Source organism: Macrotis lagotis, chromosome X (genome assembly GCF_037893015.1).
Source record: "Macrotis lagotis isolate mMagLag1 chromosome X, bilby.v1.9.chrom.fasta, whole genome shotgun sequence".
NCBI lineage: Eukaryota > Metazoa > Chordata > Mammalia > Peramelemorphia > Peramelidae > Macrotis > Macrotis lagotis.
The window spans coordinates 355,109,488-355,368,566 of NC_133666.1; the positions used below are offsets into that span (position 1 = coordinate 355,109,488).

At 35.9% G+C, this 259,079-nt stretch overlaps 2 protein-coding genes and 3 pseudogenes across 5 annotated transcripts; 2 read left to right on the forward strand and 3 right to left on the reverse strand.

Annotated features, from left to right (window-relative positions):
- Nucleotides 1-5,017: 5,017 nt before the first annotated feature.
- Nucleotides 5,018-16,871, reverse strand: LOC141502698 (BTB/POZ domain-containing protein 7 pseudogene; annotated as a pseudogene).
- A 90-nt stretch (nucleotides 16,872-16,961) lies between these two features.
- On the reverse strand, nucleotides 16,962-46,251 carry ZNF622 (zinc finger protein 622). 2 transcript variants are annotated; one of them, XM_074207557.1, is made up of 6 exons: nucleotides 45,523-46,251; nucleotides 43,831-44,070; nucleotides 43,410-43,572; nucleotides 39,800-39,912; nucleotides 27,463-27,606; nucleotides 16,962-17,668 (listed from the first exon to the last, which is right to left on the reverse strand). In XM_074207557.1, exons 1-6 carry the CDS (start codon nucleotides 46,130-46,132, stop codon nucleotides 17,541-17,543), a joined length of 1,398 nt encoding a protein of 465 aa, XP_074063658.1. In that variant the 5' UTR covers nucleotides 46,133-46,251; the 3' UTR covers nucleotides 16,962-17,540. The 2 variants fall into 2 exon arrangements, with proteins under 2 accessions (XP_074063658.1, XP_074063657.1); XM_074207556.1 differs by having other exon boundaries at nucleotides 45,517-46,251.
- A 7,517-nt stretch (nucleotides 46,252-53,768) lies between these two features.
- On the reverse strand, nucleotides 53,769-226,779 carry RETREG1 (reticulophagy regulator 1). Of its 3 annotated transcripts, XM_074207559.1 has the most exons (10): nucleotides 226,494-226,508; nucleotides 226,198-226,248; nucleotides 179,222-179,328; nucleotides 175,349-175,379; nucleotides 65,344-65,470; nucleotides 61,031-61,115; nucleotides 59,903-60,040; nucleotides 59,083-59,147; nucleotides 58,709-58,835; nucleotides 53,769-56,667 (listed from the first exon to the last, which is right to left on the reverse strand). In XM_074207559.1, the coding sequence occupies exons 2-10, from the start codon at nucleotides 226,218-226,220 to the stop codon at nucleotides 56,168-56,170; spliced, it is 1,203 nt and encodes a 400-aa protein (XP_074063660.1). In that variant the 5' UTR covers nucleotides 226,221-226,248; nucleotides 226,494-226,508; the 3' UTR covers nucleotides 53,769-56,167. The 3 variants fall into 3 exon arrangements, with proteins under 3 accessions (XP_074063660.1, XP_074063659.1, XP_074063661.1); XM_074207558.1 differs by lacking the exon at nucleotides 226,198-226,248 and having other exon boundaries at nucleotides 226,494-226,779; XM_074207560.1 differs by lacking the exons at nucleotides 175,349-175,379; nucleotides 179,222-179,328; nucleotides 226,198-226,248; nucleotides 226,494-226,508 and adding an exon at nucleotides 106,593-108,849.
- LOC141502700 (mitochondrial pyruvate carrier 2 pseudogene) lies at nucleotides 78,345-78,740 on the forward strand (annotated as a pseudogene).
- LOC141502699 (small ribosomal subunit protein uS5 pseudogene) lies at nucleotides 101,532-102,544 on the forward strand (annotated as a pseudogene).
- Nucleotides 226,780-259,079: the final 32,300 nt, after the last annotated feature.

A 259,079-nucleotide genomic window follows, 5' to 3' on the forward strand; every position in this document is an offset into this window, starting at 1 on the left:
TAATACCGATACCTGTTCACCAATATCTTTAGCAGTGTCACCAGGTTAACTGTTTTCCCAGTGACCTGAGGAGTTTCTATTACCTTCTGAGTATCTCTGCTGACTGTTCTCTATTGGCAAATGCTCTACTGTCATTCTCCATCTGCAGGTCATCCGCTGCAATATAGCCTCTTCTCCCCCCCCCCCCAAAAGAGAGAAGTCTATCAGTTCCATCAGTTCATACTTTAGAACTGGCTAACTCTTTTATGATTTCAAACAATTTTCAGTTAGTTAAAAAAGTCATTAGGCATTTAAAACTGTCTTTCTAATTTTTCTCTTGTAGCCACTTGAAGTCTTTTTTGTCTCAATTCTTAACTGAATTATGATTCAAAATTCCTTTTAATTCCTACCATTCTCCTGGATGCCCTTCAAATCAACCCAGTGATTCCACTTAACAAAACTGCAAAACAACTAGAATATGATGATTTTTTTTAATGTTCATTATAGCCCTGATTATTATGTAAAATGGCAATGAAGCAAAACTGAAAAGGAAATGGGTTGATAGCACTGGCAACTTTTTCCTAAGAAATCAGCACAAGAGAGATGGGAATATCTCAAGAATGAAATTTTTAAGATAATCAAGTACTAAGAGGAACAAAAAGTTGTAAATGAAGAGAAAAATGGTGCTTCTAAGGTCCTAAACAAATTCATTTCTGAAACAACTCACATATACCTTTTTTTTTTTTAGGTTTTTGCTAGTCAAATGGGGTTAAGTGGCTTGCCCAAAGCCACACAACTAGGTAATTATTAAGTGTCTGAGGCTGGATTTGAACTCAGGCACTCCTGACTCCAGGGCTGGTACTCTATCCACTGTACCTCCTAGCTGCCCCCAAAATATACTTCTTAAGACTGAGAGGCTGACTTTTCACACAATCACAGGGTTGGTTTCTGAAGCAGAGTGTGAATCTACATTTTCATGATTCTATGTTTTATTCTCTTTACACTCTGAACTGAAAGCATTCAAAAACTGAAGGAAAAATAGCAACCCTTTCCCTTTCTCCCTCATCAATTCTTTGTTTAACATTTATTTTCCATTTCTGTCCTCTCAGTTGTGCAACCCAATGCCACCTACTTCAAGTGAGTACAACTTTTGACAATAATAAAGAGGGAGACTGGGTTGCTAAGAGAGGAATATTAACTTCCTGCAGATCACATCCCAAATAACTTCTTTAAGGAGACTTGTAAGGAACACCCTAGCCTCTAAGAGCTATCACTACATGTCCATGAATCTGATTGAATCAGAGAATGAATTTCCCCTATTAGACTGTAAAACTCCCTGAGGGCAGAGATTGTCCTTTGCCTCTTTTTGCATCTCCAATGTTTAGCACAATGCCTTAATGTTTATTGACTGACTGCATTTTATTATTTTTTATGTATAGAACTAAAAATTTTAATAATATACCATAAATGTTCTTTCAAAATCCTTTTGAGGAGGGGCAGAGCCAAGATGGCCACAAGAGCAGATCGTGTCTTAGGCACTCTCTCATAAATCTTTGAAACTAAAGACTCTAAATTTTCGAGAGACGGAACCCACAGAGGGACCCAGTGAGAAAGTTCTCCTACTCAAGGTAACCTGGAAAAGAGCAGAAAGGCTCTGCTCCCCCAGGGTCGGAGGGGCAGACACCAGAGGGGTGGCCCGCCAGAGTGAAAGAACTTCAGCTTCCTAGAGGCAGCCCCAGGGCACTGGGAGCCCCCAGCTCACAGCAGTGGGGGCATCTCCTGAGCTACACCCCAGGGAGCACTGGGCACAAAGAGGGGGAACAGAGAGCAAGCACTTGGAGCCCAGCCCTCAGGGCACACAGCAAGCTGCTTGGCCACTGCATTCCAGATCCAGGAAACAGAAGCAGACAGAGCCCGTAAGCAGGAGCCCCCAGGGCATGAGCCCATTGAGCTGAGGGAGGGGAGTGAAGAGGGAGTGAAGAGAGATTGCAGAGCTCTGTCCTCTGCCCCTGGAACAGGACTCTGGGGCTCTGACCACAGTCAGATACTGATTGCAGTCTAGGCCCCCCCCCAATAGAACAGCAGGGCCCCCCCCCCACCTCAGCCCCGTAGCAGAGGGGGACACATATGGTCATTCAGAGACCAGGAGGGAAGACAGAGCCTCACACACTGAGACTCTTGTGGGAGTGTCCCAAAAGCTCAGGAAGTACCCCAAAACCAGGCTCAAGCTGGGAAAATGAGCAAGCAGAGAAACAAGAGAAACACCATTGAGAAATATATTATCTATGATCCCAAGAAGGATCAATATACTCAGTCTGAAGATGAAGAAGTACAAGCTCCTGCATTGAAAGACTCCATGAAAAATAGAAATTGGGATCAAGCTATGACAGAGCTCAAAAAAGACTTTGAAAATCAAATGGAGTTAGAAGAAAAATTGGGAAAAGAAAGGAGAGGGATGCAGGAAAAACATGAAAATGAAGTCAGCAGCCTAGTCAAGGAAATCCAAAAAAATGCTGAAGAAAATAGCATGCTAAAAACCAGCTTAGGTCAAATGGATAGAACAGTTCAAAAAGTTATTGAGGAGAAGAATGCTTTAAAAAGCAAAATTGGCCAGATGGAAAAAGAGATAAGAAAACTCTCTGAGGAGAACAAATCCTTCAGACAAAGAATAGAATTCAGGGAGATAGATGAATTTACCAGAAATCAGGAATCAATACTTCAAACCAAAAAAAATGAAAAATTAGAAGAAAATGTGAAATATCTCATTGAAAAAACAACTGATATGGAAAACAGACTTAGGAAAGATAATTTAAAAATTATTGGAACACTTGAAAGTCATGATCAGGAAAAAGAGCCTTGACATCATTTTCAAAGAATTACTCAGGAAAATTGCCCTGATATTCTAGAAGCAGAGGGCAAAATAGAAATGGAGAGAATCCACCGATACCCCTGAGAAAGAGATCCCAAAAAACCAACCTCTAGGAATATTATAGCCAAGTTCCAGAACTAACAAGTCAAAGAGAAAATATTACAAGCAGCCAGAAGGACACAATTCAAATATTGTGGAGCTGCAGTCAGGATCACACAGGACTCAGCAGCAGCTACATTGGAAGCTCGTAGGGCTTGAAATATAATATACTGGAAGGCAAAAGAGCTTAGAATGCAACCAAGAATGAACTACCTAGCAAGGCTGAATGTCCTCTTCCAGGGAAAAAGATGGACTTTCAATGAACCAGGGGAATTTCAAATGTTCCTGTTGGAATGGCCAGAGCTGAATAGAAGGTTTGATCTTCAGATACAGGACTCAGGTGAAGCATGGAGATTGGAGGAGAGGGGAAAATATGAGGGACTTGATGATGAACTGCACATATTCCTGCATAGAAAAATGACACTGATAATACTCATATGAACCTTCTCAGTTAATAGAGCAGGTAGAGGGAGCTTTTATAGTTGAAGCACAGGAGAAAGCTGAATTTGAAGATAAAATATGGAGTGAAAATGGAGTTAATAGAAAAAAGGGAAATGTAATGGGAGAAAGAAAAAGGGGGGGGGGGAATAGGCCAAGATATTTCATATAAGATTTTTCTGTATTACAATGAGCTATTGCAATGATATGGAAGGGAGGAAGGCAAGGGGGAATGAGGGAATCTTCACTCTCATCAGAGGTGGCTAGGAAACAGCATATATACTCAATGGGGGTATAGGCATCTGGAGTAAGAAGGTAGGGGACAGGGGGAAGGGGGGATGATGTGAGTGATGGAGGAGAGGATGGACCATGGGGGGAGAGTGGTCAAATATAACACATTTTCTTTTTTACTTCTTGCAAGGGGCTGGGATTGGATGGCCTGTCTGGGACCATAGGGCCAGGTGGATGCTGGACCTAAGGGGTGGTATGGGGGCTCAGGGCCTCTTGGCCCCAGGACCAGGGGTCTGTCTGCTGTGCCACTCAGCAACCCTACAGCAAAGTCAGAGTGAAAGGAGAGAGAAAATATAGTACATGGTAGTGGAGAAATATGAAAGGAGGGAGTTGCGATCAGCAATGGCAACGTTGGAAAAATATGGAACTTTTGTGATGGACTTATCATAAAGAATGTGATCCACCCATGACAGAGTTGTTGGTGTTGGAACAAAGACTGAAGCACATTTTTTATTATTTTTTTGGGGGGGGGGTGCAGGGCAAATGGGGCTGGGTGGCCCACCTGGGGCCACATAGAAGGCTAATTGTTGGGTGTTTGAGGCTGGATTTGGACCCAGGTGCTCCTGGCTCAAGGGCCAATGCTCTGTCCGCCACCTAGCCAACACTACTATTATTACTATTTTATTCCTTTTTTTCATTTTTTTTAGATTTTTGCAGGGCAGTGGGGTTTGGGTGGCTTGCATGTCACACGGCTGGGTAATTGTTGGGTGCATGGGGCTGGATGTGGGCTTGGGTGCTCATGACTCCAGGGCTGGTGCTCCGTCCATTGCACCACCTGGCCATACCTACAATTATTACTATTATTATTTTTTTTAATTTTAATTTTTTTCTCTCCCCTTTATCGCTCAAGTGAATGTATATTTTTTGGGGGGAGGGGTATTTTGTTTACTCTTAAACAAGAACATTTTATTAATGTATAAAAAACATTTGTACAAAATGAGAATAAATAAATATTAAATATAGAAAAGCAAAAAAAATATAAACTATAAACATAAAAAAAATCCTTTTGAGATAGACAAAGCATGGTGGCTTCTTCTAGTACAGTCCTGTGTCCATTATAGGTATGCAAATAATTCATAGTAGGTCTTCAAATACTTATTATTAAACAAGATATGTTTCATATTACAAAAGTTAAAGGAATTTCAGTATAAACTGAGGTCAGTTTTGTATCCAAAAATCTCTAATATAAACAAAATTGTATTAGTATGCTGAACCATAACACTCTTAAAAAAGATTTCTTAAGTAATGGCTTAGATTAAAATATAAACAGATAGGGTCATGGGCACCCAAAGAAAGTACTGTAAGATGTCTTTGGAACTTTGGATGTTAAAATTTCAGCTTTCATTTGAAGCCAAATATTCCTACTACTTAATCACTGCAAATTTGGAGAGCACAGCAAGGTTCAAAGTCAGTTTTCATACTATTATAGTTGACAGAGTTATAGATGACCACATCAAATCACAGTCCTAAATGTCCCAAACACAATTTCCTGAAATTGTGACCATTTTAACTAGAGATTAGAGTTAATTATTCAATTTTTTAAAAATATGCAACTACTAATTTTGACACAAATCTATATGGAAAATTGAATATATTTCATACCTTGTGCAAGCAAGCATGTTAAATTCCAAGAACAGTGGCTTTCCTGTTACCAGAGCCTGACTTTCACTCAGACTCCCCACAAGAAGGGCTGCAGTGCAAAACTGAGAGGTTTACTACATCAGTATAATACAGTTTAAAAAACTTTTAGCGTATTTTTTTTTTGGTATGATGTACTCATGTAGTATAATTCTAGTGGGAGTCCACAATGTTCGGTCTGTAATTTCTTCACAAGTCCATATCCTCCTTTGTAATAAATTTTGAAAAATTGGGGACCGTGCTGAAATAAAAGCTTAGTGAGCTCTAAGGCCTTCACCTAAACAGTTCTGATTTCCAACAAAAGCTTCAACTAGTTCAGAGTCTGGTGAAAAACTGAGGACAACATCATAGTAACACATATAATCAAACAGTCCATGTATATCTACATCAAGGGAATTTGGTGTTCCAAATTCTTCAGTGAGTTGCACTGGTATATCATATCAACATTCTGAAATCTTGAGTCCTCCACTCCAAATTCTCCTGTGTAAAGATATACCTGCTGTACTGATGTCCATTATTATCTCTGCTCCATACTCAGGGGAAGAACAAAGCAGGGTCTTAAAGAATGGACAACTTGCTGCTAAAATGGCCCCGTTCATAGGAAAACAAGTTTCTTGAAATGTGTCTACATTCGTACAGTACTTGTACTCATAAAGATAAGCCATATCTTTTTGCAGTGTTTGGGCTTCTAGTTGGATCAAATTGACTTGCAGAGAAAGCTCTTTTAAGGCTATTGTTCCCTCATATTCCTCTACTAATGCATTGACATCTCTTACATCCCACCCCAAGAGTTCTTGCATCTGCTTTGCGTGGATTTCTGATGTTTAATAAATTTCTTCTTGAGAGTGGCAAGGCCAGAGGTTTTCTTTTTCTTGTCTTGTGGCATTTCACGGTCATTGTCAAGACTATATGATTTTGATTCACATCCAAAGCCTTGATGAGAATAATGTTCTAATAAATGTTTGTTGGACCTGTGAATTTCCCCCTACCCTTGGGGAACACGAATGGGGATAGTTAGATGAATTAGCACCCATTTTCTTCAGTCACCCAAACATTTCACCTGCTGGCTCTTCAGAGGACAATCCCACAATCCATTTTAAGCCTTCAAGCCTGGATCCAAAAGTTTTTTTCATCCATTTCCCACAAGCTCTTCTCACTACTGCTGCAGCTGTCACCTCCCCCAGTGTCCATCCATTCCAGTGCTGGGACCGTTCTCTCACACAGCCCTCTCGGCTCCTGCCACACACAGGATTGGGATCTGTGACTGGGACGGGTCCCCCTTGCCACCATTTTGATTTGCATTTTATTATTACTATTGTTATTATTGTTATTGTCCAGCAATCTGAAGATATGTCACTTATCTTCAATTGTTGGGGTGGTTAGGTGGTCCAATGGATAGAGCATTTAATGTCCTAGAATCAAGAGGACCTGCCTGAGTTTAAATCCAACCACAGATACTTACCATATTTCCCCAAGTACCCTTTCTGAAAAATTTGAAGTCTAAAAACAGGGAGTGTCGTATTCAGTGGTTGTAGATTTTTTTACTTGCATTTCCAAATTTTTTTGTACTTGTTTGCGCTTTTTGCTGTAGATTTTTTTATTTGCATTGCCTGCCTTTTTGCACTTGCTGTCTTTGTGCTTGTTTTGCATTTGTTAACCAGTATTAGGTAACATTTTGCCACATTCTGCCCAGAAATGGCTCAGAAAAGATTTTCATCCAGTGCTAAATTCAAGTTCAAAGTGATCCAGTTTGTAAAAGTGAATGGAAATCATGCTGCTGAATGTCAGTTTGGTCCTACTCCAATTGATAAAACAATCTGAGACTGACTCTGGAAAGAAGAAACCCTATTGAAAACACCCCAGCAGAAGAAGGCCATGAGAGACAAGGCAGCTGAATGGCCTGATTTAGAGAGGGAATTGAAGAGATGGATTGAAGAGCAAAGGGCAATTGGGATTCCTGTGTCCATAAAGATGGTTCAGCAGGAGGCCAGAAGAATTGCTGATGAAAAAGAAGTTACTGATTCCAAAGGACGCAACTAGTGCTTCAGGTTCATGAAACAGAATGGACTATGTCTCTATGCACCAGACTTGCCCAAAAGATGCCTGAAAGCTAGGAGTAGAAGGTCCTTGAATTTCATGATGAAATTGAGTTCAATAACTTTATGTAATACATTTTTTTTTCAAATTGCGGGCCCCCAAATTAAGATGCATCTTATACATGAGAGCATCTTAATCATGGGGAAATATGGCAATACTCACCCAGTTCATTATCCTTTGGGCAAGCCACTTAATCCTATTGCCTTCCAAAACACCAAAACAAACAAAAGTTATCTACAGTATAGTAGGGATTTGGTTGCCACGTTAACAGGGGTACCATGTGGAAGTAGCAAGTATGCTAAAATTGGACCAAAGAAAGCTTAATTTTAATCCAAGCTTAGAGACTTAGTAGCTAGGTGATCATGGGCAAATTACTCAGCCTCAGTGAAACTCAATTTCCCCCTCTACAATCTAATAACAAGTTAGTCTACCAGCCTCATGGACTGATTGTGATAAAAGTACTTTGGAATCCTTAAACTGCTAGACCTAGAATCAAATCTGTCAGTCAGGTCCCCTACTAGTTCTGTAACCTTAGGGAAGGTACTTAATCTCTCTGAAATGATATATTCTGCTTCATCTTCCTCCCCTTGTACAATGAAGATGCAGACCTCAGAAGATGCTTTTTTGTTTTTTAAAGTGATTTTTTAAAATGTCTTTAAAGGATTATAAAACAGTTGGGAGGCAGAGTAGATAGCATGCTCAGAATCAAAATAGATCTGAGTGCAAATCTACATCAGACATTTATTAGTTGTGTGTCCCTGAGCAAATTATTTAACTTCTGCCTTATTTGTAAAATGGAAATAATAGCAACTCATTGACAGGGTTGTAGTAAAGATAAAATTAGATATTTGTAAAGTGCCTTTCAAACTTAAAGCCCTACATAAATGCTAGCTATTATTTTGAAATGTACTCTTCATAGCACTTTTAATTTATAGTCTTTAGGAAACAGTGACTTACAGAGAAAAGAGTCAGAAGCCCTAGGTTCAAATCCCAAGTTTGTTACCTGTGTGACCTTGGTTGTTATTTAACATCCTAGATCTCATCTGTAAAATAAGGGGATTGAACTAGATAGTCTCTTGAGGTCCCTTCTATTTCTTTATCTTGGATCCTATGAACTAATTTACAAACCATAGAGGGAAACTTTCCGCAATTTATGATCTGGGACTGCATTTTTTTTTAGTTAAAACCATAAATCCATCAATTTAAAAAAATCACAAATGACTTTTATTTGTATCTTTAAACAAAAAAATTAATTGCATCCAAATGATAAAATCATCATCTTTTGAATTCAGAAATAATCTTTTGACAGAAACTCATATAGACTTTTTTTTTTGCCAAAAGCTTACATCATTATTATTAAAGGATTAAAAAAAATGGCTTCATCTGTGAATCCTTAGGTGGCTAAAAATACCAAGCGGCCTAGAAGCCTGATCAATGAAACATTTTCAGTCAGCACCCAACACCTACCACTTTTTCCTAAATGAATGCTGATTTACAATCTTATCAAACAGAAATTTTATTTTATTTCCTGGTTTTATTGTTGTTCTTTCAGTTATCAAGACATAGCTTAGAGACCACCCCTGGGAAAAGGAAGGAAGAAATATTGCAAGGTCCTCAGGGACCATCACTGAAACCAGGAAACACTCAGCATTGACCAGTTCTATTAAAATCAATATGAGGTAGGCAGAAAACAGTAGTAGTTAAGAGGAGTATATTCTGGCTTTCCTTTAAAATACAACTTGCATAAAACTTTGTTAAAACACAAAGAGAAGAAATTGACCATGAAAGGTATTATGTGTTTAATCATATCCTAAATGAATTTCAATTGACATTACTGAAGTGAAAGGTTTAGAGTTCTATAAAGCCTAGGAGAAAACGAAGATTGTGGTAATGAAATACCACACTTTTCTTTTCTTTTATGTAAATATGACTGGTAAAGATAGAGAATAAAGAAACCAAGAGGAAAAAAAAAATCTCAGTAAAGACCAGCTGTGATGATTGTCTAGTGGCTCTGCTGATTTGGAGTCTGTTTTCCAGATGAAACCAATCCAAGTATTTTCAGATTGGTTCTGAGATGTATGATTAAAAATACACTTCTGACAAGAAACTATAGCTGTTGTTGTTACTCAACTGACGCTGTTATTCAACCGATGTTCCCACACTGAAATACCATACTCCTGTTAGGGAGTAGAATAGTAGAGGAGGTGGTCTTTTGTCAGGCACAATTTTTCCAATATTATTTTGAAGGTCACTGGTCCATCATAGAAGGTTACCTCACTCCCATTTCAGAGGAGGCATCATGAATTACCAACCCATAATATAAAATAGGTTAAAAGGCCTAAAAGGTAATACAATTTGGAATTCCTTCTATTTGGAACCACTTTGGTATGAAGGGAAATCATGCATTCTGCAAATCAACTACTAATAAGTAAAGGTAATTTAGGAAATAAAGAAATAAATAAAGATCTGACACCACAGATCACTAAATATGAACTATAGTTTGAATGGAGGTGGGGAAAAATAAGCATTACTTACAGCACTTACATATCTGGGGTCAGGTTAAGTGAGATGGAACTTTCAGCGGTTAAAAATAAGTCCATCTCTTTTGAGGAGGAATAGGGTGAAAAGGGAGAGAAAAGAATAAAAAGGGGGAATAGGATGGAAATAGTTAACAACAGTAAATTTAAAAAAAATATGAATTGTTTCTCTGATAAAAGCCTGAGCCATTTCCCAATTGACAAATGACCAAAAGATAGTTTTAAATGACATAATCAAAGCTATCTATAGCCACATGAAAAAATACTCTATTGATTGGAGAAATGCAAATTAAAACAATTCTGTGGTACTACCCCATACCTATTACATTGGTTAATAGGACAGAAAAGGAGAATGAAAAATGTTAGAAGGGATGTGGGAAAAATGAGACATTACTGCACTGTGGGTGGAGTTGTAAACTGATTCAAACATTCTGTAGTGCAGTTAGGAACTGTGCATATTCTTCGACCTAGTACTAGGTCTGTATCTCAAGAGATAAAATACAAAAAGGAAAAGGACATATATGAACCAAAAAAATATTTATAGCAGCTCTTTTCTGGTGGCAAGGAGTTAGAAATTGCGGGGGCTGCCCATCAATTGGGGAATGATTGAACAAATTGTATGTGATTGTGATGGAATACTATTCAGCTGAGAGAAATGATGAGCAGGTTATTCTCAGAAGAACCTGGAAAGACTTACATAAGCTAATGCAAAATCAAACGTACTGTGCACAAAGTAACAGTAATTTGGTTTAGTTATTCTCAGTAATGCAGTGATCCAAGACAATTCTGAAGGACTTCTGATGAAAAATGCTATCCACCCCCAGGGGATGAATTGATTGTGTTTGAATACAGATTAACTCATACTTATTTTTCTGAGATTTTTAAAAAATCTGTTTTCTTTCACATGACTACTATGAAAATGTTTTGCTTGACTACACACATATAACCTAATCCTAATCTTTTCAATGAGGGATAGAGATGGAGAGAGAATTTTGAATGCAGTTTTAAAAAGGTTAAAAATTGCTTTTACATGTAACCAGGGGAAAATACTAAATAAATGTGTAAAAAAAATAAATCTATCTAAAACACTTCCACTCACATTTCATTGAAAGATAGATGGATATCTAATTTAAGAGATGTTCTCCATTTTGAAATCGAATCAAAAGTCAGTCTAAACAATGCATTAAAAGTTGATTAAAAATAATTTAAATAGCAGAAACTCAGGGCTTTGGATATTGAACCGACAGGGTCTACTACCTATAGAAAAAACTCAGTCTCTATAGGTTCAGCAAAAGATTTCCCTCTCAAACTAACAAATTAAAAATTCAGTTGGAGAGACAAAATTATAAGACACTGATGCTAGTGTTTCTAGGCTGTTCTTTTTGAAACACTGGATGGTCTTACATTCATGCTGGGTAAAAAAAAAAAAGTATTTTCGAGGAGCTTAGACTAGAACTCCTATTGAATATCTGGTTCTAAGTCCCTAAGGGTCAGGAGATCTTTGAACAAAACATTTCCTTCACCTTTGGGGGCTTCAGTTTCTTCCTGGGTAAAATGGTATAATTGACCCAGATGATCTAAGATCTTTTTCCTGTTCGTGTTTCCAGACACGAAGTCCTGACTGTACTGAGGAGTATAGTGTGAGGAGCTTCCATTCCCTCCCAGAATGCCAAATAAAAAGGGAGAGAGCTAAGAGATGAATTAGCCAGTAAAGAACCACTTCCAGAATGTGGAAGTAAAATCACTAGTTTCCCTGAGGACTCCCACAATCTGAAATAAAGGTGCATATTCAAGTGTGGCTTGCCAGCAAAGACTATTGAAAATACTAGTGGTAATAGAGAAATGTTAGCTATCTCCAAATGGCTCTTGACTACTGTCATGTCTTGACATCAGGAGATGTGATAGCTAGTGTAAGGTGTCTGATCTAGGCATATTAGGATTTTAGTTCAAACTAAGGAATCTGCCTTCTTGGAAGAGTTTGTGTCTTAAAATAATGGTTCTAAGTAAATTTAGTCATATGCAAAGGGAACTGAACTTGAACTCAGAATGGTCTAGATGTACTCCATGTGAGTTAAGAGGTAATATTACAAGCCATATTTCCAAGACTAAAGTGAAATATACAGGCCTAGGCTACTTGTCCTATACCTACTTTCACATAAAACAAATTAAGCAGTTCTACAAATTGGGGTGGATTAACATGTTAAGAGGCAGAATTACCTGAATCCAAATTCTTCCTGGCACACACACACTCCCTACATGACCTTGAGTAAGTCACTATATATCATTCAATCTGTTTCCTGATCTGTAACATGGTGATAATACATATAAAGTGTTTTACAAACTTTAAGGTACTAAACATGTCACAGTTAATACTATCACTAAGAATCTAGACCTAATTTTCTCTACAATCTGCCTCTTTGGCTTATAGCAATGATCTCAACTCTCTTTTGCTGTTTGACCTATAACTGGCTCTGGCAATCTGTGCACACCTGTGGGAAACAGCCTTCTTTCCACTTCACTGAATTTGCAAAAACAGTGTTAAGCACTATTATTATAGGAGCTTTTCATGACAATGTAATATGTAATATTACTGTAATATGGAACTTATTTCAATGGTAGATTTGAAGTTAGTTTACATTTTCTTTTTATGATCATGCCTGACCAATAGTAGTTTGGTGAATATATGAATTCATTTTGTTGTGTGTCTTTAGAAAGGAAAATCATTTTCTGTTGCAAGCTAGCTATGGTACCAACAAAAATGTTCACACCCTATCACATACTCTATAGACTGGAGCTATGAGGTCTTTCAATGTCCTTTCCAATGCTTACGAGTTCTCCAGGATTTTTACCATCCATTTCATCCTGTTTCAGTAATGGCTTATGACCAGGTTCCTCCTGCCCTCAAAATTTTCAACGTTTATTTTTGAAATTTAGATCTCTTTTCTCATGGAATTCAAAAAAGGTTTTTGGTTACAGGCATTAAGCAAGGAGTATGGGCTCTTAGAAATTTATTTTGTGGCATGGATATGTCTTTAATTTATATACATATCATCCTATGAGATGTTGGGCTCTTCTAATATTCACAAGTTACCAATTTTTTTATATTATTCAACAACATGTTACTGGTTAAACTAAGCTTGTGTTTTAACTGGGTTCACAATATACTTTTACTAGGTTTAGTTGTTTATAACTAAGTTTAAATATGGGGAAACAGCAACAAATAAGTCTGGGTCAAAGGGTATGTTGTACAGCAGTAAGGAAGGGACATGATTGAAAGGCAAAACCTCAAGGAAATATGTAACTGGAGGCAGGGAAACTGTTGGAAATCTGGGTCTCAGATGTGAATTTTAGCTACAGGTAATTGGATTTTCCTGTTGTATAGGGAAGAAGGGCCACTCTGCTCCCTCTCCTTTTCCTCTTAATATTCACTCCAATACTTCAAGGACTTGTGACTTTACCAAAGTACATTTCCTAACAATACAGACTGCACCTATGACTTTGGCAATCTTGAAGAATTGTTTTGGTTATCACCCTGTAGTTAAGATGATGATGAGCTGAGCTTAGCTAGATTGGCACTCAGAAAAAAAAAATTTTTTATCAATGGGCCTGTACTTGAAACCTCTTCAACTCAACAAAACCTACTAGAAGTTCCACTGATGTGATTTTCTAGAACTGAAGGAGGTTCACCTCCATGCAACAAGGTGTTAGTGAAAGACTTTGATGGAACTAATAAAAATAATAGCTCCCATTTATGTAGCATTTTCAGGTTTACAAAGTCCTCTTCATACAACCCTCTGAGATAGGTAGAACAAGCATTATTTTTCTCACTTTATAGTTAAGTGAAATGAGTCTCTAGAGATTTAGGAAACTGCATGAAACTAATAAATGACAGGCCTGAACTCTATCTTTGCTTTCTCTTTCTGTCCTTTCGGTCTTCATATTTTCTTCTTTTCTGTAACCCTAGCCAGTCTTCTTGCTGGGTCTGCACTGACTGATAAACATTTAGACTGGTTGTTATATCTTTCATTAATATCCTTTTATATCAAAAATGTTGTCAAGGAAAATTTTCTTCATGTTTAATACATGCCCCCCCCCCAAAATAACCTTATTAAATACCTATGTACAAATACCTGGTGAAACATGCTGGAATACAAAGACATAAATTTAAGTCCTACCTCTAAAGGAGCTTTTAAAAAGATATGGAGTAATAGGAGGGGTTTGACTAAAGTAGTACAAAATTTAAATGAAGGTTATTTTGCTATATGCAATTTAGGATAGTAATGATGTTAAGATTATTAGATTTCCTTTGTTAGCAGTGAAAATGTCTTTTTGTTACTTTAAGATCTAAGCAGTGGTGTTTTTTTTAACAAGGCAATGGGGTAAGTGACTTGCCCAAGGTCACACAGGTAATTATTAAGTGTCTGAGGCTGGATTTGAATTCAGCTCCTCCTGACTCCAGGGTCACTGCTCGATCCACTGCAGTACTCTAACTGCCCCTAAGCAGTAGTGTTTTGCTATTTCCCCTTAAAAGGTAGAAGTTATAATCAGTAAATTATTTATATGCAAATCAGTCATTTCAAAACTGAAAATAATTTTCTCTTTGCAATTCTTTGTGGTAAAAATAATAGAAGGTTGGGAGATGAAGAATTCTCCTAGTTTAGCTACAAATACTTTGTGTGGTCTTGGATGTTTCCTCTCTAGAGTTGCTTCCTCATCTAAATTAAGGGCTAAGCCTAGATTAACACTAAGGTCCCTTCCTGCTCTAAAATTTTCCTATCCTGTTTATGACATTCTGCTTTAAGACTTGCAAAGATTTTTCCTCACAAGTCTGAGGCTAGTATTCCAAACATTATCCCTTAGAAAACTCATCGCATTCCCTCCCCTCGACCAATATTACAAAGGTTAATTTAAATGAGGCATATAATTGCTGTACTAATTACAAATTATTCTTTTGGAATCATTAAAGCATTTATAAATTTTTCTCCAGTTCGTTGCCAATTTCTCCTATTAGCATTTATTTTCTTGGAATGTTAGTGCTTTACTATCAGACAGAAAAGTCTCTGTATATACCTACATACATTATCTTAAAATCCAAATTGTTGATGCCCAAACTTGTGAGGTTTTGGCAAATGATTTACAGCTAACATTTCTTTTTACTAACATGATGCAAACTCTAATTTTTTAAAGTTTTATTTATCTTTCATTAAGGAAAAAAAATTTAGGCTCCTACCTCAATAACCTATTCATAACCATTATGAGTACTGGGACTGAAGCCTAGACCTTCTGACTCAGAATCAGTCCTCAAAATCCATTCAGAAAGTTACTTATTTCAAGTTATTTACCAGATTTCCCAAACTCCTATTTTCAGAAAGAAGTTCCAACATGCTTAAAATGATTTTATTGAGATTTGCAATTTTAGTCAAACCTATGAGCAAAGCAGATGAAATGTTTGGAAAGGTCACTGAAAAATGACAAGGAAAACTTAAAATTATGCCAATATTGATGGAGTCTCCTCTCCTCTTAAGGCATAAAAGGTCAAGTCAACATTTACTTATGAATGCATTCCTAAAAGCGTACTCTTCCAATGCATCTCTTCCTTCTCGCTGTTTGGCTCCTGGATATGAAGCAAGTTACCTGAGAACTATTAAGTAAAGTAAAACATCTTATCCAAAGCTGTTGAAATTTTCTTTCTAGTTTATGTCCAGTCCTGGAAGTTGAAACAGTTAGGAAGCATGGGGTTTCTGGGGCATGCATGGAAGGGAGCAAAATTATACTCTCACTTCTGATCCCAGTCATGATGTCTCACTGTTGCAGTAACACACTAGGGCCATCTGGTCCCATCCCCAAGAAGGGAAATGTCACACAATATTTTTTCCAGTCAGCCACAGCAGACAACACTAATTTGGTACTGTCAAAGAAGAGCTCTTATCATTACTCTGATATCCAGAGTTTGAATTATTCTCTCAAGCAATGGGATAGGAGTTTAGTTTTTGGTTTTTAAACACCTGCATCCAAAGTACATAAGAAATGTAGAAAAATATAATTTCCTAATTTCAAAGTAAGTTATTTAGAATTTCAGGTTAGATTCTTTAATAATTGAAAACAAAACACCTGTAGAACAGTGAATTCTAAGGACAAAATATCAAAGTATGAAAAGGCAAAGATTTTCAGTACTGAACTAGCTGAACTATATAATTCTAAATTCTAAGAAGAGTTCTGCCCCCATCGACTTGCCTACCGTTCACAAGGCTTCATCTACGTGTACAGACATATACCCAAGAAGAGTCTGGGAACCAAAAGCATGTTAATTCAGAACTTTTTCCAGTCTGGGAAGAAGAATATGTTAAGAAGAAAGATAAACAAGAATAGAGAGAAAAGCCCAGTGAGACAAAGAAAGTCTCTATTCTTCTCCCACCTTCTACAGTGGAAAAAGATAAAAGTTTACAAAATCAAGAAGTTAATTCAACAAGCATTATGTGCCAAGCTGCTCATTCATTTTAAAGATGCCAATACTAATTGACAAAGGGTCATGTCCTCCAAAAAGATGGAAGAAGCTAAAAACAATCAGACTCAGGAAAGATTTCAATATAAACATGAATAACAATCATGATGGAATAATAAAGAAAATAGGACATATACTGGGTTACATGTTTAACTTTCTGACATTTAACTCTTAGTAGGTTAGCTATATTCCGCACAAAAATATAGCTTGCTACCTCTTGGAAAGTTGTAGCACTGATTTATGTGATTCAATTTGGCATTTTATACATTCTATGAACTGTCTGAATTAAGATTTTGGTTAAAGACACCATACCTATTTTCTGAAGAGAAGATTTATTTCTAGAATAAAAATTAGAAGTATTATACATACTTTCCACATAGTACATGCTAAACAAGTAAAGAATTGAGAAAAGAAGTTGTTAGTTTCCAATGTTCAAAAAGGCTTTGGATTCATAGTACTGTCACCTGTTTTGAGATGAGCTATAGAAATGAAAACTCTGTAAGCAAAAAAGTTTGAAATGCCTCCTGGAGGATGTTCTGGTTTAATGAAACTACACAGTGCAGTTTTATCTCAGCACCAGCAGAGATAGTCATAAAAACTTTATGGAGAGGTGAAAAGTCCAATTCTCTTCAGAGAAATTTTAAGTCTCAAAACTGCCATAAATGGCACATGGATTATTCCGCCACACCATGATGTGAGAAACTGTTGTTTTAGAAGTTAAACTAAGATTGGATTTGCCAAGTCATCTTGAAAGTCTCTCAGTCATTTCTTTCAATGCATATACTGGTCTCTGACACATAAAGTTATCTAAAAGAATAAGCTGCCAAGCTAATCCATGTTATTGAGCACAGTGATCACTTGAGCATATTTAATTCTGTATATCATATAAGGCCTTTAGAATTTGACAGAAATGACATTTAAAAACTGAATAATTTTCAGTATTATGAAAGATAAAAGTGGTGGGGGGAATAGTGCAATAGCAGTTGAGGTTTTACCACATTATCAGACATCAAGATTCCCAGACAAATCAGGAACTTCTGAAGTGATGAGATTGCACTGAACCCTACCTCTAACACTGCCAAAGGGTCACTTAGAACCTCACTTGAGCCCTATAATGCATCTGTTTTGTGGCATTGTTGCTCATTCCTGTCTTTAGCATCCATTTTGATTTCATCCTCTGGACATACTGCATGTCACGCTCCCGCAGATGAGTGGCTCCTGTGGATAAGAAACAAGAATAAGTATTTCTAGTTACAAAGAAAAACTGCTTTGTACAAAATCCAGTTCTTATGGTGCATATAATACCAGTCAAACATTTAAGGACACAAAGGCACATAAAGTGCCTAGCAAAAGGAGCAATTCCTTATGAGGATATGAAATCAGTCTTTGCTATAAACAAGTGATTATATAACTTTCTAAAAGTGTGATATTTTAAAACATTTTAATTGCCCAGAGCTTTCCAAGCAATCAAAAGGTTACTCTCCACTTAAGCCTTTTCACTTGCTTGAAATTCTCACTCAGTAGATCAAGATGACTTATTTTGCAAAGCAGATAAATCAGAAATTTTAGGAATTTCAAGTTGACAGGTTTTCTAAGCTTAGCAATTTCTTGTTGTTGATTTTATCCTCCTGGTCTCTTCAAAAAAATCTCTTCATGAAGAGTTGCAACAAGTGTGGACTTTATCTTAAGTCCCACAAGAGCAAAATCTGAAACTTCTTTTTAATTACATATGAGTATATCATAAAAAAAAGTGTAAAGGTTATTTGTACATTTCCAAAAAGTGGAAGGCAGCTCTAGGCACCTTAAAGCTTATCTTTGTGCTTGAAAAACTCTCTCTTTCAGTGCAACAATCAGGAACAATTTGGGACTGTCTGCAATGGAGAATACCATCTGTATCCAGAGAAAGAACTGTGGAATTTGAACAAAGACTAAGGACTATTGCCTTTAATTTAAGAAAAAAAAAACTGATATCTTTATTGTCTGATCTTGTTATCTCTTATACTTTATGTTTCTTCCTTAAGCATATGATTTCTTTCTCATCATATTCAATTTGGATCAATGTATACCATGGAAACAATGTAAAGACTGGCAAACTGTCTTCTGTGGGGGGTGGGGGGAGGGAAGTAAGATTAGGGGAAACATTGTAAAACTCAAAATAAATAAAATCTTTAAGTAAAAAAAAAACCTCTTTCTCCCATCTTATCATTTGAGACATCTCTAGGAAAGCCATAGCACAGTAAATTTAGGATGGTGATCTCTGTCAGAAAATGGGGCTTAAAAGGAAGTAATAAAGAAAATTTCAATCTGCTGATAAAATGGCAGTTTGCAAGCACTTTCTACATTAATCAAATTCTGACATAGTTTAAGATCCACAAACTCAAGAATGTTATATCAAATACACCCTATGTAGGGTGCATGTGTACACACACACACACACACACACACACACACACTTTCAAGCCAAACAAAAAGAATTACCACTCCAGTAAAGCTGTAGGTATTCAGATAAAAAAAAAAGACAAATTAGAAATTCAGAGTAGGTGGCCCCTCCCAATTTCATAATTTTATGAATACAGTAAACAAAAAATTAAGACTTTCCAAGAAGTGATACTTAATGACTTCAGTATAACCTTCTTTCATCAATATTTTTAGGGTTAAAAAAAGCATTTTGCTACAACATATCATTTTATTTCCAATAGACTAGGACAAAGAAGTGCCTCTCTTAAAAATGTCAATCTTTTTCTTATATTCTTTTTTCCCCAGATCCCTCTACTTCTTCATTTATTCCCTTGCTCTATCCACTGGTTCCTTCCCTACAAACATACCCAGATCTCAACATCCCTAAAAACAAAAAAAACAAAACAATCCTTCAGGTGTTAGGGATAGCCAGTACAAGAAAAGAGAGATGGGAAATGAATGCTTTGTTAGAGAAACAGTAAAGTGAGACTGACTAGACAGCATGAAGGAGAAGAAATGTGTAGTTGAACTCGAATATTAGATTATATTTTTTTAGGGATGAGTGCCAAGCAGAGGGTTTTATATTTGATCCTACAGATAATAGGGAGTAATGTTTCCTGAATAAGTGAATGCTATGATGAAATCCATGTTTTAGGAAAATATCTTTGGTAGCTGTGTGAAGGATGGACTAGACTAAAGAAACCTAGATCAGGAAGACCAACTAGGAACTCTGCAATAGTTCAGGTAAGAGGTGATAATACTGAGGGACTGAACTAGGGTCTGTGGCTATTTAAGTAGAGAAGAGAAAGATGTGGTGGAGGTAAAAACAAGATGTCAAGTGATTGGATTTACAAGTTTCTGGAGAGTAATTAAAAGACAACATCCATGGTGGTGCCTCTGACAATAAGAGATACTTTATAGAGCCAGACAAATTAGAAAAGTTCATACTGAGGCACAAAAGTTTAAGAATTCCAAGTTAAATCATGTCTCTCCTAAAATAATGGGAGATATAGAAGGATAGCATTATCAGATCTCATGTTACAATGCATTAATTATCAAAATTACATGGTACTGGTTAAAAAAAGACATCAGCTGAGTGCTAATAGATTAGATAAGGAAAAACTTTAAAGCAAAAATGAAGTGTGGTGTCAGACAAATTTTTAAAAAAACTAATGTGGAAAAATTATTTGACAAGAACTGCTAAGTAACTTAGAAAGAAGCTTAAAGGAAGACTGGTTTAAACTATTTTATATTATATGTAATATCACAATAACTTTTAACTGTTCAAATGACAAATATATAAAGTCACATCATAAAGCAATTAAGAAAATAATGACAAGTCATATCTTTCACAACAATGCATAAGAGAATAATTTGTAATCAGAAAAGAGAATGATGGAAATTATAAAAGACAAAGTGGATAACTTCATTTTTATTTAAAATAGGTCTTCTCATACATCATTGTAGCTAGAAATATGGATTGGCAGGAAAAGCTCTTAGCATCAAACACATTTGATAATAATAATAGCTATCATTATATAGTGATTACTATGCATCAGGAACTCTGCTAAATGTTTTATAATTATTATCTTGTTTGATCTTCATAACAACCCTGGAAGGTAGATGGGAAAGCTGATGCAGTCAGAGATTAAGTGACTTGCTTTAGAGTCACAAACCTACTAAATGTCTGAAGATTAAAAATTAAGTCTTCTTGACTCCGGGTCCAGTACTCTACACTTTGCCTCCTAGCTGCCTGATATCCAAAATTCAACAAGTTTGAGTTACTCTGAATAGTAAATAAAGGATCAAAGGAAATGAACTAACAATTTTCACAATAATACAAATTATCAACAATCATATGAAAAAATGTTTCAAATCACCAATAAAGTAAATACAAATTATATCCCAGGTATAACTATATCTCAAATTAGCATAGATAATTAGAAAAAATTAAACTATTCAATAATGAAGGGACTATGAATACACCTACCTGCTAAATATTGTCAGTGAAGTCAACTATTCTGGAAAGGAATTTCTAATTGAGAAAAGTTACTAATTGCTCATACTGTTTGATCTAATATCCTCACTATTGGGTTTATATTTTAAGAAGTCCTCAATAAAGTAAAAGGTCCCCTTTTTACCAAAATATACCCAGTAGAACTATAATCCTATATGAAGGACCATCACAAATACATTCATTTGTCCTACCACTTTACCTTCTGGTTGAATGGGTCTTATAATTTGCCTTGTCATTATACCCTTCACTGCTTTCCAATTTTCCCAGCAATTCCTTGCAAATAATCTTTTCTTATTAGTTTGTTTCTCAGTAATTAGGCATCATCTAACCTGCTAGTGTATCGGGAGGACCACCAGGTCTTTCCATCCTCCCTGCATCAAAGCCCTTTCTACTTAAGTGCTATGAGCTCCCTGACAACAATGAATATTGTATCCCTAAAGATTGCAATAATGCTTGATTAGCACTTAAATGCCTTTTCATACATTTCTTTCATTCATTCATGCTCTCATCATCTCCCATAATTCCAACTATCATTTCTATGCAGTTTACTCTCAGATTTATGTATCTATCTCTAGACTCTTTCCAAGTAAGAAATCACTAACTGCCTACCATACATTTCCAAATAAATGTCTCTAGGAACTCCAATTCAACATGTTGAAATATAACCTGATTATTTCCCCATTAAATCAATTTCTTTCATCCTAACTTCCCTATTTCTGCCAAAATATAATCACTCAAATTTGCAATCTCAGTCATACTCAAATCTTCACTCACACAAATATATCCAGTAAGTTAGCTGAAAAAGTCTTTGCAATTCTACCTCACAATACTATCCTCTTGCCTTCAGTCTTCAAAATAAATTCTTATAGTCTTATTTTTTCTTTGCTGAATTCTTATTTCCTTAATTTCTTTTTCTTGTCTTATAGCAGGGATGGAGAAACTTTTTTTCTGCCAAGAGCTAGATGTCAATTTATAACATCACAAGCTATATTTGGTCAATTCATCTCTAAAAAGCTCCTAGATCTATTGAATTTCAAGTCCTGCCTACAATTGCCTTGATTGGACCTTACATGGCCCATGGTTTTGGGGTTTCCAGCCACCATTAATATTTTGAACATTTTATTAAATAATAATAATGGGTGGCCAAGCAAATGGAATACTAGGCCTGCAGTCAGTCTTAACTCTGGTTCAAATCCAGTCTCAGAAATTTAACCACCTGTGTGGCCTTGGAAAGTCCCTTAAACTGTCTACCTCAGTTTTCTACTCTGAAAACTGAGAATAGTAATAACACCTGCCTCCCAGTGCTGTTGTGAAAATCAAATGAGATAATAATTATGATATGTTAGCACACTGCAATGTGCAAAGTAAATACTATATAAATGTTACTATTTATTAATTATTGTATAATTGTTATTTAAACAAAGTAATAATAGCAAAAAGAAGAGCACCTCTTCACCTTTTCAAATTAGTAACTCTTGATAATGCCTACTTTCATATTGCCTTATCTGAAATCATGACTGACCACCACAATTCCCAAAAAGAAGCATAATAATATTTATCCTAGTTCCTCATTTTAACTTTTTTCTGTGCCTTTCTGTTTAAGATGAGCTTCTTGTATATGAAACCCAAATTCTTGGGGATCTGTGTTCTGATTCATTCTTCATTTCATGGGCAAATCTATTCCACTCATAATCAAGATTATAATATTTAAATTTGCCATAAAAACTGTTGCATTTTCCACCTTTAAAATCAGCAAGTTTTGTGCCATTTCCAATCTGATCCTAACTTCTTCTCACAGGCTACTCCTTCTCAGGGTGGATACCCTGAATGTACTTTCAATTGTTGTTCTCTAACCAAGTAGGGAGACACAGTGGTTAAAGTAGTGATCTTGGAGTCAGGGAGACCTGAAACATTTACTAGCTGTATTGCTTAGGGTAAAGTCACTTAATATCTCTCAGACTTGCTTCTGTAAAACATCTGTAAAATGATGACAATAAGAACATATCCCTTATGAGTAAAGTGCTTTGTAACACCTGAACATACCTACAGAAATGTTAGCTATCATCATCATCCCTCTTTTTAAAAAATCCTTGTCTTGACCCATATTTAGAAATTTCATATCATCTATTCTGTTAGATAGTCATTCACTCATCAAATCCAATCCCAGAAATGGTCTTTTCCCCCTTCTAGGATGCTCTAGGATTGATCCATTGATTTTGCACATAAATGTCATTTTCTTAATAATTTAACCATGAGATAAAACCAATGTAATCAAGATCAAAAGAAAAGTAGTAAATTGGGAAACAATCTTTACAACTAATGATTCTGACAAAGGACTCATTTCTAAAATATACAGAGAACTGAGTCATATTTTTAAAACAAAAAGCCATTCCCCAATTGACAAATGGTCAAAGGATATGCAAAGGCAATTTACAGATGAGGAGATCAAAGCAATCCATAGCCATATGAAAAAATGCTCTAAATCATTAATTATTAGAGAAATGCAAATTAAAGCTTCGCTGAGGTACCACCTCACACCTCTCAGATTGGCCAATATGACCAGAAATGGTAACGATCATTGTTGGAAGGGATGTGGGAAATCTGGGACACTATTACACTGTTGGTGGAGCTGTGAACTCATCCAATCCTTCTGGAGAGCTATTTGGAACTATGCCCAAAGGGCAACAAAAATGTGCATACCCTTTGACCCAGCAATACCACTACTGGGTCTATACCCTGAAGAGATGAGGAAAAAGGGTAAAAACATTACTTGTACAAAAATATTTATAGCAGCCCTGTTTGTGGTGGTAAAGAATTGGAAATCCAGTAAATGTCCTTCAATTGGGGAATGGTTTAGCAAACTGTGGTATATGTATGTCATGGAACACTATTGTTCTATTAGAAACCAGGAGGGACGGGATTTCAGGGAAACCTGGAGGGATTTGCATGAACTGATGCTGAGTGAGATGAGCAGAACCAGAAAAACACTGTAGACCCTAACAGCAACATGGGAGTGATGTTCAACCTTGGAGGACTTGCTCATTCCATCAGCGCAACAATTGGGAACAATTTTTGGCTGCCTGCAAAGGAGAGTACCATCTGTATCCAGATAAGGAGCTGTGGAGTTTGAACAAAGTACAAGGACTATTCCCTTTAATTTGGAAAAAAAAAACCAGATGTCTTATGGTTTGATCTGGTTACCTCTGAGAATTCTGTTCTCTTTAAGGATATGATTTCTCTCTCATCACACCCAATTTGGATCGAGGTACAACATGGAAACAAAGTAAAGACTGACGGAGTGCTATCTGTGGGGTGGGGGTGGGGGGAGGGAAGCAAGATTGGGGGAAAACTGTAAAACTCAAATAATATCTTTAATAAAAATTAAAAAAAATAATAATAATTTAACCATGGTAGGTCTTCTGAAAAGTCTTCTTATTTATTCAGCCAAGATAAATGTATGATACTGTATCCTCACTCCCCACACCCCCACATACCTCAACTCCCCTTTCCAACACTGACATTCTCTCTTAGCTTACATTAAAAGGGATATTAAATTAAGGAGGTAGCACAATATATATATATATATATATATATATATATATATATATATATATATATATATATATATATATATATATATATATATATAAAAAACTTTGGATCTTGAATCAGGACACTAGGGATGAATTCTGCTGCAAGTCCCGGAAGCAGAAAATCTATCCCTCTGGATCTCAATTATCTAATTCTTAAAATGTAGGGATTGAACTAAAAAAAATCTCCAAGGTCCTCACCCTTTCCTCCTACTGACTCTTTTCAACTTCTAGAGGAATTTTTTTTCCCAGGGGATGTACAAAATATTCTTTTAAAGATCTACCGACAAATTCAGACAGCTAAAAAGAAACCACACCTCTCCTTTAAGAAGACCAGAGATGAGTACGGCTCTGGATGTCCTATATCCTCTCTGACTGTGAATGAGCTTCCAAGGGAATTCCAATAAGTAATGATTTAATTCTTTCCTCCATTTCCTCTTCCCTTGTAAGCTTCCCTCATAAATACTCATGTTGTGCTATCAGTCAATATAAATCAATATAAACACTGATTTAGCTACTTGGCCTTTTCATGCTAAATGACCTTGTTTATTTTTTAAATTTCTTTTGATGAATTACTTGCCAAATGTCCCAACTGTCTCTAATTTATTTTGTGAGATGATGGATATATTTTCCCTTTGCTGAAAATCCATTTTCTTCATTGATAGTTAAAGTTCAGTTTTACAGGATTTGTTATATTGAGCAAGTCAATTACATTTATATTTTGGATGATCATATTCCACCCCTTTCTTTAATTATTCACAGTCAAAGAATAAGTTAGAGGACTCTCCTCCTGAGAACCTGTAAGACTGGTTGTTTACTGGACTCTGAGTTTGAGTTTGTTCACAGTCTTTCTGACTGAGTTGGACCTGGGGTACTGTCTTTTAGCAATGCTATTAAATCTTTACTTTAGGATTTCCTCTATTATTTATTTAGGCTTTTATTTCAAGTTTTCCTAGAAGACTAAAAATTCTGTCCTCAAGATAAGTGTTGGCTTTGTAGAGATCTCAGGTTTCTTTTGGTTTTATTCTGAGATTGCATTGAGGTCAATCATTTTCAACTATCCAAATCTTTTAAAAGAATTCTTGATTTCCTTTGTTATTTCCTCCAGTTAAGTCCTATTTTGTGCTTCTAAATCATGAAGGAACATCTGTTCTATTATTTCTGAGAATCTTCATGATGCCATAGTATTTATTTTTTTTTTGGTTGCAAAGCAATGGGACCTAAGTGACTTGCCCAAGGTCAACAGCTAAGCATCTGAGGCTGGATTTGAACTCAGATCCTCCTGACTTCAGTCAGGTGCTCTATCCACTGCTTCTTGATGCTATAGCATTAAACATTTTTGGTTCCTAGAATTGTTTTTAAAAAACAAAAACAAAATTCTGCAGAATAAATTCACTCCACACACCAGGTTCAGTTTTCCCTGGGAAAATTTCTTTTACCCTTTGTCTTTGTTCTTTTATTTAATTTGGTGCATTACTTTCTCCTTTGAATCCAAAAAGGGGTGCTTAATGAACCATCTTGCTAGAAGTCAAATCTGTACTTCTGAATGATATGATTAACCAATGATAATTCTATGGTGCCTTTATGATCTATAAAATTTTTTGTATGTACATTATAATCACAGATTCCCACAGCAATCCTACCTAGCCAATTGTAATCATAATTAGTTATTCCCCTTTTAGAAATGAAGAAACCGGGGTGGCTAGGTGGTGCAGTGGATAAAGCACCGGCCCTGGAGTCAGGAGTACCTGGGTTCAAATCCGGCCTCAGACACTTGATAATTACCTAGCTGTGTAGCCTTGGGCAAACCACTTAACTCCATTGCCTAGCAAAAACCTAAAAAAAAAAAAAAAAAAAACAACAACAAAAAACAAACAAAAAAAAAAACAGAAGAAACCTAAGGCTCAGAGTTTCAGTGATTCACCCAAACCTGCATATCTAGTAAATGGCAAAGGTAGGACTTAACTCAAGGCTTTTGGCCTTTTCTTTGGTATTGGTTTCCGTGATCTTTTCTCTATCTATGGAAAAGAATGAGCTGACTGCAAAAAATGCCTTATTCCATGTTTCAATCAGAATCAACTTCACAGATGGAAACCAGATTAGAGGCCTTTCTACCAGACTTTCTGAATTAAAGTTTCTTTACCCTGAGGACAAGGTCTAAAGTTTTAAAATTCAGTAGCTGATATTGAGAAATAGAGTAAGGGATCTCTATAACTGAGATTAATCCATAAACACAAAGCTCACTTTATCTCCATTGTGCTGAATAAAGTTGTCCCTATCATAATCTGAGTCTTCAGTAATATGGATATAAAGGCAATGTTACTCATTCAGATATTTATACTAAGATATATGATTTGAGTTATTTTTTTGATGCATGATGTATTGAACTAAGAATTCAAGTTGCTTACCTGGGTTTCCTTGTAACCAATAATTCAAACTTAGGAGACAGCTACTAGGATTAAAGATATAGTTGTCTGTCTATATAATCACTTTTCTCTCTGTGCAAAGGAAGTACATGAGGGACAACTAATAATAAATAGGGTATAAAGCAATATATTGCACTGAAACGTATTAAACATTTGGTTATACACAGAAAAAGAATTCTCTTATGTCTGATACCCAAAAACCACCAAGAAAGGCTGGAGCTAAGTATTCTTCCTGTCTTTAATCCTGTCAGGTCTTAGGCTGAATTTTTCCTCAAAATAGAATATTCTTTGCAGGTCTTTAATATACCTGGCCTAAAATGGATGCTGCTGATACTGAGAAGGTAAAACTTCCCTAGGAAAATTCCAGCATCTCATGAAAAGAATTGATCAATGACCTCATAATAAATAAAGTAATGATTTAATTCTTTTCTCCACTTCCTTTTCCCTTGTAAGCTTCCCTAATAAATACTTCCCTCATAAATACTTGTTTCCAAGTTTTTCAGTTTTCAATATATCACATACCTGTGCTCCCAGTCCAGCCCAGTGCTCTGTATTGTTGGAGCACCCGGCCCACTGCTTTCTGATTTTTGACAGTAGTAATGGCTCTTGACAATCCAAATCGTTGTTTGTAGTACCTCATCAAGGAGCGATGACCGACTCTGGCACCTGGTGGTTAAGAAGAACACTTTATAATTTCAGAGCTGAGGATAACAAAATAGTCTCTTGAAGCAACATAGCACAAAACTATGGAACAAAGCCTAGACAAGACAGACTTTGAAAACTATCTAGGTGTAAAGGTATAGAATTCTACCTGCTGAACAAAGGAGATATGGGTATGCAAAATAAAAGTAGTATCTCAGAAAGCCAATGAATAATTGTTTTTTTGTAAATAACAGTTAACATATATACCTAAAACCTAGTACCAGAAGCCACTGAATAACTGAGAAAAACAGCAGCAGGTAATGTATATGCAACCTATTCCAAGAAAACACCCACAGCCATTAACCAACTAATCCTAAGGAAATGAGAAGGGAGCAGGTAGATAGATTACTGTCTTATTATAAAGAAAAAGAAGTACAAAGTAAACATCCAGTTACTAGGACTACAGTCAATGTCAGAGATGGAAAATCAGTTCCTCTGCTTTTTCCTTTTCTCTATTCCTTTCTAAATAATGGAAACTAATACTGAACTAGAATAAAGTAGCATGAAATTCTATTACTTTCACTAAACATTGTACCTGTTTTAAAAAATATATAATCAAACTCTGAACATATTTCTCCAAAAATTGGTTTTCCAAGGTAAATTCCTGATCTAGGCTGAACTTATTTAAGCACATGAAGAGAGTCATAGAATAAACAAAGTGACAACCGCAAGTCAGTGAGGGGAAGAGTAGGGGGGACAAGAAACATCCACTGACTTAAGTTAGTGGGTTCAAATCCTACTAAAATGAAATTTACTTTCAATTTGACATTGAGCAAACTAAATTAGGAGATTGGGCTACCTGACCTCTTAGATTCCTTCTAGCTCTAGAACTGAAAATTTAAAAAAAAGTCCTAAATAAGTTCAGACACTCATCATTAGTTTGACAGGCTATTTGAAAAAGCTAACCTAACAACAAGCCCTGCAAATAATAAATTAGAAATCTAAGGAATAAAGGGAGTGCTTATACCATTTGCTCACATCTTGTTGTACTTAATCTACCAAGAATCTAAAAATATAGAGATTTATTGAAGAAACCATGTTAAAACAATTTAAAATCAATTAAATAAAATATAATAAAACATTTGATATGTCAATTTAAATTGTGTATGGGGGAGGAACTAGGAAAAACAATTTGTTTACGACAGAAATATAGGCAGGTATATGATGAGTATTTCTGTGGTCATATTCATGTAGCTGGACTAGGCTGTAAACACCTAGAAGGCAGGGATTAGTTCATGTTTGGCATACTGTAGATGCTTAATATATTTTTGATGGCAATATTCATAATATTAGAACTTTGAGCACACTGTATAGTAGACAGATGCTCAATTAAATGTTAAAATGAGATACTTATTTAAAAAATATTATCAATGAACTCTTAAACCCAACACAAAGCTAACATTTAGGTTTTTGATGACAATAAGCAAGAAACTATGTTTTACTGAGATATAGCCACAGAGACAAGAAAAGGGTAAAATAGCAAAGCCCAAAGATCCTAAGATATAATTAACTGATATGAATTGAAGCCTGAAGAAGGCCTAATAGGAAATCCCAGGGCTGTATGTTGTGGTTTTTCATTTCAGATATTCTGTCAAGATGTACTGAGTTTGCTCGTGATTATACCCAGATGATTAAACAGTAAATTAAACAGTAATAAAGTGAATCAATATTTCTATTCCAATCAATATTTTGACTTGGTATTTTAAAGTAATTTATTTTTTGTTTTTATTTTGCAATGAGGTTAAGTGACCTGCCTAAAAAAAGTAATTTATTAAAATATATTTAAATTTTTTAAAACTTCATGAAAAGACTTTATTTACACTAATGCCTAAAAATACCTTGCTTTCGTTCTTACTGGCTAGAAATTTTCAAAGTGCCTCTCTAGAAAGAAACAGAACAAGGAAATTTCATGATCATTCAGTCCTATGCTACTGCTATTCTACTGGGCTCACTAAAAGACTTAACACCTAAGCCATTCAAGATATAATGTACAAAAAGTAAATGACCCAGTTTTCAAAGCCTAATCAAAACATGTTATTTTTATGATTTATACAGGTCATGCAGGGCTACAATCTCACTCTTTCTTAACTCTTCCCTTTCCTTCATTCCTTTCTCCAATCAGCTACCAATCTAGCCCCACATCTCCCAAATACCTTTCTCTCCATACATAAAATTCTCAATACTTATGTCATCAAACCACATGACTTCCAAATTGATATCCCTAACAGATTTGACCATGTCATTCTCCAACTAAAAAATTATCAATGATACACTTTGACTTCCAAATATAAAATACACTCTTAAGGCAAGTATTTAAAGCCCTATACAAAATGGTTATTGCTTACTTTTCCAGATTTATTTCATACTACTCCCTTTCAAATTAGCCCAGTAGCTAATCTCTAAACATACTGATCCTCTCTTCATTGGTGCCTCTGCATAGGTGAATGAACTTCTCATATTTGCATCTTTTTATAAAGTTTTAATGAAGTGATTTATTTTTACATTACAAATATTTATAAATTACTCTGACTTTGAAAAAGGTCTCTTATAACATAAGTTAAACAGTTAAGGAAAACTAATAATACAGTGACCTCATCTAAAAATACAAGTAACATTTCCCATATTTAGCACACATTTCAACTCTATTTAAAAATGCATATTCAAGCAAAACAAATTCCCTCAATGGTCGGATACAAAAATTCACATGCCGGGGCGGCTAGGTGGCGCAGTGGATAAAGCACGGGCCCTGGAGTCAGGAGTACCTGGGTTCAAATCTGGTCTCAAACACTTAATAATTACCTAGCTGTGTGGCCTTGAGCAAGCCACTTAACCCCATTTGCCTTGCAAAAACCTAAAAAAAAAAAAAATTCACATCCTAAAATTCTTCATCCTAAATCCTTCATCTCTACAGCAGGTTGCGTAAGCTTCAACATCAGTCCAACAGAATTACAGTCATTGTATTGATCATAGTACTTAGAACTTTGAAAGCTGTTTTGCTTTTAAAGTAGTACTACTATTGTAGAAATTGTTCTCTGGGATCTGATTATTTCATCCTTCATCAGTTTATAAAAGTCCTCAAACTTGCTCATTTTTATATTGATGTTATAGTGTAAATTATTCTGGTTTTGTTTATTTCACAATGAACCGGTAATTTCTATCTTTTTTTTCTTCACATTTTACATAACTTAAATAATCTACCTAATTCATAAATATGGTCAAAGTCACTGGATCAGAATATAAATTTATATAAGTACCTTTGTATGCACATGCACACATGCACACCCACACATACAAACACATGACAAGACAAAGGGGCTGATTGATCACTAGTAACTTATTTTATGAACAAAATATCTATATAAATTGTGAACCTAATTATAACCACTAATCCATTTCTGAACCTTTCTTGTTTCCCCTACCTACCCAAAAGTTCCTTGCAGATAAGGAGCATATCTCACTCATCTTCACTTCACTTCATTCTCAGTGCTTACTAAGAGCAGACATTTCAATATTGTTAAGTGAATGAATTAGAAGAAAATATTAGTATATTATGATGTTCATAAAAATGAAACTATTGCTATTTTGGATCTGTTAACAATCACATCTACCTGATCAATAACCCTAACACATTAAAGTGCAAACTTTATATCAACCTGCCTTGCTGAAAAAGATAATCGATGCAAAAACAAAAACTCCACAATCTTTTAGGTTCAAGAAATAGGATTTTATGGCCAAATTTTTCAAAGAGAAGAGACACAGTGCCATCTGCTGGATATCTTATTCTGTGACAGAATTACATTACATTACACCAAAAGTAGGTAGATTTAGCTAAAGAAAGGAAGGAGACCTACTACTGGTTCTCAATTTTGCTGTACCTAGGTCCCCTTAAATGAAATCAGGTATTCCCGGACTACCCAAATCAATAAGCCCATTAGTGTTACTCATACATAGGCCTTCCCATATCAACTTGCACTTTATAAAGTTTCTGATAACCTGAATATATACAGAAACAAGTTAATTCATCCAAGCAAATCCTGCATGTTAAGTCAAATTCATTCGTGTCATCTTTAGGTCATAACACAGCAATCAAATACTTATCAGATCCAGCTATACATTCAACCACCATTTATTAACTAGCTGAATAAATGAATTCTACATAAAAAAGCAAAGCAGTAATACAAGGTGAAGAACCAGTGGAATAGAACAGGCATCTCCTCATGCTACATGACATGTAAAAACTGACATCAATTTTTAAATACATACCAGTGGAATGATCAAACATAAAAGTGTTTACTTCCAAATGGAGTCTATGAAATGGCAAAAAAAGTGGAATTAAAAGACCTTCAATGGGTGACCATTAAAGTGGACAAACTATAAATTTCCATGAAATGAACAAAACATAATAAAGCCTGACAAAAGGTATATGATATGCAACTAGATTTGAAACCAACAGTGGTTTATCTCCAGTTAGTACTTATAAAATGATTTCCAAAAAGTAGAAAAGCACTCTACAAGTAACATTCAAATGAATTCAATCAAAAATTAAGTTCATAAAGAAACTGAGCAATACAGATCTGATCCAGAACAAGAAAGGTTTATAGAAAGGCTGAGTTTTAGGAAGCCTGGATCCATTGATCAACAATGATTATACGATGAAAAGATGGAAACTGCAACAATCTCACTGAAGGATGAAAAAAGTTAGCTTCTATAAAACAAAAAGAAAGGAACAGATGGCTAGAATTACATATTAGTAGCTTGACATCCTTTATGAACAAATGGACAACGAATTCTCATACCATACACCCTGGAATATGTTAAAATGTAACAAAAAATTCTGCACTACAAGTTCTATATACTGAGTCAGAACTGTCACCTTTTGCTGGCAAATGCTTCTGTTGGTAGTGTGGCTAAAAACTAACTGAAGACACAGAAAAGGAAGCTCTTTCCATTAAAGTATTGACTTATAATAATGGGTCATGACCTTAGTGTCATAGTAGGCTTAGACTACCAGACATGGCAGAAGTCCTTGAGAGGATAAGAGTTGGAAAAAGCAACAATGGTCACTTACTACTCGTGCATCTCATGACCTTCTCAACCATGAACACTGTCTTCTATTTACTTAAATGCAATAAAACTTCCTGGATGCATCCTTGAGGCAAACATTGACTTGCAGTCAACATCTAATAGATTATGAGATTGTTAAGAGGAGAGACTGAAGAATGTGAGAGTGATGAAGGTAATCTGTAGTGCAGAATGATGGATTGATCACAGACATTCTCTCCAAGCTAAATATTCGCATTCAACAGAAGTGACAGTCCCAAGGCAAAAATGACTACCAGAAGAATTACTGTCAAAGAGATTAGTGTTTCTCTGAGCAGGAACAGTTTTGTTGTTAACCTGGAGGGAAAGTTGGGCCAACATATCATTTAGCAATAGGGAAACAGAAAAGGAACCCACAGCTTTCAGAGATTTGGTGCACAGCACTACATTTGCTCATCGGAAATACCAAGACTGGTTTGATAAAAATTATAGTGAAGCGGGGTGAAGCCAAGATGGCAGCATGAAGGAAACATTTCCTGGAAACTCCTTCCCCAGGAAACTCCAAAACCCATCAAATTATGACTCTAGCCAAAACTTAAGAGGGACAGAACCCACAGAAAGACTGAGTGATACATTTTCCCAGTTCAAGATAACTTAGAAGTTCTGCAGGAAAGGTGTGTTTCACCAGGACCAGGAGTTGTAAAAAAGCCCCAGCTGCAGTGCAGCCCAGTCCAACTCAGCCAATGGATCACCGGGAACAACTTGAAGGGGACAGTGAGAGAACTCTGCTACACCAGAATGAATGTGGAGTGAGGAGCCCCAGTTACAGAACTTGAAGCAAAAATCAGGAGAAACCAGCCTGGACATCCAGGGCACAGTCCACAGACGGTGAGGGGGTCAGGGGAGACGGCAGAAATCTCTGCTCTCCCTGGGGCCAGACTCTGCTGTTTGCCCACACTCAGATTCAGGTTGCAGTTTGGCCTTCCATACTAAGATAGCAGGGACCCTTCTCACAGTTCAAGGGGAGAGGGGAGTGCTTGTGGTTATCTACATATCAAAGCACAGGCTAGAGAGCATAAGACCTCAGAGGAATAAAGGGACCAGTGGGGTGTCCCCCCCCCAAAAAAAACCCCAAAGCCTTGGAAGTGCTGTAAATTAGTCTTGGGCTGAGGAAAAAGAGTGAACAACAGAAAAAGAAGAATTTGACCATAGAAAATTACTTTGGTCCCATGGAAGATCAAAACACATACTCAGATGACAACAAAATCAAAGTTTCTGTATCCAAAACCTCCAAGAGAAATAGAAAATGGGCTCAGATTATGGATGAGCTCAAAAAAGACTTTGGAAAGCAATTAAGGGAGGTGGAAGAAAAAGTGGGAGGAGAAATGAGAGCAATGCAGAAAAATCATGAAAACCAAAATCAACAGCTTGGTGAAAGACAAAAGAATACTGAAGGAAAAAATATTGTTAAAAACCAGTTTAGGTCAAATGGAAAAAGCAACACAAAAGACAAATGAGGAGAAGAATGACTTAAAAAGCAGAATTGGACAGCTGGAAAAGGAGATTAAAAACAGCTCTCTGAAGAAATAACTCCTTCAAATGCAGAATGTAACTAAAGGAAGCTTATGACTTTGTGAGAAATCAGGAAGAAATAAAACTCTTCCAAAAAAATTAGAAGAAAATGTGAAATATCTCAATGGAAAAGGAAATGACCTCAAAAACAGATCCAGAAGAAATAATTTAAAAATTATTGGGCTACCTGAGAGTCATGACCAGGAAAAGAAATGTTGACGAGGAAATAATACAGCAAAATTGCCCTTAGATCTTAGAAGCAGAGGGTAAAATAGAAACTGAAGGAATTCACTGATCACCTCCTAAAAGAGATCCCAAAAGAAAAACTTCCAGGAATATTATAGCCAAATTCCAACACTCCCAAGTCAAAGAAAAAATACTAAAAGTTGGCAAAAACAAACAATTCAACTACTGTGGCTCCACAGTCAGGATTACACAGGATCTGGCAGTTATCTACATTAAGGGCTCACAGGGATTGGAATATATTCTGGAAAGCAAAATATCTTGGTTTACAACCAAGAATCAACTACCCAGCAAAACTTAACATCTTCTTTCAGGGGAAAAGATGGACTTTCAATGAAATGGGACTTTCAAACTTTCCTACTGAAACAACCAGAGCTGAACAGAAAGTTTGATCTTCAAGTACAGGACTCTGGTGAACCAAAGAGGGGGTAGACAAGAAGGACTTACTATGAGAAACTGTTTGTATTCCTGCATAGGAAGAAGATATTGATAACTCATATGAACTTTCTCATTTATAAGAGCTGTTAGAAGGAGCATATTAGACAGGGCACAGAAAGGAGAGGAATATAGTGGTATAATACAGTTAAAAAGATGGAATCAATGGGTGATAAAGAGAAGTACTGGGAGGAAGAGAAAGGAGAGGAAGAAAGAGCTATTTCACATAAGAGTCAAGAAAAAGCTTTTTCAATGGAGTGGAACAAGGGAAGGCAACGGTGAATGAGTGAGCCTTCATTCTCATCAGAAATGGCTCAAAGAGGAAATAACATACACACATAATAAAGGATAGAAATCATCTTACCCTAGAGAAAAATAAGAAGAAAGGGGTGGGATAAGGGAGAATGGGGGGAGGGAAGGGGAAAATAGTGATAGAAGAGAGGGAAGATTGTGGGAGAGGGTACTCATATACAACACACTTTTGGACAGGGACAGGATAAGTGGAAAGAGAGAATAGAATAAATGAGATTGGGGAGGAATAGAGTGGAGGGAAATACAGCTAATAATAGCAACTGTGGGAAAAATATTGAAGCAACTTCTCTGGTGGACTTATGATAAAGAAAGCAACTCATTCCAGAGACAGAGCCATTGGCATCTGAACAAAGATTGAAGTACATTTCTTTCTCTCTCTCTCTCTCTCTCTCTCTCTCTCTCTCTCTATTCTTTAGGTTTCTCATCTTCTTGGGGGAAGGGGGGAGCGTTTATGTTCACTCTTATAACAAAATTATTATAATAATACAAAATAAATAAACCAAAAAAAAAAAAAAAAGAAAAAAGAGAATTATACTGAAATACAGAAGCTGCTAAAAGAAAAATGAAAATGCCATAGAGTTTACCACCAGGAGAGTTCATCCATTTCTTTTTTTTTTGTTTTTTATTTATTTAAGGCAATGGGGTTAAGTGACTTGCCCCACATCACAACAGGTAGGCAATTATTAAGTGTCTGAGGCTGGATTTGAACTCAGGTCCTCTTGACTCCAGTGCCAGTGCCCTATCCACCATGCTACTTAGCTGCCCCAGTTCAACCATTTCTAAGAAGGCAGCATTTAACTCTTTCAGTGCTGAATTTTTTTTCTTTTGTCCCCTTGCTGAATATTTTGTGCCAAATTTAGCCCCAAATACTAATTTCATAAGGGATCAATTATAATTGCATTTATGTTAGTTTTTTCCTATGTTATAAATTAACCTAAAACAACTAAATAACAAATAAAACTTGCAGAAAATGTATTTTATTAATATAATATGCTTCTGCACTGAACGAGCTAATTCAAAAAAAAGTCAAGTCCAAGGGAAACAGAGAGATGGGATTCTTAGCTCAGTAGGAAAAGGAAGGTATAATTCTGTTATATTTAAATAATAATCCAAAGTGCCTTTATGATGCCCTGAAGACTATTTATGGGCCAAAGACATATGGTACTCAGTGCTGATGGAGTCACATTGATTAATGATAGGGACATGATCCTAGAGAGATGGGCTGAACACTTTCACAGTGTTCTGGAAAGATTGTCAATCAATACAGAAGCCTCAGGCTGAAGTCAATCTGTCCCTATAGGCTCCCTTCATATGGTAAAGCACCTGGTACTAATTTTATTCCAGCTGTGTTTTATAAGGGGGGGGCACTGCTCGGACAAAAGCTGACTGGAATTTTCTAGTTACATGTCATAAGGAGGTTTCCCCTCAGGCGAATTCAAGGATGCCTCCATCATCCATCATTATAAAGGTAAAGGGAATAAAATGTTCTGTGACAATCAGAGGGGGGGTATTTCTCTTTTAGTCATTGCTAGTAAGATTCTTGACAGGCTTCCTTAATAGGCTGATCCTTCACCTGAAAGGTGGTCACCTCCCTGAGAGCCAGTGTGGCTTCAAAAAAGGTCAAGGAACAGTCAACATTTGAAGATCTGACCAAGGTCTTTGATACTGTCAGTCATAAGGGCTAATAGAAAATTATGTCAAAAATGTGGTTACCCAGAGAAGTTCATCAGTATTGTACAACAAATTCAAGACTGCATGCTTCCTCAGGTTCTGGATAATGGATGGTGCGGAGATTTTCTGGTTACCAATGGAATGAAGCAAGGCTGTGTTCTTGCCCCCATGTTTTTTAAATGTTTTCAGCCATGTTATCAAATGCCTTCACTGAGAATGAACACAGCATCAAGTTCAGCTACCACATTGAGGTAAATTTCTTCAACTTGAAAAGGCTTTGTGTCAAGACCAAAGTGCAGGAACTGTTGGGGCATGATCTTCTGTTTGCAGATGATTGGGCACTCAGTGCAGTCACTGAAGCTGAGATGCAACAAAATATGGATCTATTCTCTGCTGCTTGTGCTAATTATGGATGAACAATTAAGACCAAGAAAACACAGGTCCTCAGACAGGACCACACCATCCATATATGGAACCACTGATTACAGCAAATGGAGAAGTTTTGAAAACTATGGACAAGCTCACTTACCTTGGCAGTGTCCTTTACAGGGAGTTACACTGATAATGAAGTTGACAAATATATTGCCAGAACTAGTTCAATATTTGGGAGGTTCCAAAAGAAAGCATGGGAGAGAAGAGATAATAAACTACCAAACCAAAGGTTTACAGTCATTGTGCTGACCTCATTGCTGTATGCTGTGAAACCTGGATAATCTAGGATTCAATGCCAGGTTTAAAAAAATACCACATGATATACTCTTGTCAATATAGCTAATGATGTTTACTCTGCTTTTGTTTTCATTTATAAAATCACTGGGAATGGCTTATCTTAGATCACACAGATAGCAAGGCCTGTTTCTAATACAGACCCCAATTCCTTTTCAATCCAAGACTCTTTGTACTTCAGTGCCTCACATTATTATACAATTTGATAATATATCATGTAAATTAGTAAATTAGTAAAGAACATTGGGGCAAATTTATATTTGCAATTAGGCAATTAGTCTCTAATAGGATTTAAACAATTTTACTATTTTAAATTCTGCTTGAAAAAAACTCATTCAGATAACAGATAAGTTAATTGCAAAGTTCTGATTTTCTCCCTTAGAAAGAACATAAATTTCTCTTTGTATATCAAAAGAACAATCTCCTATATTTCTAGAATAGGAAGTCTGACGTAAGCTCTTATCTTTCAAAGGCATTTTAAGATGTAATTTTTCCTAGAAAAGTATAAAAAAATTTACAAATTATCTTCAGAAAACAAAAGACATATGCATCCCAAAAATAAATTAACAGCCTAAAGCAACCCCAAACATCTAAGTACACTTATATACAAAGTATTTTGTATGTAAGATGATTTTAAAAGATAGATTAATAGATAATAAAGAAGAAAATGATGGTTGTTTTTTAAAATATACAATTTTTTTTTTGCAAGGCAAACGGGGTTAAGTGGCTTGCCCAAGGCCACACAGCTAGGTAATTATTAAGTGTCTGAGACCGGATTTGAACCCAGGTACTCCTGACTCCAGGGCCGGTGCTTTATCCACTACACCACCTAGCTGCCCCAAAATATACAATTATTTAAAAAACCTATGGTCTAAAATGGTTTGGCATCTGCCTTAAACACAGTAGCCTAGAACTTTTAGTTCCATTAAAAAAAATTTATTGGGGGGACAGCTGGTGGTGCAGTGAATAGAACAGTTGCTCTGGAGTCAGGAGAATCTAAGTTCAAATCCAGCCTCAGACACTTAAAAATTATCTGTGTGATCTTGGGCAAGTCACTTAACCCCATTGCTTTGCAAAAACAAAAACAAATAAAAAAATTTATTGTTATTGTTTCATCACTTTCAGTCATGTTTGTCTCTTTATGACCCCATTTGGGGTTTTCTTGGCAAAGATAATGGAGGGGTATCTTCTCCAGTCTATTTTTAAAGCTCAAGAAATTAAGGTTAAGTGAGTTGCCAAGAGTTACCCAGCTAGTATGTAGCTGAGATCAGATTTGAACTCAGTAAGATGAATCTTCCTGATTTTAGGTCCAGCACTCTATTCATTGTGTCACCTACCTAAATACAATAGTCAAGAGCATAATGTTTAGAGCACTATTCTAGAAGTTGAAGAATAACAATCAATATGGTATAGTTCCTCTGAATTTAATATATTCAAATAACAAAAAAGTTTATATATATATATATATGTTGGTGTTCATTCCAGGCACTATTCCAGGTGCCAGGCTTACAAAAGAGAAGAAGCAAAAATTCCTTAACCTAAAGGAGTCTTCATTATACTGGAGAAGAAAACAGAAAAACTAAATATAAGTTAACTTGAGTGGGGAAAAGTCTTAGTATAGCAGGGAATTGGGAAAAGCCTCATGCAAAACCCTTAAGCTGGTTTTCAAAGGAAGAGAGGATTCTAAGGGCCAAAAGTGAAGTGACAGGACACTCCAGATATGAGAAATATTAGTATAGAGGCATGGAGATGGGGGAAGAGAGTGTACTATGAGAAAAAGCAGGAAGGTCATTTTAACTGGACTAAACCAGACTGGAGAATGAGAGAAGAGAAATGAATAATCAATTCTAGAAGCAAGAAGGCAGCAAAAAAAAAAAAAAAAAAAAAAAAAAATTGAAGAAATTTTTAAAAGGGGGTCAGGGTAAAGAAAGTTCAAAGAGAACTGAAACATTAAAGAATCCCCATCATAAAACAGGAATAAAAGAAATTTTTTTTTCTTTTTTAAATGCCAAGAAATTGAGCTACAAGTTTCAGAAATTAATAAAATATATGTGACATTTACAAAGAATCATGTTTTTATTTTTTCTGAATAGGAAAGAAAACCTACTTATGTGCTGGACTTGGTAGACATTAAGATATTTCTGAAATAGGTATTTACCTGAAGGGAGAATCAGCTCCATGGTTTCATCGTCATATTCTAAATTCTTTCCTGAAGGTAACTCCTCAGACACTTCAAAGTCTTCACCTTCCTTGTGATCTGGGTAGCTACTCCTATAAAAGAACATATTTTAGGAGAATTTTGGATTCTTAAGTCACATAATTGAGTCTAGTTGTCTGTCATAGAAAATAGCAAAAGTTCATAATTCTCCAAGGGCAGTTACACAATTTTCCAAAGTTTTTGTTTTACTGTTTGCTTTTTGTTTTTTGTTGTTTCTTTTGGAGGGCTGTGGTGATGATGGAGGAGAGGGTAAATTCAACTTGCTAGCATGAGAAGCAGCATGGTAAAATGAGTAGAAAGTTCCATGAAGTCACATAATCTCTTAGTGCTCTCAGCAACTAAGATTTACATTGTAGAGAAAGCATTTCCTTTCCTGGGAGTTTTCTATATAAATGAATTCATAAATTTAATCTCTAATCTTTGTTAGGAGTATAATGGCAGCATGGTTCAGTGGAATTTAGTCCTAGATGAGAAGTCAGAGGTCTTGTGTTCAAATCCTGTCTCTATCACTCAACACACACACACATATATATATATATATAGGACCTTGGTCAAACGACTTAAATTCATGGGACCTCATTCTTTATTTGTAAAACAAAGAAGTTGGAATGAATGACTACCAATGTCTCTTTCACCTTTAAATTTATGATACCATAACCCCCTGCAGTCAAACTCAATGATCCACTACAATCAGACAAAAGCATGTCAGCCTGTGTCTCTGGGTACATCTGAGATAATCTGGAGCAAAAGGAGGGAGGCAGGAGGTTGGGGTGGAAAGAAGGGGGAAAATATTAAAAACAACAACAACAACAAAAGTGTCAGACTGCCACTACCCTCCATGAGTACTCAAGTCTTGCTCTTCTTTAGTTTTATCGACTGCAATTTATGCCAGATTCAATTTTGGGAAATCATTTGCTCCCACTATATTAGTATTTAGATGTAAACTGATGAAGTCATCAAAGAACTCATACACTGTCCTTCATAAAGCAAGAACGTACAATGTGTGGAAAATAAATCAACAGTATGATACAAACCATATATTTAGAAAAATTATGTTTACAGTCTTCCAAAGGCAGTCAAATTGTAGCTTACAGAGTCAGTCTAGTTTAATACCACCACTGACCCCAAACTATCACTAAAGGTTGGTCAAAGTCACCTCCACTATAGTCTCATTCCCTAATTCAATGCATTGGCATTTCAAAAGTTTGGAGGAAAAGAATTAACAATAAGCTTTATAACTTTGTTAATAAGTTCAAAGGATCACAAACCTGGAGCTGACAAAGAACTTCGGAAGTCAATGGATTCACTTTTCAGATGAGGAAATTAAGTCCAGAGACATTAAGTGATTTATCTATGGCCAGTACAGTTAGCCTCAAAGGGGGATTCTGAACCTGATTCCTCTGACTCCAGGGCAGTACCTCCTTTGACTATAAGCCTCATCCTTCTTTTCAAAATTCCAATGAAGGGTCAGGAACTTCCCTGACCAAACAAGTGACCACTTTATGCAGATAACTTTTATAATTCAATCTTTTTATGACCATCTCAAATTACCTTTTAAAATTTTTTTTTTATTTTAAAGGGCAAAGAGGTTAAGTGACTTGCCCAAGGTCACACAGCTAGACAATTAAGTGTCTGAGGTCGGATTTGAACTCAGTTCCTCCTGACTCCAGGGCCAGTGCCCTATCCACTGCGCCACCTAAATGCCCCCTCAAATTACCTTTTAAAAAGCAACTATCTTGGTTGCCATGAAAAACAAAAACCAAAGTAGGTGTTTATCCAATGGGGAATGAATGAACAAAACTGTGGTATATAAATATAACATTAAAATTGTGCCATAAGAAATGATAAGTATTAGAAATTCAAAGAAATAGTTAAGATATGAACTGATACAGAATGAAGTATACAGAACTAGAATTCATACCATAATTTAAATATAAACAATAATGAATTGAAGCTTTCCCCTGTCTAATTATAATGATCAATCTTCATCTATAAAAAATAAATGATAAAACATATTTCCTTCCTCTATATAAAAAAGGCATGATGGATATGAAATGTTGCAATTGTTTAACGAGGTTGCCCTGTTTTTTTTTTTGATTTGATTACTTGTTTTTCCTTTTAAAAGGAAAAGTTCAATGGGATAGGAAGGGGTAAGAGGTGGGAAAGGAGAACTGGCTATAATGTAAAGACAAAAGGCATCAATAATTTTTTAAGTTGCTCTACTAAGAGATAAGTTCTAAATTCTTAAAACTGATGATTAAGCTAATACATTGCATATAGTAAAGTCTAAATGAACTTCACAAAGTGTTAGAACTCAATCCACCAAATTTTTGATAATATTTATAAAAGAAACTAGTTTCCTCTACATATCCTCAGCCCCATCTCACTCTACCCTCTCTACATACATCAGGAATAGAACCTGAATATAGAATATTTTAGCAGGTCAAACTATATGAAAATTCCAGTTATAACTGGGACTGATTACTGCTAAACACTCCTTCAACTTAACTCAACCTATTTATTATAACCCTTTCTCATCTGTAAATATATTCTTTGGTCTTCCTCCCTCCTTGTTCATCCTATGAATATTTTCTTATATAGATGCTTTACTCCATCACTCAAGTATCATTATTCCTATCCAGCTTAGAAGTCCTAAGCCTGACAAGTCTTCTAACCCTGTACCAATGTACCAGATATTTACTTGTATTCACCACATACATAGTCCTGGAGACAGAAAAATGAAAATAACAATTCTAAAGGCTTCTTCCACATATCCACGGCTTTTAACTAAGCTTAGGGTTCAAATTACCTGACTTGGCTAATACAATCTCTAAACTGAATTCTCCCTCTTTAAGCCCTCTTTTTCTTCTACCCAGTCCCCAAAATGATTCTTTCTATACACTAATTACCAAGTAAATCTCCAAAAAGCAGTTCTGAACATATTATTCTTGTTCAGAATAGCTCCCCACTATCTCATGAATAACTTAGAATTTGAGAATTCAATTCCATAATCAGATTCATACACTTTTCTATTCTTATTTCCTATGACTTTTAACCTCTAGTCAAGTTATATTTACCATTTCTAATACAACTCTGGCTTTCCCACTTTCACACCTTCGCTCATACAGTTCCTTCTATCTGTAATACATTTGTCTCCATTCTTCAGTCCAGCTGAGATACAACTTGCTTCATAAAGTACAATCGAATTTTTCTAGTTGAAAGTATGTTTTTTAAGATATTTTTCTGTACAAAAGTTACAAAAAGGAACATTCAGGCTTGATGGTAGGAAAAAATACTAATATTTAGAACTATTCTGAGGTGGACTGAACTATCAAGAATTAATGGATTCCCTATCTTATTTTTTCTGGTATTATATTTGGAACACATTTAAATTTGTGAGGATAGAAAACATACTTTACTTTTCTTAGTATCTCCCTCATAGAGTGCCCAGTAAACATAAGACCTTCAAAAAAATACACTTAGCTTAATCTCAGTCCAAGTCTGATAATCCCACACAAGAATACAGACTTCAAAAGAAGGTTCTTCTTACCTAAAATCGTAGAAGTCTGCAAATTCCAGGGCAGCATCTCCCTCTGTGAAGAGTTTACAATGGCTTTTGTCATTCATGTGAGCCTGCACAGCTTCAGTAGAATAGAAGGATTTTCCTTTCTCATTGCACCACAAACAAATCTTTCCTACACCAACTTTCTCCCCTGGAAATGAACAACAATTTTGGGGAAAAAAATTACAAGGACCTTTTAGGATAACAGTTTTGAAATTTAACTGCAAGTCTAAAAGATAACAATTATATATGTGGTACTCACAAGCAACACATATTAAGAAGCTTAGTGAAAGAGAATTAAAAATCTATGTGAAACAAGAGTAAATCTGATGCATGTGAAAACAGAACATCTCACCATCCGTTGCCACCCAAGATGCTTTTTTGTTCAAGGGAAAATGACTGGACTTACCCAAATATTTAATCAGTCCCCTAAGATCAGAAAGGTATTCTATATCAGGGATAAAAAAGCTATGAAACTTTGTCATATGAGCCACATTCTTCATGAGTGAACTTGAGTGATGAGAACAAAACAAGCAGTCTGTTATAAGAATAGCTCCTGGAGATGGGTTTTCTGTAACTTCATCAGCCTCATCTTGCTCCTCAGCACCTTCAGAGTCCATATCTTCATCTGAATCAATATCTTCCCAATCTTCAAGTCAGAATAAAAATAAAGCCAGTTTTAGAAATGCAGTAATGAAAACTTTAATTATTATCTCTACTATTCATGAAAACAACTTAACACAATATATGTCTTTCAGACAGTCAGGTAGACCTGCATTCAAATACCCACTTCTAATATTTATTATCTGTGTAGCATTGAGCAAACCTCTATGTAACTCAGGCAATTCCCCAAGACATAATTAATAGATCATTCCCTTCCCCACACAGGTGTAAGCACAGACCTTTGTGTGAGTATACAAAGTATACATTCACTGAGGTAATTTACTTTATAAAAAATTGTATTTTATCTCATTTATTAATTGTATGATCCAAGTATATATAGCAAGACATTAGCAAATAAAACTTAAATTGCTCTGCATATGAAAAGCACTGTACCTTTCTTCATTTTAACAAGAATGATGAAACTATGAGAAAATGATATTTTTAAAACTCTTAGAACTTCCCAAAAGGTACTAAATAAAAATAATTAGCTCTATACAAATGTCAGTCCATGAAAAATAGTTATCCCAGTTTTCATTTGTATTGTACTTCATTTCATGGGTCAATATTACTATCCCACTCTTTTCCCCAACTCAAATGAAATGTTAGCTTATAGTTAATGAGGCTACAGTAGAAGGTTCAAATTCCATTTAGACTAATCATATTTGCAGAAAGAACAATTCTTGTATACCTAACCTCACTGACTGTTGAAAAGAACATTATTTCTCTGGTACATGATACTGACAATAAAGTGGACTGGGCTCAGATCAAACTTGCAACATATGGGGGGAAAAATTAATTCAAAGAACAGATCTTACTGAAGTGATTAGCAACAGTAATGTCATGAATGTTAAGAGAAATTTTGTTAAGTTGTTTCTGTGTGTCTAACTCTCCCTGACTCCAGCTAGGATGACCATGGTAAAGATACTGCAGTAGGTTTGCCATTTTCTTCAGTTCATTTTAGATAAGGAACTGAGACAAACAGGATTAAGTGACTTGCACGGGGTCACACAGATAGTGTCTGAGGTTGTAGTTGAACTCAGGTCCCCCTAACTCCAACTGTCCACTGTATCAACTAAATCCCCAAAGTGGTCACACAAACTCAACTTCCCCCATACTTGAGCAAACTCGGAGTAACCTATGTTGCTTCTTGTACCCTAAGCTGGTAAGTCTGGTGAAGCCTATGCGCCCTTTTTCACAAGAATGCCCTTAAATGAATAAAATGAAGTTATACAGAATTACAATGGAAACCAATCATATACAAAGTTATCAAAATATCCTTAAAAAAAAGTTTATATAGACTCCAGGTAATGTACTCCTTGTTTTTTTTTTCTTTTCTCTCCCCCACCAATGGAAATGTTGCCACCATCATAAAATTCTGAATTCTGCAAATTAACCCTAAAGGAAAGGAATTCTCTGGGACTAAGTTCATTACCATCACCTTCCATGTCCTCATCTTCCTCCTCACTCCCTCCCTGCTGCCTGGCTAACTTCTTGGCTTGTTGTTCAAACCACTGCAGTCGGGGTGCCTTCTCGGTGGGGTCTCGATCCTGGGGCTGGGGGCCACTGGCAGCCGCCACCCGGCTCTTGGGCGGCCCGAGGGCCGGGGCTACTTTCCGCGGGGACATGGACGGCTGGGCTTTGATGGCCTGCTGGATGGCCGAGTTCATGGCGTCCTTGTCCAGGCCGTCAGGGCCCAGCCCCTTCTCCAGGTTCTTCTCGTTTAACATCTCGACTTTCCTGCTGACGGCTCGGACCGCCTTCTTTTCCAAATCCAGGTGCCTGCGGGACTTGAGGTGGTTCTCGTAGGCGTTGAAGGTGGCAAACTTCTTGCTGCAGACCGTGCAGTACGTGGCGGTGCCTTTGCCCTCCTGCTCGGTCACGGCCCGCTGCGCCAGGACCCGCTCCTGGAAGTTCTCGGCCGTCACCGGGGCCATGTCGGCCACCTTGCGCTTCAGGTTGTAGCGGTGCCAGTCGCTCTTGTAGTGGGCGCGCTGGATGTCCGCGTCCTTGAACGCCACCCGGCAAGTGATGCACGTATAGGATGCCATCGCGCGGCGGGCTCGCCCCGTCCGGCCACTCGCTAGACCACGCCAACGCCGGGGAGCCGGCCAGCCAGCTCGCCACAGGCCTGAGCCCGGAACTTCCTGCTTCCGCCGGAAGTCGTTAGAGTCACACAGGAAGTCCTGCCTCCGGGCGGAAGTAATCACAGCCGGAGCGTAGCGGATTGGCCGGACGCGGTGCCGGACTGTGACGGTTGCTTTGTCCCCTGTCCTGTGCTTGTTCGTCGTTCATTCATCTCTTCTCCTGTTTTCGACCTATCGTGACCGATAAATGCAGCGTCAGCGCCCGAGTGACCGAATCGCCGAGAGTGTAAAAAGCCTGGAGAGCCTCCGGGCCTCCGCCCCCTGTGCTTGCACCATCAGGGGAGTACCGAGGCCTGGGTCCTGGCCGGCGGAGCACTAGCGCTGCGAGAGAACTTGGGCACGTTTTGTCAGCGCGCCTTAGTTTTATTTTGTTTTTGTTTTTTACCTTTTTCAGTGAGAAAGCATTCATTTTCTCTAAATACCTACCGCCTAGACAAGTGCTAGGAGCGGCTAGGTGGCCGGCCCTGGAGTCAGGAGGACCTGAGTTCAAATCCGACCTCAGACACTTAATAATTGCCTAGTTTTTGCCTTGGGCAAAACACTTAACTCCATTTGCCTTGCAAAAACCTAAAATTGCCAAAATAGTCCATATTCAAGCAAAACAAATACCTACAATTGAGCATGCCCCCAAAGAAAGAGGGAAAATTCATTTCTTTGTTCCTCTCCTCGACATTGGGGAAATCGGTTTATCTTCCCATGCTTCATTCTCATCTGTAAAATGAGTATAATAGGGGCAGCTAGGTGGCACAGTGGATAGAGCACCGGCCTTGGAGTCAGGAGTACCTGGGTTCAAATCCGACCTCAGACACTTAATAATTACCTAGCCGTGTGGCCTTGGGCAAGCCTCTTAACCCCATTGCCTTGAAAAATCTAAAAAAAAATGAGTATAATAGTATTTATAGTATAATATATAATATAGTATAAATATCATATGTAATATAGTATAAAAAATAGTATAGTAGTGCCAAAGGATTGTTCTGAGGAAAGTGTCTTGTGAGTTCATCGGTTTACATTACAAAACTCCCTCTGCTCATGCAGGTCGATACCTATCACACTTCTCTATAATTTCCAAAGGAGTTTCCTTAATAGCAAAATGATATCTGGAGTCTTAAGTGCCATTACTCTCAATTTTCTTGAAGAGGGTGGCACTGGCAAATGGCAGAGCATCAACTTTCTGACTTGAGGTCCAGTATTTTTCATCACCCAAGCTATTGCCATCAAAGCCATCAGAATTTTGGGATTTCATTTCACTGCTTACAGCATGGCAGCCTTGACTTTGTTTTCAGGTAGTCCAAGCATGGTGGTAGAAAAATGTTCTGCGATAATATTAATAGCCAGCATTTATATAGCTTAGGGCAGCTAGATGGCGCAGGGGATACAGTGTGGGCACGGAGTCAGGAAAACTACATGAATTCAGATGTAGCCTGAGACTGTGTGACCCTAGGCAAGTCACTTAAACCTGTTTGCTTCAGTTTCCTCATCTGTAAAATGAGCTGGAGAAGGAAAAAGCAAACCATTCCAGTGTCTCTACCAAGAAAATTCTCCAACAGGTCAGGAAGTGTCTGATGGGGCTGAAAAAAACAATTGAATAGTAAGTTATCTCCAGTATTTGGACCACTGTCTGGAACTTGGTAAGCACTTAATAAATGATTGACTAGCTGTATGACTATAGACAATATAACCTCCCTCTATCTCAGTTTCCACAAATGTAAAATGAAGCTAATAATAGTACCTATTAAAAGAGATTGCATAAGTGTTTTACAAATCTGAAAGCACTAAATAAATGCTATTGTCATAAGACTTATCTTCCCAAATCTAGAATGCAATTCTCTCTTAACCTTAGCTTAGAATTTCAAAGCTCAACTCAGTGCTGCCTTCCAAGGAACTGGAAGTACTTGAGCCAGTTTCTATCCTATGCCTATCCATCATTTTGAATATATTTTGAATTTAATATTTTATGTAACTTTTGAAGTTCCTCCAATAAAATGTTAGCTCCTTGAGCACAAAGACTTTAATTTTTTGCTTTTGTAGTCCTAGCCACAGTGCCTGACACATTATATATATTTAATAAATACTTTGGTGGCAGCTAGGTGACTAAGTGGCTAGAGTTTCAATTTGGAGCCAGGAAGACCTAATTTTGAACCCTACCTTAAACACAAGCTATATGACCATGAGCAAGTCTCTTAGCCTCTCAACTTATTTCCATGTCTGTAAAATTGGAAAAATGTTATCTTGCAGTATTATATAAAGGACTTTGCACATCTTAGAGGTCTACATATATTTAAATATTTTATTATCTTACAAGGTTGTTGTGAAGATCAAATGAAATGATACACAAAGCGTTTTGCCTAACATAAAGCTATTTAAATGCTAGTTATTTGTTGAATTGAGTTAGGAAAAAACTCTTCACAGGGTTTTCATTTTGAAGATAGTATCTCACTAAATGTGCTCCTAGGGGATTGGTCCAGTTTCCCTTGCCTTGAAAGAGTACAAAGGAGTCTTATCCAGAAGAGAAAGTGGCCACTGCTTCTGTTAACATTTGAGAGATTAGCTTGCTTTCTTACCTGCTTATATTTGTCAGGAACAGCTTCTATTTAAAATGGAAACAGACCACATGACAAGAATGAGTGTCTATTTATTAAAAAGGTTAAGTAACAGGCCAATATTTGCAAATTGGTGTTTGTAGTGATCTAAGACACTAGAATTGTAATGGAGAAGATCAGATTTATATCCTTGCACTGCTTACCTTGGAACCTTGAAAGATCAGTTCATCTCTCAAAGTGTTTCTTCATTTGTTAAAATGAGGGATTGAATTAAAATCTCTGATCCTCCATTGAGATCTGGCTCTTTGGGATGTGTTTGGATATGATCACAAAGAAAATAAAATGTTCTCCGGATAGGATAGTACAAAGAAGCATGTATAGGAAGTATACTGAAATTCATGTGTGGAGAAGTGTTTTCTTACAGAGAAGAGTCAAAAATAGAGCTCCACCTCACCCCCCAAATACAAAAGGTTTTATTTAGGAAAAAAATTGTTAGATGGCATGGTTCCATGAGGAGGAAAAAGAGATTATCTTCAACATGGCACCCAGAACTAGATATAATACTCCAGATGTGATCCGACCAGGGTGTGAGTCATCCTGGACACTAATACTATTAATGCAGCTTAATTTCTTCAAGAAATGTTTATCAGGCACCTCCTATGTTCAAGGCACTAATATATAAGTACTACTATAAGCAGCTAGGTAGCAGAGCACTGCCTGGGGTCAGGAAGACCTGAGTTCAAATCCAACCATAAGACATCACATTACACATATGCTTAAAACCGTTAATAGCACCTACTTGGAGAGTTATAAGAATCAAATGTTATTTGTAAATCACTTGGTACAGTACCTGGCACAAAGTAGATGTTTTAAGGATGTTTATTCTCAGGGGTGGCTAAGTGGTGCAGTCAATAGAGCACCGGCTCTGGAGTCAGGAGAACCTGAGTTCAAATCTGACCTCAGACACTTAATAATTACCTAGCTGTGTGGTCTTGAGCAAGCCACTTAACCCCATTGCCCTGCAAAAACCTAAAAAAATGTTTATTCTCTTTTTCCTACCTATTACAAAGATAAGGGAACCATTTACCTCTTCAAAGAACTTGCCATCTACAACTTGAGTGCATTTTTTGCTGATGTCTATTTTAATTGATGTTGAATTACAGTTTACCAAAAAACTGTAGATGTATTTCACTTTTTATTGCTCAGCTATATTTTCTTTATTCTGTCCCTATAGTTTTTCTGATCCAAGTGAAATCTATTGCAATAAATTGTTTGTGGTTTGCCCACTTCTTTTGCTCATTCCAATCCATGTTCCATTCAGCCCCAAAATGCTTTTCTCTAAAATGCAGATCCAATCATGTCATCCTACTGAATAAACTCTAGTGATTCCCTATTACCCCAGGATCAAATATAAACTACTTTGCTCGATATTCAAATTTGTTCATAACCCTCCTCTTTCCATTCTTGCCATGTTCTCTTTGATGGACTCCTTGTTCCTTCAACAACACTTCATCTCTTGCTCTGAAAATTTTCTCTGGCTGTGCTCCATGTCCTAGAATGCTCTCCTTCATCTTCTCTGCCTCCTGGTTTCTCTTGACTTCCTTCAAATTCCAACTAAAATCCTATCTTCTACAAGCTTTCCCAACCCCCCCAATTCTAGTGTTTCCTCTATTTCCCAAATTTCCTGCTTCTAATGTATGTGTATATTTGTTGTCTCCCCCATAACTGAGTTCCTTAAAAGCAGGGATTGTCTTTGGCCCCTTCTTGTAACCCCAGTGCTAAATACAGGGCCTGGCAATTGTAGGTTCTTAATGTTTATTAGCTGATTTTATTCTATATCCATTTCATCTCTATCTTCTCTCTCTTCAGAATCATTACTTTCCCCTTAAGCTCCTTCCTCTTTGCTTTAACCTCATATTGTCCTTGCTGCTCCTACTGAGCTGTCAGCCAGTTTTTCTCTCTTCACTATCAAACTCTTCCAACTTTTGGCCCACAGTTGATGCCATACATCCCTAAATCCATATAATGTGGGCTTTTGTTCCTCTACCAATGCCACAGAGATGCTGTTAGCTAAATTCAATCTCACCTCCATTTTTCAATTTTATTCTCAAAATTACCACCTCCCCTTCCCTTGTTTTGTCTGACTTTCAAATAATCTTGGTTCTTGACCTCCAGGTCACACTGCCTTAGTTGTCTATCCTCCATCTGTTTTGCCTTTGTACTTCAATGACTTGGTTGTTTCCTTAGGTGGAACATTTAGTTTGCACTACACAATTTGGCATCGAATAATATATATTGTATTCTTCAATTGTTTCTGAGTTCTTTTCATGAGCTTATTTTCTACTAAATATTTTTACTTCACACACCTTAGGATCCTCGAACTTATTTTATGTTCAACTGGGATAATGTATATAAAAGCACTTTGCAAACACCTACGTGCTCTACAAATGAGAAAGCTCATACTCGCTTGTTCCAGCACCTAAGTGTAAAGTGCTTAACAAAAATGTTTTCAAGAACACAGTATGTTATATCTCCTCCACAGTATTACTCAGCCCAGAGTAGTATAGGCAATCAGATGATGATTGATCACAATAGTATGCAATTAAACAACTTTACTGTATAAGAATAATAATGTTGGAATGCTCAATTCAGTGTTCATTCATGACTGCTGAGATTGATTAAAGGTGTGTCATTATTTTTAAGTAATTTGGAGATATGCCCTGACAGGATTTAAATTGATTTTCAAATCATTTTAATGGAAGCCAACTATAACAACATCTGTTCAAAACAAGCAGCTGAATAAGAACTGTTTTTATAGTCTGTGATATTCATTGAAATATCTTTTATTTTAATAATTAAATCTAGAATTAGGCTATATATTTTCAGGCACCAAGAAGGAAGACTGTCAACACTTGGCAATGAAAGAATCCACAATCTAAAAGCTAACTGGATTCTTAAGTCTACCATTATCAGTTGAATATATCAGAAGATATCATCTTCATAGTCTTGAAAAAATCCAAATATTAGTTCTAGGTAGTAGCTCAAAATAAAAATTTTTTTCATAAACATCTATTATCAGGTTCTTCTTAATTTTATTGGTGGGCAGAATGGTTACAACTTATTTTTGAAGATTTAAAAAAACATGTAATGAAAGATAAAAACTAACAGACATTTATTAAATGGTTTACAAACAATTGCTATCAATTATTCCATGTTTATAAAACAATTATGTTAAGTAAAGTGCTGCAAAGGATACTTCCATAAACAGTTTTAAGACATTTTGCAACCTCCAAAATTTCTGGTTATCTGGATATATGGAGTCTACAAGTGAGTAATAAATAAGGTACAATCATATTAAACTTGAATTGATGCTAAGGTATCTGTCACAGTGTTTGTTTCATAAATTTTAGTCCGAATAAACTGACTTCCAAGGATTTTCCTTAGCCTAAGGTTTTTCTTATTCAGTTAAAGGTGAATAATGTGCCCAAACTAAATAAAAATGGATTTTAATATTTCATAAAATTCTGTTCAATTATGGTAAATTGTCTTTTAGCCTTCCTTCATAAATATTCAAAAATAAAACCAAGTCAGCACATGAAAGGATGTATTTGTGTAAAGTCATGAAAATATTATCAGAGTTTTCATTTGAGTAGGCACTTGCATGTTGCCTTTATTTTAATGCTGAAAGGAAGACATAAAATTACATTGTGAAATAATAATGAATACCTTAGTGTTACACAGCATCTTTTGTCTGAGGAATTAACTTTTTCATTTGCTCTCACAATATCATGGTGAGGTAGAGTGGAGATAAGTACCAGAATCCTCATTTTATGGAAGAAGAAACTGAGGCACATGGGCAGTAAGTTGATTTACTTTAGACCATAATCTTAGACCCAGAACCCAGATTTGTTTTTTCCCCCATCTAGTTTAGGCTGGACTAACACAGTAGTGAAAAGGAGGGACAGGAATGCATAAATAGCTAATTCTTGGACCTTCTAGCTTTACCATTTATCATTAAATGGTAGTTTAGTCAAATCTCCCAGAATAATTCCACTCTCACCACTAATTACAGCAGGATAATTTGAGTGGTTCAGATCAGAAATGTAATTAAGATATCCCAGCCTGAATCCTCAAACTGCATGAAAGCAGATACAATTCCTAATTTAAATCTGTTTCTACCAAATGCCAAGCACAGCATCTCTGCACAAATGTTGGAAAAACGTTAGCATTAAAGCACAAACTTCTTAAACAAATGGTGCTTAATGTGAATGTCAAAGTTGTATAAGTTTATTTCTTTGACAAATATTTTTAAAAAACTCAAAAAAAATTTTAGCAGTCTGGGTATGTGATTTCACCCCCCCACACACACTTAAATGGAGGAGATGGAATTATTTAATCAAAATAAGATCCCTCAATTTTTTTATAACAAAAGTTTAATTTCATTAAAGAGCATTGCTTTTTCTCCCTCTTGTTACATGGCTGTAAAAAATGTTTATTCAACAGAGTAAGCATTATTAACTACCTATAACATTCAAGACTGTTGGGCAGACAAAGACCAAAAGAAAAAAAAAAAACCTCAACAGGTCATGCCCTCAAAGGAATTTACATTCTATTTACTGGGCCTCAGTTTCTTTATCTATAAAATGAAGAGACTGGACTAGATGACTTCTAAGATCTCTTTCAGCTCTAATAGTCTATAATTCTAAAAAGGTCCTTGGTGGGAGAAATTTATTTTTAAGTTAACAAGTGAAGGGAGGTCTTTCAAAATGGGAAGACAAGTCTTTTCTTCAAGGTCCAATTTAATCTTCTAACATAATAAACCACTTCTCTAACCTTATTTTATTTTAAAATACACAGTATATCATCATCTACACTGCATTATTTTATACTATTACTCAGACTGTTCTGCATAAAATTAGAGAACAATTACTCTAATACATTTAGAATCAAAAAGGTAGTACACCCGGTTCACTTAGACTGAATTCTTTTTGATTTGATAGGAAGATTTTAAAATATTTTTAAAGATATACAGGGGAAAGATACAATGCCATAGTATATTCTTATGATAAAGCATGTGAAGCAAGATCACTATGGGGAAAACTGCCTTTTTTTTATTTTCTTAATGTGCCAGAGGACACATACAAGTTCTCAAACACAAGGGCAAATGCACAATTGATTTACAACTATATCTCAAAACCAGAAAAAGAATTATATACAAAAAGCTTTGACAACTAATCTTTAATTATATGTTTCTCAGTTTTAATGTTTTGAGAAGAATTCTGCTTTGTTGGATAACATTATAATCACAATTATTTTTGAGCAAATAGCATTAAAGTGCACACTTGCTTACAATGCCACTGTTTAAAGACAGCTAGTATGTCTGATTTACTATACTTGCAATCCTGTTAACTTGTTTTCCCAAGTCAACTCCCACCCCACCCCAACCCCCTTTTAATTTATATTTTTTTAATATTTGCTACTTCAACCTTTCATTGTTTATCCATCACACAAGTCAACTCTTGACAATCTACTGTCAAACTTGTCCTCTCTATACTTTTATGATGACCTGAACTGTCTTATGGGCACACTAAGGGGAGAAAGGGAAAATCTGTATTTTTTCTCAACTGAGAAATTGAAATGGCTTATATATATTTTTGGACTTCCTGAACAAGAATCTTTTTATGAGGAAGCACACATGAATAAGGAAGCTGGAAACTATTACAATATTAACATATATTCATGTCCAGAAACTTTCACTGAATGGAATTAGGTTACAATTCCCCAAAACCATACAATTTGTCTAACAAATAATTTTCCTTTGTTCCAGAATGGGCAAGATAACAAAGGCACAGACTCACTTTGTACCAAAAAGGACTAGCAAACACAGCCTCTAGGCACCTACAGACACAAAAGCACAGTAACAACATTAGGAAATGTCAAAAGTCTTATGTAACTTTTCTCCCTACAACATTTGGCAAATTCAGTCTAGATTTTTAATACCTCAGAAAGAAAAAAAATAAATAAATAAGGTACAATACATTAAAATGTAGGATTACCTATAATTTTTCATTAGGAAGATAAGGCAGGTAAACAAAAGAAAAGAAAAATAGGCTTCCTAAAATGCTGGGGTTAAACTTCCTTTCTGAAGGTCCCAGGTGACCATGTTCATCTTTTAAAATGCCAGCAATATCAGGTATTTTTTGGTAATAGCTGACATGGTCCCTCAACCCTTCTTAAAGTTTCACATTAATAAAATGGCTTAATGTCTTTCTTTGTTCCTTAATAACAAATCTGTTCCTTATAACAAATTTAGTTAAAGATTATTAAAAAGTTTTGTAATATTTTGATAAATAAAAATCTATTTCAGAACCGAAATCATTAAGAAATTACATGTGTAGACTTAAAATGATAAATAAATACATTTCCAAACAAAGTGAATTCCTCTCTTGCTTAAGCTACCCTGACCAAGGGGTATTGGACTGAATAATTCTGCTTGGTGGCTGATGTTCACACACCATCACATAGACTGGAAAACTCCACAGTTTTAGGGCCTGTTTATCAACCAATGAAGGACATAAAAATATGTTCAACCTCTATCTGTATAGGAAGAAGGCCTGTTTATGATAAACATCCGCACTCATGAGATCCCTACCACAAGCATTTGACAAACTGAAAACTAAATACAACAGAAGTTTTGTCTGTTTACATTATGATCAGCATCTGCACAACATAGCAATACTTGCTTTTTGATGGCAATTGCTTTAGGAGCAGGCCACTTTACAAATCTATAAGCCTACAACTGCAAATATAACTTGGAAATGTATCAGCCTGTTTATGTAAAATCATTTTATTTTCCTAGTTAATTCCTTTTGATAGTGTTGTCCAAGTTCTTAAATTAAGAAAAAATAATGGGAGGATTCTTTTACATAAAAATTTAAAACTGTTTCAAAATACAGGAGGAAGGGATAGCATAAAGCTATTTATCCTATTTTTGCAAAACCTGTCTTTTCTCACTGCATCACAATAAACTGCTTTGCAGGCTTTAAAAATGATGAAGTATGATGAAAACGACAGAGAATACTTGGAGGGTTGTTATCACTCTAAAATTTGACCTTTTCCTTTTAAAGAAAATCTGCAACATTACTCTCTGATAACACAGTGGACATAGAATTCATTTCCATGCTACTAGGCCAAGGTATAATGATCAAAAACATTACATTTTCAGTTTCAGCTGATATATATCCAGTTAATTCACTGCAGAAGGGAAAATAGGACAACAAATCTAAAGTAATAGTTAAAGCTCACAGCTCATATAATTTTCTTTTTTTTTTCTTTTTGTTTGTTTTAAATTTTTTTGTGGTTTATTTCTGCTCTGTTGCAAGCTCTGATTCCCAAGTTAATGGCCTCCCAGCAGATTTGAAAGGAAGCCTGAAGATTTCTTTTGTTGTGGTTCTGCATCCTGGTCTTGTGTAAGTCCCAGTTCACTCTCGATCTGATCGAGCTCTGACTGGTCCAGTAGTTCAAAATCGTCACCTTCTTCTGTATCTGTGTCTTCCCCAGGGCTAGGAGCAGGCTGATAAAATGCTTTCTGTGCTCCCTGCTGCAACTGGTCTTTGATGGCAGCAGACATTGCAGCTACAATGACATCACCAGCAAGATTACCCATCAGTTGAATGGTTTGGTCACTGCTCAGAGGAAGAGTGAGACCAGCTGTTGACTGCCTCTCTTTGCTTTGTCTGTGACCACTATCCATCTGTTCTTTTTTTCTCTTGTACTGTATGGGCAAGCCAAGGCTCAGCTCATCTTCATCATTTGTTCCCATGCCATTTTCTAGAGATGGAAATTCTGAAATATCTCTGGAAAAAGCTTCCTCTTGTTCACTGGGTCGGTCGAGATCTATGAGATAAATAAGTGAGATAAACACATAAGAAATCTGAAATAAAATTCTTCAATGTAAAGAATGTTTTATTTTTAGTCTCAACCCTCAGGCAGTCTAACAAATCTGACTCAGCCTTCTCTGCATCATCACGGACCAGCAGAGATCTGAGACTGTACTGGATTTTCTAGATACATTACAGACTGAACCTTCCATCTCTACAAACTTTCCAAACTCAGATGACCCAGAGATCTAGAACAGCATGATAAAGCTAGGTAACATGGCATATATTTAATATATAATCAACTGGTTATGTTATGGCACACTGGCCAGTATCCTGATGGGATGGTTGAAATCAAAAGCACATCACATATCAAGTGGGTGATTTCTCTTATTCTGCTTTCCACTTATGATTGTGGCTGAATGTTAGCTTGTAACGTATCCGAGGAACTTTCATCCCCATGTGTGTTTCTTTTGAAGAAAATATAAAAGAAACCATTATCTACCTCAGCTCCATTTTCGTTACATGAATTTGTGGAGATACTCATCCCTGTGACTCTCCAGAAAATAAAGTTGACCTTGAATGGCTTATTTAGTCTTAGCTCCCACCTACAGGAATCTTAAAATTCTTTTCACAAAGGACGCAGTAGGCACTTAATATTTTTATCTTCAGACACATAATGAAAGTTAATTAGTCTTTTCATAACATAATAAATCAACAATCCACCACAAAACACTGAAACTATCTGGTATGTTAGCAATCACCTGATAAATATAAATATAGTAAAAATCAGTCCCTTAGAAAAATCAGTATCTTCCATTTTCAATGTTATTTTACAAGAAAGAAAAGTTCTTGTAAGCATCCTTAATGAGTGAATGGGGAAGGTATCATGCTGCAGTCTAAATAATTCTCCCTCCACTGATAGAGAAATCAAGCCTCTCTAATAACTCAGTAGATTGTCTTTAGTAATTGCTATGGTTAAAAAAAAAAAATCAGTCCATGGTCCTACAAGCACCAAGTAAATGAACTCCTACAAACTTGATCAGGCTAGTTCCTAATTTTCTAGTTTGCAAAGACCTGACTGAGTTGATGTTCCTCTTGCATAACCTTAGGGAATCTGAGGGTCACTCCATGCCATGACATGTATCAATGAACAATCAATAAGCAATCAGAGGTTTGGTAGAACTAGGACTAATATTGATAAGATTCTCCTCTATTATCTAATAATGGTCTTGGAACACAGATATTAAAGAAAACTGCTACAATGATATTAAGTGAATTTATCCAAAATTTATACAATTTATTTTACAATTTTTTATGTTAAATTTATATAAAAGCAACTAAATCTTTCATATTTTATATGAGGATATACAAAAAAGGAGGAGAAAGTAGTCTCTTATCATAACTACATTCAACTGTCTCTATTAAGTGAGGGAAAATTCTTCTCGAATATAGGTGGTGTGGTACACAAAATGGGAGCAATTTGATATAAAAGAAACAGGATTTGATGATAAAAGGACCTAATTTCAAATCCCACCTGTCATTGTATCATGTATCACCTTGGAGAAATCTAGGTTTCAGTTTCTCCATCTTAAACTCTCATAGGATCATTCATGTAGTCTATTCTATCTCTACATGAATGATCCTATGAGAGATCTGTTTGGTCTCCAAATATCCTTATATAAATGTTACAACAGAACATTAAGTATTGTGTGTAAAATTTTAATAGTTTCAGCTGTCAAAAAGTAATGGCATGTATTACATTAGGAGACAGCTAGGTGACCCAGTAGATAGAGGGTCAGGCCTGGAGTCAGAAAGACCTGAGTTCAGATCCAGACTCAGATGCTAATTTGCTGTATGACGTTGGGCAAGGTACTTAACCCCTATTTGCTAATTTCTTCAATAGTAAAATGGGGTTAACACAGTACTTACTTCCAAGGGTTGTGGTTTCAAGGATCAAATGAGCTATTTGTAAAGCACTTAGCACAGTGCCTATAGGTATTATATAAATGCTAGTTATCATCATCACCATCTTCAACATCATTATTATTGTTACATACCATCAGAAGTGTCTGTCTGTGGAGTATATCCATCGGATAGATTGAAAGTCCCATTATCAGTCCAAGACACTTCTGATATGTCTGTGTCAGACACAGATAGCTCTTTGGCAACAGTTGTAAGGCTAACCTGTGAAAATAGAAAAGTGAAATATTAAATTTTCACTCAAACCATCTTTTCTTGTGCAAAAACTAGCAAAAGTAATTGTGAGATAAAAATGACAAATTATTTAACAAATGTGTGTTTTCCTTATGGAGCTAAATCACCTCCCAGAAATACTGAAGTTCCACCATAACGAACATTCAACTTTTTTGCAGGTAAGTGAATTTTTCAAACAAATTCAAAAGAAAACAAATGAAAATTAAATAGAAAGTACCTTAGGACAAAGGGCTGAGAAGTCCAATTCACTGTCATCTTTTTGATTTTTTTCTTTATTTCCCTCTGTTGAGAAAAAAAAAAAATCACACACACACACACAAACAACACATCAGTTTCCTAACTTTACATCAAGTACTACATATCTTGTCTTCCATGGCTTCTCTTCATGCCTATCCCACATATCTCAAATACTCAAACACTTCCAAATCTTGAGTGTTTGCACAATAGGAACCTCATTTATGAGCAGAATAAGTTATTTATATAGGGAACTATCATTGGCTCAGAGAAGCTGAGTGGGAAGTCAGTTTTCCTGTTTCTTCTATTCTCTCCCCCTTGTTATGATTCTTTTCTATTCCATCTTACTTCTTTTTTGTAGGCTTTTACAACTCCATAATATCAACATCCCACTCTCAAATTAATGTAACTTACACTAAATAATTTAATCAAAAATAGCAAAATATAAAATGTTTAAACCTTTTACTACCACAGCACTCCCTATTTTAAACTCATTCATTTAACAAATGTAGACTAATGGGTAAAACATTTAGATGAGAGAGGAATTGTGGTGAGGAACACATAAAAACATAAGAAACTGTGCACAAGGAACTTGCTTTCCTGAGAATTTAGACTGAAAAAATCCCTTCAAGTTTCTAATTTAAATAAAATTTATCTACTTTTTGGAGCAATAGAAACAGTAGTTAGTACAAGACTTTTCTTACAGAGAAACTTCTTAAACCTAATTCAACAAATCTAATTCAATGATTCATGTATGTAGGTTTTATTTCATATGCAGAACCTCAATTTTTAATCTCACTTACCAGATCTTTCTCGCCTCTTTTGGTTAATATATTCTCCTATTCCAAAATCTAGTTTCAGCAGAAATGACTTGATCTTGCTGTATACTCTTTGTCCAAATTCATTGCACTTAAACAGTGGACACAAAAAGGCACAGAGTACTAAAAGAAACAAAGGAGAAAGAAAGCATTTCTTTTCAAGGGCTCAGAATTCTAGGAGTAAAAAAAAAGGCATTGAATGTTCCTTACTGTCAAATAAGTGTTTATTTCTTGGGAAAAGTACTGTGCAATGGACAGAATAGAAATTGAAAACACAAAATAATGAACTTATTTGACAAACAATGCAGCCTTTCAGTTTCCCTCTCTCATCTTCATCATCACCATTGTTACCATAGACAACTTTAACAATAAGCCTTTTTCAAAAGCTGGCAGTAAACCAGAGTTCTATCCATTCATGCCCTTGCAACCTGAAAGTTGTAAGCCAAGGGACTTGTATGTGAGCTATTTCATTTTCATGAAAAATAAAATTCAGTGTGATGTATTACAGGAATTGGGGGATGACCAGAGGAGGAGTTATATAGCTCTGTCACTTAATAGCTCCTTGCGTTCTTCATTGATAAAATGAGATATGTTGGTAGAGTAGATAGTCAATCTTGATCTAGTTCCTCTTACAAGTATTTTATTAAGCACTTAGAATGTGCTTTTTTAAAAGCAAAAATAGTTCCATCCTTCAAATAGGTTACATCTTTTTTTTAAAAAAACATTTGATTTTTTTGCAAGGCAGTGGGGTTAAGTGGCTTGCCCAAGGCCACATGGCTAGGTAATTAAGTGTCTGAGGCCAGATTTGAACTCAGGTACTCCTGACTCCAAGGTCAGTGCTCTATCCACTGTGCCACCTAGCTGCCCCAAATAGCTTACATCTAATGGGAGAGGAAACACATATAAATCTGGACATAGAACATAAATATGGAAGTTGGAAGGTAACTCTGGAAGGGACAAGGGCAGTAGCAGGAGAATCTAGCAAATATCTCTTGGAGAAGGTGACACTCGAGCAAGTTGAATCTTAAAGAAAGCTACAGAATCTCTCAGAAAATTATATTTGCCACAATTATATCACAACTACAGTAAGAATTAAACAAAGATAAGACTTACATACAAAGTAGGAGAGTATGACTCCAGGAATGTAACTTCCTAAGATTGTAAAAAATGTGCACACACTGCAGACCAGGAGGCAAAACTAGAAGTTAAAAAATTAAAAAAAAAAAAAAGAACTGGCATTCAGTATTTTTATTATTGCTATCTATCTATCTATCTATCCCACCACCACCCAAAATTATTTAAGTTATTTGTTGGGAATTTTAAAAATAACTAAAGTAATTAAACTAACATTTATGATTAGTTCAAGTAAAAAAAAATCCTTAACCTTAGGGGTTATCACTAACAATTATTCTCTCTCTCTCTCTCTTTTACTTTTGTGCTTTTTTTATCCTCTCCTATACTTTTGTTTATTTTTATTGTTATAATGCATATAATTAATTCATATACTGATCTAATTTAGCTTTTTTGAGATTATCTTATATGCCTTTCTAAAATTCCTTATAATCCTTATATTTGCCATTCTTGATCACATACTTTATACCACATGTATACTGTAATACAATATATTCTTTCAACATTATATGGACAGAAAAAGTTTTTCATACAACCACTCTCACATTAAAGACTATCTCCTTCCCTTGGCAACAGACCAAGAATAGCTTCACATCAATACTTGTTCACAATAACTTTAAAAGATACATGGGGCTAACTGATGACACAATGATTCACAACCATAATTATCATTATGATGATAACACTGCTATCAAAACAATGGAAAGTTTGATGCTACTCAGTAAATGTCTTTTCAATAAAGTACCATTTTATGAAAAATTGGGCACTCTAAGAAGCTCATTCTCCAAGTCAAATTTCATAAGCACAGTATTCCAAAACTTATATACAAATATGTCCAGGTAGCAAGCAGCATCATAGTCTTGACTTTTCTTTTCCCCAACTCTTGCTTTACCAATGCACTGAAGACATAAATATTGTTATGAGGAAGACAGGCTATGAAAAGTTAATTGTTTCCATCAAATGCATCTAAAGGATAAAATGACCACCAACAACCTATCCCACTCCCCTTGCTGACAAACTACTATTCTCCAAATTCTGACTTAACTCTTCAAGTGAACCATCTTTGTAAACATTTTCTTTTTTGCCTTTATTTATAAATTAAGACTAATAATATTCAATTAAAATAATATGCTTTAAAATTGCATCATAAAGACATGCTGACCATTTCCCATAATGGAAGACTCCTTCTAGAATGGCCTTGTTGCCTATGGCAAGAGAGCTACTTATTCATTAGGAAAGTCTCAAAAGATAAGAATTTCAAAAGACTGGTACCTGACTGGAAACAGGGACAGTAACAGGAAACATAGGCTAGAAAGAGGAACTTGAAGTGAGTCTACCAAGGCATCCCCAAAATCTAGGAATCTTAATAAAATCCTGATGACTAGAGCCTCCAAAGTAAACTATAGCACCCTGTTACAAACACTGTGAGTTTTTTTTGTTGTTTTTTTTTTAGTTTTTGCAAGGCAAATGGGGTTAAGTGGCTTGCCCAAGGCCACACAGCTAGGTAATTATTAAGTGTCTGAGGCCAGATTTGAACCCAGGTACTCCTGACTCCAAGGCTGGTGCTCTATCTACTGCACCACCTAGCTGCCCCTGTGAGATCTGTATACTAGCTGAGACCAAGAGAAAATGGGAGGAAAAGTTAATTTATGCCTTGTATTATTTGAATATAATACATTATTTTTATAGTATTTTCTCCTTGGTCTAGGTGACAGTAAATTTCATGAACATATTTCAGTTAATGAGCTATAAAAAAATTCAAATCTCTATTTGTCCACCCTTGTTAAAACAAAGAATTTTCTAAATTCTGCATGAGTTTTCTTGGGGACTGTCACTTCCTCATTGGGGCCTATATGAAGTTACACCTATTTTGTACACAGGGAGGAGGGATAATGTGATTTATTCTGTTGTTTGTTTAGAGTCCTGAGTAAATTACTTTCCCTATTCTACCATAATTAAATATTTGTTATTTGATTTGTGACTCTTGTATGGTCTAGAAATAGTATAGCCCAGAATGAGATACTGAGCCATATTTGTGCAATTAGGGAAAAAACATACCTATGAACTTGATTACCAGAGGTGAGGGTATTTCATGCTTAAAAGGAATTTGAAAAAAGGATATGTAGGAGAAAGGGAAACATACCTTCTGAAAAAGTAATTAAAAGAAGAATGTCTAAATTTCATGTTAACTTTTTATAGACAATTATTTTTTTTGCAAGGCAATGGGGTAAAGTGGCTTGCCCAAGGCCACACAGCTAGGTAATTATTAAGTGTCTGAGGCTGCATTTGAACTCAGGTCCTCCTGACTCCAGGGCCAGTGCTCTATCTACTGCACCACCTAGCTGCCCCTATAGACAATCTTTGACATGATGAAATATGAAGAAATTAAGATGTGGAACAAAATTAGGATCTGTTTTTAAATACCAGGGACCAAATAATTTCAGAATACTTTTGGTGATCCAAGCTTTTCTCTGAAATACTAGTCAGTTTTTATAACAATGACTTTTTGGAGGAAGTTAGGTGGTACAGTGGATAGAGCATGGGTCCTGGAGTCAGGAGGACCTGAGTTCAAATACGGCCTCAGACACTTAACAATTGCCTAGTTACGTGACCTTGGGCACGCCACTTAACCCCATTGCTGTAAATAAATAAATAAAATAAATAACTTTTTTTTAAAGTGACACTGTATGGCTGGGTAATCAAGAAACAGCACATAAATCAAGAGCAATGGAGAAGGTCTGTGAGCATTCACAGCAGCATATTGCCAACAAACAACTGGGGAAGGGGCATAAAGCATATATTGGACTGCTCACATAAGGAAGAGGTTGAAAGGGCTGAGGTTAACAGTTTGCATTGTTCCACTGGTATTTGTGTTATAATCTTAATAAATACTGACAATAGCTACCATGTATGGAGCACTTTCAAGTTTGCAAAGCACCTAAAACTATCTCATTTTACTCTCACAACCTCTCTGGAGTTAGGTGTCTCACTTTACAGATAAGGAAATGGAAACAGAGGTTAAACCACTCTGCTCAGTTTTTATTAGAGATCTGTGGCTGAATCTGAACTAAGGCCTTCCTGACTCCATGTCCAGCATCTCTCCAAGCAGGTTACCTGGTAACCTCGAAAAGAAGGCCCCAGTGCAGAAATAATCTTTAAGAAACAAAAAAAAACTCTTTATAATATTTCACAGTAAGACTAAAATATAATATGATAATAATTAAAGTGATTGCAATCTTTAGTGCTCATCCTGAGAAGAAGACCAGGGAACTTGATAGTTCCTCTTTATAAGGTAGAAATCTATTGTTAGTGCTGCCACACCTAGGTGTAGTCCTATTCCCATAGGGTTTGACTTAGAAGTTGCTGAAAAGTAAAGGGGGTCTCTCTACAACCATGTTGCTATGGTAACAAGTCTCATAGGAGGCATTACTGCACATTATCCCCATGTGATATCTTCAGTTATTCTCCTTTCAAAAAAGTTAAAGGAGTCCTCTCTATGATACCTCCTTCCCCACAAATTCAATTCAACATTGAAGATTTATTATTCAGTTTGTGTTAAAAAAAGGACTTCCCATAATATGTATTTTATTTTTTTCTTATCATTAGTATTTCTACCAAATGCTTCCTTTTTACAATAGGATTTCAGTTTTGAAATCAAATTGTCATAATTTTTTCAGACAGAAAACTTTCCAAATATATACATATATATTTTTAATTTGGGGAGGAAAGAGGGAAGAAAGAAATTAGTTTTATTTTCTTATAGCTGTAGCCAAATGAGAATCATGCTGAATTCATAAAGTTATTTATGGCTTATATTATTTGAACATAGCAAATGATAGTTTCTCCTTAAGTATGGGTTACAAGAAATCTCAAATTCAGAATAAAAATGTGACTGACATCATGCTAATACAAACTAGCATATATGTATACCTCTCTAAAAATCTTTTTATGATAAACATAATATTCATTTATATAATACTTTTTAACATTTATAAGATTATTCCTCTATAATAACTCTGTGAAATAGACTATTCAAGTATTATAATTATTCCTAATTTAGAACTGTGAAAAAGTGGCTCACCCAGGGCAACCTAAGTCAATGTAGTGGCAGGACTGGAATTTTAATCCAGGTTGTCTGCCTCCAATTTTAATTATTTCTCTCATAATATATTTTCTTTATAGCCTATTATGATTAATGAATCTTTTCAATCTGATATAATAAGTGAGGTCATTTATTTCCAAATCTGTTGAGTGCTATAATAAAAGTAATGATTACCAAGTACAATGAAACTTGCCTTGCCAGGATTCTGCTGCTTAAAGAGTGTCATTTCCTGAAGAAACAAGCTGAAGTTCATCCATGATTCTGCAATACATTGGTTGAGTCTGGACTTTTCATCAGCTTTGGAATTTACCACTTCCCAGCTAAAACAGAGAGAAAGAAACTTTGGATGATTGATAATAACACTTAAAGTAATTTTATCTGGAATTTACTAACAACCAAATAATCAAAGGGTGAATGTCCATAATGGATTCAACACTGGTTGTTTGGTCAACTTTTCAGAAAATTTTGAAAGCCTAAGCTGAGTAGCCAAGTATTTCATAGCCTCTCTTTCTACCATCAACTGGTATATACAGTACTGCAAACTAATTTGAGTAGTAACCTAAGAAAACATTACCAAGATAATAAACTTGCTAAGTAAAACAACATATTTCAAAGTGCAACAAGAGGAAACTTCAGAGGCAAGAAAGTCTGTTGAACATTAGAAACTCCTATACTATTCAACTGAACCATATTTTTATTTCCTTTTTAAAATTCCCAGTATGTATCAAGTTAATAGGCTTTTCTCTTATCAAAGTATCAAGCATCAGCTCCTAGGCAGGAAAGAAAAATAAATGAGAGAAAAGAGTCATAAATTCAAATCTATTTGTTTTCTCTCTATATATAATTTTGATAGCCAAAGAGAAGTTTGTTGTTTAGACAATATTTTTTTTTTGGTTTAAAATATCATTACAATATCCTTTTGTTTTTAAATTTAAGGCAATGGGGGCTAAGTGACTTGCCCAAGGTCACACAGCTAGGTAATTATTACGTGTCTGCGTCTGGATTTGAACTCAGGTGCTCCTGAGTCCAGGGCTCTATCCACTGCACCACCTAGCTGCCCCTACAATGTCCTTCTTAATATGGACTATAACATCCAAGAGAATTCTTTGGCTAGTAACCTGCTATAAACAAAAGTTCCCAGACAGATGGGTTAATGTATTCTGTTTGATCTCAGTATTCTCCTACCTCATTGACCCTTAAGACCCCTGCTCCCAGCTAATTAATTAATAAATACCTGATGTTATTTTATGCTTACTGTAAATATGCCCAATAAAACTGTACCAGATTGATATGCCATTTCCCTAGAAAAACTTTTTTTCCTGATAATTCTTTTCTGAACTAGTATTTAATTTCTATTATTATAGCATAGTGATAGAAGCAGACAATACATTCATCATTAAGTAAAAACTACAAAAATGAATTATCATTAAATGTTTAAATCTAATACCTTGATTGATGTACTTTTTTATGTAATCAAATTTGTTATATGATCTAGTTCTTTCCTCTTTCCCTTTCTCCTATACTTACTAAATAATCTTTTATGAAACAGAGAAATACAAAGATAAAAAAGGTACAAGGTTATGATCTCAAGCAGTTTAAAATTTCATAAGTTGATTATATTATATATACCTGTCACACATAGAATATAAACACAAAGTACAAAGTACCATGATATTGAGTATTGTTGATATTGTCTGTAAGAGTATATTTGAAAATAATCAAATGTAGTCACGTGGAAAAATTCCTAGATTGGGAAATGAAAGAGAGGGGTCTAGGTCTTGGTTCTGTCACAAACTGGCTATGAAATTCTGGATAAAACTGCAAGTTCTTTGCCCCTCAGTTTTTCTTATATAAAAAAAAAGAATGTTGAAGCAAAAATTATGCTTGAGGTGCCACCAACCTCTAAAATTCTTTGGTTCTAAATGTCAGCCATCCCATTAGACAACACTATCTTCATTCCTTCCTTCTCCACCCCCCAATCCCAGCTCAGTTCTCTTTCCTAGTATCATTTAAGTGTTCCACTTTTAGAGATAGAACTTTCTAGGAAAAGTGATTACCTCATTCCTAGAATCCAAAGTCAGAAAGGAAATGTTGTTCATGATTATTTGATATTTGGAGTGTATTACAGATGACATGTGGATGATGCATGTAGTTGCTTAGAATATTAGATTCTAGGCTTTCCTAGAAAGTCCTTTCCTGAAAACATTTAAGTAAGAGAAAGAAACCCGTGTGAATGTTGGACTGACCCATAGGAAACTGATCTTTTCATTGGGGAATGGCTCCCTTCCCATTATCCTTGGAAGTAAGATGACATACAGCAATAGAGATTTAAGGGACTGAAATATACATAAGACCTTAAAAAAACATTAAGCTATTGCAGTTTTTTTTAATAAGAGAGAATTCTTCTATTATTATATCCAAAAGCTAAGTTTTTATTGATGACACTGATCAAAATTCCAATGTTTATTATTTCTTTCCTAGTTTTAAGACAGTATTTCCTATATAGTCTCCTGTTTTTCTTTCTGTACTAAGCTGAAGATTAGAGAGAACTGTCAAAAAGCCATGTAGCTTAATATTTCCCTTTTTGTCAAAAATATTAGACAAAATACTAATGTAGGGTACTCATTTTTGGTGTAACAGAGAATCCTAATGAAAATGATCTCAGCTCCTTATCTGGTTATGCATTAATAATGTGAAGTTTCCCCTAAAACCAAACCTAAAATAAAAAATTTTATCTGATATTTTAAAAGAAGGCTCTGTGAATAAAATCAGAATAATTTACAATTGACCACACCCATGGGGCTGAACCTAGGAGTTGGAGAGGATCATACTGGAGTGAAAAACTAAACATTTGTATAGTGAAATGACTTGCCTAAAATTGATTTAAGTAGTATTAAATAGTAGAACTAAGACTGGAATTCACATCTGGCCTCCAGAACTGGCTCTGATACTTATTTGAGAGACAGTGTGATATAATGGAAGAGTCACAGAACCTAGATTCATATTACAGTTCTACTATTTACAACACCAGGGACTTTGGGCAAGTCACTTCTTCCTCTCTGGGCCTCATTTTCCTTTTCTATAAACTATAGGGGATGGTTTGGATGAACTGTGGGAACCTACTCTGGGGTACTTATCATCTGCTGTTAATAGTATACAGCATCATAGAGATGGAATAAAGCTGGTTAAGACTAAGTTAGTAGTCACCCAAACTCCTAAATGTTTTCATATAGAGAAGAATAAACAGAGATAGTGTTTGTAGTGGTCCTCTGACTCTTATGCTGCACACTTTCTTACTGTATCCCACTGCCTTCCTAATAAGTTATTAGTTAGCAGGACTGGAAATCTAAGACTTTCCATTATGTTGCTCTTCCATCAGAATGAGAATCCTCTTGGAGATAATGAATCATTTTGGCAATGGAGAGTTTCTCTTCATGATTCCCTTTGAGTAGAATTTTAGACCCTAAAACTTTTCCCTAACCTCCTGCCACATTCCAATGGAATCAGTTCCTATAGGTTTTGGTCAGTGATCATCTGGGAATTCCCTGATAAAGACATTGTCACTTAAGCCCCACATTTTCTCCAGCTGTTCTCTCCCTCCTTCCTTTGGACTGCGGGACTCCCTGATTTCCTTTAAGTCCCAACTAAATCTCAACTTTTACAGGAAGCCTCTCCCTATTCCTCTTAATTTCAATGCCTTCTTTGTACAAATTTGTTTGCATGCTTGCCTTCTCCATTAGATTACAAACTCCTTGAGGGCAGGGATAGTTCTTTTTGCTCCCCCCCCCCCAATTGCTTAGCAAGGTGCTGGTCTAGTAATGGGTGCATAATGAACATTTACTGATGGTTTAAGACTAGTTGCACCAGCCATGTCATATATTTTTCTAAGCTATAAATTCTTTTTTTTGTTGTGTTTTTTTTTTTTTTGCAAGGCAGTGAGGTTAAGTGGCTTGCCCACCCATGGTCACACAGCTAGGTAATTATTAAGTCTGAGGCTGGATTTGAACTCAGGTCCTCCTCACTCCAGGGGTTGGTGCTCTATCCATTGTGTCACCTAGCTACCCCTATAAATTCTTAGTAACCAACTATATAATCATACACACACACACACACACACACATCCAGTTGTGCTCAATAAATATGAACTGAATTGGTTGAATTTCATGTTGTAGTCATTTAGTCATTTAACATTTATTTCAGATTTCCTTATTTGAATACTGACTTAAATTAATTTTTTGTCTAGGAAACTACTGCTTAAGATCTTTAGATTCCTTGAGAGAGTAATTATTTGATGCAAGACAGCAATGCAACAGTGACCAGAGCAGAGAAAGACAAACCCAAGGAATTCATTTGTATGGAAATCTAAGTTTTTTTCTGAAGTGGAAAACTAAGGTGGCTCTCTCTTCAGTTGTTTATCAGTTATTCTGTTACATAGCTACTGTGTTCCTGTGAATATTTTAAAATATTGGGTATTTTTTGTACTAATAAGAGATATGAAACTATACCTAACTCTTGAGAATACACTACTAAAAACTAACACTAACTATAGTATGTCTGTAGATGTTTGCTTTCTGTAATTGTGGCATGTGAGAAGAATGTTGGCCTGAACATTCTATCAGTCCTGCATTTTCTTCTGGTCTGTGCATCTAACTAACTATGGGACTTTGTCTTTCCTTGTACAGAGTCTGCAGTTCTGGAGTGAATGTGATGAAACTTGATGGTAAACCAATACACACAAACAAAATAGGTCTCCAAGCATTCTTTCTCTCCCTTCACTCCTTTTAAGAAGAAATCTTTCTGGACTAGTCATAGATCCTCAGCATTTAGCTGAAGTTACAAAGAGGCAGGATATTAGAGATTTTGGGGTGTGTTTTGGCTTCCTCAGACCTAGGTTGTTTGAACCTTTCAAAAAGGAAAACAATGTTTTTGGGACTCAAGTGGCTGGGAAGATGAAAATGTCATACTTTTAACAGCAAGTTTGAACTTCAGTGGCTTCAAAACTTTGGCTAATGAAAGTTAAAAAAACAAACGAAGATTTTTTTTTTTAATGTTTTTGCAAGGCAAATGGGGTTAAGTGGCTTGCCCAAGGCCACACAGCTAGGTAATTATTAAGTGTTTGAGACTGGATTTGAACCCAGGTACTCCTGACTCCAAAGCTGGTGCTTTATCCACTATGCCACCTAGCTGCCCCCAAACCAAGATTTTATAAAGTACAGAGTATATTTAAACCTATCTATTCATAATAATCAGGCTAATTAAAATCTTTACAATTAGTCTCCAATATATATTCCATGTCTTATTACATGTGTCTAGGTGTCTAGGATAGAGTGTAAGCTTCAACTCACAAAGACCTGCATTCAAATCCTGCTTCAGACACTTACTAGTTGTGTGACTAAAGGTAAGTCTCATAAACTGTGTCAGGAAGAAGGAAAGAAGAAAGGAAGGAAAGAAGAGGGAAGGAATGAATGAAGGAATGAAGGAAGGAAGGAAAGGAGAGGGAAGGGCGCGTCCCTATCCATTAAGGAGTCTAGAGAGAAAATCTAGGCTCTTTTTTTTCTCTTTTGTCTTTATATTTCTCCATGCCAAGGAGAGATACTTTTAAAACATAGGTACTTAAGCAATATTTGTTGAAGTGAATGCGAATGGGAAAGATATTCAGGCAAGGAAATGCAAAGGCTATACACAAAATAATCTCAAAAGTAGAAGGTCGGAAACAAACATTTAAGCCCTAACCAAGTGCCAGATGCTTTGCTACGCAATTTACAAATATTATTTGATTTGATCCTCACAGATAGGTGCTATCATTATCTCCACTTGACAGGTGAGGAAATTGAGGCTGAAAGATGTCAAATGACTTGTCAAGGATCATACAGCTAGTGAGTTCTAAGGCTTAACTTAGGTCTTTCCTCACTCCAAGGTCAGCACTTATATTTTAAATTGCTTTTAAAAGGGTGAGAATTATCACAACTGTCTACATCATGTAGAACTGTCAAAACTCCAAAGGAATGCATTCTACACATGGAAGATCACCTGCACAAAAACATAGAGGCAGATATGATGTGGGGTATTGTATAAGGAAAATTGAGTAGGTCAATTTGACTTGAACAAAAAGTTCAGGAAATGAGTGTTTAAGCAGTAAGATTAGATTAAGAAAAGCTAGTGCAGAGCTTTCTACAACATGCTAAATATTTTATTTTGTATTTTATCCTAGAAGCCAAAGGGAGATATTAATAATTTTTTCCATACAGTCACAGCCAAATTTTGGGAATATCAATTTGGCAATGTGTGAATTAAAGATTAGTAAAGAAAAAAGGAAAGCATAACGATAATCAGAACTTTTAAAAGAACTAGTGCAACTATTAAATGCACCCTTTCCAGACTATAATGCAATAAAAATTATATTCAACAAAGAGACACAGAAACACACATTACAATTAATTGAAAATTATTAGATAATGTTTGTTTTGTTGTGGGGTTTTTTTTTTACGCTTTTTGCAAAGCAAATGGGGTTAAGTGGCTTGCCCAAGGCCACACAGCTAGGTAATTATTAAGCGTCTGAGACCAGATTTGAACCCAGGTACTCCTGACTCCAGGGCCGGTGCTTTATCCACTACGCCACCTAGCTGCCCCAAAAATTAGATAATGTAATCCTAAAGAATGAATGAGTCAATGAACAAATAAGAAAAATATAAATAATTTCATTAAAGAGAATGACAATGAGACAACATACCAAAATTAATGGGATATGGCCAAAGCAGTATTTAGGGGAAATTTTTTATCTTTAAACACTTAAATCAATAAGAGAGAAAAAAGAAAATCATTGAATTGGACAGACAACTAAAAAAACTAGAAAAATTAAAATTAAAAATCTCCAACTGAACACAAAATTGGAAATCCTAAAAATTAAAAGCAAGATTAATAAAAAAATTTTAAACTTGAAATAATAAATAAAATCAGGAAGGATTTATAGGGAAAAACAATAAAGAGGTAAACAATTGCTTAATTTGTAAATATTTAAAAAATAAAAACAATTTATATTTATCAAAAATGAAAAGGGTGAATTCACTGATTGGGGGAAATTAGAGCAATTATTAGAACCTATATTGACCAATTATCTGCCAATAAATCCAATAATCTAAGTGAAATGGATATATATATATATATATATATATATATATATATATATATATATATTTACAAAAATATAAATTGCCCAGATTAACAGAAGAGGAAATAGAATACTCAAATACGCTATCTTAGAAAAATAAATTGGAATAGGCCATCAATGAGTTTCCTAAGAAAAAAAATCCCAGGACCGGGATTGTCACAAATAAATTCTACCAAATATTTAAAGAAAAGTTAATTTACATCAGCATGAAAAAAAGGGTCAAGAAGTTTTACTAAATTCATTTGATGCAAATATGATCCTTATACTTTAAACCAGAAAGAGCAAAAACAGAATGAAAACTATAGACCAATTTCCCTTAAGTATATTGATACAAAAAAATTAAATAAAATACTAGGAAGGAGATAACAGTCATATAACACAAAGATTATATATACCATGACCAAGTGGGATTTATACCGGAATGCATTTTGGTTCAATATATGGAAAACTTCATTATAACTGACCATATCAATAACAGAAACAACAAAATTCATATTATCTAAATAGACACAGAAAAGTTTTTGACAAAATATAACACTTATTCCTCTTAAAAACATGAGGGAAAGGACAGCAATAAATGGAGCTTTCCTCAAACCTCTAAGCAGTATCTATCTCAAACCATCAGCAAGCATTATGTGTAATGGGGATAAGCTACAAGTCTTCCCAGTAACATCAGGAGTGAAGCAAGGATGTCCATTATCACTACTATTATTCTATATTGTACGACAGCAATAAAAAAAATAAATTGAAGAAATTGCAATAGCAATAAGGAGACAAAATAATCACTCTTTTGCAGACGAAATAAAGATATACAAATTTATTCCATTCTTATTTCTTAGGTGGCTTTGATAATTACTCTTTAGAATACAATTTAAGATCTTGTACTACTAGGCTACCTTCCTTCACATTGTTTTGTTGCTGATTTTCTTCCAATGAATTTTGTTATTATTTTTTCTAATACTATAAAATAATTTTATGGTAGTTTGATTAGTATGACATGAAATAAGTAAATTAGGTAGAATTATCATTTTTATTTTATTGGCTCTGCCTACCCATGAACAATTAATATTTCTCTAATATGAACATTTATGTTTTTAAAATTGCGCTCCTATAGTTTCTGGGTTTGTCTTGGCAGGAAGATTCCTAAGAATTTTATATCGTCTATAGTTATTTTAAATTAAATTTGTCTTTCTGTCTTTTGATCCTAGACTCTGTTGGCCATATATAGAAATACTGCTGATGTGGATTTGATTTCTATTCTGCAACTTTGCTGAAGTTGTTAATTATTTCAACTAGTTTTTTGGTTGTTTCTCTAGTATACCATCATGTCATCTGCAAATCTCTCACCTTATACAAAGATAAGACTGAAATACGTACATGATTTGGTTGGTTGCTGTCCTTTGTTATTGAAGAATACCAAAACAACTTGACTATCTTAGAGACAAATTACAATGTTCAATCACAGACCAGGTACAAATTGGTCATATGCTTATTTGGGATGAATCCTCTGAATTTGTGCATCTCACATTTCTTTTGAATTCAACAATCCTGCTCTGCTCTAAAGCACAGCACCTTCTCTGATGAGGACACAATATGTCAGTCAGTCCTGTACAAGTGTCTCTCATGTCACCCAATCAATTCCAAAGTTCTTAAGAGAGGCCTAGAAAGTGCCCTTATATCATTTTTCTGACCACCATCTGAGAGTTTGCCTTATGTGAGTTCTCCATACAATAGTCTTCTTGGTAAGCATACTTCAGTTTGGCATTCAAACATTGTCAGTCCATTGGAGTTGTGCTCTCTGTAGTAGAATCTGAATGTTTGGCAATTTAATTCAAGAAAGAACCTCAGGTGCCTGGTATATTATACAAACGCAGACATGTATAAATACCCATACATATAATCATATATACACATACACCCAAAGCTATTCCCTAAGAGGTAAGTGATTAAAAGATATGAATAAACCATTAATAACCCGCAAGAAACAATATTCAGGATTGCTAATAAGAAGAGAAATGCAAATCAAAAAGACAATTATCAATATTGGCAGAATTGTAGAATATAGGAGGCACATTATAGCATTACTGGAAGTGTTGTGACTTGATACTATTTTGGAAAGTAATTTGAACTTATGAAAATAAAATGACTAAAATTACCATAAAGACAAAATAATGATTTGAAATTAAAATGGTTTTAGTTTTATCTCTTTGTTCCTACTATGGTCTTGGAGTTCAGTATTATTTTTCAAGTAAAATCTGTCTTTGTACCTAAATATGTAAAAACAAACAAAAAAAAAAAGATTGAGTGACCATGGTCAAGTCTCAACTTTATTTGCTAATTTTGTTACCACAAAAGTGCCATATCTTCTCTGACCTTTGGTTTCTCATGTATAAATTAATAATAATAATAATAATAATAATAATAATGAATTGTATATTTTAAAGGTTGCATTATTACTTTGCTAAATTATAATACATTATGTAAATCTGAATTATTATTATTATTATTATTATTATTATTATTATTAAAAAATAGAAATTCTTGATCCAGTAAATTTTAAGACAACATACTTAGGCAATTTGTGTTCTTCCCTAAAATAACTAAGATTTAAAAATTTTAAACTGAATTATAAAAAATTATAAAGAGAAATTGTCTAAGGCAGGTAGCTAGGTGTTACATGGATAAAGTGTCAGGCCTGTAGTCAGGAAGACAAAACTGAAATAACTGAACAGAAATGATCTGAGAGCATTAATTTGCATTATATTTAATTACTTTAATATATGAGCTCCTTGAAAGCAAGAGGTTATTTGGGTCTTTCTATTTGTATCATCTATGCTTAGCACAGTGCTTCACACATAGCATGTGCTTAACAAATTTTTTATTTCATTGATTTTCTGTAAAGTTAAAAGAGAACATTTTAAAAACATTAGTGAATGAGTTATTTATTGACTATCTTTTACATGATTAGCACTAAGAGGCTGCCTAATACAGTAGGGGAAAAATGCTCATCTTTAAGTTGAAAAGCCTGGGCAACTTGGGCAAAATTAATTATGTCCCTTACTACTAGGTAAGCTTCCTAAGCCTTATTTTTTTTAACTTTAAAAGGCAAAGATTAAGTAGGGGGAAAAGTCCTTTAAAAAGGCAACATACTGAAGAGATGTGGGAAATCTAGGACACTAATACATTGTTGGTGGAGCTGTGAACTCATCCGACCTTTCTGGAGTACAATCTGGAATTATGTCCAAAGGGCAACAAAAATGTGCATTCCCTTTGATTCATCAATACCACTACTGGGTCTATACCCTGAAGAGATGATGGAAAAGGGTAAAAACACCACTTGTACAAAAATATTCATAGCAGCACCACCAGCAGTGGTGGTAAAGAATTGGAAATTAAGTAACTGTCCTTCAATTGGAGAATGGCTTAGCAAACTGTGGTATATGTATGTCACGGAACATTATTGTTCTATTAGAAACCAGGAGGGATGGGAATTCAAGGGAAGCCTGAAAAGATTTGCATGAACTGATGCTGAGTGAGATGAACAGAACCAGGAAAACACTGTATGCTTTAACAGCAACATGGGGGTGATGATCAACCTTGATGGACTTGCTCATTTCTTCAGTGCAACAACCAGGGACAATTTTGGGCTATCTGCAATGGAGAATACCATCTGGATCCAGAGAAAGAATCGTGGAGTTTGAACAAAGACCAAAGACCTTCAATTTAAGGGAAAAAAATCCATTATCTTATTATGTAATTTTGTGATCTCTTATACTTTATTTTTCTTCTTCAGGATATGATTTCTTTCTTATCACATTCAACTGAGCTCAATGTATACCATGGAAACAATGTAAAGACTAACAGACTGCTTTCTGTGGGGGGTGGGGGGAGGGAAGCAAGATTGGGGGGGGAAATTGTAAAACTCAAAATAGAATCTTTCTTAAAAAAAGGCAACATACTAAACATACCAATGGAGAAAAACATAAACCAAATCTTAAAACTTTAAATGTAAAGAAATTAAATACTGCAATGAACAAAAGTGACACTATGGACCAAGATATATATACATATACATACACACACATATGTATATACATATATATGTGCACATATATACACACATATACACATACAGAATAAAAATGAAAGTTGGACTAAAATTAACTGCGAATCTAAAAGAGTAGGAGTTATAAGCATGATACAGGGGAAAGGGATTAGATATGTAATTTCACTAGTATGAAGAACTAGAGGGATAAGAAAATTGTTTCTACCAATGCAAACCGACAGATTCTGCAATCTCAAGTCATACAGAGAACTACCTGTAGCAGGGAGAGGTGAAGGAATTTGATCAAGGTCACTCAGCCAGTACATGTCAAAGACATGACCTGAGCCCAAGTGGTTTTGAGGGCAATTCTCCATCCAGTGTGTCATTCTCTCTCCTGTGTCATTCTGCTTTTTTGTATTCATTTGGTTGACATCAAATTTTGTTACAGTATTTGATTTTGATTCTATGGTTATCTTTTTTTGAGGGGTGGAGGTTGAGAGGGGAAAGTGTTACTTAGAAAATCCTTGTATTTAACCCCATTGCCTCATCAAAAAAAATATTAGGGATTCAGTAAAGAAACTAAATTAAATAATAGTGTCAACAAAGTCAGGCTGCAAGGTAAACTCCCCAAAACAAAATTATTTCTAATATAATAATAAAATCTAGAAGATCATAACAGAAGAGGCAGTCTCATTCGAAATAACTACAAAATGCATACTATATTTGGGGATCAATCTACCAAATAATTAAGTAACCATGTAGTACTGGTGTACTAGTACTAGTACAAGAACAAAGGGCAGCTAAGTGTTGAAAAATCAATGTGAGCTGATGTCATCACGGGAAGTTTCATAGAAAAGGTGGCAGTTTCCACTGTTTGAGAGACCAAGTTAGAGATTTTTCAAGTAGAAAAATGAACATAAATAAATTCAGGGGAATTAGTATTAGCAACATATGCAGCAGGGAGATTGGTCTCTGTAAAACAAAGATTTCTCATGTCAAAGAATAGCAGGCAAAAAAAAAGGCAGATAGGTAACAAAGTCAGATGATTAGGAAATTTTGAAAACTAGAAACTGCAAAGAAGTAACAAAGTTTTATTGCCTTTTACCTATGAAGTTTATCTGGAATATTATATATTGCATGGAGAATTATTGGTTAAAATTAATTAAAATTCTTAATTTCTGTTTCTGATTCTAGTTCTTATATTGGCCTGGAAAAATTTAATTATTTGTAAAGCAAGACATACAATGAAAGCGGCTGCTCTGATTTCAAAAACTTTAATAATACCTGCATAATTCTGAATTCTACTTTCATTTAAAATCAAAGGTCTCATCAAAGATGAGAGTGGCACAATTATATTCAATTGCATTTAGGACATTTGCCATCCTCTTAGAGAGAGGCTTCCAAAACCAAAATCTCATACTTCACAAAGGATCTCTCTGGGGGCAAACTCAACCCTTTATTTTTCTATTTGGATTCAAGTGCAAAAGAATACAAATACAGTCCTGTAATTTGGGTTGTAACAGAGCAACAAGAGTAGAACAATACTAAACAAAATGAACATGAAGATAAGACTGAAACGATGCCTTACTTTTTTTTTTAGTTTTTTTTTTTTGCAAGGCAAATGGGGTTAAGTGGCTTGCCCAAGGCCACACAGCTAGGTAATTATTAAGTGTCTGAGACCGGATTTGAACCCAGGTACTCCTGACTCCAAGGCCAGTGCTTTAGTCACTATGCCACCTAGCCGCCCCAATGCCTTACTTTTAAATGAACTCTGGAAAAAACGTTTCTGGTTATTTTGGTTAAGATTTTCCAGGACTTCACTGCTTTACTGAAGGAGATACAGTTCAAAAATACCCATGACTTTCTGGTCCCAAATGCTCAAAACTTTCCCTCCTGTGCAGGTTCTTAATGTGCATTTAGATTAAAATTAAGGTTACAGCTGGGGCAGCGTGGCCGGCTGAGGTGACAGGCCGGGCTGGGTCGCCGCGACCCGGCCGAGGGCATGGCCGCCTCCGGGGTGCGAGGCCTGTGGGCCACCTACCACCAGCTGCTCGACAAGGTGGAGCTGATGCTGCCCAAAAAGCTGAGGCCGCTCTACAACCACCTGGCAGGTCCTAAAACTGTATTTTTCTGGGCACCAATTATGAAATGGGGGTTGGTTTGTGCTGGATTGGCTGACATGGCCAGGCCTGCAGAAAAACTGAGCACAGCCCAGTCTGCTGTGTTGATGGCTACAGGGTTCATTTGGTCAAGATACTCCCTTGTTATTATTCCTAAAAACTGGAGTCTGTTTGCTGTTAATTTTTTTGTTGGTGCAGCAGGAGCCTCTCAGCTCTTTTGTATATGGAGGTATGCTTATTAATATAAGCATATATATGTTTCCCAAAAAGTCTGTTGTGATAAATGTTATTTTATGTATCAAGTGAATCTACAAATAATTTATCAAATAATATGTTAAAGTAACCATTACCATATTACATTGTAGTTTTGTTGAACTTTGTGTTTTTGGTGGATCCATTTAATGAATAATAGGATATATAACTTTATGGTGCTTAAGTCAAGTAGAGGTGTGTGTCTCAGAAAATGATCTGAGGTAATAAATGTCTGGTAGGGAGGGACTTCACAAATTATATAATCAAAGTCAGGACAATTAGAATTGGAATAAATTTGTTCAAACACACAAAAAAATTAAATTAAATTAAATTAAATTAAATTAAGGTTACAAAAAGACACTCCAGAATGAAGAACTCTATCATATCAACATTTGCTTTTTATGTCCACAGGTTTAAAATTAACAATGAAATTTTAATTCAACATTTATTAAGTACCTAAAATAGTCCTAGGCAATAATTAACATATTTTAAAATCATATTTTCATACACAACCTATTATGTGATACTTTTCTTTAGATCTAAGTTTACCCATCTATTAAAGGTATTGAACTAGATGACTTAAGATCTCTTCTCACTCCAAGATTTTATAAAAAGAAGGTTAACATATAAACGATCACCTAGCAACTATGATAAGCAGATGCTCCAACTCATCACATTCATATATATGTTTTGGCCTGGAGATCCATTTCATTCTCTGGAAATGACTAATGTTCTCAGTGCTCTGTTGATAGTAGGCATCTGTTGAGGCAAAGTCCTGTCAAATTTTTCTTAGAAAGGTCAGTCAGTCTCAAGTTACTGACTTCAGGATTTCTTAGTGCAATGTGTTGAAATTTTTTTTAACCCACTGGCACCAATATGCCCATGGCAAGCACATACCAAATACTTCTGTGTGTATGTACAGATGTACCTAAATAAATGTGCTTAGTGTTTAGACAGAGATATGTGTTTATATACAGATACACAAATCACAGTCATGACAGAGCAAAATGAGATGTGTCAACTAAAGGATTATACAAACAAACACAAGATTAAGAAATTATACAGCACTCAAATCTAAGCCTTCACTTTCTCAGACAACCTAGGCCAGGGTGCTACATCCCTCCACTAAGACGCCATTTAGTCTGCTCCTGCTTAGGTCTGACAAGTAAGGGTCATATTCTTTTAAGTAGTCAATCAACTTCTCACTGCTGAAATGGAACTTTTTCCAAGGCTTCTTTTTATATTATGTTTCATACTAATCAGAGTTAAGTAATATATTTCTGAACTTTTCTTTCTCCCTCTTCCTCTTTCTTAGACAGATCAACTCTAACCCTGACTGAGCTGCATGCAGACAGACAAACACAAGACTTAACTAGTCAACCTGGAAGGCTGAAACTAATGCAATTCTTTAAAGATTTTGTGTACGAGGCCAATTGGAATTCATTTTAATGTGTGATTTCACTGAAGTTTTAATAACTGGATTTATAATAAACCTGAGGTATGAACAATCTAAATTCTACCATCAGAATGGAATGAAGGTATTCAGATGATTAAATGCTGGTTTCCATTTGTGAATGCCAAGGCTTGACTTCAATCACTGTCTCTGTGGAGGGAAAAGGATTCTATTTTTCCCCCTGAAAAATAGTATCAGATAATCAGGAAACAAAACCCTTCCACAAACCCTAAAGCAGGAGGTTCTTAACAATTTTTGTATGTTTGTAGACTCATTTGGCAGCCTGGAAAAGTCTATGGGACAATAAAATACATAGGATTATAAAGGAAAACAAAATCTTGTGAAACTAAAGATGTTAATTTTTTTCCCCTATTCAAACTCATGTGCTCCAAAATTCCCTAAGGAGAATTTAAATAATAAAAATACCACTGTGAAATCAGTTCGCTTCTGTGGGCATAATAAGCCCTTAGCAGGTATAATCTGGGGGTTTCAATTTAAATTTGACACAAAATGTGTTTTTGCATTTGTTCTTACATATTTATCGATATGAAATACATATATACATATATATATATTCCTCTGAATACATAAATTGTACATCAATGGACCTTAAAAACAATGCCTGCCCTTATTAGTGTTTTCCCTTCTTTTCTGTATTTTTGAGTCCTTTTCATGAGGACCCAGGTAATAAAGCATTTTCCCCATGAAGTTTCCCTGATTCAATCCTCCTTTTTTGGGCATCTTTCCTAACATTTAAACTCTCTTTCATGCATGTGTGTCATTTTCCCTTATAGGACAAGAACTTCATCTTTTTTTTTTTTTTTACTATCCTGAACAACTACTAACTGCAGTAGTAGGCACTCAATAATCTTATTCTATAAATCTGCTAAAGAATAAAAATGCTGATTGTCATGTGGATGCTAGTTTTTCCACAGAAACATATGGCTGTGAATGAGCCTATAAGGAAAAAAAACTAACTTCACTTAAAGGAAAAGAAGCATAAGCTCCATGGTTCAGCTAAATGATTCCCAGTTAAATTTCATACTATTTTAGCAAACAAAAATTATGATATAATATGATATATATAGTCTTATTTTTGTTTAAAAAAATTCAAAGTTTTGCACTGCAATGTTTTAACCCTTTGGGATCATCAGAGATGATCCTAAATGTGTTTTTTTCCTAGAAAAGGTGAAGAACCAACGGTTTATGCTAAATTAAAGTCTACACAGTAGTGTTCTGGAAGAAAACACTGAATTTTGAAAATGAGAGATTAAGGTTAGCATTTCAAATGAATTACTTACTTAGCAGTATGAATTTTTAGCAAGTCACCTTAACCACTTAAGGTCTTAATTTTCCCACTGGGTATAATGATGACTATGCTACCTAATTTCATACCTGCTGTACAAGTTGAATTAATGTATGTAAAATGCTATGTATGTAAAATACATTACATAACATTTAGTCACTATCATTATTATTAAGCAATAATCTTAATTTCAAAGTCAAATTTTCAGTTGACAGAAACTACACAATTAAGCAACAACAAAAAAAGGCAGAGCCGATCATTCTATTCCAAGCTATTTATCAGTTATATTATAAAGAAAGTTAAAAACAATTACAAACTAATAAGATCTAATGAGAAGTTAGCCTATTAAAACCTGCAAAAACTCTCAAATCTGTACACTTAAACTTAGAAACAGAATTAATGAATCTTTAAAAATTTTCTAAGTCAATAATTTCTGTAAGACTTGAAGCCATTTGTTAAAAATATTAAAATGCAACACTTTCAGTTTGCAAAAACAGGTGGCACCAGGAAGATGGAAATTAATAAAACTTTTGCATATTTAGTGGATGAGATTTTTAAAATAAGTACATGATTTAATTACGACAGACAATAAGGTATTTCTTCCAATTGTTCTACACTGTGGTTATCTTCTTAGCTATGACAACAATAAATAAGGGCAGCTAGGTGGCGCAGTAGATAGAGCACTAGCCCTGGAGTCAGGAGGACCTGAATTCAAGTCCAACCTTAGATATTTACTAGCTGTGTGACCCTAGGCAAATCACTTAACCCTGACTGCCTCACAACCAGGGTCATCTCCAGTCACTGTGATCCAATCTGGCCACTGGAACCAGAGGACACTGGAGGAGAAAGTGAGCTTAGTGACTTAGCACTGCAACCCCCTCACTCAAATCCAATCCAGGTGTTTGTCATGTCCCTGACATCATGATTTTACACCCCCCCCTTAAGGACAAACATGAAAACAATTAAAACTAAATAAAAAGTAAACTTAGAACTAGACCTTAGAATTACTTTATCAAGTATATTACATATACATATATTAACATTACATATTAAGTATATTACAATCATACAATATAGCACTTGCTAAATAGCAATTTTAGTAATAGTCTGACTTTACAAAAAAGCTATTAGTAGCTAATTATTTCCTTCCTGTAAAAATAGAATCAATTTAATCTGGGGGAGATAAATTATTAGGGATCTAACACAGAATCTCTACTTCTTCAATCCATTTAATATTAGTTGGTATGTAAACTTCAAATAACTTAATTGTAGACTTTTTTGACAAACATTTATTGTAAGAGCTATATTAAGAGATAACTAAATATCCCCCTAAAATGATGTTTCTCTTGTCCTTGGGAATGCATTAAAAGCAACTTAACCTACTCCTTTATTTTACTCTCCAAGGAGATCCTAGGAAGCATCCTTCAATTCAGATGCAAATTGTCTATGTCTTCTGGCTTCATTTACAATGAAAATATCAAAATTGATATGATTCCATTTTTCTAGCAACATATCCACTATTTTGTCCCTGCATTTTACAGGTAAAATACTACACACTGTTGTTTTTTTTATATAGTAGGGAGTCTTAACCTGATTTATTTTATCTTGCATATTTAAAAAAGTTATTTTGAGAAGGTTTCTCATAGGCTTCACCAGATTGCTAAAGGGGTCCAAGTCCTTGGTATAAAGGCTATTAAAAACTATATTTATTAGTAACTTCTGCATCCTTTTCCACCACTCTGTCACCATCCTTGCAAAAGTCAACTTGTGAATTTTTTTTGGCATAGGTTGCCATGGAAAAAGAATTTGTCACCAGGTGTCCAGCAGACTTGTGATAAGCCTCTCTATATGTGGTTAGACTGGTCCTCAGAAAGTAAATATAATTAACTGTTAGGACCTGTCTACTGGTACCTCAAAGCCTTTCCAATGTAGTAGAAAATGCCAGAACCTGTACTAAAGCTGGCATAGCTTTTAAAAACCCAAGGTCATGGCAACATCAGAGGCATCAAGGCAAGACTTCTAAGTGGGTAGTAGACTGGACTGTAACAGATAAGAAAATTTCCACAAGGGTAGAGAAATAAAATATGAAGGGAAAGTTTCAACAATTGTTTGTTTTATGAAGATGATGTCATAAAAGTTAATGTGGACTAAATGGGGAAATCTTTGAACCCACTGAAAAAAGTCAGAATTATGAAATTATGAAACATTAACTACTGAAAGAAATTTAATTTTTTACTTTCAAGTATCTATAGCATAACAACAGAAAAAAATGTGCTGCCAAGTACTGTTTCTTCTTGGACTTGTTTTGATGTATAGATATTACTCATTTATAATTAGCTAACCATTGTCTCTGTTTAAAGTTTAATTAATTCTGACTGAGTGTTAAGATAGTCTGAATAATTGAAAAAATCTGAATTATTAATCATTGAAAAGAAATTCAGTTATTACCTTCAAGTATATACAGCATAACTATAGGAATCGTATGTTGTCAAATTGTGTTTTCTTGAAGCTATTTTGATGTATAGATAAGATTCATATAATTTAGCTTTCTATAGTTTCTGTTTATATTTAAATACAGGTTTCCAGAGTAGTTTCTCTTAAACTATCCAATACAAGAGGCAACAGAAAGTATCATGTATGTGGAATCAGAAGACCTCTGCTCATCCCCTCTCCTACCCTTCTCTCCTCTATAACCATAACAAGTTGCTTAAACGATTAGGGTTTCCAGTTTCTCCATTTATAAAATGAAGAGGGTCTGGTCTAGAGAGATAACCTCTGTGGACCTCTTCCATTGTTAATCTTTCCTTCTAAGATCTAACCTTCTGTCTGTCTCCATTATTAATTTGCTGAGCAAAACTTTTTCAAAACTTGTCCCAAATTAAAAGAATTCCCTCTGCTGCTTATATAACAGTCCACACTAGCTTGAAAATATTAACAAATTTCCTATATTGTAAGGTCTCAGCAGCAGCAGATTAGGGGATCAATGATTTTTGTATTACAGCAAATCATGAACACCCTTCTCCCCTTACTTAAGAGTCTTTTATCTACATCTCTGGAAAAATTACTTACTTATTGAAAACTTAGACCCTGAGAAGTATCAATGATGATTGTGCTATTTTTCTTTTGTTTTCAAAGGGGACCAAGATCATTCCTTGACTTGGATTTAAGTAAGGCAGAGTTACATAAAGTCATCAGCCTCACTCCCTTGCAGGGTTACTGGTGTCCAGTGGCAAGACAAAAGTCAAGATGACTTGTGACTGTTCAGTATGCAGTGGAGCACTGGATCTGATCAGGCTCTATGTGCTCCACAAGTGCTTTCATGTTTATGGGAACAAATAGTTTTCATCCATTCAAGTCTTCAAATGCTTGGAGTAGATACCACCTCCCACCCTCCTGCAACTCATTAAAGGGTTCAAGACATGTCTGCTGGCTACCCCCAATCTGAGACAGTTTATCAAGGATGAGTGAATGAAGGGTGCTGAAGAAGGCCCAGCAATCTCTCATACCAGAGGTGCGAGTCCTCCTTGGGAGTATTATCAGTGATAATGATCACAATTAATTGTGATGAGGAAGGGGAGGAGGAGGATGACAATTATTAATATTTTTATATCACTTTAAGATTTGCAAAGCCCTTTAGGTATGATCCCTCAATTTGCATGAAGTGATGCTGAGTGAGATGAGCAGAACCACAAAAACATTGTACACCCTAACAGCAACATGGGGGCAATAATCAACCTTGATGGACTCGCTCATTCCAACAGTGCAACAATCAGGGAAAATTTGGGCCTCTTTTCAAAGGGTTATACCATCTGTATCTAGAGAAACAACTGTGGAGTTTGAACAAAGTAAAAACTATTACCTTAAATTTAGGAAGAAAAAAAAGCCCTGATATCTTATTGTCTGATTTTGCTATTTCTTATACTTTATGTTTCTTCCTTAAGGATATGATTTCTCTCTCATTACACTCAATTTGGATCAATGTATACCATGGAAACAATGTAAAGACTGACAAATTGCCCTCTGTAGGAGGTGGGGGGAGGGAAGTAAGATTAGGTGAAAAATTGTAAAACTCAAGATAAATAAAATCTTTAAAAAAAAAGTATGATCCCTCATTTGATTTTTCACTATGAGCTAAGTGCTACTATCCCATTTTACAGATGAAGAAATCAAGGCTGGAGAAAAGTTAAGTGACTTACCTAAAGATATGTAGTACTTGGGGCAAAAAAAAAAATTTTTTTTTTTAGGTTTTTGCTAGGCAATGGGATCAAGTGGCTTCTCCAAGGCCATACGGCTAGGTAATTATTAAGACCAGATTTGAACCCAGGTACTCCTGACTCCAGGGCTGGTGCTTTATCCACTACGCCACCTAGCCGCCCCCGGGGCAAGATTTAAACTCAATTCTTCCTCATTCCAAGTCTGGTACTCTATCATGCCACCTAACTGCCCAAAGATGTTTGTAAAAGTACTTGAAAGACTATGATGCATGAGTATTATACAGAGCATGCATACTCATTTATTCCTTTCCTCTAAGAAAGCAATATATTCTACTCCTATCTGTAGTTCTTAAGTTGTTTTTAATTCATAAGGCATCCAATTCTACAAAATTGTATGATAATCTATAGTGGTAATACTTTAATTTTTGTGTGAAAGAAATAATAAGCTTATGTTTCCACACTTAGTAGGAATGGCTGGACCTTGACTTCACGGTCCCATCAAACCCTCTACCATGTTCTGGGTGATAAGAGTTTCAGCCATTACCAAAAACTCATTTCCCTATGGTACTTTCAGTATAAGCAGTTAAAAATTGAAAACAACAGATGATACTTTAGTTAATTAACTTGCTTGTCATACTCTGTCAGCACAGATTCTTATTGCTGCTACCATCACCTTTATAGAGTACAATCTTAAATTTCCAGGTATAATTTTCTTGTCCAAAGAATAAGTTTAGCCATATGCTTTTTACAAGAGTATTCTTTCATTCACTGTATCTGGAGTTGGCCATGTTGATCCTTGATACAAATTACCACAAACCAGCATTTTTAACCTATTATTGGTTCATTAATCTTTGGAAGACATTTATGGTTATATCTTTGCCTCTGCTCAGATATCCTATCTCTTAGTTCTAGTTTCTAGCTAGATTTCTTCTCTGTTACTTTATAGTCATTAAGGTTTAATAGCCTAAATAGAAGTCTGACAGAGTTCTCCTTTCTTCCCAATATGAGAGCCAAAATCAATTTTCTCTTATCATATGTGAAATGTCTGAATGACATTCATCCATTGTCTGAATAAATCCATATAAACTTGGATCCATCATAGTATGTTCCCAGAGGGCAAAAAATCCCAACAACTTACAGGTTTCCAAGTAAACCCCAGTGTTTTTTATGTATAAAATAAGATTTGGATCTATGAAATAAAATAACCTCAATTCACTCTTTACAGAAGCTCTAAACTACTATTAGCCTTAATCATACCACCTGACCAATGAATACTGTTACCTTTGTTTACATAAAAATTTAAGAACAGAAAGATCTATTGTTGAATACTAATGAATTATACTTTTCTATATCCAAGAGACATGTGAGCTAAATGGTATAATGGACAGAGCCTGTGGCCTAGAATCAGGAAGACCCAAATTCAAATTCTGCCTCAGACACTGCTTAGCTCCAAGACTCTGGATAAATCACTTTAATTGCCTCAGTTTATTCATCTATTAAATAATAGCACCTACCTCTGAGGGTTGTTGTGAGGACCAAATGAGTTAATATATGAAAAAACAAGTTTTGCACAGTTTGTCAAAGATTAAGCATTATATAAATATTGATTCCTTCCTTTTCCCTCCCCAGTTTCACCTAGCTAAGTAGGTCAATGAAGTCATATTAAAAACATTGGGCTACTGGGGTTGATAAACTTTAAAGGAATTAGATAGATAAGGTAAGTACAATACTTGCTTTGCTTAAGCTGGAGTGGTTTATTTTTAAGGAAGCAAAGAAAATGTCCTCCAGACTTGATTGATCCCATGAAGGGCTTCAAAAACTAAGCCTATATAAAGCAAATACTTTGAAGCTTTTAGTAGAATTCCAAATGTCCTGTGGACATGCCTTCTTGATTGTAGTATAAACATGTAGACTGGGGACTAATGGTTTGATTTAATTAGGAATTATATCCCATTTAATCTTATCACAAATAAAGGTGAATGGATTTTAGTTTTATTGTTTTGCATTTTGTGATCCATCAGTGCCTCACTGTATTCTGAATTACTAGACTGTATGGAGCTAGTCCTGGCCTAGAATTAAAAGCAATGAGTCACAGGAGAAGCAAACAGGACAAAAACCCAGCTAATGAAGTCTGTGGTGCAAGTTGGTCAACAGAAGATGAGACACTGTTCTATTTCCAATGAACGTCATCTAATGGAACACCATGTGTCTGGGCAGAAATAAAGGCAAAATATAGTTCACTCAATCACTTCCTTGAAATATATTCTGGATTTGGAACTAATTAAGCCATTACCACTCCCATAATAAGTGACTTTTAACATGAATGATTTCCCCTCTATTAGCTCATGTTGCCACAGAACCTTTTAAATCAAATAAAAAAACCTCTTTAAAAAGGTTTTTTTATTATATATATATATATATATGTCATTTCATTAAAAATGGCTTTTTCTTCTTGAAGGATTTGCCTGTGTTATTGAATGTCATAAATCAGAAGCTAAAGTATCACATCTCATCTCAATTCATTTATATAAATTTAGGCAACTTCATTAGTTATTCCCTGGAGACACCCCAATAGGAAAAAATGTGATTCTATTATCCTTTTAAATGTAAACTCTCCTACAAAAAGTTTCTTGTTGAGACAACAATGGAGGCATGATTTTGAAGTCAGAATGTCAGAAACAGACTAGGAGGTAAATGAAGACAAGCTGGTCTGAGTCCCTTTATAAAATGAGTCTCCAGGGGGAAGTTACCAATAGGAGAAGGGGGCTTCATAGAAGTCATATACACACACATATGGCAATAAGAGAGGGGTACTTCAGGAAAACTGAAGTATAACAACTTAAGAGTTATAGATGGCTGCTTATGCAAAACTGGATGAGATAAATGATGAGTTAAAAATCAATAAAAGTTCTTGAAAGAATGGAAAAAATCTAATGAGATAAAATTTAATAAGGATAAATATTAAAGTCTTGTATTGGAGTTAAAATATAGCTTCCAATATAAGATAGAAAAGGCATGGATAGACAGAAGTTTGTTTTTTTTTTATGAACACTATCTAGAGATTTTAAGTATAAAGTCAATATGAATTAAGAATGGGTTATGGGAAAATGCCCAAAAACAATTTTAGCATGCATTAAGAGAGCAGTTCTGTCCAGAAGTGGAAAATAGTTCTGATATACTGCGCCCTATTTGGGCCATATTTAGAGTATTGTACTCATTTCAAGAACTCATGCTAATAAAGATATTATTAAACTGGAAAGTATCCAGAGGAAGTTAACTAGGGCAGTCAAGTGCCTTGAGATCATGCCATAGGAAATCTGAAAGGAAGAAGAAAGGGAGAACACTTATGGGAGCTGTCTTTAAGAATCTGATGGGCTCCCATACATAAGAAATATTAGAATTAGGCTTGTTCTGTGTTTCATTCCTAGGAGCAATAGGCAGAAATTAGAAAGTAGCATACTGAGTTAATCAATGAAAAAGCCTATCTTTTATGTGCCAACAATTTGGATAAGCACAAAGGATAAATGATCCCTAAAAAAAGTTTACCTTCTAATGGAGATCTATTACCTTCTATACTATTTGCAAAATGCCTAGTATACTTCCTGACATGTAATGCATTCGATATAAATGCTTATTCCCTTTCTGTTCTGTGTGTAGGGCATACACATCAGGAAGTATACTAGGTATTTAACAAATAGTATCTCCTTTGGTCCTCACAATAGCCCTGCAAGATAAGAATTCTTCTTATACCATTTTTAACAGCTAAGGAAACTGAGGCAAGTAGGACTTGAACACAGTTCTCAGGGTCACATAGTGACTACAAGGTGGTACTAAATGGTTAAATATGAAACAGCATGGCATGAAGGGAATGAGCAATTGGAGAGGACAGAATATGGAGCTCAAGGTATACCTGAACAGAAGGGCTCTGTAATGCAGAGGAAAGGAAGGAATACATCACACTCACATGGGTTTTCTAATAAAAAGGCATGGAAGATGGGAGCAGGGTCACACATGAGAACAGAATATATCTGTTGTTAAAGGGATCAAACAATTTAAGCAGTGAAGATTACAGAAGAGCCTCCATTTTATCTTAGAGGTAACAGAAAGTCATTGACAGTGATGCCATGTAGGGGAGTTGTATGGTCAGATATATGGTTGAGGAAAATTACATTGGCAGCAGTATATAAGATGGACTTCAGACCAGAAGACCAATGAGGAGGATTACTACAAGAATTTAAGCAAGAGCTCAATAGAGACTTAAGAAAGGTAGTGACTGGGTAGGTGGAGAGAAGGGGTCAAATATGGGAGATGAAGCAGTAGAATAACAGATCAGACAAATGAATGGATAGTATGGGGTGAGAGGAAGTGGCAATGCCAGGGTAATGATTATGTTACGAACCTGGGAAACCTTAGATAGAGGAAGTTTGGAAGAACAGAAGGTTTGGAGGGGAAAGATAAGTTCAGGCAAGTTTGAGATATCTCTAGGACATCCAGTTTGAAATGTCTAATAGGCAAAATATGATGCTGAAAAGAAGCGAAGGGAAGAGAGTTCGGCTGGATATTTAAGTGAGATTCCCCACTCCTGCTTCCCTACCTCTTCTCATCCTGATGTTTACCAAGCAAAAGCCGAATGAGTCCATGTTGGTTATGTTACAATGAGCAACCTCCTTCTGGCATGGACTAAACTAGATTGCTTCCAAGGTCCAAATGAAGAACCAAATGAAATATTAATTTATCTATTTCTACTTCTACTACTTACTACTACTTTTACTATTACTTACTGCTATTTTTACTACTTCTTACTTCTACTTTTACTACTGCTTCTACTTTACTACCTCTACTTTACTACCTTCTCCTTCTACTCCTATTACTCCTACTCCCACCCCTCCTCCTCTTAATTCTACTCCTACTCCTAACTCCTACAACACAACTTCCTATAGTCTGAAATTCTATGATCTTCCCTTTGGTGCAGTAAGACAACAGTCATCTGAGGCATGTAACTCAAGATAATGTTTATTATTGTTATTATAATTGTGTCCCATTGCTCTCTCTTTGTTTTTGATTCTTTGAAAATATAACTGTACAGTCACATGGTAAGTCTGAACTCTTAAAATCACAATAATGAAATCAGATAGCATTTATATACCATTTTAAAATTTGCAAATGACAATGTATACATGCTCAACCCTTCCTTATTCTTTTTTTTAGGTTGTTTTGTTTTGGTTTTTTTGCAAGGCAATGGGGTTAGGTAGCTTGACCAAGGCCACACAGCTAGGTAATTAGTAAGTGTCTGAGGCCAAATTTGAACTCAGGTACTCCTGACTCCAGGGCCGGTTCTCTATCCACTGCGCCACCTAGCCTCCCAACTCTTCCTTATTCTTCTAGGAGTCTCCTACTTTCTATCCTCATGTACCTCTCATATAATCTCTACTTGTTTTCATGTATTCGTTAGGTGTGTAGCAGAGATTAAATTAGTAATAAACTGTAAGAAACAGAAAAATCCAAATTCAATTAATGGCAGGATCGAGCAACTACAATATTCTCACTGAAACATTTATTGCCATTAATCCCTTATAATATGCTTCAATGACTATAAGAACCAAATGAAATATTAACGTGATCTAGACTAGATTTCTTCAATTTCTCCTAAGACAAAACAATTGTCTGCTGATCACCTAAAGGGCTAATGTTCTCTCCATGAAACAATCTTTTATTTAGTTATTTAATATTTATTCCCTTTGTGCTTATTCTGCATAGCTTTAAATAAGTCCTTGTTGTTTCCCATAAGACTCCAAGTTCCTTGCAAGGAGGGATTGTTTCATTTATGGTATTTCTATCCACAGTACCTGGCAACAGTAGACCCTTAATAAATGATTGCTGATTGATTGCTGGGGCTACGAACTTCAGGTATGCCCCGGACAGAACCAGAATGACAGGTTTCCTCAAGTAATCCCAGAGGATCCAGTCACCACAGGTTTTGATACTGTCAATTTAATCTTGCTCTCATTGGTACTCTTTTCACACCCCCCCCAGGTTTATGCAACACTGCTCTCTCCTAGTTTCCCCTTCTTCCAATCTAACTTGTTCTTCTTAGTATGGATCTCTGCTGGATCTCTATCCAGGCCAATGATCTTCCCTAGGTCCTCTTTGTTTCTTCCTCTATACAGTTTTACTTGATGTTCTTATTAGTTCCCATGGATTTAATTAGCATTCCTCTGCTGGTAATTAACAGATCTATTTATCAAACCCAACCCACAGTATATTACATTTCCAACATTCCAATTTACATGTCCAACCTACTGGACATTTTGAGTGGTATGTACCAAAAAAATATAAACTTCGACTGGTCTACATTGAACTCATTCCTGCCCCCCCCAAACCCTTCCTTCTTCACCATCCTCCCATTCACCCAGAAACATTCTACCTTCATCACATCTTGTCTGTGTTAACTGTCATGAAATAAGCCTCAATACTTCATGCCTAGGCTACTGCAACAGCCTTCTGGTTAGTCTTCCCATCACTAGACTCTCCCAACTCGTGTCCATTTGCCACTCAGCTATCAAAAATAATGATCTTAAAGTGCAGTTCTGACTGTATCACAGCATCCCCACTCAATATAACTCTAGAGGCATAATACAGTAATAACTAGCATTCGCATAGCCCTTTAAATCTTGCAAAGCATTTTACAACTTTTAAAATCCCGTTTGTCTTTTAAAGTCCTTCATAAACTGGTCCCGTCCAATCTTTCCAGTCTTCTTACTCTTTACAATCTTTACAATCTAGTGACACTGTCCTACACTGTTTCTCCTCTGTCTCTAACATCATCCATTTTCAGTGACTCCTTCTCAGGTCTGAAATGCTCTCCCTTCCTTGTCTCTACCTTCTGGGTTCCTTCAACTCAGAATCCTACCTTTACAAAAGTCTTTCCCAATTCCTTCTAAAACTAATGTCTCCCCTCTGAGATTATCTCCAGTTTACCATGTATATAAAATTTGTACGAAGTTGTTTGCGTGTTGTTCTTTTTCATTAATTGACTTCCTTAAGTTCAGGGAATGTTTCTATTGTCTTTCTCTGTATCACCAGTGCTTACACCATAGACTGACTCATCATGTTCTAGAGACTAATATAATAAATTCTAGCAATTCAAACTAAAATAAATCATTCTGCCAATATTTTAAATTGCTTTATTCTTTCAGAACAGACTTTAAAAATAAACCATTACTATACTCTTCCTGAAACTCTGAATACTTTTTTTTAGGCTTTTTAGGTTTTTGCAAGGCAAATGGGGTTAAGTGGCTTACTCAAGGCCACACAGCTAGGTAATTATTAAGTGTCTGAGACCGGATTTGAACCCAGGTAACTCCTGACTCCAGGGCCGGTGCTTTATCCACTGTGCCACCTAGTCGCCCCTGAATACTTTTTCTTTATCGAGTAATGGCTGACTCCTTTAGTTCCTCTGAAGTAACAAACTTACTGATCAATTTTATGATCAATAGCAATGGCTAGTGTATCTTGATTAATTAACCTCTGTCTCATCTTCTTTCTGGCAAGTAGGTCTATGCCTTACTTGTTTATTTGTTAATTCCATCCATGGTAGATTCTGTCACTCAACCTTCCTTAGAGGAAGTATATTTTCAAAAGAAGTTTAAAGTATAATGCCACTTATTTTATATTAGTTAGTGGAAAATTTATTAACTATAGTTCATATTTCATTTTAATTTGTGATTTGCTGTTCTTATAACATTTATGTCACACTGTTCAGAATTTTATTTGTTTTGCATGTTGTAGAATGAAGAAAAACACTAGGAATATTTCCCTATCCCCACACCATGAAATTGGAAATGATTCTAATGAGGCTGGGATAATTTTATGCCTTTCCATTACATTATACACAGGTTTTCCCTTGTTAAATGACATATTTACTGATGCACAACTAAAATACCACCATGAAATGTCAGCTATGAAGCCAAGAGGGTATCATTTACACTCAGCTGCCTCTGTTTCTGTTTACATGGCTGAGACTGAAGCTTAATCGTGATGATAATTATGTAACATTCATTAAGCACTTATGTGCTGGTGTCCTAGAGAGGAGATGAGAAGTCCTGTCCTTGCCCTTGAGAAGTTTATCAAGGACACACCAAACTAATAAATCACAGCTAGATTATGTGTATGAACTCACAGCGATTCTTCCCTAGTCATTTGCCATTCATCAAGGAACAGAAGAAAACCTTCATGAAAGTGATCGTCTACAATTTCTTGAGTTCAATTCTTTCCCCAGATCTCCTCATTCATGATATCTCCTTCCACACCAGTAGGAAGGAGTTAAAAATTACATATATTCCACATATGATCTGACTGATTCCAAACCCAGTAGCTCTGCTCATGATGAACTATGGAGAAGCAACAGACATAGCCTAGTCCTAGATAGAATCAAATTTCATCTGAGTAATGAACCTCTTATGTGAATAGTGATTTTCATTGTCCTTTACACCAAGAGATTTATTATACAAACTCTGAAACAATTTAAAATTATCTTACTGACCATGTAGTGATAACAATAGCAACAACAGTGAGTATTTAAATGACCTCATTTTAACTAACACCATTTTATAATAGAAGAAACTTGGGCAGAGGTTAAGTGACTTGCCCAAGATCATTCAGTGAGTATCTGAAGCTGGATTTGTACTCTGGTCTTCCTAACCTTCAGACCTGATGCTCTATCCATTTCGCAATTAGCTGCTAATAGCCAGAATGGGCTAAGAAAGACAGATAGGACAATTCTTACCCTATATTCTTATTTACTAAGGAATATGTCAGAAGGCCAATGCATTATACTACTAATAATACTACCACCATCTTATAGTTATATAGCACTGGTTTTCAAAGTGCTTTATCCATTATTTCATTTGTCTAGTCACATGTATTTTAGCTTTTCAGGCTAGAATCACAGAATCCTAGTCTTGGAAGAGATCTTGGATCTTAAAGGTCATCTAGTTCAAATTCTTAATTTAAGTATGGAACCTCATTTCTAGTATACTCAAGAAATGATCAATACTCAAGCTCTGCTTCAAACACTTTGAGTGTCAGGGGACTGATTACCTTAGAGGGAAGTTTATTCCATTATTAATTCAAATGATTAGTCAATTCTTCCTTACCCTAAATTTAAAATAGCATTTTTGTATCTTCTCTCTACAGATCTTAGTTCTAGCTACTTGGATCAAGAATTCTAATCTTTCACAACACAATAGCTCATAAAATATTTTAAGACAGAGCTCGTCTCCATTTGTCTCTGACCTAGGTGAAACATCTCTAGCTCCTTAATCAATCCTAACATGGTTTGGAGATTATTCACCATGCTAGTCCTACTTCTTTGTTTTTCACACCCCTGTTCATTTTGGACCAAGAGAGTAGAGAGGCTAGAGTAAACAAGACAGTAAAAAAAGGGTGGAAGGGCATGTGAGTACACATGTTAGAAATAGGAAACCTCTCCTTTCTACTTAATTTAATCAAGCCAATCAATAGCAATTTCAATAGCAACAACAATAGCAAAAACAGGAAATCTCTTACAGAATAATCCTTCTCTTCTTTGTTACATCTCCTTTCCCCACAGTCGCTGACTTACTTTGTCTATCATTTCAAGATTTTTCTAAGTGTAGCAACTTTTACCCATTTATTCTTCAGTCTATCCTAGTTCTCATTTGATATCATTCTCACAAGACCTTAATTATCTACCCCACACCTAAAAAAGAAAGAAAAAAGAAAGGCATTTCAATTATAAACGGACTTAGATGTACTATGTAATGACACCTTAATCGCTCTCCTAAAAAGCATTTATCTTCTTTCCTAACTAATCATAATATGAAACTCAAGATTCATTAATACAGTTGACTGAAGACTTTAAAATCCCTAGCTATTCATTTTTAAAGTGAGGGTCTGTAAAACATTTATACTTCTCCCAAGAAAACATTCATTAAATGAAGGAATTCTTAAAAGCAGCCTGTTACCCATGATATTTTTAATAATCCCAACTGTTTAAAACAATAGCTTCTCTACCATCTTATATAGTTAGATTTTAAATAAAGAGAGTAATTGATTACTTAACAAGAATGTATTAAGCATTCATTAAGCACCTATTAAGTGCCAATCTCTGTGCTAATTCCTGAGATAAAGAAAGTCAAAAGACAGCTCCTGCTCTCAGGGAGCTTATAGTCTACTGAGAAAACAACATGCAAACAACTATGTACAAACTGTAGAAACTGGAGATAATCAACAGAAGAAAAGTATGAGGATTAAGGAGGATGGAAAAGGTTTGCAGAAGGTAAAATTTCAGCTGGGATCTGAAGGAAGTCAAAGAAACCAAAAGGTAGAGAAAAGGAAAAAGACAGGGGCAGGCATGGAAAGTCAATAAAAATGTTCTAATTGGAGATGCAGCATCTACTTTGAGGAAACCCACAGAGGCCAGTGTCACCAAATCCCAGAAGAGGTGGAGGTAACAAAATCAGAATTATAAAGCTAAAAATAACCCCTTTGAATCATGAATCTTGACAAAATCCCGAACATAGTCATAAAGGTTAAATGCCTTATTATTGCTTTACTGCAATCAGGCAAAATCCTGCCTAATAAGCAAATATATCTATGCATTTACTGGCCTTATCAGAAAAGACAATCATCATTTACCCAAGTCATAAGGAAACTTTTTTCCTATATGTACTCCAAAAAGCAAAAAATACCCTTCACACTTCAAAGGTGAAAATACCAGTCTAAAGTTTTACTTTTGTTTAGTAATGTAAGATCATAAAAAGTAAACAAGAGGATTTAGACTTCTAAACAGTTCTCAGTTTCAACTTCAATCATCAATAAAATAAAAGAACAAGAAAGCAAAATAGAATGTTAAGTAGCTCTAACAGATGACATCACAAAGCCCATACTTAAGTCATAAGAGAACAAATACTTTAAACCTTTATTTAGTAACTATCTATATTTCAGACATAATTTTAAAAAACTTAATTATCTAGTCCTAGCCCAGAGGAGATTATAAAAAACAATATATATAACAAGAAATAACTAATAGAGAGAAAAGAACATTTAACATTAAGAGGTGACTAATATTATGAGAACCAGAAAACCCATAAAAAACTAGAACTCAAAAAAAAAAAAAGGTTGTTTAAAACAATTTAAAATAGGATCAAAGACATTTCATTAACAACTATAAGCATTGCTGAAATACAAGGGAGTCATTACCAATGGATGCTCTACCAATTGTAACAAAATGGGATAGAAGACCTTTGGAGAGCTAGGTTTAAATTCTGATCCACATACTTAGGAGCAGTGTAATCATTAATCACTCATTAATCTCAGTTTCCTCAGCTATAAAATGGCAACAATAGTAAGACAGAATTATTGTGAGGAAAGTGTCATATAAATGTGAGATATGTATATATTTATTTACACACATGTGTATATGTATATAATTGCAGATATGTACATATGTGGAAAAGAAAAAGAAAATGGTAGATGATTCAGGCAAAATGAATGAGTGGCTTGACACTGAGGGAGGGAACAGGAGGACAGAGTAGAGAGAGCAGGGAAAAAGAAGCTATGAAAACCACTAAAATTCTCAATGAATACAAAGAATATTTTCCCTAATCTTCTTAATTCCCACAGTTAGTTGTTAAATGAGTTTTAAGTAGTAATGTAAAGGTCAACAATATATTATATTTTAGAAACAAAGAAATGAATCTTTCTTTTTCACAAATTCTTAAAGTGTTAGAGGCTTTTTTAACTTATAAATTAAAAGTTTGTGAATTATATAAGAGGGATTTAACATCTTATTCCTCTATCTAGATAAGCTATTGCAATTTGCTCAAGATTTTTTTTTAATCACTTTGGATTAGAAAGAAATAGAAGTTCTGTTTGGGCAAATTCTCTAGGTATTGAAATCTAGGCCAATATCAAAATTCCCATAGTCTAGAGATAGGTAGAATTAAAAAATAAAATAAGACCGTGGATGGTTCAAAGTCAAGTAGATATCAGAACATATTTACCAGTTTTTTTATCCAGAAAAAAATGCATAGTTCATCTTCAATTTTTTTTTAGTTTTTTTCCAAGGCAGTGGGGTTAAGTGACTTTGCCCAAGGTCACACAGCTAGGCAATTATTATGTGTCTTGAGACCAGATTTGAACTCGGGACCTTCTAATTTCAGGGCCAGTGCTCTATCCACTGCATCACCTAGCTGTCCATCATCTTCATTTTTAATCTTAATTCACCTGAATTTGCAATTGACTACAACCAAAAATTTGCCATAATTTGCAAGCTAAAAAAATTGAGTAAAAATTCCTTAACTCAAAAATTTCAACTGGCTTCACAGCAGAGTATGTATATAATATTATTTTTCAGTGAAGGTCAATCTAAACTAAGTCTGTCCTAGTGAATTTTCTAAAGTAAGTTATTATTACTTTTAAATATCTCAAATTAATTACTAACAAATAGCCTATAAATAGAGGTCCCGTAGAGTCTAAAAATTCTATCACACTAAAAACCTTAAAATTAGTTATGTTTCCCCTTTAACAGAAGAGCACATTTCCTCTCTGGAATTCAACTCTTGAACAAGAACATTTATCTCAAACAATGGGCTGGGAAACAGGATATATGCAAAAAGCAAAACCAAAAATTCTTTCAAACAACTAATACATATGTCAGGATGCATACACACTAAAGTTCGTGTTCCAACTCTTATTACTTGTACTGTCATTAAAAGGTCTATTTGTTCTACTTCTGCATATAATTCCAAAGAGCTAAGAAATCAAAAGAAAATAAAAATTAGGAAACTGGAAAGGGGATTTCCACAAGCAGGCACACTAGCAGCAGTAAGATAATGCCAGCAAAGAAGAAAACAAAAAGGTATTTTAAAAAAAAAAAACATGCAGAGAACTGAAGCCAATTCAGAAATGGGAACAGTGGTATGTTTGTACAAGGAGGTGGTCCAGTCATGCAATGAGAAGTAAGAATGCCGGGTGCTCAGCCATGCTCAGTAGAGTGATAATCTCAATAGGTGTTAAGACCTAGAGAAAGGCTGACAGAATACTGGATGGAGCTTCTGTGGAGGATCTATAGATATAGCAAAGAATCAGAAGATGAGGATGTCTTATCTGCATGGTGATCTGCTGCAAGGAAGGAGAGGCACCTGGAGATGACCACCACAACAATCAGTACAATCTGGCTTCACAGCAGAGTATGTAATGTAAATGTGTACACACACACACACACAGACACACAGTAATCAGAATAAGGGATGGGATAGTGGTCTGCATAGGAAAAGAACATTTATTTCCAGTGGGCTGCAAGAAGAACTTCCCACATAGATCAACTTTGGGTGTTTTCCAGATGAAGATCAACCCTGTGCCCTTGGAAGCCTGGGTTAGCAGGGTCCTCACAGGCTTATCAGGAAAGGGGCATTCCCAGAGCTCAAGGGACTCCAGCCTTCCTACCAGGCACCTTAGCACCAAGAATGTGTATTACCATCCACTAGTCTAAGGCTTGCTCCCTGCTCTTATTGATGAAGGGAGTGGCCACTCTGATGAGATTACAAGATTACAACTCCTTTGTAGTATTTAAGCATTGAAGCAAATTGAATTTAGATAAAAAATAATGCATTTATTCAATGCTATATGTCAGAGAGTCATTTAAAAAACAAAAAATTAATGTATCCAATATTTAGGATCATAGATCCTCAGTTCAATTCAAATGTGGGGAAAGTGTCACGTAAGAGTGTGTGTGTGTTTGTCTATACAGTTATATATATATATATATATGTTCACAGCTAGAAGAGAGAAGAAAATGGGAGATGAGGCAGAATCTAATTCAATCCCTTCCTTTTTATAGATTAAGAATAAACAGCCTAGAAGTGGGGAAGGGATTTGCCCCAAAATCACACAGTAAGGATTAATGATAGGATTTGAACTCAAATCTCCTAAATCCAAAAGCAGTATCTCCTCATCCCTGCTGACTTTAATGCAGTGCTTAAAGTTTTGCAAAATATTTTTCTGTCTTATCTCATTTAATTCTCGCAACTATTTTGAAGTTTGTGATTATTGTTTTGATTTTATAGATGGGGAAACTAAGGCAAAAACAAGCTATTTGCTCAAGATCACTCAGCTAGAAAGTTTCTGAGGCTGGATTTGAGCCTGGGTCTACCTGATTCCAAGTACAGTACTCTTATCTACTATGCCACCCCAACTGCTTAAGAAAACACATACTTGACAACACAACTGAAAATAACTGAATAATACTCTGAAATACTTAAATAATATTCTGAAAGAGTAATGAAAAAATTACAAAAAGCTATCTGTTCAAAGATTTTTAAACTGCTATTATATGTAATTGAAAAAATGGAAGGAAAATATATGTCCAGCTGTAGCATAATGACTGAATAAATCATGTAATAACACCACTAGAATACTATTAAGACTGACAAGAAGGAAAATCACAATAAAATCTGCAGACTAATGAAATAATTCAAAGAAAAAACCAATAACCAAAACAATAGAGAATACATTAATTATGACCCTCCAAGAGGGTCATGAGTGGGAATGACTGAACAAGTAAGAAACTTGATATGGAACTATCCAAGTATGCTTCTAAGAGTAACTGAAAAATTATGATACTTTAGTATTGAATTAATTTATTGCAAATTTAATTAGTTATCAAGTAAACTTAATTGATGTTTTGATGCCAAGTAATGAATTTTTAATAGGGACAAGTTCTGCACCTGAACATTCACTGATTTAACAAAATACCAAATGTAGGAAACTCCCCCTCTACCAACAAAACCAAAAATATTTTTAAAAGCCAAGAACAGAATTTATTAACTTTATACAAGGAAGAAATCTCAACCGGGAACACAGAAGCTAATTATTTTCATCATTATTATTGTCAATAATAATAATAATAACCAACATTGATATATATCACTTTAATGTGCTTTTAAAATACCATTGCTTTTTTTTTTCCTTTTTCTTTTGGAGGCCTTCAGCCTTAAGTGATTTGCCCACTAAAAGCTAATGCCTGAGGCCACATTTGAATTTAAGTCTAGCGGATTCCAGGTGCTCTATCAAATGTGCCATCTAGCTGACTTGAAACTATTTTATTTGTAAAGATATAATCTTAAGAAAAACTTTGGAGAATAGATGCTATTATTATTGCAATTTTATAGATAAGGAACCCAAAGTAGATAAAGATTAAATGACTGCTATTCAATTTGAATTCTGGTCTTTCTTAACTTCAGGTTCAACTATTATACCATCCTAGCTGTCTTTTAAGATATTTTGTTAACTTGTTAAGATTTTGTATGTATAAGCAAACACATATACATATACATATTTTCCCTTTACAACTTAAGTTTGTAGTTTATAATTTTATTGTTATTTTTAATTGTAATTATGATTATTAAATTTATAATATTTAAAATGTCTTCATAAATAACTGGCATGTTTTTCCCAAATATCCTTAAATTTGTGACTATTAATAAAGAAAAGAGCAACATGTAATAGCTTTTTTCTAGCCATCAACATTTTCCTCTTTAAATTCTAAATTTACAAATTATCTTTTCAACTATCATTTACAAAACAAAAAATTGGGACAGTTAGGTGGTACAGTGGATAGAGCACTGACCCTGGAGTCAAGTGGACCTGAGTTCAAATTTGACCTCACACACTTAATAATTACCTAGTTGTGTGACCTTGGGCAAGTCACTTAACCCTATTGCCTTAAATATTAAAAAAAACAACAAAGAATTAATATTTACATAGGATTTGGGAGCTAGGATTTGGGACCTTAGAAATTAACTAATCTGATAACATTTAGTAAAGCTAAAGTTCAGATATATCAAACAAGATTTAACTGTCTTCTACTTCTGCTTCTAACCATCTTTCTACTTCTACTTTGGTGAACACCAAATGGTGGACAATGCTGGTGCTGCAGGAGCAGGAAGCCCTAGGGGCCTGGGAGTTGGAGGCCGAGGTGGCTTTTGTGGTGGCTTCAGCACTGGAGGCTGAGGCCATCGAAGCCATGGCCATGGGGCCCAGTGAGGAAAGGCAGAAGACAAGGAGTGGGTTCCTGTCACTAAGCTGGACCACCTTGTCAAGGACATGAAGATCAAATCTTTGGAAGAGATTTACCTTTTCTCCCTTCCTATCAAGGAGTCTGAGATAATAGCTTTTTTCCTGGGATCTTCATTGAAAGATGAGGTTCTGAAGATCATGCCTGCTCAGAAACAAACTAGGGCTGGACAATGTACCAGGTTCAAGGATTTTGTGGCCATTGCTGACTACAATGGTCTGGGTATGAAGTGTTCCAAGGAAGTGGCCACAGCTATTTGTGGTGCTATCATTGTGGCCAAGCTTTCCATGGTTCCTGCGAGACGTGGCTACTGGGGGGAACAAGATTGGCAAGCCTCACACAGTGCTCTGTGAGGTCACTGGGCGATGTGGCTCGGTTCTGGTGCACCTGATCCCCGCCCCCTAGAGATACTGGCATTGTTTCGGCTCCTGTGCCTAAGAAGCTCCTAATGATGGCTGGAATTGATGACTGCTACACTTCTGCAAGAGGCTGTACTGCCACTCTGGGCAACTTTGCTAAAGCTACCTTTGATGCCATCTCTGAAACATACAGCTACCTAACCCCAGACCTGTGGAAGGAGACTGTTCACTAAGTTTCCCTATCAGGAATTCACTAATCATCCTGTGAAGACTCTCACTCATGTGTCTGTTCTGAGGACCCAGGCAGCCACTGTGGCAACCACAGATTTGTTTTTTATAAACAAGGAATAAATTGAACTATGCCTGCTAAAAATATGTAATTATAAATTTTTGGAAGTGAATTCATGAATTTAGAATTCCCAAAGTTAAATCTGTTCAATTGTTAGTCATGTCTGACTCTTTGTAACCCCACTTGAGGTTTTCTTGGGAAAGATAAAAGAATTTTGTCATTTCTTACTCTAGCTCATTTTACAGATAAGGAAATTGAGGTAAACATGGTTAAATGACTTGGGCATGGTCACAAAGACAGTAAGTATCTGGGACCAGATCTGAACTCAGGAAGATGTCTTCCTGACTCTAGGTCTGGCACTATCTATTCATTTCGACATCTAGCTCCCCCCCCCCCCACCTTTTCCCTTCACTCTCATCCCTAATATATAAATTTAATAGGTTTTTTCCCTCTTCTTCCACCTTTTTTTTTGGGGGGGGGGATCTATAAATTCTAAGGATACAGGAATACCCAGTGTGTAAATTGCCTCTACCACTAGGGATGATCAGCTGCTGATCAACTTAAAGAGCCATCTGAGGATACTGGGAGTTAAGTGACTTGTCATGCCTTAGTCAGAGATGAGGCTTGAACAAAGGTCCTCCTGTAGTTCTCTACTATCTACTACTTCACTCTGCTTTTTTCTTTTTTACTCCCTCTCCAAAACCCAATAACATCCTATTTTTCCACATTTGCTAATATATGGAATAGCTTTCTAAAACACAGAAATATATAGTAGTTTAGGGTACTTAACCTGGAGTCAAGTTTAATTCTTCCACAGACACTTATTATGTGACTTGGACAAGTTGAACCTTAGTTTCTCTAATTTAAAAATGCTAGGAATCCCTTTCTGTCCTAAATATTTGATCTAATAAAACCAAAATTCTGATATATCACCACCCTAAAATCCAAAAGACTACATTTGATGAAGTTCTTTTAGTACTTCAATAACTGGATCATACAACAGGAACCTAATAAACAATAAATTTAACCCAATAAATTAACCCATTTATAATAATAAATGACACCATATCCAACTATATAGAAAAGCACATAATATTGAAGGTCAAGTAAGTTAGGAACTAATTCCTGATTTTATTGATGAAGGATAGTATCATGTTGATGTCTAAAAATCTATATTATACTCACCTAGATAAACCAGATATGTAGAGGCAGACAGTATTATATAACCTATCCAATGCAATCCCTTCTAGTAAGTAGTTAAAATTAGTACCAAAATTCAAGCTCAGATTTCCCCAGTTCCAAATCCAGTACTTTTTTCCAACATTGAAAGCTAATTTAAAGGTCCATATGTTTTGATTCACTGTAATTCCATTATAACTATCATTCTGAATAAATAACCATGTACCACTTCAAGAACCAAGGGCAAAAAGTAATTGGGATTACCTGTAATCTAGTCCAAGGGAAAATATGCTAGATTTAAGAATTAGGGAAGAACAGGGTGCAAATCCTATCTTTGACACTTACTAGCTATGTGACCACTGTCAAGTGACCTCATCTCTGGGTCTCAGCTTCCTCAACCTGCAAAACAACCCTCAATTAATTAATTTACTGGTCTTTGTGAAGATCAAGTAAAAACAGTTAGGTAAAATGCTTGCAAATGTTAAATTGTTACATAAAACAAAGAGGAAACAAACTGATTATAAAATTCTAAACAAACAAATAGTGCCAGTTTTATCTACAGAAATCCATAATTCTTTGTATATAGAGATCTCTGTCCCTGACACCATCACAGAAACTTGGTAAACAGCAACTAACTTACTCTCAAATTTTTAAAATATAATTTACTCTAAATGTACTATCAATTCTAAGCTCTGAAAGAACCACCCACTAGCAATATTTTTTTCTCCCATTCAGAGTGACTTTAATAATATTCTGAAGGTAAGCAATTACAGGGAAGAGGGATGAAGGTAAAAAAAAGAGAATCTTACAGAATCAAGGAACTTTAGAACTTGACATACACTCATCATTTTCTAGACCTGAAACAGTAAGGCAGGAACCTTAGCTAATGCTGAATCCATTTTATCCCACCAACTAAGAACTGTCTGCATATACTCTAGAATAGATTATCTCTTGGGTCTTTTTCTGCCCTAGCTCCTATGAGAAACAAAATACTATGGGAGGTTTATTTTTGTCTTTATGTGACCAACACTTTCCCTGGGGGAACAATATTATTTATGAAACAGACAGGCTGTCCCATGGGAATCAAAGGGAATTCCCTTCATGTAGTCAAATATATTATCTTTCCCCTTCTGGTGAAATCTAAATTGTAATGAAAATTTGGTACTTCAAAATAACTTATCATTAACACCCAATTACTCTTTCATTTAAAAGTGATAATGCTGTAAACTCAGTGAAACACTTGTTATTACATGACACCCTCCCCACCCCCAGTCATATATCTAAAGTTATTTTGACTAGATGAGGTTGCTCTCTAATAGTTACTGTCCCTCATATACAGCTTATACAATTAGCCACCATACTAGTGTCTTTAAATATCGAATATACTGAAGGTTCAAACATGTCATCTCAAAGTCATAATTCTCTGAAAATGTTCTATAAGATTTTATTTCTGAAATTATATTATTAAAAATGAAATGGGAAAAGGAAATAACTTATCTTATATACAACTAGTCATTCAATTCGAAAGTACAGGCTTCTTAAAATTGTATTTTATCTCAGATATTTTAAAAGATATCTAATTTACACAAATTGACTATTAACCAAACATCTCGTTTCAGTATATACTGGAATGCTAGTGTGATATTAGGGAGGGGAGGAAAAAGTGAAAGCTATATAGTTGAAAATGAAAATTATTTAACCACATAAGCTGATTATTTGATAAGCAACTTGTAAGCAAATTTTCATTTAGCAACACAAGCAGCACCTGAATCCAAATAATTATATATATTTTAAGATCACAATAAGAAAGTCCTTTATAAAAACAGATGATTTGAGGACTGCTAAGGAGTGATAGACCCCCACACACAATTTGAAAGTTAAAATGAGACCACTCAAAACAAGGCTGTTTCTGCTTCATTTTTATTATACTGAAATCTATTTGCTCAGATGAGAACTATAATTAAGATATTTATCTAGTTCACAATTTACTTAAAATACTACCATAGATGAAAATGGAGAATTTTAGTATGGATGTAATTGTTGAAGATGGGAGGAGAATAAAGGGATAGTGTTGCCAAAAAAGAGGAAAGAAAGATGGTGGATGGCTTATTTAAAAGTAAATTTATAGAACAAAAAACAAACAAAAAGTTCCAAAGAAGGTATACACACACACACACAGAGGACATTTTTTAAAGTAATACATTGAATTTATCATATACTCTAAAAAAGGAGACAATCCATATGTACTAGAGATTCCTAATCCAATCATCTTTTTTCTCTCTTCTACTTTGTATACAAAAAGGTTCAGTGTGTCTATGTTTTAAGTGTAAATTTTTTTTAAATGGTAGATATTACCAAATTGACATGTTGTTCTTTACCCCACCCCATACCCATAACAGTAACACAATAAAACTTCCAATATTGTTCATTAAAATAATGCTTATAACAATCAGGATGATCTCCTTCAAAACTATAAACTATCCTAAAAAGAAGTTTTTAAAAAACAAAAACAGCTTGATTTTACATTGAATTTTTTTTAGCATTTTCAAGAACTCTACAAGTATAAACAGGAAGTCATATTTCAAAATGCAAAGTACCTCCAATTTCAAACAGGAATGATTTAAAGTTGAAACTCAGAAAATAAAAGATTTAAATAATTTTTACATGGGGGACCACTTTATCCTTTTTATTAATTAATTTATTCATCATAGAGAAATATTTACATTCTTTCTTAATTATATTAATATATTTCTAGGAATAGAGGACTAAAATTTTATGCTTTTACATTAAATAAAAGTAAATTGATCATTCTTTCAATGTTCTTTTTTAGATGTTTATATAAACTTGATAAGTATTTTTGCTGATTATTCATTAATTTAGAAATTATCTACCACACACACATCTTAAAAAAGCAACCAAAATAAAAACATCCAAGCATACCTTTCGCCTTGTCCAAAGTCCTCCCCTTCAGGCATTTCAGCCCTTTAAAAAAATAAAAGAGGTACACCTCTGTAGCAAGATAATTATTCCAAATGATAGACTCTTTTCAGTTCTGGAGCTAAATATGTCACTAGGAAAAATACCCAGCTAGAGTTCTTCTCCCTTTGGAGAAGAGTGCTCCGGGCTCCTCCAGTCAGTGTTGACACACTTCCTGCTGGTCCTGAATGAAGCTCCCAGTCCAGTCTTTGTTATTGGCCTCTTCTATAAATAAACAGGTCAGTCACCTCTTACTCTAAGTACCATGACAGGCAGCTGGGGAGCAAGGGCAGCTCAGCTGCCAAGCATTTCTCTACAGTCTTGTGAGGAGGCATCACCACCCAGTTATTAACCTTTATTTGGATGACTTCACAGAGGTCTGTTCTTTTTCTTGCTTTTTTTTTCTTTCTTCAGTTTGGCAGGGCACTGAGCCCTAAGAACACAGACCACAGGTGACCCAAAACTTCCATAGACTATCAAATCTCATCTCCCTTAAGCTGAAGCAGAGAGTTTGGAAGCAAAAGGTGTTGTAACTGTGATAGGACCCAGCAATGTTTGCTCGATGTCACAACCACTCACTTGGCAAAAATGTAGCTGGAGTTGATTTCTGCCCCCCCCCTTACTCCAAGAAATGTCATCACTGTACACCTGTATTTCTTTAGAGGACAGTGTCAGTCATTTTCCAGGAAAAAAAAATCACCTCTGTGGTATCAGCACCTGAGTTTTCTAACTTAGGTGAGTATGTCCCTTGGTGTCTTCAGTTGTAAAATGGTTCCTAGTAAAGCCTTCCCTGACAGTGGCAAAGGACCAAGTTGTGAGTATGAGATGTTGCCTCCCCACAATGTACCCTCTCACATGGCATTTGTTGGTCACAATTTGAAGAGCAGAGCAAAACATCTATGTTTCCATTTTTATTTACCAAAGAGGAGAAACAGATAAGATAAATAAGGAAGGATGAGACAGACACAAACACATTTTTTTAAAAAGATACCCTCCAGATAATATTTAAACTTTTTGACCAAAATAGCATAGAGTCATAAGCTAATAGTTTTGGAGTTTCTAAGTCACTGATAGAGAAATGAAAATAAAAAAAAAAACTCTGAGATACCTCCTCCCACATTTTAAATTGGCTAATAAGACAGAAAAGGAAAATGACATGCTGGAGGGGATGTGGAAAATAGGCGCTGCTAGGGAAGGGACATAAGTAAGTAGTGGCAAAAGCTTTAGAGTCAGAAGTAAAGGCTAGAGGGAAATGAAGCATGACTAGTCTGAGTCTGTATCCCAAAGGAGACTCTCAAAGGAAATCAACAGTGGGAGAAGAGAGAATCCTATATAGCAGAAGGACATTCATTGCAGGGTGTCATGGCCCAGTTACTGAAACAAGTTCAGGGTAAGACTGACCTCCTGGTCCTTTCTTGATGTGCCAAAAAGATAAAAATATCTGATATCTTAAGTGACTGTCTTGAAAGCATGTTATTTTCTATTTATTGTGCTATTTAATTTCTATTTAATGCTATTCATGATATTTAATTTGATTAATATCTGTATCTATATTTTAATGGGCAAAGAAGGGATTCCTAAGCTGCCCTACAATGCATAAACCACAGCTTTTATAATCCGGTGATACAGACAGAAATGCTCTCATTCACCCTTTCTTGAAATTTTAAATCACTTACTGCACCTAGAAGAATTCAATTCAAGGGAGATTTCAGAGTAACTTCTGTGGTCTAAAAGAAAAGTGGCAAAGAAAAAAGATAAGAGGAAAAGGGCATTGTAACAATATTCCAGTATTTAAAAAAAACTTTTACTGAGAAGAATTAAATGACTTCATTTTAGCAATGGATGAAGGAAATAGAAACAATAGGAAACAAATTTTTTTAAAAATGTTTTTCTAGGGGAACAGCCAGGTGGCACAGTGGATAGAGGACTGGCCCTGAAGTCAGAAGGACCTGAGTTCAAATATCCAACCTCAGACCCTTAATAATTACCCAGCTGTGTGACCTTGTGCAAGTCACTTAACCCCATTGCCTTGCCCCCTAAAAAATGTTTTTCTAACAATCAGAACTATTCAAAAGTGAAATGACTTGTCTTGGGAGTGTGAGGTTCCTTCTCATTAGGGGTCTTCAGGAAATAGGTAATCTCTTATATGAGCTGGACTAGCTGCTCTCTAAAATCTTTTTCAGTCTTTAGATTTTATGTTAAATGTCTTTATAAAACTGGGTACTTGGCCTTTATATAAATATAGATATTATAAAAATATGTTATGGTAATATTATTAGATATGAATATTACCATATTGATGTTGATCCTATAGTATAACATTAATATAGATTATAACATTATATAGATGTGTGTAACTATATATCTATAGCTATATATCTTACATGGTACAAGAGATTATTTTTTCCCCCTACTTTTTTGGGATGTTTTTTCTAAGGTGAAAAACAATAAAAAGAAATTCAGAAGTCTGAAATCTGGCTGAGAGTAAAGCAATTTCTATAAAACAAAATTCAGAGAATTGTTGAATCATGGAATTTGAGAGTCTGAAGGGACTTTTAGCAGCCTAGTGTGTACCTTAATATTATTCTTATTATGTAACACACCTGGTCAGGTGGACATCCAACCTTCACTTGAAGACTTCTAGTACATTGTTTTCTGAGGCTGCCCACAGAAATTTTTCCTTACTACAAATTCAGACTCTGAAACTTTTACTTGTTTCTAGTTCTATCACCTAAGGCAAAGAAGAGCAAGTCTAATCTCTTTTCCACATCACAGTTCTTAAAATACTAAAAACCACCATCATGCCCCACCCAGCTACACAGCCAGTCTTCTCCTCAGCTAAACATCCCCATTTCCTTCAACCCATCAAACTTCATAGGACATGTTCTCATCAGTCTTATCATCCTGGGTGCCCTCCTCTGCACATTTCCCAGCTTATCAACGTCCTTCCCAGAACCCTGTATACAGAGCTATATGTCAATGCCAGATGTGGTATTCTCAAAGCAGGCGCTCTTTGTTGGTAAGAATCAGATCTAGATTAGAAGTTCCCCTCATTGATTCCTCCAACTCTAAAAGATGAAACTAAGGAAGCAATCAACACCTACTCTGCTTTTGGCAGAGAAAGCACTAAATTTCAGGATAATTAAATGCTATTATGCCTCAGTAACAAAGACTGATTTAGCTTGCTCAGATGATAGGGTAATAAGTTCAAACCCTATGCTAAACCTCGTCTCATCACATTAATTCATATGTGTCTATTCACTTTAAATTGTGTGAAGGCTTCACATAATCTCATCTGATACTCACTGCAACCCAATACAATGCAACATCAGATATTATTATTCCCATTGTATAGTTACGGAAACAGAGGCCTAAAGAGGTTAAATAATTTGCCCATGATCACAACACTAATAAGGCTAGAGGCACAGTTCAAACCCAGGTCCTGCTATGTCTGATGCTCTATTACAGGCCATGCTATCTCCTACTCAATTCCTAGATTTCACTATTTGTTTCACAGAATTACTGCAAGGTAAAGCTTTGATAACTGCAAAGTGCTATATAAATATAAACAACAAATATTATATAAAGAGATTCAAAGAAACAACCAGTTTGCACAAAACACAACTGTACAACATCTGGGGACAGTTATATTCTGGCTAACATGGCATCTTGTTTCAAAAAGAGTTTAAGGTCTTCAAAATGCCGAAACAACCTTTACCTGGCTACAGTTATCAACATGGTGTTCATCACTGCCCACATAAACTAGTTTGAGGATTCAGCCCTAGATTTAAATACAGGATGTATTTATGTGTTCTAATTAAAGATCCTGGGATTGAAATGTAAGAGAACTTGGAAATGATCTAATCCAAAATAAGAGGAAATCAAGGCCTACAGAGATGACAAAAGCCCAAAGTCATTAAAGTCCTAAGTCAAAAGAGCAAGAATTTAATCATGAGTCTTTAGACTCTCTTCTCTATTCCACCACATGATGAAATTTTTTCCCATGATTACGGTTTTTAACACTGTGGCTAATTATTTATCAGGAACAGTTTGTTCAAGTTAGTTGAATGTTTAATCAATGAAGAATTGGAAGAACTCAAGATACTTAGCAAGCAAAAGAGAAGGATAGGAGAAACCTAAGAGTCATCTTCAAATACCTCAAGAGAGAAGAGGGCTAAGATTTATAATATATAGTTAAATATTGAAGGCTGAATTCAGAACAATCTAGGGGGGAGTTATAAGAAACTCAATACAAAGAAGAATTTTCTAATAATGAGAGTTGTTCAAGAATATAGTAGGCTGGGCAGCTAGGTGGCATAGTGGATAGGGGTGGCTAGGTGACATAGTGGATAAAGCACCGGCCCTGGAGTCAGGAGTACCTGGGCTCAAATCCAGTCTCAGACACTTAATAATTATCTAGCTGTGTGGTCTTGGGCAAGCCACTTAGCCCCGTTTCCTTGCAAAAATCTAAAAAAAAAAAGCAAACAAAAAACCAGAATATAGTAGGCTGGATGAAAGAGTTATAATTGTCCTTTAACTGGAAAAGTCTTCAACTAGGGATGGTTAACAAACCATTTGTCAGGGACTTTACAAAAATGGGGAAGAAGACTGTATTAGATCCAGTTCAATTCAATTAATTCATTAAGGGCCGCCTATTATGTGTAAGGCTCTGTGCTAGATGCTGGGAAATATAAAAATGGAAAATACCACAAAGGGGAATGCGTGGAGAGAATGAAGGAAAAAAGAACATTGGTAACCTTAGGACCACAGAATATAAAGCTGAAACTTAGTCAAACCTATTCATTTTTCAGGTAAGGAAATTGAGGTCCCCAGATTTTAACTTCTAAGATTCTTTCCAATTCTAAAATTCTGTGATTCTGTTTTTATTAAATTGAAAAGTCTAATGTTGTACTTACAACTTTCATAGGTCAATGACTTGGGAAAAAAGGATAACATCTGCTTGTACCAATTACAATTTTATGATATAACAGTTTTTGTGAAACTAAGACTTTAACTTAATAGATCCACACTGTTAAGTGACTCCTAAAGCTTGTGAGTTAACTGGGAAATCCCTATTCATGGCTTCCCTGAGTAGTTAAAGCATTCAAAGGAAAAATTCCCGATATTCTAATCCAAATTAGAGCATTTAAGAAAAATCAGGCTCAAACTGAGTAAAAGACCACAAAGAAGATGAGGTTTAAAGCTGATCCATCCATGAGAGTATCCATTAGATCAATGCTGAATGTAGTCCATAACAGTAAAGCTTGGAAAGCCTAAAGATTATAGTGAATCTTTCAGGCTTCAGTTAAATAAGTACCTGCAGAAAAGTTCCAGAATTATCTATACTTGAGTCTAAACTGTGTAAGAACAGACCAGCGTCCCACAACCAACCAACCAGAACCTCCTAGTACTGAGAACATTATGGCATCCCTAGATTCTAGAAGCTCCCAATTCCAATCAATCTGTGTAAGGAAGAACGTGGCCCCAGATACAATGTCCTCATCAGCTTCAGACCTATCCTTTCATTCCCAGATTCCTTATCTAGTATGGATTATAAGATGAACTAAACTCAGCTTCTAACTTTATATCCCAATAGGGAACAGTGATTGTGGGGTCCCTTCATCCCAGGGTTAAATTCTTATTTAGTTTTTATTGATCCTGAAGAACAAGGATGCAGAAGGATTCTGAGAATTGGAAATGGCATTTCCTTCCCAAGAACTGGAAAATTTAAGTGTGTGACCCCCAACTGAGCACTGAAGCCTAAACATTAAACACACACACACACACACAAACACACACACGCTACCCTGCCACCAAGAAGTAAGTGTCTCAGTATTGAGAAGAATCTGGTTTTTAACTACAAGGTTTGGTTTCCTTGGGATGTTTATCAATTGAATCATTTATTAATTGACATGATGCAAATATTACCTCAGGAAATCAGATAAGTATGACCTGTGTGTCAATAATTCTCTGAGACAAGGGTCTGGATGTCTTTCCATCACTCCAAGAGAGGAAAAAGCAGTGTACCTTATAAATTCAAAGCATGAATAGTAGGATAACCAAACCACCAATATAAATATGTGTGTGTGTGTGTGTGTGTGTGTGTATATGTATATGTACATATATATATATATATATATATTTACTGAGAGACTCAATATCTATATCTACATCTACATCTACATCTATCTATTTACTGAGAGACTCATTCCAAAAGCTCCATTCTTAGTTGCTGGAAGGGGAAGAAAGGACAAACCATATAAAGGGACTGTGGTCAAAAGGAATAATCTTGAAACCATTTGCCTGGGTTGGCCATTCCTATACTCATCATTTTTAAAATGAGAGCTAACATGATGTTATTTTTAAAAATATATTTATTAGGGATTTTAAGTTTTTGATTTATAACAGGACCAAGAATCAGGATTAACTAATTTCTTCAAAGCTTTTCTGATTCTCTTCTGTGACAGAGAACATACATTCCCCAGGAGGAGAGAAAATAATTCTCTGCCTCTCTATGACATTTTCCTTTTCAACCCTGGACTTCCTCAGGGACATTCCTACAAGAAAGTGGAGAGGAGTTCAAACCATTCATCTCAGTTTCTATTCCAACCATGTTTCCTTTGGGCTCTACTCTCTGTCCAACTGAAATACTTTTACAGAAGAGAAAAGTGACTTCTTAGTCATATAAACTTGAGCTAACAAATTAGCATGGGTTATGATAGGTAGCTCCTCCAAACCAGCTTCTATTGAGAGGTTTTTTTATGTTGCTATTTTATAATGCTATGAAGAACATAAGAGTAATGTTATTTTTCTAAGATTTTCTAAGATAAATGATTTTATATATTATATATGGTATATATATTATATATGCATATATATTACTTTGGTGGGGGAAGAATGGTACACCTTATTTTCCAAGAACATGTGTGATAAAATGATCTATTTGGGCTTACTGATCTGCGTTGTTGATATTTCATTTCTTTGCTACTTTTAGAATTTCTAACCTAAAGTATCTGTAGTCATTTCATTTATATTTAAAAATTATATTGACATTTAACTGGTTTGGACAGTCATGAAGGAAGATCAAGATTGCTATCTGAATATTATATTATTGTAAAGGTCACAGACTTTTAAAATAATATTGTAATATTATATATTGGAATAGTCACAGATTATTAAAAACCAATGCTGCCTTCTTCAAGGATTGGGGGAGGAAGAGATTAAACATAAGGTTAAATTTACTAGTGAATTCACACTAGCTATAATAGAACTATCAAAGGTAAATTTGAGTCAAAATTACAAAATAAATACTGAGTTGACTCTGTGTAAGGGAGAAAGTCAGTGGCTTGAAGATAAAAATGGGCAAATTTTAAAAATCAAGTATTTTACTAACTTTCCACTTTTTAAAAATGAGAATTAAAAAAAAGAGATGGATAACATACCAAATAAAGATAGAAATCTGACTCCTATCTAAGTATTGAACACATCATCTGTCACAAGTGTTAAATATAAATCAAATATTTACTTTTATGTGACATTTATCACACACACATACATTTATATATCATTCACTAGGCACAGAAATAAGAGAGTTGGCCTTACTCTTTGCAGATGACATGATGGTATACTTAGAGAATCCCAAGAAATCATTCAAAAAACTACTGGAAACAATTAGCAATTTTAGCAAAGTTGCAGGATATAAAATAAACCCTCATAAATCCTCCACTTTTCTATATATGACTAGCAAGATACAGCAGGAAGAGGTAGAAAGAGAAATCCCATTCAGAAATCCCATCTCAGACAATATAAAATAACTGGGAGTCTATTTGCCAAGGCAGACTCAGAAACTTCTTTTTTTAGGTTGTTTTTTTTTTTTTGCAAGGCAAATGGGGTTAAGTGGCTTGCCCAAGGCCACACAGCTAGGTAATTATTAAGTGTCTGAGGCCGGATTTGAACTCCTGGACTCCTGACTCCAGGGCCAGTGCTCTATCCACTACGCCACCTAGCTGCCCCTCAGAAACTTTTTGAAAACAATTATAAAACACTTCTCACACAAATTAAATCATATTAAATCTCACACAAAGTAAATATAATAAAAATGACAATTCTACCAAAACTAAACTACCTGTTTAGTGCCATACCAATCAAAATACCAAAAAATTACTTTAATGAGTTAGAAAAAGTTGTAAGTAAATTCATATGGAGAAATAGAAAGTCAAGAATTTCCAGGAATTTAATGAAAAAAGTGCAAAAAAAGGGGGCTTAGCCCTATCCTATCTAAAATTATAATATAAAGCATCAGTCATCAAAACTGTCTGGTACTGGCTAAGAAATAGACTGGTGGACCAGTGGAATAGATTAGGTGCAATAGCAGGAAACGATTATAGTAAATCTGCTGTTTGATAAACCCAAGGAGTCCAACTATTGGGATAAAAACTCTCTCTTTGATAAAAACTGCTGGGAAAATTGGAAGTTAGTATGGAAGAAACTTAGATTAGACCAACACTTCACGCCCTATACCAAGATAAGATCCAAATGGATACAGGAGTTAGACATAAAAAAACAATACTATAAGCAAATTAGAAGATCAAGAACTAGTTTACCTGTCAGATCTATGGACAGGGAAGCAGTTTATGACTAAGGAAGAGAGATGGAGGATATCACTAAAAACAAACTAGATAATTTCGATTACATTAAATTAAAAAGCTTTTACACAGATAAAACCACTGTAACCAAGACAATCTTTACAACTAAGGTTTCTGACAAATGACACATTTCTAAAATATACAGAGAATTGAGTCATTTTTTTTAAAAAAGCCATTCCCCAGTTGACAAATGGTCAAAGGATATGCAAGGCAATTTACAGATGAGATCAAAGCAATCCATAGTCATATGAAAAATTGCTCTAAATCATTACTTATTAGAGAAATGCAAATTAAAGCTTCTCTGAGGTACCACCTCACACCTCTTAGACTGGCCAATATGACCAGAAATGGTAACGATCATTGTTGAAAGGGTTGTGGGAAATCTGGGACACTATTACATTGCTGGTGGAGCTGTGAACTCATCCAATCTTTCTAGAGAGAAATTTGGAACTATGCCCAAAGGGCAACAAAAATGTACATACCCTTTGATCCAGAAATACTACTACTGGGTCTAAACCCTGAAGAGATGATGAAAAAGGGCAAAAACATCACTTGTACAAAAATATTCATAGCAGCCCTATTTGTGGTGGCAAAGAATTGGAAATTAAGTAAATGTCCTTCAATTGGGGAATGGCTTAGCAAACTGTGGTATATGTATGTCATGGAACACTACTATTCTATTAGAAACCAGGAGGGATGGAAATTCAGGGAAGCCTGGAGGGATTTGCATGAACTGATGCTGAGTGAGATGAACAGAACCAGAAAAATACTGTATACCCTAACAGCAACATGGGGGTGATGATCAACCTTGATGGACACACTTATTTCATCAGTGCAACAATCAGGGACAAGCTGGGGCTATCTGCAATGGAGAATACCATCTCTATCCAGAGAAAGATCCGTGAAGTCTGAACAAAGTTCAAGGACTCTTCCCTTTAATTTGGGGGAAAAAAATCTGATATCTTATTATCTGATCTTGCTATCTCTCAATACTTTATTTTTCTTCCTTAAGGATATGATTTCTCTCTCATCGCTCGATTTGGATCAATGTACAACATGAAAACAATGTAAATACTGACAAATTGCTTTCTGTAAGGGGGAAGGAAGTAAGATTGGGGGAAAAATTGTAAAACTCAAATAAAAAACTCAAAATAAATAAAATCTTTAATTAATTAAAAAAAGAGAATAAGAGAGTTGGAAGAGATTATGAAGGTCATCTAAATTTAATCTCCATCTTACAAATGAGGAAACCGAGGCCTGCTTTGAGGTGAAGTTGTTTCTATGTATCCGGCCTATAAACAAATTTTCTCCTCTGACATCCTGGTGAATTTGCCAAGTGAAAAACAAACACCTCCCCAAGACTATGCAGTCTTTTATTGCCCACTTTCTCTATCCTTTCATCTCATCCCATCACAGACTCTAGTGCTTGGCTTCCTCCTCTGGGGTTGGACACTGGTGAACAGAGGATCATCTAGAGGGAACCTGGTGGAGGAAGAAAACAACCCACTTCAGCACCTGGCAGTTGGGAAACCAGCCAGAACAAATCAAGCAAGGCAAAGAATTGGAAATCGGATAGTGGAGAGGGAAGAATTTGGAATAAGAGAAGTTTGAAAGGACTCAGGGTTTTGATTTCTGCTCAACAAAATAAGAATGAAGGAGTCAAAGTGAACATACTGTTATTCAGTAGTATCCTCTTGGTATCCCCATTTGGAGTTGCCTTCCCCAGTTCATGTTATACATGAGGAACTGAGGCAAACTGGATCAAGTGACTTGCCCAGGTCACATGGCTAGTAAGCCCCTGGGGCCATATTTGAACTCAGGTTTTCCTGACTCCAAGTCTGGTACTCTATTTTTTGTGCCATCACAGATAGATTAAAAACTTAAAGGGACACTGGAGACCCAGGAAGCTCCTAGCTAATAATTGTTTAGAGCAGAGAATTTATAGGAAATATATCATCATGACCTTGGTTAAATTCTGTCTCTGAACACACATAGGCGTGTATGTGTGTACACATATACACTGAGTTCAGTAAAAACTACTAGAATGTTTCTTTTTCCCTTAAAATTTTTGAAAATAAGTCGTTCTCCCTGAATGCTCTTTTTCTTTGGAACCTCAACGTCCTAAGTGAGCTTAAAACAAGAAAGTAAATGTGAATTTGATTTTATGGGTGGGTGTGTTGAATGGAGTCATAAAAGGTTCTACAAACAGGAGGCCAATATGTTTGGAAGCAGATGGATTTTTGAGTAGGGGAGCTACAGGAAATAACATAAAAAGCAGGGGTCAAAAAGCAGTTGGAAAGAGAATGGAGCAGGACCTGGAACCCCTTATCACATGGGGATGAAGCTGACTGGGAAAGAGTCTAGCAAAAGGGCCCTTAAACAAATGCTATCCCATCAGTCTCCATATCACTAATTTTGTTATTTCATTAAGCTTGTTTGCTAATGAAATGATTTTGCATTATTTTATCAGTTTAGAAATTGGGTATAGAATTCAATAACTGATGAACATATATAAAAGACAAAATGTAAACAAATAACATTTACTGGTTCAGCTTTGATGGATTAAAGTTGTATGGCATTAAAGAAAATAAATAGGGCTATAACAATGGATTAAGGGCAAAGAGGGCAGTCAGGAAATATTCTGAAGGACAAGGAGGGCAGAGGTCATTAACAATTACACAAAACATTTAAGAAGCAGAGAAAAGTCCCTTATGAAAACATTGAGTATTGCCTACTATGCATCCCTAACTTCTTGTATCTGCTGTGTCTAATTTTCTAATGCCACTTTCTGGTTCTATCTTTATATCTTTATTATTACAGAAACCTATTATCCAAGAACTAGCTTTCATGTTCCTCTAAATTTCTAGCACTTAATAAGACAAGAAAAAAGGGGAGAAAAAGAAAGCAACTTTAAAGGAAAAAACAGAAATTTTATTGTCTTCATTTATTTAGGAGTGGCTAGATACTTCTAAGCAAGAAATTATTTTCAGAAGAAATGTCAAATTTAATTAGGCTTAAGGCTTAATAAAAATGAAAAATCAAAATTTTGGTAGTTATGAGAATTAGGAGTAAAGGTATTGTAGTTAGAAACCTAAGAGAGACAAATTTCTTTTCCGTGTATTTTCTGTGATCTAAATTAAGGACACTTTTCCTTTCTGTTTATCAGTACCATTCAATAGTGTGTTATAAATTAACAAGAGTGACATTCAATGTTATTAGCTAAATAAAGTCTTTTGTTTATATTGATTAGTTTTGATTTAATAAAAAATTTTTCCTCCCCTCTTCAGAGAAGACATCTAATTTGGAAATATTCATACTGACTTTCCCATTTCTATTCATTAGGGTACAAAAAGAAATTCTCAAAATATAAAAGGGATAAAACTTACCATTAGCCCCTACTGGAATGGGATTAGCAAATGCAAAGTGAAATTTCTCTCTCTGATCAGATTTTCTAGGTCATTCACTACTTTTACCATAAACAGATTCTTTCTGTACTTAGAACTTTCTGTACTCTGAGTTTTCTTTAGTTTCATCATATCTTCTAAGTCAGAGGTACCAAACATCTTGCCCGGAGATGCTGCAAGAACCAGATTAAAATGTATAACTGGGAAATATTTAACAGAATAAATGAAAATACTATAAAATATGGATAAAATTGTATTTTAAAATTTCTTAAGTCATCATGCTATCTATACAGTTCCTCATAACAGATTAGTGGCCCCCTATTTCTATTTGAGTTTGATACCACTGACCAAGCCTTTAAACCTGCCTCCCTTGTTTCCCAGTGCATCATCAGTTGTTCTGGTATCACTTCATGTTCCTTTTCACCTTAGCTCTATGGTTAACCATTTCCACAGGCTTCAACTTCTATCTCTGAATACTTTGTCTACTTGTCCTTCCCATTGTTCACACACTAATCATTAACAGAGGTTCAATCTCAATTATTCATGTTCTCTTTTTTCTTCTTAGAGAGCTCCAGAACACTGTTAGTTGAAGTTATAAAAAACCATGAAGAAGAGGTCCACTACACATTTGTTTCTAATTTCAACTGGATTCCCACTACAGCACAGAAATCTTTGTATTCACCTCCTATTGATTTCCAACCATATTCCCATTGAGGACAAAAGATCCAAATCTTTGCCTCTTCCTCAAGCCTCCAACTCTACCCACAATACTGTCTCTCTTAGGAGATGATCTCCCCCTTTACTTCAGATTGAAAAAATCCAACATGGTCCCCTGAATCATCTACCTGCCTCACCTCAAAACTAGCTACATATTCACTAAACCTTTCCTTCTTTGACTTAATTTCATTCTAGTTATCAGATTTTATTATGCACACCTTTCAAATGCCAATTATACCGTGAGGTCTTTCCTAACCACTTCCCAGCTGCTAATATACCACTTCCTGCAAATTACTTTGTGCATATATGAATGTATACATATACACATATATATATATATGTATACACACACACACACACACACACACACACACACACACACCCATGCATATATAAGTCACCCAAAATTTGCATTTGTATATGTTGTTTCCAAGGGTAAAATGAAAGTACTTAGAGGGAAGGGATTGTTTTATTTTCTCTTTAGCTCTTAGTACTGTGTCTTGTACAAAATGGGAGTTTTCAATCAATCAATAAGCATTAATTAACTAGTATAGGTCAAAAAGGTGCTTGGGACACAAAAGATATTTTAAGTCTCTATCTTCATGGAATTTTCATTTTACTAGGAATATGTGAATAATGCATGGTTTAAGTATACACACACACACTCACTCATATATATGTCTTTAACTCTAGGTGCCACTTCTTTTGGGGGATATGATTTGGCATTTGTGGTTTATATAAATATTTCTTATAAAATTATATTACTGCATATATTTATTCTCTTTGATTACATAAACATCTATTTATCCTATGCACTCAACCAAAAATAGCTTTGTTGAAAGTCAAAGTGATTAATGACTTATAGCAGATGGGTTAAATGGTTATACTCCCACACCTCCCCCTCACAAAAAATTAATTTAAATGTGAGTTTTAAAATAGGAAACTAAAATCATTAAGAATGTAGAAATTACAGCAATTAGAGAAAAGAACTTGAAGGGGTGTTTTCTAGAACTCAACTACATCTAGTTAAGGAATAGGGGAAGTTTTTTTTATTGCATTTGGCTTAATCTTTGGAAAAGGTTGCAGGCTTTAATTAGCAGCTTGATTCTTTGCAGTTAGGATAAATATTGTGTTGCTATGACTAAAATCACCCTGTGCCATGTAGGTCATCTTCTCATATTATTAGCCCCTTATCATATCATGTGCAAATCAAACTAACAGCACTAGGTGCTAATATGGAAATTCATCCTATCAAACCACTGTTTTCCTTTACCAAAAATGGATTTAATATAATACAAAAATCTAGGCAGAAGATATACAGATCAAGCCTGATAGCTCAAATTCTTAAACACTATCATTGATTTCACTTTCAACCGTATATTTAAAAAACTGACAAGTCAATTCAAATTGTATTAATCTACCAGCCAATACTTTTTATGTAAAACTATGACAGAAAGACAGCATAACCTAGTGGAAGGAGATGTGACCTCAGTGTCTTCATTTAAATCCCACCCTTGACATATACTGATTAGGAAGTCGATTAACCTCTCAGTAATTGAAGCAATTTTCTAAGACTATAAATTGCAGAGAAAGCACTGACTTTTTTTTTAAGAGAAAGTTTTATCATGCAGGAGTTTCTAAACCAATGAAACCACAGGTCTATCTATTGTTATCCCTAATTTAAGTTAAAAATGTATCTAACTGAAAGCTGAACAAAAAATCCAATATTACTAATTTTTGAGCAAAAGGGACACTAAGAATTAAGATTTAGGGATTCAGCTTTTTCCCCACTCTTATTCATTCTGAATATTTTTGTCATAATAATTCTTAACATTCATCATTTCACTCCCTTGATAGCATTATGCTTAAATTGTGTCTGGACTATCATAATTTAATTCTACTCATCCAGTGTTGTTTTCCACTATTCCTCCATGCACCACATTCTGTCTAGACACTGTCTTTGCCCATACTGGTTTCTTTTTTTTTGTTTTTGTTTTTGGTTATGACTCAAGTTGTACCTATATATTCTAATTTATATGAAAGATTAAAACCATTATCCAGAACTAGGAGGGAAAAAAAATTTGACTTGTCTGGAAAATATCATTTTTCAGTCTGAATTATCCAGACTACAGTCAAAATTCTGCACTTTGTTTATTAAAGGAAGTCTCAAATTTGCTGTTAGCCCAACTTTTGGGTGGAGGAGGGAGACCTTAGACATGAGTCTTTGAAGAGTTATCTTTTTGGTTATTAATCCAATCCATTTCATCTCTCCCAAATAAACTGGTATTAGGACATAGAGATGAGAAAATTTACAAGTGGAAAGAACCACAGAGATCAACTTATCTATCCCCCTCATTTTACAGGTGATAGAAATAAGGACAAGAAAGGTGGGGAGTAAAAGAATCAAAAACTAAACCAAGACGCAATTAACACCAACCTTTTGCCAACAAGAACTCACTCTGATAAAAATTGCTAGAAAAGTTAGAAAGCAGTTTGCAAAAACTAAGTCTGGACCAACAATTCACACCATACACCAAAATAAGATTAAAATGGGTATATTATTTGTACATAAATAAGCAAATTAGGAGAGCATGGAATAGTGTACCTGTTAGAGCTATGGATAAGGGAGGAATTTATGACCATACAAGATATAGAAAAAAAAATTTGAGATATAAAATGGATCGTTTTAATTACATTAAATTAAAATTTTTTCATAAACACAACAATGTAGCCAAGATTAGAAGGAAACCATGAAACAGAATTCTCTGATAAAGGCCTCATTTCTCAAATATATAGAGAACTGAGTCAAATTTATAATAAAAGTCTCTCCCAAATTGATAAATGATCAAAGGATATGAACAGGCAATTTTCAGAAAAAGAAATCAAAGTCATCTATCTTCACATGAAAAAATGATCTAAATCACAATTGACTAAAAGAATACGAATTAAAATAACTCTATGCCCCTCATATCTATCAGACTAGCTAATATGAAAGAAAAGGAAAATGAGACATGTTTAAAGAAATGTGTGAAAATTTGGACATTAGTGCACTGATGGTGGACTTGTGAACTGATCCAACCATTTGTGAGCAATTTGGAACTATAGCCAAAGGACTATAAAACTGTGCATACCTTTTGACCAAACAATGCTACTATTAGAGATTAAAGAAGTTAAAGGAAAAGGACCTATATGGACAAAAATATGTATAGTGGTTCTTTCTATGGTGGCAAAAAATTGGAAAATGAGGTGATGTCCAACAATTTGGGAATGATTGAACAAGTTGTGTTGGAATACTATTTTACTGTTAAGAAATTCAAGCAGGATGCTTTCAGAAAAACTTAGCAAGACATATATGAACTAAAGGAAAATGAAGTGAGCAGGACCAGGAGAACACTGTACACAGTAACAGCAACAATACATGAAAATCAATAAAATCATTCAAGAGAATTCTGAAGAATTAGAATAAAAAAATGCTATTCACCTCCAGAGAAAGAACTAATGGAGTTTAAATACAGATTGAAGTATACCTTTTTTCATTATTTTTTTACAGAATTTTTTCTGACAAAGGCCTCATTTCTCAAACATATGGAAAAATGAATCAAATTTATTTAGTCTATTTTATTTATTTCATTATTATATTTATTTTATTTTGAAACATGGCTAATACAGAAATATTTTGCATGGCTGCATATGAATGTAAATCAAATTACTTGCCTTCTGAAGGAGGGGATGAGGAAGAAGAAAGGAAATCTGGATATTCAAAATTGAAAAAAATAAATGCCAAAAATTGTTTTTACTTGTAATTGAGGAAAAAATAAATTTTGGGGTGTTGAGGTTCTGTCTTTGACACATATGAGCTGTGTGACTTGGAATAAATCACTTAATCTATCTTAATATTTCAGACAATATTATAAAGGAGGGAAGGAATAAGTATTTATGTCATGCCTAGAGATGGCAGGCATAGTGCTAAGCACTTTACAAATACTATTTTTTCATATAATCCAACAACACTGGGAGATACTTGCTATTATTATTCCTATTTTACAGTTGCAGAAATAGAGGTAAAGAGAAGTTAAGTGATTTGCCCAGAACCACATTGTTAGCTAAGAGTCTGAAGTTAAATTTGAACTCAAGTGCTCTCTCCACTTCACTCACACAGATGCTTCTGATATAAATTTATGATTACAAACTACATACAACTGTAATCTAGATGAGTGAAAGGAGTATCCATAGTGGGAACAGTTTTGATTAAAGGGAATCACAGAAAAGGACCAAAAAAGGAGGGAATTAAGGGGAAAATGACACTGTATACATTCAGCTAAGTTCATTATTATCTAAATAGTTCAAGTCAAGAAATTTAATATTATATAGATCTATGTTAACTTAAAGTACTATACTGAGAGAAATTGTAGCTTTGGAGTAAATGTCTAGGCTTGATCTCCTATGAGAATGCTGGCACATTTAAACATTTTAATCATTCAAATATGAGTTACTGATTTAAAGCAGTGTGAAGAAAAAGAGGATACACAGAAGAAAGGAAAGAATGTACTACCAAAGATTATCTTTCTGAAGTTTTCTAGTACACTATTTTACTTGAGTGTTCCTGGTTTGGACTACATTCATCACTGAAAAGTATATGGGAGGATATGGGAAGAGTGGAAAAATTACCATGCCTATTTTAATCAACTTAATGGAGGCCAAAGAAATCATGTGCTGATGTGTGAATAAATTATAAGGGGTAGCCCAGGATATTTCTGCACTCCCACAGAACATGAATATTTAAGCTTGCTCATATTATCCCCCTTTCATAATTTTTTTACTAGTCAGTTCTGATATAGGAATAATAAATAATACTTTTAATAATTTATAAGGACACATATCAAAAGAATACATTTTACTTAAACAAGTTATTGTAATCTTTCTCTTTTCTGATGCAGAAAATAAATATTCTTCTAGTGACACTGTGTCTTAATAGAACACCAGAAATGAGTCCAACAGTCTAAGGTTCAAATTTCACCTAAGACACCAGTTGTTCCTGGTAATGGGCAGGTCACTCACTTCACTTCTCTGAGTCTCAGTTTATTCAACTATAAAATGAAGCTTAAACAACCAACAAGCCTACTATGTGCCAGACACTATACTAGTAATTGGAAACAAAAATCAAATAGTTCCTACTCTCAGGAGGCTATAAAGAGAGGCAACATGTGCATCTAGAGATGTATAAGAAATACAAAAATAGGGGCGGCTAGGTGGCATAGTGGATAAAGCACCAGCCTTGGAGTCAGGAGTACCTGGGTTCAAATCCGGTCTCAGACACTTAATAATTACCTAGCTGTGTGGCCTTGGGCAAGCCACTTCACCCCATTTGCCTCGCAAAAAAAAACCTAAAAAAAAAAAAAAAGAAATACAAAAATATACAAAATATTCTTTAGGAAGAAATACACTAGTAGTTGTGGGGAATGGAAAAAGTGAAAGAATATTAGATATGTAGTTAGAGGTCTGGGTTTGCTCTGACTAGTGGAAAGCTATGGGTCATTGTGCTGTTAAAGGTCAAATGAGAGTTCTATGAACTATTATTACTATTATCATCATTATTATTTTTTATCACAATGTTAGATTTCAATTAGCACAACAACTAATAAATTCTCTGAAGTAGTTAATAAATTTAAATTCACACTGCCCATTTCCATTCAGTTATAACCAGTGGCCATATTTTAACTTAGAAATTTGAATAGTGTCCATCTGAACATAGACAAACACTTCAGGAGATTTGTTATTAGTGCTTCTCAGGACCTACCTGGAGTCATCTGTCCATCCAGTCCAACTCTAGAAGACTCCAGATAGGCATGTGGAATAAAAAGGCACATCCTCCACTAATAATGCCAGTTTATAGCCCCTGCTCTCCCAAGGAAGCAGTCACCAAGTTAAACATAGCAGAGACAGTGCCTCTGTTTCAAAAGTTAATACTCTCTACTAGTACTTGGGAGAAATTTCCAAGTTACAATGCAGTACAAAAGGTAAAAAAAAAAACACTTAAGAATAAAACAAAATAGGAAACAGTGTTTCATGGAAAAGGCAATGGAATAGGAGTTCCAGTTCTGGCTTTCTCCATTAAAAAAAAAAAAAAAGCTGTCCATTTGACCAAGGAGCCTCAAGGTTCTCTTTGGAGTTCCATTTCCTTATCTTTAAAATCTTTTAAAACAAAAAGGTTCCTTCCATCCACTTCTAACATTCTCTGATGCTATGAACTATGGGAACTAATCCCTCGGTTCTAAAGCAGGGATATTTTAAAATTCTTTTTTAAATTTTAGAATTTCCTTCAAATTTTGCTTCCCTTCCCCCACCCTCCATAGAAGGCAATCTATCTTTACATTGTTTCCATGTATACATTGATCAAAATTGAATGTGTTGAGAGAGAGAAATCATATCCTTAAAGAAAAAATAAACTATAAGAGATAGCAAAATTATATAATAAGATACCTTTTTTTTAAAAAAAAAAATTAAAGGTAATAATAGTCTTTGGTCTTTGTTTAAACTCCACATTTTTTTCTTTGGATACAGATGATATTCTCCATTGCAGATCCATCCCTGACTGTTGCACTAATGAAATGAGCAAGTCCATTAAAATTGATCATTGGGGCGGCTAGGTGGCGTAGTGGATAAAGCACCGGCCTTGGAGTCAGGAGTACCTGGGTTCAAATCTGGTCTCAGACACTTAATAATTACCTAGCTGTGTGGCCTTGGGCAAGCCACTTAACCCCATTGCCTTGCAAAAAAAAAAAAAACCTAAAAAAAAAATTGATCATCAACCCCATGTGGCTGTTAGGGTGTATGATGTTCTGGTTCTGCTCATCTCACTCAGCATCTGTTCATACAAATCCTTCCAGGCTTCTCTGAGTTCCCATCCCTCCTTATTTCTAATAGAACAATAGGGTTCCATAATGTACATACACCAAAATTTGTTCAGCCATTCCCCAATTGATGGACGTTCACTCAATTTCCAATTCTTTGCCACTATAAACAGGTCTGCTATGAATATTTTTGTACAAGTGATGTTTTTACCCTTTTTCACGATCTCTTCACGGTATAGACCCAGTAGTGGTATTGCTAGATCAAAGAGTATGCACGTTTTTATTGCCCTTTAGGCACAATTCCAGATTGCTCTCCAGAAAGGTTGGATGAGTTCACAGCTCCACTAACAATGAATTAGAGTTAGATGCTGTTGCTAGGAAACAGTAGAGATGAGGAGGACAGAATTCAGAGTAAACATTGAACACTGTCTTTTCTGGTCATCTTGGCCAATCTGACAGGTGTGCAATGCTACCTCAAAGCTGCTTTAATTTGTATTTCTCTAATCTGTAAAAATTTAGAGCAGTTTTTCATATTACTATAGATAGACTTGATTTCCTCATCTGTAAATTGCCTCTGCATATCCTTTGACCATTTGTCAATTGGGGAATGGCCTGTTTTTTTTTTTATAAATTTGACTCAGTTCTCTATATATTTTAGAAATGAGTCTTATGTCAGAAATACTAGTTGTAAAAAATTGCTTCCCAATTTACTACATTTCTTTTGATCTTGGTTACAGCGGTTTTGTTTGTGCAAAAGTAAAGCAGGGATTCTTTACCTTTTTGTATGTCATGAATCTCTCTGCAGATAGCTGGGGATAGACATGTGTTAGTTACTACATCAAGACAGAAAGGGGTCAACACGACATCTTAGACACAAAGTACAACAAAGGTAACAGGAAGAAATGAACAAGAGATCCAAAATGGAATAGACAGGAAAGAAAAGCAAGGAGAATGAAAGCCTTAAAAAAGGAATACAGTTTAAAATCTTAAAATACTGTACATGAATAAGCATCATTGACTTACTGAGAAAATATCAAAATAAAATCTACTTGACCAAACTGTCTTTTAGTATTATTATTATTATTATTGTTGTGAGGCCCAAAAGAGAGAGAGGGGGGGGATTTTGCTTCATTACAAAGTATTAAAATTCACTTTTGTGGGATTATAACTAATGATAATTTTAAAATCTAAGAAAAATCAAAAAACATTTAATGAGTTTTACCTTATCTGCTAAGAAAGAACTGCTAAGAAAGAAATGAAAACAGTTCCTGATCTCATAGATCTTATATTCTATCAGAGGAGATGATAATATGGATAGAAGGAAGTCTCTACATTATGTAGCATCACAGAATGCAAGAATGCATAACAAAAGTTGATAAGGTAGTCTGTGGGCAGGTTGTTAAAGGGTTTTAAAATCAAAACAAGTTTATAGTTGTTCTTAAAGGAAGCAGAAAGCAATTGAAGTTTCCTGAATTGGTAACTGATGTGATCACACCTACTCTTAAAAAAAATTCTTTAAGCACTCTGAGAAGAATCTCTGAGATGATCTACATCAATCAGGGTTACCCCATTGGAAGGCTATCACAATAGAGAGGAGATGAGAAACTTGGGCAGTGGTTGTGTAAACATTAAGGATGCAAGGATGTGGAGAGATAAGGGCAAAATCTGGCAACTTGTTGGGTATGTGGGGAGAAGAGTGCTCAGTCAGAAATGATACTAAGATTGTGAATGTGGAAGAATTGTGATGCTGTTGCTAGGAAACAGTAGAGATGAGGAGGACAGAATTCAGAGTAAAGATAAAAAAATCTGATTTTTGGACATATTAAATTTGAAATGCCTTTGGAGTGTGTAGTTTGAAATAGTCCATCAGTAGCAGAAGAGACAGCCTTGGTGGTACAGTGGACAGAGCACTGGACTTGGAATAAGGACGACTAATGAGTTCAAATCTGGCCTCATACAAAATGGGGTAACAAGGAGTTGGATACAACTGAAATGACTAAACAAAGTCTTGCTATGAGACTGAAGCTTGAGAGTCTAAGCCTAGATATAGCAAGATGGGAATTCCCTGCATGGAAATGACAAACTTATTAGAGGGAGAATAAAAGAGAGCCCAGGGCCTTGGGATATACCCACAGTTAGGGTGTGTGTGTGATGATGATGAACCAAAGGAAATATGTGGGATGGAGTAATTGGACAGGTAACAGAAGAACCAAGAGAGAACAGACAGTACTATAAAGGGGCATTCCTTAAAATAGTTTTGTTGCTTAAGGATTATTATCATATAATATAGCCAGCCTCTTCAGACTAGGGATTTGCAGCTCTCAAACTTTTCTCTGTCCTATCTAGAGGGCCCTGAGAGTTTCTAATTTTTCCCCTTCCCCAAGTATATCAGAGAAGAAACCGAATTTTGCTAGAACTCTAGCCTGGGAAGGATGAGTTTCCAGCATCATTGAATATCAAGAGTTCTTGAGCCCAGAAAATATAATTATTTTAGATCACTAGAGCTTAGTTTCACTCTCATGTTACCCCTTAAGAGTTGTTTTCATTCTTAACAGTTAAATATTTATGTATATTAAAATAATTTTTACAAGTCATCTTCCTATTAAAAATGTTAAAATGAAGAAGCTACATACATACAATATAAAATAAAAATAACTGGAGCAACTTGTACAATTCTGTGATTTAAATGAACTTTAGTAGTTAGTAAACACAATGATGGACATTATCTTCCTAGAACTCAAGGGACACTAAAACAAAGACAAATATTGAGAGAGACAAAGACAGAGACAGACAGAAGGGATTCATTTACAGAACCTAATAAATGTATCACTCTGCTTTCTAAGATTTTTCAGGAAAGAGCTAAAAATGATAACCTTTGAACCTCAAGCCTCCTAGCTTAGGTCAAGGTATCTAATACAGTCTACTTAATAAATACAATAGAGCTTTTGATTCAAAAGCAGAGTCCTTTTAACACAATTCATTTTATTTCTCAGATAATCCTATGGAGTAACAAAAATAGGAAAGGACCAAGTGTAAACGAGGGAAGGGGAAGCCTTTACTGTGTTGAAAAGGGGCCAAAGGAAATAAGCAGTTATTTTTCATATACACTCACGTGCTCAGTTAGGAAACCAGCCAGGGAAGTCCTTAAACTCAGTAACTAATCAGATGATGTGCTGGGAAACACACCCCTGAATGTCATCACAGTCCAGACATCTGCATTGAACATCCAGAAATAAGCTGTCACTAAAGGGACTCGTGCCCTCTGCAAATAATTTCCAGAACATGTTTTGTAATCTAATACCGGGACTTTGTGAGCCAGATAAAAGTAAAGGTCAAAAACTAACCACTCTTCCAGTGTTACTTAGCTCATCTTCAAATACCCTCATCCCTATCAGAGACCCCATCTTCCATTCCACAGCCCTGTACACTTACTGGTACACACAACCACGCTGCACCTGTCTTCATTATCATGAGCCGAGTTACTTCCAATCAACAAGAAAGCAAAGTAATGAACTCTGACAGCTATTTCCTAACATATCCTTTTATTTGCAACAGCAGAAATAAGATAGCAGACAGCTAATGGAAAGGAATGTTCATTAGAGTTTTCTGATAAGCCTTAAAAAATTTCTCTCTTTTGTGAAACTGTCAAAAAATTCCAGTGATTTGTACATGTGTAGGTTGGTGAGACACTGAATATTAGATATAATGTGTAAAGTCAGATTGTTAACTGTATTAAACCATTTTTCAGACTGAGTGTTCATATATATTAGCTCACATTGCTCCTTAGGCCTAGAATATCAGTCTCCCTTCCCATATCTCCTCTTGTTGAAATCTTCAAGCCCCAACTGAAATACATCTCCTACATGAAGTCTTCCCAGATTTTACTAGCCAGAAATAAGCTCTCATTCTCCTCTGAACTCTAACAGTATGATATCTGTACCTTTTTTCATACATACATTTCATTATTTCACATTATAGTTATTTTTGAATTGTAGATAACATTCACTTTGGATGGTTAATCATATGCCCAACAAAAAGGGATTTATGTTAATTATAAAAAAGTCTTTATTAAATTGAAAATCAGTTTTAGTTTTAAAGATGGCTGTGTAAATAATAGCTATAATAATACCAACTACATACAAGACAGTTCTCACTTTATGTAAGTGGAGCATTTTTGTGGACATCTAAGTAAAGCGTTTTACTTAATGCAAATTTGCTCAGGAGACAGGGAAGGGAAATAAGTAGGAAGGAATTCCTGAAAAGGAAAGGTGCCAGCACATTGTTCCAGGACATAGGAGTTTCAGACAGAGAAGGGAGAGCAAGAGAAAGAATACAGTGGGGACAGATTTCCTTTAAGACTGGGCAAGACATTTGGGTGGATGACTGTAACAGGAAAGTTTTCCTCTGTCAGTGTCTGAGGGCTCAAGCCAAGCCCCAAACTGGGGGCAGCTGTGGTAGCAATCCCTCTCAAACTCCATTGTTCTGCTTTCACTTTTTAAGTGGTTTGGATATGGGAAAGTGGGAGACCCCAGAGGACCCAAGCCAAAGGCAGAAGTAGAGAAAGGGAGTGTACTATATTGTACTATACAATAAAGTTAATTAAGGTTTGTTTTTGGAATATGGATTTCTTTCAGAATCCTTTACATAAAGTCAAATTTGAGAAATGTGAATTTATATAAAGTGAGAACTGTCTGCATCTGACTTGGTTTCCCTAATAAAAATAAAATCTTTTAGAGGAAATTTTATCTCTGAATGTTCCTCAGATCCATGTTTTACATATAACTAAGCCCTCAAGAATGTTTAGTTTAGTAAACTATTGAAAGATATTTTTAAATCAAGTATAAAAAGATCTCTCCCAAAAGGCAGATGCTTTAAAACAAAACATTTTAAGTAGTTAACAATGACCTTAAATTACAATATTTTTTAATTCTATTCTACTGTTTGCCCACAGATGGTATCTGAATGCTGAAAATGATTTTAAAATTATTTCTAGTAAACTCTGGAGACTGAGTCTACTTCATTTTTCTCCTTGCATCCTCAGAACCTAATGCAGTGACTGACACAGAGCAGACATTTAAATGTTTAAGGGTTTAGGTTAAAACATGGTTTTAGAAATCAAACAATATCAGAGTTTACTGATAGGATTTACAGGGTTTGTCTCCTATTCTTAGTTCTCTCACTAATAAGTGAGACTTCAATTTGAATTTCTCACCACAGATTAAGTTTCAGAGAATTTGCCAATTTGCTGTGAGAAAAATTGGTAGTCTTCACTTTAACACAATTAGTCTCTTCTTTATAGAATAGTCACATACAAAACAATAAGAGGACATAAAAACAAAGATCCAACTCTAAATCTATGAATAATTTGCAAATTAATCTTCCTGTAGAAGAAAAATATAATTCAGTGTTAACACAAGTCATCCAGAAGGGAGTTTTAAAAAAAACAACAACTTTAATCTCAAACTGATATAGCACCTTTTTTTCTTTGCTACTCAGAAAACTCAAACAAACCCTAGGTTGTTTTGTTGGGGGGGAGTGGAGAATCATTATTTTCATCACAACTATTTTATGTCTGACATTGTGTCCAATCTATTTTTAAAACTATCATCTCATTTGTTCTTCATAACAACCTTGCAAAAAGACACTATTATTATAACCATTTTACATGAAGGAAACTAAAGCAAACATTACATTACTTACCTTAGTTTTCATGGGCCTATATTGAGTTCAGTTCTAGTTCATTGTTCTATCCATTGCACCACCAGAAGCCTATACTTGCACAGTATCTGACCACTGAAAATAATTTGAAAGCTATTCTCAATATTTCCACACCATGTAAGAGTGAATTCAATCTGGACCATCACAGCAATTAGCACACAATATATAACTCTGTGTATAGACTATGTTTCTCCAAGAATATAGGTAAACATCTTGCTCTGAGGTCAAGTCTAATTTAGGGGAAAGCACATATGCATGAGGATCAATCAGATAAGAACAAATATTCTTTTTTTGTTTTTCATTTTATTTATTTTATATTATTACAATAATCTTGTTATGAGAGTAAACATAAACCCCCTCCCCGCCAAGAAAATGAGAAAGCTCAAGAGTAGTGAGAGAGAGAGAAAAAAAATGTACTTCAGTCTGTGTACAGATTCCAATGGTTCTGTCTCTGGGATGAGTCGCCTTCTTTATCATAAGTCCACCAAAGAAGTTGCTTCATTATTTTTCCTACAGTTGCTATTACTAGCTGTATTTCCCACCACTCTAGTCCTTCCCACTCTCAATTATTCTATTCTCTCTCCTTTTACCTTGTCCCTGTTCAAAGGTGTGTGGTATCTGAGTACCCTTTTCCAATATCTTCCTTCTCTTCCATCACCCTTCCCTCCCCCACCATTCTCCCTGATCCCATCCCTTTCTTCTCATTTTTCTATAGGCTAAGATGGATTTCTGTACCCTATTAAATGTGTATGTTATTTCCTCTCTGAGCCATTTCTGATGAGGAAAGCTCACTCACTCCCCCCCCCTCACCTTCCCCTGTTCCACTCCACTGAAAAAGCTTTTTCTTGACTATTATGTGAAATATAGCCACTTCTTCTTTTCTCTTCCTCCCAGTTCTTTCCTTTATCACCCATCGACTCCCTCTTTCTACTATATCATGCCATTATCTTTAGCTGCTTCCTGTGCCTTGTCTATATATGTTCCTTCTAACTGCTCTTATAAATAAGGAATTTCATATAAATTATTAGTTATCTTCTTCCCATGCAGGAATATAAGCAGTTCAACATCATTAAGTTCCTCATAGTTAGTCCTCCTCATTCACTCCTCTATGGTTCACCTGCGTCGTGTACTTGGAGATGAAACTTTTTGTTCATCTCTAGTAGTTTCAATAGGAAAGTTTGAAAGTACCCTGTTTTGGGGGTGGCTAGATGGTACAGTGGAATAGAGCACCAGCCCTGGAGTCAGGAGGACCTGAGTTCAAATCCGACCTCAGATACTTAATAATTACCTAGCTGTGTGGTCTTGAGCAAGCCACTTAATCCCATCTGCCTTGCAAAAACCTTGGAAAAAAAAAAGAAAGTTCCCTGTTTCACTGAAAGTCCATCTTTTCCCCTGAAAAAGGATGTTCAGTTTTGCTGGTTAGTTGATTCTTTGTTGTAAACCAAGATCTTTTGCCTTCCAGAACATCATATTCCAATCCCTATATGCCCTTAATATAGATGCTGCCAGATCCTGTGTAATCCTGACTATAGAGCCATGGTAGGTGAATTGCTTGTTTCTGGCAGTTTTTAGTATTTTTCTCTTTGACATGGGAGTTTTGGAATTTGGCTATAATATTCCTGGAAGTTTTTCTTTTGGGATCTCTTTCAGGAGGCAATCAGTGAATTACCTCAATTTCTGTTTTACCCTCTTCTTCTAGAATCTCAGGACAATTTTTCTGTATTATTTCTTGAAAGATGAAGTCTAGGCTCTTTTCCTGATGTTATGACTTTCAGGTATCTCAATAATTTTAAAAAATTATCTCTCCTGGATTTGTTTTCAAGGTCAGTTGTTTTTCCCAATGAGATACTTCACATTTTCTTCTAATTTTTGGCTTTTGGGGGGAACAGTTTTATTTCTTCCAGATTTCTCGCAAAATCATCAGCTTCCTTTAGTTCCATTCGGCATTTGAAGGAGTTATTTTCTTCAGAGTCCTTTTCCAGCTGGTCAATTCTGCTTTTTAAGGCATTCTTCTCCTCATTTGTCTTCTGTGTTGCTTTTTCCATTTGGCCTAAACTGGTTTTTAACCAGTTTATTTTCTTCAGTATTTTTTTGTATTGCTTTCACCAAGCTACTGATTTGATTTTCATGATTTATTTGTATCACTCTCATTTCTCCTCCCAATTTTCCCTCTTCCTCCCTTGATTGCTTTTCGAAGTCTTTTTTTTTAGCTCATCCATAGCCTGAGCCCATTCTCTATTTCTCTTGGAGGTTTGGATACAGAAGCTTCGATTTTGCCATCTTCTGAATCTTCCATGGGACCAAAGTAATTTTCTATGGCCCAATTTTTCTTTTTCTGTTGTTTGCTCATTTCCTCAAACTATTATTGTACTTTCAAGACTTTGGGGTTTTTTGGGACACCCCACTGGGACCTTAATTCCTCCAAGGTCTTATGAGAAGCTCTGAGTACTCTCTTGCTTATGTTCAGACCATCCCCTCTGCCCTGGAGGTGTGAGGAGAGTCTCTGCTCGGCTATGATGGTGTTTTGGGGGGCCAGACTTCAACCTGGATCTGAATGTGGGAAAACATCAGAGTCCTGCCCCAGGGAGAGCAGAGAGATTTCTGCAGTCTCCCCCCAGACTCCCTTACTGTCTGTGGGATGTACTCTGGATGTGCAGGCTGACTTCCCTGCTTCCTACTGCAGGTTCTCACTGCAGGGCTGCTCTGAAGCTAGCACTCTTCCTGCACTCACTCTGGTGCAGCAGAGTTCTCTCATCAACCCCTCAAGCTGTTCCCAGTGATCCCTAGGCTGCATTGCACTATGGTCTTTTTCCAACCCCCGGTCCTAGTGAAACAGACCTTTCCCATGGAACTTCTAAGTTGTCTTGGAATGGGAAATTTTATCACTCAATCGTTCTGTGGGTTCTGGCCCTCTAAATTTTGACTACTGCCATAATTTGATGGCTTTTGGAGTTTTTTAGGGCATGAATTTCTGGGAATTCCTGCCTTCACACTGTCATCTTGTCTCCACCAAGATCAAATAGTCTTAATCAAATTAAAAAATGGTCCTGATCCCTTAAAATAAGTTTTATTTACCTTTTATCAATAAACTAGGTTAGAAGGTTTTAGAGACCAAATTTGAGGTATTGTCAGAAAACCAAAATCATAATTCTAACACTGCAGTTGCAACAGAGTCAAATAAGGATGTAAAAAGCCTCTTTCAGTCAAGTAGTAAACAGATATAATCCCAGAAAGCAAGGTGCAAAGAATGAGAAACCTGTTAATATTTCCAATATTCTGTCCCTGGTCTCTAGGGAGCTCTCTTTTCAATCAATCAACAAGTCAATAAATATGCATGAAGCAACTTTTCATGCCATACACTCTGCTAGGGCAGAGGTATTAAACTTGGGACATGTTATGGCTGTACTTGAGACAAAAACTCTCTTAATTTAGGGGGCCAGAACCAGATGAAAATAATTGGGAAATATTTTTAAAAATAAATAAGAATTTAATATAACATCAAAAATTTTCATCTGTGGTTTTCTAAGTCAATATGTGGCCCCAAGAACTGTTTTTATTTGAGCTTGATACCAGTACTACAGCTACCACACTCTCCACCCCAAGTTTACAAAAAAAGCTAGGCAGAGAGCCAAAAGAACATAAATCACAATTCTTTTCAATGTAACTACTCGAACAATATAACCTCACACCTCAACTCACTTTGCCCCTGTAGTCACAGTTTTATATGAACCAAGGAAAAAAAGGCAGTTGAAACTAAAAAATTCTGAAATACCTGGCTCTCAATAAAAATAATGATATAACAATAACTTTAAAGTAACAATAATTTTAATTAACAAGCTGAGATAATTAAGTGATACTCGAGAAAGAACTCATCAACTTTTCTATTTGTTGTTTGCTTATTTATTTTTACAAATTTATTATTTTTCATATAACACTTAATTTTTAATTATAAGTAAAATAGTTTTCAACATTTATTTTTTTGGTTATTTTTTTTGCAAGGCAATGGGGTTAAGTGACTTGCCCAAGGTCACACAGCTAGGCAATTCTTAAGTATCTGAGGTTGGATTTGATCTCAGGTCCTCCCTACTCCAGGGCCAAGGCTCTATCCACTATGCCACCTAGCAACCACATTTATTCTTAAAAGGTTTTGAGTTCCAAATTTTTCTGCCTTTCCCTTTTCTCTCTCCACCTCCCTGAGAATACAAGCAATCTATATAGGTTATACACATACAATCATGGAAACATATTTCTATATTAGTCATGTTGTAAAAAAAAAAGAAATAGAACAAAAAGAGAAAAGCCACAAAAAGCAAAAAAAAGGGGGGGGATAATGTGCTTCAATCTATATTCAGACTCCATAATTCCTTCTCTGAACATGGATAGCCTTTTCTGTGATGACTCTTAGAATTGTCTTGGATCACTGTATTACTGAGAAGAGCTAAGTCTATCATAGTTGATCATTAGTAGAGTATTGTTTCTGTGTACAATGTTCTCCTGGTTCTGTTCACTTAGCATCGATTCAGAATGTAAGTCTAAGTTTTTCTGAAATGTGCTTACTCATTATTTCTTACAGCACAATAATATTTCATTACATTCATATAACATAACTTGTTTAGTCATTCCCCAATTGATGGGCATCCACCTCAACTTCCAATTCTTTGCCACCACAAAAAGAGCTGTTATAAATATTTCTTCAAGGAAGTCCTTTTCCCTGTTTTATGCTGATCAATTTTTCTAAGAAATATCAGCTAAGAAAGGAGTCATTAATCTTTTTTAAAGTACACAATCCTAAGACTGGGGGGTACAAAGAAATCCAAAAAAATCATTCTGCTCTTAAAGTCTAAAAGAAGATATGACATGCAAACAACTATGGATAACCAATAAATAGATAGAAGACAACTTGGGAACGCTTTCAGAGGAAGGCATCTACAGTTAAAGAGAACTGAGGAAGACTTCTTATACAAAATAGGACTTTAGCTGAGATTTGAAGGAAGCAAAAAGGCAGAGATGAGGAAGTATGCAGTTTCTCACTTATTCATAACTGTGTGTTTACAGACAAAATTCTAAAAGCTGATTGGGGTTTCCAGAGACCATCTAGTCAAACATCCTCAATTTAAAACTGAGTATGCTGAGAACTGGGCATCTAGCTGGCACACTGGGCTTGGAGTCAGGAAGATGAGTTCAAATCGAGTCTCAGATCCTAACTAGCTGTGTGACCCTGGGCAAAATGAGCTGGAGAAGAAAATGGAAAACCATGCCAGTATCTTTGCCAAGAAAACACCAAATGGCAGGAGGGTCACAAAGAGTCAGACATGACTGAAACTACTGAACCACAAGAATACTGGCCAGTACAGTCCCAATGGCTTATCTGAAATTCCTTTTGTTGTGTGTAGATTGCCTTAACCTTACAGTGTTAGTAGAGAAGCAGAGTTAGAATGATGGTAAACAGCATCTATCTGGAGTTCATTTTTTCAACCTATTTGTCTTTTACTTGAGGGCAAGGAAAAAGGAAAAATTCAATTTGACAATTTTTTCCCTCATAACCAGAGGGAGGTAGTATGCTGAAAGGGATAGAGAGCCAAGATTACTTGCCTTCAAATACCCATATTGTACATAACTATGTGATTCTAGACAAGTCACCTAACTTGTAAATGTTCTAGGCACTTCTTCACCACTATAAATTGCAGCCACTTGCCCAACCCAATCCTCCTGAGCATGTGCAATGAAATCTTCATATGGATTTCTGCTACACATTCTTCCATAATAGGTTTCTAGCCATTAATGATATACAGATTTTCTTACATTTTTATTCTTTCACTAATTGTCGATCTTTCCTTGTCTACTGATTATTTTCCTGTCTTGCCCATGTCTTCTCTATCCTTAAAAATTTCTCATTTCATCTGTCCCTTCTAGTCAATATCCTATAGCTCTCACCCTCTTCATGACTAAATCTTGTGAAATCCATCTACACTAAGTACCTCTAGTTCCTCTTCTTTCACTTGATTCTAAGCCATCTGCAATTTGATTCCTGAACTAATCATTCAACTGAAAATGTTCTTTCCAAAATTACCAATGATTTTTCAATTGAATGCAAGGGCCTTTAGTCAGTTCTCTTTCTTCTCTGCAATATTTAACCCTGTTGATCCTCCTCATCTCCAGGGTACTCTTACCCCTCTTAGATTCACAATACTACTTTTGTTGGTTCTTCTACCTTTCTGACAGCTCCTCTTCAGTCTCCTGTGCTGCATTCTTTTTTTTTTGTTAGGTTTTTACAAGGCAAATGGGGTTAAGTGGCTTGCCCAAGACCACACAGCTAGGTAATTATTAAGTGTCTAAGGCCATATTTGAACCCAGGTACTCCTGACTCCAGGGCCAGTGCTTTATCCACTGCGCCACCTAGCCGCCCCATCCTGTGCTGCATTCTTATCCAAATCATGCATACTAACTGTGGGTGTCCTAAAGTCATCCATCCTTCTCTCCTCCATCTAAAGATTATCTTACTTTATTAGCTCACCAGCTATCATAGGTTCAATTAGCATATCTATGTAGATGAATACCAAATCTCTATATCTAACCCAAACCTTTTTTCTCAGACATTTCAAATAGAATGTCCCACAGAACTTATCATTCTCCCCAAATCCTCATTTTCCAAACTTCCCTATTACAATCAAAGGCATATCCATCCACAGTCCCAAATCACCTAATCTTGCAACCTATCTCATCCTTTTCTCCTTATTAACACTTGCCTCTAATCTGTTCACAAATTTCCAACTTTGTAACAACTCTCACATATATCCCTTATTTGAGCAGGCCCATAGTCACCACTTTAGTCCTTATCATCTCCCTTTTTTTTCTCCCAGCCTCAAGTATCTCCTCTTCCCTCTAAGCCATTTTCTACCCAGCTGTTAAAATGATTTTTCTAAAGTACAGATCTCGCTAAATCATGCTACTCAAATTCCAGCAACTATTATCTCCAGGATAAATGTAAAATCCTCTGTTTTGCTTTTAAAGTCCATTAAAATATAGTCCCTTCTTACTTTTCCTTCTTCTTAAACTTTTGACCTCTGCACTCTGTCCCAATAAAATCAGCCTTTTTTTTATCTTCTTTGTACATTAGACTTTAGTTGTCCTCCATGCTCTTCCCCTCACCTTCTTCTCAATTTCCAACTCAAATCACACCTCCTGAAGGATGCCTTTCTCACCTCTCACTCCCTCCATCTTCTGTTTTTTTGTTTGTTTGCTTTTAGGTTTTTGCTATCTGTAATATTTTATTTTCTCCTCAAAGATAATGATTTCTCTCTCAACACATTCAATTTCAACCAATGTATAGCATGGAAACAATGCAAAGATTATCAGACTGTGCTTCTGTGGGGGGATGGGGAAGTAAGGGATGGTGGGGGAAAATAATAAAATTCTTATCAAAAAATGACAGGGGGCGGCTAGGTGGCGCAGTGGATAAAGCACCGGCCCTGGAGTTCAGGAGTACCTGAGTTCAAATCCGGTCTCAGACACTTAATAATTGCCTAGCTGTGTGGTCTTGGGCAAGCCACTTAACCCCATTGCCTAGCAAAAAAACCTAAAACAAACAAACAAACAAAAAACAAACAAAAAAAGATAGGTAGAAACTACAATTGTATATAATTGGAAAACTAATAAAATATTTTTTAAAAAAAGGAAAAATGCATTGTCTTACTGCTATTTCCCAAACCACAGCCCAGAGCTAAGAAAACAATTTTAATGAAACAATGCTATAGCATCTTGAAGTAGCAATGTAACACCTCAGCTTTCAATATGCAAGTAGATGTTTCCATAAAAGGTGGCATCCAAAAACTGGCAACAAGAAAACCAACCTGACTCTAGTTAAATTCAATTCTTTGAAATCCTAATCCTATTGATCACAGCGTTGTTTGTGATTAGCAGCAGGAATGCATACAATTCCATTACAAGTCTGCATTCTCATCCCTTGAGTAAGGAACAGGGAATGTCAATTAGATGACTGCTTATCTATTTGAATGTATCTACATTTCATAATCAGTTCTTTTGGTCAACATATACATTAGGGCACTAGGGAAGTAGTTCAGATTGAACTTCTATACCAATGCCTCATGATCCCAGGGCTTGAGCCAAATTTAAGGAAAAGGACATAAGGGAAAGAGTTGGGGTGTCCTGATAAATGATAATTTTCTCCATTCTTTTCTTAAGTCTATACAATCAAAAAAAAGTAATAAATTTGTTTTATATATCATTTAACAATTTCCATAGTATAAATGCCACATTGAAAATTTAACAACTATGCTTGCTAATCAGTTAAAGTTGGCTCCATTCCTGACAGTCAACCAGGTAAAATTCAAGAAATAGTTTTAATTAAAGGAAAAAATGATTTTGCTTCTTCAATTAAGGGAATTGTATTATCCTTTTTATCACTAAGACCTACATCTAAAAAATTATATAATAAAGTGGTTTTTCCAATAACCTCCTGGTTCACATTGCCATGGTCCTTTTCTTCATTTTGATATAGTCTTATTCTCATCAGATGATCAATGCCTTTTATCTTGTCCCCCTGACAAACACCAAAACATTACCTTGGCCTGACTTTCCCCATAAGAAAGTTCTAGAGCCAGAGCTCATTCCATTTCTGTCAATGAAAGTTCATCCATCTTTTAACTCATTATAATTAATTTATATAAGATTTTCTTGTAATTATCTTTTTATTAGGGTTTTTTTTTAAGGCAATGGGGTTAAGTGGCTTGCCCAAGGCCACACAACTAGGTAATTATTAAGTGTCTGAGGTCACATTTGAACTCAGGTACTCCTGATTCCAGGGCTGGTGCTCCATCCATTATGCCACCTAGCCACCCCCTTCTTGTAATTATCTTAATGAACTGAGATGACAATAGAAATCTAAAATTTAAGTCATACTAAGCATTGAGAATCCTAAAACCTAACAAGCAAGTCATAGTATATGTAGAAAAATAAAAGTGCTGCTACATGTAAATTGGAAGGGGGGGGAAAGGAGAAGACTTATTCCATTAGAAAAGAAATACTATGAATTAATCAAGCTAATAATAATGGTTTAATATTATATCCCACTGGGGTATCCACATATTAACATGGAAAAAGAAATACTAGAATCACGCTATCTTTTCTCCTCAGCCTGTCTAAATGCCTGAAAGGCCATTAGAAATTAATTTCTTACTGAAATACTCAGGAATAAAAATTCGCTTGGAGGATAACAACTGCTTATGGGACAATACATGGTGTTGCTACTCTCACTGTCTTTTAAATATTTTTCGGTCTAAATTTTAAAGCATATATTAAGCCTCCCAAAAGCAATTATTATAAAAATTACCTCATATTTGACAAGTAGAGATGATGAAAATTATATATGTATATGTATATATATATATATATATATATACACACCAGACATCCAAACATATATATAAGATTACTGATTGATAAATCTATTGAAAATAAAAACCGGAAAAAAGAATTAATTATTTAACAAATGTACATAGGAAAACCGGTCAGGATTTTTTGGAAAATGAAGTTCAACTCATATATTTATACCATTTTTCACAATCTATGAATTCTTGCTTCATGGTAATTTAAAAAATAAATCCAGACAGGATGGGGAAAATGGAATAACATTATATATATTATATATAATAGTATATCTACATATATATATATACTATATATAGTATATATATATATATAATAGTATAATTATATAATAATACAATACATAAGATATTGCTATAAAATTAAATAATAATATAATTGTGGAATAGAGACAATATTTTTCCATTCAATAAGTAATGTTTTTAAGAACAAAAAATGTACTTAATTATACTAAAATAATCAAATTCTTTACCAAAAAAAGAAAAAAATCGCAAACTGGAGAAAATATTTACAATAAATATGACAGCTGAAAAGTCTTGTTATATGCAATACATCTCTCTTTTATCACAGGGTTGAAGATTTAGAACCTGGAAAGAACCTCAAAAGTTGCCTAGTCCAACGATGCCCAAGTTAAATGATTTGCTCAAGGTCACATAGCAATTTTGCAAATGCAAAGTCTTTGGGCTTTCTTATGGGCAACACATCTGATGAAAAGAAAAGGAAACTTCCTCCAATCAGAGAAGTGAGGGGATAAAAGGACAAAATATTTAATATAATGCTAGGCCAAATGACTCAATGCAGTTTTTTTTCCCCTTAACTGCTTTTCACTGTCACAACAAAGGATTTAATTCTCCAGCTTATGGGAGGATGGAAGAAATGACTAAGATGTATAATCAAAGCATAAAGAAAAATATTAAAAAGAAAAGATAATGAGTGAAGATGAAAAGGAAATAGAAAACATTCATTAAAGTAACCAGGCAAATTATAGGAATATTACCTAAAAAAAAATCAGAAAAGCACTATATAGCATTAACTTGCATATTTCTGTAGCCTAGTGATTAATTCCAAAATTGTAAATGTGGAACAATGTTAACCCCACATCTTGTGGAATGGAAAAACTTTTTAAAACTTTTAAGTATTTTTTGAACCCAGAAGTAAAATGCTTCAAAAAACTTAACAGTTTGAAGATATGTATGTATGCATGTATGTATATGTATACGCATATGTATATGTACATGTACATATTAACTGTGCAAATCCAGTCCCTAGTACTACAGTACCTGGAACATAGTTGATATTTAATAAAAACAAAAAATTATTGACAATAAAATGCCACATGAGTGAGTTAATTACTACTAGATGATATAACAAGACTCTGTAAGCAGAAAAGAGGAACGTACTTAGAAAATAATTATCAAAAATTACAAAGCGACAGCCTCCATACTATTGTGAGCCAGGAAAGAATAGGACCACATCTTTTTATGGGGGGTGGGGTCTGAAAGCCTCTTGAGAGACTAGGGAGGCAAGCAAATATATTGATTCTGAGTATAAGATAATTAAAACTTTTTTTTAAGAATACCAAATCATCTGGTTAGTTAACAAGTATGATTTAATAGCTTACTATATCAGGCACTATTAAGCACTAGAAATGCAAATATAGTCAGGTCTGCTATGACACTTGTTTAAAAAAACAAGAATTTAAATAGAACTGATAAATTGGAAAACAACTTGAGCACAGCTGAATACCAAATTTGCTTATATGCAATTTCCCCCAGAAGAGCTCAAGAAAATTGCATCCACACAATATCTCACTAGCTCCAACCCTTCTACTACCCACTTTCAAAATCCAACTTATCTTTTTTCAAGGTAAATGTCTTATTTATTATATTATCCTTCAGTATAGTAGGAACTGTAGGAAAAGACTAGCCTGAACATTCAGCCTACAAGCCTACCACATATTTATGGCAGAGGCGCCATCTCAAAGTAGCCCTTGACTTTGCCAGCCCAGGCCTCAGGAGAACTGGGAAGCAGACCAAGCAGCAGCCCAAGGCAGCAGGTGCCACCACTATTCATTTTTAGTACCTATGTATTTAATCATTTAACATGCAAAAAACTTATCATTTTAATAAGTTCATTTTTTAAATATATTACTATTCATGCTTCTGAGTGTTGTGTCCCTAACTCCATCTTTTTCTCATGTCTTATGCTTATCATGCAATTTTGCATAGTTTGGTGAATTTTAGAAACACATATGTACATATTCAGCAGAACTGACCTTTGTTTTTGAGTCATTCAGGTGTGTCTGATTCTTAGGGACCCTGTAGACCAAAATGTCTATGAAAGCTTTTCTGGCAAAGGTGTTTTGTCATTTCCTTCTCCAGTAGATTATTAAGGCAAATAGTGGTTAAGTGACTAGCTCAAAGTAAGCTAGTTAGTGTTTGAGATGAATTTGAACTCATCTCCCTTACTTTAGGCCCAGTGGTCTATCCTCTGAGTCTTTTAGTTGCCTCTATAACTCATTATATAAATAGAAAAAAATAAAATATAAAGATAGTCAGTCCCTGGTCTTAAGTATCCTATATCTTCATATTCTTTTGAGGGAAAGCAATAAATAAAAGGAAGCTAAAGCTTGCAGGGGAGGAAAAAAATCTGGAGTTCTGCAGTCTGGAAAGGTTCCCACCTTAAATGAGGGGTCTTTACAGTAGCCAATCTGTCAGATGGGAAAGCTTCAGGGGCAAAGGATACTTCCAAAACATGAATTTCAGGGCTGGAGTGAGCTTCAGGATGAAGAAAGAAATTTCTAGCTCTACAAAATAGGATGGGGAAAAAGAGTCTTTATATTTACTAACCTCTAAATAAAATTTAGCATATAAGATTTTTCTAAAAAATATTCTGAAAATGGGTTCCAAGACTTCATCAGACTGCCAGCTTAAGAGCCCCAGGACTAGAAAGAGAAAATAAATGGACAGCTCAAATGCTACTGAACAGTATAGTGGAAAAACAAACAAACAAACATTAAACCTAACATGCTAAGACCAGAGTTCAAATACCAAATCTGCTAATTGACTGCCTTTATGACCATGGGCAAGAAAGAAATGAGGAGGGTGGACTAATGTCTTCCTATTCTAGAGCTATAATCAATCCTTTTATCTTGTGATTCTTCTATCAAAACATTAAAATAATCACAGGGAGCAACTAGATTGCATAGTGGATAGAGCACTGGCCCTGGAGTTAGGACGACATGAGTTCAAGTCCAACTTCCAATACTTAATACTACTTATCTGTACGACCTTGGGCAAATCCTTTAACACCACTGCCTTGCAAGAAACAAAACAAATCGCAGGAAAGTATCCAGTTTGCTACATACAGGAATTGAAAGAAATTTCAAACCATATATGGGACAAGAGAATAATTTACATAGTATCTACTAGGTGTCAGGTAACTTTCCTAAATCATATACAAATATCTTATTTAAACCTCAAAATAACTCTATAAGGGAAGTTATTGTCCTACTTTTATTTTGAGGAAACTGAGGCAGGCAGAAAGTGACTTGCCCAGAGTCACACAGCTGGGAAATGTCTGAGACTGGATTGGAATCCAGAACTTGAGATTCTGGATCCAGCACTCTATCAAATGCCAATACTTAAAACGAGTGTCATGAAAGTGTAAAGAGAAAAATGAAGACAGATTATTGCTCCTCTTATTAAAGCACCAGGTAATAAGAGGTCTCAACTTCTGGACAGTAAAGGAAAAAATAGGAAGATTGTAATTAATTATATATCATTCCATAATCACTTCCTCCTCTTCCCTTTCTCCCTCACTTGCTCCATTTTCATTTATTTTTAAAACTATCTGGGGTCAGAATAGCATCACTATACAAAGGCCACAATGTTCTTACTTCAAAGTTATGATCCAACCAATTAAATTCTATTTGACGATGCTTAAATTTGTTTTGTTTTATTAAATCCCTAGTGAAATCATCTGTCCTTTAGCAGAGGGACCAAGTATGAAACTTCGAAAGAATCATCAACAAGCTGCATTCAGGAAGCTTCAAGAAAGTCCTACAAAATTGAATTCATTCAGTATCTTGCTATTTCTAACACCTCTCTGGTATGTGTAGTCTAACACATCTCTACTCCAGTTCCAACAGGAGGGTATATAATATGCAGGTCTCCTGACCAATTTTCAAGAATGCTAAAGAATAGTAATCCAAAGCAGTAGATGTCATTCCTAACACTACTCTGCTTTTACTTCATGTGAAAGGTCTACTTAGTACCCCTACTTTTCCACCAATTTAGGTAAAAAGAGAGAGGATTTAATTAACTAACATTCTAAAAATTATTTTGTTTTTTATTATCAAATGAAACAAAAAATTTAGGAAATTCAAGTATATAATTACTATCAACAGTATAAGAAATGTTCAGTTAAGAAAAGCATGAATTTTTTAATTAAATCTAGCAGAGACAACACAGGAGAACTTATTAATGAAACAAATATTTGGGGTTTTTATGTCAGCTACATGATATATGGGTTAACAAACATTATTATTTAACTGGTGCATTTTTAATATGATTGCAGAGTATAAAATCACAGAGATGAACTGTTGGGCAAAATGAATCAGTCCCCAAATTGTTTATTCAATTTGTGTAAGAAGTTATCTCAGAATTTTTAAAAAAGATGCACAAATGATAAAAACAGTATAGTAGGTATTAAAACACAAAATCTCTAATCCCAGTGAATGGTCCAAACAGACATGTCACAATGTCAAAGTTATGATCTTTTTTGTATCCTGAATGGAATAAGACTACTCCCTTTTTACACAATTCCCATCTGCTACCTAATGATCCCCCTGAATCTAAAGAAGAAAAAGCTACAAGGAGACTCAAGCAATGAATTAAAGTTATTGTTGACTGGCAATTATAGTCAGGAACACACCAAGAAATTGGGTGAGGGGAACAAACTAGAATGGAAAACCAGAAAGGAAGAAATGCAAAAATGGATATTTTAAAAGTATCTATTTTTAAGAACTTTAAGAGAATATGTTATGATGAATTTTTAAATTGCATCTTGATGAAAAAGCCAATCTAATAAGCAGGATGATCTAACTTTCTCTTAGAATTAAGTGACAAGTCTAATAGGGCTAGTTATTTAAAACAATGGTCAAACTTAATTTGACTTAAGATATTTATTTTCACAATGGAACCAAAACTAGCAAAATATGGTTTAGAGCAGTGTTTCTCTTTTTTTAATTGAAATTATGTAAATCCATTCTTATGTAATCTAGGAACTTTTTTTCCCCCATGACAAATAAGACGACCTGGAATCAGGAGACCAAGTTCAAACAACAGGTCTGTCATTATATCTTTTTTTTAATTAATTGAATTTCCTTAAATCTCTAAAAATAACTATCTTTACTGACATTCTCCCCCTTTCAAACTTTTTATTCTGAACTTAACACCAAATTAGATATGTATTTCCATTTTTAAAAAACCACTAAAAATAACTGTACATGTGAAAAATCTGTTTTACATATAGCTTGCCTTTATTTAAAATATATAAATACAATACTAATGTCTAAGTTTTTTTTGTTTATTTCTTCCTCACACCTCACACCCAATCAAACTACTTTCTGTTCTCTTCTGTAAACTTTTTAAATGCTTCAATGATATTTTCCTTTATTTTTTCATTTTGGGACCCTTTATATTGTTATTCTTCTTTTACCTCTCAATATACCCCTACTGAAAGAAAAACGAAGCCCTGGTATCAAATATTCAAATTCAAGAAAAAACAAACCCCTCCATACTGTTCATAGATATTTCATTCTGCATTGTGAAGTCTTCACTCTCTTTTTCAGGAACTGGGTATCATTGATCATCATCAGTCCTCTGTAATTATGGTGGATTATTGCAATGGTCAGAGTTCTTATGTTTTTCTTACTTTTCTTTACAATGTTTTTATTGTATATATTGTTCTCCAGGTTCTGCTCACTATACTATATACAGCAGTAAAACCAGCACTCTCAGTACAAAAGTATTTTATTATGTTTATATCACATACAATCATTTGTTTTAGCTATTGCCTAATTGATGAGCATTCCCCTTAGTTTCTAGGTCTTTTTTGACTACAAAAAAGAACTCTTATGTTTGTCCACATGGGTTCTTTTTTTCCTTTCTTTGATTGCTTTAGAGGTAAGTCACTATGTTACCATGTAAATGAGCAATTTATGTCTCTGAGATCAATTTATGTCTCTGAGATCAATTTCCTTATCTGTAAAATGAGCTAATGCTTATAACTACCCACCATATAGACCTATTTTGTAGGTGCAAAGGGAACTAGGTGGTGCAGTGGATAGAACACCAACCCTGGAGTTAGGAGAACCTGAGTTCAAATCCAACTTCACATACTTGACAGATACTGGCTGTGTGACCTTGGACAATCACTTAACCCTGACTGACTGACATTCAGGGTCATCTCCAGCTGCCCTGTTTCATAACTGGCCATTAGACTCTGATGGTTCCAAAGTGAAAATGTGAGGCTGGTGAATTGGCACAGCACCCCCTCACTCCAGTTCACATGCTTGCATGGCATCATCTCCCTGATGTCATGGTCTTCTTCAAAAATGATGTACATCAGGGCGGCTAAGTGGCACAGTGGATAAAGCACCAGTCCTGGAGTCAGGAGTACCTGAGCTCAAATCCGGCCTCAGATACTTAATAATTACCTAGCTGTGTGGCCTTGGGCAAGCCACTTAACTCCATTGCCTTGCAAAAACTTTTTTAAAAAGTACATCATCATTTTGTAGATATTTAATCAACTAGGGATTCTTAATCTTGGGTTCAAACTTTTCTATTTCTGCTGACAGGTTACTCTCCCTATCCTTCTAGTCACCCAATTTCAAAATCTTGCCATTTTCATTGACTTTTCACTCCTTGATCCTATGTATACAATCAGCTGCCAAGTCTTGTCAATTCATCTTCTGCAATAGCTGCCTTTTCTACCCTCCTCCCTATCTCTAGTGACACGAGTATCACCCTAGTTCAGGCTGTATCACCACAATATCCTCCTTATTTGCCTTTCCTACTTCAAGTTCTCCTCTCCAATCTATCCTCTACAGCACTTCTGAAGTGATATCCACCGACCTGGCCAATACACTTCTAAGGCTCCCAGATGAATGACTAGAATGAAATACAAACTCTTTGGTTTGGCAAACTCCTCTGCTGGCCTCAAACTACCTTTCTAGGCTTATTACACATTGCTTATCTTCCCACACTCTACATTCCAATCTAAATGGCATACTTGCTGTTCTTGTACATGACCTCCATTCCATCTCCTGCCTTGATTCTTTGGTAAAAGATGTCCCCCATTCCTGGGGTGGACTCCCTCTCCACCTCTACCTCTGAGAACCCCTATCTACAAAGCTCAGTTCAAATGTTCCTCCTACACATCATATCCATTCTGAAAGTACCTTGTGTTTTATCTGATAGTTTTCAAACACATAAAATTATTAAGAAGAAGATATTTTAGTAATACTTATTATTTCTCCTGGTAGAACATAAATTCTTTGGAGGGCAGAAATTGTTTCATTTTTCTCTTGTTGTAAACACATCACCTAATACATACAGTGCCAAGCAAATAGCAGGGGCTTAATAAATGCTGATTTTATATTAGAGCTGAAAAGAATAAAGGTTGAGAAAATAGGATAGTGAGCTATTCTCTTTGTGAGGACAGTGTAGAACACAAAAGAAATTCAGATTAGAATAAAATTATGATGATAATAGATTAAAATAATAATAGCTACCATTTATATCCTTTGTGAATAAGGTACCGAGTTAAGTACTTTACAATTATAGTCTCATTTGATAATCACAAACAATTTGGAAGATGGGTACTGTTTTTCACCTACATTTTATTGATAAGGAAACTGACAAATAGAGGTTAAATAACTTTCTCAGGGTCTGATAGATAGTATCTGAGGCCAGATTTATACTCAGGACTTCCTAACTCCAGACTCAGTACTTTATCCATTTTTACCATTTGTCTGCCCCAATATTGGTAAGAACTTTTAAGATTAAAAAATGCTAAAACTAACTCTCTAAAAGATCTTCTCCAAAGATTGTTATAATTAGTTAACTATCTTTCTAAAGGAACTTGAACATATTTAGTGAATAGCAGAGGTGTCAAACTCACTACGAAATCCCTAAGTGAAAACTAATTGGGAAATGTTTAACAAAATAAGTTTTAAAAAACAGTAAAATATAGATAATGTTCATTTGTGGCTTGCAGCCTGTAGAGATCCAGTCAGATACCACGGGTAAAGAAGACTGAGTTACCTATAAACTATTCCAGCTTTCTCATGCTCTATTTGTGTGAATTGTAATCAATCCAAATCTGTTTTCTACTTTAATTATTATCAATACAATTTGGAATCCTAAAACACACTCCTGATTTTCACTGTTCAGTATCAACTAATTTATATCCAAGGGTCTTGCCAAATATGCATCTAACTACCCATGGCTAGGGGGTGGGTTGACCACAAAGCCCTCTGGAATTTGTAGCTCTTCCCAATTTGGGAAGAAAGGAAACTGAGATCAGTCCCTGAAATGGAAGTCTGGAGTTTTGACAGAAGGCAAAAGCCTATCCAACTACGGACATGAGGAGAGAGGAGGAGAGAAGGGCAATGGGACTGCGCCAGAACAATTGTGGAAGCTGTCACCAGAACACCTGCAGTTTCCTTTTTCAAAACCCTGAGAGGTAACCTCTGGCTAAACCAGCAGAAACATATATGATTATGTTTGTTTTGGGGGTGCTCATTACAATAAAAGAAGTGCTGAGGGAAAATTTGATAAGAGGAAAGGTTGGTCCCTACCTCACCAAACCTGCCTTACTTCTACTTGTGTTTTAAAAAAAAAGTTAAAAGATGATATTTGTCAGATTTTTATGTTAATTTATAAATATCTTGTCTTTAAGTTATCTGGTATCTTTTGTTTACAAGACAAGTGTGTGAATTCAATGGGAGCTGTCCTCTCCCACCGTGGGCATAGGCATGAACTAAAGTTATGCGAAGGTTGGGAAATGAATGACACACTATAGGATCTATAAGATGTACCTGGAGAACATGGTTAAAATGGATAATCTTAAGATCATTGTAAGGCTCCAAATATCTATAAACAAAGCAGGAAACAATCCTAAATATGGAAGAGAAGGAAAGAAAGTCTGCTGCTCCCCATTTGAAACCCACGTGCATGTTCTGTAGTTGGTTTCAGTCTATTAACCATGTGATGAGGACAGGGATTGTTGACTGGCTGTATAGCCAGTATTGAGGTACATTCAAAAGGTACCACCAGTTGGCCAGAGCCTGACAGCTGGTTGGCCTCTTTTCCTGCTAGCTGCATTCTGGTTAGTCAATATTGTATGAGGAGAGGCCTTGGGCCCTCCCCAATAGAGGTTCACTCATGGGTTATAAATACTGTCCTTTGTTCTCTGCCTCTTTGCATTTAATCTTTCCAGTTTTAGATGAAGATTAGGAATGGTCATGATCTTATGAGCTTTGAAAGATTAGGAGAGTGAGCCACTGAAGGGGTCTGGAAATGGAGGCCAATGCCAGGATATGGTGAAAGCCAAGTGATGGACATGAAGTCCTAAATGACCTGGCCGACCCATTCCAACAGTAGAGATGGAGGCTCATCTCTGTATTGGTCACTATGAACTTGGAGATGAACCTGGTTAAAGGAATGTTCTGGGGGCAGCTAGGTGGCGTAGTGGATAAAGCACCGGCCTTGGAGTCAGGAGTACCTGGGTTCAAATCCGGTCTCAGACACTTAATAATTACCTAGCTGTGTAGCCTTGGGCAAGCCACTTAACCCCATTGCCTTGCAAAAAAACCTAAAAAAAAAAAAAGGAATGTTCTGCAGAGTTGTGTTAGGTCTGTGTCTACTCTCCTCAGACGCAGAGTACTATAAAAGCAATATATTTCCCTAGAGGCTGAAGGAAACAATTGTGCTTCTTTTTTACATATCTTGGCAGGAAATAGTTCTCTGTAACAGCTAACTTACAGGCACTAGAGTAGTAGGGGTAACACATACCAGGGCTCAAGACAATGACATTAGAAAAAACACCCCAACCCCTAACAAATAACAAACTTGTTCTTAGAGAAAATAAATTCAAAGTATTCTATAACGCATCTTCTCCATACATTTTAATACCTGTTGAAACTGTATATGCTATCATTTTTAAAAACTATCACTATTATCATTTGATTTGACATAAAAATAATTTATATTCACATAGCTCATGAAGGTTTTTCAAAGCATTGTGCATATATAAACACATTTTGTTTTCATAACTTTGAGGTAGCTGCTATTATCCTCAATTTACTGTTAAATGAGTTACCCAGGGTCATACAGTTAGTACATATCTGAGGTCAGATATTCTCAACTCAGAACAAAAAGGTCTATTAACCAATTCACTTAGTTGCCTCACATTAATTTCCAAATATTTTCCTCTCCTACTCAGTAAGTCTTTTCTAATAAATATTTTTAAAATAATTGCACAAAAGAAACTAACAAATTCATCTTCTCTCAAAACATATGCAATATTCCATATCTGAAATTCTGTGAGATGATTACTAAATAACCAATTGTTAATAATGGAGAGAGTTGGGGTTTTTTAACTTCCTATTTCCTCATTCTCTAATAGTTGAAATCAGCTTCTAAGGAATAGGGCTGATAAGATTAGATTTTAGATTATCTTCAATCTTGTTCAGACTCCACAGAACTGGGGAAACTCAATTCTGATTAAAGAGTAAAATAAATCTAATTTAAGTGAATTCTGACTTATTGTTTTATATTCAGGTTTGAAGAGGTGGGAAGGAAATAGATTCTTTTTCTAGCAATGGTTTTGGAGTAAGAGTTACACAATCAAAGTCACATCCCTCAGCCCTTCTTTAGAATAGGTCTTATCTCTCATTATAATATTCATTCTCTTTAATTGCTAACCAATCAGAATTGATTGCTGACTGTCAAGAATACACACACATACACACACACACACAACACACACACTCTTCCAAGGGTATATAAGTATCAAGGGGCTGCCAGGAGGGGTCTTTGGTTTATGAGAGACAATCTCACAACTATCCTTTTGTAAATTATTCACTAGTCATAATTAATTTTAAAAAGCCCAGAAATTAAGGTCTTCAATCTTCAATCTTTTTTATACATCACATTGCCCCATCTCTTCAGCAAAAAGAGAAGGTGTATTATTTACATTCATTCCCTAAGACAAAGTCTAGTCAGTATAATTATTCATTCTTTAGTACTGTTTTCTTGTTTTTTTTAATTTATATAGTTATCATTGTGCATAATATTTTTCTTATATACAACCATTTGAAAAATCTGTTAAATCGATTCATTTTTACTCTCCCTGAGAGATCACCAAATTTAAAGATGGAGTGGTCCTTGACCATCTTCTAATCCAACAGGCATGTGGAAACTGAATCTGAAAGAATTGATTTCCTCAAGATCACACAGGTATTACACAAAGCAGAGCCAGGACTCAAATTCAGATCATCTAACTCCAGTTATAGCATTCTTTCCACTGTGCCATAATTAATATCTCATGAAGAGAAAAAAAAATTTTCTGGTTAGAGGAAAAACTGCAGTGTTAAACTCAAAAGACCCTGAACTGAAAAGTGTGATTCTCATTGGTGGCAGAATATCTACATATTACTGCTTAAAAGGGAAGTGCATGAATGTGACCTTAGTTTGTGAAATTCACTTTTTGATTGGTGAAAGAGGTAGAGGAAGAATAAAGGAGGAAAGGAAAGAGATCACAAGGTTGTTTAGGTTCTGCTACTTCCTGACTGTAGTGCTTCTGAAGGAGTCCTCCTACTTCTCTGATTTAGGGTTTTCCCAAACGTAAAATGAGAAGGTGGAAATGGATGATCTTGAAGATTCCTTCAAGCTTTGAAATTCTACAGTTCTATTCTAGAGTTCAGCTGGCATTATCCAAAGGATGACACTTTCCCTTACTCAGGAGTCTTAATTTAGTAGCTTCCTTCTAATAACGAAAGACCAAATCCCACTATTTCAATATTCATTAATAAGACACATTTTTCTTTCCAGTATGAAGCATTTTTCTTGTTGGAAGATTTTCAATCATGTAACTGAGACTGAAGACAAACTTATAAAGTTAATCCATAGCTTTGAATGGGCCTTCAATGAAGCACTTATAAATTTCACATATGTAGAATTCTACTAATTAATTCCATTTCATTCCATAACCAGACATGGTTGAAATAAATTAAATGGCTGCATGTATCATAAGAAGAAGGATGAATAGCTTTTAAATACTAACTTAATATACCTTCATTGGTGACCAGTGATTCAGTCCTGTTCCTGGTAAAAACAACAAAACTGAAAACCAAACTATTACTTCATTTAGTAATTGAAATTTATATTTCTTTAAAAATTTCAAACAAATAAAATTATGTTGTGAAGCAAGTGAGTGTCCTTTTAATTGCCATCTCTCTTGCTTCCTAGCAATTATACAAACCAATCAGCAAGATAAATGCCTTTCCTGATGATTCTAAAAAGTATTTATTTTTAAAAAATACAACTTACTCAAAATGATCATTTCAACTCAACACTTATTAAGGAGGTTAATAAATGTAAAATACTATATCACATACTGGTTAAGGTATAAAGTTTAAATTGTACAGAAGATTCTTTGACCTCACAGAATTAGTAATAATAGTAATAACTTCAGTATTAATATTACATCATTTATATAGGGTTTTAGCATTTGCAAAGTACTTACTTGGACCATCTCATTTGATCTTTACATCAATCTTGCCTATATTGTTGCCTTTGTTTTATAGGCAAGAAAAATGTAGTTGATAAAGTTGGGTGTCTTGCTTGGTAAACACAGCTAGGAAATGTCTGAGGCAGAGTTAAAACCCAAGTCCTCCAAACTCAAAGTCCAACCCTTCATCTGGTAGAAATAGACCAACTATAAACACATTTTACTATGTAAAGTGCTTTCCTTACAACAATCCTGTGAAATAGACAGCTCACATATTGCTATTACTGTTGCTTTACAGATAAGAAAAACTAAGTTTCAGAGAAGTTATATAGACCTACCCAAGATTAAAATAATAATAGTCATAATAATGGCTACCAAAGAATACAGAAAGAATTCAAACCTATGTCTCTTGATTACAAATCTGTTTTTTTCCCCCAACTGTAACATGTGACCCATATAAGACAGGGACAAACACTGACTTGTGACTTTGTACATGTTTTGGATAATTAGCTAAGGAAATCAAATAGTTCTATTTTTATAAGTAAACCAATCAACTAGCATTTATTAAGCTTCTCCTATAAGTGACTGTTGACTTCTGTTCATTGAAAACCAAATCAGGCAATTTAAAAAATTATTATTGTAATAATAACCAGAATACAACTCAATTTTAAAGGACAAAAATGCCTTAAACTGTTTTTCAGGGTTAATTGAAAATACTACTCTGGTTTTAAGATATATTATTTGACACCTAACGCTAATAGTCTGTACTCTGGAGATATTAATATTGAAAGCCTTTCTTGTGCTGTAAATGACATGTGAAGACTGAGTGTTATGGTTTAAAAATACTCTCTAAGATGACAAGCCAAATGACTGTAGGATTATAAGTTCTCTCTCCCAGTTGTTCAGGTATTAAAAATGGCAGCAAGTAAGAATAGCTCTCAAAAAAGTCATAAACAGCATACGTGCAATAGAAGGCAGTACAACAAGTAATTTTTTCCTTGTTGACTAGCTCTCCTAAACAGCCTTGTGATCTCTTTCCTTTCCTCCCTTATTCTTCCTCCACCTCTTTCACCAATCAAAAAGTGACTAAGGTCACATTGCACTCCATTATGTGTCAGTAACTGCCAGATATTCTGCCACCAAGGAGGATCACACTTTTCAGGAGACCTTTAGACTTTTGGTTTAGTTGCTTGAATTGCTTTCATTTTTTTGGTGGAAGGGGCAGGACAGTTCAAAGGCAAGAGCAGTGTCATTCAATTGCCAAATAATATCTTCCCAACTTCCCACTCCACTATCATCAGGGATACCATATAGATATGTTTGGTTTTTTACCATATTCAAAAAAGACCCTAGTATATTTTGGGTAGTTTTTTCCTCTCCAGCCAGCAGATTTCTCTGGCCACACCTCTGGAGTCATGGCAAAAGGCAGATCCCACAATTAATTTCTAGAAACTCCTACCTCACTTCCTTCCACCCTAGCGTAGCCCCTTCAGTGACCTGACATCATGAAAACAGCCTGGTCTATTGGGTAGCTGTCTAGCTTTTCTGTTAACATTGTTCCATGCTTCCTTCCTTTCAAATTCACAATGTTCTACTTATTTCAGAAAACAAAAGCAAAGGGTAGTCTATGTCAGCTATTATAATCCTTGCAATGTGGTATCTATTGGATGCCACTATTTACTATCTAACACTACTGGAGTCCACTATTTAATGATTTCCATTGACTTCCATCTTGTAAAATCCATTTCTCATCCTCTCTGATTTCTCTTTAGTATGAGACATTATTGGTGGTGGACTTGGGAGTCGGAAAGTTCAAAATTCAAGTCCCTTTAACACTAACAATGTGCCCTGGGCAAGTCACTCATCCTCAGTTTCATCATCTATAAAATGGGAGTGATAATACTTGCTTGGTATTTTATATACATATATATGTCTATATATTTAAATTAAAGAAAGACTATATATATATTTTAAAATATATATTTTATATATTTTTTTTAAATTTGTAAACTGTAAAATTTTAACTTTCATGACATTATTTTCATGGCTTTCCTTCTCCCATCTTCCAACTCCAGGTTTTCTTTTTTGCCTATCTTAATTATGGATATTTACTGAACTCTCTTCACATTCTTTATCTTGGTAAACTAACTTAAATAGCTATCTCTATGAACTTTTACCTAAGCTCAAGCTTCACATTTGCAAATGCCTACTGGACATTTTCCTTTGCTATGACTTCAAATCCAAAATATATTTCTCTTTTAGTGTTTCTATTCCCATCAATATTAACACCATTCCTCCAGTCATTTGGCGTAACACTACTGATTTGGCATTAGATTTTTCCCACTTCTCTTACCCTCTATTCAACTAGCTATCAAGTATGTTTAATCCTTTGTCAAAATGTCTCTAATTTAAATCCCTCCCTCTTCCATTACCAGGCACCATTTTAGTGAAGGCATTCCTCACTTCACATCCACAGCCATGCAATAACTCCCTATCTCCAATTCATTGTCATTAGACTTTACCTTCATTGGATCCATATATTTGGCAATTCCTTCTAATAATGTAGTCCACCACCTTATAGATCTCATCTAACTGTTGTTCATACTACTATAAATTCCATGAATCCTTTAAAATGATACTGATATCAGTATAGCACTTAGGCTGTCCATCTCTCATCTCTCATTCTTTCTACATGACCGAAAAGTACTTATTTAGTAGGTATTACAGAATAGTTAACAAGAAAATAAAAGTATCTAATCTTCCTTTTTATCCTCCTACTCTAAAATTCATTCAACTCAGTTTCAATGTAAATACAGCACCAACTTAGTGGTTTTTAGACTCCTTGGAGACCATGGCCTGACTCTCAGGGATATTATGAGTCAGAAGAAAAATGGAAATATGAGTATCATCACACTCTCCCAATCATGAGATCTATCTCCAATACATACAACTACCTTTACTATTAATATTCTCCTACTCTCACCCCCAAACACCATTCACCATAGTTGCAGCTGCAAACAACCATAAATTGGACAAATACTCTCCCTGTCCATCAATATACTGACTCCCTGAATCCTAGATTACCCCATGACTATAGCAGGCTTCCCTTGAAGGACAAACTCTGTGCTCTAGAAGAGTGATCAGTGAATATATTCCATGACCCCCACTCCACCACCTTTTTGTTTATGAGTCATACAGGATAAGTTGATGTGGATAAGTAGTGACATACCATAAAAGATCTTACATTCTCTTTCTCTCCAAACCCACCCCTTTCCCAAACTTCCCTCTTACTGTCAAAGACACCACAATTCTTCCAGCCATACAGGTTTATAACTCAATGTCTGATTTCTCACTGTCCCTTTATCCTACTTTTATTCAATGAATCATCAAATTCTTTTGTTTTTCTACCTCCAGGACAATTCCATCAATACCCTTCTTTCTCCCCACACAGCTACCAACCTAGTTCACATTTTGAAATAGCCTCCTGATTTCACAGCCTTCTCTTTCCAATATATCCTCCAAACAGCTGCCACGGTATTCCTTGAGTTGAGATTTGACCATGTCACTCAAGGTTATTCAATAAATGTTGCTTCCTATGGAATCTAGAATTAAACAATCATTTTTATCTCTTCTATTTAGTTACTATTGAGTGTAAGTTTTGTAATATTTCTAACTTATTATTGCAGTAGTATACACACATAATTTGTAAACAAAACACACACCTGTTGCCCATACATGCTCAAAATATTTTTTTACTAATGGGGTCAAAAATATTGGAGCCCAGTGCTCTCATCTGCAAGTTCAGAGAAAGGAGAGAAATATTCTTTGTTCAGTACATTTTGAAGATCTCTCTAACCCAGCAAAGCACATTAGGATCCAGCTAATTAAAAGCAGATGTTCTACAAGGGTTATGTGGAGGTTGTTCTAGGAACAAGGGAAGTTATTTGATTATACCTCCCTTTAACATTTTGAGTAATATTAACTCTTTCACATTTTATGTCATTAAAACTGTGAATACCCAATGATATTTTTGTTAAATTTTTTCTTTGGTACCCCTTATACAGAAGTAATGCAGACAGCAAACAATCAATGTATCTATTAAAAGAAGGCATGATGGGCTAATTAACAATTCCTCTCCCTAGACAGAATTAAGCACTATCTATTTTCCTACTAACAATTCCACTCATTAAAGCCAAGATGCACTATCCGTGGGAAAAAACACTGGTTCTAGAGTAAAAGAGCCTGGGTTCAATTCATGTCTTTGACAATGCCTATGTGATCTTGGGAAAATCACAACTCTCTGAGAGACTTTAGCTTTTTGCAGCTCGGGGGTGGTGGTGCAGTGGACAGAGTTGTAGATCTAGAATTGAAAGACCTGAGTTCAAATGTGGTCTCAGACATTTAACTAGCTGAGTGCCCCTGACCAAGTCACTTACCCTCTGTGTGCCTCAGGTTCCTTAACTGTAAAATGATGATGATAATAGCACTTAAATCCCATGGCTGTTGGGAGGATCAAATGAGATAAGATAATATTTACAAAGTGCTTAGCAGTGTCTGGTCTATAAATGATAGCTATAATTATCACATACAAAATGAGAAGAGCTGGCCTGGATGGCCTCTAAGGTTTCTTCTAGTTCTCTTTGGGCTCCTAAGATCTATTTCAGAGTCATGTCATAAGGAAAGTACTTTTATAATAACATAAAGGCTCTAAATGAACATAAACTGCCAGTCCTACAGCATTATCCAATAGCATTTTTTAAACCATTTGAAGAAATTTAAAGTGAAGCAGATTTTCTGGAGCTTAGGATTCACTACTAAATAAGAAACCTGGCTTAGTGGATAGAGAGCTGGCTTCAGAGTTAGGAAGATCTGGGTTTAAGTTCCTGTTAAAAAACTAGCTGTGAGATCTTGGAAATGCCTCTAAAACAATAAATTACAGAGCAGGTGCTGTTTTAATAAATGGAGTTTTCCCTCTCAAGAATCCCTTACTTCCTTATACCTACAATCTCAGGTCTCAGTCGTGAGAAAAAAAAATTCAATGTTAATTTAATTATAAAAAAAAAAGATCTTATCCTTGAAAAGGTCAAGAAAACAACAAAAGAAGATTGCTATTTTGGACCCAATTCCCAAGATCAAGGAGGAAAATATGTCAAAGAAGAAACGACAACTCAAAGGAAGGGAGCACACCATCTGAAGAAGTGGGAGGGGGTGTCTGTAGGTATTTGGGAGACTAAACAGAGATCCCATTGCCCAATTTGGATGTGAAAGACTTGTAGAAAAGATAAAGGTACATAACTGAGAAAGAACATAAGGAGCAAATTAAATACTATCAGAATCTCAGGAACATTAAATACCAAAAGAACCTAAGGCACAGAATGACAAAGACAATAAAAAGAGCTCTCTATTCAACTATACTGAATAAAAGATCAAAGTGATAGAATCACTTCTTGGTGTGAATGGGATGAGAAAATGGATGAGAAGAGATACCAGATATTTTTTTAATGATGAGAAAATGTGCCCAGAAATATAATTTTAAGAATTTATGATTTTTTGTTTTGCAAGGCAATGGGGTTAAGTGACTTTCCCAAGGTCATATAGTTAGATAACTATTGAGTGCCTGAGGCCACATTTGAACTCAGGTCCTACTGACTCCAGGGCTGGTACTCTATCCAAGGCACCACCTACCTGCCCCAAGAATTTATAATTAATGTAAATTGATTTAAAGATTGGATCAAACAACCAAAAAGAATTTTATTATTAAGTTCCACCAAGGGTGGTACAAAGGATAAAGTGCAAAGCTGGGAAGCTGAAAGGATCTGAGTTCAAGGCTGAGGGCTAGGGGCAGCTAGGTGGCACAGTGGATAAAGCACTGGCCCTGGAGTCAGGAGTACCTGGGTTCAAATCCGGCCTCAGACACTTAATAATTACCTAGCTGTGTGGCCTTGGGCAAGCCACTTAACCCCATTTGCCTTGCAAAAACCTAAAAAAAAAAAGTTACATCAAAGCTGAGGGCTGAGAACACAAAGTTCAAGAATTTAAAATACTCACTATCTATTGTCAAAGAAAGTAGAATACAAGCCCCCTCACCATATTTGGGATACAAAGAAAAAAAGCAAAAACTCTCCTCTCAAGGAGCTTCCATTCTACTAGGGGGACCACTACACAAATAGGCACATTCAGGCCACACGGAAGTAAATGGAATGGAATTGTAAAGGGGAAGGCAGCAGCCGAGAGGACCAGAACAGGACTCCTACAAAAGACAGGGTTTGAATAAGTCTTGAAGGAAGCCAGAAAGGCCAGGAGACAGGTGTGTGTGTGTGGGGGGGGGGGGAGATTTTCTGCCAGGAGGGACAGCCCGTGCCAAGACAGAGAGAGAAGATGTGGTCTAACAAGTAAGGAAAAGAAACACTATAGCTGTCCAACAAAGCATATGGAGGGGAGTTGGGTAAAGAGATGGACAATTAACTACAAGTTACTTTTGGGAGGGAGGACAGTTGTAGATTAAAAAAAAATCAGGAGATGCTTTAGGTGGAAGGATAGAAGGTGATTCTGGGAGGGCTTCTGTGAGGCAGAGGGAAGAAGGGCATATATTCCAGACATAGGGGACAGTCAGTATAGAACAAAGATGACAGAAGATGGGAGTGTTATATAAGAGGAAACAAAAGAAGGCCAGCTTAATTAGCCTGCAACAAGTAGAAAGAAAAGTGTGAAGCAGACTGGGACAAGTTATAAAAGCCAAACGGCAAAATTCAAATTTTATCCTAAAAATAAGAGCTACCTATTTATTAAGCAGGGAAATGAAATTATAAGATTAACTTAGGGAATTCACTTTATCAGCTGTGTGGAAGAGAAATTAGAGAAGGGAGAGACTTGAGACAGAAAAACCAATTAGGAAACTATTACAATAATCCAGATGGGAAGCAGATGAGAGGGGGATGGATGCCTTAAGGAATACCTATATATTTGTCATTTGACTGAATATGTGATCTAAGGCATAAAGGTGGGGGTGCTTAAGTAAATAAATCAGGTCACTTCACATAAAGTGATAAGATGCTCAATCATGCAATTAAAATCAATCTGTAACTGCACAAGAAAGGCTGTGGAAACTTGGCTAGGCCCTAAGGGCTGTCTGTAAATTATTCAGCCTAGTTAGAACCATTCATTCTGAAGCTTTGGCCAAGAGTGGTGATTGAGTAAAATCCAAGGAGAAACTATTGGGGTTGGTAGGAGGAAAATAAGGAAAGAATGTAGTTTTGGCTTCTCACTCTAGAACCACTCTTTGGTCTTTTAAGATTCAAAGGGATTTAGAGTATATGGAACTTCCCATATTTTCAACAATGCCCTAGAAGCACCTCAGCATACCCTAGCAGTGTCTGCATAGGAATATGAAACTGTACGTGAATTAATGGCTCTACCAAAAACCCAGAAAAGAAACTACTCTTGAGTACCCTTATGAATGAGTTATGTCAAACATAGAAAGCCCCCTTTCTCAAAGCTACTTTAGGCTGTATGACTAAAATAATCTTGAGAATCATACCAGTGGGGGCTTGAGCTAAAGGCAGGAGAAAATCATCCCCAAATCTCCTGAAGTACCCCTAATAATCTGGGTGGCGATGTGGGGTGTGTGTGTGTGTGTGTGTGGATGTAGCCTTGCTCTGGGACCCAAGACTTATCTGTTAGGAGTTGTAACAAGGATTCTTAAGAGTTTAAAAGGGCGACAAAAGAACAGTGAGGAGAAAAGGATTAATACTAAAGTTGTAAAATGAAAGACTAGAAAGATGGTAGCATACAGATACAAATAATCAATATAAGAATTAACAAAAGTCACATAACCATTGTGATTCAAATATTCACCTACTCTTTGAAGACAGAACTATCCAAACCAGCAATCAATGAATCACAAACTGCCATTTGATTATTTCTTACAAATGCCCATTTAATTGTAAGTATCCTAATTATACACGTGCTTGCTCTTGAATAATTTTTCATTATTTCAGCTCTATTCCCCATTCTCAACTTCTCAAAGAGAACAAAAGTGTGAGACTATAGATATGTATGTGTGTGAACAAGGATGGAATTTAAAATGTTGATCATGACATGGTCAATGGAGAGCAAGTTCCAGAGTCAGAAAGATTTGCGAGTGAGTCTCACCTCTGATAAACACTGGCTAAGTAACCTTGGGCAAACCACTTAATGGTTCAGTTACCCAGGTTGTAATGCTGTAAATTGCAGAAAGATACTGACTTAATTAATGTAGACATCTCTCACTCATATCTCTTTCAATACTCATGAAATCATATGCCTGATCAAAAATAAAATCCAATGGCTCCCAACTGCTTCCAGTGGCAAAACCAAAATGCTATTTGTTATTCAAAGTCCTTCATAACTTGTCTTCTTATACTTTATTCTCTAATGTGTACTTCAATTCAGTGACACTGGCCTGCTGTCTGTTCAGAAACTAGAGGCTCCATCTCTTGGCTCAGGATATTTTCTCTGACTGTCCTCCATCCTTGGAACAGTGACCTCCTTAGCTTCCTTCAAGTCCCAACTAAAATCCCACCTTCTTCAGGAAGCCTTCCCTAACTCCTCTTGATTCTAGAGCTTTCCCTCTGTTAATTACTTTCTATTTAGCTAGTATACATAGGCTGCTTTGTATATATTTGTTTGTATGCTCTTTCCCTCCTCAGATTGTAAATTCCATGGAAATTGTTTTTTGCCTCTTTTTGTATTCCCAGGGCTTAGCATGGTGACTGGCATATAAATGGTACTCGATAAATATTCACTGATTGATTTAAAAACAAAATTATTTAAGAGTTGAAATTTTCCTTGTAGTAACCTGTTATTCATATCATCTCTCTCCAATTTGCTAATGGGAATAGAAAACAGCCCAAAACTAAGGTGAAGGTGATTCCTGAGTTCTAAAAGATTATGCTAGTGAAACATAGGTTCTGGCTTGGATGCCAGACTATCATCTGAGGAATGGGCAAGTAAAGTCCAGAGACACTTATTAGAAGGAAGCGGCCACCAGGAAAGTGACTACTAAGCAACACATGAAAGTGACTACTAAGGCACAAAGTTCTGGCTGTGTGTCTCCTCATCGCTATCCCTCTTTATATCCTCCAGAAAGTTAGAGGTGGCAGGCTCAAAAGGCTCTGAAAAGGATGAGAGGAAATGTAAACTTCTACCAAAACCTTTCTGTCTTACAAGGTGGTAGAGAAGAAGATCTCTCTCAAGCTCCTTCCAGTTTTATTACAGTATATATTACTCTATTACTTAACAATTCAAATCCATAATTTTACTGATATGCAGATGAGATTGTATTCTAGATTGTATTATTCTAGATGAGATTGTATTAGAACTCCTCAGTTTCATTTAGTGCATATTCAAGAATATAGACTAAAGCAAGAGAGAGAGAGGAGTTTAGGAAGCATAGGTTCCAAACCCACTTTTACTACCAAGGCTCCAGATTATCTTAGCTGATCACTTCACCTTAATGTTCTTCCACATGTATGCCTGTAAAGTGGCAATCCTGCACACCAAACAGGGATAATGATGATAAAATGATTTATGTCTAAGGAAACTTCCTGGGGAAGCCAAGAGGGCAACATGAAGTGAGCATGCTCTGGGAGCTTTTCCCTAGACATTAAAAAAAAAAACCCATCACACAGACATTAAAGTTACAGATCCCACCAAAAAAAAAAAAAAAAAGCAAAACAAGGTCTCATCTCTAGGCATCATGGAGGATCTTCAGTGAAGATCTGATCTGTCTCTTGTGGGGGGGGGGGGGGGTAGAACCTAACAAGGCCTGAGAATGGGAAAGCCTGGTTCAGTTAGCTAGCAGACCAGCAGGGAGGGTCCCAACCCCAGATGAAGTCTGAGCCTTGGGAACACTGGGGCCAGACAGGACTGTGATGGGAACAATGCTGCACAGAGAATTCTTGGGCTGAGGAGGCAACATCTTGGCAAGCTACAAATCAGGAGCCAGGGACCAGCCCTCAACTCCAGTACCCTCAACTCCAGTACAAACAGCTTGGGACTACACTCCCTACACTCCAGGAGCAGAGCTTAACTATCAAAATGAGCAAAAAAACAAAAGGAATTCTAACTATTCAGAGAGAGAGAGAGAGATGATAGAAATGCCACTTTAGAAGAAGAAAGCATGGGGTAGTTAGATGGCGTAGTGGATAAAGCACCAGCCCGAGTCAGGAGTACCTGGGTTCAAATCCAGTCTCAGACATTTAATAATTACCTAGCTGTGTGGCCTTGGGCAAGCCACTTAACCCCATTTGCCTTACAAAAAAAAAAATTCCCTATGTGGCAAGTCTCAAAGGAGTTTATGAGCTGGACTCAAATCCATAACTTCATGGAAGAGCTTAAAAAAGGATTTTAATAACCAAAGAAGATATAAAGAAGAAAATATGGAAAAATGAAATGAGAGCCATGTAGGAAGACTATGAAAAACTGACCAAAGAAATTAACTCCTTTAAAAGCAAAAATAACCAACTGGGAAAAGGATGTGTAAAACTCACCAAAAATGAAATTAACCAGGGCAGCTAGGTAGCACAGAGTCCTGCTGGAGTCAGGAGGATCTGAGTTGAAATCCAACCTCAGAAACTTAATAATTACATAGTTGTGTAAACTTGGGCAAGTCACTTAACCCCACAGCCTTGCAAATATCAATAATAATAATAATAGTAATAGTAATAATAATAATAATAATAATAATAATAAATTAACCAACTATAAAAGGAAAACAACTTATTTAGAAAACAGGCTAAGGGCAGGAATCACCCCATCCATTCTCCCTTGGCACAAACAGAAGAATAAACAGGGATTCAGTTGTTTGGTTTTTGATTTTGGTTGGTTTGGGTCTTATTTTTTCAATTTGAAGAGATGGATATCATTTATTCAGCAATGAGGTCTTAAAGGGGTTTTATTTACAAGGTTTTTGCGATTGTTAAGTCATCTAAAAGGAAGCTGACAATCATGGAGGTAATACAATTCAGCAGAAAGATTATAAGATTTACAAAAAGAAAATTTGGGTTCAAATCCCACCTCTACTACCATTTATTATGGTGACTTATGGTAACCTTTGTAAGCCTCAGGGCCCTCACCTGTAAAATGTAAGGGTTGGACTAGATGACTTTAAAAGATTCTATATATCTTTAAAAGATGCAATAAACGTCTTTGGTAATTTCTTAAAAGGGATTCTTCTCCAGAGATTTTACTTAGAATTTATGTTGTGATATTAAAAAAAAATCAGTTATACAGCTTCCTTTCTCTGGAGTAGTAAGCAAACCAAGCAGCACATATGGTTTATTTTGGATGAATAAATCTGATCTACAAAAACTGATTTCCAATTAAATATATAATCTAAATATAGGTGCCCAAGTCCTAGTTTCTATTCCTAGGGCAGCTAATAAACAGAACTGTTTTTCTTCACTGAATTTATGGCCACCATGCCTTTTTTATCCAATTAAATTCCACTTAAAGACCAATTAAAATGATGGGTTCAACATGAGAACATAAAAAGTTTTTACAATACTTTATTCTAGTCTGTAGAATAATATTTCTTTTTACAACTAAAATAAAGCTTCATTAATTTTGGCCTTCATAATAATTTAGCACAGACAATGTACCTTTGCTATATTGATGAGGAAATGGAACATGTTAAATAGTGTAAGGAGAAAGCTTCTGAAGCAGCTGAAATATTTATAAAACACTATAATTATATTGTCAACTGAAACCAAGTGTTGCTTAAGTTATTGCGTTGATATTTTAATTATAAATTATTCTTACTAGTCACTAATTTATACTCATAAAACCAGGACTTCTAATATAATGTACTTCGTTAACTTAGCTTTAGTTAATTTATGAAAATTATAGAATTCCACAATCTTTGAGGAATCAAAATTTGAGGTCACTTAAAGGGAACTGTTGAACAAAAATATTATGACCTGTGAATTAGGTGAACCAAACCGGTAAAAGATAACATCAATAAGCTGTTTAGCTAGAAAAAGGAAGCAGAACACTCATGTGGAGTTAAAGTATGAGATAAGTTAAGAGATACAATGAATAGGACACCAAGTCTCAAGTCAGGAAGACCCGAGTTCAAATTTGACTTCAGATACTCGCTATGTGACACTGAGCAAGTTTCTTAACCCATCTGCCCTGGTTTCTTCATCCATAAGATAGAGATAATGATGTATCTATTTTCCAGAGTAGTTACAGGATCAAATTATAGAGTTCAACACAGTGTCTGGCACATAATCAGCTCTATTTAAATGTTGATGATCATTTTTATTATAACAGATAGATGGAATTCATGATACATTGATATGCATTTAATATTAAGAAAATTTTAAAAAGAACCCAGATAAATTTTGCAGGATCCTTATGAAGAGCATGAACAGAAGCCAAGCAAGATGAGAATATGGATGGGGTATAAATAGAGGATAACCATAATATGGTCACAAATCTCTTGAAAAATCTATCTAAAAATAATAAAATTGCAATTTTCTATAAATGTTAACTCTTGGGGGAGAAAGACTGGTCTTATTTATAAACTATAATTTTATTGTGGCTCAGAAGACAATATGAGGCTGTCACAATCAGGATTGTATTTTTTTTTTGGTGTAGTTATTTGACACCCAAGACACCCTCACAAAGACCTATATTGTGACTGTTTAGTTATGTTAAGTATCAAAAAAGGGTAGAGAGGTTATTGAACTGATGATGTCAATCTAGGTAAATGTACCAGATATTCAGGAGAACTATAAAATACATTTAAAATAACAATTATAAAGATGTTCATGACAAAACATATGTGTAGCATAATGTTCCCTTTAGTATCTTTGAATACTATCTAGAAGAACAGTAGGATCATTGGAAAATTAAATCTGGAAGTGATTCCATGTGGATAAATGATACAGAATACTGAACTTAGAATCAAGACTGAAAATATCTGGTGCCTGGTTTTGAATCTTGGATCTGTCATCTATTGTGTGGCCTGAAGTAGGTTATTTAAATCTCTGGGCATCCATTTACTTGTCCTTAAAATGAAAGGTTTAAATTAAAGCTAATTTAACATCTAAATATTTGGGCACTGGTACCTAAGGGTGATCTTGGTAAAAATATGACAGCAGGAGGTGAAATGCTAAATTCAGAGGCTAGGTAATAATAAAATTTTGTGGGAACGTAATATGATACTACATGTGAACAAGATTAATGTAAAAAAGGACTGAAGTTATCCTGTGGAATTCCTGAATTGCCAGAATGGGGGAATGATCCAGCAAAGAGGATGGAGAAGTCAGGCAAGTAAGAGAAGAACCAGGAGGGAAAACCTAGGCAGGTGAGAAGACCTGAGAGTGGTTCAAGAGGACTTGATCATGGAGATCATGATCATGAGAAAGGATCACTAAATTCAGAAATTAAACATCAAGTGGTAAACATGAAGAGCATTTTCAGTAGAATGGCAACTTCCTACAGCCATGCAAAATTTATGATCTCTCAGGTTCCTTCTAGCTCAAATATCCTATGTAACCTGCTTGAATTGAGAGGCATTTTAGACTTGAGAATTTAACTTGCTAAACTACCAAATGTGAAATTCATTACTAATAAAGAAATCTGCTAATACAGGCTCACATAATTACAGAGACAGAAAAGTCATTGTAAGTGACCTAATCTAATCCCTATCTCCAAATACAAATAAATTCTAGGACTTATTTTTCTTCCTCTTATGCCACCCCCTCCACCATCCACTGCAAAGTCAATAAATTTACTCTAGAAATATGGCTTCTATTGACCAGAATGTGTACTTCAAATTTAGATGGCGGAGAAGGATTCAAGCTTGCTTGCTTACAATTTTCAAAATCTTCTGATGGAGCTTTTAAAGTTACTTATAATTCAAATAATGAATTCTATATCTATTCCACTGAAAGCAAGGGGAAACAATTAGTTCCTCATTTCGAAAAAAGGAATGTTTAAAGTCACATTGTCATCTCATTTCTTTCTAGCTGATCTAATTTTCAAAATCAAGTGAAAAATTAAAAAACAATTATTAAAATCAGAATGTACATTTTCAGAAACCTCTCATCAAAATCTTATGATTCTGGTACAGTCAATGAATAATGTACAATCATCTCTTATGGAAAGGAAAAAGTACTACAAATATTGCCACTGAACAATACTAAATGAACTAAATAATTAATATTCAACTGCTATGAAAAATGAATAAAGATTTGTTTTGATTTTCATTAAGATTCTCTGACCTTAAGAGTAACTCTGATCATAGTCTATACCCAGCATTTTCCTTCAGCTTTTTATGATAAAGACAATCTTATTTTAATCATTTTATTTCAGCATAATTTTAATCAATTAAAGAATCACTTTGCAGGGAAAAACAACTTTGGAGGGAAAAATGAAGTCTTTTCATCTCTCCCAAACTACTCTTTATTTAGCTATTTTATATATATATTCATGTTTTTCACTTAACACAGTATTTATTTATAGACAAACTTGTTTCCATTGGAACATAAGTTCTTTCAAGGAGAGAATTTCATTCTTTGTACCTGTATTTCTCAGCATCTGGCTCACAGTAGGCATTTACTAAATAGTCATTAGCTAATTGATTTCATTTTCAAAACATATTAAGTTCTAGATCACTACAATTCCAAATGAAAATCATCACAGGAAATATGAATTTTTAAATTATCATAGTAAATATGAATTTCTAAGCATGTCTACATCAGTCTTAATGCAGTTCCAATAATCTCACTTTATCACGAAGAAACATAAGTTGACAAAGCAAAAAACTCTTGTTTTTTATCTGAAAAATACTTTTAACTAAGTTAAGGCTTTTATACTATAAAAAGAATCAAGAGTTTTAAAGCACAAGTTCTAAGTACTGCTGACCCTAATTTTCTTACTGGACAACTAGGATTAACTTTTTTGAACCACCAAGAATTTAATGCTTTACTTTTTTATTATAAACCCCTTTTAAATCTTTGAAATTCCATCCCAGGATGTGTGCATGTATACATGAGGTAAAGCTTATGCATATACACACACATACATATACACACACACATACATATATTATATCCAAACTATGATGATGATTTCCAAGTTTAGAAAGGCAAAAATATGTCACTTTTTCAGATAAAAAAAAGCAATGATTTTACTGTTCATTCCCGTGACTTAAGACTCAGTGTGTTCATATTCTCCCTTCAAAAAGTTTGGGAAGATCTCACAGGGTTCAATATATAACAATAGTCAAGCTTGTTTCTCAATGATCTGCATCACAAATTGGTTCAATTCAAACACCAAAACAGAGCACCTTTTGTGCTCATTTGATGAGTGAGTCGGGAACTCATCATGTCCTAGATGACGGCACCAGGAAGCAGAAGTCAAAAGCTTGGGACCCTTGTGAATTGAGGTACAGAAGTCAGGAACATGGGAGGATATCGCTTGAGATGTAAATGGAAGTTGAAAGATTTAATGCTTTCTTGGTGTCAAGTGGCTTTTTAAGTGAATGATTATTATTCTCATTATGAAATGAAGATATGTGATTAATCCTGAATTGTCTAAAAAGGAAGCAATTCAGTTGGCAGGGGTCCATGAGCATCAACATGAGCAAACTGAACTCCAACCAGGTTTTAAAATCCTGATGGTAAACCAGAAGAGACTACTCAACATTTAGATTTCAGTCAGCCTAACTGTCTATATAGTTTTCTTGTGAATAACATCTGCAGGAATTATATGGTCCTGTTTCCCAAATCAGGAACCATATAGATTTAATAACTACAAATGTCAAATGTAGTTATGGTCCTACGGAAGTTTTTCTCATGTTTAACTGCATGAGACTTTAAAGATTCTAGGGTACAAACTGAACATGTCTCATGAATTTAAGTTTCTGTAGAATAGGAATTGTTTCATTCTTTGTATTCATAGAGTAACAAGTACCTGTTGTTTGTTATTGTTGATTGAATGTACTTAATGTCAGAACTTTGATCATAAAATCTCTTCTTTCATTTAAGGCTGAGATGGAGTTCAAGATTTGAGGTTTATAAAGCCCAAGGATATCTTACTCTTCCCTGAATCATATCCAAATTATGACAATGATTTCCAAGAAAGCAAAAATATGCCATTCTTTCAGAGGAGAAGATCAATGATTATACTGCTCATCAGGTATATTCCAAAGAGAAGTTAAGCCCATTAATAGCTCCAACAAAGTGATGTAAAGTCTCCTAGATGATGCTGGAAAAAGCATCCTTGTTCATATTTTACTACGCCATTTAAACAGGTCAGTTTGACATGGCCCAGATGCAGCTAAGGGATAAAGCAAATATGGCTGGGATACTGCTGCCATAAAAAGGATGCTATTTTGGTCAGAGGCTTTGTGTGAGAAGACACACACACACAATGTCTTTTTCATAGACACATTGGTGCTGTTTCTTCCATAGTCTGAGGTCACATTTCATGTCAAGCCTCCCCCCCTTGGTTTCAGCCTACAGCTCCAACCTGAGTTCCATGACTTCTACCTAACCCTTGCAATTTAGTGACCAGAATGAACTCACTTTTTGGCAAACATGCAGAATGACATTCTGATTACCCTTTTGGATTACCAGTTGGACCACATTCTTTTTCTCTAGGGATATTTTCTATCACAGGGCCCATTAATTGAACCATTTGCATCCTAAGGCTACTAATTTCTTATTGCAGAGGAACCTAAAATAGAGGGTTAACAAAAGTCCTATGACTCTTTCATTTTGGGTCAGAAAATGGTGAATCCATTCTCTGTGATCCAACCCTTGGATCCCTGGAATTTTTATTTAAAATTCCAAAAAAGCTTAGCAATAATTTTCATATACCAAATATTTTATTAACATATTTTTATTTGAAATTTTACTATTTTGTGCTAAATTTAAGAAATTGTATTACTCTTTGAAAAATAACTTTCACTCATCATAAAACAAAACAAAAATAATGATAAAATAAAATCACAATTGGGAGAAGGGATGTTTTTGGAAAAAAAATGACCAAGCTAAAATCAATTTTAAACCTAGACTATTTTTCATTTTGGATAAGTTTTGAGGACTTTAATAAAAATCATTTACACTAATCTTATATTAAAAACAATCCTAATGACATTTTCAATTAAGCTGTCTAAAGAAAATTTAAAATTAGTATTAACAGCTTGGCTTTACAGGCAGAGACCACTTTGGATAAGATTACTATGCCCTGCTGTGTTAGCTGCCTATCATTCATAAAAAAAATAGGTCAGCATACATACTGAGAACCAAGTTCAAATAACACTAATTTTCCAAGCCTAAAGATCAATTCTACTTGGCATTCTCTATATAAAAGTTATCTCGATTTCTAAACATCCAAAAACATTCTAAAATCCAAAGATTTTAACATACTCTAACAGGCTTCCTATTATAATTTTATAAAAGAAAATAAAAAAATCTTTCAGAAACATTAATTAGAATGGCTCTAATAGTAATAAATTAGAATATAAACATATGTCTTTCAAATCAATTTTTCTTATTTCTACAAAATTTACACACAAATTTTTATGCACATGTACTTATAATGTAATTATATTATAAATCACAAATTAAAATGTATCTTTAAAGATTTTAATCTATTAACCAACAGAAACTCATTTTCCAACACAGTAAATAATAGACCTATAAAATGTGAAATAAAATAAAGCCCTGAGGTAGTAATCCACTTATATTTAAAACTCTGAAAGTGTAATGCATGGTCCAAAACTTCATATCTTTTTCATGAGATTAATGTTGACTAAATATATCAACCTTAACTCCCCAGGAGACCCAGCTCAAATGAGACCAGCAATTGGGGAAATCCTGATTATTCAAAATCTGGATTCTCTATTAAGTCCACTAAGACAGATTCCAATTATAGCCAAATCAGTGGGTGACTTCTGAGAAGCAGATAACTGAGAACTAAGATGCCTAAAAATGTTCATCTCAAATAGCTCACAGAGAAGATAATACAGACTTTATGCCACTGATACTTCTCTTGCACCCTATCAGATCCCTAAAAGAAAGGACAAAATTTTAGAAATGCATACCTACCAGAATATGTCTGAAGTTAAGTATTACGCATGAAGGAAGAAACTGAATTATTAATGTAAAGGAATAAATGTTTTACTATTAACTCTAAGTTTTGAGACCGGAACAAAATTTAAACTTCTCATAATAAAAATATGACAAGAGATACTTAAGGGACATATTTATATGTATTAAGTATTTTAAGAGTCATTCAATTAATATTTATTACTGATGTTGGATTTGTGAGTTCAAATGAGTTTTAGAGATGGACAGGACCTAGAAGATCATTTATAAACAAAAGAATATGTTAACTAAATTCTCATATGAGAATCTTTATGCTATTTTGTTTACATATACACAGACATATATATCTTTCCTTGATCGTATCACATCTCTTCAAACTTTTTGTTTTATAAGATGTCATAGACAAAATTTGTATAACCATTAGCCAGTCTCTCCATACTTAAGTTTAGGTTGATCCATGAATGATAAGTAGACTGTCTCCTCAGAACTAGATTCAAAAGACTTCTGAAATGGGAGAAATTGGTCAGAATTACACAAACTATCATCTTTGAATTTCTCATAATTTTCACTGCTAAACCTATAGAAATAATATTTTTATTCACCTACTAATTCATTGCACAAACCTCTGAATTCTAGTTTCTATTCTAATATTCTAAATGAAAGTGCCTTCTTCCAAATTACCAATAATATTTTAATCACTAAATTTATTCTTCATTCTCCATGACCTTAATTGTTTATTTCTTCTAGGTTCCCTCTCTTCATTTTCTTCCGTCTTCTATTACCATTCTTGGAATTCTTTTGAAGGTTCAGCTACCTTCTTGTCACCGTGTGTCCTCAAGGCTCACTTTTCTCTCTATGTATTCACTCTGATTGTGAACTCATCCATTCACATGGCTTCAAGTCAGAGCTTCCAAATAGACAGTTTTCAAATATATGTATCCAAATTCAAATACGGTCCTCAGGATTCAACAGTCCTATATCTCCCAAACTAGATGCCTCACTGGAACCTGAAGCTCAACATATACATAATGAACTTATCTTTTCCAACTAAACCTGCTCTTCTTCCCAGGTTCCCAATTTCTGTTGAGGACAGTCCACTATGTTAAGAACCTCAGAATCATGTTGGACTCTTCCATAGCCATCCCTACTCCCCAGTATCCTATCAGTTGCCAATTCTTTTTCTATACTCTCTCTCTTGAATATCACTTTATACTCACACTACTGTCATCTAATGAGTTAAAGTTTATCGTGTGTGTGTGTGTGTGTGTGTGTGTGTGTGTATGGAGAGAGAGAGAGAGAGAGAGAGAGAAAGAGAGAGTTTTAAAGGTTTTTTGATTATTCATGGTTAACCTTTTTAATTTTTATAAAAAAATAACAAATTAAATTCCACAACAGAAAATTATTTTCCTTAAGACTACAAGGTAGAATTTTGTAGTATTAATCATACTGCTATGACATATGCTTCTATTCTCTATGGAGCAATCCCAAATCATTCTTCGTTTTTACATCCTTGAAAATACTTATAAAAATTTTTAAAAGACTATAGACTCAAAGGGTACTTTAACCAAGTAAAAGAAACATTCTAATTGTTTTTCTGGGAAAGTACTAAAATAAAAAACAGGGATCTGACCTACTGAGGGGAAGTATCAATTTGCTTCAGTGATCCTTCATCAAACATTGTAATCCCTCTGCATCCTACATTATGCAAAATCACTCAAAAATATTTTTTTACCTTATTCTAGTTATTCATGTGCAACTGTGCCTGGCAAATCATGAGGAATAATTTTGGAGCAACTATGATTTACCAAAAGAGGTAATTTTCTGTCTGTTCTTTACAAGTTCATTTCTCTCAACCTTTCAAATTACAGCAATAACTCTCTGAGAGATTATCTTCCAGATATACCTACATGTCATGAAGAGACATGTAAGTAAATGTTAAAAAAACTAAAAAAACAATTAAAAAATCAAAATCTTTATTTGAAAGACAATATTCCTTTCTCAAGTTGACATTAGTAGTTCTCCTTTTATAAATTCATTTTTTCTGTCCCCTTTCAGTAAGCAAAATGTCCATTATATAATAGGTTGGTACCTTACATTTGCTCCCAAATTATTTCTCACAGTTTGTATAGATCCAAAAACACAATTTAATTAAAAAAACCTAAAGATAATCCAGTTTACCCCTCTAAATTTGGAGAACATGTACTATTATGAAATTTCAAATGGTATCTTAATTATGACATGTGACTTTCATAATATCCACTTTGCAAAGTAACATATGTGTACATATCCAATTCAGGAATCTTAGCAACATTCAACTTAATGTAAACATTTATAAGTATCTATGATATATAAAGTATCATATGAAGTTTGGAAAGACCACAATAAAAATGAAACAGTTGCTGCCCTCAAGTAGCTTTATTATTATAGATTTGCACAAATAACTAGATTTAAAACAGAAGCCTCAAAATAAATCCAAATATGTGGTCAGAAATTACTGTATTGCCAACTGAAAATTCCTAGTGCCATATTAGTGGACTACTACTCATTTCTACATTTTCCCAGTTTCACTCAAACACCTTCGGGGGGGGGGGGGGGGGGGACGACAAGAAATATTTCTTTCCCAGAGTAATTCCACCTTACTTTTTCTTAAACGAATAAATACATATCTAAATTTTATTCTTTGGAGACAGAAATGCAAATAAAGATATCTTTAAGACATATGTTTTAAGCCATTTTGGCTCATTTAGCCTCAATTAGTCAAGTTAAGTAGCTAATCAGAATAGACTTTTTTTTCAGGAAGAAGATCAGTACTTTACCAAAAAAATTACTGAAAAGACTTGAAGATGCAACCTACTTTTCAGAACAATCTTCATCATAATTTTGTTCCCAAAATCAATTGTGTTGTTAGGACATTTCATTTTTTGAACAAGGTCACAGAAACTGTGTCCTTGTCACTGAGGCCCTGAACTATGCAGAGAGAAGAGAAATCATGGTTGAGGTTTAGGTGCTCATCCTTAGAATCCACACCTGAAAATTAATTATTATATTAGACAGATTAAAAAGGAAATCCCCTACCTTTCACTGAGGCTCCTCCACAATTGCGCACCTGAAATAAAAAATAAAATACAAAACTCAAATCTAGTACTTTCCCTTAACTATTTTTTTTCTGTTTAGTAATTTCCAAACAACTTAAAATTTAAATCTGAAAAAAAAATCAACTAAAAATTCCAAAAACTGAGAATTGACTTCTCATACAAGTTTTGTGCTTGTAGATAAATGAAAACTCAAGTTGCCTTGTGGATAGAAAGCTGGCTTAGGAGACAAAGTTTGTGACCATGGTCAGTGCTTCAGTTAATTTTCTAGGACTATAAATTGAGTTGTCTATGTGCAACCATGGAGGAACTTTTCACACAAGGAATTCCCAATTTCTCTCTACCCCCCCCACATTTACCCCCCCCAACCCCAGTTTAAAAAATAAAATAAAAAAACTCCATAAAAATTTGTAATACAGAACCAATTATAAGACAAAATATTTACCTTCATTTGCTCCTATGCCGTAATGAAAGTTTAAAATTAAATTAGAAAATCTAATAATTTTTATGTTCTAATTATATTCTAATAATTTTTATATTCTTACAAGTAAATTTTCAGAAATGAATCAATGAATAATTGAATGAATCATGAATAATTATGGAATATAGCAAAGGGGTCAAAGAATAAAAATGAAGCTACATTATACTTTAAAAGGTCAATCAGGGGTGGCTAGGTGGTATAGTGGATAAAGCACTGGCCTTGGAGTCAGAGTACCTGGGTTCAAACCGTCTCAGACACTTAATAATTACCTAGCTGTGGCCTTGGGCAAGCCACTTAACCCCATTTGCCTTGCAAAAACCTAAAAAAAAAAAAAAAAGTCAATCAATCTTCTAATTTAATGTTTATGGGCCAGGGTATCTGATTAAAAATGACTCTTTCTTGGATTCATGCAAAGACATATTAATTAAAGACAGACTCTATTAGATATTTATAGACAGTTTTGTAGGAAAATGTCTTTCTTCATCAACAGGACTTGGAAAACAGCCACGTGCACAAGAATTAGTAAGATTTCTTTCCCTTTTCTCAAGAAGCAGAAATATCATTTTCAGATCTCTGCAGTGTTGATTCCTGGTAACACAGAAGGCATTTTAATTTGCATCTACCTATTGAAATAGATTCCAGGTTCATTTATTTTTGCTTCAGAATTTAAAAGGTCTGCTCTATTAGGCCAAAAGGGAAAAAAAGGCTTTTAGTGGGTTATTTTGCTGAAGTCTTCAAGTCCATCTATGACAAAGAAAAATCTTTGAGTATTACAGAAAAGTTAGCAAACTGACCAACTAAAGTGAACTTTGGTTATTAACTCAGGAAGTAGTTAGTAAACTGTTCCCTAAAGACAGCAAATCCAAAAGGCCCATAAAATGTTATATATGTTTGTATTTGTGGAACAACAAAAAACAAGAAAAATATCAAAAGCAAAAAAAAAGAAAACATTATTCTACCATTGTGTAAAACCATTGTATGTTTGAACTTGGAACATTGTGTGCTCTTGGGATATTTGCACATAAAGACTGAAATAACTAAGCTGAATGTCTGCTAACAGCATTACAACCTATCTGGGCAGATTTTAAAAATTAGGACTTATAACTTGGAAACAGAAAGGAATTATAAATGAAATATATCATATCATGAAGATATGACTAAAAATTGATAGGCATTTATCAAATCTAAGAATGTCAACTCTTAAAGGTGGTCCTGAAGTTTTAAAGCAATATAGAACAAATAAAAGGAAGGCCTACCTCATATAAGATAGTAAAATAATGGAATTCACTTATGTGATACTCTGGCCCATTAATCACAAATCAGAAGATTGACCTTTCAAAGCATAAAGAGTATATCATTTTAGTCCTCTTTGGTCCCTCCTTTACCATAATTTAGAACTGTTCATGTTACTTTCATATTTGAAATTTTTATTGCAAGAACATAAAAAATTTCCTTAATTAAAAAAAACGTATCATTAGCTCTCAGCAGATAATCTGGAATGCAGTCATTTGTGCAATATATTTGCACACATATTAACAGAAGATAAAGTTTAGAAATGAGATTTTTTTAAAGAAAATTAAAATATTAGCTTAACCTGTTAACTTCTTAAATGATAACTCATCCAAGAGAATGGAGAGTAAAAATATAGATCCAAAAGAGATTTGGATATAATGAGTGATAGATACCTAATCTTTGAAGCTGACGTCAGAGCAGTAGCATTATAAATGAAGATATTTATATAGTGCTTTTTGGTTACAAAGTGATTTCCTGCCAGTGATACTGCTGGAGCCAGCTAGTAAGGGCTCTTCAAAATTGAATGTTAAATTTTCAAGGTTATCATTTACATCTTAGAAACTGGCATATGCTACAGATTAGGGCTTGATTTTGAGGCTTAAGAAAATTATGGATAAAATGGTATTTTAGTACAAATTAAACTTAATGTAAAGAGCCTTTTCAGAAAGCTGGTTATGGGTATATTCCTATTTATAACTTCACAATAACCCCGGTAAGACAGATAGTATAAGTATTATACCCATTTTACAGAAGAGGAAAGGTGCTTAGAAGGATTAAGTGAATCAAGATCCTAAGATTTAGAGCTAGAAGAGATCTTAGAGAACATATGTTCCAATCTCTTGATCATACAGATTAAGGAAACTGAGGTCCAAAGAGGTTAAAGTCACACATTTTAGGAAATGAATAGAACTTTCAATCAAAGCTAGCTTCAAGGCCAATGTCTTTTCTGCACTGTGTTGGCTCTATGCCATCAGGTAGAATAGCAATACATGTCCAAAAAACATCCTTTGTCAAAGGTGGAGGATGGATGGTTCATGCAGTAATTATAGGATGAAACATTTAGAGATGTAAAGGACCTTGGAGATCTGTCCATCTCTAAATGTTTCCCTCACTTTTAAAGTGAGGGAAATGACACTTAAGATTAAAACCCTTGTCCAAGCTCAAGCAGGTAGTAAAATGGTAAGGATGCAAATCTAATAAGCTTTTGACTCCGAACTGTTTTCCTTCAACCATAAAAAAACCTATCTAAATCAATTTTAATACTTTAATTGGAAATCTTTCCACAATAATTTTTCAATTTTACAAACATGAAGTAAAACTGTCTAAACCAAATTCTCTCCTAATTATTAACCAAAGGTATTTAATAATCAGCAAAGTGTACCCCCAGCTCTCTTCCTAGAACAGTCTATATCTATGTATCAAAACTAGTTGGCTCATTTACAAATTGACAAGTAGGCCTTACAGAGTACAGAGAAAGTTTGAATCAGGATTTTAAAATATTAAATTAAAAAATACATTTCAAAAATTGGTCAAAATCAGTGTCCCTCAATAATTTTACTTTTTTTTTTTACTATTAATTTACACTAACTAGCTTGTACTCAATCTTTTAAAACTAATAAATGATAATTTCTTCCATTTAAATGCTTAATCATTTTGAAACCATGATTCAAATGTTCCTCCATATTTGGGCAGAATTTGTTGGCTCATTAACACAGAGAGATGTAGTGAGAGTACTAGTTTTTTCAAATGGGTAAAATATATATTTAACTGTTATACTCATTAGAGGTTCACTTTGGAAAGGAAAAAAGATATTAAAAAACAACTGACCTCCTGAACTACAAAAATAGTAAATTATAAAGCACAACTAATCTCCTTGCCAATATCTAATAGGGCCATCAGCTATCAGTGAAACCACAAAGGGATGGATGTTAGGTATATTCTACTAATTCCATGATATGAAACCACAATGGGATGGACAATAATTATGTTCTACTGATTCCATGACAAAGACATAGGAAGGTTAAGTCCTAGAGAAAAATTTCTTGAGAATTAAGGAAGTAATTAAGTTAAAAGTTTCCTTACCTTTCATTCTAGATAATACCATATCTTTTATTATCTGCAAAATTACACGCCCAAGTATTATGACTGAAATCAGGTGATACACTCTCCACGGTGTCAGTGCAAGAAACCTAAAATATTAAAAAATGAATAATTATTGCAATTTCAACTTAAGAGTCTTAAAGTTCTTTTAGTTATCATCCCAAAGTCACAACATTACTATTGTGTGGTCAATATTTATACAATATGTCAAAGAAAATTTTGCTTGGCTCCAAAATACAAAACTACTCCAAATTTTATGCTGAATTCTCTACTATAAAACCCTAATTTGGTTAGAAAGTTTATCTCTAGTGTGATCTAAATTACAAGCACAATTCTCAATGAGTTAGACATAACAAATTCTAATAGGGTTAGAGAAAGGGTACATAAACCTTTGTTGTAGCATGGACCCTCCTGAACAGTCTAATGAAGCTTATAGATCCCCGTCCTCAGAATAATGTTTTTAAATGTATAAAGTAAAATGCAGGAGATTATATCAAAATAGTTATCAAAATATTTTTTAAAACAAGTTATGAACTCCAAGTCAAAAATCCTTGGCTTAGAAGCCCAGAGATACAGGAATTCTTAATAATTGCTAGATACTAGTTGTGATGATTATTTGTTAAAACAATTTCCCTATTGGTTTATCTTTTCCTAACCAAAACATTCTCCAACCCTCTTGTTATAAGGACATATTTAGTACAGAATTTAGAGTTGACAGAAACTTCAGAAATCATCTATAGAACACTCTCCTCATTTTATGGAGAAGGAACTTCAGTCTCCAAAAAGTTAAATCATATGCCCAAAGTCACATAGGGAGAAGAACAGAGCTGCAATTCAAACACAAGTCTTCTGAATTTAGTCTATCACTTCCCTCTTCCCTATTCTGACAAATGTTTATGAATTTAATTGCCAAATCTGATGTCCTTTTCTCAGTTCCTGTCCTGACCTGGACAGGACCTCTGAGTATTTGAGACAGCTAACCACCCTTCTGCCTTCTGGCTGCTCTCCATTCTCTAGGACTTTGTAGCACTGCTCTCCCTTGGTTTTTCTTCTACCCCCACCTGATCACTCCTCATTTTCCTTCTCTGATTCACACCCCTATCTCTAAGTATTCCTTCTTCTTCTTTCTCTAGACTCCCTCACCTAGCGACCACATCAGCTTCCATGAGTTTACTTATTTCTAAAATCATGCTGCCACCACTCTAGTTCAAGCCCAAATCAACTCACACTGAGGCTATTATAATAGTCTTCTAACTAGCAGCCTCCATGACTCCCCACTCCAATTGTTCCTCTACAACATAGATCTGACCATGTCACTCATTCTCCTCTTCAATAAACTCCAGTGGCTCCTTATTATCTCTAAGATCAAAGGTAAAGTCTTTTGTTCAGCTTTTGAAAACACTATACAATCTGGCCTTAATCTATCTTTATTACTATTTCTCATAAGAGTATCTCCATTATCCATCTTTAGGAAGCTGTACTAGATGTCCCACATACCTGATTTCTCCTCATACAACCTCTTAAAAGCACAATTAACCTTCAAGATTCAACTCAACCACCACTTTTAGTGCTACACTCAATTTCTGGTGGTTTCTTTTCCCTCACATTGCATTATTTTATACATACATACGTATATAGTTACATGTTGTTTTTCCAATAGAATGTAGTAAGTTCTCTGAAGGCAGAGATTATTTCACTTATCTGTCTTTTCATCTCCAGAAACTGAACTATGTATAAGAAAGGCAGCAGGGACAGTGCACAGAAAGAAGATCTTGAGAGTCAGGAAGGTTTGGTATTCAAGTCCTGACTCTGTCACAAAAGAACTGTAGGACCTTGTCAAATCCCTAAAACTAAAAATTAGAAATGAACTGGTGATCTATGGTTTCCTACCCTAGACACCCCAGGCATCTCAAATTCAACATGTTCAAAACAAAACTCATTTTTTTCCCCAAAGCTCACTGTCTTCCAAAAGTCCCTTCCTTCTAGTCACCCAAAAGTCTGCAACATTAGAATCATAGTCAACATCACTTTAGGTTTCAAGATCAGTCCAACTCCCTAATTTTACAAATGAAGACGATGAGGTTCAGAAAGCTTCAGGTCCCAACAAGATCAAGTGCCACATCTGGGGGAGGGGGCCATAAATCGATGACAAGATACATTTTCTGACCTTAAGAAACTGACAAATAAGAATGTGGCACGGCAACAAGAGAGACACATGCAGAATCCAAGTGATAACACTGGAGGGGGAAAAGCAGCTTGGAAGGAAAAATTTTAATGAGGATCCGGCACAAATAACCCCATTTGGTTTGATCAGTTGATGCATCTACCAATACAGAGTCCTGGGAAGCATAAATCCCTAGTAGAGAATATGAAGCACATTTACATTTTGCAAATGGTTCCAGATGACTAAACATGTGATTAGGAGGTTTTGTTTTTAAACTGGCTGCATAGCCAGAACTGTAAGTGCCATCAAAAATGCTTGAGTCAGCTTTAGCTATTTAGTTCATTTATTTCTAGGGTAAGTCAATGCCTTCCTCTCAAGACACCTAGAAGGAGAGTTAATGTGAGTCGCTCTAGGCCTTCATCCTCTCTGAGGCCCCCAAGAAATGGGCTTTGGTTCTTGGCTTCCATGTTTGTTTTCCATTCTAGATGAACTGAGTGGAACCTCCTCAACTTTGTAAGTTCAAGGGATATGTGTAGGGTATTCTAATGTTCTAGAATTTCAAGACAGAACTGCTGGTCAGGACAGCTTCAGTAGGAACAAGGAGTAATCTTCAGGAGTGACCTCTAGGATCCCAGCCCAGACAAAAGACTCATTTGTTAGTGACATACCTATAATAAGAATTTGGTGAGACAATGCCATGTAGGAACTGTGCTAAATTTTGTAAGTCTATCCACCAGACTTAAGTAGCTATAGAGGGGGATATATATCCTAGAGGTGTAGGTGAAACAGTGTACATTTTTCCTAAATATATCTTCAAAGTAAATATGCTTTGTAAAAGTTACCTGATATTAATTAAGTGAATAAGTGAATTTGTGATGCTACTGGAACCCCCTAAAAATAAGAAAAAAACAGCCAACGAGGGTTCAAGCTTATAAACTGGATAAAAGACCCCTAACTTCTCAGAGTGGCCCCTTTGAAATCTGAGAAAGGGTCCCCAATCTTAGAGAGGGTCCAGGGCATACATACCACAAAATAGTAGGATCATAGATTTGAAATAGGAAAGGAATCTTGGAGATTATCTAGCACAACCTTTGCTTTTTACAGATGAGAAAACTGAGTCCCAAAGAATTTAAATACTCAGCCCCAAGATTACAGCTAGAATTAAATGATATTAAAGCTAGATCTTAAAGATCAATATGAAGTAAAAGAGGCAGAGTTGAGGAGGTGGTGAGAAAGAAATGTCAGAAGGAATGGAGAATGAATGGAGTACGAAAAGAATGGAGTATGAAAAGAATAAGATATACTTAAGTAATAGTTGGCCTGCGAGGGGCGGCTAGGTAGTGCAGTGGATATAAAGCACAGGCCCTGGAGTCAGGAGTACCTGGGTTCAAATCCAGTCTCAGACACTTAATAATTACCTAGCTGTGTGGCCTTGGGCAAGCCACTTAACCCCATTTGCCTTGTCAAAATCTAAAAAAATAAAATAAAATAAAATAGTTGGCCTGGAATATATGGTACATGGAGGGAAATAGCAAGGAGATAAAGCTAGAAAGGTAGGTGGGGACACTTCAATCCAACCCAACAAGTATTTGTGATCTTTCAGTTTATGCCACTAAATTTAGGTTAAAAGTCCTTTAAATTCCAGTTGCCAAGTTGTCAAACTCCTACTACTGCTTTAGATCTTCTTAGAACAATTTTTCTTGATCACATTGCTTTAACTCCATTCCCTGTAAACTGAACATGACAACCATGCTGACCTCAGGTCTGGACAGTGGCCCTGGCTCTGGCTGTTTTCAAGCTCTCTAGTAATGTCTCTGTTCCTGACTGGTTGTCGATTTAACCTGTGACTCCTGAATATATCCTGGTCTTCCCCCTACCATACCTTAGTGTTTTCAAAAAGCTTTGACATGGCTTTCTCTTTCTGGATTACAGCCCTATTCTGTCCTTTGATTTCTAAGAACCAGATCTGAACCTGAACTCCTTTTTCATATGGGGAGCTACTCCAGGAAGGCCCAACACCTGTCCCTGGCTCTCAGATGCCCTCCAGTGGCCTATTTGCAACACTATCTTCTCTTGTAACACAACAACCCCCTACTATGCTAGAATCGAGGAGTACCTGGCTGTTTTCGTTTCCCTGACTCTTCCTTAGTGGCTTTTTTTTTTTTTGCCTTGCTCTAAAGAAAGAAGGAAAAATTACTCTCACTCTCCAAAATAAACAGCTCCACTATAATTAGTTTTAAATAGGACAAATGATGTTACAAAATCACTGCCTCCTCAGAGACGATTTCCTACTTTTTTTCCCTTTTAGGTTCATTTCTCTCATCCTATCTGAAAATGTTTATCACTACAGCTATTCATACTTACAGGGTAGCACTTTGAAGTTTCCATAGCATTTTCTCTTCATCTACTTTAAGTGGAAGGCAAAAAACAAGCAAAATCCCTTTACATTCTCTAGCATTAACTATATAATAGAGACTAACTCTTCTCCTGGTTGCTAATCTCTACTTTGGAAGGCAAAGTTTCAAAAAGACACAATTTAAATATACTTTGGTTCACACAACATCAAAGTCTAATTCCTGTTTTGATCAGCACAGATATATCACCAATTAACCTCCTAGTACCTACTGACAAAAAGCAATGGAATCCCTCTCCAGAGGCCTCCATTCCCCAGACTCACACAGACCAGGATGTAAAGCCCAGGAATATAAACTCACTTGCCTAAGAGGGACTATGGGAACAAGAATCTGCCACCCATAAACAGCATTTCACGGACACAGCACAGATCACCAACATAATAAGCAAGTGTCTTCATAATACTTCTTGTATCTTTCAGTCTCTCTCTCTCAACAAACAATGACTGGGAAAATCTAACCCCACTTCTATCGTTATTCCTTCACATTCCTGGATACCCACTTTTTCACACTGCTGACTTATTTGGGAGAAGAAAATAGAGCAAGATCACATCTAATCTCCAATTGTCCAAGCTGCAACCAATATTCCGTTTTGTTTTGGGGGCAAGGGGCACACATGGCAATCCCTATTTCCTATGTATTACTAATATCACATGGTTACTGACTGATCATATAAGAAATATGGCATAATCATATCAAGAAAAATGGCACACTTCTCTCATTATGATGAATAAGTCTGTAAAGTAAAGCTAGTCAATAAAAACTCTTATCTGGTTCTCTAACCACATAAAAAAGATACAACTCTGAAAATGGGTTGTATGTCTCTCATCTAAATGCTAATCAAGATAAATAAAAAAAGGCTCATTACCAAAAAGTTAGTCACCATTTTAAATGCTTTAGCCTCAGCATTTAACAAATAATATCCACTAAGATATTATTATTGCTGTTCAGTCTTTCAAAGGAATCTGACTCTTCATAATTCCAAGAGGAGTTTTCTTGGTAAACACTTCAGTGGTTTGCCATTTCCTCTTCCAGTTCATTTATATAAGAGTAAATAAACTCAGGCAAACTCAGGGTCACACAGCTACTAAGTATCTAAGGCCACATTTGAACTCGTCTTCTTGATTCCAGGCCGAGCACTCTATCCAATGAACAGGATGCAATCCCCTACTAAGGTAAAGTCTATCAATGGAGGCTGTATCCATAATTAAGTCACAATTTTTTTGATTTTTTCTAATTACATGTAAAAATAGTTTTCAACATTCATTTTGTTAAGACATGGAGTAACAATTTTTTCTCTCTCCCTCCTTTCTTTTCCCCTCTCTCTCCAAGACAGCAAATTATCTTGTATCAGTTGTACATGATTTCCATATTAGTCATGTTGTGAAAGAAGAATCAGAACAAAAAGGAAAAAAAATTTGAATAAGAAAAGAAACAAAAAATTTTTAAGTGAAAATAATATGCTTTGATATCCTTTGATCTAGCAATACTACTGGGTCTGTATCTTGAAGAGATCATGAAAAAGGGTAAAAATGTACTGGCAAAGAATTGGAAATTAAGGAGATGCTCATTAGTTAGGGAATGGTTAAACAAACTGTGGAGTATGTATGTGATCAACACTATTGCTGTAAAAGAAAGCATAAAGGGACAGGACTTCAAAAGTTTGGAAAGACTTGCATGAGCCGATTCTCAGAGAAATGAGCAGAACCAGAACAACACTATACACATTAACATGGGAAATGATCAATTATGATGGACTTGTTCATTTTAGCAGCACAATAATCAAAGACAATTTTAAAAGACTTTAAAATACCACCCATATCCAGAGAAGGAACTGTGGAGTTTGAATGAGGATCAAAGCTTACTATCTTCAAATTTAAAAGTTGTCTTTATGTATTATCTTTTTCTCTCCAATATTTTCTTCCATTTGAATCTGATTCTTCTCTCACAACATGTTCAATTATCAATCTATGTTTTATATGGTTATAAATATAGAGCTTGTATCAGATTGCTTTCTGTTGGGGTAACAGAGACAGGAGGGAGAAAAACACTCAAAATCTTGTTGAAAAAAAGAGATGGGTAAAATCTACCATTGCATGAAGCTGGAAAAACAAATAAATGAAATTTTTTTAATATTTATTCTTATTTAGTACAAATAATTTTTTATACATTAATAAAATATTCTTGTTTAAGAGTAAACAAAATACCCACTCCCCCCAAAAAATATAGACTTGCTTGAGCGATAAAGGGGAGAGAAAAAAATTAAAATTAAAATTAAAACATAATAGTAATAATTATAGGTATGTAGGTGGTGCATTGGACAGAGCACCAGCCCTAGAGTCACGAGCACCTGAGCCCATATACAGCTCTGTACACCCAACAATCACCCAGCCGTGTGACATGCAAGCCACCCCAACCCCACTACCCTGAAAAAACCAAAAAAAAGAAAAAAAAAGACCCAAAATAAAATAAAATAGTAATAATAGTAGGGGTGGCTGGGAGGTGGACAGAGGATTGGCCCTTGAGCCCAGAGCACCTGGGTCCAAATCCGGCCTCAGACACTCAAAGATCACCCTGCTATGTGGCCCCAGGCAGGCCACCCAGCCCCCATTTGCCCTGCATCCCCCAAAAATAATAATAATAAAAAAATGCGCTTCAATCTGGGTTCCAACACCATCAGTTCTATCACAGGTGGATCACATTCTTTATAAGTCCATCAAAAAATTTACTTCCATATTTTTCCACCCTTGCCATTGCTGATCGCCACTCCCTCCTTTCATATTTCTCCACTACCATGTACTATATTTTCTCTCTCCTTTCACTCTGTCTCTGCTGTAGGATAGCTGAATAGCACAGCAGACAGATCTCTGGCCCTGGGGCCAAGAGGCCCTGAGCCCACATACCACTGCTTACCCAGCATCCACCCTGCCCTATGGTCCCAGACAGGCCATCCAATCCCAGCCCCTTGCAAGAAGTAAAAAAAAAAAAAAATGTGTTATATCTGATCACTCTCCCCTCATGGTACACCCTCTCCTCCATCACTCACATCCCCCCCTTCCCCCTGTCCCTCACTGTCTCTCCTTCTTACTCCAGATGTCTATACCCCATTGAGTATATATGCTGTTTCCTCTCCTAGCCACCTCTGATGAGAGCGAAGATTCCCTCATTCCCCCTAGCCTTCCCCCCCTCCATATCATTGCAATAGCTCATTGTAACAAAGAAAAATCTTACTACGTGAAATATCTTGGCCTATTCCCTCTCTCCTTTTTTTCTCCCATTACATTTCCCTTTTTCCTACTGACTCCATTTTTACACCATATTTTATCTTCGAATTCAGCTTTCTCCTGTGCTTCAACTATAAAAGCTCCTTCTACCTGCTCTGTTAACTGAGAAGGTTCATGAGTATTATCAGTGTCATTTTTCTATACAGGAATACATGCAGTTCATCATCATTAAGTCCCTCATATTTTCCCCTACTCCTCCAATCTCCATGCTTCACCTGAGTCCTATATTTGAAGATCAAACCTTCTGTTCAGCTCTGGCCATTCCAACAGAACATTTGAAATTTCCCTGGTTCACTGAAAGTCCATCTTTTTCCCTGGAAGAGGATGTTCAGTTTTGCTGGGTAGTTGATTCTCGGTTGCATTCTAAGCTCTTTTGCCTTCCAGTATATTATATTCCAAGCCCTATGAGCTTCTAATGTAGTTACTGCTAAGTCCTGTGAAATCCTGATTGCAGCTCCACAGTATTTGAATTGTATCCTTCTGGCTGCTTGTAATATTTTCTCTTTGACTTGGGAGTTCTGGAACTTGTCTATAATATTCCTGGGGGTTGTTTTTTTGGATCTCTTTCTCAGGAAGATCGGTGAATTCTCTCCATTTCTATTTTGCCCTCTGCTTCAGGATATCAAGGCAATTTTCCTGTAATAATTCTTTGAAAATGATGTCAAGGCTCTTTTCCTGATCATGACTTTCAGGTATTCCAATAATTTTTAAATTAGCTTTCCTAAATCAGTTGTTTTTCAATGAGAGGTTTCACATTTTCTTCTAATTTTTCATTCTTTTGGTTTTGAAGTATTGAGTCCTGATTTCTCACAAATTCAGCAATCTCCCTGAGTTCTATTTTTTTGTTTGAAGGATTTATTTTCCTCAGAGAGCTTTCTTATCTCTTTTTACATCTGGTCAATTCTGCTTTTTAAAACATTCTTCTCATCAATAACTTTTTGAACTGTTTTATCCATTTGGCCTAAGCTGGTTTTTAGCATGCTATTTTCTTCAGCATTCTTTTGGATCTCCTTGACTAAGCTGCTGACTTCATTTTCATGTTTTTCCTGCATCTCTCTCATTTCTTTTCCCAATTTTTCTTCTATCTCCCTCATTTGATTTTCAAAGTCTTTTTTGAGCTCTGTCATAGCCTGAGCCCAATTTCTATTTTTCTTGGAGTCTTTAGATGTGGGAGCTTGTGCTTCCTCATCTTCAGACTGAGTGTTTTTAACCCTTCTTGGGCTCATAGGCAAAATATTTCTCAATGGTCTTCCTCTTATTTCTCTGCTTGCTCATTTTCCCAGCCTAAGCCTGGTTTTGGGGTGCTTCATGAGCTTTTGGGACACTCACAAGGATCTCAGTGTGTGAAGCTCTGTCTTCCCTCCTGGTCTGTGAATGAACATAAGCGCCTCCCTCTGCCACAGGGCTGGGGGGAAGAACCCTGCTGTTCTATGGGGGGGCCTAGACTGCGATCAGGATCTGAATGTGGTCAGAACCCCAGCGTCCTGTTCCAAGGGAAGAAGACAGAACTCAGCAGTCTCTCTCTGCTCCCTCCCTAGGCTCAGCATGCTTATGCCCTGGGGACTCTGCTTACTGGCTCTGCCTGCTTCTGTTTTCTGGATCTGGACTGCTTAGATAAACAAAAAGAGAAGTCATCAGATACTTGTGACAGAGCTGGCCTAGAGTACACAAAAGAGCCCAGAGCAAGAATCATTAGGGCAGGAATATATACCAGGGGAATCCAGAATTAGATCAGAGCACAGGAACTTGTGCCATCTTGCTCACTGTGTGCCCTGAGGGCTGGACTTCACGTGCTCCCTTTGGCAGAGGTCCCCTGCTGTTCTCCCAAGTTGTGCCCAGTGCTCCCTGGGATACAGGTTAGCTTGAGTAGAACTGCCTCACTGGATCCCTCTGTGAGTTCTGTCTCTCAAAAATTTAGTTAAGAGTCCATAGTTTATAAGTTTTATGAGAGAGCGCCTAAGAGACAATCCTCTCTTGTTGCCATCTTGGCTCCGCCCCGAAATTTTTTTAAAAAATAAAAAATAGCATATTTTGGTCTACATTCAGACTTTCTTTGGATGTAGATGTCATTTTCTATCACAAGGCTTTTGAAATTGTCCCTGATTACTGTATGGTTGAGAAGAATTAAGTCAATCATCACACAATTGCTTTTGTATTACACAACGTTCTCTTGGTTCTAACTCACTTCATGCAGCATCAGTTCATGTAAGTCTTTCCAGATTTTTTTTAATCTCCCTGCTCATGACTTCTGACAGAACAAGTTATTCAGCCATTCCCCAATTGATGGGCATCCCCTCAATTTCCAATTCTTTGCCACAACAAGAAGAGCTGCTATAAATATCTATGTACATGTGGCTCCTTTTCCTTTTTTTTTTTATCTCTCTGGGATACAGACCTAGTAGTGGTAATTGCTGGATCAAAGAGTATACATAGTTTATTTGCCCTTTTTCTCCAGAATGGTTGGATCAGTTCATAATTCCATCAACATGTATTGATGTCATAGTTTTCTCACATCCCCTGCAACATTTATCATTTTCCTTTTCTAGTCTATGGTCAATCTGATAAGTATGAGATAGTAAATCCACAGGATCATGAAGTATCTCTCATAGTACCTCAGAGTTGCTTTAATTTGCATTTCTCTAATCAATAATAATTTAGAGTATTTTTTCAAATGATTACTTAATAGTTTTAATTTCTTCATTTTAATTTCTTCATCTGAAAACTACCTGTTCATATTCTTTGACAATTTATTAATTATGGAATATACATCATAGATTTTTTTTTTTTAGTTTTTGCTAGGCAGTGGGGTTAAGTGGCTTGCCCAAGGCCACACAGGTAGGTAATTAATAAGTGTCTGAGGCCAGATTTGAACTCAGGTACTCCTGACTCCAGGGCTGGTGCTCTATCCACTGTGCCACCTAGCTGCCCCCATTTAAGATTTTTAAACAGGGAAGTGACATAGTCATATCTGTATCTTAGGATGGTAATTCTAATAGCATGGGAAGAATATATTGGAAAAAGGGGGATGGAGATAGGGAGATCTATTCTAGGGAGTCAAGTTTTGGAAGAAGTACAGAGTAACTCCTCCCATCAAACTCTTCCACAAAGATTTAGGGAATACACCAGCCTAAATTCTGACCAAAATGAAAGAAAAAGTCAGTGGGTCTTTTTTCCCCAGCCCAGGTCTGCTTAGATAGACAAAAAGAGAAGTCATCAGATACTTGTGACAGAGCTGGCCTAGAGTACACAAAAGAGCCCAGAGCAAGAATCATTAGGGCAGGAATATATACCAGGGGAATCCAGAATTAGATCAGAGCACAAGAACTTGTGCCATCTTGCAGTTCTGTTGTCCTCTACCCAGGTACTAGTTATAGATCCAGGACAGGCTAAGGAGAGACTTGCACCTATGGGTGTCTCAGAGGAATGGTCTCTGAAGAAAGTGAGAGAAGATAAAATGTGAAAAGAAATGAGAGACTGAAGAAAGAAGAGGTACAAAAATCTTACCAAGAAAACAATTCCCTGAAAATTGAAACTGAACAAAAAGAAGTTAATGATTCAACAAGACATCAAGAAATATCAAAACAAACAAAAAACTAAAAGAATAGAAAATGTGAAATATTTATCAGGAAAACAAATCCAGAATTTAAGCCTTGACCAAAATAACCTAGATATTTATTTCAAAAAATCTTAAGAAGAAAACTGCCCAGATCAGTTAGAATCAGAGGTCAAACAGAGAATACACTGATCAATTCCTAAAACCTTAAAATTAAAAACTCTCAGGAATTTCAGGTCAAAGAAGAAAAATTGCATGACAGAAAAGAAAGAATTCAAGTACTAAGGAAGCAGTTAGGATCACACAAGCTTTAACAGCAGCCACAATAAAGAAGTGGAGAGTCAGATAGCTGAAGTTGTAGGGAATTATGAATGTAGCAGAAAACAAAATCTGTAATCTTTTAATGCTGTTAAAATCAGGTAATCTTGTTAAGGGCGTGGAAAGGTCTTTGCAGTTGAGATGAAAATCGATCCCTATTGTTTTAGTGTTTAATGTAAAATTTGTATCCTGAAATCCTTATTTCCAATCCCCAGTCTTCAGCCCTCTACTTGGTTCTGGTCACATAAAGGGGAGAAGGATTTTCCCTTTTGCCGTCAGTGCCCAGATAAGGGAAAACCTGAGCTGAACCTCCACTCTGGGAAGCCCTCGTTCTCTGGCCCAGTCAGTTCTCTCTCTGACTTATCTCCCTCTCACTATCTCTGTCTCAGTCTCTGCCTACCAGGCAGCAGTGCCTACCCTTTTTTTATTCATTCTACCTTAAGTGCTTGTTGACCATTCTGGAGAAAAAGGGTTTTTTTTTAACCTATTTGCTTTGTTATATTTCATAATAAAATCCTGAGCAGTTTTAACATGCCAGAGAGTGGGCAGTGGCCCCCAAATTCCTATGCTTATCTGCCTAAATTCACTGTTAATAAAAAAGAAAATTTAGGAGAAAGGTTGGAGATAAATTGGAAGCACTTGATAGCAATAAGAGGGAATGTTCAGACTTGGGAGGGCTAAGAGATTAATCAGGTCCAATAAAAACATGAGCATCACTTAAGTCTTTCAATGCTTCCTCTGGGGATGACTATACTGAGCAGGGCTGCTGGCTAAGAGGTACTTCAGGAATAATATATTCTAGATAGTATTGCCCCAGTATATATACCAAGCAGTAGAGATAGGGGAAGCAGAAAAGGACTGATACTACTAATTTGTACTAACTGAATTGCAAACAGTTCAAAATAGATTTTAAAAAATGTAATTCTAGTTTCAGTCTGTGCAGTGAGATAATGTCTGAATTTCCTATAAAAGAAAATTATGTCTAATCTGCTTCCCCCCCTTTTTTCTGGAATTTATACAACTCAAAATTAACTTAGATAGAATCCTTAATTTCAGAACTTTAACATAAGAAATGTTTTCTCTAATCACAGTAGAAAGTACATCTTCATAAAGCATAAGGATTTATCAGCTCTGTTATTTGTATAACAGAACCTTGAATTTTACTGACAATTGATTCTATTTTCTTATCAACTCTTGGGAACACTGGCAGTCCCTCATCCAATTTAATACAAGCAAGCCAGACTCAAACAATGCAGTCTTTAGTCTTTGTCAATCAACCATTTGTAAAGAACTTTGCAAAACATCTGAAAAAGGATGCTGGGAGGAATTCAATGCTAAACAGAGCTCTGGGATTTGGACTATTTCCTACTGCTCTTTCACTTTTTATACTTTTATGTAAGTTCTGAATAATTCATATAATGGGAAGGAAATGACAAAACTGGGGAAAAATAAGAAGTCTGTGTTTTGCACATGAACCTCATGACCTTGCTTAAAAAATAAAGTGGAAAATCTTATATCATTGACTACAAGAGGGAAAAGATATCAAAATGATCTTATACTTTTATAGAAATTAGAAAAATTACCTTAAGTTTGTAGAGAATTATTTTTGGAAATGATATGTCTGTCAGTTTTTTTTAATATAACACCCACATTTTCCAGTACCAACCACTCATTACTTCCTCTAACATCCTAACCCCTTTTCTTCTGACTGCTCTCAGTTAATCCACACATAACTTGGCTTAAGAGGGAAAGTTAAGTACTGTCTACTTCTAAAGATAGGTTGTCAAAAAAATAGCAATATCCATGAAAATCTAATGAGGCACTGTTGGATCATATGCTTCTGTCACAAATTCTAATATAAGATGTAAGGAGAGATAAGACAAGAACAGTGAGAGATAAAGAAAGTGAAAACTAGGAAAACAAAAAGAGAATGAATACAAGGAATCAAGGAAACTAAAGTGGGGAAAAGAGAAGAAACAATTAAAATTTTTCTGATCCACCAACTTATTTAATTTTATTTTAGTTCTTAGGCACTGAAGCATAAGATTATTTTTCAGGCTATGGGCTAAATAGCATAAATTTAAATTCTGCCCCCTCCTCCAAGCAAAATTTCACAATAGCCTAGGTCCTTCATCCTGCCTACTTATAAACCCCAAGAACCCCTTTCCTACACCCACAAGAATGCTGCAAATATGAACAGTGGTGATTTCCATGAACTTAATTCTTCCCTCATTCAGCAAACACCTCTTGTCTATTAAAAGCACAGCACAGCATTCGATTCTAAGAATATGAAGGAAATAAATGACACATAAGGTCCTGCCTTATACTTAAGAGTATACAATCTTGTTGGCAAGATTAGATCCTTGCAAATGTGAATTTCCTTACAGTATGTACGAAGCAGGAAAAATAGCACAGAAAGAGCTGAAAGACACTAGCTATTCAATTGCTTTCAGTCATATCCACTTATCCTGACCGCATTTGAGGTTTTTTTGGCAGAGATACTGAAGTGGTTTGTCATTTCCTCCTCCAGTTCATTTTACAGATAAGAAAACTGAGGCAAACAGGGTTAAGTCACTTGCCCAGGGTCACATACCTAGTAAGTATTTGAACTCAGATGTTCTTGACTTCAGGCCAGGCACTCTTAACCACTGTGCCACCTAGACAGATCCTTAATCCTATTATCTCACTTTACTCATGAAGAAAACATGTACCAAATATGTACCCAAAGATATACAGAGATAGGCACCTAGGTGAGACAGTGGATAGATTGTTAATTCACCCAAATTTTCTTGTCATAAATCTCCCCCCCCACCATGGCCAGCAGTAATAGAGGCATAACTAGGAAATACAAGGAAACTAAATAATAAATATTAAACAGGGACCTCAGTCTCCTTTTAGCACTTTGACCTAAACTGATAAAATTATCAGCAAGGATATGTTAAAAAAAACAATAGAGCTTAAGTAAAACAGGATAATTCTGAAAGTGGAAATGTCTTTTCACATGAAAAAAGAAATATAAATTTAATAATACTAATAGCAGAAGAGGTTTAACAGACTAAAACCTTGCAGTTACTCAAACCTGCTTATTCTCAGTCACATTTTTCCCTGCTCCAAAGATTATATAACAATATAAACTATTTACACAGGAAATATCAAAGACATAATTTACAGAAGCCATGTTGAAATGTTTCATTTAATAAACTAAACCAATAAAAAATATGAAGGCCGCATTGTCTGTGAAAGTTACGTAAGAGACTGGTTTGATCCAAGTATGAAGGACTTTGTGAGGAGTCTTATTTTAAATTAAAATTACGCTTTGATAACCACCATTCATGGGACATTTTTAATTGTTTGGGATTGCTGTTCATCTGAAAACTAAAGCTAAATGACAGAGTCCAGCTTTTTCACAATTTGATGAGGTTAAAGGACCCAAGTTGTTGTTTAGTTGTTTTGAGTTGTGTCAGACTCTTTGTGACCCAATTTTGAGTTTTCTTAACAAGACACTGGAATGCTTTGCCATTTCCTTCTCCAGCTTAGTTTACAATAAGGAAACAGAGGCAAAAGGGTTAAATGACTGCCCAGGGTCACACAGCTAATATCTGAGCCAGGTATGAAGTAAGGAAGATAAGCCTTCCTGACCCTAGGCCTGGTACTCTATACAAAAACCCCAGAAGGACATGTGAATCTTGTATATCTATATCTATATCTGTATCTATATCTATATCTATAGCTGTATCTATCTATCTATCTATCTATATATATATATATATATACACACACACACATACACACACATACACACACAAACACACACACACACACACACACACACACACACACAAATATGGGGGGGTTGGGAGTTCAATAAAACCTAAGGAGCTGAAATAAGCCTTGAATGACTAGAGGACCTACAAATCAAAGAAAAGATGATGAGGGAAAGTATTCCAGACACAGAAGATGGGCAATGCAAAGAAAGGAGCTAACAGATGAGATACCAAGTTCAAAGAACAGTAAAGTAGACCAGTTTTGCTGGGACACAGAACAAATCAATAAATTAGGAGGCTACAGCAGGAGATTAAGTGAGAAATGATGAGAGCCTGAGTCAGGAAGAGAAGGTGACAAGTGCAGGATACATAATTAAAAGAGAATCAAAAAACAAAATTAGCAATTGGTTGGATATGGAGGCTGGGCGAAAATGAAGAATTAAGAGAGACTGAGTTTGCAAATCTAAATGATTAGAAAGTTGGTGTCCTCAATGGTATTTTAATAGCCAAATGTAGTTATTATCAATATTTATTATTTCCAGATGTCTAACATTCAAGGTATCATATAAACACAAAGCTGGGCATGGTTTTTACTATAACAAGGTTCAATTAAAATGAACTGGAAGATAAAAAAGGGAAGGAAAAAATATAGAAATTTAGTCAATTCTTAGCTATGACAATGAAAGGAAGCATTGGAATAAATAATTCAGAGTTGTGAACAATACTACCAGTGGGATTGCTACCACAGGTTGGGCCACAGGCTTGACTAACACAAAAAAAATTAGTTTCCAAAATTATAACTTTACTGTAAATTTAATTACTTTTGTAAAAGTGTAAATTATTCACTATTTTCCTGAAAAGGAAAGGTTTAATGATAGTCTTCAATATTATATGTACATGAGAAATTATAATCTGCTGAATCTGATTCTTGATACTTCTAGCATAATTCCCAAATGATAGGGAGGAAGTATGATAAAATAGAAAAGGTATATTTTAAGTCAAGGGATCTGAATTCAAGTCTTGTCCATTATTAGTTGTGTGACTGTAATTAAGTTACTTAACCTCTCATTTGTTAATCTAAAAAATAAAGGTATTAATATTTGGACTGGTTATGCTAATAATGTTTGTCAAAGAAGACCATGACATCAGGGAGGTGATGACAAGCAAGTGAATTGAATTGGGGGGGAGGGTGCTGTGCTAAGTCACCAGCCTCACTTTCTCCTCCAGAGTCATTCAGGTCCAGTGGTCAGAAATGAATCAGGACGACTGGAGATGGCCCTGGATGTGAGGCAATCAGGGCTAAGTGACTTGCCCAAGGTCAGACAGCTAGTAAGGGTCAAGTGTCTGAAGCTGTATTCAAACTCCTGTCCTGATTCCAAGGCCAGTCAGTGATCTATCCACTGTACCACCTATCTGCCTCTACTAGTTATACTATAGGCTTGCAGAAAGCAAAAAATATTAGTAATATAATACATATTATAATATGTAATACATAAGTTATGGTAATGATGAAAAATAATTTCATAAAATAATACAATCTCATGAGTTAAAAGGAACACCAAAGGCCATCTGTTCAAATCAACAGTGTTCAAAGCAACAGTGCCTATCTACTGTCCTTTTGCATTGTCTACCCAAAATACATACACTGAAGAATGTGTTCTCCATGTTGTTCAACCAATGGTACATCAGAATCTAGATAACAGGCATTCTTCATCTAATATGTTAATCAGGGCAGCAATAGGGCACAATTGTACAGGTACCCTTCATCATCTAATTCCAGGCATTTTCTCTGACAGTCATCCATGCCTGAAATGCTCTCCTCCTCCTCATCTTCTCACCTTCTGGTGTTCCTGAAATCCCAACTAAAATTCTAACTTCTACAGGAAGCTTTTCAAATCCCTGGTGATTTTATCCAGTCTATACTGTATATAGCTTTGTCTGTATATAGTTGTTTTCATGTTGTCTACCCTATTAGACTGTGACCTCCTTGAAAGCAGAAACTTTTTCTTTCTTTTTATCTTATCTATGTCCTATGTATTAGAACAATGCTCCACATTTAATACAAGTCTAATGATTGTCAACAGAGAGTGGAGTCTGAGAAGTACAAATTACATCTCTAATATTACTTATACAGACTTGGGCAAATCAATTAACCTCCCTGGGACTCAGTTTCTTCATCTCTGGAAATAAGGTATGTAGATTAAAATGGACTCTGAAGTCCTCCAGTTTCAAATTTACAATCCCTATGACCTTAATCAACTTGCTCCAATTTAGGTCTATTCTGAGGTTCCCTTTATCTACCAATCTAACTAGTCAAAAGAAGAATGATGTTAGCCTGGCATGAACTATTCTTGATAAATATGTACTAGTTGATGGTAATCAATATTTACTATTTTTAAAACAATCTATCTATCCTTTTTAAACTAAAGTGGAATTCTGCCAAGAATTGAAGTTATGGTTCTTCCCATTTTTGAAACAATGTTTCCTGTATTCATTTTTGCAGCACCTTTCCCACATACTCTAGTCTCAAAAATGTCTAATATGATCTAACATTTATATGCAAGTTCTTTCAGTATCACTGCTCATAGATTACTAGTGATTTACATTTATCAAATGTAGCTAATTGTTCCTTTATGTCTTTCTCCTCATTTTTTGTCCACATTTCTCAGAATCACACTCAGTTTTGAAAGGGACTTCAAAAACCTCAATGTTCCAAAAATCATACCAGACCAAAAAGTCCCTTCTCCAACACTCCCAAGAGGTGGTCATCCAGTCTTCACCTGAACACTTCCAGGAAAGGGAGCCTACTACCAGGAAAAGGTAGCCCATTCAAACAATAATAAATCCTAACCCTAATTATTAGGACAGGCAACTAAGTGTTGCAACCAATAGAGTACTTTACTTGGAATCAGTAAGACTTATCATTAGCATTTCAAATCTGTGGCCAGACTGTGACCCAAGCAAGTCCCATAACCCTGTTTGCCTCAGTTTCCTCATTTGTAAAGAAAGTTGGAGAAAGAAATGGCAAACCATTCAATATTTTTGCTAAGACAGCCAAAGTTAAGTCACAAAGGGTTGTCATGACTGAACAACAATTAGCAGGAAGTTTTTCTTTACATGGTATCTAAATCTGTTTCTTTGCATTTCTACCTTCTTAAGGATAAACAAAACATATTTGAAGAGCTTTGTTCTTAGAGTAAAAGGAGCAATAACATGACTTTTCAAGGTTGTCTTCTTTCTGCCTTTTCATTTGTCCCACAAAGAAATTCTATCCATAGCTTGATCTTCCTTTTGCTTTCAACCTAACTTTTTTTTTAAGTCTTATTCCTATTGTACTTAGCATTCATCAGATTCAGCTCATTTTCTGTTTCAGCATTCTTAACATTCTTAAGAGGACTGTGCCTTCTTTTTACATTCACCTTCAGAAAACCACCCTGGATTACAAAATTTGTTTTCCTTATTAAAAACATTGAATTGGTTGATGAGTTTCCAAAATAAATCTCTTTTTCCTTTCTAGAAAAATTCATGTTTCTTTTCTTATAATTTAATTTTTGAGAGTTCTTGAGCTGACTTTTTTTTGCAGAAATTTAGGTCATGGAATTATGTCTGAACTCTCTATAAAATATGAAATAGGTCTTTCCAGAATTTAAGGTAGACATCAAACTATGATATAACCTTCTCTATCACAACCTTTCTCCCCCTAAGGTGATATAGTCATTTCCTACTAAAGTTCCCACTATGTATACATTAGCAATCATTCTCCTTCTAATTGGTCAGAATCAGGTCTAGAACACCAATTGAAGATCAAAAGTTTTCATAAGATCTTGAAGAATGAAATTACTGAATAGATTTAATTATCAAGTTATCCTCCATTATTTAGTTCCTCTTTCTGGTCAGGTGAAGCACTAGTTTCATAAAATCCAACACAATTATCACTTCTGTTTCTCCTCCCACTAATCCTCACCCAAATTTCTCTACCATGTTTTTGCTCTCTGATTCCTAGATTTCCTCACAGAACTATATTTTTTTAATAAATAAAAAGGAATGAAAAAAGTGTTGGACCTGAAATCAGGAAGAATTAGATTAAATTTCTGATTCACTTACTATGTGGTCCTGACAAAGTCACTTAAACTCTCCCAGCCTCAGTTTTCTCATCTGAAAATGTGAATTATTATTTTCTATGAGTAATTAATTTTTTCCCCTTAAAACTTATGCTTGAAGAAAAAGCAAGTTAAATTAGAAGAGGAAGATGGAGTCATTTGTAGAGACTATGAGGGAACTTGTAGATACTTTCAAGGAATTTAAGGTTTAATGGATCAAGTACTTATTCATACCTAATTTTCCTTCCAAATATCTAGGTCTTCCACTTTGGAATTATGGAAGGAAAATAACAAAACTGCTCATTACCTTTGACCAAGCAATCCCACTACTGACTGGGTTCATACTATCAAAGATCCAAGAGGAAGTACAAGTAATAAATGAACTACAAACATGAACTGAAAGAAATATGGGAAAATCTGTATATGACTCAATGAAAAAAAATGGAGCCAAAAGAATGCCTACATGTGTGTAAATTAATTAACCACATTAAATAATGGTGAAACTATTATCCATACAATACAGAATATTGGTGGTGTTTCCTTTTAACTTCTCCAGAACAGTAATTAGTCACCATCATACTTATAAACTATTCTGCCTACCTGCTGGGAAGAAATATACTTTATAGGTGATTTGTGGATTTAGTTGGGTTTATCCACATTTCTTTATCAATAAAATATAAACCTCCAGTCAAAAGAGGAAAAAAAAACCCTTAAGAAACAGGTTTTACAATCTTTACAACTAGTATTCCTGACAAAGGACTCATTTCTAAAATATACAGAGAAATGAGTCAAATTTAAAAAAAAAAAACCTGTTTCCTCAATTGACAAGGAGTCAAAGGATATTCAAAGGTAATTTACAGATGAGGTCAAAGCGATCCTTAGTCATATAAAAATTACTCTAAATCATTACTTATTAGAGAAATGCAAATTAAAGTTTCTCTGAGGTACCACCTCACACCTCTCAAAAACTGGCCAATGACCAGAAAGGATAATGATCATTGGTGGAAAGGTTGTGGGAAATCTGGGATACTATTACATTGCTGGTGGAGGTATGAACTCATCCAAGCTTTCTGGAGAGAAATTTGGAACTATGTCCAAAGGGCAACAAAAATGTGCATACCCTTTAATCCAGCAATTACCACTACTGGGTGTATACCCTGAAGAGATGATGAAAAAAGGGTAAAAACATCAATTGTACAAAAATATTCATAGCAGCCCCTGTTTGTGGAGGCAAAGAATTGGAAATCAAATAAATGTCCTTCAATGGGGAATGGCATAGCAAACTGCAGTATATGTATGTCATGGAACACTACTGTTCTATTAGAAACCAGGAGGGATGGAATTCAGGGAAGCCTGGAGGGATCTGCATGAACTGATGCTGAGTGAGATGAGCAGAACCAGAAGAACACTGTACACCCTAACAGCAACATGGGGGTGATGTTCAACCTTGATGGATTTGCACATTCCATCAGTGCAACAATCAGGGACAAGTTGGGGCTCACCACAATGGAGAATACCATCTGTATCCAGAGAAACAACTATGGAGTCTAAACAAAGACCAAGGACTATTAACTTTAATTTAGGAAAAAACTGATATCTTGATATGATTTTTCTCTCATCACATTCAATTTGGATCAGTGTATAGCATGGAAACAATGTAAAGACTGGCAAATTGCCTTCTGTGGGGGGTGGAGGAAGGGAAGTAAGATTAGGGGAAACACTGTAAAACTCAAAATAAATAAAATATTTTTTAAAAAGCTAATGTTGAAAACTATCTTCACGTATAGTTGAAAAAATAAATATCAAGCAAAAAAAAAAGAAATGGGTTTTCCTTCTTTGATAAAAGGTACATCCCTCACATTATTTTTAAAATTCTATTATTTAACACTTGTTTCTTTTTAAATTTTGAATTCCATATTCTCTTACTCCTTCCTATCTCCTTCCCACCCACTGAGAAGTTAAGTAACATATTATTTGTTTTTTGGAAGGCAAAGCGGTTAAGTGACTTGTCCAAGGCCACACACATCTAGTAAGTAACAAGTTCCTGAGGTTAGATTTGAACTGTCGTCCTGATTCAAGGGCTGGTGGCTCTAGGACCACCTAGCTGCTCCCACATAGCTTTTTAGTTCTGTTTTTCTGAAACCAGCCCCCCCCCCCATCATCTCCCACAACATAATAGCATCCCATCACAATTATATGCCAAACTTGTTCAGTCATTCCCCAATTGATGAATATTGTTCTCAATTTCTAATTCTTTTTCATCACAAAAAGAGTTGCTACAAATATTTCAGGAAAGCTCAGTGAGAGTGCCAGACTTGGAGTGAAAAAGACTAATCTTCCTAAATTCAAATTTGGAGTTAGACTCTTACCAACTGTGTGACCCTGAGCAAGTCACTTAACCCTGTTTCCCTCAGTCTCTTCATCTGTAAAGAGTTGGAGAAGGAAATAGCTAATCAATCCAGTGTCTTTGCCAAGAAAACCCAAATAGGGACACAAAGTCAGATATGACTAAATATAACAATAAATATTTTTGTATAACAATAGATCCTTTTATTTTTTTTAATTTCACTGGGATATAGACTTAGTGGTATTGCTGATTCAAAGTGTTCCATAATTTTATAGCCCTTTGGATCTAGTTCCAAATTATTCCCCAGAAGACTGAACCAGTTTACTACTAACAGTTCATTAGTGTACCCATTTTTTCCTTCATTCTCTCTAGCATTTGTCATGTCTGATAGGTATAATCTCAGAGTTGTTTTAATGCCTTTCTTTAATCACTAATGATCTAGTATACTTTTTCATATAACTACAGTTAGCTATAGTTTTTTTTCTGAAAATTGTTTTTTTTGCATCCTTTGATCAATTATTGAGGAATGGCTTTTATTTTATGAATTCAATCAGTTCAATACCCAGTATAAACTTGAGAAATGAGGCTTTATCAGAGAAACTTGTAGAGGTTTTTTGATATTACTTTACTGTCTATAGTGGTCAAGCCACTTCTTGAAGTCACATCCAACTCTCTGCAATCCCATTTGTAGTTTTCTCAGTATACAGATGGTTTTTCTAGAGTGGTTTTTCATTTCCCTCTCCAGTTCATTTTACAGATGAGGAGCTGAGGCAGAAAGGATTAAGTAATTTGTCCAGGGTATCTTTAACAAAATGTAGTTTCTCTGATTATCTCTTTTAATTATGTCTCCTTTTATTTTTGCTTTGGCTGATATCATGATTGTTACACCTTCTCTTTTATCTTTTTGGTTCAGCTGAAGCATATAAGATTCTGATCCAGACCTTTATTTAACTCTGAGAGCATCTTTCTGTTTCAAGTGTGTGTCTCTGGCAAACCACATACTGTTGGAGTCTGGTTTCTAACCCATTTTGCTACCTGTTTCCATTTTATGAGTGAGCTCATCTCACTCTCAGTTATGATTACTGTGTATTTCTCTTTATCCCACTTTCTTTCATTTCTTCTCTTTTTATCCTGTCCCTCTTCAAAAGTCTATACCACTGCCTCTCTTAATCTATCCTACCTTTTGTATCCCTCCCACCTTTTCCTTTTCCCTTTCTAACTTCCTCTCCTATTTCCCTATTGGGTAAGTTAAATTTCTAGACACAACTAAGACATATATTCACTCCCAATGAGAATGAGGGTTCCAGTATTGCCTGGTCCCTTTCTTCATTTTCCTTCCACTGTATAAGCACTTCTTTGCATTCCTCTTAAAGTGAGAAAAATTTCCCCATTCCACCTTCTCTCAGTACATCCTTCTATCTCGAGTTCTTTTCCTTTAGAAAGTACTTCAACATAATCAACTCAAATGCCCTTAATGTAAATTCCTTTTAATTGCCCTACAGTTATAAAGTTCATAGGCATTACATGTTGCATCTTCCCATATAGGAATATAAACAATTTAACGTTACTGAGACCCTTAAGATTAATCCTTTTGGAGCAGCTAGGTGGCACAATGGATAGAGCACAGACCCTGGAGTCTGGAGTACCCGAGTTCAAATGTAGCCTCAGATACTTAATAAGTACCTAGCTGTGTGGCCTTGGGCAAGCCACTTAACTCCATTTGCCTTGCAAAAACCTATTTAAAAAACCACACAAGATTAATCCTTCTGCTCTCACTTTTTATTCTTTTCTTTAGTCTTATGTTTGAATATCAAATTTTCTATTCAGCTCTGATCTTTTCATAAAGGAATGCTTGAAAATCTTCTATTTCAATGAAAATCCATTGTTCCCCCCTGAAAGATTTTATACTCAATTTTGCCGGATAGATGATTCTTGGTTATAATCCTAGCTCCTTTGACCAAAACCCTCTGATCCTCTACTATGTAAACAATTAAATCTTAGGCAATCCTGACTGTGGCCACACATGCAACAATCATACATTTGCCTTGTTTTCAGTTCAAACAACATTTGAATTGTTTCTTTCTGGCTGCTTGTAGTATTTTTTCTTTGATCTGGAAGCTCTAGAATTTGGCTATTATATTCTTGGAAGTTTTCATTTGGGGGTTCTCATTCAGAAGGTGACTGGTAAATTCTTTCCATTTATATTTTCCATATTTTACCCTCTGGATTGAAGATATCAGGGCAGTTAGCCTTGATAATTTCTTGAAATAGGCTCTCAGAGTTTCAGCTAGTATTATAATTCTTAAATTATCTCTCCATATTTTTTCCATGTCAGTTGTTTTTCCAATGAGATATTTCATATTTTCTATTTTATTCATTCTTTTGACTTTGTTTTGGTATTTCTTAATGTTTCATGGAATCATTAGCTTCCATTTATCCAATTCTAATTTTTAAGGAATTAATTTCTTCAATGAGCTTTTGTACCTTTTTCCATTTGGTCAAATCTGTCTTTTAAGGTGTTATTTTCTTTACATTATTGTGCCTCTTTTACCAAGCTGTTAATTCTCTTTTCATAATTTTCTTACATCATTCATTTATTTTCTCAATTATTCCTCTACCACTCTTATCTTTTTTTATCTCTTCTAGAAATTCTTTTGAGGCTTGAGTTCAATTAGCATTTTTCTTTAGCTGTTTTCACATTAAAGTCTTCTACTGAATTTATCTTGTCTTCCCTGCCACCTTAGTAGCTTAGTAGATATTTTGTTGTTGCTGTTATTTATTTCAAGCTCAAATTTTTTCATGCTGCTGTTTCCAGGGCTCTTTCTGGAGGTCTGCAAGTTTTTTGTGTTTCCAAGGTGTTGTGTTGTGGGGAGAAATGTGGTCACTGGTCTCCTGGTCTCACTCTGTCTTTACCCAGGTCAAGAGCCTCTGGTCCTTCCACAGCATTAGCACTCTATTTTATAACTGTGACCAGGGATCTTGATTCCTTGTGATCAATAATCTCCATTATTCCTTTCAATCCCAGAACTAAAACCCAGAACTGCTTAGGAGCAACAGAGTTGCCCATCAGTGCCAGTCAAACCCAATGCAATCAAAGGAGTTTCCTGTAATTTCTTTCTGACCAGCTAGCCAATCTAATTACTGTCTCTAAACTGCAAAGTTTTGAAGCCGCCACTGCATATGTGGGCTCTGGACAGGCGTCCAATACAATGTCACAAACTCCTTTTATCAATCTCCTAAATTTTCATAAGTCAAAAAATTACTCACCCTGACCTTCTGTTGGCTCTGTTGCTCCAAAATTTTATTTCAGCCCTTATTTTAAAGTTTGGAAGAAAATGTTGAGAGCTCAACTAGACTGCATCTAATCCATCACCCAAAATGTGAATGGTTATAAAAGTCTACCTGTCACGTGTAGCTGCTCCGAAGAACAACTGAGATAAATATGTAAAGAAACTTGCAAACCTAAAATTCTAGATGTACAGTCACTGTAATTTGTATTTATGTATTTTTAATCTAACATTTACTTATTAAGTCTAATTTGTTACTTTGGAATTAGCAATACCCTTCCATAACCATAATTCCAGCATTGAGCCACATTTTATAGTTAGTCAATTAGCATCTATTAAGTATCCACTATAGGCACTATACTAAAATGAAAACAAAAACAAAAACCAATCCTCAAACTCAGAGTTCACAATCTAATGTGTCCAGTGAAATCTATGAGAAAACTTTGTGCTTCCTTGTACCAAGATCTCTAGTTAATAGATTCTAGGTGTCAGATGTTAACAATATAATGGGGTTAATTAAGCAAGAAAGGGTCACCTGGCTCACTATCTTCTTGTGCTCCTAAATTCTTCCCCTTAAGAGCCTGAGCCTTCAAAATTCACACTGATCTCTCAGATTTATAAAAATGTACTTCAGTCACATACAAAAGTGATCATAATCTGCTAGGATTATGTTTTCATAATAAAAAACACTGACATTATGGTTTATGCCTTGTCCCTCATCATGTTCTCAAACTATTATCCCCTGCTCTTACTTCACTTTTCTCTTATTCCAATCTTGAACATAATTAGCCTGTTCAACTCCACACTTTTATCTATTCCAGAAACCGTCACTGCCTGATCCTTTTACCACTCATCCCATGCCAAACCCAGCCCTGTATTAATCTTCCTTACTCTCCTTCCCCTCCCATTCTGGCATCACTGAATGGAACTTAAGGGAATCACACAAGCTTATTTAAGAGGATTTACTAAAAATTCATGATAACTTCAATCTAGCCCCTACTAAGGAAAAGTAGAACTTATTTCTCCCAGACTGATCCCCTGCATCACTCCCCTCAGAAACTATCTCAAACCTTCTCTTCTAACCTCATGCCTCCCATACCTCTCTTCCTCACTCTCTCAGATAAGGACCCCACCTCTTACTTTACCAAGAAACTGTGGCCTTTTTACTATGAGCTCCTTCTTTTCTCCTCTTCATCTAAAAAAAAAAAAAAAGAATTGACAAATCCTACTTCCTCCTTTTGTCCCAATCTCTGATAATGAGCTGGCCCTTCTCCCTGATAAGAACTCTGTCCTAAAGTGCATTCCCTGCAGTCTTCTCTAGTATATTGTTGTTTCCTCAATTATCCCACCCCCCACTATTCAATTCTTGAATACTTTCCCCTGCCTTCAAACACGCCCAAGTCTCTCTCACACTTAAAATTTTTCAATGGACCTACATACCTTTATGCTATGATCCTATATCTATATAGCTATATCTATCCATATATCATATATATCTTCCCTTCTTTTTCAGTCAAGCTCCCAGAGAAAATTTAAACTTGCTGGGTCTGCCTTGCCCTTACTCACTTCTCAACACACTGAAGATTGGTTTTCCAATCTCAACAATGAACTGAAAGGGCTCTCTTAAAAGTTATCAATGATTTCTTAATTGCCAGATTTGATAATTTATTCTTGATCATCTTTCTTGGGCCTTTAATATATGACTCTTCCTCTGAACCCTTTTTCTTCTCTAGGATTGAGCATATGACTGTTTGCTATTTTTCTTCCTTTTCACTGAACCACTTCCTCAATCTCATTTTTTGGCTCATCATTATCATGCTTGATCTCTAAGTCGCTGTCCAAAGCCCTCTTCTTTTCTTTATATATCATCTCTTGTTAACTTCATCAGCTTCCAAAAATTTAACTATCATCTCTACAAAGATGACTCACAGGGCGGCTAGGTGGTGTAGTGGATAAAGCACCAGCCTTGGAGTCAGGAGCACCTGGGTTCAAATCTGATCTCAGACGCTTAATAATTACCTAGCTGTGTGGCCTTGGGCAAGCCACTTAACCTCATCTGCCTTGCCAAAAACCTTAGAAAAAAAAAAAAGATGACTCACAGATCTATATATTTAGTCCAAGTATCCCCTTAGCTTACATAAGAAAAATTCTTTGAACTCCCAATGAGGAACATAGATTGGCAGTCTTCTCCCTGGGAGTTACTTTCAGCAATGAAATCACAAGTCTGGTACAATTAGTAGTTTATATCATGTGAATGAGGAAAATAGCCATGAGATACAGCAAATACAGGGTTTCACCTGATCACAATTTATTGCAAACATAATTTATATATTACATACAAATATATCGAGCCAAAGTTGGTCTCTTTGCTTCCCAGATAACTCCTAAGTAATTTTATACCAGTAGTTGGCAAAACTAAGGTCCTCATGGCCAAAGCTGGATTAAATACAATAAACCTCTATTTTAAAATGTAAAAAACATTCTTGGTTGCCAGACAGTACAAAAACAGATGTCTAGTCTTAATCTCTGAGTTGGATCTGGGTCTGCTTAGTAAGGTGCTTTAGAAGTCACTTCACAGATCAAAACCTTCATTTATACAAATGAAGAAACTGAGTCAAGTTCACTATACTAAGTGGTCCTAGGCAAAGCAAGGACTAAAACACAAGCCTCTGTTTTGCTTATTCCTCTGAACATCTGTGCATAGAGATCTGTAAGAAAGCTTTTACTAGATAGTGCTCCTCTATTCTCTCCTGGGAATTAATAAGCCTCTCCAGGGATTTCAATAGTAATTCCAAAGGACAACACACCCTTCAAGTATATATGTTAATGATGATGATGATGAGCATCCATTTCAAAGAAGACTGTAACATCAGGGAGATCCATGATGCCACAACCACATGAATTGGGGATCTGAGTGAGGGGGTGCTGTGTTAAGTGACCAAGCTCATTTTCTCCTCCAGAGTCATCTGGGTCCAGTGGTCAGATAAGAATCAGAACAGCTAGAGATGGTCCTGGATGCAAGGCAATCAGGGTTAAGCGACTTGCTCAAGGTCACACAGTTTGTAAGTATCTGAGGCTGGATTGGAACTCTACTTCACCACCTAGCTACCTCTATATCAGTTATCTATTAATGGGTCAAAGATCTAGAGAGACTTTCCATCTCCAACCCCCCCGATTTTATAGATGATGAATTTGAATCTAGGTCCTTTTTCACTGTATCATACAGGCTGCCTCAGACAAAGAACATACAACAAAGCCAAGTTGCTAACTTTCTTTTGGGTTTTTTTTTTAACAAGGCAATGGGGTTAAGTGACTTGCCCAAGGTCACACAGCTGGGTAATCATTAAAAGCCTGAATAAGGATTTGAACTCAGGTCCTCCTGACTACAGGGCCAGTGCTCTATCTGCTGTGCCACCGACCTGCCCCCAAAATTACTAACTTTCATCAACATCCCCAACCATCTAGAGAGATGGACAGATTTACCAAAGTCTTTTCCCAAAAAGTCTTAGTGCAATTTTAACATATGAAAGCTGAAAATTAAGACAAGTGTCTTAGAAACACCCCAAACTTGAAAGAAGAACAAGCTATAATAGATGGGATTTCTTCAGGACTACCTAATTTCCACCTCTAGTCCTGAGGCTACTCCAGAGCCTTTGAAAAGTCTAGAAATGCAAGCAGGAATTTTATGGCATGGCAGAATGCAAAAGAGCATTTTAGCTCTTTTTCCCCCCACTAGTATCATGATTTCAGAACTAGGATTAGATAACTAGGTCTAATGTATACTCTGAGAAATATACATTCATAGGTTCAGTAGAAACAAATGTCAAAGGGAATATATATATATACATATATATATCAATTCTAAAGTATAACATTAATAACTGATGAACATACCATGTCTTATTTATTTTTCTATCTAGCACATAAGCATCAAATACTTAATTATTTTCATTAGCATGAGCAAGTGCACACACGCGCACACACACACACACTCTCTCACAGAAGCAGTCCCTATATTCTGTATTAGAAATGTATTCTTCCCACTTCAATTTTATAAAACATAAGCAAGTCTTTGAAATTATCCACTATGTATTATATACTTCAAAGGAAAGCAAACTACATCATGGAGATTCAGTCTTAAGTATTCCCTTTTTGTCTTCTACTATATATATGGAAAAATATAATATAAATTCATGATTTTAAAAAAAAACTTGGGGAAGAATAAGTAAGATTAACATGTTATCTTAAAATATAACTGGACATATCTTAGCAAATAATCTTTATACATACTCTGGATCAAAGGTCCTTACTTGGGATCCATCCTTTTAATGTTTTGAAAATTATTTAAAAATAAATTGTTTTCTTGATAATCCTATGCATTTTATTTAAAAACATTATTCTGGGAAAGAGTCCATAGACTTCACCAGATTGTCAAAGGGGTCATATAAAAAAAAAGGATAAAAATTCCTGCCCTAGATTATTTTAAAGCCTCATCAAATTTTTAATTTCATTTTTAAATAAACAATAAAAACACTAAGCAGGTAAAATGTAATCTTTGAAAGGGGAACAACTGTGTGATCCTTGGTTTCCTCAGGATGTCAGAGGATTGCTTTCATTATCTAGAAACTCTTGACTCTGGAATAAATTCTGTAATGCAATAGGGAGTTTTTTTTAAATCTTGATTCTCATCTGAAATTCATATCTGAGATATATTAAAAAAATGAAAAAAATCTACCAAGATAAATGATTTCAGCAACCCAGACTTATACTAATAAGCAATAAAAATCTGAAAATAATAAATAATTTGAAATTGTGATAGTGAAAAGGTTTATCTGGGGGCTGTGAACAAAGATGTGGGAAAAAATCAAATCTTTATTTCAATAATTGGTTTTCTTTGTAATATTGCGCATTTCATTTTATGCATTTAGAAATATTATTCTGATTAATCCAGCAGTTTACCAGACCACTGAAAACTATCATGATCCTAAGAAAAGGTTAAGAATCTTTGTACTAGAGAAAAAACCTTTTATGCCTTTAAGCTAATTTCTTACGATTGTGTTTTTTGGGGGGTGTTTGCTTTCTCTACCAATTCCCCATTTTTCTTAAAGAGAAATATGCCTTAATTGGTAAAACCAAACTATTAATAAGGAGATGCTTACATTTAGACAAGAGTGTCACCTTTATGCTATCCGTTAAGTTACCTCCTTTTACTCCAAAGAAAAGATCATCTTTACACAATAGCTTTATCCATACTTTTTTCTCTTTGTGTGCATCTAAATTGTATATGTAATGGTAAGGGGACAGTAACAATTTTCTCTAATTAAGCAGAGAAGACAATGTATTCCCTTAGCACAAGACTTAACTAGGTTCCAACAGAAAACATATGTCTCTCCTGATAATAATACCACCAGAGAATTCTAGGACCATAGTAAGTATTCAGGCTAGAAAAATGAAGCACATGGTCAACAATACAAGAAAAGGGACTTAAAGAAAAGTAATACAACTTCTCATTAAACTCTAAGTGAGATAGTTCCAAATTTAAGAGCTTTAAATATAATAACAGCTTTCAAGGCAGTCTTCTTAAGAGGAGAAATTTCCATTTTATAGGCCATTCTTACATGTGACATTTCAACATTTTTGTAGGAGAAATAACCCATACATAGAATCTCCACTCTCCCAGGGAACTCTTATTCCTTTAAACCCCCAAAGCAGTTTATGATTCTCTTCCATTATGCTTTCCATTATAGTTATCTATGACCTATTCTTATCCCATTCACTAGACAGAAATCTTCTTGAGATTCAGTATATTTTTCTTTTTTATTTTCTTTTCTTATTTCCCAGTCTCTAGCACAATTCAACACACAATGGTACATTGCCTTTGAGAGTTGACTAGAATCAGGAAGACCTAAGTAAGAATCCTACCTACATATAAATATTGGTTGTGTGACAATGAACAAAAATCACTTAATTTTAGTGCCCCAGGATGACTTCAAAAACAACAAATGACAGAGGAGCTGTCCATCTGTATACATGCATAGTTTCTACTACATGGAGCTTCTAATGTAGATAAAAATCATGTGTCTCTAAAAGGAAAAAATACAACAACAATAGCCTGACTTAAAATGTTTACTGGTAAATAAGTTAATGAATCAACAAATGAAGAAATTAATATCATAAATATGCAACACAGCAAAACCTGTATATAAGTATCAATTATAAGAATTGCCAGCCCCAGCTTATTTCTTGCTTTGATTGAATAATTACTTGATAAATGCTTAAAAAACAAATGAAAACAAAAAAAAAACTTCATAAAAGTCCCACTCTGAAGGCTTATGGAAACGACTGGGCTCTCAAAAGGTTCATGTCAGCCAAGTGAAGAATGAATTGAATATACAAGCACTGAATTGCACTTTAAGACTAGGAAAACAAAAATGAAACATTTGCTGCCCTCAAGGGGGTTATATTCTTTTTTTTTTTTTAGGTTTTTGCAAGGCAAATGGGGTTAAGTGGCTTGCCCAAGGCCACATAGCTAGGTAATTATTAAGTGTCTGAGACGGATCTGAACCCAGGTACTCCTGACTCCAAGGCCCATTATGCCACCTAGCTGCCCTAGGGGGTTATATTCTACAGGGGAAATAACAGTATCTAGACAGGTAAGCAGAAGGCAAACTTAAGAACAAAAAAACAGTAATGCATGGAAAAATCAGGGAAAGCTTCACAGGAAAAAGTAGGTGAGAAGTGAAGGAGGATGAGGGCTGGGAAAGGTAAAATTAGTTGAGAGCACATTCCAGGCATTACAGAAAACTTGAGAAAACAGAGGCAGAAGATGAAATCCTGAGTTAGGAGAAAATCCTCTTCAGGTTGGGTGGAATGTGGAGTACACAAAGAGAAATGTGAAAACAGGTTAAAAATGTAGATTGGGGCCAAGCTGTAGATAGCCTTAAATGTCACTTTGAAGGATTTCTATTTTATCCTAGGAAAAAAGGAGAGCCCAAGATGGTTTTTGAGTAGTGAAATTACATCCTCAGTAATGTTAAGACTACTTTGACAATTGTTTGAAATAGGGTTTGGAAAGGTGAGAGGCTAAAACCAAAACACAGGCAAAAGATGTGGATCTGGAAGAGGGGGAAGAGATTGTGATTGAAGAAAAATCCACAAGATTATGGAGGCAGAATTGTCCTGTCAGTGCTTGGCATTGGACTGAAGGGTAGAAGAAAAGATAGGTGAGGGAAAGAATGAGAGATGACTATAGAGATATCAACCCAGGTGACTGGAAAGATGGTGGATCCTCTGTAAAAATGGAGAAGTCTAGAGAAGGGATTTGCTGTTTAGTCTTGGTTGTGTGACTCTCCATAACTCTGTTTTGGGCTTTCTTGGAAGAGAGAGAGTAGAATGGTTTTTGCCATTCTCTAGCTCAAGGCTGTCCCACCTTACTTTTAAAAGTTTTTATTGAAACAATAGACAATATAGTTTGTCATTTTAGTGAGAGCTCTGTGGTAACTCGCCTTCATTTACTGAAGCATTTAGCAAACCCACAGGGGGCCCACATAAAATCACACTGCAGGCCCCATCCTGGGCCACATTTTGGACAGCCCTGCTCTGGCTCATTTTACAGATGAGGAAATATACAGGGCTAAGAGACTTGCCCAGGATCACACAGTAAATGTCTAAGACAATCTGAACCTAGGAAGATGAGTCTTGCCATTAGGCCCAGTCCTCTTTCAACTGACCCATCTAACTGCTCCTTAGAGAAGGCATAAGAAGATATATAAATCCTGTTTTAGATTTATTGTTTCAGATGCCAAAAGTATATCTTGGAGGAGGAATAATATAGTCATCTGGAAATATGGGGGTTAGGATTTAGGAACAGAGACTAATGTTGCTTTATCCAGATTTAGGAATTCTCTATACAATGCATGAGAACTGAGGATGTTTGCCTTTCATTCTCAAAGTAGACCAGGATATCAGGGAAGTGATGCCATGACAAGCACATGAATTGGATTCGGGTTGGGGGGGGGACTTTCTCCTCCAGAGACATCTGGATCTAATGGTCAGTTGTAAATCAGGACGATTGGAGATGGCCCTGGATGGAAGGCAATCAGATTTGAGTGATTTGTCCAAAGTCACCCAGCTAATAAGAGTCAAGTGTCTGAGGTCAAATTCAAACTCCCATCCTCCTGACTCCAGAGCCAGTGCTCCATTCACTATACCACCTAGCTGCCCCATAGGAGCTAAGATCACCAAGAAAAGGGAATACAGAGAGAGAATAGAATATACAGGACAAGGTCTTCTCTAAACTTCATTTCTACTGAGGATCCACCATCTTTCCAGTCACCTGGGTTTAGAACTTCGTAATCATTTTTCATTCCCTTCCCTCACCTTACACCATTTTTCTCTATCCTTCTGTCAGGGGTCAACCCTTGACAGGACAATTGCACCTGGTAGATGGATGGATCATGATCCAAGTAAAGAGAAAATCAGTTTCAAAGAAAAAAAAGGACATAGACATGAGCAAATGATGGTCAATAGTGGAGAAGATTGGAGAACAAAAAGACAAGACTGAAAAAAAGGACACTGCATTTGTTGTTTTTGTCCTTCATTCTCTAAAAGGACCATAAGGCACTAAAAAAGCATTAATAGCCTTTAAGAGAGCAATTTCAAGAGAATGGTCTAGTTGGAAGCCAGATCACAAAGAAATAAGTGTAGATGACCAAACAATTGGCAATGAAATGCAAGAGATGGTCAGGAAGATAGCTTAAGGCAGAGGTTCTTTTTTTTTTTTTTTTTTTTTAGGTTTTTGCAAGGCAAATGGGGTTAAGTGGCTTGCCCAAGGCCACACAGCTAGGTAATTATTAAGTGTCTGCGACCAGATTTGAACCCAAGTACTCCTGACTCCAGGGCCGGTGCTTTATCCACTGCACCACCTAGCCACCCCCTAGACAGAGGTTCTTAAGCTAAAAGCTTACGAATTTAGAAAATTAAAAGTGTCTATTTTTATTTTCACTAGTCTCTAACAAATTTATTACTTTCTGTAACTACTTTTAAACACTATTTTGTGGAAGGGACCACAGACTTCACTGAGTGCCAAAGGAGTATATGACTCACCAAAAAATTAAACCCCCTAGTTTAAGAGGAAGTCAGGGTTAAATGAAGTAAACTTTAATATATTGAGAAAAAGGCATGAGCACCCTGTGTGGAGAAACCAAGAAAGAGTTAGTAGGATTAATGGGTAACAGAGAAAGAGGAAAAGAGAGAATGTCAGCAAAATAAAGAGAGACACAATAAAATATACAGAAACAAGCAGTAAGAGAGTCACATCATGACACGTTTAGAATTATTTATAAAATAAGCTCCCAGAGAAGAGGATAGGCAGTCAGAACAATGGTGACAGAGAGAATTGCAAGGAATACATTCACTTCTACTTCAGAGATCAGATTAAAATAGAGAGAGGATAGGGAGATTTGGTGAAGATGAAAAGGGATTATGAGGTTTGAGGTATGGGAGATGAAAGAATTCAGTGGATGGCCTTGAATTTTTTCAGGAATAGAAACCAAGATCATATGGTGGGAGAAAGAAGAATAGTTGGTTGATTGGTACTTGCCCTTTGTTATTGAAGACCACCAAAATGACATCACTATGTTTAAGACAAGTTACGGTGTGTCCAACTGCGACTAATCAGACCAATATGATCTTACTCTATCACATTTTGGGTACAAATAGTCCATGTGAACACCTGGGTAGGTACTCTAAACTTACAAATGTCACATTTCCTTTGAGCTGCTTCAATTCTGCCTTCCTCATAGAGTGCAGCCCCCTCACTGATGAGGGCATGCCATGCTGGGTGGTTCTATGCCAGTGTCTCCCAGGCTGTGCAATTAATTCTAAAGTTCTTCAATGAGACCTGTAGGGTGTCTTCAGTATCAGTTCTTCTGACCCCAATGTGAGCCCTTGTCCTGTGTGAATTCTCCATAAAATAGTGTTTTTGGCAAGCGTAGGTCTGGCATTCTAGTATCATGTTCAGTCCATCATAGTTGCACTTTCTGTAGTAATGTTGGAATGCCAGGCAGTTTAGCTTGAGGAAAGACCTCAGTGTCTGGTGTCTTCTTCTGCCAACTGATCTTCAGAATCTAAGACAATTTAATTCAGCTTCCTAACATGGTACTGGTAGACAGTCCAGGTTTCACAGGCATATAGCAGTGAAGTCAGCACAATGGCCCTGTAGACCTTCAGTTTTGTAGTCTGTCTGATACTTCTTCTCTCTCACAATTTCTCTTAGAACTTCCCAAAGGCTGAGCTAGCTCTAGCAATGCGTGTGTTGACAATGTGCACCTCCATGGAAAGTATCCTGCCAAGGTAAGTGAACTTGTCCATAGTTCTCAAAACTTCTCCATTTGCTGCAATTGATGGTTCCACATATGGATGGTGTGTGGTGCTGGCTTATGGATACCTGTGTGTTCATTGTTAGAACAAAATGAGCCCAAGCAGCCCCACTGCAACTTGGCAGTGGTGGCAAAGGTTGAAGAAAGAAGTTTGTAACAATGTAGAACATGAGAGCTCAACAGAGAAGAATATATGATTTGCTGTATTTCCAAATGAGATTGTGAGGTTGTGGTTCCATGACCTCCTCCAAGAGAAATCAGCAATTTGGAAGGAATGAAAGAAGCAGATGGCTTGGGTGACCAAAGTTGAGCACTGGCAGTGTTGAGTCCACATCTATGAGGAGTGAAAAAAGCCAGGTTTCCCAAAGAGTACAGCTATTGGGATAAAAACTCTCTCTTTGATAAAAACTGCTGGGAAAATTGGAAGAAACTTAGATTAGACCAACACCTCACACTCTATTCCAAGATAAGATCCAAATGGATACAGGATTTAGACATTAAAAAAACAATACTATAAGCAAATTAGAAGATGAAGGACAAATTTACCTGTCAGAGCTACAGAAAGGGGAGCAGTTTATGACTAAGGAAGAGATGGAGAACATCACTAAAAACAAACTAGATGATTTCGATTACATTAAATTAAAAAGCTTTTGCACAGATAAAACCACTGTAACCAAGATGAAAAGAAATGTAGTAAACTGGGAAACAATCTTTATAACTAATGTTTCTGACAAAAGACTCATTTCTAAAATATACAGAGAACTGAGTCACATTTAAAAAAAAAAGCCATTTCCCAGTAGACAAATGGTCAAAGGATATGCATGCAAAGGCAATTTGCAGATGAGGAGATCAAAGCAATCCATAGTCATATGAAAAATTGCTCTAAATCATTACTTATTAGAGAAACTCAAATTAAAGCTTCTCTGAGGTACTACCTCACACCTCTCAGACTAGTCAATATGACCAGAAAGCATAACAATTATTGTTGTTGAAAGGGTTGTGGGAAATCTGGGACACTATTACATTGTTGGTGGAGCTGTGAACTCATCCAACCTTTCTGGAGAGAAATTTGTAACTATGCCCAAAGGGCAACAAAAATGTACATACCCTTTGATTCAGCAATTCCACTACTGGGTCTATACCCCAAAGAGATGATGAAAAAGGGTAAAAACATCACTTGTACAAAAATATTCATAGCAGCCCTGTTTGTGGTGGCAAAGAATTGGAAATCAAGTAAATGTCCTTCAATTAGGGAAATGGTTTAGCAAACTGTGGCATTATGTATGTCATGGAACACTACTGTTCTATTAGAAAGGAAGAGGGATGAGAATTCAGGGAAGCCTGGAGGGATTTGCAGAACTGTTGCTGAGTGAGATAGCAGAACCAGAGATACACTGTACACCCTAACAGCAACATGGGGGCTATGATCAACCTTGATGGACACATTTATTTCATCAGTGCAACAATCAGAGACAATTTTGGGCTGTATGCAGTGGAGAATACTATCTCCATCCTTAGAAAGATCCATGGAGTCTGAACAAAGTTCAAGGACTCTCCCCTTTAATTTAGGAAAAAACCCAGATATCTTATTGTCGGATCTTGTTATCTCTAAGACTTTTTGTTTCTTCGTTAAGGATATGATTTCTCTCTCATCACACTGAATTTGGATCAATGTACAACATGGAAACAATGTAAAGACTGACAAATTGCTTTCTGGGGGGGGAAGGGAAGTGAGATGGGGGAAATTGTAAAGCTCAAAATAAATAAAATCTTTATAAAAAAAGAATTACAATGCAGTTAGGAAATCAATCTCAATCTTTTTTCAAAAAAATAAAAGGTAGAGATACTCTTAAGATCTCTTCCAAGCCTACATCTATTATTATGCAACAAAATCTGACTAATAAAGGAGACTTCTATGAGTCTTTATGTTTAATCATCCAAAAATAAAAAAAAGCCAGATTTTTCACCTATAATATACAAGTTTGGGCTAGCTTCCAAAATTAGTAGTGATTAAAAAAAATAGTGATAGTTTCATTGTATTCTGATCAGTCCCCATTGTGTTCATTCTAAGTGCTATGTTTTAGAAAAATGATAAGCTGGAAAACATTCATATCAGAATGAGGAAGACTAGAAAAAAAAAGGGGCTAGGAGATCATGCCAGGAAACTGAATGATCAGTTGAAGAACAAACTGGATGGGTTCAGAGAATACTGTAATATGCCAGCATTTTCCCATTACAGAACTCTAAAAAAGTTATTGATAGGGTTTATAAAATCCTATGTCTCAATGCTTAGGAAAAATGGCTTCCTTTCTATACTTCACAATGATCCCATAACATTACATAAATTGGAGGACTGCCCTATAGCCATCAAAGTCTATTCCAGGACTGAATAACTCTTAATCTAGAAAAATTCCTTATGTGAGTAGGCCAATTCTAATTTATCTTAACTTCACAGTATCCAGGATTTTTTTTTTTTGGTTTTTGCAAGACAATGGGGTTAAGTGACTTGCCCAAGGTCACACAGCTAGGTAATTATTAAGTGTCTGGGGCTAGATTTGAACTCAGATCCTAATGACTCCAGGGCAGATGCTCTATCCACTCTGTGACCTAGCTGCCCTTATTCAGGATTTTAAAAAGCCTCCAAGGAGCCTATTTTAGTTTGATTTCACTGCCCCCCCATCCCTACAGAAGGGATCTGAATCTTCAGATCAGGGCACATATGGAAGTCTGGCAAAGGTGTGGACAACTTCTCAAAATTGTTTTTTAAATGTGAAAAATAACTATAAAGGACATTAAATAAATTAAGTTTAATTATTAAATTAAATGTAAATTTCTGTTATTGAAATGTTTTAAAAATAAAATCATGGATGGTAGATTAAAAATTCTGTATTTAACAGTGCTCTGAATCATTCTTCCAATTCTTTCAATCTAAAATGTCTGATCAGGAATTTTCAACAGCTAAGTCCCAAATAAGTCTTTCCGCTTTGTCTCCTATTCTCATCACCCAAGGTTTCCCTAGGGAATCCATAAATACCCATAAATACTCAGAGCCTGAGATCAACAAAGTTCAATTTCAGTAATTATAAATCCATTTAAATGTTTTCATTTTTTTTATTGTGTGTAATTTGTGGTTCATATTAAAGAATACTCTTCAGATGTTAAAAATGTGAAACAAATCTAAACTGAAATTGATAAATATTGCATTTACTCAATTGTTCACAACTCAAGACATACCTAGATTTCATGCAAACTATCAAATTATATTTTAAAATTATAGTATGCAATACTTGCGTGTGGAACTCTCAAGATCTACAAAGGGAAGAGAGAAGGGTGGTTTTGTTATTTTAAAACTTTGTTTACAGAAGATAAAAAAGAATAAATGAATTAAAAGCTTATTCTCACTGATTTTTTAAAAAATATTCTGAGTTCTTCTTTATGAAGATTCACTACAAAGTATGTCTATAAAAGTTTGTCCAGTTTTCATTTTCCTCAAAAATTCATAATGGGCTAAATCCTAAACACTTCTTTATATACATTATAGCAATTCTTCCTTGTTTAGATGTAGGAGATTACATGACTATATTAACCTATGTTAAATTGCTTCCTGTCTCAAGTACAGAAAAGGGGAGGGAGAAAATTTGGAACTCAAACTTTTTAAAAACTAAATTAAAAAAAATGTTTACATGCATTAAAAATATTAAAAAATTTTAAAAATAAATCAAACTCCCTTTCAACTATTAAAAGCAAAACAAAAAATATAAAGAGATCATAAAAATGCCATGTTTGCCAAAATGCCCCCAAACTATGCCCATTTCAAAAAGTAAAAAAGGCAGCGCAAGTATTGACATCTTATACTAACACAAGCCTCTATAGAAAATTTTGCTGTGTTTTAAACTATATCTTAGAAATTTAAATGGAGAGATATGATCTAGTGGAGCAGAGGAATGTGAAGGCCTCACTGAGTGGCTTTTGTTTGTTTATCAACTTAGGTATTCATATTTAATTCATTTATTAAACATTTACTGAGTGCCTACAGGCAAAGTGTATTAAACTATGGAGAATAAAAAAAGTAAAAACAGACAACTTCTTCCTTCACAGAATTTATACTTCAATAGCAAAGATGCAAACACAAATAATTTTCACATAAAGCAAAACATGAAAAGAATGACCAGTAAGATATAGAGGGATATATAAGTCACAAAAGGGAAATAATGGAACTGCTAAAGTACAATGTCTGTGCTATACAATGAGAAAAGATCATTGGTTGATACCTGAAATTTGAATCAAGTCATTTATTTTTTTTTCCCCTTCTTGGGCACTATTTTTTATTCCAAATTATACTCGAGACTAGCATATTACCTAATTTTTCTCTACCTGCTCTAGGACTGGCTGGCCAGGACCAGGAGCTAGAAATCCATTAATAAATACTTGTTGATCTGAATTAAATTCAATAAGGAGCATAAAGTAGATGCCTAGATAGAGGCTTGCAGAGTAGGATCCAGAGAAAAGTAGATTGCTCAATCAGTAAAAAGTTAACTAATATATGCTAGGCAATGAATATACGAAAATAAATATGAATCACTTCTGGCCTCAAGTCGCTTACATTCTATCAGGAGAAACGTACACAAGTTTATACAAAGGAAAAACAAATGTAAAGTAGATGCCACAGTGTTTGAAGTTTTGGAAGAGTGTGTTAACTAGTCAAGAAGTATTCTGGACAAGGGAGAAAGCCTGTGCAAAGACATGGAGAAGAGATAAAATTTTGAGTGTGAGGAGTCAGTTTTAGTGAATAGATGTTTTGGAAATAAATTATTCTAGATATTTAAAAAAGTTTTCAGTTCAGTAAGACATGTAGTAGAGTCAAAAGAATGTTAGATTTGCAATCAGGAAGACCTGAATTCAAATCCAGGCCCAGGTACTTAGAAATTGTGTGATCATCCTAGGCAAGCCATCTGACCTCTCTCACAGCCTCAGTTTTCTCATCTGTAAAATGGAGATAATATCAACTATCTTGCAAGATTGTTGTGAAAATTAAGTGAGATAATGTAAAGTACTTTGCAATCCCCACAGCAATATATAAATGTTAAATTATGTGACTATTATATATTTTAAATATAAAATTATACTACATAAATATCATAATATTTTTAAAAAATAAATTCAAGGACTAGATTATTAGAAATGTTCCTAAGACAAAGATCTTATATATATGATATATATCATATATATAATATGTGTACAATATCCTCTACCTTCATCTTATACTGTAATAGTCTCACTGTCCTACATACTTTATACTTTAGAATCATCACCTGAAAACTATGGCATCAATAATGAAAACTACCAATAAATTACTTTTTAAAGTAAAATATTCTATCCTAGTTAAATGATATTTCTAGGTAATTTAGCTTTATATATATATATATATATATATATATATATATATATATACATATACATATATATATATGAATATTTAACACCTCATGCTCACATTTTTTACATAGGTTCAAATCTGCAATAATAAAAACTGTGATCCACGCTTGAGCAAGTTAAATGTAAAGTAGTAGTTGTTGTTTGGGCAACTTTTCCCTCAGTTCTAAACACAGTCAGCAGGGCCAGGAGTATAAAGTGGGCCCCTCTGGAATCCTTCTGCACTAATGATTCACTACTTCCAGCTGCAAACCTGATATATATAAGTGCTGATAAAATATTTGGAAAAGAATTGTTTGCAAAAATTTGAAATACAGCAAACTGGAGAACATTAAGACTACACTTTGAAGTATTCAAAAAAATAGAGAGTTCACACATTAAAAAAGTATCTCTATGCTGGCATGTTTATTTATTTAATCATGCAACTTCAAAAATGAAGAATTATATATAAAAATATCCAATATAAAAATAGCAGAATGCCAGTTGTAATATTAACTTGATAGATAAAAAAAAATTTTTATCTAAAAAACCCCATAGTTTTATCTAAACTATGAAAAGAAAAAAAATTAATAAATGAAAGCTAGAATAAGAATTAAGTACAAATTGTCTAAAGTGAGGTACATCTGGTCTAAAAATGCCCAGTCAAGAAAAATCATATAGCCCAATAAGATTTCTCAGTATTTTTTCAAGCTACTCTCTGACACACATATGAATCAAACTTTCAGTAGCTCCCATTATAATATAAGTCTGTATGGTTACAATACCTTGGACAAATCACTTTCACCCTCAATATCCTCCTCTTTAAAGAAGGTTGGATTATGATGGCCTCTCCCTTCCAGCTCTAAGGTTACAGTCCTATAATGCCAGATATCCAACACATATGTCCCACACATATGGAAAATTTTGTACTATTTTCTAATTAATTCCTGTATATTAATTTTATTTCCCCAATTATTTTGCAAGCTTCCTGACTGCACAGAGAGTGAATAGTCACTCAACAAAGTTATTAACTGTTACATATCTATTAATGTGCTATGTGGTTCGCTAAGGTAAGGGATAGGAGAAATCAGAGCATTATTTCTTTAGCAATATGGCATGGTGGGAAGAGCACCACACTTGAAATATCAAGAGAACTGAACCTGACTTTCCCAGATACGACATTTATCAGCTGTGTGTATTTGAACAAATCAGGTCACCTCTCTGAGCTTATCTGTCAAATGTGGCCACTAATAACTGTACTCATTATCCCACAGAGTTCTGAGCAGAAATAATTTAAATAAACTTAAGATGCTACAGAAATGTGAACTATCATCTTATTATCATTAGTCTTCACTGAACAGAACACACAGTATGTACTCAATACTTGCTAATCAACGATATTGACTGGGACACCCAAGAGATGTCAGGACAAAAGTTAATGACAGATCAACATATGATGGGGAACTACATATTACTTTTGATGCAGAAGGAATCCATCACTCAACACAATCTGTCTCTGACAATGAAATGCTCTAGGGAAACTATTAGATCTAATTTTGTTACATGGGTATAATATTTAATCAGTTTAAGGTTGCTCACTCTAATAATCTCCTTACTTTGATTCCTTTATTTACTTATATATTGCTTTTCAAACAGATTTTTTTTCTGATTTTTGGCTTCACCAAGGGTGATGATTATGTGATGCTCCAGTCATATGGTGGATGGACACGAGCAGCCAACTGGAGTAAGGAAAACCAGCTTTACCCAGTTAAGGCAATGTTTGGATCCATTAATAAAAGTTTAAGTGTCTAGGACAAGGAAGATAATAATCCTACTGTTCAGATCACATTTGAAGGGCTGAGTTCAATTCAGTGCATTACACTATTAGAGGAACACTGAAAAACTTGAAGTAAAAACAAGGGGGGGGAGGACTTAGAAACCATGTCACATAAGGAATGACTTAAGGAATCCAAGACTTAATATTAAAACATCCTAGCTCCTTTCAGATATTAGAAGCTTATCACATAAAGGTAAGGATGGACTTTCTGTATAGTTAAAACAAAGCTATAGGTTTAAAGCTAGAAGAGATCTCAGAAATCATCAGTCCAACATTTTTATTTTACAGATTAGGAAACTAAGGCCAAGAAAGATTCAGCAATTTAATCCAGTTATACAAGAAATAGAGGAAGAATTGGAGCTTGAACCCAGCTCCTACAATTCCTTTGAGTCAGAAGATCTGGATTTTGAATATGATATTCCTGAGAGTTTTTAACTTGGGAGTTTCTTTCAGGAGGTGACTGAGATTCTGTCTTCTAGTTCCAGTAAGTCAGGGCAGTTTTCCTTCCAAGATTTCTTGAAATACATATCTAGCCTCTTGTTTTATTCAGATAATTCAATGAGCTCAAATTGAGCTTTTTCAACAATTTTTGATAGGAAATAACCTTCATTTTCTTTTATATGGTTCAATCTTTTGATTTTGTTTAAAAATTTCTTATTGTCTTATATGGATATTAATTTTGGTTTGGTCCATATAATCTTCAAGGAACTGTTACTTGAAGGTTTTGCACATTTTGTGCTAAGCTGTTAATTTTTTCTGAATTCTATTTCTCATTTCTTTCCCAGGGCTCATTATGATGCTGTTCTTAGGTCTTTATTGGAGTTGTTGGAGGGGAGGCAGTAGGGAGAAGCTGGGCTGTATTGCTTCCTCCTACTTCTCCATCATGGGTGGACACCAAGGTCTTAGGATCCCAAATCCAATACTCCCTTCTAAGGCATAGTACTGCCTCCAATCCTCTACCAGAGGTTAAAGGTAGATATGAATTCAGTAGGAAAAAAACTTTTCAATATATTCAAAAGTGGAACTAACTGCTTCAAGAGATAGTGACTCCACAATCATTGGGAATGCATACAAAGTTTTGGACCACCAGTTACAAAATTTTGTAAAGGGACTGTGCTGAATAGGAAGTTGGATGAAATGTTGTTCCAAGATGCTTTTCTTCTCCAAAAGTCTCTGATTCTGACTATTTTGCATCTTAAAAATATACCTCAGTGCCAGAGAAGACCTGCCTGAATTTTAGCAACAAAAGTGGGGATTCTATTTCTAATGACCAATTTAGCTATCTAAAGTGAGTCATTTTCTCTAAATGTATTTCAGCTTCCTCATAAGCATAGGATAAGGATAATATTATGCTGCAATATTCTGAAGTCTGAGAACACATTAAGAAGAAATTGGAGCTGCATTATTTTGTGTATCTGTTCACTATTTGAATACATCAAAGTTGCAATAGGCCACAAAAATAATGCTATCTAGTAGGTCATTATACTTTAGCATTAAGGCCAGAAATAAGACTAAAACTCATTCCACAGAAATTCTAAAATCATTCATCAATACAATTGTGCAAGAATAATACACGATCAAGATTTGTGCTTTTAATCAAAACAATATAAATACAAATCTGAATTGATTTTAAATCCAAATGACATTATTTCTTAAGACTGGCTCTCATCCGTGCCTAAGCTTCAACATCTTTTCATAGAAAAAATAAGGACAGAGAATTGATATTGGAAGGAAAGAAGAAAAGGAAAAGCAGAGTCATAGATGATATGATTTAAGGATATTTGAAGAGATGTACATACACAAACACACATACAGAAAATGGATGTTTAAAATCAGTTACTGTCATTAACAACAAAGGCTGAACTTATTCCAACCACAGAATTCTTTTTTTTTCTTTTTTAGATTTTTCAAGGCAATGGGGTTAAGTGGCTTGCCCAAGGCCACATGGCCAGGTAATTATTAAGTGTCTGAGGTTAGATTTGAACCCAGGTACTCCTGACTCGACAGCCTGTGCTCTATCCACTGTGTCACTTAGCCGCCCCAACCATAGAATTCTTAATATAAGAGGTAGATGAAAAGAACCAAACACTAAGAAGCTGGGGAAAACGGGTCAAAAAGACAAGAGATCATGACACAGAAAAAAGGAGAAAATATGATTATTTCAGAATCTGAAGCAAAGAAATATTTCTGTCAAAAGAAATTCATATAAGGAGTTTAGTCACAAAATAGTAAAAAACAAAGGGTAACTCCATCAGCTTCATCTAAGCAGAGTAATGAAAATAACTTTGCACTCAGAAATCATGTAGCTAAACCCTTTTCATTTTACAAATAAAGAAATTAAGGCCCAAAGAGATAAGGTATTTGGTCCATCAAGGTAGTAACTTGGAAAATTAGAACCAGTCTCTACTACCAGCTATGGGATTTTGATACTACACAGGTCTCTGTCTATTTCTTAAATCTGGAATGGTTAGGTTTATTGGATTTCAGGAAATATGACTGCAATGTATCAAATGCATTGCCTTATAATTTTATTCAGACTACAGAATGTGATGTCATTTTCAATAGCTAACCAGCATCCTTTACTCAAGCCTTCCTACAATGTCTCACCATAAAGCAAAGGTGTCCCAGAATTCCTGAAGGCCATCCCAGGACAGCCCAATCCCTCCAGCTCTTAGCAAGCTGGAAAAACTTTGTATCCAATATTGTCTGCATTACTATTATCTGAGGACTGGGTAAGTGCAGAAAGGCTTATTTTCAGAAGGCTGGCCAATAGCAACTCAGACTTCTACTAAGTGGAAAAGGGGCTAACAACTGGAGTAACATTTGTTATTCCATGAAGTATTGGGAGTTTTGTTCAGAATCCATTTTGTCTTTTCTATAAAAACAAGAAGCAATATGAGGTAAATAATTATTTTTATCTCCCTTTTTACAGAGGAGGAAACTGAAGCTCAATAAGGCTAAGTGACTTGTCAGCATCCCAAAGCTGCAAAGTAGGTAACAGGATTTACATCTTCCTGACTCCACACCTAGTTTGCCCAATAACATTTTTTTCCTTAATCTGCCCTGCTATGTCACATAGTGACAACACTGTAAATGTTTAGTATGTATATACATATATATATACACATATATATCTAAATATAATACATGATCATATAGATGTTTTATATATATTATATATATAAAAAATACATGATTATATATATATATGTATGTATGTATATATATTTTACAAGGCAATGGTAATTATTAAGTGTCTGCAGCTGGATTTGAACTCAGGTACTCCTGACTCCAGGACTGGAGCTCTATCCACTGCACCACCTAGCCACCCCCCACTGTAAATGTTTAGACACTGATACAGAAGAAAAACAGAGCCAAGGACAATAGAGCGACAATGACATTACCAAAGTGACAGTTTCTCAGACAGGTATGTGAGATTTAGCTGTTTCCATTTGCTGAAAAAAAATCTCTTCGGATTTATAAGTATCTAAGAATTGGCAGCATGCTTTTAACTACATTGATAAATTTGAAAGCTAATTTAGCATCGGTGTACTTTGCATTATTCTGGAGTACTATGCTCAGCTGGGGTGACACACTTTCTGAGGAGCCCTGACAAACTGAAGCAGGGGCAGAAGAGACTATAAGCCAGATAAGGAAGGACCTGGAAAAATTATGTCACATGAAGCACTGCAGGGAACTAGGGTAGTGCGGCTCTGGAAACACTTTTCAAAGGAAAAGGTTCATCCTGTTCCTCTTAGGCATGGAAGGGCCACACCCTTAATTATAACGTGGCATTTATTCTAACGAGGCATTTTATTCTAGGTTAGATGCTGTGGTTAGATGGCATTGGGTCGTCATTGTTCGAGTTTATGTGGCCAATTAATCAGATGACAAAGCACTTCTATAGATTATAGAGTGAGGGCCTTCTTTTGGAACAATTCTGAAACAACCATCCCTGTTTTCCATTTTATTGTTTGGGGGTTTTTTGGCAAGGCCACGGGTTGAGTGGCTTGCCCGAGGCCGCACGGCTAGGTGATCCACTTTATTTTTGCAGATGTAAAAGGCGACACTCGCAGGCCCACGGGTAGGGTTGGCAATCTACCTGTTTGCTTGCTTTGTCTGCATTTTCTCATCAGGGAGCAAGTCCTAGAAACTGGATCCCGAGAGAGGAAAAGCCAATGAGTGAGCGGCTGCCTCTGGGGCATCCCGCGCGGCGGCACCGAAGGACGCAGGGCCTGTCTGTCTGTCCGGGAGGACCTGGGGGGGCTGGCACTGGGGGCCGCGGGGTCACAGCTGCCGGCTCCTGCGCCGCGCAGGGGAGTCAATGCGGGCATGCGAGGGGGCACCGCCCCGGCGCCGCCGCTCGCCCCCCTCCCGCCCCCGGCCGGGCGCGCTCACCAGAACAGCAGGTTGGCGCAGACAAAGCCCGCCAGGCTGCGGAGCGGCCTCCGCCAGCTCAGAGCGTCGCCGACGCAGCGGCCCAGCAGCAGCGCCGGCTCCTCCGAGGCCCGGGCCGCGCCCCCCGCCGCCGCCGCCGCCGCCGCCGCCGCCTCCCGCTGCCGCTGCTGGCGGGGGCCCGGGCTCGCCATGTTCCGTCTCCGCTGGTGCTGGCTGGGGCCGGCGGGGCCGGTGGAGCCTGCGGGCCGCGCGGCGGTGGGTGCGGGCGGCGGCTCGCCTGCGCCGAGGCTCCCTCCGAGGCTCCCGGGCCGAGCGGGGCGGGGGAGTGGGCGGGCGCAGCGGCCGGGGGCGCTGCCGATTGGAGGGCGCCGGTGACGTCACAGAGCGCCCGGAAGTGGGCGGGGCCGGCCGCGGGGGGCGGGGGGCAGGTGGCCGCCTGCTTCCTCCCGACCCCCTCCCCGCTGGGCACCGCCGGCGCGGGGCCTGGCAGAACCCGGCCGGGCCCGAGCGACCACTCTGCGCCCCCCCTTGGGCCTGTGATGGAAGGGCGGGGACCCCGAATCTGCGATGGATGGGAAGAAGCCAGAAGGTTCTCCAAAGTCCCAGCCTCGAAGCCCGGCCGGGTTAGAGATGGAATCGCGGGGCATTAAGCGCCCCAAGAGGCACACCTGTTTAAGGGAAGGGCCTGGGCCCGTGGTTGCACTGCCAGGGAGGCTTGGCACCGGCTCAGCCACTGAGAGCCCCCGGTTACCTGGATCACCCAGAAGTGACTTCAAAAGCAGCGCTTACACCCAGGCCTGCCCGGCCATCCGCGCCAATAGGTATCAAAGCAACGGTCCGGAAATTGAGTGGATGTCCATCAAATGGGGAACGGCTGAACAAATTTGTGGTATAGGTTTGTGACGAAACACTGTTGTTCTATTAGAAACGAGGAGTGACGGGAATTCAGGGAAGCCTGGAGGGATTTGCATGAACCCATGCTGAGTGACACAAGCAGAACCAGAAAAACACTGTACACCCTAACAGCAACATGGGGCGATGATCAGTCTTTTATTTTTATTTTTTAGATTTTTGCAAGGCATTGGGGTTGTGGCTTGCCCAAGGCCACACAGCTAAGTAATTAAGTGTCTGAGTCCAAATTTGAACTCAGGTCCTCCTGACTCCAGGACCATTGCTCTATCCACTGCACCACCTAGCCGCCCCGATCAGTCTTACCAGACTTGCTCATTTCATCAGTACAACAATCAGGGACAATTTTGGGCTATCTACGATGGAGAAGACCATCTGTATCCAAAGAAAGAATTGTGGAGTTTAAACAAAGACCAAAGACTATTCAATTTAAAAAGAAAAATTTATTATGTAATTTTTCCTATCTCATATTTTATTTTTTCTTTAGGATATGATTTCTCTCTCAACACATTCAATTTTGATCAATATATAGCATGGAAACAATGTAAAGACTATCAGGCTGCCTTCTGTGGGGGGCAGGGGGAGGGAAAGGAGATGGAGGGGAAAATGGTAAAATTTTTTAAAAAAAGGAATTCTAATTTTCTCCCCAAATCAAGGGCTTTGTCTATTGACTGTATAACCCCACTTTTGAATGGCAGTTGAGACAGTCTTACTAGAAATTTCTCTTCACTAGTGAATTCCACTGTTTCTATTTCTTTCCTCATTTATGAGGTCCAAAGTGAAAAGCTTCCCCAAACTAGAGAGCAAACAGAAGCAATCACTTCAAGTCAATTTTTTTGGTAGTTTTTGTGCTATTATAAATAGCATTTTTACACAAACAGAAATTTAGAAAATTCAAATTCAATAAACATCTAAAATAAGCTTTGTATGTGTTAGACACTTGAAGTGTAAATATAACAAACAGCCCCTGTCCTCAAGTTGTTTAAAGGTTGTTGGGGGAAAACAGGCTAAGTGACTCTGATGACTCAATGGCAGGAGATAATACTCATTTGGGAGGAGTAATATGCCTGTTATTAAATCAATATTACATTATGGTTATACCTCATGTATTGAAATTTAAAATTTTTGTTTTATTGTTGTTGATGCCATTTTTTATACATCCCATCTATTTCAAATTATATCTCTCTACTTTTCCACTTAAGCATCCCTTGCAAAAAAGATCCTAAAAAAATTTTTGTTTGTTTTCTTTGTTGTAAGGGCTATAGATTGCTATGTTGGAGAAGGATGTATTCAGAAATGAAGACTATATGAAAACAAAAACAGCAAAAATATTTAAAATTAAAAGGATCAAAGTAATTTAGCAAAAATTAGCATTAACTATATCTGAGAGCATTTGGAGTATTTCATGCCCATAGTTCCTTAGTAATGCATCTCATCTTTTCTTGATCTGAATTTAGTCATTTTAATTATATCTTTCAGTTTCATTTTTTTTCTTTCCATTGAAATTGAGGTTCGGCCAATTCCAAGTTTTCCTGACCCTGTGGACCAAACTATCCTTGCAGGGGTTTTCTTGGCAAAAATACTGGAATGGTTTGCCATTGCATTTTTCAGTGGATTAAGGCAAACAAAGCTTAAGGGACTTGCCTAAGGTCTGTTTTGAACTCTGGTCTCCCAGTGACCTGAGCCATTTAATTGCCCCAGACATCATTATAGTCACTGTTGTTTTTCTCATTTTGCTCATGTTGCTCTGCATTAATTCTTATGTCTTCCCATTCTTCTCCAAATTCTTCATATTCATCATTCTTCCCATTCCTCTGTGAATTTTTCATATTATTTTCCATTATAGTACAGTAAAATTGTCTTCCATTCAAATAAAACCATTTGTTTGTCCCTCTTCTCATTCAGTGGATACCTTTTGTTTTCAAATATTTCCTTCTCAAGTCTTTATTACTAACTGTTGTCCACTTCAGAGTGGACCTTGGGAGGCTTACTCCAAATTGCTAATATTAATCAAACCCATGTTGAAACAGAGGATGCCTTCAGAACTACTTCACATTCTTTTGAGTATTCCTAAAGATAACAAATCTTTGCTGAAAATGGATCTGATTTTTGAAAAAAGTCAAAAACCATCAAAGTCAAATTTGGCATAAGGTCTTAAGATCACTGATTTAGAGCTGGAAAAAGGGGGTAGCTGGGTGGATAGAGCATAGGCCCCAGAGTCAGGAGGACCTGAGATCCAGCCTCAGATAGTTAATAATTGCCTAGTTGTGTGACCTTTGGCAAGTCACTTGATCCCATAGCCTTAAATAAATTTTAAAAATTTAAAAAATTTTTAAAAATTTAGAGCTAGGAAAATACCTTAGAATGAATGAAACCAATTCATTTATCAGATGAAGGAACTGAGTCACTGACTTGCCCATGGCCTCACAGGCAGTAGAAGGTGAAGCATGATTTACCCATACTGTGTGTGATGCAGTTAAGTATCCCATCTTTTGTGTTGCTTTTGTTTTTAAGTATGATTATGAAAAACCAGTACTGGTTTGGTTTTATGGCTCATGAACTAGCTGATGATATTCCAAAAAAGATGAAAGTACTTAATGCTTCAAACATATTTAGAAACATGTTTGGATAAAAAATGATTTAAAACCTGATTTAATAACAACACTACTCTTCAAAGCCTGCTTTAATAACTCTTCCCAGAACAACATGGAATTTATCCATAGACATTCTAAGTTAGTCTGAAATAGCATCCTATCATTAAGTAAGTTATCTTTCCTCTCCAAATGTCTTGTTCATCTCAAATTTACCTTTATGACCCAGAATCAGAAATGAGAGGAAAAGTAGCTGTAGAAAAAAAATCATTCATTGATTCATTTTTAAAAAATCAGCAAAAGTGTCTTCCCATCTAGGCTACTCATGATAAGCACCTTAACCTGATTTTTGCCTACATAACAATGTGGGCATGAGTGGGGGGGCAGCATAATGCAATTTGTCCTGACCCCAAATCCCTAGGATTGATCAAGAGATCCAAACATCTACCTCATTACATTCTACCCCAAAGGCAGCCAAGCCTATTTACCACTTTACCAATATCCGGTGAGCATTCCAAATTCTACTAGTGATTCTCAGGACTGATTAGGTTGCTAATTGCTGGACAAAAGTACTGTCCACATCCAATGAGGCATATTTTATTATTTTAGCAGACCCTTAGACCTCTAAAATGAGATTAAATCCTGCACTGCACAACATGGAAAAGATCACCTTATTATTAGAGCTATAAACACTATATACCATTAGTTTTATTCAGAAAATTTACCACCACAGTCATAAAACTTGATGTTGAGGAGACCTAAATTAACAAATACTCTTGGATCATCTCAATGATGGGTATTCCCTCCAACAAACAAATGGATAACTCATCCATACTTGCCTTTTCTTTGCAGCTCTGTACTCCAAATTGGTTTTTTGTTATTATTGAGTAGATTTTTTGTGACCCTATATGGGGTTGTTTGAGCAAAGATACTGGGGTGGTTTGCCATTTCCTTCTTCAATTCACTTTGCAGATGAGGAAACTGAGGCAAACAAAATCAAATGACTTGCCCAGGATCACACAACTAGAAAATGAGTGAGGCCAGATTTGAACTTAGGAAGATGAATCTTCCTGATTCCAAACCCATTACTCTATCACTGCATCACCTAGCTGCTCCAATAAGTTTATTGGCCTCCAATAAATTCAACACCAGGACCCACCCAAAGTGCTAGAGCACAATGAGTATCTGTCACTTATTCTTCACTGTGCCTTACTTGTATCCCCAACTCTTCAGATTTGTGGTCTCCTTTACTTATGCAATTGGGTTTTTTATAGTTTTTTTTAAATATTTATTCTCTTTTTGTACAAATAATTTTTTATACATTAATAAAATCTTCTTTAAGAGTAAACAGAATACCCCCTCCCCCCCACAAAATATAGACTTGCTTGAGCGATAAAGTAAAGGGGAGAGAAAAAATTAAAATTAAAAAAAATAATAGTAATAATTGTAGGTATGGCCAGGTGGTGCAATGCACAGAGCCCCAGCCCTGGAGCCAGGAGCACCCGAGCCCATATCCGGCCCCATGCACCCAACAATCACCCAGCCGTGTGACATGCAAGCCACCCCAACCCCACTGCCCTGCAAAAACCGAAAAAAAAAAAAAAAGACCCAAAATAAAATAATAATAATAGTAGGGGTGGCTGGGTGGAGGGCAGAGCATTGGCCCTTGAGCCAGGAGCACCCGGGTCCAAATCCAGCCTCAGACACCCAAAGATCACCTTGCTATGCGGCCCCAGGCAGGCCACCCAGCCCCATTTGCCCTGCAACCCCCCCCAAATAATAATAATAATAATAATAATAAAAAATGTGCTTCAGTCTGTGTTCCAACACCACCAACTCTGTCGTGGGTGGATCACATTCTTTATGGTAAGTCCATGGCAAAAGTTACTTCCATATTTTTCCACCATTGCCACTGCTGATTGCAACTCCCTCCTTTCATATTTCTCCACTACCTTGTACTATATTTTCTCTCTCCTTTCACTCTGACTGTGCTATAGGGTAGCTGAGTGGCGCAGCAGACAGATCCCTGGCTCTGGGGCCAAGAGGCCCCGAGTCCCTATACCACCCCTTAGGCCCAGCATCCACCTGGCCCTATGGTCCTGGACAGGCCTTCCAATCCCAACCCCTTGCAAGAAGTAAAAAAAGAAAATGTGTTATATCTGACCACTCTTCCCCCCATGGTCCATCCTCTCCTCCATCACTCACATCCCCCCCTTCCCCCTGTCCCCCTCCTCTCTCCTTACTCCAGATGCCTATACCCCATTAAGTATGTATGCTGTTTCCTCTCCTAGCCACCTCTGATGAAAGCAAAGTTTTCCTCATTCCCCCTTGCCTCCCCCCTTCCATATCATTGCAATAGCTCATTGTAATAAAGAAAAAACTTATTATATGAGATATCTTGGCCTATTCCCCCCCCCTCCTTTTTCTTTCTCCCATTACATTTCCCTTTTTCCTACTGACTCCATTTTTACACCATATTTTATCTTCAAATTCAGCTTTCTCCTGTGCTTCAACTATAAAAGCTCCCTCTACCTGCTCTATTAACTGAGAAGGTTCATATGAGTATTATCAGTGTCATTTTTCTATACAGGAATACATGCAGTTCATCATCATTAAGTCTCTCATATTTTCCCCCTCTCCTCCAATCTCCATGCTTCACCTGAGTACTGTATATGAAGAGCAAACCTTCTGTTCAGCTCTGGCCATTCCAACAGGAACATTTGAAATTCCCCTGGTTCATTGAAAGTCCATCTTTTTCCCTGGAAGAGGACATTCAGCCTTGCTGGGTAGTTCATTCTTGGCTGCATTCTAAGCTCTTTTGCCTTCCGGTATATTGTATTCCAAGCCCTATGAGCTTCCAATGTAGTTGCTGCTAAGTCCTGTGTGATCCTGACTGCAGCTCCACGATATTTGAACTGTGTCCTTCTGGCTGCTTGTAATATTTTCTCTTTGACTTGGGAGTTCTGGAACTTGGCTATAATATTCCTAGGGATTGGTTTTTGGGATCTCTTTCTCGGGGAGGGGGGATCAGTGGATTCTCTCCATTTCTATTTTGCCCTCTGCTTCTAGAATATTGGGGCAATTTTCCTGTAGTAATTCTTTGAAAATGATGTCAAGGCTCTTTTCCTGATCATGACTTTCAGGTATTCCAATAATTTTTGAATTATCTTTCTTAAGTCTGTTTTCCAGATCATTTGTTTTTTCAATGAGATATTTCACATTTTCTTCTAATTTTTCATTTTTTTGGTTTGAAGTATTGATTCCTGATTTCTGGTAAATTCATCAATCTCCCTGAATTCTATTCTTTGTCTGAAGGAGTTGTTCTCCTCAGAGTTTTCTTATCTCTTTTTTCCATCTGGCCAATTTTGTTTTTTAAAGCATTCTTCTCCTCCATAACTTTTTGAACTGTTTTATCCATTTGACCTAAGCTGGTTTTTAGCATGCAATTTTCTTCAGCATTTTTTTGGATTTCCTTGACTAAGCTGCTGACTTCATTTTCTTGTTTTTCCTGCATCTCTCTCCTTTCTTTTCCCAGTTTTTCTTCCCACTCCCTCATTTTATTTTCAGTCTTTTTTGAGCTCTGTCATAGCCTGAGCCCAATTTCTGTTTTTCTTGGAGTCTTTAGATGCAGGAGCTTGTGCTTCCTCATCTTCAGACTGAATATTTTGATACTTCTTGGGCTCATAGGCAAAATATTTCTCAATGATGTTCCTCTTGTTTCTCTGCTTGCTCATTTTCCCAGCCTGAGACTGGTTTTGGGGTGCTTCCTGAGCTTTTGGGACACTCCCACAAGGGTCTCAGTTTGTGAGGTTCTGTCCTCCCTCCTGTGTGTGAATGACCATAAGCTCCCCCCTTGCCACGGGACTGAGGTGGAGGGGGGCCCTGCTGTTTTATGGGGGGGCCTAGACTGTGATCAGGATCAGAATTTGGTCAGAGCCCCAGAGTCCTGTTCCAGGGACAGAGTACTGCAGTCTCTCTCTCTTCACTCCCCTCCCTCAGCTCAATGGGCTCATGCCCTGGGGGCTCCTGCTTACTGGCTCTGCCTGCTTCTGTTCCTGGATCTGGGCTGCTGAAAGACTAGGTTGCTGGCTGTGTCCCCTGACGGCTGGGCTTTATATGCTCGCTCTGGCAGAGGTCCCCCACTGTTCCCCCACTTTGTGCCAGTGCTCCCCGGGGTGCAGCTCAGGAGACTCCGCTGCTGCAGCTCCCAGTGCCCTGGGGCTGTCTCCAGGAAGCTGAAGTTCTTTCACTCCGGCGGGCCACCCCTCTGGCGGCCCCTCCAACCCCAGGGAGCAGAGCCTTTCTGCTCTTTTGCAGGTTACCTTGAGTAGGAGAACTGCCTCATTGGGTCCCTCTGTGGGTTCTGTCTCTCAAAAGTTTAGTTAGAGTCCTTAGCATAGAAGTTTTTTGAGAGAGCTTCTAAGAGTCGTTGCTCTATGCAATTGTTTTTTAACTGAAGTGTTTTATCATTTTAAAAGTTCTCATTAGGATCATAGGAACACATATTTAGATTTGGCTCATTAATCCAGCTTAAGATCTTCTTGAATTTTGACCTCATCCATCTTGTAATAAACAAACAACATTTGAGCACATCCCTTCTAGTTTAGCATCATATGAAAATTTGATAACCTTTCATGTATTCCTCTATCAATCATTACTTAAAATATTAAATAGAACTGACACAAAAAAAGATCACCAAGTCATTCCACTTCCACAGTGACATCAGTATTCCTTTAGTATTGGTTATTCAACCATTTTTAAATCCACCCAATTGTATTGTTAAAGATTGTAACTTGTCCAAGGGCACACAGCTAATTAGTATTAAAAATAGGACACAAATCCATGTTTTCTCATTCTAAGACACTTTTTCTGTTACTCCAAGCTGAAAGCTATTGGACTATTTTCCCTGAATGTTTTTTTTAGGTTTTTTTTTGCAAGGCAAATGGGGTTAAGTGGCTTGCCCAAGGCCACACAGCTAGGTAATTATTAAGTGTCTGAGATTGGATTTGAACCCAGGTACTAGTGACTCCAGGGCTGGTGCTTTATCCACTGTGCCACCTAACTGCCCCCCCCTAATGTTAATAATGTTATTTTTCTTTAATATTATTCCATCCTGGTGTAGAAGTGATCAGAGTTTCCTAGACTATACCAATAAAATTCAAGCTATGATGGATCTCACCAAGATTAAAAATGTTTCAAATGAGGCCCAGTGACCCACAGTATATCTGTTTGTTGTTAGCCAACTAAATGAGTTCTATAGAATGTAGACTTAACAAGTCATAAAGGATGATGTGGGAATGGGGGAGTGAGGAGAGGTTAAAGGAAGGAGAGAGGGAGAGAAAGGAAATAAGGGAAGACAGGAGAAAAGAAAGGAAGGAGGTTGGTTGGTTGATTATCCTTCATTCTCAAAGAGGAACAAAGTGATATTATGTTGTCTGACTGTCATTGCTTAGACAATATGAGCTCAGAAGACTACAATTTATTGAGCACAAATAGTCCAAGTGAACATTTGGAGTAAAGAAGTCTATAAATTTGCACATCTCAGATTAATTTGGAGTCACTGCATTTCTGTTCCCTCTTAGCACAATGTCTTCTTTAATGCAGGCAAGGGATGCAGGGTTGGGTGGTCCCTTGCCGGTGTCTCCCATATTACACAGTTCCAAAGTTCTTAAGAGTGACATTGAGAGTGTCCTTGGGTTGCTTCTTCTGACCAACATGTGAGTGCATGCCTTGTGTGAATTCTCTGTAAAACTAGTCTTTTAGGCAAATGTATGTTTGACATTCAAACAACATGGTTAACCTACTGAAGTTGTGCCCTCTGCAATAGAGGTTGAATTCTTGGCAGAGGATCTCATTGTCTTAACGCCTTATCTTGCTAAGTAATCTCTTCAGAATCTTCTTAAGACAATTCAAACAGAAGTGGTTCAGTTTCCTGGCATGTCCTGATAGGCTATCCAGATTTCACAGGCCTACAGCAAGGAGATCAGAACAATAGCTCTGTGGCCCTCAGTTTGGTAGGGAATCTGATACCTCTTCTTCCCCCCACATTTCCTGCCGAGTTAGCTCTGGCAGTGGGTGCATTAACTTCATCATCCATGTGTACGTGCCTAGAAAGTGTACTCCAAAGGTAAATGAATTTGATCCCCAGCATTCAGAATTTCATTGATGGTTCCACAGGAGAATGGTATGGCACTGGCTAGTGGAGAATTTGTGTTAATCTGGTGTTAATTTTTAGGCCAAAATTAGCATAAGTTACAGAGAATCAACCCATACTTTGTTGTGTCTCAGCTTCAGAGACTACATTGAGTGCATAATCATCTTTGAACAAAAAGACCATGTGTCAGTTCTCCACTTTAGTCTTGACTTATAGCCTTTTCAAGTTAAATAATTTGACATCAGTATAACTGACCTTTATGCCATTTTTGTCCTTGTTGACTACTGGCAACATTGCTGAAAACATCATGCTTAAAAGTCATTGGAGCAAGCCCACAGCCTCGATTCACTCCATTGGTGACTAGGAAAGCTCGAGAGCATCATCCACTGTCCAGAACCCAAGCAAGCATGTCATCATGAAATTGGCATACAATGCTCATGAATTTCTTGGACAATCAAATTTTAACATAATTTTCCATAATCCCTCCCTACAGTATCAATGACCTTGGTCAGATTGACAGATTCTGTGTCCAGACTTCTGAAATTACTAGATAGGAAATGAAGCTTTTATTTTCCATTTGTAATAAGGAAAATTAGGTCTATCCTCTCCTTGAATGAGGATCTTAGAGGCTACAGCTCCATAGGAAGCACAGACCTAAGCAGGTCAGGAGAATCTGCCCCACTGAACTTTAGCATCCCAGACTCCTATCGATCATTCTGTCTACCAAGCTATACTGCATATCCTTTCCCTCTTCCTCTGTCCACAAATTCTACCCTTCCACATAAATTGGGGGGAGGACTACTTTTTCTGTTCCAAGGGTATGGTACATAGCAATTTTCAACTCCATTTATAGAAAGGAAGCAGAATTTCTATAGACAGAGGAGGTGATAAGGAGAAATAAAAGATTCCGGGAAGTACAATGAACAGCCTAGGTAAGTGAATAGAAAAAGTTAACTTTCAAAAGACCCTAGGATATAAAAAGAGAAATTCAGAGAAGGCAAGGAAGACTTGTATAAATTGATGCAAAGCGATGTGGGCAGAACCATGAGAACAATTGATAGAGTGACTACCACACTGTAACAAGAAACAACTTTGAAAAACTTAACTGTTCAATCAATGAGAATTTTATTAAGTACATACTATGTGCTAGGCATTGTGGATAATGATGATATTTGTCTTTTGTTCTCAAAAGCTATGACATCAGGGAGGTGATGCCATCTGGGTCCAATGACCAGAAATGAATCAGACAACTGGAGAAGGCCTCAATTGAGAAAAATTAGAGTTAAGTGACTTGTTCAAGGTCACAGAGTTGGTGTTAAGTGTCAGAGGCTGGATTTGAACTCAGTCCTCTTGACTCCAGGGGCAGCTAGGATGCTGTATCCACTGCACCACCTAGCTGCCCCAGCATGGTGGCATTGATACAAATGTAATAAAACAGGCTGGACTGGAGGAGCTTACCTTCTAAAGAGGGAAACAGTTGCATGAATATATTTACACACACACACACATACACACAAATGAATATAGCATAACTATTCAATTCAAATATATACAATGTGGTTAAATACATGATAGTTTAGGAAAGATTGTCATTAGTTGGGAGAATAAGGAAAAGTCTCCTTGTAGAAATTGGTGATTGAGCTGCCTAGTAAACGTAGAGAGAGACTCCATGAGGTGGAGGTAAAAAGGGCTGAGGAAGGACCAGTGCAAAGGCCTAGAATGCTGTGTGGACGAGCCAGTCAACATGGCAGGATCTCAGAGGGCAGGAGGGAAGGAATGTCCAGGGAGTCTGGAAAGAGCAGTTGAAGCCAGGTTATGAAGGCTTTAAAAATTAAAACAGAAGAGTTTATATTTTATCTAGAAACAATCAGAAACCACTTAAGTTGCCTGAGTAGGAACAACACTTAAGGAAAATTGGTGGATGTTATAGGATGACCCAGAAGGGCGAGAAATTTGAGGTGGGAAAACCAATTAGAAAGCTGTTGCAGTGATTTAGGCCAAAGGTGATGAGAGCTTGAAGCAACCAACAGCAAACACTCTGGGATCCAGGACTTCTGTTTCCTTTTTTCTCTTATGAAGTCACTTAGCTTAGAAAATTTGTTTGAAGTCAAGAGCTTTCCATATATTTTATATCTCCCCATAGGCCTGTATATGGTAGATGTTCATTCAATACTCCTTTTTTTTTTTAGGTTTTTTGCAAGGCAAATTGGGGTTAAGTGGCTTGCCCAAGGCCACACAGCTAGGTAATTATTAAGTGTCTGAGACCAGATTTGAACCCAGGTACTCCTGACTCCAAGGCTGGTGCTTTATCCACTACACCACCTAGCTGCCCCTCAATACTCTCTTGAATTCCAGGGATACTAAACTATGATAATCACTAGGATAATTACTATTGTTTTAAGTTTTAATTATGAATATGCATTTAAAAACCTAATTTTGCATTTAAAACTTAAATTCTATGGATAATTATAATTTAGTCATAAGTTACTAAACTATTATTGGAATACTAATTTATGTTAAGAAATCCAAGTAAAGTGCCAACGGAAATGCAAATGTCAAAATGCATTTAAGAGTCAGTATTCAGAGTTCAACAAGGAAATTAGCTACCTAGACATTACTTAGGCATGTCTAAATAATCATTAGTCATAGCAAGGTTTTATAATATTTATATCCATCTTCTAAAAATGCACATGTAACAGGTTGATCCTGTCAGCTGGGATCCTGGGGATTTGCACCTTGATTAAGAACCCCGGGCAGATGACAGGAAGTATCCTACAGGCACATTTTCAATCACCCAGCACTCAGTTCCTCTCTCTCTCTATGCATGGTTTTGCTGGGCTAGCTGCTATCCTGTCTATCAGTCAGTCAACAACCAGGTACTATAGTAGGGGCTACGGTTGGAAAGACAGTGAATAAGAGCATGGGCCCTGGAGTCAGGAGGACCTGATTTCAAATGTCACCTCAGACACAACACTTACTAGCAGTAGAACCAGGCAAGTCACTTAATCCTAATTGCCTCAAGGAAAAGGAAGAAAAATTCCCTAGTACTGGCAGTTTCTTTAGAAACAATTCATAATAAAACTTCCTCCTTTTCAACATAGAAGTGGGATACTATGGGTGTGGGATGCTTTATATACTTCCAGAGTGTGGATACTATGTGGTTTATTTAACTGCTTTTCTTTCTAAGCTCATTGGCCAGAGATGGAAATTGGATGAAAGTAAGTAGAAGTAACTGTGATATAAAAACAAGGAACCAGAACCACTAATTTTTTAAGTAAATTAAAAATAAAAAAGAAGCATTGCCTGATTTGTTGTGGAAGCACTAACTTCTAAGGAACATTACAGGTCCCTTCAAGTCCTAAATTTATGATCTTACAATTTTAAGATCTATACAAATATTCAGTCTTTTCACCTGTAAAATTAGAGTGGAGGTAAGACTAATTGACTCCAACGTCCAATCCAACTCTATGATTCTATTATCAAACAATTTTCAAAATAATACCTCTAAACAATGAACAATGACATGGAATGATGTAATTTCATCATATGCCGATGTCCTTGGTTGATCTCTTCTGGCTTGTTAGGACACAGAGATCATAACTGTCCTGGGCTGGACTGTTCTGGATTTCAGGGGACCCTTCTTGTCTATAGGAAACAGAAAGGCTTCTCCCTGCTCATCCATCTCTTCCCCTGGCCTGGTTCACCTGAAGGGATAGGAGAGAAGCCTAATACCCTGAGAAGAGGATTCAGAGGCAGAAACCCTCTGTTCTGTTGCCAGGACCAGCTAGTTACCAGACCTGCCTCAAGTCGGGACTATTTCTCCATCAGTTCCTAAGAGAATACTGACCTTCAGCTCATCTAACCTTTCTCCTGAAATCAATAAAGGACAAGAAAGGAAAGGAAAATCCTAGAAATAACTTCAGTACCATCTACAGGCCAGATGTGAAATCCTAGACAATGTTACTTATTCCCAAGGGCTTCAGATAAAAATAAAAAAAAAAAAGAATTTTTTTTGTTACTACTGTATTAAACTGAACAAATACTTTTCAAACACAAGAGGAAAAGAAATGTTTATAATGTTATATGTAATCCTATTTTTGTTCAAATTTTTGAAATATTTGTTTGTTGTAAAGTTCATAATAAAAATAAGAGAAAACATTTAAAAGATACTAGGAAAAGTGGGTTGTGATTCATTGGGCTCAATTCTGTGCTTCCAGGGGAACATAAATGCCAAAACTCTTTTCCAAATTTATTATGCTTTATTTCTTACAAGACTTTTTCTTTTGTTCCAAATGTGAGCTGGAGATGAAGGGAAAGAAAATAGATTTTTGTTTTTTGAAAAAGGAAAATTAGAACAGAAACTTTTTTTTACTGTGCTCTAGTGTCTACATTGCACCTCCACTCTGTTGTCCTCTGCCTCAAAAGGGAATATTGTGGACACAATATATCACTAAATATTAAGCAGTTATTTAGAATTAATTAAAATGCTAAGCTAATACTAGGATAGACAACTACCTGTATAATATATAAAAAAGAATGGTCTTTCTATAGTTGATATTGTTAGACCCTTGTTCATATGTCCCTTTTTTAATCTTCATATTTTTTTTGGCAAGGCAGTGGGGTTAAGTGACTTTACCAATGTCACAAGCTAAGTAAGTATTAAGTATACTTACTTATTAAGTAAGTATTTGAACTTGGTTCCTCCTGACTCTAAGGCTGGTGCTCTATCTACTGCATCACCTAGCTGCCCCTCAGTCTTCATATTTAAAAGAGATCTGGAAAAAAAACTAGATATATAATAGTAAAAGGAAGCAAAAATAATTAAAAGATGGGAAATAAGCAATTTTTCTTGGGAAAAATGGGTAGCCTATGTATATGAAACATTAATAGCAACTTTTTTGTTAGAGCAAATAACTAGAATTTCTTCATCGGAAATGACTAAATTATGTGAATGTAATGTATAGTGGTAATGAAATATATAATGTATTATTAATTATGTTATAATCATTTCTTATTATTAAGAAATGACAATTTAGAATTGCCCTATATTTTAGAAAAGCCCAGAAATATTTGTATAAATGGATTCAAGGTGAAGTGGGCAGAACCAAAGAGGAGAATTTATGACTTTTAATACATTGTAAAGAAAAGGAACATTTGAGAGATTTAAGAACTCTGATCAGTCACAATTTCAAGGGCCTGAGGATGAATCATGGCACCTCCCTCCTGGGCATGGGGGACCAACTAACTTAAGATTTCTCATTAGAGAAGCTGTTCAATCATGTCCAACTCTTTGTGACCCCATTTGGGGTTTTCTTGGCAAAAATACTAGAGTAGTTTGTCATTTCCTTCTCCAGCTCATTTTACGGATGAGGAAACTGAGGCACAATGAATTACATGACCCTTACCTAGGGCCACACAGCTTGTAAATGGCTGAGGATGGATCTGAACTTGGGTCCTGACTTCCAGCTGAAATCTGTCTCCACTGTGCCACCTCACCACTTATATCCCTCCCAGTGGAGACCAGAGGGGTAGAACCAGAGAGAAGACACACCATTCCAGCCTCTCTTCAGGTCTCAGGGATGGGGGGAAAGACTCAGAAGACCCCAATATATGGAGCAGTTGGCCCATCCAATAGGTTCCCAGCCTACTACCTTAAGAGACTTCAGGGAATGTGCCTCAGGTAAGATCTGGGGCTCTCCCTCTTGGCTGAGCTGAGTTATCTTACTCCCACTGGGAAGGCTCATTCACTCTCTGAATTGTCTGTGTGTATTTTCATGTGTTTGCTGTCTGATAAGATCAGTGGGTTTATTTGACATTTGCTATGGATGTTCTGATGGCAAGGGAGTCAGACCTTGGATATTTATAACTTCAGACACATCTTCCCATTAAAGACTAGTGATCAGGAGCATAACAAATCTAAAAGAGAGCATTTATAATTCTAGTCCAAAAACCTCCCTCTGAGGAGAGGAGAGGAGAGTGGCTCATCTCTGGTCCTCATCTCCTGCTTCCCCTCCTGAAGGAATCAAAGTGGAGAGGAAGACTAGGAGGAGCCTGTAGGTGTAGCTATTCTTGTCTACAGAGCCCATCTAGAGAGACCCACGTAGACACACGTAACCTACATGGGGCAAAAACAACCCCATGCCGTGCCATTTTCATAAGCTGATGAACTACCATGTACTCCAGGATAGTTTTCCCTCTAAAAATCAGGGAAGATCCAAAGGGACTAAAGCTTAAGTTCTTGATGCAATTCCCAATTACACAGGACATAAGGTACTAGCCCATGAAGAGCGGATGCCTTCCAGACTGGGTGGGAGAACTTGTGGTAGTTACTACACTCAACATATCCTGCTGACCAAAAATCTCCATCTGGACATGAGGCAATCATATCTCCATGAACCAGTGCTGTATAATTGCTGAGTAACCTTTCCATGCTATGGATAAATAAACCTTTTGTTAACTGACAGATGGCTTGTGAATGTCTCTTTTTATTCCAGCTCAAGGCTTGAAACACCAGACAGTCTGAATTAGACCCAGCCCCTTTTGAACTTCTTTTTTGTTCTGTGTCTTTTTAAATAAATGTCTCATTAATGCTCTTTTCCTTTTTTTTCCGCAACACTCATATTCACCAACTTTCCTTAAGGCCACCCCCCATAGAAGCTCTTTCTTCTAATTAATAAGTATAGTCAAGCAAAACAAATTAATACACTGTCTATAAATATGTTTCTTTGTGATCTCCAACCCATCACTTCTTTGCCAAGAAATAGGAAGTATATTTTGTCTTCTGAAGTCCTAATGGTCACTGCATTATTCAGTGTTCTGAAGTCTTTCAAAGTTGTTTTCCTTTACATTATTGTGGTCATCATGTAAATTATTCTCCTAGTTCTCACTTCATTTTGCATCACAGTTCATACAAGTATTCACATGCCAGAATATACTGCCCTTCAGAATTTTCATAGTATTTTGTTTAATTACTCCAGTTCACTTTTTGCATATTATAATTTTGTCTGTCCTTGTTGTGTCTTCTATTAGAATGTAAACTACTTCAGGGTATAAATTCTGTGTTTTCCAAACTATGCATCGCCTTAGTAAATACAGTGCCAAATTAGAATTACCAAAGCCAGTTACTCCAATTCTATTTTCAGATTCATGCTTCATCCATTCATTTGATCAGGCAAATTACTATAATTCCAGGTCATTAGGTAACATTTTCATGGAGAGAGACGCTCCAAAAGCAAGCTGTGTTGGGATGATTAGAATCTTGAGGACTGATGGAACAGCTGACTCTCATCACTCTTTCATAAGAAAAGAGTAAGGTACAGATCAGTCTGACCTTAAAGATGACTACATTCCCTCTTGAAACCTCACAATTGTAAAAAAAATTATAGTGATAATCACATTGATACAGCATTTTAAGGTTTGCAAAGCACATCAAAAATGTTATCTTATGTTCTTCGCAGCTGTGGGAGGTAAGTGCTATTATTGTCATCTCCATTTTACAGATGAGGAAACTGAGGTAGACAGAGGGTAAATGACTTGCCCAGTTAGGAACCACATTTGAACTCAGTTCTTCATAAGCTTTTAGTACCTTAAGAACTTTTGCCTAGGTGCAGCAACATTAAAATAAAAAGTCCTTGGGGAAAAATAAAGGACCAAATCTTCTCCTCTGAAAATTTCTTCAAAATTTCCTCAACTTTAGGGGCAGCTAGGTGGTGCAGTGGATAAAGCACTGGCCCTGGAATCAGGAGTACCTGGGTTCAAATCCAGTCTCAGACACTTAATAATTACCTAGCTGTGAGGCCTTGGACAAGCCATTTAACCCCATTGCCTAGCAAAAACGTAAAAAAAAAAATTTCCCCAATTTTTAGTAGGGTGAAGAGCATACGGGCCTGTGTAGCCTACTCACATTTCTTCATCTTAGGTATTAATAGAAATGCAATGTCCAGAATGAGGAACATTATAATTTAAATATATTAATCAGCATGTTCACTATGGGACCACATTTTGCCAAACTGAAATTGCCCCCAGAAGAGTATATTCAGTGTAATAAAGGTATTCACTACCACACAAGAATAAGTTGAAGGATATGGCAATATTTACCCTGAGAAAGAGAAACCTCAGAGGATATATAGATATGGATATGGATATGGATATGGATATGGATATAGATATAGATAGATATAGATACAGATCTCTATATAACTATATATCATTAGATATCTAATACACCAATTTTTCACTATTCGAAAGGAAAACAGAAGAATTATCATAGATATTCTCTCAAATTATAGCTCCATTTGACAATTTTTCTCCCCTTTCATTAGTATAAAGACAAATATGGAGGATTTTGTAATTGATACATTGATTGTGTTTGCCAGAATAATAATGTTTTAAAACAAAAAGATGGGAGCCAGCATGGTTCAGTAGGAAGAGCATCCAATTTGTAATCTGAGGTCCTAGGTTCAAGTTTCAGCTCTGTTATTTGTTAAATGAGTCAGGGCAAGTTATCTTCTCTGGTAGACCCATCTGGTTCTTCATCTTTAAAATGGTAGATTTCACACAAATAAAGTCAGATCTAAACAACTGGGAAAATATCAATTATTCATGGGTAGAACATGTCAATAAAAAAATGACAATTCTGACTAAACTAATTTACTTATTGATTGCCATCCCAATTACACTACAAAAATTGTTTAATAGAGCCAGAAAAGGACTAGGAGGGAGAACAGAGCCTCACATACTGACACCCTTGTGGGAGTGTCCCAAAAGCTCAGGAAGCACCCCCAAAACAGGCTAAGGCTGGAAAAATGAGCAAGCAGAGAAAAAAGAGAAACATCATTGAGAAATATTTTGCAAATGAGCCCAAGAAGAATCAAAATACTCAGTCTGAAGATGAGGAAGCACAAGCTCCTGCATCTAAAGACTCCAAGAAAAACAGAAATTGGGCTCAGTTATGACAGAGCTCAAAAAATAAAAGACTTTGAAAAGAGTTAGAAGAAAAACTGGGAAAAGAAAGGAGAGAGATGCAGGAAAAACATGAAAATGAAGTCAGCAGCCTAGTCAAGGAAATCCAAAAAAATGCCGATGAAAATAGCATGCTAAAAACCAGCTTAGGTCAAATGGATAAAACAGTTCAAAAAGTTATTGAGGAGAAGAATGCTTTAAAAAGCAAAATTGGCCAGATGGAAAAAGAGATAAGAAAACTCTCTGAGGAGAACAAATCCTTCAGACAAAGAATAGAATTCAGGAAGATTGATGAATTTACCAAAACTCAGGAATCAACACTTCAAAACCAAAAAAATGAAAAATTAGAAGAAAATGTGAAATATCTCATTGAAAAAACAACTGATCTGGAAAACAGACTTAGGAAAGATAATTTTAAAATTATTGGAATACCTGAAGGTCATGATCAGGAAAAGAGCCTTGACATCATTTTCAAAAAACTACTACAGGAAAATTGCCCTGATATTCTAGAAGCAGAGGGCAAAATAGAAATGGAGAGAATCCACCCATCCCCCCGAGAAAGAGATCCCAAAAAACCAACCCCTAGGAATATTATAGGCAAGTTCCAGAACTCCCAAGTCAAAGAGGAAATATTACAAGCAGCTAGAAGGACACAGTTTAAATATTGTGGAGCTGCAGTCAGGATCACACAGAACTTAGCAGCAACTACATTGGAAGCTCATAGGGCTTGGAATATAATATACTGGAAGGCAAAAGAGTTTAGAATGCAACCAAGAATCAGCAAGGCTGAATGTCCTCTTCCAGGGAAAAAGATGGACTTTCAATGAACCAGGGGAATTTCAAATGTTCCTGTTGGAATGGCCAGAGCTGAACAGAAGGTTTGATCTTCACATACAAGACTCAGGTGAAGCATGGAGATTGGAGGAGAGGGGGGAAATATGAAGGACTTAATGATGATGAACTGCATGTATTCCTGCATAGAAAAATGACACTGATAATACTCATATGAACCTTCTCAGTTATAATAGAGCAGGTAGAGGGAGCTTTTATAGTTGAAACACAGGAGAAAGCTGAATTTGAAGATAAAATATGGTGTAAAAATGGAGTCAACAGAAAAAAAGGGAAATGTAATGGGAGAAAGAAAAAGGAGAGGGGGAATAGGCCAAGATATTTCATATAATAAGATTTTTCTTTATTACAATGAGCTATTGCAATGATATGGAAGGGGGAAAGGCAAGGGGGAAATGAAGGAAACTTCGCTTTCATCAGAGGTGGCTAGGAGAGGAAATAGCATATATATACTCAATGGGGTATAGGCATCTGGAGTAAGGAGAGAGGAGGGGGACAGGGGGAAGCGGGGGATGTGAGTGATGGAGGAGAGGATGGGCCATGGGGGGAGAGTGGTCAGATATAACACATTTTCTTTTTTACTTCTTGCAAGGGGCTGGGGTTGGAAGGCCTGTCCGGGACCATAGGGCCAGGTGGATGCTGGGCCTAAGGGGTGGTATGGGGGCTCAGGGCTTCTTGGCCCCAGAACCATGGATCTGTCTGCTGCGCCACTCAGCGACCCTACAGCAGAGTCAGAGTGAAAGGAGAGAGAAAATATAGTACATGGGAGTGGAGAAATATGAAAGGAGGGAGTTGCGATCAGCAATGGCAATGTTGGAAAAATATGGAAGTAACTTTTGCCATGGACTTATCATAAAGAATGTGATCCACCCACCACAGAGTTGGTGGTGTTGGAACAAAGACTCAAGCACATTTTTTATTATTATTATTATTTTGGGGGGGATGCAGGGCAAATGGGGTTGGATGGCCTGCCTGGGGCCGCATAGCAAGGTGATCTTTGGGTGATCTGAGGCTGGATTTGGACCCAGGTGCTCCTGGCTCAAGGGCCAATGCTCTATCTGCCACCCAGCCACCCCTACTATTATTGCTATTTTATTTTATTTTGGGTCTTTTTTTTTCTTTTTTTTTGGTTTTTGCAGAGCAGTGGAGTTTGGGTGGCTTGCATGTCACACAGCTGGGTGATTGTTGGGTGTATGGGGTCGGATGTGGGCTCGGGTGCTCGTGGCTCCAGGGCTGATGCTCCGTCCATTGCGCCACCTGGCCATACCTACAATTATTACTATTATTTTTTAATTTTAATTTTTTTCTCTCCCCTTTATCGCTCAAGGAAGTCTATATTTATGGGGGGAGGGGGTATTTCATTTACTCTTAGACAAGAATATTTTATTAATGTAAAAAACATTATTTGTACAAAATGAGAATAAATATTAAATTAAAAAAACTTTTCTTGGGGAAAAAAATAAAATACTATTAAAAATAAAATGCTTGTTGTATTGTGTTTAACTCTTCCAAACCCTATTTGTGGTTAGTTTTCTTGGCAAAAATCCTACACTGGTTTACCATTTACTTCTCCAGCTCATTTTGCAAATAAGGAAACTGAGGCAAACAGCATTAACAGATAGTAAGTGTCAGAAGCCAGATTTGAATTCAGGAAGATGAATCTTCCTAAGTCTAGGGCCTGCACTCTAACGACTGTACCATCTAGTTGTCCCTGGAGGTTTGACTAGAAGATCTCTAAGGTCTCTTTGAAGTGTAAATCTCTGATTCTCCAAATTGTTCTGTTAGATCCCATAGAGTAGATGTGTTTCCTGCAGGTATTGATTTGAGGAGATGATCTCGGGATTTCTGTCAGATTCTGAGATTTGATGATTCTATTTGAGGTTCATAGATCTAGAATTTGAAGGGACCGCATTTGGTTCATACTTCTCCTCCCCATCCCCCATACCTTCATTTTACAGATGAGGAAACTGAGGCCCAGGGAAGTGAAATGATTTATCAATATGAAAAATTGTGCTAAATCATTACTTATCAGAGAAATGCAAATTAAAGCTTCTCTGAGGTACCACCTCACACTTCTCAGATTGGTCACTATGACCAGAAAGGACAATGATCATTGTTGGAAGGGTTGTGGGAAATCTGGGACACTATTACACTGTTGGTGGAGCTGTGAACTCATCCAACCTTTCTGGATAGCAATTTGTAACTGTGCCCAAAGGGAAACAAAAATGTTCATACCCTTTGATCCAGCAATACCACTACTGGGTCTATACCCTGAAGAGATGATGAAAAAGGGTAAAAACATCACTTGTACAAAAATATTCATAGCAGCCCTGTTTGTGGTGGCAAAGAATTGGAAATCAAATAAATGTCCTTCAATTGGGGAATGGTTTAGCAAACTGGTATATGTATGTCACGGAACACTATTGTTCTATTAGGAACCAGAAGGAACTGGAATTCAGGGAAGCCTGGAGGGATTTGCATGAACTGATGCTGAGTGGGATGAGCAGAACCAGAAAAACATTGTACACCCTAACATAGGGGTGATGATCAACCTTGATGGACTTGCTCCATCAGGGCAACAATCAGGGACAAGTTGGGGCTGTCTGTAATGGAGAATACCATTTGTATCCAGAGAAAGAACTGTGTAGTTTGAACAAAGACCAAGGGGAAAAAACCTGATATCTTATTGTCTGATCTTGCTATCTCTTATACTTTATGTTTCTTCCTTAAGGATAAGATTTCTCTCTCATCACATTCAATTTGGATCAGTGTATAGCATGGGAACAATGTAAAGACTGGCAAATTGCCTTCTGTGGGGGGTGGGGGTGGGGGGAGGGAAGTAAGATGGGGAAAAATCGCAAAACTCAAAATAAATAAAATATTAAAAAAAAGAAATGATTTATCGAAGTTCAAACAGTAATCACTAGAGACAGTATTTGAAGCCAGGACCTCTGCTTATTCCATTCTATCTCCGAATGTGCAAATGAGCTCTGAGGCCATCTAGGAAGCCTTAGCTAAGCATTCTAGTCCATTCTGTCATCTTTTCCTTCCTCTGAATCTCTAACCCTTGTCTGTATGGATTATTTGCCCCTCTCTTCCCTTCTTAATGCCTTGAAGTGTTGATCTGCCTGTCTTGTCTTCCAGAGGACCAGGACAGGACCTCCTCCTCATAAGCCTCTTGATGGATTGGGGAAAAGAAGAGCAGAGTGAGAGTGGTAGAGACCAGACCCAGATAGACCAGTAGGGACCAAACCCAGGAGGAGACTTAGAGGCAAGATTAATGACTTAGCTCAAACTGGAGGTAGAGACACTTGGAGGCCTTTATTAAGTTAGAGGGAGGAGAGAAATGAATCCAAAGGATGTAAAAGATGCTATTAAAAACACTTCACAGGAATGTAGTGAGGCATGGGGAAGAGAGATTTGAACTTCTTGAAAGGAAGGCCCACAAAATATACACTATTATTATCCTCACACAGAAATAATAAGCTTCTTTGACTTTAATGGAACTGGAAAACTGAGTTCTTGAGGCTATAAAACTACAGCCTTCTGACGACAAGATACCAAGCTCATCTAACCACCTTTTTTCCCAATTTGGAACTTTAACCTACTTTTTTTTGTTTTGTTTTGCAAGTCAGTGGGGTTAAGTGACTTGCCCAAGGCCACACAGCTAGGTAATTATTAAGTGTATGAGGCTGGATTTGAATCAAGGTCCTCCTGACTCCCGGTGCTCTATCCACTGTGCCTCCTAGCTGCCCCTAGCCTACCTTTTTCTTAAACTTAATATTGTAAATTTTGTCTGCTCTAAGGAGGGGATTAGTTTAATATTCTAGTTGCCTGACAGTCACCCCATATATACTATATACTTACCCACTTATATGAGCTAAAATGAACTCTAATAGAAGACATTGCTTTTTGGTTAATGGTCTGTCTGATTCTTTTGCAAAATGCCCTCTAAGTACCAGAACTGCTATTAAGAACTAGGACAATTACAATTATTTTTGAAAAGAATACATATACAATATATAGTATACATATAAACATTTATACACACATATACCCATATATAAATATGCAATGTATATACAAATATAAGTATATGTACATGTCCTCCACCCTCTCCATCCTTCCCTTCTAAGGCTGACTTCTCTCTCCTCTGTATTTAATTTATCCTGTTTGCACCAATTTATGTGTATTTGGTCTCTTACATTAGAATTTAAAGCTTCTGTAACTCAGGAACTGTTTTTTACTTATTCTTTTTATTTCCAGCATAATTCATAACATACAATAAAAACTTAATAAATGTTTACTGATTCACTGATAAGATCAATTATGTCACATCCTTTATTTCATTCATGACAATCCAGGAGTCCATGAAGGAATATAGAAAGTATTCAGCATGATAGACTTTGTCCAGAAGAAAACAACATTTTGTGGAAATGCTAAACAAATACTCCTCATTCACCCCAGACTTGCTCTGATTGAGCAAAGGATAGATCTCTTGGCTCCTCATACTTTGGTATTAGTTCATTAGCAAGAAGGTTATACTCTTCTCTCTCTAAAATGCACACAGTTGAGAAATTCTTTTTTTCCATAATGCTTGTGTCAAACCATCAAACTTAATAACTTCCAACATCTTGGGAATGATAGAACTTAGGGATTCTTGAACTCAGTTGACAAAAGGATTAACTACTGGGATGGAATTATCCATTCTCAAGATCACTTGTCTCTGCTTTGTCCTCAGAAAAAAGAAATAGAATGGTAGCAGTAGACAAGTAAAAATCCAGAAACTCCCCTAACAAGTTCACTTGGGCAATCATGGATTGATTACTATGTGCTTCTCTGCAGGTCTCTATTCCCATTACCTTTGGGAAAGGAATGGAAAAATTCCCTTCCTTCTCTCTCAAAGAAAAAGAAAACCCTGAAAAAAAGGTTTTGTAGCAGTTCTCAAAAGATAAATTGTGAATTATTAGCAACTATTTGAAATAATGTTTCAAATCATCAATAATAAGAAATACTCAAAATAACTCTGAGGTTTCATTTTATACTCAGAAAACTGGTAAAAAATGACAAAAATATGAAGGAGGTGTGGAAAGATGAGCACACTAAAATACTAGTGATAGAGTTATAAATTGTTCTAACCTTGAAAATCAATTAGAATCCTGAAAACAAAGTGGTTAAAATCTCCACATCTTCCACTGCTAATCATGTGTCCCAAAAAGGTCAGTGATACAATGAAGGGTTACTTTTTGTTATAGGAAAGAACTAGGAATAAAGAAACTTGATTTGGTAATAGTGAAACAGATTATAATGCATGACTATAATGGAATATCATTATGCTTTAAGCAATGATGACCTACTATCTTCCTCTTTTCCTGCTGTGAAAGATGCCAAACAGAAAGAAGACCACGGAGAAAAAGGTGATTCTTACCTTTGCTGTTGTAAAGGAAAAAGCAAAGAAAAGTGGTCAATCCATTGGTCAAGGCATCTAGACTGAAAAAGACCTAATGTGCTTTGTCTAATGCCCTCAGTAACACTGGTTTATCCATATCAAAGGTTTATCCTTTATAACCATTTGAAAGTACCTCCAGCAATTTTTAACCAGGGTTGTTTTATGTTTGTTTGTTTGTTTTTAATCACTAGACAACTACTCAACTGTTCCACAGGCACAGACCTGAAAAGATGCAAGAAAAGAAACCAAAGTTGCTCTTGTAGATTGAGTGGAATGCTTCAGACAAGGAGGATATGACTATCAAGAGACCACCAATCTTCAGTCTTCTTTACTATTACTATCTTGGTAGTGATAGTAGAACACCATGAAGATTCCTCTTAAGAACTTTAGAATTGAATGTACAGCATGGGAGACACTGGCATAGGACCGCCCAGCATGGCGTACCCTCATCAGTGAGGGGGCTGTACTCTGAGGAAGGCAGAATTGAAGTAGTTCAAAGGAAACATGATATCAGTAAGTTTAGAGTACTCACCTTGTTGTTCACATAGACTATTTGTACCCAATCTGTGGTAGAGCATCCAAGCTCATATTGATCTGATCAGTCAGTCGGACACACTGTAATTTGTCTCAAATATAGTGATGTCATTTTGGTCTTCTTCAACAACAAAGGACAAGAAACAACGAACTTTGGTAGAAAGTCAGAAACCTCAGTTGACAATGAATGTATATGATATGGACCTCTCATTGAGCTACCTTCCATGTACCCAAAAAATGAAGGCTCCTTATAGAATTATCAAAGGAAAAGACAAATTGGGTGATTTGATTCCTGAAAAGATAGCACACACAGGTTAATGCTGTAGACAAAAGTAGCCCTGGTCAAACTGACAAAAGCTATTAAGATCAATTATAATATCAAATATAAAATCAGATATCAAATAGGATGAGATCCATCATCATTGGGGTGGCTCATATTGCCAAGCTAGAAAAAACAAAAGCTAAGAGAACTTGCAATCATACTGGGTTAAATGTGTCAGCTTGATTTTTTCCCTACATTAAAAATAGAAATTTCAACTCCAAAAAAGAAATGATTACAGATGAATACAGAGGAACACAGAAAGACTTATGATAATTGATGCAAAGTGAAGGAAGTAGAGACAGGAAGACAATATACACAATGACTACAAAAATGTAAATGAAAGAATAAAACAATTGAAACTAAGTTCTCTGAAAGTGTAATGCCCACACTTGACCCAAAGAGGGGACATAAAAACTCATGAGTGTGGGAGGCGATGAGTGTGGAATGTAGCATATGATATCAAACATCTTTTAGTATGTTGGTTAGTTTTGCTAAACCGTTTTTTCTTTTTCTTTTTTCTTATAAAATTTTAATATTAGGAGAGGGAAGCAGGATATATTGAGGAATATTGCTATCATAAAAGATAGCAACACAATATACTTTAATAAATTTAACAAAATTGATTAGGGGACTCATTGAATTCATCAGGGACTTTTTTGATATCCCTTTACAATGATTTTTTGGGGAGACAATTGGGGTAAAATGACTCCCCAAGTCTAGTAAATGTCAGAGGTCAAATTTGAACTTGGGTCCTCCTGACTCCAGGTTCGGTGCTCTCTATCCACTGTGCCAACTAGCTGCTGAACAATAACTTTTATAGGTGTGATGACAGATTCCTACTTGTGTGGTTGATCTCCTATCTCTGTCTGCTATCAAAGGCAGGGAGATGTTCAGTTTTGGCAGTGGAGCCAGGGGCATCAATCAGAGTTTGAGCGTACCCATTAATTGCAGAGTGGTAGAGTTAGATAGGAAGAAGTTTGGCAAGAGTCCATAATAGTTACAGCCTATAGTCAGTGAGCCTTATCTAGGTTTTTTTAGACTATCAAAATAATTAAATTCATTTAACTGCTAAGACTCTTCAGAACATTTAAGTGAATATCTGTGCTAGACCTATTCCCTGCCAAGGTTAGGCTGACATAGAACTGGCAGATAGCACACACCTATGTTTCAGAAACAGGAGTTAAAAAAGCCACCACATGTAATTTATCTCTTTTCTGTGCTTCCCCTGCTCCTCTTCCCCCAGGTCTCGGTTTCAATAGCCGGATAAGTGATTCACTAGGCCACTAACAGGATAACAAGCTCCATGGAGGAAGGAAGGAGTTATAGCTAAAAAATCCTGAATTGTTAAGGCACTTTGGGAAAGATAAGATTTCATGCGGATCCCTGAGAGTAGCGCTCTGACCCTGAAAAAGGTCAGATAATAAAATTAAAAATAGGAGAAATATAGGATGGGGAATGCCAAGCCAGTATGGTGAGGAGTGAAGGGAGGGAGTGGAGCAGGCTTAGACAAACTACTGCCAGGGTGCAAGGAAGGCCAGTGAAATCATTATACATGGGTAGGCTGCATTGCAATTTTTACAGCTAGATCATAGATCTATCATGATTCATCACTAGAGCAGAGTTACTAGAGAGCCCTTAGTGAAAGACAAATCCAAGAAAACTAGTGGAACCTCATGCAATAGAGGAGGAAAAGTGCAACATCTCTTTCCCTGTTCTGTATCTAAAGCAGGTTGAAGGTTCCAATTGTGTTCACCTTAACTGTCCAGATAGGATCCATTTCCTCAAAGCAGGATAATCACTGGAACCAATGGTCCTGATTCACGTGAAAAGCAAATCCCATAAAGTGTTGACATTATTTAAATTTATGCTAATAAAAATTAAAAGTTTAAGTAAAATATAATTGGTTCTAGCCCAATGGAAACATAATAAAATTTTAAGTAAGTTTTTTTTTTATCTTTAATAATATAATCTAACAGCAAAGGATAAAATGTATTTCTGATTCAAGATTATTACAAAGGAATAGAATAGTTAAACAAAATGTAAAGAAAAATGACTATTTTACCTAAAGATAAACCTATATTGAACAATTCAATGAAAACAGCATTATAGTTGTTTAAAATGTTAGCCATGTTAATTGAATAGCCTTTTCTTTCTTTAAATCTTCATACATTTGCTGGGAAATGCAGAGTTTTATCCAAATCTTAGAGAATTTTTTGTTTGATGTTACAGTCAACATCCATAATTTTTTGTTTTATAATTTCCAGAGCTCAAAAGAGACCTTTTTTTTTTGAAAAAGGATTCATTTATTTGCACATCATCAGTTTCTTCAAACACTTGGCTTATCTAAATGAAGATCATCATTGATCAATTTTTTATTTATTCAAACCAAGATTTCTTCCATTTTTTTGCTATTTCTTCTGTAATTCCTTTTTTGGAGACAGAAAAACCTTCAAAATGACTATTTGCACTATGTGACAAAATGTACTTCCACACTGCTGCTATCCTCACCTTTCTGGCTGTCTCTTCAGTAATTTTGACATTAATGCAGAACAATTTTTAAAGTAATTTCACTAATCAGCTTGTAGTAAAAGTTTCTTCACTACTAGTTCATTTCTATTTTCTTTCACTGCCTTAAATGAACATAAAGCTTTTGTCCATTCGGATGCTATGTCAAGAGAAATATGTTTTTGAGTGTGCTCTTCAATCCATTTGGGTAAAAGACATTCCATTTTTATCACTGTAATTAATACTTGTTCTATTCCTTAGTATTGTTTACAAACCACAAAAGTTGTAAAAATCCCTTTGTCTTTTACTTGTTTTATGCTTTTGTTTATATATAAATTTTATATAAAACAAAAATTATATTTTGTATTTTTCATGTTTCATAATAGTCTGTATTATAGTTTTAGGCATTCTGACTTCTTTTTTGGAGTTGGTATGAATTCACTCATGCTATTTTAATTACATCAAGTTTTTGATCCTGACAATATTTCAATCTGAAGATTCTTCTTTTTTGTTATTAGTTCTAATTTTAAAAATTAATATGATTGTTGGCAATATAATATATATCATGGCCACACAGGAAAATAGTCAAGTATAGATTGAAAACACAATGGTGTATTAAAACTTGTGAAAACACTGCATTAATTGAATTGTTTCAATTAAATGTGATCTGTTGTAATTTTATAATTCACACTAAATTGAATTTTGCATTATTTGAATGTAGCTGTACTGGGTAAACCATGAACCAGAGGGATTAGAAGGATACAGAATAAGGAGTAGGAGTAAGTAATCAAGGAAGGCATCCTAAGATACAAGAAATAGAGAAACTTGGAGCAGAACTTTTAAAAATTCTGTATAGGGAGCTCTAGATGAGAAACTCACTACACTGAGAAAGAAAGGAAGGTGCCTGCACTGGCTGAAATAGTATCAGAGTTACCTGAGGACTATAGTGCAGCTAGTGGATAGCACACTGGCCTTGAAGTCAAGAAGACCAGAGTTCAAATCTAACCTCAGACACTTGACTCTTACTGTGTGACCTTGGGCAAGTCCCTTAACCCTGACTGCCTCACTTCAAGGGCCATCTCCAGTCATTCTGATTCATTTTTGGACTCTGGACCCAGCGAGAAAGTGAGGTTAGTGACTTAGCATAGCACCCCCCCTCACTCAAATTCAATTCACGCTTGTTGGGGCATCACCTCCCTGATGTTGTGGTCTTCTTTGAGAATGAAGGACAGTTGCCTGAAGGTTTGGAGTTGCCCAGTCATTTTCTGTCATTGGCAAGTCTCCTTCCATACTGACTGAAGTACTCATTATAGGCCCTTAATTCTTCTGTTAAACACATAAAATTTTAGTGCCAGAAAACTACTCCATGGCACACATATTTGTTTTGAGATGTCATCCTGTTAAAATGAAAGACTCCGGTGCCTAGGAAAATATGGCACTGCAATTTCCAAACTTCTGTCTCCACTCCTCTCGATGGAAAGGCTTGTTTATGTGGAGCTGATCTTCCTCAAGTAAGATTATGACCTATACCAAAGCTTTAGCTTCCAAAAGAAACCTACTTCAAACCCCAAGGGAAAGACTGTACCCTTCCTGGATCAACAATTTGGAAACTCAATCTATAACAATTTATTGGAAGCCTATTATGCACCCCCTGAGACTAAAGGCCAGAAGGTTCCTCAGTCCGTTAACTTATTGCTTTTCAAACACTGATCTATCATATGTTTTTGGCAAATGATATTCTTGGAATAATATCAATCTTTGAAAATGAATGATGGCAATTGTTGGCTTATGGCCATGGACATTAAAAAATTCTCTCAGCATGTGGGTAGGGGGGTTCCTTTATAAAAAAAAATACATTTAATCATCCACTACTAAATGAGGCTTCAAATTTAAAAATTCAGCACAAACATGTACTTAGGTCATTTCATTTTTGTGGGAACTAAGAAAGCATTTATTGATATTTTTGGGGGTGCCTTTGTTGACAAGGGCATGACTGTTCCTTCTGTTACCTTTGCCAGGATGATCACTTGTGTCCCCACCCCCTAAGTGTAGTCATCTTTCAGCTGGTTGAATTGGGCTTTCTTCTCTAATCCCTTTATCTTGCACAATGATCAACTATTTTACTCTAAGCTGATGATTTTCAACTATATATATATATATAATATATATATATATATGCACACACATACTCCTCAGTTCTTTACCTCTCCATTGGTCTACTGGATATCATTTGGCTATCCAATAAGTCTATAAGATCAATGTAACCAGTTCAAAAATTATCTTTTCCCCCAAACTAACTCTTCTTCCTAACTTCCCTTTTTCTGTAGGTGACCACCACCCTTCTGGTGACCCAGGTTTCAGATCATTCTTATTCACTCTCTTATCTAATGATTTGCCAGCTCTTATAGATTTATCTCAACAGCTCTCAAATTTGCCTTTCTCTCTCCTTTTGTACCACAAACACCCTAAATTCAAGGCCTCAACTCTCACCTAGTCTATTTATAATAGGAACCCAATTGGTCTCCCCAACTCCAAACTATCCCCTTAACAATCCAAACCTCTACACAGCTACCCAATTGATTCCCTAAAGCCTAGCTTTGACCTTAATATTCCTCTCCTTGGGTGGCTTCAGTGCTCTCTTGCTCCTAAGACAAAACATAATCTCTTACTTGACTAGTAGAATCCTTCACAATCTATATTTAAACTACCTTGCTAGGCCTACTGCACACTATCTTCTTTTACATACTATAGATTCTAGATAAACTGGCTCATTCCTCATTTGTTTTTGCCTGTTACCCCATATTCCTGAAATGCTACCCTTTATTTCTGCCTCACAAAATCCTTCAAAGCTCAAGTACTACCTTCTGTTAAGCCCTTTCTGATTACCCTAGTTATTAGTGCTAACTGTTCCTCCTCCCTTTCCCATGAAATTATTGTGTATTTGTTTTGTATTGATTTAACTGGGTACATGCTGTTTTCCCCCAGCAAAACACAAGTCCCCTGAGAACAAAAGCCATTATTTCTATCTTGCTATCTTCAGAAGCTAGCACACAGTAGCTACTTAATAAATGTTCACTTGTATTAAATAAAAATCAATATCTTCTGAATCTTAGATGAAGTTATTTTTTCCAATAGGGTTTCCAAGGCAAATTTAAATATATTGAAGTCCTTGTTAATGTCCATCAACCAATTAGTTTTCAGGGAAGCGATATAGTAAATGAGTAGTTGTCACCATGTGAATCATTAAGGAACAGAGCTCTGAGGGGGTAAGGATGTTTAAAAAGTGGATACTAGGCAGAGCCCAGGCATTAAGCAAGCCTACCCTGTCTTTGACTTCACTGAGCTCTCTCCTCTTAAATCACTGTGATTCTTTTGGATCTGTATGTCTTATATATATGTGCATGTCCGTGCATACATATTTATAGATACAAAAAGTAACTACATTTGCTATGTACAGTATAGCTAACTATATATTATAGTACTAGACTGTTAACTCTATATACAGAGACGTGTGTGTGTGTGTGTACACACACACACACCCTGGGGTAGCTATGTGCAGTGGGAAGAGTACAGGTCTGATATCACACGTCATTCTGAGTTCAAATCTGGCCTAAGACACTTGCTAGCTATGTGACACTAGGCAAGTCACTTAATTCTCCTCGTTGCCTCAGTTTCCTCATCTGTAAAATGAGCTAGAGAAGAAAAAAGCAAACCACTCCAGAATTTCCACCAAGAAAATCCCAGAAAGTCAGACATGACTGAAAATGACTAAACACTTGTTCTACATATGCATTACATACATATGCATACACACATCAGCATATAATTTGTATGTAGTAATTTGCATGTTGTCTTCCTTATTAGATTGTGAGCTTAAGTGCAAAGACAATCTTTTCTTTGTATCTCCATCACATAGTGCTGACCCCTAATGGAACTTAATAATAATAATAATAATAATCATAATCATCATCATCATCATCATCATAATAATAATAATAAAGCTATTCCAGCTTTGTTACCAGACCAAAGAGTACTTAATTCTCCTTTTTAGTCCTTCTCTTCATTCCTCTACTTTGCTATTCTGCTTACAGGTGACTGCCTTGATGCAGAACTTGATCAATCATATTGGAAACCTAACTCTACCATCTGGTGCAGATCTAGGGGATAGGAAACTAAGTAAGGGTCTGAGAAGCTACAAGACATGCATATAGCCCTGGTGCTATAACAAACCAGCTGTTAACACCTTGATCAAATCACTAACTTTCTGGGTCTCATTTTCCCCATCTGTAAATTGGGGCAATTGAACTAGATG

What these genes read in the sequence shown, in the direction of transcription:
- ZNF622 (XM_074207556.1), bottom strand. Translation starts at nt 46,132, where the DNA reads ATGGCATCCTATACGTGCATCACTTGCCGGGTGGCGTTCAAGGACGCG. An exon ending in GCAGACTTCTACGATTTTAG is followed by an intron (nt 39,913 to 43,409) that starts GTAAGAAGAACC and finishes GTTCTTTTATAG; the next exon opens with GAGTAGCTACCCAGATCACA. An exon ending in GGAGCTGATTCTCCCTTCAG is followed by an intron (nt 27,607 to 39,799) that starts GTAAATACCTAT and finishes CTTAACCACCAG; the next exon opens with GTGCCAGAGTCGGTCATCGC.
- RETREG1 (XM_074207558.1), bottom strand. Translation starts at nt 226,684, where the DNA reads ATGGCGAGCCCGGGCCCCCGCCAGCAGCGGCAGCGGGAGGCGGCGGCG. An exon ending in CATACTCTCCTACTTTGTAT is followed by an intron (nt 60,041 to 61,030) that starts GTAAGTCTTATC and finishes TGTTTCTTTTAG; the next exon opens with TACTCTGTGCCTTTTTGTGT. An exon ending in ACAGACAGACACTTCTGATG is followed by an intron (nt 56,668 to 58,708) that starts GTATGTAACAAT and finishes TTTATCTCATAG; the next exon opens with ATCTCGACCGACCCAGTGAA.